The sequence below is a fragment of the Poecilia reticulata genome, chromosome 1 (assembly GCF_904066995.2).
Source record: "Poecilia reticulata chromosome 1, P_reticulata-male-v2, whole genome shotgun sequence".
NCBI classification, from domain to species: domain Eukaryota; kingdom Metazoa; phylum Chordata; class Actinopteri; order Cyprinodontiformes; family Poeciliidae; genus Poecilia; species Poecilia reticulata.
In genome coordinates, this window is record NC_088830.1 from 32,004,813 (window position 1) to 32,207,692 (window position 202,880).

The 202,880-nt window shown below is 39.5% G+C and overlaps 8 protein-coding genes and 4 long non-coding RNA genes across 20 annotated transcripts; 6 read left to right on the forward strand and 6 right to left on the reverse strand.

Moving 5' to 3' along the window:
* Positions 1–34,999: 34,999 nt before the first annotated feature.
* psip1a (PC4 and SFRS1 interacting protein 1a) lies at positions 35,000–46,964 on the forward strand. Of its 2 annotated transcripts, XM_008422748.3 has the most exons (17): positions 35,000–35,333; positions 36,785–36,874; positions 37,346–37,422; positions 37,592–37,730; positions 38,935–39,024; positions 39,273–39,374; positions 39,928–39,987; positions 40,066–40,120; positions 41,513–41,603; positions 41,679–41,856; positions 41,932–42,011; positions 43,623–43,672; positions 43,779–43,849; positions 43,972–44,073; positions 44,156–44,357; positions 45,237–45,318; positions 46,412–46,964. In XM_008422748.3, the coding sequence occupies exons 2-17, from the start codon at positions 36,803–36,805 to the stop codon at positions 46,437–46,439; spliced, it is 1,479 nt and encodes a 492-aa protein (XP_008420970.1). In that variant the 5' UTR covers positions 35,000–35,333; positions 36,785–36,802; the 3' UTR covers positions 46,440–46,964. The 2 variants fall into 2 exon arrangements, with proteins under 2 accessions (XP_008420970.1, XP_008420978.1); XM_008422756.3 differs by lacking the exon at positions 39,273–39,374 and having other exon boundaries at positions 35,002–35,333.
* A 290-nt stretch (positions 46,965–47,254) lies between these two features.
* snapc3 (small nuclear RNA activating complex, polypeptide 3) lies at positions 47,255–54,303 on the reverse strand. The gene is made up of 9 exons (XM_008422736.3): positions 54,035–54,303; positions 53,422–53,505; positions 53,272–53,341; positions 53,049–53,153; positions 52,286–52,435; positions 52,120–52,202; positions 48,318–48,476; positions 48,070–48,177; positions 47,255–47,994 (listed from the first exon to the last, which is right to left on the reverse strand). The coding sequence occupies exons 1-9, from the start codon at positions 54,286–54,288 to the stop codon at positions 47,847–47,849; spliced, it is 1,161 nt and encodes a 386-aa protein (XP_008420958.2). The 5' UTR covers positions 54,289–54,303; the 3' UTR covers positions 47,255–47,846.
* Positions 54,304–57,750: 3,447 nt separating this feature from the next.
* Positions 57,751–74,357, forward strand: LOC103472854 (tetratricopeptide repeat protein 39B-like). Of its 2 annotated transcripts, XM_008422710.3 has the most exons (18): positions 57,751–57,970; positions 58,921–58,952; positions 60,953–61,057; positions 61,592–61,723; positions 62,614–62,690; positions 62,830–62,959; positions 64,224–64,329; positions 67,361–67,426; positions 67,519–67,627; positions 67,702–67,769; positions 68,580–68,639; positions 68,716–68,877; positions 69,377–69,468; positions 70,125–70,245; positions 70,318–70,429; positions 70,702–70,819; positions 72,149–72,265; positions 72,907–74,357. In XM_008422710.3, the coding sequence occupies exons 1-18, from the start codon at positions 57,941–57,943 to the stop codon at positions 73,019–73,021; spliced, it is 1,752 nt and encodes a 583-aa protein (XP_008420932.2). In that variant the 5' UTR covers positions 57,751–57,940; the 3' UTR covers positions 73,022–74,357. The 2 variants fall into 2 exon arrangements, with proteins under 2 accessions (XP_008420932.2, XP_008420940.1); XM_008422718.2 differs by lacking the exons at positions 57,751–57,970; positions 58,921–58,952 and having other exon boundaries at positions 61,671–61,723.
* Positions 70,564–86,940, reverse strand: LOC145553077 (uncharacterized). The gene is made up of 3 exons (XR_014089264.1): positions 86,865–86,940; positions 77,860–78,007; positions 70,564–70,849 (listed from the first exon to the last, which is right to left on the reverse strand). It is a non-coding gene; the product is annotated as an uncharacterized LOC145553077 (long non-coding RNA).
* Positions 81,397–90,107, forward strand: dnajb14 (DnaJ heat shock protein family (Hsp40) member B14). Its single transcript, XM_008422726.3, has 8 exons — positions 81,397–81,581; positions 84,871–85,036; positions 86,236–86,381; positions 86,897–87,085; positions 87,992–88,077; positions 88,156–88,265; positions 89,161–89,333; positions 89,405–90,107. The coding sequence occupies exons 1-8, from the start codon at positions 81,449–81,451 to the stop codon at positions 89,527–89,529; spliced, it is 1,128 nt and encodes a 375-aa protein (XP_008420948.1). The 5' UTR covers positions 81,397–81,448; the 3' UTR covers positions 89,530–90,107.
* Positions 90,108–90,926: 819 nt separating this feature from the next.
* On the forward strand, positions 90,927–94,341 carry pla2g12a (phospholipase A2, group XIIA). Its single transcript, XM_008422696.3, has 4 exons — positions 90,927–91,404; positions 92,403–92,479; positions 92,551–92,716; positions 93,872–94,341. Exons 1-4 carry the CDS (start codon positions 91,176–91,178, stop codon positions 93,988–93,990), a joined length of 591 nt encoding a protein of 196 aa, XP_008420918.2. The 5' UTR covers positions 90,927–91,175; the 3' UTR covers positions 93,991–94,341.
* A 958-nt stretch (positions 94,342–95,299) lies between these two features.
* LOC103472834 (caspase-6) lies at positions 95,300–103,673 on the forward strand. Its single transcript, XM_008422676.3, has 8 exons — positions 95,300–95,538; positions 95,863–95,892; positions 97,738–97,780; positions 99,026–99,178; positions 99,253–99,329; positions 100,239–100,414; positions 100,491–100,641; positions 102,266–103,673. The coding sequence occupies exons 1-8, from the start codon at positions 95,466–95,468 to the stop codon at positions 102,499–102,501; spliced, it is 939 nt and encodes a 312-aa protein (XP_008420898.1). The 5' UTR covers positions 95,300–95,465; the 3' UTR covers positions 102,502–103,673.
* A 196-nt stretch (positions 103,674–103,869) lies between these two features.
* On the reverse strand, positions 103,870–110,925 carry LOC103472818 (deoxyribonuclease-2-beta-like). 3 transcript variants are annotated; one of them, XM_008422662.3, is made up of 7 exons: positions 110,218–110,925; positions 109,931–110,026; positions 109,589–109,751; positions 107,851–107,932; positions 105,848–106,012; positions 105,577–105,774; positions 103,870–105,146 (listed from the first exon to the last, which is right to left on the reverse strand). In XM_008422662.3, the coding sequence occupies exons 2-7, from the start codon at positions 110,020–110,022 to the stop codon at positions 104,746–104,748; spliced, it is 1,101 nt and encodes a 366-aa protein (XP_008420884.1). In that variant the 5' UTR covers positions 110,023–110,026; positions 110,218–110,925; the 3' UTR covers positions 103,870–104,745. The 3 variants fall into 3 exon arrangements, with proteins under 3 accessions (XP_008420884.1, XP_008420890.1, XP_081467691.1); XM_008422668.3 differs by lacking the exon at positions 110,218–110,925 and having other exon boundaries at positions 109,843–110,020; XM_081611565.1 differs by lacking the exons at positions 109,589–109,751; positions 109,931–110,026; positions 110,218–110,925 and adding an exon at positions 108,046–109,263.
* Positions 110,926–112,366: 1,441 nt separating this feature from the next.
* LOC103472808 (mitochondrial calcium uniporter dominant negative subunit beta) lies at positions 112,367–129,588 on the reverse strand. The gene is made up of 8 exons (XM_008422653.3): positions 129,241–129,588; positions 118,835–118,898; positions 118,299–118,466; positions 116,875–116,979; positions 114,852–115,012; positions 113,845–114,048; positions 112,761–112,877; positions 112,367–112,684 (listed from the first exon to the last, which is right to left on the reverse strand). Exons 1-8 carry the CDS (start codon positions 129,352–129,354, stop codon positions 112,607–112,609), a joined length of 1,011 nt encoding a protein of 336 aa, XP_008420875.1. The 5' UTR covers positions 129,355–129,588; the 3' UTR covers positions 112,367–112,606.
* Positions 129,589–142,658: 13,070 nt separating this feature from the next.
* On the reverse strand, positions 142,659–146,459 carry LOC145549106 (uncharacterized). The gene is made up of 3 exons (XR_014085101.1): positions 146,400–146,459; positions 143,491–143,576; positions 142,659–143,117 (listed from the first exon to the last, which is right to left on the reverse strand). It is a non-coding gene; the product is annotated as an uncharacterized LOC145549106 (long non-coding RNA).
* A 2,157-nt stretch (positions 146,460–148,616) lies between these two features.
* LOC103472802 (uncharacterized) lies at positions 148,617–156,967 on the reverse strand. Of its 2 annotated transcripts, XR_014089269.1 has the most exons (5): positions 154,148–156,967; positions 151,652–151,783; positions 151,277–151,573; positions 149,777–149,873; positions 148,617–149,696 (listed from the first exon to the last, which is right to left on the reverse strand). It is a non-coding gene; the product is annotated as an uncharacterized LOC103472802 (long non-coding RNA). The 2 variants fall into 2 exon arrangements; XR_014089268.1 differs by having other exon boundaries at positions 149,777–151,573.
* Positions 156,968–176,769: 19,802 nt separating this feature from the next.
* On the forward strand, positions 176,770–179,872 carry LOC103472791 (uncharacterized). Of its 4 annotated transcripts, none has more exons than XR_001776407.2 (6): positions 176,770–176,867; positions 177,483–177,634; positions 178,310–178,553; positions 178,648–178,959; positions 179,083–179,266; positions 179,733–179,872. It is a non-coding gene; the product is annotated as an uncharacterized LOC103472791 (long non-coding RNA). The 4 variants fall into 4 exon arrangements; XR_014089267.1 differs by having other exon boundaries at positions 178,321–178,553; XR_014089266.1 differs by having other exon boundaries at positions 176,792–176,867; positions 177,491–177,634.
* The last annotated feature ends 23,008 nt before the right edge of the window (positions 179,873–202,880 follow it).

The window sequence follows — 202,880 nt, forward strand, 5'->3', positions numbered from 1 at the left end:
TCAGACTTTTTCCAAAGTTATCCATCAGTTTGCCATTTTTCAGAGTTTGTTGTAAACACGGTATTGTTTCTGGAAATGTCTTGACACCATAGATGTTCAGATGTCATTTTCATTAGTGAGTGACTCGTTGAATATCTACTGTGCCTGTGACTCTGCCTTGCTGCACGCCATGAACTCAAAAAAAAAAAATCCAGTTTCATTATTGGGTTATATTTTTAAATTAGGAAGAAAATCCAAATGCTATGGTATCCGACTCATGGTGCCTTACTGAAACAACCTCCCACTTAATGACCCAGAGACCCAACTTCTTGTTCGCCTGGGCACCAAAATGCAACACTTGTTATAATATCAGCTGCCATTGCTCGCTTTACAATCTAATCCAATTTCCCCTAAGCTCTTATTCAATGATTATTAAAATTAAACTGAAATTACGGAGTGACAGCAGCTTGTTTAGATTAGCCCAGCTCTTAGTTATAAAGACCCATTCATGAATGATTCACTTGTTTTTTGTTCTTAATGCTTGTTGCAATAACTGTGTCTCATTTTTGCATCATTTTACTGCATTACTGGTGAGTTTAAGTTTTGGTGAGACTCATTTATAGGGTGAAAGAATTTCGAGACCACTCGTATTGACTGAAATATTTCCCTTGAACAATGTTACTACGTCAAGTAAAAGTTTTAATTTTAAGACTATCAGCAAAGAAAAATGTCTAAAACTCCAGATTCTTTTTAACTCTCAAAAGTCCAATTAGTTTTCCTAGATTTCAGAAGCCAGTGGAGAAAAACAAACTAATAAAAGGTTGGAGGAGTGATAACATTTAGCCATGACCATTTGTGTGTTTGGGTTCAGTTGCCAGAGAGCGGCATAGTGGGAAGCTTTGAATAATTCATCCGAGTTAAACCCATTAAGTATATCTGTGTGGACACTTTTTTGATGTTAAAGACAGTTTATGATCTCTGCCTGCTTTCAGATTGTCTGTTTTCCCCTAAAGCGACAAAGATCAACACACTCCTGTGTGAATTTAGAAGATGTGCACAGTGAAATCGTTCTTCCAGAGTTGGCAGCTAGCTCCCCCTCCCTGCATTTCACTGCTCTGCATGTTGCCACAAAAGTCCTGAAATCTACAAGTTATGCATTTTATACAGAATTTCTGTAATTAAAACATTATTTCTGCCTCACACTTACACATTTACGACTGAATTTGCCACTTTCTGAATGATTCATTTGAAATGAAAGTTGTTTACAAAAACTCATTAAGCAAATCTTCATACTTCTGATTTCTTTCCCCGGCTGAATTGCACAATAATATTTATATTTGGAGGTGATGCAAACGGCAGCAACAACCGCTGGGTCAAAGCAGGGCTGGGAGTTATTAGAAATCATCAGAAAATATTCCCGCGTGAGTATCGGACAAAGATTGTGCGTGTGAACTTTAATTCAGCGCAGCAGCACTTCTAACGAGCTAGCAAAGAAAAACTTTTAGAGCAAAGTAACTCCAAACCCCCTGAGTTTTCAAAGTATTTCAGCTTATTCCCAGCAGGCAGAGGGTTCACTTTGACGCCCCGCAGGTGAGATAAGAGTCTATCTGAGGTCCACTGAATTAAAAAATATTACATTATTATGGCTATAATGAACGAACACACAAAAACTTAAAAAATAAGAAGGTCAAACAACCAACTCCTGTTAGGAAGGAGGCACTAGGGCAAAGCAACTTCATTTCTAATATCGAAAACATTTAATTTTAATTTATTTGACTGGAACAATGCATATTAATATTTCTGTAAATGTGCCAGAATTAGCCAAAAGGTTACTAAAACATTACAATAAATGCAAACAACAACAAAACAAGGATGCTTCAACACAATCACCATAAAAAGTACAAAATAATTATACATTTTACGCTTAGAAATTTTCATCTACGTCCAAAACTGAAAGATTTGTTCTCAAAACAAAACAGAGGTGATAATGTGAAAATACAGAATAAAATAAATGTTTCGACGCTGTTTGAACACCAGGTGGCGCTTGACAGCTGCCTGGTCGCATTTAGGCTGCGTTCTCACAGAAGCCGAAACGAATCCGATGATTCGATTCCCAAAAAAATCGGATTTGTGCCAATTCCATACATGGAAATAAATTGAATACAAATCCATCGTTTTTAACGGTAATGTTGCATTTAATCTGACTTTTAATCCCTTTTTTGAAAAATATGTGAGGTTTTTTAAATTTTTCATATATTTTTCGTAATTCCATTTGCGCAACGTTATGGTCAGCGGAAACGCAGCTACTCTTCATGGCTCACCGTTACACTGTGTTAGCTTTTTTTTTGTCTTACCCGAGGCGACCGTGAGAGTTTCTTTCACATCATTTCTTTTGGTTTATAATTAAAATCATCTGCACTGAACCTGTCTCCTGTTAGATGCACTCGGGACTTACCTCAAAACCCCCGTTACAAAATGGAGTAGACATGTAGCAAGGTCTTTATCAGAGGATGCTACTTTCAAACGGTCGAATTAATACGACACACTGAAACGCCGCTGCAATTTAAAATTAAATTTTTTTTTATAAAGATTTTTATTTGTTTTATATTTTCACAAGTAGAGAAAATAGAACATTATACATTGTACTGCCTATAACCTTAAATGAGTATGTGAAGAAGAGAAATAAACAAAACAAAAAAAAGAGAGGAAAAAATGGGGAAAAAATCCAAATATTTTAAATTAACTTGCTACTCCTGGTAAAAATCAACGTCAGTAATAACACTGGTATGATGTAACCTAATGATAAATGATGCGAATGACAGTAGCATGTTAGCCGAGGAATGATGAAGCATGTTGGTATTGTGGGCACCAAATGAAAATCTAACCAGGGCCCCAGAAGAGCTTGGGCCGGCCCTGGAATCGTCTCAAAGTCATTACATTTCCCTTTCTTCATTTCCAAATTCAATTTTATTTTATACCTGTTAATTTAAAATAAAACAAACCACTGTGCAGTCGCAAAGCCTCACATTAAAACTTTTACAAAGTCTTTCCCAAACCACGAGGTTCAAAAATAAAGAAATAAAAAATAAAAAAGCCTGAGTAATCTGGTGTTTAGCGCCCATTACTGGACCCACGACACCGCGCCGCGATCCCAGCCCCTCGGCCCGCGCCGCTCCTGCCTGAAAACAAGCCGCTGTAATTTAGAACGAATTCCAGGGCAATTAAAATTTCTCAGACACAATTACTTATTCCCCCAGGGGGGCGGCTGCCTCAATCAGTAACGTGTTGTGGGTTTACGGCCTTGACGCGGAGAACATGTCCTGCACGGCCGCCTCGCGCTCTTCTCAAGGCTCTGGCTGTTAATTGTGGCTAAACGTGATAAATAAAATCACTGCTGCTCTTAATGCTAATTAGTGTTAGAGATAATATTTATGATTTCATAAGCGCATATTTCTCTAAAGGCTCAGGCCTGTGCCCCCCATCCATCGGTCATAGGCTGTCTTGGATGTAATCTATCTTTGGGGAGGGGAGAGGCCAAACGAGGGGGCAGAGGAACCACAGGCAGTAAATACTAATAGTACTTAGTGGGTACTTTGGGACCAGAAGTATTTCAGACTATTTATTGAGCTGGGTCACTAAAGCAAAGACAAAGGGCTTTTTTTCCTCCCCCTTATATATGATGAACAGTGAACGCCTTTCTGCACCGAGACAAATGTTCACTGATAATAATTACGTGCAAACCTCCAACAAAGACAGGAATGTAATGGATTAGCATTTGGCAGTTGTTTTTATTCCTGTGTATTTGACACCTTGCAGATTTATTCACACTCCTTTAACTTTTCTACGTGTTGTTACAACAAACTTTAGTGAATTTTATTGCATTTATTCATGACACTCAAACATAATGTGGATTGTAAAGTGGAGGAAAAAATAGTTTAAATTGTTTTTTTTTCCTCAATTGTTCCCCTGTTTGTTTTGGTTGCGTTTACCCAGAATGCTCTGCACTTCCTGTTTTTGGAGCGGTCGCCAGTCCAATCAATATTAAAGGAATTAAAACATAATTCTTGCTGAAAAGCCATTTATAAGTTCATTTTTCTTGGGTGTATTAAGATATTTACACTAGAAACTAGACAACAATAACTTGTAAGATCTTGTGAAGTGATGGCAGTAGGTGAATCTTCATTCTCAACTTAAACCACCTTCAAATGTTTTTCAGTGAAAACACTGCAAAAACACAAAATCTAGTGCAAATATCTCGATACACAAAAAATGAACTTATAAGTAACTTTTCAACTAGTTTTAAGTCAATAATTCCTTACTATTGATGAAAAAGTAGGACAGAGTATCAGGGCCACGTTAAGAAAATAAAATAATAAAGTCATAATAATGTGATTATATTATGCCTTTATTCAATATTAAAGAATTATTAACTTAAAACAAGCTCATATAGTTGTTGAAAAGTTACTTGAAAGTTATTTTACACCAGCACCTAAACAGAAATACTTGTTTTTGCAGCATAAACGGAAAACAAAGGGCATTTAAAATGACTACCAGGTAGAAAGAAAGCAAATCAGAGTTTTGCATTAATCTAAAGGTATGAGACTTGCAGTCAAGCCGATTTTGAAAGGTGAATTTCAGGCTCAAATATTTATCTGAATGTACTTTTCCTCTTCCTAACCTAAAGTTTACGGCCTGCTCCTCTGTGTTTTCCTCCCACTTTGTTTCCTGCTGCGTGTTGGAGGACTCTGACAGGAACCGCTTCCTCCAGCTAGCCGGGGCACGGAGAAGCACTTCAGCTACTTTTCAAACATCACAGCATACTGGTTCCAGTGGCTCACTGGTCTGCGTATCGATTCAAGTCACCACATCAAGGTGAGCCCAGACTGGGACCTGTCCGCGGCTCAAGGCAGCGCCCGCAAGAGTGACAAGAGCTGAATCCACTTCAAGGCGTCTAACGGTGCCCTCGACTCTTTCTAGTCCCCGCTTCAAAGCCTGGATCCGCCTCTGGCAGTCCCCCCCCGCTTCTCTTCCTCCTCTTCCTCTGGGGTAGCCGGTCCTCTTCTTCTCTCCCAGGGCCGTCAATGTCAAAGCAGGAGTGAGTCCGGTCGAAGCTAGCGCTACGCACACACTCGGTTGTGTTTTTTTTTCCTTCCTCTAAGTTTCCTCTGATGCCGAGGTCGCGTTCCTCAGACAGGGGGAAATCAGAGACATCCAAGATGGAGGCGAGGAAGACTTCAGAGGAGACATCCAAAATAACTAAAACTGAACCTGAGAAAACGTTTTCATTCACGGAAATTAATAAAAGTGGTAATAATGAGGGGGGGAGAACTATAAATAGATGGAACTACATAGATAGCAAATTCTGCTGGGCGATAAATTGTCCCAGAACTTATTGTTGTTTTGAAACCATGTTCAAGTAATCTAACGGTAATGCACATTCTGAAAGATCAATAAACTTTGAATTCTAATTAACATTTAACACTGGAACTGGAAAACACTTTAAATATCCAAAATAAATAAAAGTGAAATAAATTAATTATGAAGTCTGTGTAAATAAATCTGAGAACGAAGCGTTTTGTCATCCAGTTTTTGGTAGAAAGAAAAAAGAGAAAAACGATAAATCATGCAAATGTTTCAATTTATTGTGCGATTAATTGATTTATTGCTTATTGCAACTGGCCTAACAGTATTGTGCAATTATAAAAGTTCTTATTGAAATTATAGATGCAATATACCTAAATATTATCTATTTTTTAGCCTAATGTGAAACAGATTTTTTTTTTCCCCCCCCCATGCAAGCAGTTTATGTCAAGCTGTCAGCAAATTACGGCGCCGTTTTCTCCTCCTGACAGCAAAATGGCGACCAGAAAAAGTTAGGGTAAGAAAATACCAGTCAGGATGAGGCTGGACAACAGATCAATAACAATATGTATATGGCCACAGACACGTGATCAATATCAATAGATACGTCTGGTAGAATATTCACTATATAGAATATTCACCGAACGCCCACCCAGAACCGCACAGCATTCTGGGAGATGTAGGCTGAGGAGAGCAAAGTTAGCTCGCTCTTTGGTTACCTAGCAACAAGCTGCTGGGTAATTTACGCAGCAGCAGTTTTACGTTTTCCAACCGTGTCTCATAACTGCTTAGAAATAAAAAACAACAACGCAGAGAGAAAACTGAATAAAGCAGGAAGGATCACCAGCTTGGCAATATTTCAGATATTTTAATAATTATCAATTTTCAGTCGCATAATCCAGTCTTAAGTCTGTCGTTCAACAGTAATTAATTTTATTTTTAAATGGTATCTTCTGTTGAGTATTTATCACCCAATCCATGTATAATCACAATGCTGATCGTTTTGAATTCTAAAAAAGTCTAAAAATAAACCAAAGTATGAAAAAACTAAAACTATTACAAGAACTAATAAAAACTTAACCAAAACAAAACTATATTTAACTAATAAAAAAACTAGAAAAAATACTGTAAAAATAAACTAAATTGGACAAACAACAACATAAAACTAAACCCAAAACTATTAAATGCGTTCAGGGTTGAATGAATTCGCCAGGCTTCGCCTTCCTCACCCTTTTCTCCAACAAGCAGAGCGCCTTGACAAACAAACGTAACGGGATTTCTGCATGGTGATTTTTCTTTTTATTTCAATTTGTTGTTGTTGTTTTTTTTTTTTATCTTTCCAAGATAAATAAGTGATAGCAAAGAGGGAAGGGAAGGTTTTCCAGAAGGGACCTTGGGCTTTGCCCTGTGGGCATGGCAGCTTTCATTTTCCTCTTTCCTCCTTTCATATCCCCAGCCGGTTTTTCCAGAATTTTGATTGAGTTTCACATATTGGAGTTATATCTGGCAGCCGGGTTTGTTTATCTGCTGATCGCTGTACCTGCCTCAGTATGGAGGAAGAGACAGACGGACGGATCTCCTCCAGTCTTTTCTCATTGATTAGCATGTCTTCATCAACAGTCTGGCTGTTTTTTCTTTACCTTTCATTCAGCACAAACCTCACAAGCCTAAAGGGAGCATGTACTGTAAAAAAAAAAAACTAAATAAAATTAATGCACTCCAGGGAAACAGTTACCAATAATTACACAAATATATGACTAACTTTATTTAGAAAGCATTTATAAAACAAGAGCAGCAACAAAGTGCTGTAAAGATAAAACCAGGTGTATTCACACCAGGAAAGCCCTTTCATTCATCGCTGCGTTTGCATTGACAATATTATGGTATATTATGGTCAAAAATACATTTTCATAATTGTAATAAAATGTAAATTTTTTGATACAAAGGTGTGGCATTAGGATGAGGTGGTTTCTTTGGCCGTATAAAACTGTTCCAACGTGACGTCGCATACAAGATCCCGCCATCCGGCTCCCAGTTGGAGGGAAAAAATGTGAGCGCTAACAATGACTAGCATTGGTTTTAGCTGTCAAGTTGTCAAGATATTGAGTTGAATCTTAAATGTACACCTGATATATAAAAGTAAAAGGGACACGCTGCTTTGCTAATTGTCAACACTATGACAACTGGACAACAAGGTCAGGAAAAAGTGTTAATTAAAAAAAAAACCAGCAAAGTGAGTAGGTCAGCTATGCTAGCTTGACTTTGACAACCTTAACATGTAGGTGTGCTGTGGAATTCGGTGTTTTTCGGTTCAAAACAAACAAAAAAACACGACCTACACACCAACTCTGACAGATCATCAAAGAGCAGGTGTTTAAATTACTTAATCGACATTTTAGATTAGCTAAAAGCAGCAGGTAGCTAATCTACCACAGCGATCGCTTATTAATGAGCACAAAAATAAACATCAAGCCTGAAAACATAAAACTGTAACGGACTGAATGTTCCATTCTTTGTGTGGCAAATGTTTGCGTGTCTTTTGGTGTCGAATCCTGATACGTCGGCACCGTTGTTGTCAGTCAGTTGCTATGGCAACGTGTCTGTGTGTCACTGAGGCGACACAAAAAGCGAGAAAAAACGAAAATGTGAAAAGAAGTACATTTCTTGCTAAATTTATCAACAATTTAAACAAAAAAAATTTGGTATCGACCAAAGTCAGAATCAGCAGGTCAGACTTTTTAAAAATGATCTGAGAATGATTTTGTGTATTCAATGTTTTGTATCGCCCACAGACCTTTCCCAGCTTATTCAAGGAAACATAACAGTGGATTTTAGGGCTGTCATAATAACATTTTGCTGGACGATAAATTGTCCCAGAAGTTACTGCGATAAACGATAATATTGTTGCTTAGAGACCATTTTAAAAGTAATAAAATGCAAAAGCACATTCTGAAAGATCAATGAGCTTTCCAGTTCCATTTAACACTGGAACTAGAAGACATTTTACACATCCTGAATAAATAAAAACAGCAGAAACAACAAATAAAATGAATTATGAAGTCTCTGTAAACAAAACTGTGATTAAAAATGGCTAGCTGAGACCCAAGCACCAGACTGAAGACTTTTTTCATCCAGTTTTTGCTAGAAAGAGAGAAAAGAGAAAAACGATAAATCATTCAAGTGGAATTATTGAATTTGTTTTCATTTATTATGCAATTAATCTATTTACTGCTTATTGCATAGTTGAACTTTAAAGCATAAAGTTCTGGTATCGGAGGTATCGATAGTATCATCTCTACTCGGCGCTTCCATCAGCATCGTTACGGACCGAACCGAACCGTCAATCAATGGCATCACATTATTTCACAGGGAACGGGTCGGGGTGCCAACGCGTCTGGAGTCCAGTTGAAAATGAAGTGAGACGACGAGACAAAAGGAAGAGAGAAAGAGGGGGGGGGGGGAGCTAGCAGTGCTTGCTGGACCCTAACTGTGTGCGAGGCCTCAATTATTCATGCGGCAGTGCACATGTCAAGAGCTCATAGACAAGCACAACAGCAAGGCCGAGCACAAATCAAACAGCGCAACCGTGGGCAATGCCTAGCATGCACCTGGAGGAACACACTCAGCTCATTTCTGTTGTTTTTGGATAAACAGAGAACAAGGCTGCCTGAGTGCTGCCTGATCCTCCTTCAGAGCCACGCGCTGCTGGGGATCGCCTTTGTTTGCCCCTTTTTTTTTACACTTTATTTACCTGCTCTGGGATTTTTTTTGGCAGCGATGTCTGCGCCGGTGGGTTCCGTCTTTTCATGGTTCGTTACTCTGCTAACATCTATCATGGCCTCGGTGTTTGTGTGTCGGCCGCCCGTCTTTGCTGGTCCCCAACATGTCTGCAGCGGCGGCCTGAGGTTCATCTCCTCCAGAACGGGAGGCAACGGATGGCTCCACACTTCCATTTTCATTTTGTCTGAGTTTATCGACCACTGCCTCGCTGTCAACACTGCTTCTTCTTTCCTTATTTGGAAAAACGCGTTTTCAGTCAGTCATGCAGACTTTTTCAGGTTCATTGTTCAAGATTCCATGTAAAGGGATCAACTGTTGGCTGCTAGACTAGCTAGTCTAAATTTAAGGATAATATTTCAGGTACAAGGATTGCACAAAAAATTAATAAAAAAGCAGCTTAAGTTGAAATAAAAATAGAAAAACCTTCAGAAAAAAAAACAACAACAAGCCCCACCATTTTAAAGAATTAGAATAAAGTTTTAATCTCTGGAAAAAAAGTTTAAGCAAAGTTAGGTTGCGGTTTAAAACTTTTGCTCAATTATTTGTGTCTACAACTGTCTGCTGGTGTTTAGTAGAGCAGGTTAAGCAATCTTTTGTAACATATTTTACTTTCTGCAGAAAGCATAAAGGTTTGCATGCAAAAACACTGAGATAGTGGTGTTCAAAGTGCGGATAGGGGGCCATTTGTGGTCCCTGGAATGATTTTTTTGTGGCCTCCGACTGCAAATTAAAAATTATGCAAATGCAGGAGGTTGATGCACATGAAGAATTTTTTATTTTTAATATGGTGAAAATGATTAAATAGAAATAAAAATTGACTTGCAGTGGAAGACAATGTGAAATATGCAGTATCTCACTTCACAGAGTAAACACAGGCGGCCATGTTGGTCCGCCATGAGGAGAGCTTCCCCTTTTGACTGCTTTATCAGCATCCCATAATTTATGTTGTGTTAATTAGGTCCCAGTGGCCGGTGGCAGTGACTGATCCCACAAGGGGAAAACGCAGAGCGGAAGAGTTTTAGCAAACGTTAAGATGCCCTCAGAAATGGCACCAAACTGAGAGGCGGCCATGTCATAATTAATGCTGGTGAATTATTAATGCGGCCGTCCTCGGTGTGGCCTGCACGCTGCGATTGGTCCATGTTTATCCTGGAAGTTTTAGAGGAACTGATTCCCAGTTACTCGCAGGACAAATGTCGTTATCAGGAATTTGGCGTAAAAAAAAACCCTTGTTATTCCTGCTAATTAGCTCGGGTGGAGGTCAGCAGGTCAGGCAGAGGGTTCAGGTGGGTTCAGGTGATCCAAACAAGACAAATTTCTGCTCTCACTTTGAGCCGTGTGAAGTCTGATTTTAAAGGTGACCTATTATGTTTCCTTGAAGAGGTTAAGATAGGTCAATGGCCTAAACAAAACATGCTCATTACATTTTTTTGTACAAAATTATTCTCACATAATGAAATTTTAGTCTCCTCGGTTCTATTTTGTTACTTAAATCCAAATAAGCCGCTGCCGGCCACGCCCCAATTCAGCGTTTGCACAGATGCACAACTATACAGACACACACCTATGAAAAGCAGAAGTGGAGCCTCCTGTACAACCAACAAGAATGCAGCAAGTGGTCTCTGGATGGTAAGTCAACAACAAAACGCTTGTCTTTTCCAGCAGCATTGTTGTTTTGTTTATTCATCCCAATGAGACCGGCGATGCTGACTGGCCACGACGAAACCGTGAACTACTCAGGGAGTTTGAGTTGCTTAGTTTCTGAAAACGTGGATTCTAAGCTTTCCAATTATGTCAAACACGTGGAAATGAAAAAATAAGTTCTTCACTACAAGTGCTGTGTGCATTTATAACATTTTAGGTCTATTTGTAATTTAGAAGCACAATAAAAGAAAAATAGACACGAGTTGATTTGGCAGAAACAAAAGTTCTCTTCTGCACCATTAAATTTAAAAATTACCCACCCATTTCTATCAATTGTATTTATGTGTAGATTAAATCATTTTAGATCCATCCATTCATTTTCTTTCACCCTTGTCCCTTATTGGGGTCGGGAGGGTTGCTGCATATCTCCAGCTAACGTTCCGGGCGAGAGGCGGGGTCACCCTGGACAGGTCGCCAGTCTGTTGCAGGGCAACACAGAGACACACAAGACACACAACCACACACACACTCACACCTAGGGGCAATTTAGAGAGGCCAATTAACCTGACAGTCATGTTTTTGGACTGTGGGAGGAAACTGGAGAACCCGGAGAAAACCCACCATGCACAGGGAGAACATGGAGACTCCATGCAGAAAGACCGGGGCTGGGAATCGAACCCAGAACCTTCTTGCTGCAAGGCAACAGCTCTACCAACTGCGCCACTGTGCAGCCCATCCTTTTAGATTAAATAAAAACAGTAACTGCGAAGAAGATTATAAACAAGCTAAGTCTGAAAAGATAAAGACAAATTCAAAAGAATCAAATCATTATTTAAATAAAAAAGTAATAAAAATTGATCTGTGTCTGTTGATATGCATCTCTTATGCTGTGATAAGTTTTCAGCCACATCGTCCAGCTGCATTACTACGTGACGAAACGTGAAACGGTTCATGACGCATGATGACTGATGTGCAGGAACACACAGAGCGTCTGGCCTGTCAGAGGAAATATGAGCTTTACAGAGATCCAGGTTAGAGAGGTGGTAAACATTTTGATGAATAATGGAAGAAGATCTACTGCCGATGTGCAGGGCTGGATGTTCCAGCGGTGCGGTGCGATCCCAGGCGGGTCAGCGGACCCACTTCCACACGCCGATACACAGGATAAATATAAAGATTAGGAAAGGCAAATATCTCTCTACATAATTTTCCACTGCTTATTTCCTGGTTTTCTATATTTAACTAACTTGCAGAGAACTCTAAAACTATTTTCCATCGTAGTTGTGTTTCCATCAATCATATAATTGATATTTAAAAATTTAAAGGAAACATGCCAACTTTGAAAAAACCCATTTTTCAATAAAAAGCTTTGGTGTTTTTTTAGATCATTTTGAAATTTGTTTATTTATCAAAACTGCAATGGAAACACTTTCCATTTCCACATCATACGGGTCACATGATCAACAACCGGATGTTTCTACTGGCGCAAACCACGAAGAAGACGACAGGAAGTGGTCAGAGATGATGGAGCGGTGTGGTTTTTGATAACTTATCGAGTGAACAAACTTTTCAAGTCGGATTTTAGTTACGTTTCTCACTTAATGGAAACACAAAAATAGCTAGATTATGGATTTTTGCCATTAGCAGAATATTGACAAAGTTTTGCACATTTGTAGTAGAAATGCTGCTACTCTCATTTTTTGGTATTTGTGTCTAAGAGAGATTAATTTAGTGCCATTTGGAATAAAGCAGACATTAGTCCTGTCACAATAACAAACTTCTATGGACGATAAATTGTCCCAGACGTTATTGTAATTAATGATAATGTTATTTTGAAACCATTTTCAAGTGATTTACTGCTAGTAACAATGCAAGTAATCCCGTCAAAGATCAATAAAATTTTACTTCTAATAAAAATTTTAAGCTGGAAATGGAAGATATTTATTTATATCCAAAATAAATAAACACCCAAAACAACAAATAAAACGGACATTGAAGTAGGGCTGTAGTGATACAATAATCTCACGATACGATACACGATATTCTGCTCACGATATGATATATATTGCGATATTCCGAATAGGATACATTTCAATACACTTTTGCGATTTTCTGAAAGATTTTAGAGGGACAGAGTGATTTTGGTGACATTTTGTGACTTTTCTAGAGTTGGATTGAATTAATTCAACTGAAAACTGATTAAAAGCACCAACTACACAATACCTGGCTCTGGTTGGACACGGACACAGACTTAAAGTCGACAGCTGGACAAAATGAATCAGAGAAGTGGTGAGAAAACATGTTTCTTTTAATTGAAACAATACAATTAAAATAAAATGCACCAAGTACCTGCTCTGAATAGTTTGATACCTTTTTAACACTTAACATCTGAAGGAATCACTCTAAGCCTGATGACCGAATCACTCTCCCGGCAAAGCAAGCAGTGAGTGAGCAAGGTGCCAGTTGGATGTTACGATACTTGAGGGTGAATATCGATTTTTTTTCTAGGAAAGAAAATATCGATATATATCGCAAAATCGATATTATTATACAGCCCTACATTGAAGTCTCTGTAAACAAAATTATGATTGAGAAATAGGGTTTAGTGGGCTGCGCAGTTGGTAGAGCTGTTGCCTTGCAGCAAGAAGGTTCTGGGTTCGATTCCCGGCCCTTCTGTATAGAGTTTGCATGTTCTCCCTGTGCATGGTGGGTTTTCTCCGGGTACTCCGGTTTCCTCCCACAGTCCAAAAACTTGACTGTCAGGTTAATTGGCCTCTCCAAATTGTCCCTAGGTGTGAGTGTGTGTGTGCATGGTTGTGTGTCTCTGTGTTGCCCTGCGACAGACTGGCGACCTGTCCAGGTGACCCCGCCTCTCGCCCGGAACGTTAGCTGGAGATATGCAGCAACCCTCCCGACCCCAATAAGGGACAAGGGTGTAAAGAAAATGGATGGAAATAGGGTTTAGTAAAGACCAAATATCCAGGCTGAATACTTTTGTCATCCAGGTTTTGGTAGAAAGAGAGAAACGACTAAAACAATCTATTAGATGGAAATTATCGAGCTGGTTTTAATTTATCAGGCACTAAACTGATTTATTGTTTATGTCACAGATTTAACTGGACCATTAGAAAACGTAGAGAAAATCCTATTTGAACCCGGTTATTTTCTGAGTTGACCGTTTTTGGTTGGAAACACCGGTTCATTCACGGAGTCTTTTTAATTTAAAAGATTCATAGGTCAAAGTTCACAGATTCACCAAAGAAACACCAAACTATTCCTGTGAAAAGAGCAGGTGAAGGGCTGAAAATGAAAAAACTGCCAAGTTAAAAAAAAAAAAAACACGGCCTGGAACAAAGAATAAAATTCAAGCACTTTTCAAGAATTTCAAGGTATGTTTTCAAAGTTTTCCAGCTTCACATTTTGGAGATAAAAACAATACAAAAGAACTAAAAAAAATAAATAAAAATGTTTCAATTCACCATTTCATGACATCATTTATTACTGTTAATAATATTATTACACATTCTACAGAGTGGATGAGGGTTCAATAAGTCACTGAGCCATTGGGAATAATAAATATTCAATTTAAACAACCCAAACAAATAATCTTAACGTGAATGATCTTCCTGCTCAAATTAAATGTTTAAAAATCACAATACACAAAGAAATTGTAAAAAATAAATAAAAAAATCTTCTCGCTGAGTTTTCTGGTATTTATCAAATGGAAATAATTTAGGTTATTCTAATTGACCTAAAACAAATAAAGTTTAGTCTGATTTAATTTCAGACAGCGAAAAAAAAATGTGTGCAATTATAAAATATCTGGTTTTAACTATAAATATTGTTTTCCAGTTTTTTAATCCAGCGTTAAATCACACTTCATTACAAAACTATGCAGTTTGAATATGAAACGGTAATCAAGCAGTTTGTTAACCTTGAAAACTCCTCAATGAAATTGAAGCATTTTCAAGGACTTGCAGTCCAAGCTACAGTCGTTTCTTGGAAACACCAGGGATGACTCAAGACTTTTGCACAGTGCTGTTTGTTAATCTGTTCTTTTAATGTTAATTTCATTTGATATTTCGCTGAGTGCTGCAGCACTTTTAACAAACCAAAACCAGTTTCACACCCAGACGCTTAAATATTTCACACTCCTGGAGCAACAGGGGAATAAATAAACACGCCTTTTGAACACACTTTACACAGGAACCGCCTGACAAGTTTCATATTTTCCTCCACAAACCTGCTAAAAAGTAATAAAACTCCCCTTGAAGACGTTTAAATGGGTAATCACCACATCGCTGTAACATCACACGGACAATGAATTATTTAGATAAATGTCCAGTCGGTCTAATTTCATTAACTCTCATTCAAATCCCTCTCTATTTCCAATCTGCCCATCCTGGAAACTCTTTAGTCCAGCGACGTTAAACGAGATTAAATCATAATTATTGCAGCAGAGCTTGTTATTTAAACCAGATCAAGGGCGAGGACGACCGCTGGGACCGCAGAACGGGCAGCCATGTTGAACAGGGAGCGGTAGAGAACCGTAAATAGGTCACACGCTAGAACCTCTGCACTTTCTGAGCATTTGAATATCTGAATGTTTTCATGAGAAGAAGGATGGAAGTAAGCAGAAATAAAACTGTAAGTTCATGTCAAATAAAAATAAAAACACAATTGGTGCGGACCGTTCACACCAGAGACAGGCAGAAGGTTTGTTGTTGCCTTCGCTGACATCTTTACAGTTTGTCTGACAGAAACTTTGCTGCTGAACAAAACAAACGCACCTCTGTTTGCTGTTTGTTTGTTTTTGTTTGGCATCGTCTGAACGTTGGAGGCTTTACGCCACTCTTGCGTCAGGGAGGTTTGACTAAAGGAAAAGTTAGTCTCTCGTTTGGTTCACTGGATTCCAGTAAAGACCAGATTGAGTTGCTGCTGTTCGACGTTCACAAAGACTGGATTAATTACAACAGTGTTGGGACCGGGCTAAGAGTTGGATTATTTTGATTATTATGAGAATAAAGTCATAACATTAGTACAATAAACACACAATATTACCAGAAAAAAGACGTTTTAATGAGATAAAAGCATTGAGAAGCTCAGTTCATGTAGTTTTTTCTCTAAATAGAAACAGTGGTCAAACTTCTGCTAAATAATTTGAAACCGAGTTAAAAGATTATTTCCTTATTTGTAAAAACAAACATAACTTTGCGAGACGTTTACCAAATAGCTACTTCATTCTACTAATATTATGAGTATTTTTCTATTTCTACAAATTTTTTGGTGCATTACTACAACTTTTTTTCTTGTAAAATTATGACTTTATTGTAGTAGTACTATGATTATTTAGGTTCAAGATTTTTTCGGTAATTACTGCAACATTTTCCTGGTAAAATAACTTTTGTGAATTTTTCTTATGTTACGACTTTATTTTGTAATATGACTTTTGTTACAAGATCATTATGACTTTATGGTGATAATATTACTTTATTCTCGTTTTATAACAAATTTTGTAAATTTTTCCTCATAATGTAGTTTAATCTAGTATTATTTTAACTTTATTGTCGCTTATCTTCTAAGAATATTATGACTTTATTTGAGTAATTTAAGTTTTTTTCTTATCCTGGCCTTAATACTCCATTACTTATGACTGAATCACAAAGTTACGACAACTGAAGGTTTAACGGCCAAAAATCTGACTGGTATTTAAAAAACATTCACAATTTCAGCTACAGAAACCATGATGCTGCCATCACCGTGTGTCACTGTTGGTACGGTGTATTTTCGGTGAGTCGTGTTGCTTTTTCCAAACTAATCTTGTGTTTTCTTTGTAAGGAAAATCTTCTGCTGTCTTTTAGCTTTTATTGTTGCCCGTCACATCCAAAAGTCTCCAGACAATGTAATATATACAATGTAAACATAAATATGGTACTATTTACAATGATATACAAATACATATATATGGACACTCATCTAAATGAACCAAAGATTATTGTCACACATGGAATGAACAGAAATGCTAACCGTCTTGTAGCATTTCAGTCTCACCTTTTTATCAATTTTGGAGAAATGTTCAGTTTTTACAATATCCTCACTTCTCTCATTTATTTATTCATTTATTCACATAATAATGTTTTGTGTTAATCAGGTGTGACCTCAAGTTTAAAAGCTGAAATTGAATTAAAAGTTGCTTCCGCTGGTTTTGCACGTTTAAACAACCCAGTTATTTCAGCTTTTTTTTTTCAGCTTTTACGCTATAACATTGTATTTCACTTGAATTTTACTTATTTGATCTCAATTTGTATACATTTAGTTAGAAAAGCACGACTCTCCCTTTTGAGAGTCGCCGTATCTGAGGGGAGACTCGGTGCTCAGCCACCTCGGTCCAGTTCGCAAAATAAAACACACAGCTGGAATAACAAGTCCAAGATGTTGGATAAAATCAAGTCTCTATCCACAAAAGTCAAGAATCAACATGAAAAATGTCAATGTTTGCTCACAGAGAGGGAGGAAAAAAAGACATCTTAAAATATACATTTATTCAGAGCCTGAGAAAGATCAAACAGCAAAATTGATCTGCTCCTCCTTCAACCCTCGCTCCGCTCCGCTCCCCCCGCCCCGCGACTCCTCGCCTCGACGCCTATCGACTTTCTGCTCGGGCTATCGCCATGACGACGCAGGTTTGCCTCAATGTCGCATCTCTTCAGGCCGAAACTCTCGACTATTATGGGGTGTGCTGCTGCGACTGGAAGAATGCACAAAGCAACGTTTACACGCGTTGTAGTTCGATAAACGAATAAACTAGAAATTGTTTTGGCAGAACTTTAGACGCAGTGGCGGAGCTAGACTTTTAAAGTCAGGGGCGCCACAGGGGGCCAAACTGTCTTCCTGGGGGGTTCATGGATGAGAATGAGAATTACTGCACACACATGCACATATATAAGTACGACACCATATGAGGAATTTGCAGATAGAAAAATCAGCAGTAAATTTCCACCAAAAAACTCCAAAATTTTTAGATTAATCTCAGTTTTTTTTTTTGAAAATCTTGGAAATTTATCCATTTTAAAAGTTGATCATTTTTGACTTTGGGAAACTTCTATAATTTTTCTAGAAAATTACTGAGAATAATCTCAAAGTTTTTGATTTTTATCTAAATACTTGATTTTTTTTCTCAAACATTTCTGAGATTAATCTTAAAATTTCTTCTAACAAATTTTTGTCTTTTCAAACTTGGAAATGTCCACATTTTTTCTACATTAATCTTTCGTTTTTTTTCTAGCAAATTAGACATTTTTCAGAAACTTTTCTACAAATTTCTGAATTTTTTAGAATTAAATGTGCTTTTTTTCTACAATGGCCATAACGATCAAAACACATGATTAATTCTATATTTATTAAATTATTTTTATACTTTTAGTTATAAAAATTGACAGATTTAAACAATAATTTCACACTTTATTTACTTATTGTAATTTGGCACTCTTCTCTTGCCATAGTGCCAAAGGGGTAGCAGTTACTTAAAGAGACAGAGGCCAATTTAAAGGCAGCTCTGATGCAAAATCTAATTTCTTTAAGCCATATTTGTTATTCTGTTATTCACAGCCTTTTCTTAACTCCTGAAGGAAACATAGTTACTCGATTCAGGTAAGAAATATCAGTTTGAGCCTGGAAAACAAATAGCACCACCCCTTCAAATATTCACAATAAAGTGTGAAAAAAGTTTTCTTACATGATGAAGCTGTTGCACTAAATGAGGGTTGTTCAAAGTGTGGCTCAGGGGCCATTTGTGGCCCTCAGGATGACTTTGTTTGGCCTCTCTGTCCACAGTTAAAGAAATTATCGATAAATTTGAGATTTTCACAGACAAATAAGATCGTCTTAAATGTTTATTTAGGCCCAAGACAAAGTATTTTTGTTCATTAAAATGTTTGTTTTTATTGATTACACTTTGCTAAAACCAGCAGGCTCTGCACAAACTTTTTTGCTAAATGTAAAAAAGAAAAAATGAGGACAATATACCCCAAAAATGTTAACCTGTTATTTAATACAGCAACTGTGCAAAACCCTGTTTGTATTTTGGATCAACAACAATTTACAGATCCCTTTTCTGCAAACCTTAGATGACTTTGGTGTATTAAAATGTTTGTCTATTTAGTAAATTGATCAATATATTAATAACAAATGTTAAGAAACAAATATTTACAGGCTTTTTTTTTTTTTTTTAAAGTGTGACCTTCAAGAAAACTTAGCAATTCTAGCCCCAATGGCAACAAGTTTGGACACTGGATAATAAAAATCAGTATTTTGTTTGTTTCAAGTTGTTTTTCTGTCTTTCGGATAATATTTTATTTTTTTCATATTTGTTTTGGTTTTGTCCAGATTTAAAGCTGTAAATCAACTGGTCACAATAACACAAAGATATTTAGACGAGTTAAAACGCTTGAGAAAAATAAGGAAAATAACAATGTATAGATGAAATGTATAGATTTTGTTTTCCTGAAAAACAAATATAAATAACATCCACAAAAGAATACACCTAGGGTTTATCAGCAGTTTGTGAAATTTGAATTATTTGGTTATTTATTGCCGTTTCCAGAGGAAATCCAGAGTCTCCAACGGAGGAGGGAAAAGTCCTGTTGTCCCTGAACAAACGCTGGTTTGGTCCAGTGGTGCAGATATGGGTGCAGCAGAACCCTGCAGAGGCAGATGTCTAATTGGTCCAAGAGGAGGATCGATACCAGCAGGAAGAGATGGAGGGAATGATGGGCATCCCAGGCAGCTCACTCAACTAAATTACATTACAGACACTGGTTCATGATGAAAACAGGGGAGAGGGTTATAAAAACCGCCAGAGGGCTGTTTTCAGGAGAACTTTGTGCTTTAATTTATGGGAACTCAGCTGTGCTGTCTGTGTAAGTTGAGGGTTGGAGGAGGAGATGCTTGTTTTGACCTCAGAGGTCAACACTGAAATAAAAAAGTCAACATTTGTCTCATTGGATGATTTGAAAAGTGTTTTTATGACAAAAAAAATTGCATATAAGAATGTAAATCAGTTGGTATGTTCAGCGTTGAACGAACCTGTACTGGAGGTGGGTGGTGTGAATTTTACAAGAGAACTTTTAAAATGTTGCAATCAATTAGTTTCTCAATAAATCAAAACAAACTTAATCATTTGCATAATTTATCATTTTTCTCTTTTCTTTCTACCAAAAACTGGGTGACAAAAGTCTTCAGTCTGGGGTTTTGGTCTTAATCAGCCCTTTTTATTTCTTTTTTCTGTTGTTTTGTTTGGATATTTAAAATATCTTCTAGTTCTAGTTTTAAATGTTCATTAAAATTTAACGTTTATTGACCTTTGAGATTATGTTCTTGCATTATTATGCTATTGCCATCAAATTACTTTCAAATGGTCTAGAAACTATATTGTTTATCGCAATAACTTTTGAGACAATTTATCGTCTAGAAACATTTGTTGTGGTGACAGGTCTGGATTTGAGTGAGTCAACCAGGCTGGAAAAACATAAATGTGTCAGATTTTGACGTTGTTCATAGCTGTAGTAAACAGGAAGTAGAGGCGGCTAACTAACTTGAACACATCTCAGAAAAACTGAGAGGTTTTCAGGAAGCTATAATTGTTTTTTTATCTTTATTAATAATAAAGTGGTTTTCAAATAATTAAAGAACAAAACAAAAATGCCAGCAAACTCAAACAGGAATGTATGTAATACATATAAATCCCGTCACAAAAATGCTAAAGTGAATACAGTGATTCTTGAGAATAGGAACAAAACAGGTCCTATGGATAAAGCACAAAATTTGAATAAAATATACACAAAATATAATTTTTTCAAATATCTGACTAAACTAACCTGGGTCATGTGAGCATAGTTTAAAACAATTAAAGAAATACGCAAATTATATGTTATGACAATTAAGTATAAGTAGTCATATAAATAATTACAAAGGTATCAATAAACTGAATTAAAAAGCATTTTTATATATTTTCCAACTTCATTGAAATTTGTCCCTACTTTTTGTCAACACCGTCAGAAATGAAAAGAATGTAAAAAAAATCAGGCATTATTGGGGGGCACCAGAACCTCTGAGGACCCCATGACCACTTCCGTTCTCTTCCTTTGCTAAAAGGGCTAGTTAGCTCCTGTTAGCTCTGGCTAGCTTAAGTTATTCTTTAGTTATTTCTTCTTTTTATTTCTAAGTTGTTTGTCACAACCATGACGTGTCAACACAATAACTGACAATTTACAAAACTTTGATGAAATTTTGTGAAATAAAAGCTTAATTTCGGTAAAATGTAAAGATTTAATGGATCTGATGAGCTACAACATGGCGTCCTTCAGAATAACGTCATATACATTGAGGTAGTTTGGCTTTTTGTCAACTCCATCAGTTTTTCTGATTCTTTCAGTGAAATTGTTGTCAAATCTCACTTAAATGTGCAATTAATTCATTTTAATGTATTTTACATACATAAATTGCATTACTTCACATGTACCAAGTTTTTCATTTTACTCGCCAGTTTGTCACCACCTTCAGTTCAGTGTCAACTTCATCAAATGGACTTTTTGTTTGTTTTTTCTTTTAAATAATATTTATTTTGTTTCTTGAGAAGCATTTGTCTGTAAAATGAGTAAAAATATCACTAATAGGGTCATTAAAAATTATTTTTTATTTATTTTTGTCAGATGGTGATGACAGCGTTCTGGGTCAGGTCGATTAAAAATGTAATTTTTAAAATAAATGTTGCACTGGGAGCCTGCACCTGAGCATCTTTACATTTCCAAAACATTATTTGTCATATTCAAAATTATGGGAAAATTAAAACCCATTTTGTCCCCATTCTCAAGAATCACTGGAATACACATATCAGTTGTCTTCATGACTTCACAACTTTTAGAATACCAGTGATATAATTTATTGGGGTTATTTTCCTCTTTAAAGGTTGAGAAGCAAGATTTCTGATTGGAACATTTAGATTTATATATTTTGCCGCTGATAATATAGAATTGGTTTGTTTTACAGGACCTGTTGTAACGCTATGCTTCAAAATGCGCATAAAAACGTAAACATTGGAAACCTGGTGGCTATCCTACCTTCCAGCTGCGGGATGCGGCCCTCCGAAGTCGGTTAACCCCAGCTGTCCTTTCCTCCACCGCAAGAAGCCAGACGAGGTCAATCCGACCGCAAACAGCGGCTGAACGTTATAATTATGAAATTATAAAATACGTATGTCAGTGAAGCGCGTTGCTTCCGAATCCCGCCACTCCTGGTTCCGACTAGGCGACCGCACAGACTCCATTTCCAGTCAATGCTCCGCAAAAAGGCGTCGCTGTTACTTGAGTTTTCTTTTTCTTAGATGATTACGTTTTAGTGACGATACTATCGGCTCCCATTGCTGAATAAACTTTAAAATCGATCCATAGACGACGGCGGCGGCCATTATTACTTCCCTAATCAGAGCTCTGCTGCGTGACGTCAACGTTCTTCTTTTGCGCATGCGTGTTGCTTATGAACTGTTCACATATAGAAGGCTGGTTTCTACGGAAGAGGATTAGGGCCACTGGGAAAAAAATAAAACAGTTCTGACTTTAATCTCAGAATTCTGACTTTTTTCTCAGAATTCTGAGATTAAGGTCAGAACTGTTTTTTGTTTTTTTTCCAGTGGCCCTAATCCTCTTCCGTAGGTTTCGACCACGCAAAAAAAGGAGGAAAAAAATCGGATTTCAGGGGGAAAAGAAGAAATTAAAGAAAATAATTAAAATCAGAGTGAATGATCTTTTTAAAACCCAGGTCTCCATGTAAGTAACAGAAATTAATCCAGGTCGTTGTGTAATCTTTCCTTCAAGGGGACCTGTTCTTGCACTTCCATATGATGGTTTCTACTACTTCTAAAAACAACCTAAGTGCCTAAAACTAAATCATCATCCAGACGTTTTTTGGCAACAAGTGAATGTTTTTTGGTGTCTGGAACACAAACTGTTTCAAAAACCTTCCAAATGTAACGTCACAAATCAGCAGGCGCTGCCCCTGACTTAGCGTAGCCGGCTGCCAATCAACAGCAACATGGCTGCCCCTTAATTGCTACTAGGGCTGTAGTGATACAATAATCTCACGATACAATACACGATATTCTGCTCACGATACAATATATATTGCGATATTCAGCAAACGATACAATTCAATACACTTTTGTGATTTTCTGAAGGATTTTACAGGGACAGAGTGATTTTGGTGACATTTTGTGACTGTTATAGGGCTGGACTGAATTAATTTAACTGAAAACTGATTAAAAGCACCAACTATACAATACCTGTAGTATTGTGTACTACAGGTACACAATACTACCTGTACTACAGGTAGTATTGTGTACTACAGGTACACAATACTACCTGTACTACAGGTAGTATTGTGTACTACAGGTACACAATACTACCTATACTACCTGTAGTACAGGTAGTGTTGTGTACTACAGGTACTACAGGTACACAATACTACCTGTACTACAGGTAGTATTGTGTACTACAGGTACACAATACTACCTATACTACCTGTAGTACAGGTAGTGTTGTGTACCTGTAGTACACAATACTACCTGTAGTACAGGTAATATTGTACTACCTGTAGTACAATACTACCTACAGGTAGTATTGTGTACCTGTAGTACGCAACACTACCTGTACTACAGGTAGTATTGTGTACCTGTAGTACCTGTAGTACACAACACTACCTGTACTACAGGTAGTATAGGTAGTATTGTGTACCTGTAGTACCTGTAGTACAATACTACCTGTAGTACAGGTAGTATTGTACTACAGGTAGTACAATATTACCTGTAGTACAGGTAGTATTGTACTACAGGTAGTACAATATTACCTGTAGTACAGGTAGTATTGTACTACCTCTGGTTGTACAATACTCTGGTTGGACACAGACTTAAAGTGGACAGCTGGACAAAATGAATCAGAGAAGTGGTGAGAAAACATGTTTCTTTTAATTGAAACAGTACAAACTGAAGTTTACATTTATAAAGTAAATAAAGTGACCAAGTACCTGCTCTGAGTAGTTTGATACCTTTTTAGCATCTGAAGGAATCACTTTTTAGCATCTGAAGGAATCACTCTAAGCCTGATGACCTGATCAATCTCCCGGCGAAGCAAGCAGTGAGTGAACAAGGTGACAGTTGAATGTTACGACACTTGTGGATGAATATCGATTTTTTTCTAGGAAAGAAAATATCGATATATATCGCATAATCGATATTATTACACAGCCCTTATTGCTACCAGGATTGAATTTGACTTCAACCCCAATAGATATTTTAGATCTCTTGTTTCTGATTTACCATCCAGAAACCACTTGCTGCATTGTTGATGGATGTGCGGGAGACTCGACTAATGCTTTTCAAAGATGAACGGCTGTATAATTGCGGATCTGTTTGGAGCCAACTTCACGTGCAGCAGCGTGTTTGGATTTAAAGTGACGGCGGCCCTAAAACAGCTCCTTCTGACAGGAACTCAGACTGAATCATTATGTAAGAATGATTTTATGGAATAAATGTTTTTTATATCCCGTAGATCCATGCTAACATGCTAACCTGCTAACGGAAGCAGAACCGGTTTAATAATAAGGAGGGAAAGTCTTTGCTCTGCTCAGACGAAATCCACAGTTTATCATTTTTAAACGCCGGCCTCCTGATTATCCGTCATGTAATTTCTCCATCCCAGCCTGAACTGCGACATGACAGAGGGAAAGTAGGTGACCAGTGGGTGGCCCCCGCGAGAGCCAGCCCAGAGGTCAGCGGGTCACGGTCCCAACGAGGCAGCCCTGCCGCGGGTCGCCTGCTGCCCGCTTCCCTCTCGTTATTTATCTCTGCCTGACAGTCCATTCCTCTTCCTGTCAGCCGACTCCCCACCTCTCCTCTGCCGGGCCTGGCACCGGTCCTTCCGCCGGCGCCCGCGACCCGGGCCAAGGCGCGCCGAGTCCACCGGGTCACATGGCGCCCGGCTTCAGCAGCCCTTTCTAACAACCTACAGCATGTGTGAGCGTGTGCTGCTCGGGGGATAATTACCGCTCCACGTCGGACTCGGACCTGGACTTCTTGGCCCCTTTCGGTCTCGGTGGACCGGCCGGGACGCGACACCGCCTTTCATTAGGAGCCCGACCTGCGGAGCGAGAGCCGGGAAACAGACACAGTGAAGGGCCTTCTCTGGCCGGTGATGAATTGGTCCGCCTGGCGGAGGCGGTGGGGGCGTAAAGCGTGACACTCAGAGGACAGAAAGAGGACGAGCGAGTCGCAAATACAGGAGAGGAGATAAAAATATCTCCACTGGAAGGAGAAAAGAGCAGCTTTGGTAGCCGAGACGCTGTCAAGTTCAGCAAATACACATTTTAATCACAAGAAAATAAGAAAAACACTGAGGAGTTCTCTTATTTAACTATTTTAAGTTACACAAGAAACACTGTATTTCAGCATTTATCTGTGTTCACTTTGATTATGGCTTTTTAATAACTAATCTTTATTTTACCAGGATAAAAAAAGGGATTTCTGGCCAAGAGACACAACAAATAATAACAATCCTGTATTTCTACAGTCATTTATTTTATCACAGACTTTTAATAAACATAAATTTGAACACGAATGAAGGGCTGTCATTTGTAAAGTTACAGTACATTAAAAATGAGTGCAGTAAAATGTTATTTAGCCAGTTTTAACAGGAAAAATGGGGATTCGTCTTTAAGTTTTTATTCTCACCATGTTATTCATTCATTAATGAATGTACAAACTAATTACTTCATTTACAAACCTCAGTTTGTAAACTAAATATTTAGCTCCAAACTAAATAACTAAATGTTTATTTTGCTAACAATATATTTAATTTATAGCTAAATATTTAGTTTATAGCTAAATATTTAGTTTGCTAACTCAGTTTAGAGATTCATACTTAACTTTGTATCTAAATATGTAGCATGCTACATATTTAGCTTCAAACAAAAAACATTAAGTTCACTAACTACAGCTGGGAGCAAAATACGAAACTTTATAACTAAATATTTAGCAAACTAAGTAAATATTTTGCACATATATAGTTAGTACCTACATGCTTGGATAACTAAACATTTAGGTGTGATTTATAAAAACGGATGACATGGTTAACACAAGAACTGACAGGTTGTCTTTGCTCAGAAACCTCCCTCACAGAGTGATGTGTTCAATTATATTGATTGGAAAGTTCAGTGGAAGGAAAAACATGCTGTAGAAAAGTTGCATATGTAGAGGATTGTGAAGCAAAAACCACTTAAAACTTTCTGGCTAAATTAAATGAAGAGTCACCACTGACATGTTATTTATAATCTATTATTAATAAACACGTGAAATATGATTGTAATATATAATAGAATGGGCGAGTTTCATTTTCTTAACAGATTTAATGAAATAAGTTAACTTTTCCATTATTTTATACTCGTTAAGAGTTACTCCTCATCGTGTAAACTTCACCAGAAAGTGAGACAAACTAGTAATTAGCAAATGGTTTTATTTAAATGCTCTTTGATTTATAATTCAAAGAGCTTCTCCAGCCAGCGGCGGCAAACGAAAGGTGAAAGAATCTGATTTTTATTAGATTAAATCTCTCTACAGATGTTATTCTTTTGCTTTTCATTCTCTGAACTGATAAAACAATCAAACTTTTAGGCAGAAAAGTTGGATATGATGAAAGTCACTGGTGCGTAATGTAACTCCGTTAGCTGGAAGGTGGCGATAAGATAGAAAGTTTTCAGCTCCAAATTGTGTATGAAGATATTTTCCATGGGAATATAGAAAAAAAAATCTTCTCTAACTGCATCTTTGATAAAGGAGGCTTTCCTGTCAGCAGTGGCCTCATTTTTTCCTGCGCTTCGGCTCGGTACATATCAGATTCTCTTTGGTTCCCCATGGGTCCAATGATCCCCAGATCATCTATATTCTGATGCCCTTATAAAGCTAATGTGCTGATTTTACGTTTTCAACCTGCCGTGATCCCCTCCCAATCCCCTCTGTTCCCTCCGGTTCCTCTTTCACACTCGAGCGAGGATCTGCCGCCGCTTTGATCACAGTCCCCTGTTAAAGGTTTAAAACGTCTCAATTCCCGGCGATTGTTGGGGCCTCTGTGGTTTGCTTTAAGCATCTCCCTATGCCGCCCGGTCCAAAACGCGCCGCTCCTAAATGAGGCACCGTCTATCCTAGCTTCCCATACCGACGCTACTTTCAAGTTCCCCCGATTAGGTGCCGCAGCTGTAAGCCCTAGATTTTGTCTCCTCCATCTTTGTCAAGCCCATTTGCCAAATACAAAAAAGACCAAATAAGCTAGGTCTTCATCGCTGCTCTCCGAAGTAATCCCCAGATCTCCCACTCGCTCGAAAATCAATGCAAAGGTTGAGACGAGGTGAAACTCCCTTCTTAACTCATCAGGCTGGGAAGTCATGGTCTTATGATCACTTCTTCCTTTATCGGTGTGGCTCCATGATGAAACTAATTGTCCTATTTCACGCAGGCCTTTAAACTGTCGTTCATGGCGCTGCTAGGAAGGAAAAAACCTAAATGCTTTGAAGAAGTTGGTGCTGCTTGTAAAGTTGAAATTAGAAACACATTAGATCTTTACAACTAACCAGGAAAATTAGCAACTGTTCCACTGTATTACACTGTATTTAATTGAAGCTAACACTAAAGCGCTATGCCAGCACTGCATTTGGTGGAAGCTAATGCTAAAGCGCTATACGAACTCTGTATTAAGTGGAAGCTAACAGTAAAGCGCTATGCCAACACTGCATTTGGTGGAAGCTAATGCTAAAGCGCTATACGAACTCTGTATTAAGTGGAAGCTAACAGTAAAGCGCTATACCAACACTGCATTTGGTGGAAGCTAATGCTAAAGCGCTATACGAACTCTGTATTAAGTGGAAGCTAACAGTAAAGCGCTATACCAACACTGCATGATGGAAGCTAATGCTAAAGTGCTATACAAACTCTGTATTAAGTGGAAGCTAACATTAAAGCGCTATGCCAACACTGCATTTGGTGGAAGCTAATGCTAAAGCGCTATACGAACTCTGTATTAAGTGGAAGCTTACAGTAAAGTACTGTACCCCAAGTTGGTGGTGCAGATGTAGGACCTAGTTTTGTCTTCTCCTTCTTTGGCAAGCACATTTTCCAAATACAAATAAGCTAGGTCTTCATCGCTGCTCTCCGAAGTAATCCCCAGATCTCCCTCTCGCTCAAAAATCAATGCAAAGGTTGAGACGAGGTGAAACTCCCTTCTTAACTCATCAGGCTGGGAAGTCATGGTCTTATGATCACTTCTTCCTTTATCGGTGTGGCTCCATGATGAAACTAATTGTCCTATTTCACACAGGCCTTTAAACTGTCGTTCAGAAATAAAAAAAACACACAAATGCTTTGAAGAAGTTGGTGATGATTGTAAAGTTGAAATTAGAAAGTGCAAATTAAAACACATTAGATCTTTGTGACTAACCAGGAAAATTAGTAACTGTTCCACTTTATTACATTGTGTTTAGTGGAAAACTGTGCTAAAGCGGTACACAAACACTGTATTTAGTGGAAGCTAATGCTAAAGCGCTACCCATATACTGTATTTAGTGGAAGCTAATGCTAAAGCGCTACCCACATACTGTATTTAGTGGAAGCTAATGCTAAAGCGCTACACATATACTGTATTTAGTGGAAGCTAATGCTAAAGCGCTACCCATATACTATATTTAGTGGAAGCTAATGCTAAAGCGCTACCCATATACTATATTTAGTGGAAGCTAACACAAAAGCACTACACATACACTGAATTTAGTGGAAGCTAATGCTAAAGCGCTACACACACTGAATTTAGTGGAAGCTAATGCTAAAGCGCTACGGATATACTGTATTTAGTGGAAACTAACACTCAAGAGCTACACATACACTGAATTTAGTGGAAGCTAATACTAAAGTGCTACACTAACAATGTATTTAGTGGAAGCTAATGCTAAAATGCTACACATACACTGAATTTAGTGGAAGCTAATGCTAACGTGCTACACCAACAATGTATTTAGTGGAAGCTAACCCTAGTATATTTTTCCACAAAATACAACAACATTATATTTTGTGGAAAAGTTAGAATTCTGTCTTATTGTCAGCTTATTTACTAGTTTACATGCTTTGTATGATAAATGGTGAAAACAACATAGAAAAAAAGTGTTGTTTTTTTAAATATGTAAATTAATCCTTTATGTATAGCTGGTCTGTATTTGGTTTTTATTGTAGTTTTTCTTAAATCTACTTTTATTGAGTTTGCAGGCGCTTCTGCAGTATTGTCATATCTTTTGGCTACTGTTTCCTATTAAGTTTAAAGATTGAAAGATTGAGGAATTGCTCAAGAAAACAAAAACTACTGTTTGCTTTATGGTCCAAACTGCAGTGTTTTCTGTAGCTTTGGCCTCAGAGCCGGCGCGCTGATGGGTTCGGGTGGATCTGGTCCAAACCGCTGCCTCTGCAGGAGCCGGGTCCGCTTGGCGGAGCGGGCTGCTGGGACAGCAGCGATCCTGCCAGCCAGCGTTGGCGAGCGTCAGGCCGGCGGCGGCTCCAGAGCGGCGGGGCGCGATGTTCCGCTACAACCCTCTGCCCCGCGGTCTGCCATCATAATTAATATGTTGTTGAATCAAAGCTGAAGCGTTTGCCTCCGTAGCGTCCCGCGCTCAGCCCCTTATTAAAGGCCTGACCTCCAAGCTGCTGAAGGTTGCTCTGCAAACTTGGCACTTCCCCGAGCGAAAACATCTGCTTTCCTCACAGGCTGGACCGCGGCGGACCCCACGTCTCAGCTGGGCCCCGCAGCCCAGCGAGAGAGCCCTTCCCCTGTCCTCACGCAATGACCCCCGCATTTATAACCCCCGCATCACAGGGCACTCAGGTGAGAGGAGCACCAGTTCACCACTCAGGTAACAGTAGCAATAAGTATTGGTGAAAATCAGAGCTGGGTTATAACTAGTTACATTTACTTCAGTAACTTATTTTAAATTTACTATTAGGAGTATTTTTTACTGCTACTTGAGTAAAATTTCTGTATTCTGTCCCACTGAATGAAAAACAAGTAAAGTTTTTTTTTTATCAAAAGAAACATTTTCTTTTGCCTGATCTTGTTGTTTTTTGTTACTTATATAAATTAATGTCATTTTCATTCTTAAAATACCAAAATTTCCACTTAACTTTACATTTTGGCGCATCTGATGATGCAATTTTTAAATATTAAGTGATAATTTGATCAGTCACTCAGTACTGGAGTAGATTTTTTTACCAAATACTTTTTTACTCTTGACTAATTTCGCCTTTACTCTTACTTGAGTAAAAAACATTGGGGTACTCTGCGCTCCGCTGATTAAAATGCTATTCAAGCACAGAGAAACTATAAAGTGGTAAAGTGTTGATAAAGCTCTACATTAAAATAGTTGATTTAAATAACAGTTTAAAAATAACAAAATTCACATTAAAAAAAAAAGCACCTGTTTATTTGGCGAAAACTATTTGTTTTTTGGTGTTTGGAAAATGAGCGGTTTCAAAATCCTTCCGAAAGTAACCTTACAAATCAGCAGGCACTGCTCGTTACCTAGCAACCCCAGGAGTTCCACCTGTCACCTAGCAACCCAAGCTGAGCTCCAGCGCTTTTGGTCAGCTGGTTTCGCTGCTGGACACACCGTACAATGGCTGCTGGAAAAGACAGGTGCTTTGTTGTCGACTTACCATCCAGAAACCACTTCCTCCATTCTGGTTGGTTGTGCAGGAGGCTCCACTTCTGCTTTTCAAAGATGCGCAGTTGTATAATTGTGCATTGCTTGCAGCCATTTTGACATTCGAGTGTAAACGTTGAATTGGGGACGTGGACAACGGCAGCTCATTTGGATTTCAAGTGACAAAGGCCCTAAAACAGCTCACTCTGAAAGGAACTCAAAATCACGACGGTGTATTTGGGCCACGCTGAGAAAAACGTTATTCTCAGGATTTTATTCTTTATTTTTCTACCTGTTTTAACCTGTTCAGGGAAGCACAATAGGTCAGGTGTTTCTGCTTCTGGTGAACGTTGGGTTAAAACTAATACGTCATAATGAACTTTCTCAAGTAGAAGTAAAACGTAACATTTTTCCAAAACGTCACTCAAGTTAATGTAACAGTTACTCCGCCCCTCCTCAGGCGCCGGGGTCGTGTAGCGCCTCAAAGCTGAGAGGAGCCTTGTTATCCTCTTCATCACGGCGGAGAGGGAGGAAGAGGAGGAGGACGAAGGCATCTGCATGGCTCCCACAAAGAGGCGACTGTTGCACCGCTGACAGAAGCATCTGTCACACCCTGGGTTCACATCCTCACCTGCTGGCCTGACTCCATCACACACACACACACACACACACACACACACACACACACACACACACACACACACACACACACACACACACACACACACACACACACACGCTGACTTCTCCTTCCCGATCTGCAGCTTGTTGGTGACCGTCCACAACGAGACGATCGCTCCGGTTCTGCGGAGCCAAGTGGAAGTTTTTTTTTATTTATGACGCGTTAATGAAGGCGCTGACCTGCCTGGTGATACTTCATCATCCTGCGGCGGCGTCCGTTCCCCCGAACATGCTGAAGGGATGCCAGCAGAAAGGGGAAGGATGCCAATCCACGTGGATGACACACACACACACTGAGACACAGAAAACACACACATCATCTGAAGGACAGCATCCCTCATTCAGGACCAGAGAAGGTGACCTTAAGCTAACGCCCCAAACTGAAATCAGTCATTTCACCAGAGAAAGCAGAAATCTGACTGAGTGCTGAGGCCACAACAGATAGGAGAGAAAAAAAGGAGGAACACATTTCTGCCAAAAATACGAAATTGTGCAGGAAAAACAACAAGAAAAAGTTGAAAATTAACTAAAAAAAAAAAGACATTTTCAGACGAATCTCAGAAATTTTCTAGGAAAAAGGACGTTTCTGAATTTTAAAAGTCAAACATTTGCTTCAAAACAAACTCAGAAATTTTTGAGAGAAGCTCGTTTCTTTTCCTGGGAAAAACTTGGAAATCCCTGAAATTTACCAGATAAAATTCAGAAATTTCTGGGGGTTTTTGGCAGTAATTTACTCCTTTATAGTGTCCGTAATGCGTGTCGTGGATTAAAATGCGAACTTGTACGGAGGGTAACCCAGATAAAACTCCTACAGTTGAAAATTTACCAGATAAAACTAATACATTTCTGGGTTTTTTTGGCAGTAATTTACTCCTTTATAATGTCCGTGATGCGTGTCATGGATTAAAATGCGAACTTGTACGGAGGGTAACCCAGATAAAACTCAGAAGTTTCTGGGGTTTTTGGCAGTAATTTACTCCTTTATAATGTCCATAATGCGTGTCGTGGATTAAAATGCGAACTTGTACGGAGGGTAACCCAGATAAAACTCCTACAGTTGAAAATTTACCAGATAAAACTCAGAAGTTTCTGGGTTTTTTTGGCAGTAATTTACTCCTTTATAATGTCCGTAATGCGTGTCATGGATTAAAATGCGAACTTGTGCGTTGGGTAACCCAGATAAAACTCATAAATTTCTGGGTTTTTTGGCAGTAATTTACTCCTTTATAATGTCCGTGATGCGTGTCGTGGATTAAAATGCGAACTTGTGCGGAGGGTAACCCAGATAAAACTCAGAAGTTTCTGGGGTTTTTGGCAGTAATTTACTCCTTTATAATGTCCGTGATGCGTGTCGTGGATTAAAATGTGAACTTGTGCGTTGTAACCCAGATAAAACTCAGAAGTTTCTGGGGTTTTTGGCAGTAATTTACTCCTTTATAATGTCCGTGATGCGTGTCGTGGATTAAAATGCGAACTTGTGCGTTGTAACCCAGATAAAACTCAGAAGTTTCTGGGTTTTTTTGGCAGTAATTTACTCCTTTATAATGTCCGTAATGCGTGTCGTGGATTAAAATGCGAACTTGTGCGTTGGGTAACCCAGATAAAACTCAGAAGTTTCTGGGTTTTTTTGGCAGTAATTTACTCCTTTATAATGTCCGTAATGCGTGTCGTGGATTAAAATGCGAACTTGTGCGTTGTAACCCAGATAAAACTCAGAAGTTTCTGGGTTTTTGGCAGTAATTTTCTCCTTTATAATGTCCGTGATGCGTGTCGTGGATTAAAATGCGAACTTGTGCGTTGTAACCCAGATAAAACTCAGAAGTTTCTGGGTTTTTGGCAGTAATTTTCTCCTTTATAATGTCCGTGATGCGTGTCGTGGATTAAAATGCGAACTTGTGCGTTGTAACCCAGATAACTGCTGCTGAAGTCAAACAACGTTTCTCTGCTCCTCCTGGACCATCGGAGGTAATTTATGAGCGGATCACTTTTACAGCCTCACCTTTATGCTGCTGTTTGGGTTTAAAGCAAATGAGGGCCTTCATGAACCCCAGCTGTCTTGTCACCAGGGTCGAAGGTCATCACCGTGGCAGCCAGGTGATTTTAAATACCACAAAGTCTCCCAGCGTGAGCCGGGACTCTGAAAAGAAGCCTAAAATGAGTGATGGGGGACGGCGGGACTCCTGCGGCCCGGGGAGGCGGCCTGACCTCGCCTGGCGGGGTGAAGGGTACGCCTCGCTGTCATCTCTCCATCGCCGGCCTCCGCCGTGGTCGTGTGTCGAAGCAGGAAGCCCTCCACGCTGGCTGCCGTCCAAAGCGGAGGTCTCTCACCTCCCGGTGGTTATTCCTGGATACCAACCGGAGCCCCAGCCCGGCCTTTCTTCTCCCGCTCTGGGATAACGGGCCTGTCCTTCAGCTATCAGCGGCCATTGTCTTTATTACACTGCCACATCTAACAACAAGGTCACTTTCATTCATCTCTGTGATCTGCAGGGTTGCAGCAGCTTCAAAGTTGAGAATAGGATCATTTTTACGCAGTAATTTCACTGTAAAGTGATTATTTATTGTTATTTTTTGACATGAATAAAAAACATGCTGATCTGACGCCAGTTTTTATCATTTAAAGCATAACATGGATAAAAATCCGCCAGGTACGTTTACAAATTTCAGTTGTTATGCTACGTTTTGGCCACCAGATGTCACTAGATATTAACCACCGTTTCGGATCCAAATCCGAAAAACCGTAAAAGATCCCAAACATTCAGCTAAAGGAAAATACATTTGAAATAAAAGGTTAATATTTATATTTCTCACTCTGTCTGGCTATTGTGTCCTTTTTAGCATTATTTTTTTAGCTTTCATTTTTTGTCTTTTATCTTTGCTTCTGTTGGTTTTCAAATATGTTTCAACAAGCAATAAAGCAATCAATTAACTATTTATCCATCCAGACATCCATTTTCTTGCACCCTTGTCCCTCAGTGGGGTCAGGAGCTGCTGGTGCCTCTCCAGCTAACGTTCCGGGCGAGAGGCGGGGTCACCTGGACAGGTTACCAGTCTGTCGCAGATTAAGTATTAATAATAATAATAATAATAATAATAATAATAATAATAATAATAATAATAATAATAATTGTTATTATTATTATTAGTAGTAGTATTTTAATTGTAGTAGTAGTAGTAGTAATAGTATTTTATTACAATAATAATAATAATAATAATAATAATAATAATAATAATAATAATAATTATTATTATTATTATTAACAATAATAATAATAACAATAATTATTATTTATTATTATAGTATAGCATAATAATTGTTTTTATTTTGATAAATATTAGCTATTCTGAGTGTTTTATTTTACCCTATCTTCATATTTAATCATTTATTAATTATTCTTTAAATTCATTAGTGATTATTCATTAATAGAAATTCAGACGCTCTTGGAATTAAGCGCCTTTCTCTTTAAATGATCAGCAAATCTCTACAAAAGAAGAGTAAAGAGCGTCTGAACAGTTGCAGACGTCCCACTCTGATTCTTTTTACAGATACTAAATGAAGTAAGCTTTTTACGACAGCTATTTAAATTGTATTTGAAAGTAAACGTCGTCGATCTTAAGTCATGTGACTTTATTTGATCACCTTTTCGTTTCAAATATTTTTTTTTTGTCCACAATATCAAAATTTTTATTATTTTTGTGCTTAAATCGACACTATTGAGGCCTCACTCTAGCAAAGCACCTTGCTTTATTACACGATCTTCAAATTCGGGCCAGGCAGTCCATCATATTTACACGGATTATTTCTGTGTCACAGCAAGTGTGGCTTCGACGGGAACATAATACATATATGTAATATTTGTAGTATCTGTAAGAGTTTTTTAGTACGAACGTAGTTTAGTATTTAAAGAAGCGGTAGCGTAGTGTTTTTAAATTAACCGCTGTCCGTCGCCCCCCGGGTTTCCGCAGTGGTTCAGTCCGACGGCGTCCTGCGCGGGAGCGGAAAACGTGCGTCGGCTTTGCGGAAAAGGAGTGTTTTGTTGTATTGATTAAATAATATCTTCTACAAGCTCCAACCAGCACATTTTCCTCTCATAAGAAGCCAACACAGAACGGAGGTAAATCAAACTAAATCTTTACGTGGCTTTGTTTGGAAACTTTAAGCTAGCTAAAGGGAGTTGATGAGGCATTTACGTCCTGACCCGCATCCTGCAGGTTAACTTGGTTTGTAATCACATCGGCTGCAGATGCTGTGTCTCTAGAAAGTACTGGACCGTTTTCTTTCTTTTTTTTTTTTTGTGACGTTACACACACAAAATATGAAACCGATGCCTGATTCTCATTTGTTGTTTTTATAAACAACCCCCTTTCCTTTGATTTACTTGGATAAAATTGAGTGCAGCATATTTTGTTTCAAAGATGACCACGTGAATAAAGTCCATCTGTGTGCAGCAAAGCTGGCCCAAGGCATAAGCAAACGTAGCAGTTTCTTGGGGACCCCCATAAATGCAAGAATCTTTAAAATGTATATCTACTATTTTAATATTTTATTCAGAATGAGAAATTTTATATAGCGGTTTCAGCATAGATAAGTAAAAATATTTTAAATTGTTTAACATTTAAATTTATTGCAAAGTAAAGTACTCATCATAATTTGATTGTTGTGTTACCTGATGCTATGAGCTTAGTTTTTGTGTTTGAGGTTGCTTGGATGCTTTGCAAAATGACTAAACATGGCCGCCCATATAAACGTACAGGCTGGGGAAGAAGAGTATTTATAAAATAAAGAGCCATGGTAACTGTGGAGGAGCTGCAGAGATCCTCAGTTTAGGTACATAACTATTAGTCAATCCTACAGCTGGGTGATTATGGTTGGAAAATATAATCTCATATTTTTTAAATACCAAATCAGATTTTTTTTTGTTTTACCTCACTTTATTTGCAAATGAAAAACTAATATTTTTCAAAAATTAAGTCTTCAAACACAGAAAATTTGATTAATCGATAAAAGCAACAATGGCTGCAAATAATGATTACTTTAGTTATTGATTAATCTGATAAATAAGGTTGACATTAATACCGTATTAAAAATATACCAAGAGGCAAATAAATAAGCAATTCAGTTAATTTTTAAATAATAAAAATATATTTTATTGACTAGAATAACAGCATTCTTTTAATGAGATGAAAAATAGCCTTTTGGATAATTCTGCCGCATTTACTGTAAACATTACTATTTACTGAAATGTTAATTTGTGTTCAAATAAATTAAAATTATTACAAATTGGAATGTTTTTAAAGAACAATATTTGTGTTTATGGTGCAATCAGTGCTGCCGCAGTCACACAGTTACCTGAAAAAATACGTTAAAAAATATATTTTGTTATAAGGTTTTTATCACAATATATCATGATAAAAACCTTTAAACCTCAAAGTTGATTTTGTGTAACATCATTAAGACTTCCAGGAGCTTTTTGGTGTGCTGTACGGTCACAATGTGGCTTTTATTTAGTCTCAGTGTTTCTAGATGACGTCTAAACGTCGTGTTTTTGTTTTGTTTTTTTCCCAGTTTGGTTTCAAATCCAAGATGGCCGGAGACTGGAAGCCAGGCGACCTGATTTTTGCCAAAATGAAGGGTTACCCTCACTGGCCTGCGAGGGTAAGCAGCACGAAGCGCATCACTGGTCAAAAATGTCCTAAATTTGACTGATACTTAAAAATTATGTTAGGGTACAATTTAAAATATTAAAATGGAAAAATGTAAAGTGCAACACAAATTACTCATCCAGGTTTTTGCTTTGAATTTAATTCATTTTAAGAGTGAAAAAAGACCCTCAACGTTCAATTACTTTTACTAAATGTAGACTTTTAAACAACAATTTAATAAACTTTTCTTGTTTCTGCGAAGAAAGAAAAATGAAGGATGTTTTTAATCTGGCAAACCTGCAGAAACTTTTTATGTTTGAAATCAACAGATTATTTTATCAAAATGTCTGCATAGTTTATTTTTGAGCAGGTAAAATAAATATATATTTCTTGCTATGATGGAGTATTGGAGCCACATGAAGAGAAAATATGAGTAAAATTAGGATAAAGTTGAAATCCTGAGTAAATTTGCTTCTGTTTTCAGATCGATGAAGTGCCAGACGGTGCTGTGAAACCGTCCAACATCAAATATCCGATTTTCTTCTTCGGCACTCATGAAACGTGAGCAACGAACTGCTGATGTTTATCAAGGCGCCATTTTGTTCCTCTGAAGGTTTTTGATAGATAAATGTTTGATGAGACTCCGGTTTCCGTCCCCGTTCTGCATTTTTAATGGTTGGCACCAGTGTTGTGTTTACATTCATGACTGAAAGCATTTCCCCTCCTGCAGAGCGTTTCTTGGACCGAAGGACATTTTTCCGTACCAACAAAACAAAGAGAAATACGCGAAACCGAACAAGAGGAAAGGCTTCAATGAAGGATTGTGGGAGATTGAAAACAACCCAAAAGTTGAGCTGACTGCGCCCAAGGTACGACTCCGTTAAAAACTGGGTGTGAAAAGCAGAATTTAAACTTTAAAACATTATTTTCTACTGAAATAAACCGAGATTAGATTCTCCTTTTTCTGACTAGAACTAAACATCAGCTTAATTCAGAAATACTTAATTTATCCCAAAGGGAAGTTAAATGTAACTCATATCATCCAGTGAAGGATCTCCAGTAGCAGTCAGTGTTACAACAGCTCTGTTTAGAAAAACAAGAACGTTTGAGTTTCAAAAAAGTTACAAATTTACTTCAAAAAACTAACATTTTGAGATTAATCTCAGAATACAAAAAAGAAAATTTCTGAATTTAAAGTCAAATATTTAATGGAAAAAAGTTTAAATTAATTTCAGAAATTTTCTATAAAAAATGCTAAATTATTTGTTGAAAATTTACTTCTCCCCCCCTTATTTTCAAATCTACAATGTCCCTAACATGGTGCTGTATAATTCTATTTCAGTGTTTTATTTTTATTTTACTTCATGCGCCATCGTTGTTCAGACTGCTTTTTAAATGCATCAGCAAACAGACTTCACTTTGAACGGTTTACAACTACATCCTTAAAAAGTCTTACATTTATTTTAAAAAAATTGTAAGTTAGCTTTAAACGGTTCTTAGATTTTGTTGTGACAGGACTATTTAATCTTGTATATTTAATATAATGATTTAATTTCTCTTTGGGATGAATCTAGGAGTATTGAATTTTAAATATTCTGTGTTGTTTTTCTGTAAAGTCAAAGATTCGACTCGGTTGAGGCTACTGCTAACTAGCTGCTAATGTAGCCTTGCTAGCTAGCTAGTTTTGTTGTTGTTTACCATGGGTAAGTTTTTTTTTCTGTGCAATAAACTAAACTTTAATGTGTGACACATGCTACAATCCCCCAACCATCCACTGCTTTTATAGTTTTTACTTTTAATCCAAGGTGGCACAGAAAAGGTCTTAATATTAAATTAAATGTAGAAACCTGCATATATCCTGAATTAGCCAACAAACTGTTCCCAATGGCTCTTTGCACACTTTGCGTACAGCTGCATAACTTAAACCAGCTGGTCAGGATGATGGTTTCATGAATAAAGCTGGATTTAAGGGAACCGTGTGATGATGTGGACAGATTTTCTGCTGCTCCATAAACAGAAGTTTTAATAAATTAAATCCTGTGTTTTTTTTTTTGTTTTTGTTTTTATCTGAAGCCGGTTCCTCCTCCTTCCTTCCTGGAAAAGGATTTGGAGAGCGGTCCGGAAGGAGAAGAAGACACAGCCGATAAAGGAGTCAAACCCAAAGTAAGTTTCAGTTTTTTTATTTCCTGTTCACAGCCTCCATTCCCATGTGGCTCCACTGCAGTGAATCTCTTCTGTTGCCAGATTCTTTCATGTTTTTTGTCTCTCAAAGCTTCCTGTGACATTTGTCTGCATCGTAACCGCAGGAAACGGTTTTCCCTCTCGTAGAGTTGATGTTTGGTAGCAAAACGAGCAGGAAGCTCGCTGACCGCGCCTCGCTGCGTCCTATGCTGTGTCTATGGTGCATTCAGGTTCCAGGAAAAGAGGCTGAGCAGGAGAATGAGGAGGAGAAGGAGGAGGAGGAGGAGGAGGAAGGGTCTCTGATGTCTGAGCAGGGTCCTCAGATCCAGGATGTACGTACTCTTGCATGTCGGGTTGCCATGCAGCGGCGCAGGTCATGTCATCCCCTGTTTGGGTGGAAAATAATTAAAAAAAAAAAAGCATGCTACATCGGCGGCTTTTCTGGAGCCGGGTCGGCATTCGGGTCGCTAATGAAACTCTAACGGAAAGCTGTTTGTGTTTTCAGTCCGACTGGGTTTGTGCTCGATGAATAAAAATGAGATTATTTGACAGTTTTGGGTTCATTTCTTGCTTTTCTGTCCATCTGCTGCATGATTCCACTGATTTCATCCACTTCTCATCCAAGTGGTTAAGTTCTGATTTCAATGCCTTTTCATCCTAATTTGACAAGTAAATCTGCAAAAGAAGGTAAGTATGAAAGAAATTCCCCTTTGCATTGAATCTGGTGTAAAATCTCAGCTGCACACTAGAGGGTGCTGTTGCTCTAAATCGGTTTGTTTCACTTTCTGCTTTTTCTCTTTACTTCAGCAGCTTTCTAAGGAAGTAAAGTCGGCTTGTTTTTGAGGTCAGCTGGAATAAAATCAAACTTTCTGGTTAATTTTTCAGGTTTCTGCTCAGAAAGAATCGACTGATCCCTCAAAACCCAAAAGAGGAAGGAAGAAGAAGGTTGGTAGTGAGGCTGAAGGCGATTTAAATTCAGTTTTCGAAGCGATTAAATCGTTTAATCGTGTGTTTGTGTTCCAGGGTGAGCAGGAGAACGAAAAAGACGAAGATCCTGGAAGCCCCGTTAGTCCATCAGGTGGGATTTCTGCTGAAAAGTGTTTTTGTTTTACACGGTTAAAGATCTTTTGGATTCTCCTTCTGGAGCTTGAAGTTGATCCGAGTTTGTCAGCTTCAGCTTGTTGAGAGCTTTCTTCAGGATTTCTGCCCTGGTAGAAACGGGATCCTGGATCTGTTTTAACCTCCTCAATCTCCATTAGTTTGCACCAAAATGGCCCTAAATGGAGAAAACTTTAAAAAATAACTATGTGCTGAGTTTTAAAAAATATATTTTTCATCGATTTGAGATTGGGATGCCTAGAATTAATCAACTTATGACTGTTGATTAATGGATTATTAGATTCAAATTATTCCCGTTGATTAATGATCTTTTGTTAGTGTTGCAGTTTGGCCTCCGTCCAGAAGAGGGCGACATCCTGGACCTTTTTTTATTCAAAATATTGTGAAAAATTTAGCACTTTATGTTATGGACATAAGACAAAATTCAGGTTTTTAAGAAAATGGCTACTTGTCAGTTAATTTGTTCGTCGCTCTATAAGATCGATCAACTTCAGATTAACTGATTAATCAATAACCTGCATTATCCCTAATCTGAGGCCATTTTGGTGCAAAGCTGTGATTTCCACCACATCTTCTATTTTTGTATATATTTAAGATAAACTGATGTTATTACTGCTCCTGATAATTTTAGGCTAAAAATGCGCCAAAGATTAGCAATAAATTTAACAAGAGTCTTGTTATTCTGCATAATAATATAAAAGCAGATAAATTTGTACCACAAAACTAGAGCTGCAAAGTAACAATTATTTTGGTAAATGATTATTCTGACGATTAATCGACTATTCTGACGATTAATCGATTATTCTGACGATTAATCGGATGAAAGGTTGGCACATTCTGCTGATTTCTTTCATTTTAAAATACAATACTAAAAAATTGTTTATACTAATCTGCTTATGCTTTGAATTAATAATTGGGTAGCAAAGGTTCCTTTAAAGATTTTATTTTATTTTTTGCCAATTGACACGTAGGTAGAATATATTTACAAATGAAAGGTCACTTTGTTCATCTTAAAGGCAAGATCTATATTTTTATACAGTTTTGGTTTAATTGCTGCTGTGAGTGTGTATTTCTTTCAGCAGATATACTTTTTTTTTTGAGTCGGTAGCGATTAGTCGATCACTACATTAGTTGACAATTGTCGAATAATCACGATTAATTTGATTAATTGTTTCAGTCCGACTGCAAAATTTGTAAAAACACTTTCTTCACTTGTCAAAACTAATTTTGTTACAAAAAATGAATCTATCTTATTTCTGAGTATTTTCAAGGATGTAGGTTTTAATCTCGGGTAGAAATAGTGGAATATGAGCCACAATTTGCACAAGCTGAATTGTTCATCTGCAATCAGGTGGAGACGCTCCGAAACGGCGAGGCAGGAAGCCGAAAACCGAGAAGCTGCTTCTGCTGCAGCAGGACCAACACGGCTCCGGGAGCGAAATGTAAACCTTCAGAAAACACAGCTTTCACTGGGTTCTTCTTTTTTACAGCTTGTTTTTGTTTTGTTTTTACTGTAGGGAGACGAACGAGTCGGAGAAGAAGCGAAAGAGGGCGGCGGAGGACAAGCAGCTGAGCGGAGAGGAGGAGAGGAGGAAGAAGAGGGAGGGCAGCAAGGGGAAGGAGGCGGAGCTAAAGGAGGCGGAGGCCAAGAAGAAGAAGAAGGACAACGGCTCGTCTGGCTCAGATGACGACGAGGCAAGCGTCTCCGCACGGCGGCAGTCTGAGGGACGAGAAGATCGTATTTAACGTTTCTATTCCTGTTGGTCTCAGAAAAGCAAAGGGAGGAAGAAGCTGCAGAACGCGGAGGCGGATAAAGACGGGCGGCGCTGGAAAGCCGACGAACCGAGAGAGTGAGTTCCTCCCACCATGATGAGGCGTTGATGGTTTTACTCTGTGTTGCCATGGGAGACGGCAACAACAACAACAAACTTAGCTACATGCTAACGAGGTCTGACCAGAAATAAACTCTCAGGTCTTTTATGTGATGAATATCTTCACCTTCGTTGTGGTTGAAAATATGAAGTTTTGTTTCCGTGTCGACATATTTCAGACATTTGAGGTGGTTTTTGATTTGCAACGATATTAAATTTAGCTGCATGATAAATTATCCCAGAAGTTACTGCGATAAACAATAATGTTGTTGTTTTGAGACCATTTTCTTTTCTTCTTTTTTTTTTGGATTTCTGATATTTTTTATTCAGCAACTGGGTTGTTATTGTTAAAAATTTAATTTTCCCCTTTATAAAAGACAGTAGAGAACATTGAGCAAAAATGTATTTTTCTTGAAACATCTTAAAGAAACAAGGTGGTTAAATTCTAAAGAAAAAAACTTTCGAACAAAAACATTTTAGCAATTGGTGTCAAAGTGTTTGAAAATTATGTGTTTTGAGGAATAATGCAATGAACATTGGTTTTGGCTCAGGTTGGACATCAAATCAGTGAATGTTTGATGGAAAGATGCTTTAAAATACTAACATTTTGTTAGGTTGGTTTAAAAAAATCCACCCATTTTAAGATAAAGCGCTAATAGTTTGACATTGTGCCCTGTCACTAACCCAAAGTAAACAAACAGAAATCAAAGTAAAACTGGATTTTTTTTATTAACAGGGATTTTTGAAGTTTTATAAATAACATAGTAAGCAGTTTATGAGCTGCAGTATCAGAACAAGACAAAGAAAACTGGTGAACAGAAACCCAGCTAACAGCAACGGCCTTTAGTTTGACTGCAGTTTCTGGAGAGAAATCTGTTTGGCTGTGGAGTCGGACCAGGACTGATGGGCTTGGCATGTGATGCGTTCACTGACTGCGTTCAGAATTATGATTTTCAGCCATTGTTTACGTCCGGATTTACTGTCTGGCGTCTTCTGGTGCAGAATTACGACGCGTGTTCAGACTGCAGACGCTTTGGAAATGATCGCATATGATTTGGTTCCACATCTGGAAGTGGAACAGATGAGATTTTTATAAAGATTGGAAACGGGCCGTTCAGACTGCTGTGAAAAAAGTCTGATATGTTTTGCTCTCTGTGTGAACGTAGCCATAGAGGACGAACAAAAACAATGTTTGGCATCGTTAAAAGAACCAGCATGTACGTTTTGAGACCATTTTCAAGTAATATAACTAATGAAATAATGCAAAAACACATTTTCAAAGATCAATAAACTTTAAACTCTACTGAACATTTAACACTGGAGCTGGGAGACATTTTCAAAATCCAAAATAAATAAACAAAAGAATCAACAAATAAAATGACTTATTTAGTCTGTGTCAACAAAATTATCCCTCAAAAAGGGACAAATGGACCAGAATGAAGAGTTTGGTGTTTTTCTGCCAAAAACCAGAGATTATGGAGCTCATTTTGATTTATTATGTGATTAATTGATTAATTGATTTATTGCGACAGGCCAACTTTGGATCCCGAACCATCGGTGAGTTTCTGACGTCGTGTTTTTGTCTTTCAGGGCCGACAAAGAAGATGTGAAGAAACCTGAAGCCGGACCCAAGAAGAAAGGTGATTTAAAAAATAAATATGTGGTTTTAGCTGGAACGGTTTTATTTTTAAGATTTGTTTTAAACAAAACGAACCGCCATCATGAGCTCTTTTTTTTATTTTCCAGAAATGTCAACTGACCTGAAACTCCAGAAACTCCACAGTGAGATCAAGATTTCCCTGAAAATCGACAACCCTGTTAGTTCTGCCGTTTTTTTTATTATTTTTATTGTAGACATTCAACAAATTCCTTATAAACATCCTAAAGTGTTTTTTTAACGAGTTGAAACATTAAAACTTGTGTTTATTTTGTCCTCCAGGATGTGAAGAAATGTTTGGACGCGTTGGACGAGATCGGTTCCCTTCAGGTGACGACTCAGCACCTGCAGAAGCACAGCGAGCTCATCGCCACGCTCAAGAAGGTAAACCAGCAAACGGCTCCCAGTCGCTGGCGGCTCCCCCTGGTGGCGGCGGTCATGAACTGCGGGTTCATCTGCATTCCAGATCCGGAAGTTCAAGGCCAGCCAGGACATCATGGACAAAGCCACCATGTTGTACAACAAGTTCAAGACGATGTTCCTGGTGGGCGAGGGCGACTGCGTGCTGAGCCAGGTGCTGAACAAGTCGCTCGCCGAGCAGCGGCAGCACGAAGAGGCCAAGAGGGGGGCGCTGAAGAGAGCCGAGCACGTCAAGGACGGCGGCACAGGTACGGCAAAACAAACATGGCTGGAAACGGCAACAAAAAATGGCTTCATGAATTTCAGTGAATCTCCCTAAAACGCAGTAGTTTTTTTAGTGAAAATAAAAATAATAATCTGTGTGGCCCAGTAAACGATGAATTGATTTCTAAATTAGTTGACAAGTGTTGGATTTGTGACAATTGATCACGATTAATCGTTTCAGGTCAATGATTTTGGCCTGTGTGTTTTTATTGAAAATATGAAAGTTTTTTTCATCTAATGACCTTTTCAAAATCTGTATATTCAGGTTAACAATTAATCAATAACAAAATTAGTTGATGATTATTACAACAGTCAATTAACCACATTAATTGTTTCAGCCCTTCTTGTGACTTGATTACTTTGTATATTCAAGTTAACGATTAATCGACTAGTTGGCGATTAATTGTTTTATGATGATTAATAGAATTAATTGTTTCATAAAACGTTTGTTTGTTAAGCAGGTAAAACTAAAGCAACTGGAAATAAAATCGGTTTCGGCTCCAGGGTAAAAGGTTTTCTGAAACTCAGACCGATGATCCGGTCACGGTGAAACCGGAACAACAACCAGAAATAAATGATCCAAAGAGGTAACGACTGTAATTAAATCCATTACGAGCGGCAGAGTGAGCAGCCAATCAGGAGCCAGTCATGGGATCCCTGTGGTCGGCCTTCGTCATCATCAGCTGTTATCAAACGCTGCGGCCCAGATCCCTCCGTTACAGGAGCAGATTGTCTCTCTGGGTGAAGCGAGTCGAATCCATGGAGAATCTTTTAAACTTGACTAACCTCTGCAGAGTCGCGCCGGCCGTCACATGCCGACGGCGCGGTGACGTCATCGCTGATCAAATCTTCCTGCCCCGCAGACAAGGTGGCCAACGGCGACGCCAGCCCCGAGGAGAAGAAGACGGACAAGATGGAGGACGCCTCGACGGGAGAAAACCACAGGTACATCCTCCAGGGTTTGCTGCCGCGCTGCAAATGACGCTAACGCAGCGTTGCTAACGGCAACCAGGTGATCAACAGCACGTTGCTATTATTTTATCTTCAAATTCAGATTATGAGGATTAAACTCAGCATTACGTCAGAATAAAAAAAAAATATTTGGTTAAATTTAGACTCTTTAATGAAAGATTAAAGTTCAGCACATTTGTTCACAGCAAAAACACAAAATAATTCTGGTCTATTTTCTAGTGCAAATGTCTTCGTACGCTTGGAATAAGAAAAACAAACTTGGCAAGATATAAGAAGTTTTTAAGTTTATTCTTTAATATTGAATAAAAGTACGGGCAGATAAATTCACTTATAGAAAGACATTTTTCCACGTTATAAGTGAAATAAACTGCCAGTGCAGCTAGTAATTTTCATCAATATTAATGAATTATTAAATTCATCAATTAAATTTATTTTATATTACTAATTATTTACAAGTCCCCGTGTCTTGCTATGTGAGTTTTATTTGTCTTATTTCAAGTGTGCTAAGATATTCAACTAACTCGCTCGCTCTCTGGTTGCCTAGCAACAACATGCTGGGTAAGAAGCGGTTTCAAGTTCCGCCCCACTTCGGTTGCCTAGCAACAACATGCTGGGTAAGAAGCGGTTTCAAGTTCCGCCCCACTTTGGTTGCCTAGCAACAACATGCTGGGTAAGAAGCGGTTTCAAGTTCCGCCCCACTTCGGTTGCCTAGCAACAGCCTGCTGAGTGTCATACTAACTGCTTAAAAATGAAAACAAACAGCGCGGAGAGAAAACCGGATAAAACGGGAAGTCATGCCACCAGTTTGGCAGCATTTCAGTTACTTAAAACAAAACAATCAATTATCAATATCGACTGATATTTGTTTTGTAGTTTTGGCTCAATCACTACTCTTAAGGTGTTTTTATTCAGGCCGTGTTTCGACTCTCCAATTAATCGATTGCCAAATTATTTGACAATTTCAATAATTGATTAATCACGATTGATTTGATTAATTGCTCACATTTCTCCGTCTTCTGCTTGTTTTGCGGTCGGTTTTACATTTTCCCTCCGTTTCCGACCGCAGTCCTCCGAAACTTCAGGAGTCGGCCTGAACCGTCCCGCCGACCCGAAGAAGAGATTCGCTGCTGTACTGGAACGACGCCCCCTGGTGGACGACGGTTTCCAGGTCTTCTGAAGTGTTGTGTTGCTGCTGCTCCCAAGGTTTCAGTTCACCAAGTTGCTGCATAGTTTTATTTTTGTACTCGGACACCTTGTGCCGCCTGCTGTTGGATGTATTTAATTCCTGTCGGTGTAGTTGTGAATTTTAATGAACGCGTATGAGAAGCGGGGTCATTCCTCCTCCTCCTCCTCCTCGTCTTCATCGTGAAGTGTTTTCGTTTTTATTTTGGTCGATCATTTCAGTTGTGAACCTCCCAGGACTTGAAGTGCAGATTCTGTAAACATGTTTTTAACATGTTTAACAGACGCACAAACTGAAAACTGTGGACTTTGCCAAAGTCTCCTTTTAGCCAACAAAGTGCTTTATTTTACATCATGTCTTTTAAAACCTAGATGTATATAAGAGTATTTTTGTGTTTGTGTCATCATCCGGTAATAAAGTGGTAGCTACAGCACAACCACCATGTTTGTTTGTTTCATTCTTCATGATTTACATTTTTGTCTTTTCAACGTAAAAGTTGGAAAAATGCTGAATTTCACTGTGAGGATTACAGATGGATTTTCACTAAAACACTGATTTATTTTTAGGTAATCCGTTTAATTACATTTCCGTTGCTGCAGTTTTTTTTTATGTTGATAGAAAATCTGCCAAAAAACTCTGAAAAGTTTCAAATTGTTAAAATCTCAAATTTTCTAGAAACAAGGAAATTTCCAATTTCACAGAAGTCAAATATTTGCTACAAAAACATTTAGTTAATTTCAGACTTTCAATAGTCATAACTTTTCAAATTTGTTAAATTTACTGGATTTGAAATACTTTCTTCAGAGGATTTTGTGTCAGTGGTTCTTGGTGAAGCGCCCCCCGCAGGCTGGGAGAGGAACAGGTTGCTCAACTAGTCTGGTTCGTTTGACAGGACTTTGTTTTGTTACCTCGCATTACATTTTGCAATAATGTACCGATCGGTTCATAATGAAGAAAGGTCTTACAGTGGCCGGCCGCCATACTTTCTGCTGTATACGTACGTTAATATCTCGTTTTGACACTCGTCTCTCTTTAGGATATAAATGCACCACAAACCAAAGTGCAAAATGCAAAAGCAAAGCAGGTCAAACGTGGACTTTCCATCTTTTCCAAGATAAAAACACAAACTTTCTGTAAGAAATAAGTCACTTGCAGGAAAACCCCAGACTGGGATTTGAACCCAAGACCTCCTTCCTGAAAGGCATTACATTAAAGTTTAATGTTTTCCAACTGGAGACACACCAGTAGAAGTCAAAATGCAGCAGTAAACGGTAAAAATTAAAATAAATCCATGTTTGTCTTCATTATGAAGCGTAAATCAGTTGAAGGCGCCTCGGTCCACGTACGGATACGCCAGGAAGTCTCCCAGTTTCTTCCCTTCCTTGTCGTAATGCAGCATCCGGAAACATTTATCGCAGAACAGACACGGGTCGCTGGGCGCAAACTGGTCCCTGGTGGTGTACCATCTGCAAAAACCCAAACACACCAGAGGTCAGAGGTCAAAGACGATGCTCTGGATGCGACCGCCGACGTTCACGGACCTGCCGATGAAGACGTGGCAGACGGAACATTTCTGGGTCATCAAGCGGTTCTTATGGGTGAGCAGCGGGTAAAGATCCGTGTCCAGGCAGTCGCTGTGGTGCGCCAGTCTGCGGCACAAAAACAGGAAATTAATTTCACATTTGTGACGCCAGCGGCCGCTCTGCTTACGCAAACTGAATCATTTTAGAAATCCTTACTTTGCAGAAATAAAATAAAAAACTTTTCCGTTTCACAACAAGCCGCTGACCTGACGTCGGTGATGATGACGAGGTGTTCGCAGTCGCCTTGGTGACAGTAGAGGTACGGAAACCCCACCTTCACCTTCAGGTCCACCAGCCGCGTGTCCTCCATTTTGGCCGTGCTGAACGGTGGGTAGTTGTGGGACTTCGCCCAGTCGATGGTCGTACTGGATTCCCAGTAAAAGACGAGAATCAATGTAAAAATTATGAAAAAAGTAACTTTAGAGCAAAAGGTAAATGGTTGGATGAGTCCTGTTACATCCAGAAACATTAGAAAATACCACAATAAATGTGATTGTATTATTAAAAATGAATTAAAGTCTCGTTTTGAGCTTTCCCTGTCGAGGCAGAACAGATAAATCATTAAAATTCAGAATTAAAAAGCCATTCATGACCCAGAGGAGTGGATCTACACTTTGTCGTTGGGTCGTAAACTACAACAGTCATGAGGATTCAACGAAACCAATCTGAGGACGAAACCAGTTCATCGTTTAATTAGCTTTACAAATTACCGTATTTTCCGCACTATGAGGCACACCTTCAATGAATGGCCCATTTAAAAACGTTTTTCATATACTTATCAAAAAACTAGCATATTGTGATAAAGTTCATTATTTTCCATAATGTATTGATAAAAATTAAACTGTCATATATTTTAGATTCATTGCACACCAACTGAAATATTTCAGGTCTTTTATTGTTTTAATACTGATGATTTTGGCAAACAGCTCATGAAAACCCAAAATCCCTGTCTCAAAAAATTTGCATATTTCATCCGACCAATAAAAGAAAAGTGTTTTAATATCAACAAAGTCAACCTTCAAATAATTATGTTCAGTTATGCATCAGTACTTGGTCAGGAATCCTTCTGCAGCCTTCAATGCGGCGTGGAGGCCATCAGCCTGTGGCTCTGCTGAGGTGTTGTGGAGCCCAGGATGCTTCGATGGCCTTCAGCTCATCAGGTCAGGAGAGTTGGCAGGCCAACAGCAGCACCATGGTCAGTATACCAGTGGTTTTGGCTCTGTGAGCAGGTTCCAGGTTGTGCTGAAAAATTTAATCTTCATCTCCATAAAGCTTTTCAGCAGATGGAAACATGAAGTGCTCCAAACCTCCTGATAGCTGCTGCATTGACCTGCCCTTGATAAAACCCAGTGGACCAACACCAGCAGCTGACATGGCTCCCAGACCATCACTGACTGTGGGTACTGGACACTGGACTTCTGGCCTTTTGGCATTTCCTTCTCTCCAGTCTTCCTCCAGACTCTGGCACCTTGATTTCTGAATGACATGAAAATTTGCTTTCATCCGTAAAAAGTACTTTGGACCACTGAGCAACAGTCCAGTGCTGCTTCTCTGTAGCCCAGGTCAGGCGCTTCTGCCACTGTTTCTGGTTCAACAGTGGCTTGACCTTTGACCTGGGGAATGCAGCACCTGTAGCCCATTTCCTGCACGCGCCTGTGCACGGTGTCTCTGGATGTTTCTACTCCAGACTCAGTCCACTGCTTCCCCCGAGGTCTGGAATCGGTCCTTCTCCACCATCTTCCTCAGGGTCTGGTCACCTCTTCTTCTCGTTGTGCAGCGTTTTCTGCCACACTTTTTCCTTCCCACTGAGGAGCCCTGATACTCTGGGAACAGCCTATTGGTTCAGAAATGTCTTTCTGTGTCTCACCCTCTTGCTTGAGGGCATCAGTGATGGCCTTCTGGACAGCAGTCAGGTCAGCAGTCTGACCCATGATTGCGGTTTTGAGTAATGAACCAGGCTGGGAGTTTTTAAAAGCCTCATGAATCTTTTGCAGGTGTTTAGAGTTATTTGTTGATTCAGATGATGAGGTTAACATCTCGTTCAGAGAACATTTTCATGATATGCTAATTTTTTGAGACAGGGATTTTGGGTTTTCATGAGCTGTTTGCCAAAATCATCAGTATTAAGACAATAAAAGACCTGAAACATTTCAGTTGGTGAGCAATGAATCTAAAATATGACAGTTTAATTTTTATCAATACATTATGGAAAATAATGAACTTTATCACAATATGCTAATTTTTTGAGAAGGACCTGTATAAGGCGCATAGAATAGACGCTACAATAGAGGCTGGAGTTACGTTATGCATCCACTAGATGGAGCTGCGCTAAAGTGAATGTCAACAAAACAGTCCGACTCGGGTCGGCGAGGAGAGCCTTCTGGGCCGGACGATGGTCACCCTTCTCTGTTCGCGCACAGCATGTTGGTGGAGAACCTGGTGCTAAATGACCAGCAGACGACCTGATTGTCAGGTCGGTAGGTAGATGGGTCAGTCAAACTTTATTAACAAACCAGCATTCTGACAACTATCCCAGCATGCACCACGCACTTCTTCTACAGGCGAAAATGAAGTCGGCAGCTGCTTACCGTAGTTGCTAGACCCGTTGTGGATCAATATTGGTCCATATAAAAGAAGCACCGGATTATAAGGCGCACTGTTGGTTTTTGAGGAAATTGAAGGTTTTTAGGTGCCTTATAGTGCGGAAAATACGGTACTCCTCATCATGCCCGTTACAATAAGCAATAAATCAATTAATCGCATAATAAATCAAAACAAGCTAAATTTTCATTTGCATGATTTATCATTTGTCTTCAGTCTGATGTTAAACCTTTTTGAAAGGACAGTTTTGTTTTCAGAAACGTCATAATTGTTTTTGTTTCAGTTGTTTTATTTTGGATAATGTCCTGCAGTTCCAGGGTTAACTGTTCATTAGAATTTAAAGTTTATTTATCCTTGAGAATGTGATCTCACATTATTTTACTTGAAAATATTATCGCTTATTGCGATAACTTCTGGGACAATTTATCGTCCAGAAACATTTGTTTTTGTGACGTCTCTTTCCTTCTACAAACGTTTCATTCTTGGGAGGAGATTTTGCTCGACAATCTTCTCAAGGATGCGGTCATCCCTGGTCCAGGTGCAAATCTATGGTGCAAATTAGTGCCAAAATTAAGACTACTGCCCTCTCAGTGGTGGCTACTTCCGCATCACAAGAGGCCACATCCATCCTGAATATAGATACTGATCTGATTCATGATAGGCCGACAACAGTGACCTAGCAACCAGCACCAGCAAATGAAAAGGACAGTACTAGCTAGCGGTGGTTTGGAAAGGCTAACAATTAGCATGCCTAGGTTGGTCACGACCAGGATTACTTTCTCCCTTTGGTATCCATTAGCATGGACAGGCTATCATTAGGCTAGTACTAGCAGCGTTGGACTGGTTAGCATTAGCAGTGGCTAGGCTAGCATTAGCAGTGGATAGGCTAGTGCTAGCATTGAAATGGCTACCATTAGCCTCGGACATGCTGGCTTTAATCTTGGAGAAGCTAACAACTAGCATGCCAAAGCTGATCATCCGTGACTTTGACATGCTAGTTGCTAAAGTCGCAGTTTTTTCTTCTAAAGAAAACTTTCCGCGCTGAAGTTGGCTTACGATTGAGCCTTCCGATTTCAAAAATGGCTAAAGGCTAATTTTTCATGTAATTTTTTACTACCTTGAGTGACTTTAATTTATTCTAGTTTGAAAACGTCAATACTTGTATTTTAAACTTGGAGTGGATTATTTTGCACTAAAAGAAGAGAAAATGAAAGTTTGTGAAAGTTTCAAACCAGGTTTAAAATATTCTGCTTTAAGGATTTTTGCTGATTCCGTTTACAGGAATTTAATTCCTCCTCACATCACTGTTGAACATAAAACTAGAGCACAAACTTGCTTTACCCAGCTAGAATGGGAACCTGTTCTGACTTATTGAAATATGTTCTCATAGAAAAGCCAGAAACAGACCTGCTGATGTCCTGGCACTCTGGATAGCGCATGTCATTGTAGAAAACTCCTTCGAAGAAAAAGTAGGCAGATTTGAAAAGATCCTGAAACAAGAAGCATTAAAACACGACGGTTAGGTGGCCAATCGACTGGAGCGTCCAGTCGCTGTAAATGTCCAGCTGCTCACTTTGCTCATGAAGTCTGGCGCCATGTCCGGCGTGCTGCTGAACTCGCCGCACACCTGCAGGTCGCTGACGCAGCAGACGGCGTCCCGGAGCTCGGCCAGGGTGTGGGAGCCGGTCATCAGCAGCGTGGTGTGGGGTCTGAGGTGGTTAAACTGGGGGAAGTTTAAGAGTATGGTGGTCCACAAGGTACACACAATGCAAAAGCCACAGTGCAGGTTATGCTAGAACGGATGCGAAAAAATTAGGATAAACTTGCTAGCATAACTTCTGTAGCATCAGAAATCATTTGATTTCTGTTTTATACAACAGAATTCATGATAACTGTGCTAGCATAGCTTCTGTATTAGCATAAGTTATATTTTAGGATAAATTTAGTTTTAGGACAAAACAGGATTTGTGATGCGACACTAAAATGGAAACTTACATTTTAGAGTCACTTCGGCTTCAGCATAATTTCTGTTTTAGCATAAATCCTTTTTAAGCAGAACCTCTCTTAGCATGAAAGTGAATTCATGAAAAACTTGCTAGCATAACTTCCAGTTTAGCATCACATCGGTTTTGGCATGAAACGGATTTCATGCCAAAACCTTCCGCTTTAGCATAATTTTCATTTTACCATTACTTCTAATGTGGTTTTCATTGTGGCTTTTGCGGTTTGTTGACCCTTCTGGGCCGCCGTAGAAGGGAAATGTCAGCCCCACAGAGGAACCATTCAGGGATAAATGTGATGACGAACGATGTGACAAAACGGAGATAAATGCTCACTTTCTCCATGGTACCAGGGAAGTAGATATTGATAGTTAGAATGAGTTCCCCTTCAGGGAGCTGGTTAGCCTTGGTGTCTGGTAGCCTTCCAGCAGTCAGGCGGTCCTGGAAACCATTCAGAGGAAACAAACGATCAACTTTCATTCTGATTTGGAATATATTAATAAATTAATCTCTGACATATTAGACTTCTAGATGAACATGAATCCTTCGGTTCACCCACCAGTTCATCCGCGTAGAGGTCATGTCTGTTTCTGGTACATTTCTGAGTTTTGTTCTTCTTTTTTCTGTGTCTGTCAGTAAAAACAGACAGAGTCATCCTGCTGGGGAATCCAGACAGTAACTGGGATGAATAAATGGGAACCGGGCTTACGTCAGAGTCTTTAGTGTCGTGTTTGGAGGGACGACTTCCGGGTCGCGCTCCTGATCTCCAGAATGGCAAAGAAGCGAATCGACACTGCAACCGGAAAAAAGGAATTAAAAACCTTTGAATTTGTTTCCTATGGATTGAAATACCTCTCTTCTTTAGCATAAATAAAAAAAAAAAATCAACACTCCAGCTTGAATTACTGCATCAATGAGTGGGATGGAGGCGATCAGCTTGTGGCTAAGTAACTTAACTTTTATTTTTTATTTGTGAACCCAGCGGTAGATGGACTCTTCTTTCAATGTTACTTTTTCCTTCCACTCAACTTTCCACAGAGGCTTGAACACAGCACTCTGTGAGCTTGTTTAGCAATAACTTTTTGTCTTCCCCGTCAGCCTGTGAGCCACAACTGAACATTTCTGTATTAAAAATGTATATTACGCTGTTATGTAATTTTCTAATTAGTGAAAGAGTGAATTTGGGGTTTTAATTAGCTTGTAGGCTAATCTAAGCGATGAGAAATTATCAAAAGCCCTGGGAAAATTAAAGCCACCCAAAGGGCTGTGATTGGACCTTTGGTATTCTTGTGTGGGAACCGTTTGGAGTTCGGGCCACCGACCTGCAGACGGATCTGAGTTCAGTCATGGTTTCCTCTCCGACCCCCATCGCCGCAGCGAAGCGAGCTTCGAACGAGTCCTGGTCTCCCGGCTGGAAGGAAAAGTCTTCCGGCTTCAGTCTTTCCAGCCACTCGTCCCGGAAGGAGCCGATGTGAAAAGGTGTGGAGTTTAAGTTCATAAATTCATAATCTGGGATGTTGCTGCTGCTGCTGCTGATGTTGCTGCTCGGTTCCACCGGTTGTTCGGACGCCGCCATGTTTTCAGCGACGAAAACAAATGCGTCCCCGGCTTTTAAAGCAAACCCGCGCAAAGGCTTTGTGGGTAATGTAGTTCTATGGTTTCTGTGCGCGTGTTTTTATTTTATTATTACAGGATTTCAGATCAATTCTAATAAACACAGCATGTCACATGTTAACCTAATGGAATTATTTCGGTTTAGGATTGATAAAGTGTTTTTTAATTAAATTTAAATTTGAGTGAACACAACATATTCTAGCTCAGTGAATCAGTAATGTGATGTCTCTCTTGACCACCAGGGGGCAGTAATGTAAAAATCGATCAATCAATAAAACTGCATCAAAAGAAGAAGAAGCAGTTTAAGCCGGATAAAGCCCGCCATTTTCCGAGTTCCTTTTCGGCGTGAATTTACGTTGGCTTTGGCATTATTCCAGAGTTATCAGTTTTTACCAAAAGTGTGATTTCCCCCCAAAAAAATAGCTAGATTCTTCAACAACCCTGACATCAAGATCCAATATGGCTGCCTAACGTTTAGCACAGCAATATTTAGATTACATTATTTGCACTTCCAGCTGTATCCCATCAACCAAGACTGAGGTCTGATACAGCCTTTACTAGAAAACATGGTTCAATGTGAATATACACAATATGAAGAAATTCATTCTCATCTGCTGCCACTCTTGGTTCAGTATTCATAAAATCACCTATTTGGGAATTTTTCTGGAAAATGTAGCTCCAAATTGTTCTAGAAAAATTAGCCCAATCACAGATTTTTCTGTTTGTAAAGCATATCTAAAATATGTAAAAGAAAATGCAGCTTTGGAAGCTGAAATACCCACTAGTGATGCTAGCTGACATGCCATTTGTTGGCTGTTGTTTAGAAAGCAGCCAATCCAGGATCACCATTCATTTCCTTGACACTGACTGGCTATTTGTCGGCAGTTGCAGTCCCTACTTATTGTGAACATCGAAGGTCCACTATGCTAATTCTAGTTAGCCTAAATTAGCATAACAAAGAGGCAAATGAAAAAACATTTCTACGCTTCCAACCAATATCTGGCTCTCTTACTGCAGAATGGTCTAATTCTGGTCTTTTAAATTGAACAACTGTCCAGCAGGTGTTGATTGAGCATCAAGACCTTGTGATGACGCAGCGGTACGGATTTAAAACCAGGCATGAACGTTTCTTTTTTTGGTCGGAAAACTTCAGCAGGTTGCGTCAGAGAAAGTGCAAAGGGCATCGTGGTAGAATGAATGACAAAACCACTGGAAATAATTGTTTAGGCTGATGCATCACATGCAAGCAGACAGTTATATTACGGCAAACGCTAAGCGGCACAAACTTTATGTTGCGGTTACATGAGTGATCTTCAGGGGATTGGTTCCTTACGGACACAGTTTTTCAGGGCGAGGCTTTTTTCCATCCTTCTATTTCTTTTAATTTGTCAAGTCAAACAGCAAATCTTTAATGTGGTTTGGTGCTAAACTGTTCAGTGATTTACAAACTAACAGTACTTTAAAGTCTCTGAACTACAGGAAGCCAAACAATGTGACTAAAGTTTAATGCATGGATGAGTTTCTCTAGATCCTGCTGAGACATTACTCCTTTAATCCTGAAAATGTTCTTCAGGTGATAGAAGGCCGACTTTGTAACTGTCTTTATGTGACTCTGAAGGTTCAGGTCAGAGTTCATCACTACACCCAGATCTCTAATTTCTAGCTATAATAAATAAAGCTTTGTGCTGACTGGATCATTTGTCTTATGTTAAAAACACACATAAGCTAACGTTAGCTGAAGGTTTACAACGGCTTAGTTTTCTTCTGCCTTGGGCCGGCTGTGTTCACATGGATGCAGTTCAAACAGCAGGAACGTTTGAAATGAAATCTACATCAATCAGCAGATTAAAACTTTAAAAAGGTCAAAGGGTGGCGTGAGGTAAAGCGAGAACACTGCAAAATAACAAAATACTTCTAATAAGTATTTTCTAATGTAAATGTTTTAGTATTTTCATCAAATACAGGAGCTTGTTTTAATTCAATAACTCCTTAATATTGATTAAAAGGTACCAGTTCCATTGACAGATTATTTCACTTACAACTAAACAACATCATCAATATTAAGGAATAATTGACTTAAAACAAGCTCATATTTCTGTGCAAGTTAGTTTGTCTTTTATTCAAGTGTACTAACATATTTGAACTGGAAACTAGACAGAAATACTTGGAAATATTTTGTGTTTTTGCGGTAAATTCGGTTTTCCAGGTTATGTCAGCCGACCTTTCATCACAATCATTAATTTTGAGTGATTTTACGCATGATTCCCCTTTTAAAAGTCACTGAATACTTTTCACTCACTTCTCAATAGTTGGTATTCTTTAAAAGCTTTTTTTCCCTGAAGCTAGAGAGCGAACCCTTCATCATCAACATCCTGTGTTAATGTGTTCCTTTCACATTTTATGTCTTAGCCCAGTGGTCCCCAAACCTTTTCCTGTGAGGGCCACATAACTTTTCCCTTCTCTGCTGGGGGCCGGAGTCAGTTTGTAACAGAAAACGTGTGACGATTGCAGGAGTGACTAAATGTAAAAATGTATTGTTTTCCAGAAAGCACAATCAAATAACCCTCTCTGGGTTCTTCACAGAAAAAATCCAGGAAATAACACTATTTATTAAATAAATACCGTAGTTTCCGGACTGTAAGCCGCAGATATCTCTGCCGCTCCAGGTTTTCCACAGCGATGCAGCAGCAGCAGCAGAGGGGGGCGGACGCCCAAAATCTGAGTCATAACAGGTCAATTGAAAATCACATTTATTACGGTTGAAAATAAAAAGTTGCCAAGATTAGATTTAACTGAACTGATTACCGTAGTTTCCGAACGGTAACTGTAACAGTAAAAATGCTGATCCTTCGTGTTGCTACTAGCATGTGCTAAATGAAAATAGGCCTCTTCTTCTTCTTTAGATTTCAACAGCAGCTTGCATCCATTATTGTTGCACTACTGCCATCTACTGGATCCTAATATCTATACCTCAAATTCTCATAATGTATTATTTAAAAATGTATTATTTAATCAGTATTATTTTAAAAAACTGAAAAATCTTCTTCCCCTCAATGCTATTTGAGGGGATCAACAACATTCTCAAATTTCAATTCCCTATTAAAACCTAATTCCGTTTTAATGGCCGCTTTCTTCTTTTATTTCCAATTTTGACTTCCACTGATTCACTTCCTGCTGAAGAGCCCCCTGGTGGTTGAAGAAAAATCTTCATATAAGCCGCACTGTGCTATAAGCCACATGGTTCAAAGCTTAGGAAAAAAAGTAGTGGCTTATAGTCCGGAAAATACGGTAAATGAAAAAAAATCTAAACGCTCTGGTTGTGTTCAGGGACCAAATGTAGAGGCGGGCCGGATCTGGCCCACGGGCCGAGGTTTGGGGACCACTGCCTTAGACCTTTAAAATCTGCATGAATTTTTCCTTTCTGTCAGTAATCCTGAGCAGCAGCTCCAACCTTCGCTTTGCTCCGTGGGCTGAGCTTGTTGGCTGGAAGCCACACCCGCCATCTAAGACCACCATAAGATGCTCGACTCAGACTGTTTGTCTTTCTCTCCAGAGTTTTGGCCAGGAAAGACCTCCGTCTCTTTGTTTCTCTTTTCACTCGCTCCTCAGCTCAAATGGACATGAACAATGGTGCAATCAAGGAGGTGAGTTTTTATTTTTTAAGCTAAAATAGTTTGTTTTTACAACAAAATCAATATCAATGTTTGCATTTGCATTACTTTTGCCAAATTCCTTTAAAAACATTTCTATTTGTATTTACTGCAGCTGTTTTTTTAATGCTATTTTTGATGATGAATGCAACTAGAAGTAGTTTACACTGCTTCATATAATGGAGATATTAATAATTTGGATTATTCACATGGAAATCTTAAACACCGCTGGCCGAAGTCGGAAACATCCAAGTATCAGGAGTGGAAAATTAAATCTTGTTTCGTTATCTGCAGAAAAATACAACGTTGTTTTAGGGCCATTGTCGACAGAAAAAGAAAAAGGAGGAGGAAAAACTCAGATTTTTATTTTAGTAATCTAAGTAATCTAATCTCTAGTAAATTTCTAGAAAACTTGGAAATTATTTATTTTAGTAAAAATTACAACTTTTCAACTTGTTAAACTCAGAGATTTCCAAGTTTTTTCTAGTAAATATTTGAGATTGATCTAAAAATGTCTGAGTTTTTTTTGTGCAACACTTAAATTTAATAAAACTCAGAAATGTCAAATTTTTTTTTTTAAAGAAATTTCAAAATTTTTACTAGAATTTTTTTAATTTTTGGAGCTCATAAATTTTAATATATTTTCTAAAAAAAAAATCATGTTAATCTAAACATTTCTCAGTTTTTTCTGACAAATTTTAGAATTTTCAAACTCATAAATAAAAAATTCTATGAATTTCATGAGCTTTTCTTTTATAGATATTTCACTTTTGGAGCTCAGAAATTTTCTTGTTTTTCAGAAAATTTCTGAGATTAATCTCAAAATGAGTTTTATTTCTACAACGGTCTTATACCATGATAGAAAAAAACTTTACACCATTAAAATGCCACGTTTTGACAGTTTTGACTAAATCTTTTAATTTTGTGTTTTTCTGGGTTTTTAGATGGATGTTGACCACATACATCAAGAGGAGGCGTAAGTAGAGTTTAATCTCTCCAAACGTTCTTTATTTTTTTTATTTTTAATCAAATATATCAACTAATTAAGGACTTAATGTAAATGCTTCTGCTCACATTTTGCAGCAAACTAAATTCTTTATATATATTCCCTAAACCAGGGGCCCCCAAACCTTTTCCTGTGAGGGCCACATAACTTTTCCCTTCTCTGCTGGGGGCCGGAGTCAGTTTGTAACAGAAAACGTGTGACGATTGCAGGAGTGACTAAATGTAAAAATGTATTGTTTTCCAGAAAGCACAATCAAATAACCCTCTCTGGGTTCTTCACAGAAAAAATCCAGGAAATAACACTATTTATTAAATTAATTTTCATAAATATTTTCCGTATTTTCCGGGTTATAAACTCCAGAAATCTCTGCCGCTCCAGGTTTTCTACAGCGATGCAGCAGCATCAGAGGGGGGCGGATAGTCAAAATCTGAGTCATAACAGGTCAATTGAAAATCACATTTAATACGGTTGAAAAAGGAAAAAGTTGCCAAGTTTAGATTTAACTGAACTGATTACAGTCGGGGCTGCACAGTGGCGCAGTTGGTAGAGCTGTTGCCTTGCAGCAAGAAGGTTCTGGGTTCAATTCCCGGCCCTGGCCTTTCTGCATGGAGTTTGCATGTTCTCCCTGTGCATGGTGGGTTTTCTCCAGGTACTCCAGTTTCCTCCCACAGTCCAAAAACATGACTGTCAGGTTAATTGGCCTCTCCAAATTGCCCCTAGGTGTGAGTGTGTGTGTGCATGGTTGTGTGTCCTGTGTGTCTCTGTGTTGCCCTGCGACAGACTGGCGACCTGTCCAGGGTGACCCCGCCTCTCACCCGAAACGTTAACTGGAGATGGGCACCAGCAACCCTCCTGACCCCACTGAGGGAAAAAGGGTGCAAGAAAATGGATGGATGGATGATTACAGTCGTTTCCGAACGGTAACAGTAAAAGTGCTGATCCTTCGTGTTGCTACTAGCATGTGCTAAATGAAAATAGGCCTCTTCTTCTTCTTTAGATTTCAACAGCAGCTTGCATCCATTATTGTTGCACTACTGCCATCTACTGGATCCTAATATCTATTCCTCAAATTCTCATAAAGATCCCAGTATTATTTAAAAAAACCCAAAAATCTTCTTTTTCCCCTCAATGCTATTTAACTTATCAACAACATTCTCAAGTTTCAATTCCCTATCAAAATCTAATTCCGTTTTAATGGCCGCTTTCTTCTTTTATTTCCAATTTTGACTTCCAGTGATTCGCTTCCTGCTAAAGAGCCCCCTGGTGGTTAAAGAAATATCCACATATAAGCGGCTCAGTCCGGAAAATAAAATCTGAATGCTCTCTGGTGTTGTTCAGGGGGCCGGACCAAATGTGGAGGCGGGCCGGATCCGGCCCGCGGGCCGTGGTTTAGGGACCACTGCCCTAAAGTGTTCTCTCTAACCCATTTTCTATGCTCTGTGGAGTCTTTTGAGTTTTTATTTGGGCTTTAGCTGCTTTATCAGTAATTTAATACATGCAAAACTTTCAGCAAAATATGAGAACTTAGCTTTGGAGTAAAAGCTGTGACTAAATAACGGCTTCATGGAAACAAAATGAAGGAAAAGAATCATAAAGATAAGAACGTGAGATTCTCTGGAAGATTCTCCAGAAGGTTGTGTCTCTGTGGAAAAACCTTCAGCGACTGACAAAGGCACAACATCATAATATGAACATTAGATTAATAAAGTCATAATATATTGGCTCATAGCAAAACGGGACAGAAAAAGATCAGAGAAAAATAATTCAGAATTTTGAGGAAACAAGTCAGAATTTAAAAAATATACATCAGAATTCAGGTATGAAAGTCAAAATTCTGTGAAAAAGTTAAAATTCAGAGGAAAAACAAGTTTATAGTTCTGAGTAAATAAACATCCGAACTCAGAGGGAAAGAGGAGGATGGAAGATGTCAGGCTGATTTTTGGAAATGTTTGATTTTCTCTGGGATCCAGAATCCTCCAGCTGGACTTGGAGACGGCGCTGGAGGAATGTAACGTCGCCCTGCATCTGTTTCTGAACAACCGGTTTGCAGACGCTTTGAGTTCACTGGAGCCGCGGTAAGTTTCTGACGTTCACTAAAACCTGCAGGATCTTTGAATAAGACGGGACTTCTCAGAATCAGAAATCCTGTTTTCAGGTCGGAAAGTCTTTTGAGTTCTTCTGGAAACTACATGTCAGCAGCAACTTTTAGGAAAAGAGAGGATTAAATACACCGAAAAGAAATCTGACTTCAGTCTCAGAAATCTGAGATTATAAAGTCAAAATTCTGAGAAAAAAAACAACATAATTTTGAGGAAATAAGTCAGAATTCTTAGAAAAAAATCTAATTTGCTCATTAGTGAGACTCGCCAGGCCCTTTAAATGCTATTTAATGCGGTAAAAGTTTTAGATTCACAATTATGTGACATAATCCATGATTTTTTTATACAGACTGAAAAACTAAATCAATTTTAAAAACTAATTGATTTCCTTTGTGACAAGCAAAAAACAAAAAGATGCAAAGATGTAAACTTACTTAAACTTTTTACACTTTTACTTTTCTTTAAAAATCCCATTTGATCCTATTTTACTGAAGCGTTTGTGTCCTCCAGAAAGAGCCACAGTATGTATCATGCTATGGGCTACAGCAGCATTTTACTGATGCAGGCTGCTATGACCTTTGACCCCAAGGACATGGATGTTGCCATGGCGTCACTGAAGGAAGCTCTGCACACCTGCCAGAGGTAAAGCTGGAAAAACGCATCAGTATATTTCATTTATGGATTGACAACAGAAATTTCCGTATCCATGTCTCATCCGTGTATTTATGTCATTTTCTATGCATTTGCCTCACATCCTCACTTTTCATGTGGTTTTTCTCATAAATGTCATTTTTGTGGTCTGAGTGTGCAGTAAAACCGATGTGAGCGCAAATGTTTATGTGAACGAACAATAATTTGTGGTGTTGAATGTTAATATCTCACACTCTGTTGTTAAATGTGTGTTTAACATAACTGCTCCTCATGTATGGAAGACCAATAAGGCCAAAAATGCATGAAATTTCATGTGTCTTTCACATGCAAAGCAACTGAGTTCACAACTTAAAGCAGCACCAGCAAATAACAGATGGATCCATTTCATCCAATTAGCATATTAACTTAATGAAAAAGAACCAATCACAACCAACAAGTCAAAATACTCCAGGAAGTGACAGACATTACGAAACAAAACAAACAAAACACATCATAGTGTTTTTGTCACTTTGGAGAAAAAGTTACATGTATAAGCTTGATGTGTGATTATGGATTCTCTCTATTAATATTATATAAACCAAAAGAAAATAAAATGCAACTATGATTTTAATCACTCCAAACTTTTTATTCATTGTGCCCCTCTATGCACACAGCATTAAATCCACTTTTATTTTATTCTACAACAAAATAAGTCGGCTGAACAACTAATGAAGCAGCTTAATAACAACAGAAGTAGTTTTAAAAAGGGAATAAATTTAAATATCTTATATTTTAAGTTGAATGAGACTTTTATCCCATTAGATAAACTGTTTGAATTGCAGTTTTGAACATTTCCTTAGTATTTGCGATGTTTTATAATCCAGTCTTGTTTCCCAACTTAGATTTCGGAGGAAAACTGGGATAATGGAGAGCTTAGCCAGCTTTTGGAATGGGCAGCCTGTTGATAATTTGACAGAAGGTGAGTCTTTCATTGATTTCTGACAGAAAAATACTCACATTTCAGCTAAATGTTGTTATTTCTGGTGGTATCTAGCAGAACATGCACCAGTTTAACTGTAAATATGGTTAACATTTCGTTTTGCGGCTGTTTGTCACAGAGGAGATGCACGCTGAGCTGTGCTACGCCGAGGTCCTGATGCAGAAGGCAGCGCTAATGTTCCTGGATGAAAGCGTCATCGGCTTCATCAAAGGAGGGATGGGAATGAGGAGCAGTTATCTCATTTACAAGTAAAATAAACACAAAATTAGCGGTGAACTGATTGCACTTTTCTGGCTGTTTACCTAAAAGTCTGCATGATACCAATTTTTTTTTGGTCTGAAAAAAAAATTCAGACCAAAAAAAATTGGTCTGAAAAAATTGCCATAGTGTTTTTCAACCACTATGCCGCGACACACTAGTGTACCATGAGTGATCGTCAGGTGTGCCGTGGAAATTATCCAATTTCACCTACCGTATTTTCCAGACTATAAGCCGCTACTTTTTTCCTAAGCTTTGAACCATGTGGCTTATAGCCCGGTGCGGCTTTTCGGTGGATTTTTCTTCAACCACCATGGGGCTCTCTAGCAGGAAGTGAATCGTTGGAAGTCAAAATTGGAAATCAAAAAAGAACGAGCTAATTTTAATTTAGAACAAGCACATGCTAGCAGCCATGCTAGCAGCAGGCACGACGGAGAAATGTTTTCAAACTCATATGATGCCTAAAGTAAAGCCGCTGCACGTAAACTCGACATGAACAAAACCGGATTTGGAGACGGAGAACTGGAGACAGCTCTCTGCTGCCCTCTGCTGGGTCCTTATGGGAAACCGAGAGTGGCAGAGATACCAGCGGCCTGCAGCCCGGTGCGGCTGATATGTGTAAGTTTCCTGGGGGGTTCAAAAAATTTGAAGGTACGGTTTATATATGGTGCGCTCATAGTCCGGAAAATACGGTAATTGGTCTTAAAAGATTTTTTGAAAATGATTTAATTATCTGCAAATTATGCCATCTTTGAGTGTCTCTGCTGTAGTAGTGACTAGCGGCGTAATCATGTAATTTTATTATCACAGTAGGTACAGAGCATTTTACATTAAAACAAGAGAATTAGTGATGCATGAATGTTACTACATTCATGCATCACACCACAGTGTTGTGGCTGTTCAGGTGTATTTTTGAAGTGGACATATTAAGTGCAATTTAAAATAAGAAATGTAAATATGATAAAAATTATTTTTTGTGTTTATTTGATTCCTATTCAAGACATTTTGATAAGAATGACTATATATGTAATATAGGCGGCTACAGAGTATCTTTGTTTCCATTTTGGGTTGGTGGTGTGCCTCGTAATTTTTTCAATTAAAACAATGTACCTTGGCTCAAAACAGGTTGAAAAACACTGAACTATAGCAACAAAGTCACTAAGTTGACAACAGTGAAGTCTATTTATCGATGCAGCCTGAAATCTTTATAATTTTGTGTTGTGTTGATATTAAGACATAATGTTTTTAAACTAGGAACTGCCAGGCTATGGAAAATGTAATAGAGGATGGAGAAAAGGAGAGGAGCACACATATTCATTTCCGAGGTGGCGTCAACATGGGCATCGGATCATTTAATCTGGTAAGAAGTTAAAAAAAATGTCAAACAATTTAATACAATACTTTAAACTGCTCTTTATTTATCTGGACATACAATGCAAATGTAAATGATTGACTTAGCTGGAGCTCTGCTTGGGTTGCTAGGTGACGGGCGGAACTCTCCTGGGGTTGCTAGGCAACAGGCTAGTTGCTAGGTGAGGGGCAGTTACATTTGGAATATTACTTTATTGTAAAATAATGGCTGGATTAAAAAAACTATTTTAGAAGCAGTTGACACCCAAATTGAAGCATAAAAACGTTTAAAAGATTATTTAAGATTGAAACGTTTAAGGAATGTGGTGGAATGGTGTTCCACCCTCCCCCACAATCAACCTGTTGATTAGTGGGCAGCGCAAATGCCTTTATAGTTGGGCGGGCCGCTGCAGGGTGCGTGCGTCCTTGTTTCTCCCATTGTTGCTACAATCGGCGGTTACATGTCGGCTTGTGGGTTTGGTCGACTCGTCTGCGATCTGTTGCTCTGATGGCGTTGCCGGCTGCAGCTGGGGGTTGCTGTGGCGTGCAGCTTCCGTCTGGTCCTCACCTGCTGACCGGCTTCCTCCCGGGTTAGGCTGTGTTTCCACCCCTGCACACCTGATTGTGTTTGGAGCTGCAGCGCTTTGGACGCTCAGCTGTCTTGTCTTGTCTTGCCATTGTTTTGGCCGCTGTCAACTAAAACCTGTTGCAGATTGGGCCGGCTGTGTGGGCGGGGTATTACTCCTCTGGCCCCATCGAAGGGCATTTGGAAGCGGATGACAACTTATTGAAGTTACTAATTTGTTTTCTTGTTTGTTTGATTTACTCATTTCTTTTGCATTGCATGTTTTGTTCATTTCTTTTGGAATAATTGAACTTGTCCGTCCTGTACCTTACATGTTCCTTTTGTTTCAGGGACAGAGTAGTGGGCCTGAAGCCTCATTTTTAACAAGAGAATTGTTTTCAGGAAAATTGTTTAATAAAATATTGTGCACTGCTAAATCTGTGTTCGGGTGCGTCTGGTAATTTTTAAAGAAAAGATCTGCACCTGCTGGTCACATTTGGCGTTGTTGGCAGGATGCTCCTTTGAATACAGATTTTTTTTGTGTGTGTGTTTCGGGTCTTAACTTTTTCTGTGTTTTTATTTATGGTGTAAGACAACAGCAGTAGCTATCCAAAGGAAAACCTACCTGTGGGTTCAGGATTTATTTTTACTTTTTTTTTTTTTCTTTGGGTAGTCTTCCCCTGCAGGCATGGAGGAAGTGACACAGCGGCCGGTGGATGGAGTGGGTCAGCAGAATGCGACGGCTGGGGGTTTGCCGGGCACCGCTGCTTCCCCGGCTGTGGCTGGTGGTGTCATGCCTGCTGGCGCTGTAGTTGCTGAGCGGTTGGTGGTTGTGCCCAGGGACCGACAGTGTCCCATGTTTGGTGGTAGGACTGGCATTGGGATTGGTGAGTGGATTGAGGAGGCCCAATCATGTATTCAGGCCCGCCGTTTTATCAGCGGCAGATTAGGCTTTCTTTCTCTTTGATCATTTAAAAGGGGAAGCCAGGGAGGAGATAAAGTACCGCACCAGTGCAGGGAGGAATGACCCAGCTAATGTTGATCAAGGGAAAACTAGCACCCACTGAGCTGTTGAGTCACAACTCAGGTGGGGGAATAGCAGGCTCGCAATTGGCAGCCACGTCAAAATTGTTGGCATCTTGTCCAGTCATTGATGTTATGGGCGGTATCTCTGTGACTTGTTTGGTAGACATGGGGTCCATGGTGTCAACAATCACTGAGAGCTGTTTTCAGGAAGATTTTGCATCATTGGGGCGTGATCGCCTTCAGTCATGTTATTGGTTGTGGCTGTTGGCAGCCAATGGTCTTTCCCTCTCATATGTTGGCTATTTAGAGTTGGATGTCAATCTCTGTGACAAAGTGCTTCCACATTGTGAGATCCTGGCGGTGAAGGATCCCACTAATGCGGATTCTTCTGTTCCTGGCATTTTGGGAATGAATATAATTCAGCGTATATACCAAGGACTTTTTGGCGCACATGGTGGTTCGTTCTTTGACTTGCCTTCAGTTACAGTTTGCCGTCTTTTGTCCTTGGTGCTGAAGTGTGCAGGACCATCGTCGGGGCGACGATGCAATACCGGGGGGGTAGAATGTGGTGGGATGGTGTTCCACCCTCCCCCACTCTATGCACCGGGCACCATTGATTGGTGGGCGGGGCGAATGCCTTTATAGTTGGGCGGGCCGCTGCAGGGTGCCTGCCTCTTTGTTTCTCCCACTGTTGCTATGGTCGGCGGCTACATGTCGGCTTGTGGGTTTGGTCGACTCGTCTGCGATCTGTTGCTCTGCTGGCGTTGCCGGCTGCAGCTGGGGGTTGCTGTGGCGTGCAGCTTCCGTCTGGTCCTCACCTGCTGACCCGCTTCCTCCCGGGTTAGGCTGTGTTTCCACCCCTGGGCACCTGATTGTGTTTGGAGCTGCAGCGCTTTGGATGCTCAGCTGTCTTGTCTTGCTGTTTGTTTGGGCCGCTCTCAACTAAAGCTGTTGCGGATTGGGCCGGCTGTGTGGGCGGGGCGTTACTCCTCTGGCCCCATCGAAGGGCATTTGGAAGCGGATGACGACACGATTTGTTCCATTGTTTGAAGTGTTTTCTTTTACAGTTTATTTGTTTTGTTATTGAAGTTACTAATTTGTTTTCTTGTTTGTTTGATTTCTTTGCATTGTGTGTTTTGTTTATTTCTTTTGGAATAATTGAACTTGTCCGTCCCTTACCTTAGGTGTTCCTTTGGTACCAGGGACAGAGTAGTGGGCCTGAAGCCTCATTTTTAACAAGATAATTGTTTTAAGGAAAATTGTTAATAAAATATTGTGCTCTGCTAAGTCTGTGTTCGGGTGCATCTGGTAATTTTTAAAGAGAAGATCTCCACCTGCTGGTCACAGGAAGTTTTAACTGATTCTCCAACCAGAGATTACATGCTATGAAGCTGCATTTGTCTCAATAAATCCAGATTAACCACCATGTTTTATTTGTTGTTTTTATCAGATCCTGTCCATGCTTCCATCCAGAGTCCTCAGACTCATGGAGTTTCTGGGATTTTCTGGAGACAGGGTAGGAGGCGCCACTCTGTCTGTTCGCTTTGGGATGTCAGTATCACCGCATTAAAAAGGTTTTTTAATACGTTTCTATAATCCGCTTTGCAGGAGTTTGGTTTGTCTCAGCTGAGAGAGGGGGCAGCCAGTAACAGCCTGCGCTCCATCCTCAGCACCATGACTCTGCTCATGTTCCACCTCTACATGAGCGTCATTCTGGGTGAGAAAACTTTCCTTATGTGAAGCAGAACGTCCGATTACTGGAGCCTGGAAGTGACTTTAACGCTCCTTCAGGAACCGGTGACGGAAACCTCCCTGAGGCTGAAGCTCTGCTCAAACCGTACGCCGACAAGTTCCCCAACGTAAGAAACGCAGACAAAAATATTGTTTATAAAGGAAGGTTCCCATTTCTGCTCATTTATTATGAGAAAACACAACATAACTCAATACATTCACTGCAAAAACATAAAATCTTGCCAAGTAATTTGGTTTAGTTTCTGCTGCAAATATCTTAGTACACATCAAATAAGGCAGAACTAACGATGAGGTAACTTTTGAGCAAGACATCGGAGCTTGTTTTAAGACGATAATTCCTTAATATTGATTTTAAAAAGTACAATATTTACTGGCAGATCATTTAACTGATAAGATCATTTTCCCATGTTATGAAGTGAAATACTCTGTCAGTGGAACTGGTACTTTTTCATCAATATTAAGGAGCTACTGACTCCAAAAGTTAAATCTCAGACATTTTGAGATTAATCGCAGGATTTATTTTAGAAAATAGTTGCAGAAATCTAAAACTTGCAAGAAAAGTCAGTTTCAAAAGTAAACATTTTTTGACTTTTGCAGCTCCAAAATTCTTTCTATAAAATTTATGAAATTAATCTAAACAATTTTGATTAATTTAGAGTTTATTTCTAGCAATTCTTTTGACTTTATGACTTCAGAAATCCCCAAGTTTTTTTGGAAAATGTAAGTTTTTGGCAGAAATTTTCTCTTTTTTTCTATTTACAGTGAAAGCCGTTGTAGAATCAGAATTTTTACGAGAATCTATATTTTTGGCACCCATTGTACTACCACAGTAGCACTGAGAGAAATGGAAACTTTCCTTATTCCTCTTACTGTAAAGTATTTTTCTCTGGATTGAACCTGAGGGATTTTTCCCACAGGGAGCGCTGATGCTCTTCTACACGGCCAGGATCGCTGTGCTGAAAGGGAACTTCACATTTGTGAGTGTTAACTGTCTGACTGTACATGAAGGCCGGTAGTAGAAGGCTGGTTTTCAGAGTTTTCTGGTCTCTGCAGGCTCAGGAGAAATTTCTGGCCTGCATAGCGACCCAGGAGGAATTGCGTCAGATCCACCATCTGTGCTTCTGGGAGCTGATGTGGGCGTACTCCTTCGAGCAGAACTGGACCGAGGCGTACCGATACGCCGACCGCCTCTGCAAGGAGAACAAGTGGTCACAGGTATCCGCATTCTCTTCTGCTTCTAGTTCTTCTTCTTCTGGGCTTTTTTTGGCAGAAAATTTTAAGTGTGCATTACTGCCACTAACTCGACTGAAGCAATGCACAAAGCAAAAAAAAAAAAAAAAACTGAAAGAAAAGTCTTTCTATAGAAAAGGATTAGGGTCAATGAAGAAAATTCTGACTTTTCCCTCAGAATTCCGATTTTTTTTTTCTTGGAATTCTGACTTTAAACTCAGAATTGAGATTTTTTTCCCAAAAAATTTCTGACATTTCTTCTCTCACAATTCCTTATTCTTCTCAGAATTTGGAGAAAAGTCAGAATTGTGACTTGTTTTCTCAGAATCTGAATTGTTTAAATTATTTATGCACCGTCAGATTAATCTAGTCTGAAAACTCAAATCTACCAAATGGTACTCGTGCAAATATGACCATTAATCCCGTCATTTTGATTCACATTTTTTTTGACTTTGCTCATTTTAACGTTGCCGTTTTCTCGTAGGCCACATATGTATTTCAGAAAGCCGCCATCTTAAGCATGCTGCCAGAGGAGGAAGTCGCCAAGACTGGAGAAAATGTTGTGGCGCTATTCAGGTGAGTAAAGAAATGAATGATGTTGGTTGCACTGCAAAAACACAAAATCAGAGTTTTTCAAAGTGAGGGACTCAGAAAGTTGGAGAGAAGATGATGAGGAAAAAACCTCCAAAATAAAAAAAAACTTCAATCCCATTCATTTTTTTTTATCTTAGATTTTTCATCGCAATTGTTGTTTTCTGTTTTTAAAGCTTTTTTTAATATAAAAATGAGTTTAGATAATTTACTTAAATGCTATTTCTGATGCTCATTTTATTATAGGCTGCCACAGTTCTTGTGCAAAAAACCCCAAGAACTGTGAGAATAAAATAAGATTAGATGTGATTAATTTAAAATATTAATTATTTGCTTATAATCAAAAGAGGGGATTGTGTTGCAAAGTTGCATCATCTGGTAAAAAAGTAATACCAGATGATGCATTATTATCAGTTATTATTAACTGATAATAATAACTGGGATGGCCACATTTATGCTAAATTAATGTAATAATAATTGAACAGTAAATAAAAAAACATCTAAAAGTTTCTTTATGAATTTTGAAGCATTTTCTGTGGGTTTGCTGTTTCCCCTAATAAGATGTTTCCACTAGAAACAAGATAAAAATAGAAAGATTTTGTGTTTTTTTTTTGTTCGGCTAAATGAGCGTCGGTTTGCAGGCAGGTGGACGGCCTCAGATTAAAAATTGCGGGAAAATCGATTCCAACCGAGAAGTTTGCTGCCAAGAAGGCCCAGAGATACGCGCCGCCGAAGCCTCTGAAGCTCGTGGTTCCTGCTCTGGTGAGAACCCGTTCAGCGCCGTCCAGTAAAAACCGTAAGTCTGTTTGTTTATCACAACATCCTTCCTCACAGGAAATGATGTACGTGTGGAACGGCTTCATGGTAGTCGGCAAGCGGCCGGAGCTAACCGAAGGCATCTTATCGACTCTGGAGGCGGCAGAAGAGCAGCTCAGGAGCGATTCGGGTGAGACAACAGAAAAAATAAACAAAAACCGATAAACTTTTAGGGCAGGAGTATCCAAACTTCTTCTCGACGAGTCAAAAGTCCTTGCAGGTCAAAATAATAATAATTAGAAAGATTAAAATAAAATCAAAGGATTGAAGTTGCCTGATTTTATTGTTTAATTGTAGAAAAAGTAAGAATTCTGAGAAAAAAGTCCAAATTCTGGGGGAAAAAAAACAAAAATCCAAAACATTGTGGTGAAAATGCTAACTAAACGCCTGTGTGATGCGCAGATCCGTCGGAGTTCCACACGGACGACGTGTGTGTGGTCCAGATGCTGAAGGGTTTGTGTTTGACGCAGCTGGGGCGGCTGGTTCAGGCGGAGATCTGCTTCAACTTCGTCATTTCCAGGTGAGTCCAGGGCAACGGCGACATCACTGGCTGCATGAAAACATTACACTAGCAGAGTGTCAGCATTAGCATTTGCTATTCTGGTTAATTTAAATCAATGTATTTAAAGCCCAGTATGAAAAAATACTAGAAAATATTAAAAAGTTGAAGAATTTTATAATTCAGAGGGAAATTCAAAATCAGAAACACAAGAAGTTTTTTACGTTTCAGTGTGCAAACATTAAAAAATTCAAACTTTTGTATATGGAAATGGTCTTCACTAAATATTATTTTACTTTTGCCACTGTTTACATTGAACACAATGCATTAGTCAAGAATCTGAGTAGAATGACGGCATATTGCTACAAAACTTATAAATAGGAGGAGATCATAGTTGCTTGAGATGGCTTGGTCTTCAACATTTATTATTTACTGTATTACTTTCATTTTATTTGTAATTTATGATGTTCAAAAAACCTAGAAAATACAACAAAAAACCAAGATGAATACTAAACATGTTAAGCTCAGATTTTCATGTTTTTAACTCAACATTTCTGCCATTATCTACAGCAGAAAAGCTGTAGATAAGACATTTTCTCCAGATTCCATCAACTCAAAACTTAAGACTTTTTAAGACTATTATGAATTAAATTTAAGACCCATATCTCCAAAGAAATCTTTAAAAGAAAATCTCATACTGTGTGTAGTAGCAGTGCCAATCTTGTCTATCATGGACAACATTGGCACTAGCGAGTGTATGTTAGCAGCTAGTTAGCGGTAGCCTCCTCGAGTCAGTGAAGATGTCGGCGGGTGACTCAAATGTTTGCCTGAGAGAAAAGTTTCATGAGTAAAACTAAACTGCAAGTAATACAAGATTCAGCAGCCCTGCCATGAAAAATGTATGACCTCCTATAAGTTAACTTAAAAATTTCCTACGGATTTAAAACATTTTAAGGCCTTAATTTTAGATACACATATTTAAGACTTTTTAAGTCACACTCTTATTTCTGTGTTTTTTCCACCAAAAACTTTTTGTGTTCCTCAAAAGTGGACTTTTTCTACAGTTAGTGGCAGAACTTGATCAAACATTTTAATAGAGTTAATTTTAGCATTATACATCAACAAAAAAAGCAACATTTTCAGTTCAAAAACACTTTTTGCTGCTTGATTTAATAGACATACATGCTGAACCACAGATTTTTATTGTTTTCAAACTGTTATTCAGGTTTTCTATCCATTCAGGTTTCCAGTTTTTCAGAAACTCCTGATCATTCATGGAACTGATTTGAACAAATTCTTCTTCTACTGCCAATAACTATGCCTGTTGTTGTTTCTTTGTCTTTGCTGCAGTGAAAAGGACATCAAGCATGACACCTACCTGGTGCCATTTACCATGTATGAGCTGGGTTTACTGCACAAGCTGAAAGGGGACATTGATACGGCCATCACAGTCATCGAAAAGGCAAAGTATGTGTTTTCAAATGTTTCTTTCAAATAAACTGACCCCACTTCATGTGATAACCTTTCACAGAGGCTAATATGCTCAATCTGAACAACGTATATGGCAGGCCATCCATCCATCTCCAGCTAACGTTCCAGGCGAGAGGTTATGGCAGGCCAGTTTAACATAAAATCAGTTTCGACTGACCATCTCTAATTATATTCCTGTGACGGCCGATGTAGATAGAAAAAATAATAATTTCATTTCTGCCCAAAACACTGAAATTTTTAGACAAATCAATGGAAGAAACATAGAAATGTGAAATTGTTTGACCCTCAAAACTCAGAAATTTCAAAGGGGTTTTTGTGTTTTTTTTTAGATTTATCTCAAGATGTCTGGTCTTTTCTAGAAAATGTTCAACTTTTTACTCAGAAATTTCCTTGTCTTTCTGACATTTCAAACTGGGGAATTTCTAGTTTTTTTTTCTAGAAAATGTTCAAGTTTTGGAGCTAATAAATGCTTTTTCTAGCAAATTTCTGATACTAATCTAAAAATTTCTGAGTTTTTCCTAGAAACTTTTTGGCTTTTTAAACTCAGAAATGTTTTCATTTTTTCTAGGACACTCCCATGATTGCAACAAACGGCTAACAGGTGGTTTTCTTTGCAGGATGAACTACAGAGACTACAGCATGGAGTCCAGGCTGCACTTCCGCATCCATGCGGCGCTCAACACCATGGGCTCCTTTGAGGCCAAACTTCCTCCTTCTCGTACGCCGGCTTGAAAGACCAAAAATGGGAGGAGCTTGTAAAAAGTGGGCGGAGATTGGACTAACATTATTTAAAAATCATTTGTGTCAACTCTGAATGTTTTCGCTTTCTTTTTTTTTTGTTGCAGCAAAGTCTTAGAGTTTCACTTATGTGTAATTTATACATTTTTAACTGTTAAAATATTATTTAATACAGTGGACCCTTGTATATTTGTGGTCAGTATTGGCAAATTCGCCTATTCACAAATGTTTCTGGGACTCCTTGAGGAAAATTCGCCTATTTATGAATTTTTTTTTTTGTAGAGCACATCTAAAATATTCTGGAAAAAAAAAAATCTTGGGAAGCTGAGTGATGATAGCTGACACACTATCGGGTGCTATTTGCAAAGCAGCCAATCCAGGAGCGCCACTAATTTTCCTTGATGCTGATTGGCTGAATCCTGAAGAGCGTAGATAAGGATGCTAGCTTCTGCGTTGGGGCTAACATAGTTTCCAGTGTGTGTGTTCATGCAAATGAAGGTATATTTGGTGTTTGAGATATTGAAACTGTTGATGTATTATACTAACATGTGACGGTTTACATTCTTAATATTTAAATGTAATTTTGTGAGTTAAGAGTAAGTTATCAATGCTTTTGACTAATGCATTTATTTGTGATTGTGTAAGGCAGTGAAGTGTTTTAAAAATGAAAAACTGTGGAGCTTTTCCTGAATGTTGAAGTAATTAGTTTCAGATGAGTTTTTGCTGAGACTGCTGATCAACGATGAATCAGACTAATTGTCATGATTCGATTAGAATATTGATTATTGCAAGTTGCTAAAAGAGTACCACACTCAGAGCAGTGAACTTACTATGCGTTTCATATCAGTCAATGGGTGACTAATCAATACTTATTGATTAGTTTTTTGTTTTATTCATCTGAAAAGCTGCCAAACTGATAGTGTGACCTTTCCTGTTTTTTCCAGTTTTCACTCGGCACCGTTGTTTTTTATTTTTGAGCTGTCATGAGGCACAGTGGCAAAACCTTAAACTGCTGCTGCGCGAGTTACTCAGCAGGTGGTTGCTAGGTAACCAACGAGCGAGTGAAGCCACCAACCTGAGCTTAGCTAGCTGTGAGAGGTTGAGCGGCTGAAGCTTTTCCTCTGCCTACATCTCCCAGAATGCTGTGCGGTTCTGGATCAGTGTTCAGTGAATATTCTACATATTGATTATTCTATCAGATGTCCTGTTGATCATGTGTTTGTGCCCTGATCCAGCTTTTCGCCCCCAGCAGACTGCTTGTGTTTAATGTAAAGCACTTTGGGTCTGAAGAAAGTCAGATTTATTATGATTAAATATTGATTTTAAATGATCTAGGCTTCGTTGTGTACTTTTCCTTTATATGTTGTGCAATTCGAACTTTGATCACGTTTAACTTGACATTCATTTTTTCTAGTGTATTATTTTTGGCTTGCAGATTATGAAATCAAATAGTTCAGTAAGAAAATTAGAATATTAGACGAGATTAAAACAAAAATGTTTGGATAAAGCACTTTTTGAGCAACCAGACATTTTTCTGTGTAGCGGAGTCCCGCAGGCCACTGTACTCGCCCCATTCCTTTTCAATCTGTACCCCTCAGATTTCCACCATAAGTCACAGTTCTGTCAACTAAAAAAATACTGAAATAACGATCAGAAAAATGAGTCCAGAGCAAATGCATAACTAAAAGTAAATAAATTATAAAAAGTTTAATAGAGAAAATATTTTTAGCCGAAATAAAAGTTTCTATCATGAGGAAGAAGGAATTGAATATTAAACAACTTTCTTCTTCAGGTCTTCAGTCAGAGGCTTATTGACAAACATTGTAACACAGACTGCTACAGGACATCCTTCCTGCCATCAGCATCTACAACTCTGAATTCTTATGAGTTACAACATTTAATTTATCTCTGGAATTTGTAATGTATTTTTATTTGATTTGATTGACTTTCATTTTATGTTAGCAATAAAATTATCATAAATAAAACAGACTTGAAATATTTCACTATGTGTGATGCAACTTTATAATACAAGAGTTTCATTCTCTAAAAAGAGAGACAAGAAATATTGATCTGATTTAGGATTTTTTTTTACATAAGTTATTGTCTTTTGACACTCTTCACTCTCCGTAAGAGTCAGGACATCCTGGAGCAGCAGTTTCGTATTACGCTTTGAATGATAAAGCAAGTTTATCACTCATGTAGTTTTAGGATTAAAAACTAATCCTGTTTGTCTAAATTTTTGTAAAACTCCTACATTACAAAAAATAAATATAAAATTTAGCTTTCTCTCTAAATTATTCTAAAAATATATTAGGGATAGATTATGAATAAAACATATATTTCATATGAGTTTTATTAGAGGTTTAGATCCGGACTGTTTCTTTGCAGTTCAGCAGGTTTTACAGGTTTAGTTTTACTCTGGAAAATGTCAAATCTGGCAACAGTGGCGAATGGCGCCATTTTTGTTATTAATGAGCGTAAAGCGCATGCGCCATCTTCAATATTAGCATGACGCAGCTTCCACGTGAGCGTTTTTTAAAAAAGACGCGGCTAGCACCTGGCTGCACAAACCATTTTCTCAGATAGAAACATAAGCTGCTCTTTTCTTTTTCTGTCTGTCTCTTTATTCTGTCCTTTCAATCCCCCGAGGGTCGAGACAGATGACCTTTCATACAGAGCCAACGTCTGGTTCTGCTGGAAGGTTCTTCCTGTTAAAGGGACGTTTGTCCTCTCCACTGTGACCACATGCATCCTAAATGTGAGGCATTGATTTAGCTTAACTGTTAACCATTTTAAATTGGTGCAGTGTTGGCCTCATTTTGGAAAGTCTTCCTGCTAAAGGGAAGTTTTTCCTCTCCACTGTGACCACATGTATTCTCAACATGAGGCATTGCTTAAGCCTTCATAACTTTTAACCAATGTTTGATAACCGGTTTTTATTTTTTTATTTTGTTTTTGGGAAAGTCTTCCTGTTAAAAGGAAGCTTTTCCTTTCTACTGTCACTGCATGCATGTTCATTATGAGGCATTGCCTGAGCTTACTTGCCTTAACAAATTTAAATTGGTGCAGTGTTCATTTCTTTTGGAAAGTCTTCCTGTTAAAGGGATGTTTCTCCTCTCCACTGTCACCAGATGGGATCCTCAGTACAGGTCTGTGGTGGATGCTCCTACCACCACCACATCGTGTTGGTATTTATTTCTTTATTAGTTTGTTTAAGTTATTTTATTTAGACATATTTTCTAATGGGTGCACACTTTAGTTAATGTCTGTCTGAATGGTTCATTTATACTTGTCACTTAAATATTCACTTATTGCTTGTGCTAAGTTAAAGTTGGTTTTGCTTTATTTGTTTATAGAACGCTTTAGTTAATTTTGTATTTATTTGGGGCTGCACAGTGGCGCAGTTGGTAGAGCTGTTGCCTTGCAGCAAGAAGGTTCTGGGTTCAATTCCCGGCCCCAGTCTTTCTGCATGGAGTCTCCATGTTCTCCCTGTGCATGGTGGGTTTTCTCCAGGTACTCAGGTTTCCTCCCACAGTCCAAAAACATGACTGTCAGATTAATTGGCCTCTCTAAATTGTCCCTAGGTGTGAGTGTGTGTGTGCATGGTTGTGTCTCTGTGTTGCCCTGCGACAGACTGGCGACCTGTACAGGTGACCCCGCCTCTCACCCGGAACGTTAGCTGGAGAGGCACCAGCAACCCTCCTGACCCCACTGAGGGACAAGGGTGCAAGAAAATGGATGGATTTATTTGTTCTTTTGTTAGGTCAGACCCCCTCATGTGGTAGATTTAGGTCACTCCACCCCTATTTAAGCAGCCTTTGTGTTTTGTTTGTGTTCAGTTGATCTCAGTTAATTTGGATCCAAATTTGTTATTCATCTTGATTTATTCTTGCTTTAAATCTTTATGCTTTGTTAACGATTTTTTTTAAAGAATTGAATTGAAATCTTTTGCTACTTTGAACATTTTTGTCCTTGTGTGAGTTTGGTCCCTCACAGTTGGTGTCAGAAGTGGGATCCTTCGTTGCTGAGAGGTTTCCAAAATGCCTGGAAGGGGAAGAGGACGAACAAGAGGAGGACCCAGTTCTGAGCGTGATGAAAGAGACGCCGCAGAGGAACAGGGAGCGGTTGGTGGAGTGTTTGACATGGATGAGGAGGGGAGTGAACCAACACTAGCAGACTTGGATAACCTTCTCCGAGCCCATATAGGACATCAGAAGGCCATGAGGACCACTGGACCAGAGAAACTTTTAAACGACAAGAGAAATTTGAGGATCTACAACAACAGTTCAGATTGTTTAAAAGGGAGAGCCAGTCCCGGACCACGCCCTCTGCTCTTCAGTCAACAACACCAGTACGGCCTGCACAACCACCAGACCCTGGAGTAGCAGCTTCGCCTCAGCACAGTCAATCAGGTGACCTTCATGCACAGTCGTCTGTTTCTCATGCACCTAAATTGCAAAAATTGAGTGAAGAAGATGATATTGAACATTTTCTCATTACTTTTGAAAGAATAGCTTCTGCCTGCAGGTGGCCAAGAACTGACTGGGTTCTTCATTTAATACCATTGCTAACGGGCAAAGCCAGAAGCACCTCTGTGCACATGGATGTTGATGTGTCTATGAATTATGATCAGGTTAAACTTGCTGTTTTGCAGAAGTATGACGTTAACGGTGAAACCTACAGGCAAAGATTTCGCTCGCTTCAGGTGGAGCTAGAAGAAACTCCAAAAGAGCTGAAGGAGCTGTATGTCAAATGGGTGAAACCTAACGGCAAAACAGTCGAACAAATCTATGAAATAATTATTCTCGAACAGTATCTAAGAATGTTCTCACCAGAATCCAAAGGCTGCAAAGGAGGCTGCTGAACTGGCTGATGTGTTTGTGGCTGCAAGGAGGAGGAACTCTTGGGCTTTTCAAAGCTGGAAAAGGAATGGCCGCCATCAATCTCCAGCCCAACCAGTTTCGGCTGTGGCTAAGCTACCTGTTGAAGAGAGATTTGGTTGAAAATTTCAAGGGGAAAAGCCCATGATAGGTACTTTCCTAGAACCTACATAAAAGAACCACAGACAACGCATATGAATTTTATGACAAAGCCTTGCAAAGGAGAAGACTCTATCAACTGCTCCTCTGAGCTGTTCACAGAGCGTTCTGAAGATCTTTGGGTAGAGCTTGTCTTTTATTTTCAAAATTCAAAGAGGGAGGATAGGCAAGATAGACAGCAGAGGAAAAACAGCAAAGGTCGTAAAACATTTTACCTAAACACAGCAAAGGTCGTAAAACAATTTACCTAAACAACTAGCAACCCAGTTCCAGATGCGATATCTGATTTATGGCCTGAGCCCGGTTCAAATCTTGGTCAAACTGTTTCACCTGAAGATGAACAGGCAGCTGTGACCCCCAGGTCAGTTAATACACACACTAAAGAAGAGAACATTTTAAACTAACTAACATTAGACTGAATATGAACTAAAGTAACAACAAAATGATAATACCAAAAAATCTCTAACAGCCCACTTGTTGCTTATGTGGACAGGAGGGTCATATTAAACCAATGTGCCCTCAAAATGCTGTGAAGTTGTCCCAGATGTGTTTTGTGCCTAGGAAAGAGACTCAAAATGCTGGAGCAGTGAACCAATGAATGGAGATTTCTGTGGAGCTCAACGGTCAGGCACTGAAGGCCCTGATTGATACAGGGAGCACACAGACTGGTCCAGCGCAGGTATGTCTCACCCCCGTTTGTTTGCACCAGCGAGACCATTCGAATCTGCTGCGTCCATGGTGACAAAATGGAATATCCAACAGCAGATGTTTATGTGGCTATAAAAGGACAAACTTATCTGCTTAATGTTGGGGTAGTAGATAATTTGCCGTTTCCAATAATCCTTGGCAATGACCTGCCAGTGCTTATTGACCTGTTGAAGTCTCCTCAGTGTAATGTGGCTCTAATTAGGGGCCCAAGCAAAGCAGACTGAGGAAATTGTTTCCGACCTCAGTACTTTACCATGTCACAATGTGGAGTTTTTCACAGAGGAAACTAAGGACAGGAAGTCCAAAAGACTACGGAGAAGGGAGACGTTTCAAGGGACGGTGGTGGTTCCTTCTGATGCACCAGAACCTGAGGTACTCAAAGATTTCAAAATGCCTGGTAATATATTGGAGCTGCAGCACCAGGATTTAAGTCTTGAGATACTTTAAAGAAGCCAAAGTCAATAAAAATGATTTTGTCATTCAAAATGACATTCTTTACAGGCAAAATGGGCCAATGCAACAACTTGTGGTTCCCAAAGCGGTTAGAGAAACTGCTTTCAAACTGGGCCATTCAATTCCCTGGGCTGGCCACCAGGGGAAGCATAAGACCTTAGCCCACATGAAGCGCTGTTTTTTTGGCCTGGCTTGCATAAAGATGTTTTGCAGGAGCTGTCCAGAATGCCAAATGACATCAGCTAGATTCCCCAACAAAGCTCCTCTCCAACCTCTTCCAGTTCTGAGTACACCATGTCAACGCTTGGGTATGGACACAGTGGGCCCAGTTGAAAGGAGTAAAGCAGGTAACCGGTTTATGCTGGTGATTGTGGATTGTACAACTAAATATCCAGAAGTTTTCTCCCTTTGAGTTATTTGGCCATGAAGTGAGGGGACCCCTGACAGTTGTAAAGGAACTGTGGGACGGGGGACGAACTAACAAAGAACCTTTAAATATTGTGTTTTATGTGCTCCAGATGAGGGAGAAGATGACAAACCTGGCTCTGGAGCACATGAAGACTTCTCAGCACAAACGGAAGACCTGGTATGACCCTGCAGCCCGGGAGAGAGGGTTCGAGCAAGGCCAGAAAGTGCTTGTTATGCTGCCTTCAGAGAGAGAGGGTTCGAGCCAGGCCAGAAAGTGCTTGTTATGCTGCCTTCAGAGAGAGACGGTTCGAGCCAGGCCAGAAAGTGCTTGTTATGCTGCCTTCAGAGGACAGCAAACTACTGGCCAAGTGGCAAGGACCTCATGAGGTACTGGAGAAACTGGGACCAACGACATACAAAGTCTCTGTTCCAGGTAAAAGTCGCTCTACTCGCATTCTCCAGGTGAACCTGCTGAAACAGTGGGCGCCAAGAGAAACCTGCCTCCTTTTCCATCCAGAGCGTGGATGATGAAGAATCTGAGGAGCAATATTTGCCTGTTCCATCAGCCTAGAGGCTGAGTTTGAGGCCCAGTTTGGCTCATCTGTCAGAACAACAGTCAGAAGTGAGGACTGTTTGTCAAATTTATTCTTTAAACAGAGGTTTAGTTGAGACCAGAGACGTCATAATTCCTTGTATTTTGTAGTTTCTGTTTATTTAGGATATTTTAGATGTTTTCCAGTGTTAAATGTTCATTAGAATTTTAAGTTTGAGGATGAGGAGGATTCTTCCCTTTGGTTCTCCTCTCAGCAGCTTCTTTCTTCCCAGTTGGGTTTTTAAAGTTTGATTTTTGAGAAAATGTTCTGGCATTATTATGCCATACCCACTGTATTAGCTGAAATCCCTCCATTCATCCTGGTTTCCTTCCATTCCTGGGAATTACAGGACCTTTTTGATTTCTTTACAGGGATGTTCTCACAATCTGTTAAAATAAAAATGAATAAAACCAGAAAATACTGGAGTTTCTTTGACTGTGGAGATTTGACATGAAGATTCCTTAGATATGACAGAGACAATATTAAACATCGTGTTATCCCCAATGTTTACAATTGTCCCTAATTCTTGGTTATGTACACATGATTTTTTCTCTGTCCTACAGATTGCTTGTTTTTAAAGACCTGTTTGAAATAAATGAAGTATTTGTTAGTTTGAGTAAGCTAGCAGCACTTGCAGAGTCATGCTGCTATAATTGTTTGTGTGTTAGAAGTGAGCTAAGGTGGAATAATTTATTTGCGTCAGGTAGTAAATATTAATTTTGAAGCAAGTCAAAGATAATTCAGTGTAACTAATGGAGATGCTCATTGTTTCTCTCGTCCTCAATAAAGAAAAGCCACAGATTCATTACTTGGTGTGCTAAATGGAGCATGTTGACTCTATTTAGCATTATGTGAGACATTATTAGAGATATTGAAGCTGGGGTGTAGTATTGCTGTATATTCTATCATTTCAGTGGCCTGCTCTGTTCTGTGGCTGCGCTGCATTTGATAACAGACATGCAACGTATTAATGCGCTAAAAAGTTTGCGGTGATCTGTATTTGCAGATGTCCATGTTTAATTTAATTTCAATAAAAACTTGTTTCCCCCTGTCTGATACTGTTTCATTCTTAGACATAGCCATCTATCCGCGCTACGGTAGGAAAATCTGATGAGGTAGCACAGATGGTCGGAACACCGCCTCAGTTTACCTGTCAGTGACCACGTGGTTTGAGCTAATCAGCTGACCGCCGGGGGGAGGAGGAAGAGGAAAAGGAGAAGATGGAAGGGAACAGAGACGAAGCCGAGAAATGTATCAACATCGCCACGAAAGCGCTGGAAGCAGGAGACAAAGATAAAGCGTGGAAGTTTCTCAACAAAGCGGAGAAACTGTACCCGACCGACAGAGCTAAAGGTGAGGCTAGGTTAGCCGGGGAGGAGGCTAGCTTAGCTCCTTCAACATGCTGTTAGCACGTAGCTAATGTTCTCTACCGCTATTCACGGTGACAGCTCCCTCTGGATGGGCTATAATTATCAAACATCCGTTTGGGTTCATATACTGATAGAAAGTTACTTTTATGATTCTGGTAAATTTAGTAACAAAGATCCCAGTTAGCCAGTAGCTTGGGTTTTGGCCTAGCCTAGCATAGCTTGTGCTCAATTTAAAGGGAAACGGTCATTTTAAACTCTTAAGTTTTAATTCACTTTTCAACTTTAATATCTGTGGTGCGGAAGAGGATTAGGGTCACTGAAAACGGAGATTCTGACTTTAATCTCAGACATGAATCTCAAAACTGACTTTTTTTGTTAATTCTGACTTGATGGGGGAAACATTTTTACTTATCTCTGTTCTTTATTGGGGACTTTTTCCCCCCATAAATTCTGACTTTTGACCCCCATTTATTAAAAATGTTTCCCCTAATAATCCTGAATTTTCCCATATTCATTTCGACTTTTCTATTAATTTTTACTTTATATTTAATTTCCCTTTGGGATCAGTAAAAAACATTTTTAAATGGATTTGTATTTGCATAAATTTACTTTTTTCACTTAAGATTCTTTTCAGTTAATTTAGACTTTTTAAGAAACTGACCTTTTTTTCTTATTAGTTTGGACTTTTTTCCTATTAATCCCGATTTTTCTTTCCTGTTGACGCTGATTTTTTTTCGCTGCCTAATTGTGATTTTTTTCCCTTGATAATTCTGACTTTGTTTCCTTTTTAATCCAGATTTATATTCTCAGAATTGAGAGAAAACTGTTTTTTTTCCCTGTGGCTCAAATCCTCTTCAGCTCTGCTTAGTTTCACAGCAATAACCTAATTATTAAGTTTTATTTACCAATCAATCCATCAGGTCAGAGGCTAAAGTCTGTTGGCTTATTAAAATGGGTTTAGATCTAATTTCACTTTCGGATACATTAGGTCATAGTTCAGAACCAGCAGGTTTGGTAGCATACTAGCGGTTAGCTTCAGCCAGGAAGGAGGCCAATCCTTTAATTGAATGATTGGCCCACTGAGCTTTGGTAATCTGGGACACATGGCAGGAAAACCGGCTTGCTAACACAGGTAAACACAGACTAACACAGGTATACACAGGCAAACACAGGCTAACACAGGTAAACACAGGCTAACACGTCCAGGTGGGTCAAATGTCTGCATGACAACATGTTACTAATAATCTGTTAGTGTAACATGTTGCTAATAATCTGTTACTGTAACATGTTGCTAATAATCTGTTACTGTAACATGTTGCTAATAATTTGTTACTGTAACACGTTGCTAATAATCTGTTACTGTAACATGTTGCTAATCTGTTACTGTAACATGTTGCTAATAATCTGTTACTGTAACATGTTGCTAATAATCTGTTACTGTAACATGTTGCTAATAATCTGTTACTGTAACATGTTGCTAATCTGTTACTGTAACATGTTGCTAATAATCTGTTACTGTAACATGTTGCTAATCTGTTACTGTAACATGTTGCTAATAATCTGTTACTGTAACATGTTGCTAATAATCTGTTACTGTAACATGTTGCTAATAATCTGTTACTGTAACATGTTGCTAATAATCTGTTACTGTAACATATTGCTAATAATCTGTTACTGTAACATGTTGCTAATAATCTGTTACTGTAACATGTTGCTAATCTGTTACTGTAACATGTTGCTAATAATCTGTTACTGTAACATGTTGCTAATAATCTGTTACTGTAACATGTTGCTAATCTGTTACTGTAACATGTTGCTAATAATCTGTTACTGTAACATGTTGCTAATAATCTGTTACTGTAACATGTTGCTAATAATCTGTTACTGTAACATGTTGCTAATAATCTTAGTGTAACATGTTGCTAATAATCTGTTACTGTAACATGTTGCTAATAATCTGTTACTGTAACATGTTGCTAATAATCTGTTACTGTAACATGTTGCTAATAATCTTAGTGTAACATGTTGCTAATAATCTGTTACTGTAACATGTTGCTAATAATCTGTTACTATAACATGTTGCTAATAATCTGTTACTGTAACATGTTGCTAATAATCTTAGTGTAACATGTTGCTAATAATCTGTTACTGTAACATGTTGCTAATAATCTGTTACTGTAACATGTTGCTAATAATCTGTTACTGTAACATGTTGCTAATAATCTGTTACTGTAACATGTTGCTAATAATCTGTTACTGTAACATGTTGCTAATCTGTTACTGTAACATGTTGCTAATAATCTGTTACTGTAACATGTTGCTAATAATCTGTTACTGTAACATGTTGCTAATAATCTGTTACTGTAACATGTTGCTAATAATCTGTTACTGTAACATGTTGCTAATAATCTGTTACTATAACATGTTGCTAATAATCTGTTACTGTAACATGTTGCTAATAATCTTAGTGTAACATGTTGCTAATAATCTGTTACTGTAACATGTTGCTAATAATCTGTTACTGTAACATGTTGCTAATAATCTGTTACTGTAACATGTTGCTAATAATCTGTTACTGTAACATGTTGCTAATAATCTGTTACTGTAACATGTTGCTAATAATCTGTTACTGTAACATGTTGCTAATAATCTGTTACTGTAACATGTTGCTAATAATCTGTTACTGTAACATGTTGCTAATAATCTGTTACTGTAACATGTTGCTAATAATCTGTTACTGTAACATGTTGCTATGCTGTCGTTTATCCTGCATAGACAGACTGGAAGATTTTACATGTTTAGATAAGAGAAGAACAAAAAGAAAGTTTGAATGTTTCCATTTCCAGGAGGAATTAAAGAAAAAAACTATTTTAATGCATCCATCCATCCATTTTGTTGCATTGCCCCAGACTTGATGATTTGTTTCACTTTATTTTATTTACCAGTTCCTCTTTATTGTAATAAAACATTCCAGTAAAACAGAAACTGATGTGATTGATTGAAAACTTGAGAAAAACATTTTGCTGTTTCTGCAACTCGGTGGGATAAAAAGTATTTACACCCTTCCTGTTTTCGTGTTTTATCTTATTTTTGCATATTTGTTTAAATGAAAGTGTTTATTATTAAAGGAGAAAAAACCCAACGTGTTCCTGTGTGAAAAAGTTATGTCCAGTTTTAACTCTTCCATTGATCATTTTGAAGCTCTGCGCCTCACTGGATGCTCCGTTTTATTTTATTTCACCCGTATTCTTCCTGTTTCTGGTTTTCTCCAGCTCTGTTGGACGCGTTAACGATGAATGGGAGCTCGGCGGGTAACGGCGCGTTTCGCCGGCGGCCCAAAGATGACTCGGAAACGTCGCAGGCGGGAGGACGGAGTCAGGAACCGGCGGGAGGCGACTCCAAAAGCTTCACGGAAGAGCAGGGGGAGGGGGTCCGCAGGTGAGACTGGAGGATCAGCGCAGAAACACTTTTAATATGAACCTTGAACCCCGCCTGAGTGGTGTGAGTGTGTGTGTGTGTGTAGCGGTTGCCATGGGAACCAGTTTATCTTTGACTCTTCCCGTGAGGCGGCGCTGAGAGGCGCCAACGGTGGAAACCAGGCGACTGAAAGGAACATTAAAAAAACAGTGATGGATGATTTACACCCCGTTTCATTATATAATCCGACATTTATTCTGTAAAGTTTAATAAATCTGTTTTCAGAATAAAATCAGAACAAAAATCTGCTGAAGCATCTTCTGATTCAGTTTCAGGATCCATCATTTACCCGGATCCTGGTTTTATAAAACTCAAACGCTCCATCTGGAAAAAATGAGATTATCCACAGACGTCTGGTGGAAACACAGAATGGCCGATCAGGCGCGGAGCTATAGGGGGGGTCTGGGGGGACGCCTGCCCCCGGGCCGGATGGGGGCCCGGGCCTGGAGGTGTCAGGGAGGGAGGAATGGTTTCAAGACGCTTTAATGTCTGATGTTAGACGGAGAAAGTGCGCCCTCGCCTGTTCGCTCCCCCCCATCCCCCCACCGCTCAACAGTTTCCAGCAGCGCAGGCGATACACGTGAGGGGCCCGGTCATTGGCCCCGGTCATTGGCCCCGCCCACCGGCCCGACGCAGACTTGTTCCGCTAGTGCGGCCGATCCTGAACTTTAACTTTCTCCTGAGTCTTCAACATCAACAAGATGAGTCGAGATTATTTAGAGGACAACTTAATATGAAAATAAATTCCAAATATATTTAAATATATAAATATAGACTTAAAATAATATGAAAATAAAGTTAAAATAATGTGAAACCAGACATTACAATGAAGTCATAATATTGCGAGAATAAATTTGTTGTAATGCCAGGATAAAATCGGAATAATGTGAGAATAAAGTCATACGGCAAAGTCAAAATGGTACAAAATAAAGTCATTATGTGAACAAAGTCGTAATAAATCCAGAGTAAAGACACTGCTGGTGTAGCTTGTTGTTTTTCTGTTTCGTATCCGTCTTTCTGACGACCACCAGCTGTTCTCTGCTGCAGCACATGAACCTGTTTTCAGAAAATAACCGATCTTTGCAGAGAAACACCCGAGTTCTGCAGATGATCAGAGAGTTTTAAACATTTGGCTCTTTCTCCATGTTTCTGTCCTGCAGAATAAAGCGTTGTAAGGATTATTATGAAGTTCTGGGTGTGAACAAAGAAGCCGGAGACGACGACCTGAAGAAGGCGTACAGGAAGCTCGCTCTCAAGTTCCACCCAGACAAAAACCACGCACCAGGAGCAACGGAGGCCTTTAAAAGTAACTCTCTCCAGACGCGCTTAGAAACTGTTTCATTTGTTTTCTGCATGCAGATCAGCTTTTGTCTACTTTAATACACATTGTTATAACGCTTAGTTGGAAAATTGGAGCAAAATGATGCATTTTTAATTCAACATTTCACTGATAAATGGATTCGTAATAAAACTGTAAAGTGAAACTTAAAAGATATAGATTTATAAACGCATTTTACGGGTTTATTTTTGTTCATTTCTGTCATTATGACTTGGAGGAAATAAAAACCCAAAATTTTGATCCTGAGAAAACTGCAATGTTACATCAGCTCAATAAAACGTTACTTTTAACATAGAAATGTTATCATAGGGACAACTGTTGAGCTTTAGCCATACGGAAAGTTAAGTGGAAGGATAAACTGAACACCTGATCTTCGTTTCACAACTGATAGAAGAATAAATCTGTTATTTGTTTTATTCCTGGTGACCAGGTAGTGTCATAACCTCTAACCTGCTGGATATACGTTCCTTTCCTCCCTTCAGAGATCGGGAATGCGTATGCGGTTCTGAGCAATCCGGCGAAGCGGCGGCAGTACGACGTGACGGGCGGGGAGGAGCCCAGCAGCCCGAGCCAATCCCACGGCGGCGGCTTCGACTTCCACCGCGGCTTCGAAGCCGACATCACGCCTGAAGACCTCTTCAACATGTTCTTCGGCGGCAGCTTCCCGTCCTGTAAGAGAACAGTCCACGAACTGGACTCATCGTTGCTACGGAAACACAACTCGCTAAAATTAACCTCTTGATGCCTGAATTTATATACAGTTTTACAAAAACAATCTACTTGTTTTTTTTTATTGGACATTCAATTGAACATTGCACCTACCATTAATTTTAATTTAGGTTTGATGCTAATTAGATCCACTGGGCGTTTAAGGAATGAAACGGTCTTTTCTATCTTAGTGTGTTGATTATTTTATCGATGCTGCTTCTGTTCAAACAAGACTTTGAAACTGAGTGAAAATTTAAGCAACCAGGGTTTGTTTTTAATGATTATAGTGTTTCTAATACAGATAAATGCCACAAATATCTCTTGTTGCACAGTCCTACCAGCTCAAAAGTCAATTTTTAGAACATAAAATTAATGCTACAAACTGAATTTTAAACATAATTCTGAACAACCTTTGTTGTTCATCCTGCAGTGTTCCCTTTACTGAACCATCCTATAAGCTTTTATCCCCTGTTCCACTATAAAAAGTGTAAGATAATAATAATTCATCAACATTTATCTATTATTTCAGTAATCTTCTGATTCCAAGTTGTCAAAAATAAATGTGGTAATTACAAAGTAAACGTTTTTTAAGTCCTGTTTGATATATGACTTTAATAACACAGTAACTTCATTGTGTTATAAAATGGTTAAACGCATAATTCTGCCTCTTTAACATCAGATTTTGCATCAACCCAGATTTCCATATCGGTGCTTCCCTGATTATTACCAATCTAGAATCAAATCTTTTGTTTCCCTCATGATTTCTGTCAGGATGGTTGTTGGATATTTTATGCTAACGTAGAGAGCCGCTGTTGTCTGGACAACATGGCGGCCGGTTTCTGACCCCAGCTGTGACGTTGTGTCTGCAGCCAGCGCCCACACGTTCACCAACGGCAGGACGAGCTACAGCCATCACAACGACTCCCGCCAGGAGAGGACCGAGGAGCGAGGAGACGTACGCCGACTCATTTCAGATTGGTTTCTGTCACAGGATGGCCTCCATCTTACAGATGTCGTCTCCGTTTCCCTGCAGGGCGGCTTCTCCATGTTCATCCAGCTGATGCCCATCGTGGTTCTGATTTTAGTGTCGATTCTGAGCCAGATGATGGTTTCCCCTCCGCCGTACAGCCTCTACTCCAGACCGTACGTCTGCACGCTGCTGGGTTTCTAATCCAACTTTTAAAATGTCACAGAAAAGAACCTGGGAATGTTTCTGTCTACTGGGAGCGAACCAGTTCATCAGATGCTGCATGGCTGTAAAAACAGGAACTGGGCTGGGACAGAAGCTGGAGCCGCATGGATTTAGTTTCATTACAATGTTTTCTGCCGCTAACGAGATGAGAAATGATGAGAAGTGAAACACAAATACTCCGTCGTGAAAACTAATTTGGCTGGACGATAAACTGTCCCAGAGTCTCTGCGATAATAATATTGTCGTTTGTTTCAATTCGACACAAAGTTGAGTTGAAATAATCATTCTGTGTATTTTTTATTTCAAATATTTTGTATATTTATTTATGAAATAATTTATTTTGTACGTTCCACTAAAATGTAATTTTCAGTGTAACAAATATACGAAATACAGTTATTTCGTATATTTCTAAAATAAATAAAACTTATTTTGAAAATTATAGACATTATAGTATATTTAAATATAGTAATTATATTATTTTTATTATTTCTAGTAGTTTCATTGTTATTTTTATAAAAACTGATGGACTTTGATACAATGTGAAACCTTTAAAATTGTTTAAAGTAAATGTTAGATTTGTCTACATCATCTTATTATCATAATTTGCATAATTTAAACAAAATCTCCAAACCGCTTCAATAGAAAAATTGGTTTCTGAATTAAAAATAGTTTCTGAATTCAGTCGTGACCCTGAAAGTCGGAATCGACTCGCCGACAGATTTGCATCTATTGTCTGGTTAAAAAAATCTGCTTTGTACAAACATCTAAACATATCGCAGTGTTTTAATTCATGGAGTTTTATAAATGAAACCAAGTATTTTTGTGTTGTCCTCCATCTTGTTCCAGGTCGACGGGTCAGACCGTGAAGAGGCAGACGGACAACCTGCGTGTCGATTACTACGTCACCCGGGATTTCAAATCGGACTTTAAAGGCTCGGCTCTGCAGCAAATAGAGAAAAGCGTAGAAGACGACTACGTGACGAACGTCAGGAACACCTGCTGGAAGGAGAGACAGACGAGTCAGTAACCGGCACTTTGTCCTTTGACGTCTCCTTCGTTCTCGCCGTCTTAACGCTGTTTTCTCGTGCAGAAACGGACCTGCTTTACGCGGCGAAGGTCTACAGAGACGACCGCATGCGGAAGAAGGCGGAGCTTATGACGATGGAGAACTGCAAGGAGCTGGACAGACTAAACAACCTGTTCCGAGGCGGATGAGATTGTAGAAAATGTGAATATATGAATAGATGTATACGTTTGTTTTTTTTAAAACAGAGAGGCTTTACGGTAGGAGCAAAAGATTATTAAATTATTTAAGGTTAAAAAGCGTCTTACTCTTTGCGAACGGCTCTTCCTCCTCATTCCAGCCTGATCCCAGGAATCGCCTTGTTGCATCGTAACGATCCGGTCTGCACACTGACCGACACTCCAGACTTATTTTTATTGAGCCAGAAGAACCCGAACGCCTGGCTGTAGATTTAACGGTGAGATTTCTGCATCGTTTTTGAGACGTTCTTCACTGGCATCCATATCGTGAAGGAGCAGCAGATGTTTTATTTATTAATTTTTTTTTTTTTGTGTGGAGAAAATTAGATTTTTTTGATTTTCTTCTGCAAAATTGAATTCAGGCTGAAAGTGGGAACCGGCGCACATCAACACCTTCATCCATTAATGGTTGTACACTTTCATTTTTGAATGTTTAAAAGTTTTGGGACTTATTTAAGTAACTCTAGAAGAAACTAATTTTCTCTTGAGTGCTGGCCTGATCATTTAAATAAAGTCAAACTGGTACTGTAGTCTGGGTTTAAAGTGTTTCTCTGCTTCTATATCTGTGTGGATTTTCCAATGACTGGATTCCTCGAGGGTAATAAGGATACGAAGAAGCATTTTTATAGAGCTATGTTTGTCATCGGGATTAAAATCAAATTTCTGATGTTTTTCTCTAAAGCTAAAACAGGAGTCTGAATTTATTTTCAATGTGACATCCGTCCAGCAGGGGGTGCTGTAGCACACTTTTTACACAGAGAAAATATTTTACCTGAAATATTTAAAATTTTGCAGGCTGAGGAAGCTGAGAAAATATTTTTGATTAAATATATTAAAGTTATAAACCTACATTTTAATGTTAACGCTTCTTTTCCTTATATTTAGCATTATGTTATTTGTCTAATATGGAAGAGGATTAGAGCTGTGGGATGGATGGAAAGTCATTTTTTTCTTAGAATAACTTTTCTCAAATTTCTTGCTTTAATCTGAAGATTTTGACTTTTTATAATGAATTCTAATTTCAGAATTCCAGCATATTTTCTCTCAGAACTCTGAGTTTTTCTTCTAATTTTCTTCTAATTGTCTTTAGAGTTCTGACTAATTTCAGAACTCAGGTTTTTTATAGACTAATGACTTTAATCTCAGCATTTTGACATGTTAAAAATTTAAATTTTGATTTATTTCAGAATTCTGATTTTTTTTTTTTTTTAATTTCTGTCTTTAATTTCAGAATTCCGACTTCTTTTCCTCGGAATTCTGAGATATAAATCCCTAATCATCTTCCATACTTTGATCGTCAAGCGTCGGGATTTTTTGCGCCGCTGTGAACTTTGGGTAATGTAGTTAGTGAATAACAACCATCAACAAATAACCGCTTTTAAACACCGTTACTCTGATGCAAGACGGAAACTGATCTGTGACGATTCCCAAAGTGACGACATTGTTTGTCCAGGATCACGTGACACTGGATACCCGGAAGTAATGTCACAACTGATAAATGTCTGATCGCTGGTATGTTTTTAGCTAAAACATGTCGGACCGGAGCTGAACCGTGACATGACAGTCGGAGCGGGAGGTCAGGCAGAACTTCAGCTGACATGATGGGTCCAGGTGCGGTTCTGCTGCTCGGTCTGCTCTGCTGCTGCTGCTGCTGCTGCGGACTTTTCCCAGATGTTTCTGCCTGTGAGAAAGAACCGGAGACCCCGGACTGGAGGATGACTCTGAGAACCATCCGAAACGGGATTCACAAGATCGACACGTACCTGAACGCAGCGCTGGACCTGTTCGGCGGAGATGACGGACTCTGTCGGTACAGATGCAGCGACGGTGAGTTTGAGGACTTTACGGCCATTTTTATTTGGTTTTATGCCAGTTTTAAACCAGTTACGACTGCTTTTGTGTAAGAGTTTAAAAAAAAACATAAAATTATCAGTGAGCTGAAACCCGGATTTTCCGTTGGCTAAAGCCAGGGGTGTCCAAAGCCTGGTCCGGGGGCCATTTGCGACCCTTGGAGTCATTTTGTGTGAACCTGGAATTTTTTCATCTGAGACGTTTTTTTTTTCTGCGATTATGATTTAAAGCCATTGTAAAAAGAAAAAAAGTGTACATTTTTGCCAGAAAATTCATAAATTTTAATATTAATCTCAGACATTTTGTAGAAAACACATGGAAATATCTGAGCATCAAAAGACAAAAATTGGTGAGAAAAAAAACTCAGAAATTTTTAGATTAATCCCAGAAATGTTCTAGAAAAAACAAGGACATCTCTAAATTTCAAAAGTCGAAATTTGCTAGAAAAAAATGATGATCTTCTATTTTTGAAACTCTGATATTTCTTATTTTTCTAGAACGGTTTTGAGACTAATCTCAAAATTTCTGAGTTTTTTGTTGGAAATGCATCCTTTTTTTCTTCCAACCATAATGGCCGTTTTACAATGCTGTATTTTTTGGATCTAAAATAATTTTAACTTTTCTACTTTGCCTTAAATATTGCATGTCTGATTTTTGAAAATGTGCATAAAAATAATAAAATTATTTAGCAGTTTTAATTGGGGGAAGATTACGCAAATCTGTGAATAATTTCAACTTGCCAATAAAAGTCTGGACACCTCGGGGTTAAAGACAAAACGGCAAAAGAATTTTGTAGATCAAACGTGTCAGTCAGGACAAGGGAACAAAAAAATCCACATTATTCTTTACCCTGGCATCTTAAAGACAGTGATTACTATTTGAACAAATTGTCAATAAGTCAGTCAAATATTGAAAAGTGAATTTATTCCAGTGTCTCATTTCAACGCAGCAGCTTTTCTCCTTCTGTGTGTCAGGATTCAAGCCGACGCCTCGTCCCGGGTACAGACACCCCCCACCCAACGGATGCGGCTCCCCGCTTTTTGGATTTCATGTAATCTGCTTTAAATACGCTTAGTTTTCCTGTGAGTCCAGCAAACCCAGTGACTGTGCTGTCGTTCCCAGTTCGACCTGGGAATCCCGTCCATGACCAAATGCTGCAACCAGCACGACCGCTGCTACGACAGCTGCGGCCGCCTGAAGCACGACTGCGACGACCAGTTCCAGGACTGCCTGGAGACCATCTGCAGGAACGTGCAAAGGACTCTGGGATTGGCCCAGACAGTCCAGGGTAAGAGGTCGGCCTGGAGGTCGCCTCCTGCCACCATCAGAAAACTTAAAGTTCTAGTTTGTAACTTTTATAAAAATGTGTTTGTTTTTGTTTTTACATATTTGTTAAAACGGTGACCATCTTGTGACGGGCGATGATACAGACATTCTGTGAAAACATTGATCTCTTCCACCTGTTCCTCGAGCTGTTGCTGTCTGAAGACATGCACCGCTCCCTCCAAGCAAATCAGAGCCGTGAGGCGGGTCTTATCGCTGTCAATCACCCTCAAGTACTTACTGCAAAATGTGCTACTGGCGAAGAAACAATTTACAGTTCAGGAAAAGTATTTCTGAGCTGTCAGTGCTAACAGGATCTGCTATGGATGATTGTCAGCGCTAAGACCCGCCTCCTGGCTCTGATTTGTTTCTAGTTAGCACTGAGAGAAGGCAGAGGAGATGGATTATTTTTCACAGATTATTTGTTTCATAACTTGTTTTATGATATGGTGATTGTTTCAACAAATATGTAAAAAAAAAGCATTTGTTTTTGTAATTTACATTTCTGCTCATGTTGAATTTTTAGTTTATATCACAATTAAGGGGCTTGTTTTTGTCTTTTTTTAAATCCCATCTTTTTTTAATTCTAATACATTTTTTTCTTAAATTTCAGATAATCCAGTTTTTTCTAGTGATCATGTGAAAAAAATATGGACTTTTTATTATTTTTTTTTTATATTTTTGCTGTAAATGTATTCCTAACATAAATCAAGTCACTTTAACTTAATAGCAGGAGTGACTCAAACACAACTATTTATTTATTTTATTCCACTGTGTAGCTATAATAACATTTGTAGAAACTTTATAATACATTTTCAAACTATTTCTTGTTTGAAAATGTGTTATTTTCAAACAAATAATTGAAAATTATTTGTTTGAACTAACCTGCACTGAAAGCTGCAGGTTTCAACTCTTGCAATATTGATTGTGGCCGCTAGATGGAGCCAAAACTTTATTTTAAATGTCATCAGGTTCTTATGAGCTGAAATTCAGATATAACAGCCAGATGTTTTTTTTTTTTGTTGTTAAAAAATATTTTCAAACTATTCACGGAAGTATTAAAGTATTTAATACACTTCTCCTGAATTTTCTGCTGATCGTTCTGCTTGTGTTTCTGCAGCGTGTGAGTCTGCAGTCAAGCTCCTCTTCGACGCCGTCATGCACCTGGGCTGCAAGCCGTACCTGGACAGCCAGCGGGAGGCCTGCGTGTGCCAGTACGAGGTGAAGAAGGAGCTCTGACGCCTCTGCAGAACGACACAGACTCTGAAATCCGGATGCCGGATAAATAAACTTTTCTGAAAATGTGTAGATTTTTCTCAGGGATGTAGCCTCTTTGGCTAAAACTAAACACTGCAATGCAAAGTGAATGTAAAATAAAAAATAGTTTCTTGTAGGTGGTAGCTAATATTTGTCCCTTTGCGATCCACTATTTATATATAGATATATATTGTTGTAAATCCAGAGGTTTCTGTGGTGAAATTGAAACTGGTTTCATTCATGTTTTGACTGGACACTACATTTTAACAGACGGTAAAAAGGTTTTTACAGGGTTCAAAGGTCAGCAATAAAGCACACGTCAACGTTCTGCAACGTCTCGTAACAAACGGTGTCGTTTTTATTCTAGATTATTCTCGCATGTTGCGACGTTGTTGTAATCCCTGTGAATTTACCATGGGATCAATACTCAAATTAATTAGAAACACTGATATGTGGGTGGCAGAGTGAGACATTTAAATCAAAGATACTTTTTCAGATTTTCTTTCTTGATTTTGAACAAAACGATAGCAAATGAGCAGAAAATCAAAGATTAATCAGGAAAAACATATAGAAATTAGCCAAAGGCTCACTTAACATTAAATAACTAAATATTGTCCTGTTTGTGTGTTTCATTCTTTTTTGATTATCCTTCCGTGGAAAACAGAAAAACAACGACCCTGTCTCACCTCTGGGTAAATAAAATGAAAAGGAAAGCAAAAGCCATGACTATTAAAATATAAAAACTTCAAATATTTTGTATATTAAATTTTCAAATAGAAGAAAACAACATGCTGTGTTAGGGCTGCACAGTGGCGCCTTGCAGCAAGAAGGTTCTGGGTTCGATTCCCGGTCTTTCTGCATGGAGTCTCCATGTTCTCCCTGTGCATGGTGGGTTTTCTCCAGGTACTCCGGTTTCCTCCCACAGTCCAAAAACATGACTGTCAGGTTAACTGGCCTCTCCAAATTGCCCCTAGGTGTGAGTGTGTGTGTGCATGGTTGTGTGTCTCTGTGTTGCCCTGCGACAGACTGGCGACCTGTCCAGGTGACCCCGCCTCTCGCCCGAAACGTTAGCTGGAGAGGCACCAGCACCTCCCGACCCCATTAAGGGACAAGGGTGCAAGAAAATGGATGGATGGATGAACATGCTGTGTTGCTGGCCAAATATATTGCATTCTTGGCCTCACAAAATCAGTTAAAGTACCACAATTTGGTCCCTGAACCCCGCTTTGTACACCCCTGCTTTAACTGAATGGATATGTAGGGTAAACTGATGATATTTTAAAGCAACAGTGTCGCTGATAGATTTATAAGGTCCTTAAAAAGCCTTGTTCGACTGCGCCAGTCGCTTCCGTAAATCTGTCCGTTTTTAATTGGAGATAACCAATCGTTCTCTCCGGTTTCAATTTACAGCCAATCACATCGCGGGGGCGGGACTAAGTGTAAACTAGTTTTGCTGGATGTTTGAGGAAGCGGCTTTTAATCTTCCACTCGAGCCAAGACGAAAAGTCAACATGTCAGGTGACAATGCAGGTAAAAAAACAACTTTATTACATCTTTATGTCTTAAATCTGAAACTATCTAAAAAAACTAAACTTTTTGGTAACATTTAAAGTCATAAAAACAACTGAACTACGTTACATTTGCGCTTAAAATGGGTTCCCAGATGTTTACTGTTTGGTTTCATGTTTCAGTTCATCTCAGCATGTTGTAAAACACCAGTCAGTCACAGAAATGGCTAGTTTTTGCCGCATTTTAAAAAAAGTTTTAAATGTTTGTTTTTCTTTCTCAGTGTGTGTTGAACAGGTTTAGGAATGTAAAACATTTTTATGAGATTTGTTTTTCCCGTCTCACCAGGAAGTGTGTCCACAGCCACAGACAGCTTGGGTGAGCAACCACTACATGAATGATCTTTAAAAATAAAAGCAAAACTAAAATATCACATCAAATCACTTTTATTAAACTTGGCTGGCTTTTTATGACTTAATAAAGACAATGACATATTAGTGAATTTCACAGATTATAAAGTATTTTATCAGACTTTCAGAAGAGTTTTTATTGTGCTGAAATCATTTATGACCAAACTAATTGGATATTTTAACATACTGACAACACATATCCTGCAGAAAACTGCACCTATTTATTAAAGCAGGATCTGTTTTGACTTTTTCTCACTTTGAGCTAAATCTGTGCAGCCGTGCAGATCACAGTCATCTTTAACTCACTAAAACTAAAATGCTCGTCCAGTAAATCCTGATTAAGTGAGGACTCTGTGGCGGAAGTACCTCCGTTCATTACAACACAGGGAAAACCAAACATCTTTGCAGGATAGAGGTGGAAAGCACTTGAATGTTTAGCTGTAATAAATGTTCAGATGTAGTCACCGCCTGCAGCAGGGGACGTGCAAAAACATGCATGCATGTGAAAACGCAGCTACTGAGTAATTCTGGGTATAGAACTGAACTCCTTCCTCAAAAATGGGACTTATGTGAAACATTTAAGTGTAAGAAATAAACTAAACCTTTATTGCGATCAGTGACTAAATGTCTTGAGTTGCTGCAAACTGCTGATTTAGTTGAAGTTGAAAGTTTCCGTCATCATTTCTGCATCCCAGCGACATTTTCTGGATTAAACCTGGTTTTAATCCTCATGGGATTCGACTTGCAGGTGAGATTGTGAAGGGAAAAAGTAAAGTTATTATCTGATTATTAAACAATTATTTTCCCATAGGGATGAAATAATTCATTCAACAATCAATAATTGATTGATTTAATTCAAAAATACTTTATTTATCCTCAGGGAAATTAAATGTTGTAACTAATATAATCCAAGTTGTAGATACTGATGGCTGTAGGCAGGAAGGATCTCCTGTAGCAGTCTGTATTACAGCAGATCTGAAGAAGCCTCTGACTGAAGACACTTAAGCTTTGATTTGAAGATTCACTGGAAACTTAATAATAATAATAATAATAATAATAATAATAATAATAATTGGAGGCGCATTTCAAGTTACCGAAAGAGGAAAAGAAGAACAGTAAAAGAGAAACTAAATAATAAAAGATATGAATAGAATCAATCGCAACTATTGGTATAATAAATGATAAGATTAAAAAGAATGTTTCTTCCTAAACCAATAAAGTCAGGACTGTTTGCTGATAATAATAATAGTAAAGTTGTTATATTGGCAGAGTGTTTGGGCCACTGTAGACAAAAAGAAAAACAGTTTTTCACCAAAAACTCACAAATTTCTAGAACAATTGTCATATTTACAACTTGGATGCTCTCTTACATTTGTAAGAAAAACAGACCTATTTTCCCAGATTAAAGGCCCAAAGTTATGATTTTAAAACTATCATTCTCTGACATTATTAAGACGGAAAGTCACATGAAAAACCCTCTGAGATTATAAAGTCGGGTGTTTGTGATTGAGCCAAGCAGCCGAGCTCGTAGAAACGGGAACCACTGGAGGAAAGAGTAATAATCTAGACATTTTGGAGTATTTTTGGCCAAAAGGACTCCTGCATCATTTCATTATTTAGTTTCTTTCATGTATAATGAGCTGAATACTCCCAGAGACGGATCAAAGCCTCGCCGCCTCGCTGCGGATCTGCAGACTGGGAGGCCGGCCAGCCAGCAGGGTGTGACTGGAGTCGAGGCGTGTCGACTTTTCTTTCTCTTTTTTATTTTGCATTTGGAGTGTTAATGATTTGGAAATGTCTTTTCATTCTGCAGCAACTGCAGGGAACTTAGCAGAGACGGATGGTTTCTCCAGAAGGTAATCACTTTTTATTTTGTTTCTGTCAGCTGCAGATTAACAAAATGCAATTAATGATTATTTTAGCAATCAATTTATTCTATTGAATAAATTAATCAGATTTAAAGGAACTGGATGATTTTTCTTTTAACCACTTAAGCTTATTTTACGCAACACTAGAAATGCATAAAAATACAAGCAAATAGTTCAGCATGTGGAAACTTCAGGTCTTTCTGCTGAACTCAGCATGAACACAGTGAAAGGCTGATCAGTTATTCTGATTAAGTGATTAATGATCGAGTAGCTTCAGAGGTTTTCATCGTTTTAACCGGGTAAAACTAAAACCGCCTCTAGAAAAGTTCTGTGTATGCAGTATTAGAGCCACATTAAGAAAATAATAAATGAAATGATAATAATATTTAATTACGAGAATAAATTTGTACCGGTGTACCGGTCCGTCGTGGTGAAGAGAGAGCTGAGCCAAAAAGCGAAGCTCTCGATTTACCGGTCGATCTACGTTCCCACCCTCATCTATGGTCATGAGCTTTGGGGTCATGACCGAAAGAACGAGATCACGGATACAAGCGGCCGAAATGAGTTTCCTCCGCAGGGTGGCTGGGCTCTCCCTTAGAGAGAGAAGCTCGGTCATCCGGGAGGGACTCAGAGTAGAGCCGCTGCTCCTCCACGTCGAGAGGAGCCAGTTGAGGCTCGGGCATCTGGTCAGGATGCCTCCTGGACGCCTCCCTGGTGAGGTGTTCCGGGCACGTCCCACCGGGAGGAGGCCTCGGGGAAGACCCAGGACACGCTGGAGGGATTACGTCTCTCGGCTGGCCTGGGAACGCCTTGGGATTCCCCCGGAGGAGCTGGAAGAAGTGGCTGGGGAGAGGGAAGTCTGGGCCTCCCTTCTGAAGCTGCTGCCCCCGCAACCCGACCCCGGATAAGCGGAAGAAAATGGATGGATGGATGGAATTTGTAGTATTACGAGAATGTGATAATATTGCAACTTCATCATCATGTGCTTATGTTTGTACGACTTTATTCTCATTATTTCAGTACAACTTTATTCTCATGATCTTGACTTTTATTTCTTCTTTTAATAAGGCAAAAGCTACATATTTTTGCACAGTTTTGGCTTAATTACTGTCTGCATTCTCCAGTTCATGATTAATTGATTGCTATATTAGTTGACGATTATTTCCATAATCATCTAAATCAATCCAATTAATCGCTGCGGCCCTACTCATGTGCTGATGTTTCTCTGTGAAGCAGCCCCGTCGGTTTGAATCCTGCGGAGGAATACACGATGACCAGAAAGCGTCGTGGCGTCGCTCTCATCTTCAACCAGGAGCGTTTCTTCTGGCGCCTGGGCCTGAACTCCAGAAGCGGGACGAACGCCGACCGCCACAACTTGGAGAGGAGGTTTGTCTTCCTGGAGCAGGAAGAACCGGCCGCTCAGCGCAGCAGCTTTATCTGAGCTCATTCTGTCTCTCCAGGCTGCTGGAGCTGAACTTTGATGTCAGGAGTTATAATGACTACAAACTGGTGGAAGTCCTGGAAAAAATCCATGAAGGTACTGGAACTCCCCGCCTATCAGAGTAATTAGTTTATTTCCTTGTTTTAAATGTAAAAGTCTTCAAAGCTGCAGTAACTTTTATTAAAAAATGATAAAAATCGAGCTCCTGCCTTCTCCAGTTCTCTCAGTTCTAACTGGAAACAACCAATCAGAACCAGGAGGCGGGTCCTCCTCCAGCCCACTAGCTCTCTGCTACGCTTCAGCTAGCATAGCCTGTCATGAATGCTAATGCTAGTCAGCTTAGCCCCCAAGCAATTTTCCTGTAACGGTAAGTTGTTTCTCTACCATTGTTACTTTTAGCAGCACATTCACAGTGTTGATCAACAGCGCTAAGCCCTTCCTCTTGGCTGTGATTGGTTGTTTTTGTTTGGATGTGGTGCCTTTCTTCAGATCAGAGAGGAGGCAGAGGAGAGCGATGTTTTCTGATAAAAGCGTCACCATGTCGTAAAAGTTTAACACATTTTTAAAAATAAAAGTTACTGCAGCTTTAAGGATGTTTTCATACTTGATGGTCCGTTAGACTTGATTCGATTGGACACCAAAGTTGCAACATTTGTTACATTTTCAGCTGGTACAGTTTGATTTCACACTGCACCAAGATCCAAACAAATTAAAAAAACCTGTTCCCCTCCTGGCCTGTGGGGGCACTGCAGCATTAGCCACATGCCCTGCGCTGTAGTCCACTTCCTGCTTTTGGACCGGTCTCCGGTCCACTTGGCGCTCACATACAGAACAGAGAGCGAGGTTTGTAGGCACACCAAACGAACCGGACTTTCTAGACAAATGGACCAGAGTTTGATTAAAGTGGACTAAAGTGGGCTGGTGTGAATGCATTGTGGGACAAATGAAGGAGTATTCTCTAAATGACCTTTATCTGCTGATCAAACCTTCATTTTGTTTCTCCAGCTGCTGAAGGCGATCACTCAGACGCCGACTGCTTCCTGCTCGCCTTCCTTAGCCACGGCGAGAACGACCACGTCTACGCTTACGACGGCAAGATCAGCATCCAGGACATCACCGCCATGTTCAGAGGAAACAAGTGCAGGAGCCTCGTGGGAAAACCCAAGATCTTTATTGTGCAGGTAGAAACACCACAGTGAAGCCTCTGGGTTCAGGAAACAGCAGAAGGTCTGAACGTGAATGTTTCCATGTGTGAAGGCGTGCCGTGGGGAGCAGCACGACGTTCCCGTGACGCCCTGCGACGTCGTGGACAGCGATGCGATGACAAATGAGACGGTGGTGGACGCCTGCGCCATCCAGACCCTCCCTTCTGGCGCCGATTTCATCATGTGTTACTCTGTTGCTGAAGGTGAGCGGTCCGCCTTATCATCAGGAAACGTTTTATTTCCGGCGGTGATGGAGGCGATAGGTCAGTCCAACTGCAGCCCGCCATGTTTTTGTGTTCAGAAATGTTCAAAGTTGACAAGAGATTTTAAAATATGACAAGGTGGGGGTGCTGTAGTGGCGCAGGGGCAAAGCACAACCCACGTACTGAGGCCTCAGTCCTCATGCCAGTGGTCGCAGGTTTGATTCTCGGCCTGGCGACATTTGCCGCATGTCTTCCCCCCTCTCATTACCATCTTTCCTGTCAAACTACTTTCAAATAAAGGCCACTAGAGCCAACAAAAATAAAAAAACATATATATATATATATATATATATATATATGACACGGTAGTTTATGTGCTATTGGAAGAAATTATTGACAACACTTTTAATGAGCCAGTGGATCTTAAAACAAGCTACGTAATGTAAAATAAACTAAAAGAAATGTTGCCTAAAATGATGAGTCAAAGTGTAGCTAACCCCCCGTGAAAGCATAAGCCCCGCCCCCTAAGCAAATGTAGAAAATTCCAACAAAGTGGGCGGAGCCAAGAGGCACCGAGGGGCGGGGTCAGGTGTGACGATGATGAGGTCAGAGGTGAGTGAGGCTGTGGTCAGGTCAAAAGTAGCACTGCTGCTTCCTTCCAGACCTGTTGAATGTTATTGTTTACATTAGGAAATTTTGCACATGCGCACAACGCTGGAGGGCAGAAAAACGAATTTTACTCGCCATCCGTAGCCATGCTGCTGTGGTACAATAATCACATTAACTACATGACACCTGGAGATGTAGTTATTATTAATTTAGTGTGCTATAGGGAAAAATAACGCAGAAAAACCGTTAATACCAGCACTTTCTGTGTTGGGTGTGCTACAGACAGACCCGTTGCCATAGTAACTGACAACAACATGGCAAATGTATCATAATTCAACACCTAAAAACACGCAGATATTTCCAACACAAAGATCAGAACATTCAGTCTGTTACAGTTTTATGTTTTCAGGCTTGAAAACATGCAGATGGCTGCATCTGTTTGCAGCCATTTTGTGATTATTAATACGTGATTGATGTGGTATATTAGCTACTGATGTATTAGCTAATCTATGTTAGCTAGCTACCCCAGTGGTGGTTGATTTAAACATCTGTTCTACTGATGATCTGTCAGAGTTCATGTATGTGTCGTCATTTTTTGTTCCACTAAAGCGAAACACACAGAAATCTACATCAAATCCATGTTACGGTTGTCAAAGTCAAGCTAGCAAAACTGACCCACTTTCCTCCGTCGCTATTATTTTTTCCTGACCTCGTTATCTAGATGTCGTTGATAATTAGTAGCAAAGCACTGTGTCCCTTTGTCTTTTATATATCATGCTGACATTTAAGATTTAGCGCGTTATTTTGACAACATGACAGCTAAAACCAATGCTAGTCATTGTCGGCGAGCAGCTAGTTGTTCTCCGGCATGGAGATGGGGTTGGGATCTTCCGCATCTTATGCTGCAAAAGTCTATTTACTTTGTTGGTATATTTGGAGGTTTTTCAGGTCCTCTATTTGCTTCTATAGCCATACCCTGTAGTAGGCCTCTCATGTTTGCTGCTTTGGTTTTCAGGTTTCTACTCCCACAGAGAGACCATCAACGGCTCGTGGTACATCCAGGATCTGTGTGAGTTACTCCGGACGTACGGCGGCTCGCTGGAGTTCACGGAGCTGCTCACGCTGGTCAATAGAAAGGTCTCGATGCGCGAAGTCGGGAACTCCAACGACCGCAACGCAATTGGCAAAAAACAGGTACCATGCTTCGCTTCGATGCTCACCAAGAAGCTCTACTTCCGGCCGAAGAAGTGATCAACGGTTCGATTGGTTGGTTTAAATCTGAGCCTTTGAATCTCAGCTGGTGCAGCTGATCCGCTCCGTGAAGATGAGAAAAAAAAATAGTTGTTTTGTTTCTTTAGATGTTGAAAACATTCCTGGCAGATCATTTGCACAGAGAAGCCTTCTGCTCATAAATCACTGTACCTGGTAAAGCTGAAACTATCCGGGAGTTTTTAATCTTAGTCTATACATTTTTTCGTAATTGATCTTGTTTGGTGAGTAGCAGCATAACATTCAGAAATAATTCAGGGGTTTTCTAATCTCAGGTATCTCCTCAGAGGCGCCATTGATCCAGGCTGCCTACTGGACCCATCATGCAAAATTCCTTTTTTGCACATTTTTATACTTCATACTTCTATTTGGGTTTCCATTTGGTACCAAAATGCTTAAAACACTCAGTTTTGCCAATAAGTTTGTCTTTTGGTGTCTGTTAAATGACGTGTTTTGAATGTAACATCACAAATTAGCCGGTACTGCCTGTCACCTAGCAACCCCAGCAGAATTCAATCCGTTGCCTAGCAACTCCAGCAGAATTCCGCCTGTTACCTAGCAACCCAAGATGAGGTCCAGTACAGTTGATCAGCTGGTTTTACCGCTGTATGCGCTGTACAATGGCTGCTGGAAAAGACGAGTTTTGTTGTCGATTTATCATCCAGAAACCACTTGGTGCATTCTTGTTGGTTGTGCAGCAGGCTCTACGTCTGCTTTTCAAAGGTGTGCAGTTACATAATTTTGCATCTGTTTGCAGCCATTTTCTCAAGTGAGTGTAAACGTTGAGTTGGGGGTCGTGGCCAGCAGCAGCTTGTTTGGATTTAAAGTAATGATCCCCTAAAACAACTCAAACTAAAATACGATTTCATTATCTTAGAAAGATTTTGTGCAAAAAATGTAATGAACATTTACATTTTTAGAGATGAATAGGTAATCTTTAAAGCTCATTCCTTAACGACGATAAAGAGAGTCCATGTTGTGTTGTCGTCTTATCCAGTTCTTGGTTCGTCTCTCAGTGCAGGTTTGCACTCAAACTGTCAACAAACGCCAACATGAAAACCTGAAAATGTTTCTGTTTCTTAAAGCTGTAAAAGGGAATTAAATCATTTTGAACTGTCTTATCATGTATTTCTGTGTTTGAGCTGTGAAAAAATAAAAACATTTTTATAGCCATAAAAATGTTTTGTAATTTATTCTGAATTTGGAATGAAGGAAAAGGTGGTAAATCCAGTTCTATGGAGCAAATTTGTTTCTTATTTTTGCAAAAATGGGCAATGATACAAAAAGTGTTTCTAACTTTTCTTGGCCCCTGGAGTTAAAGATCAAGAAAAATAAAGGCAGAGATAAACATGAAGCTTTAAGTGATTTATTAATCACAAGTTTACATCAGAGAGTGACAGCTTGTTAAAAATCTGTTTTTCTGATTCCTTCATTGAAATGTAATTTTTCAAACAGCCAGGAAGAAACATGCATTTTATTTAGACCAGAGGTCTCATTCTCGTGGCCCGAGGGCCAATGGCGGCCCGCAGGACGATGTCTCTTGGCCCCCACCGTGATATGACAGTATAACATTAGTGCGGCCCACAGGGTGAGCGGACCTCTGAAGGAAGTCCCGCCCGCCGTTCCTCGTCATGGCTGACATTCGGTGCTATGCTAAGCTACACTGATTTCATGCACACTGCGCTTATAACAATAGTGCGGTGGATGATGGACCAGTCCGGTACCAGTTGCCCTTCCCTGCAGTCGCCATTCCGGTACTTTCTACCATTAATGCCACGATCAAACGCAGAGAAAGGCGACTGCTACCGGGCTGTTCGTCATCCGCCGCGCTGTTGGGACAAGTAGGTAATGACGTCACGCGTCGAGACGTTCTCCATACGTTGCTAGCTGGCTAAAGACTAATGTGAAACGTAGAACAAGAGCGACACCAAGTGGAATAAACTAAACTTTGTCACACCCTCATCTTGTCTTTGTCAATCCAAAGCCTGCAGTTCATGTATTGTAGAAATAATTAAATGTTGATGACATTTGAGGATATTTTTTTCATGTTTTTTGTGGAATCCTTTATGCGGCCCAGACTCTGCCTCCAGCGGCCTGCGGGCAAACTGAGTTTGAGACCCCTGATTTAGAGAATCATTTATTCTGGAATTATCTCCAGTTTTTCTGATTGAAAGGTTTAAGTCTACAAGGCATTGATCTGATGCAATCGATGTGGACTCGGCCGATCTAACCGATAAGTTGGAGATTGTCTCCATCAGAGTCTGGATCACAAACTGGGTAGCGACGTTTCCGACAGATCTGAGGATGGATAGCAAATCCCAGAAAGTGACGTTGGACCTTCTCAAGTTGGATGCAGAGCGCTCCGCCGAACCGCTTGTACTGAGATTCGGCCCGGTTCATGTCGGCGATGCAGGTCCAGTGTTTGTTCTGATCTGTAGCTACGCACCACTTGGAATGGTCCACTGTAGGCTTCCACGTCTGCCGGTTACCCACTTTTATGTCTTCGACGTTGTTGACTGAAAATTCAATGGAACAGATGGAGGGGGACCGTTGGGGCTGGCAGCCCCATGTCTGGGCGGAGACGTTGCTCCTGATGTGGTTGGCGATACTTCGGTAGAGATCTCCAACTGGAAGAAGAAGAGGCAGCTTGTTAGGGTCCATTTAAGTCGGTTTCCCTCTTTGGTGAGTTCGTTGTGTAGATGTGAACAGAGAAATCAGACAAAATCGACCACACAGAGATCTTGATCCTATGCGTTAAAACACTTTTCTGTAGCAAGGTACGTTGCATTGCATTGTGGGATATGGACATCTCAAATCTGGAACAAACTTCCAGAAAACTGCAAAACAGCTGAAACACTGACTTCATCTAAATCTAGACAAGTAGAATAAATGAACCAATGAAAATCTGTGATACGTTCAGGACATCTTCTCATAATCTAATTGATAAAAGTTCTCTGATAATTTAGCCAATAAATAGACTGAACATCCTCCAGGTTCTGGTTCTGTTGGAGTTTTAAACAGAATATTAAGGAACAATGAGAAGAGGACGATTCTTACCCGCTTCAGCTGCATCGGCTTGTTTAGCAAAGATTTTAAAGCCTTGTCTCCCTTTGGATGTCAACAATGAGATCTCAACCTTATCAGGGTTGTACGGAGAGCCTTCTGTCCATTTCACAACATTTTTTAGTTCCTCGTGAAAATCATCTGGGATATAATGTTCAAATGGAAACGCATTGATGTACTTCAGATGTGTTCCTGCAAACATTAAACAACATGTCATTAGAAATAATCAGTAATAAATCCTACAGCGTGCTGTCTGAACTCAGACCTATTGTGGTGAACTGGTTGTAGTTGAACGTCACACAGATGAATGTCTGAGCGTATCTGTTGCCGCTGTTTGGCCAGAAGCTGTTCTGGTCCCTTCTGAAGGGGAACCGAGGGGTGCTGTGTAAGATCCAGACTCCCGTACCGGTTCTGTCCACCATCACGAGTCCTGCAGGAAAATCAAACACAACTTTCATTAACACACAGAATGGGGAATAAAACCCATCCTCATCAAACATCACATGGGTCAAAGGTCAGGAGTACTCAAATATAAAAATAAATTAAACTGTTTCAGAAAAACGGATGAAGCAAAAATGGATTTGATTTCTTGAAAGACTTAAGATTCGGCTTTGGAGTTGGTATAAATGACCTGAAATCTGGGAGTAGTGATGAACTCTGACGTGAACCTTCTCAGCAACATAAGGACGATTACAAAGTCGGCCTGAAGGACACTTACAGGATTAAAGGACTAATGTCTCAGTGAGATCTAGAGAAACTCATCCAGGCGTTTATCTGTTTATCACAGGTCTGCCTAAAAAATCACTCCTCCTGCTGATCCAGAACGCTGCTGCTGGCGTTCTGACTAAAACGAGGAGGATAGAGAACATCACCCAGTTCTAAAGTCCTTCCACTGAGAAAATAGACTTTAAAATAATTCTGGTTCTGTCTGCTCTGCATTCCCAGAACCAGAAGCAAACATGGAGAAGCAGCATTCAGCTTCTACGCTCCTGCGATCTGGAACAAACTTCCAAAATAATGACATTTATTGATCATCATTAAAAATCATAAAATTAACTATCCTGACAATATAGATAACCCTCAGGTTGTTATTCTCATCCAATGAAAGCGCAGCGCCTCCCATGATGGCTGCAGCCTCAGGCGCCGCCTGCTTATGTCTTATGTTTGTTTGTTTTGCTGTTCTTTGGACGGGCTGTACATCGTGCTTCTGTTCAATGGCAATAAAGGCCGATTATGGTTAAACATCATCAATTGGAATTTATTGTGACAAAAAATAAATCAAAATTCTTGTCATGGTAAGAAATTTGTCACAATAAATAATAAACGATACGATAAATGCCGGTTGCACAGTGGAGCAGTTGGTAGAGCTGTTGCCTTGCAGCAAGAAGGTTCTGGGTTTGATTCCCGGTCTTTCTGCATGGAGTCTCCATGTTCTCCCTGTGCATGGTGGGTTTTCTCCGGGGACTCCAGTTTCCTCCCATAGTCCAAAAACATGACTGTCAGGTTAATTGGCCTCTCCAAAATGCCCCTAGGTGTGTGTGTGTGTGTGCATGGTTGTGTGTCCTGTGTGTCTCTGTGTTGCCCTGCGACAGACTGGCGACCTGTCCAGGGTGACCCCGCCTCTTGCCCAGAACGTTAGCTGGAGAGAGGCACCAGCAACCCTCCCGACCCCATTAAGGGACAAGGGTGTAAGAAAATGGATGATGGATGGACGATAAATGCCCGCCCCCACTGTGAAGCACTTTGAACTGCATTGTTGCTGAAATGTGATATAAACTTGGAAAGGAAGCCTCCATCCTGATCAGATGCATTAATTAACTGCTCTTCATCAATATACTCCTGAGTACCAGGAAAAAAATATTGTCCAATCACCTTTTTTTTTTTAATCCCACAGTCTTTGTAAGGTAATAAAAGGTTTTATGCACTTAGTTTGTCTCTTCCCATAAAATGTGTTATTACTGATAAATGCCATTTTTATCAATTAGAAAAAGGTACGTACAAAAGTCCCGCCCCTTCACATGTGGTATCATTGAAAAGCCCTAAATGTCCTCTGTAGAAACCAAAATGAATTAATTCAGTAGAATGCAGGGAGTTGATTCTACTGAGTGGGAGATATTCAAGTTTAGAAATGTCCTCTACAGAGGACAAAAATGAACTACTGGTAGTCAGGAGGTTAAGGCCACTTCTGTATTAGCTGAAAGGTGTGGAAAGATATTAGCAATAACCCTGGCACCCATCGATATTAAAACAATTAAATGCTTCCCCTACCTTTGCTGTGGCCAAACCTATTTGGATCGGCGCCACATCCTGGCGGCTGATCGCTGTAGCTGATGAACCCAAAGGTAGTTTCCTGCAAACACAACCTTCATCATTCAGAGTTTACAGGCTGCAACGTTTCTGCTCAGACACTGTTAATGACTAACTGAGGATTAAATACGTAAAATAACACAATTCACTACTAACTCGGCAGAAACGAGTCGACATGCTGCTTTTGATCCTAAATGCTTGACGCAACTTGAAACTAAATGATTGATTCTCCAGGCTTTTGAAAACTTTCTTCTGACTCATCGTGTAACATGAACTCTGCAGCTCCAGGTAGTGAGTTATGTTGATCGCCTCAATGCGGGTAAATCCTCAAGATTATGAAAGAAGTCCTTTTTTTTACCGAGATAATACGGATCATATCCTAAATATACGCATATTTTCGGCTGTTCCAGCTTATTTAGGGCATTAACTACTGTTGTGATCAACTTTGCTTTGTTTTGAACCGGGGAAATCCCCTTCTGGCCCGCAACCTGAATTTTGCGCGTCATCCGGGTCACGTGTCATTTCTAAAAAATAATTAATCATTAATTAATCATCAGCAATTCTGATGATTAATTAATTAATCGAATAAAAATGCTGCCGATCTTTTATTTAATATTAGAAATACATTAATAGATTAAATAAACAGTTTTATTACTTTTTTAAATAAGAAAAATACATTTTATTGATTATGATGCAATAACGTGACATTCTTTCATGTATGCTAACCAGGTGAAGCTAAAGCTATGTAGCTTGAGTTCCGAGTAGAACATATTGATAAACAATTTTAAATCTAACCCAATCAGTCTTAGCTCACCAGGTACTGATGATCGGTTACGATTATCAAATGTCTGTCTCAGTACTCAGAACGTTCTGAAAAGGGAAAATCGGAAAAAATGGTGCCATGTGAACTAGGCAGGCGAACCAGCAAGCAGAAGCTTGATCTGACGGTTCGATAGATAAAGCAGAAGCTTTATCTGACGGTTCGGTCATGAAGCAGAAGCTTGATCTGACGGTTCGGTCATGAAGCAGAAGCTTGATCTGACGGTTCGATAGATAAAGCAGAAGCTTTATCTGACGGTTCGGTCATGAAGCAGAAGCTTGATCTGACGGTTCATAGATAAAGCAGAAGCTTGATCTGACGGTTCGATCGATAAATCAGAAGCTTGATCTGACGGTTCCATCGATAAAGGCCCCGCCCACCGGGCCGCAGTGAAACTTTGCAGCATTGGTTGGGGACCAAAGAGCTACAGAATATTACTATGAGCTCCAAAGCATGTTAGGTCTGCAGCTAGCAATTAGTTTAGTAACGATTATTCTGACGATTAATATATATATTAATATATATATTGAAAATAGATTAAAAGATTAAAACAAGTTAATTTCTTTTTTAGATAAGAAAAAATCATTTGATTACCCTATAGTGTGGTATTATAAGTATCACAGTTCTGAGTAAAACAAAAGTATAAAGATGATTTTTAAAATGCAAAGCATGACAATTCTTTGTACAGTTTTATCTTAATTTCTGCTCTGAATGTTTTGCTTTTCCAGTAATTGGCCTTTTTTGAGTTTCCAGTGAACGATTAATCGATTACTAAATTAACTGATGATTATTTAAACCATCAGTTAATCACGATTAATCGTTTCAGCCCTGGAACATGTATGTGGATTGTAGAAAATGCATGTGAAGAGCAGACGGTACCATGTTTCTAATGGGTCTGAAGAGAGGCCTCAGCGTATTTCCCAGAACGCCGTTGGGGCTGTTGATGTTGCTCAACTCCTCGTTCCTGCCACTCGAGTCGATGTAGAAATACTCCGTCCCAGTGGAAATGCCACCCACTCTGGGCATCTTGTATAAAATGTACCTGATGAAGAATTAAAAAAAACTATTTTATGAACAATGAAGTTAACTTTATCCATCTTATATTTGGTTTTATTGTGAATTCATGGTGTTACCATGGCGATTCATTCTGAGCCCGTTTCCAGTCCAGCTTCTAACAAATTGTTGCTATTTGATTAACGGAGATGTTGGGTATTTTCTCACCAGTCCACTTCGACATTGCGGTCGTTTTTGCAGGTCACTGATCCGTGAGATCCCCAGCAGAGGAGCCCAAAAACCAGCAAGAAGCTCCACATCTCACTGAAACACACAGGAAGCTCCAGCGCTGCAATTATTCACAATCAACTTTTTTTAACATGTTTTCACTTAATTTCTGCTTTGAGTTATTTTCCTCTGTCCATCATTCTGTAAGGTCTGGATTAATCCATTTCCTCCACGTGTAGCTCACAGACTGAACACTTATTATGTTTTTTTTAAATATCGTTACTTACGGTAAGAAAGGAGCCAGCGGTTTCAGCGCTGCGCCGGTTTCTCTCAGCTCCGGAGTCCAGCTCTTTTATTCCCCTCTGCGTCCCTGACCCGGTTTGTTTCTGGGGTCAGAGTCACGTACAAAACGACTGAAAACTTTTTGTTGAATCTTTCTAATCAGGGTGAACTTTGCCTTTATGTACTGAACCAAAGTTCGGCTGCGTTTTAGTAAAACCTGATCAGAAACTGATAGAAAACTGATTTTTGTGTAAGGAAAGTCTTGTTGAAGTTTTGTTCCTGAAATGTCTGAACGTTTTGTTTATATCGTATAAAATGTTTCCATCAACCCGACGGTGCTTTTCACCTGGAGACGGATCCGCTGTTGGCAGAATCTCTGGAACGAACAGCAGAAGTTGGTAAACCAGCGGCGGCGCCGGCCGGGACGCAACGCTTCCCCGTTCTACCGACTCGTCAGTCCTGGGATCCACAATGTCAAAGGTCATCAATTAGGTCATCTCATGACCCTAAATCTACTGTAAGCATCCAGGGTTCAAAATCTCCACCCTCCCCAGGAGTGACATTAGAAAATGATGCAGTGGCAAAGATAAAAAAATAATAATTTAAAGAATAAAGTTATATTGTCAGAAAAAAGTCATGCAGCAATAAAGTCATTATGTTACCAGAATTAAGTCATAATAATTATAATAAAGTGGTATTACCAGCATAAAGTCAATAAAATGAGAATACAATTGTAATAATCTGAGAATAAAGTTAATTTTACCAAAATAAAGTTGGAATATTACAATGAAGAATTAGTTTTATGAACTTTACAATGAAAAATAATTTTAAAAAAGAGGAATTATGAGCATTTTGTCAAGTTATACTGAGGTTTTGGTTTTACATTTAAGAAATAAAAAATAATCTGTGAGCATAAAACACAATTAAACTAGGAATATATTAACCAATAATTATTGACTCCAAACCAGTTCTGGGTTTTCATTATAATTCAGCTTTATTTTCTTGTGACTGTTGTCTAATTTTGTTACTTTTAATTAGTTTTTAGATTTTGTTTGCTAGTCTACTAAATATTTAGATTTTATTAGTTGTAGTTTTAGTTTTTCACACTTTGGTAATTTTTTACATGCAGAATTCAAAAAGATCAAAATATTATGATTATTTATACATTGATTTTGTAAAGAATACTCAACAGAAGATAAAATTTTCAAAAAATGTATATATTTATTTAACCAACTGATGTTTTCTCTTGGGCTGCACAGTGGCGCAGTTGGTAGAGCTGTTGCCTTGCAGCAAGAAGGTTCTGGGTTCGATTCCCGGCCTGGGGTCTTTCTGCATGGAGTCTCCATGTTCTCCCTGTGCATGCGTGGGTTTTCTCCAGGTACTCCGGTTTCCTCCCACAGTCCAAAGACATGACTGTCAGGTTAACTGGCCTCTCCAAATTGCCCCTAGGTGTGAGTGTGTGTGTGCATGGTTGTGTGTCCTGTGTGTCTCTGTGTTGCCCTGCGACAGACTGGTGACCTGTCCAGGGTGTACCCCGCCTCTCGCCCGAAACGTTGGCTGGAGATGGGCACCAGCACCCCTCCCGACCCCACTGAGGGAAAAAGGGTGCAAGAAAATGGATGGATGGATGGATGGATGTTTTCTCTTGCTGCCGCCATTTAGCCACCAGGGGGCGTATGGAGCGCCGTAATTTGCCGACAGCTGACGTAAACTGCTTGTGTTGGGACAAAAAAATCCATTTTAGCCACTAGGGGGCGTATGGAGCGCCGTAATTTGCTGACAGCTGACGTAAACTGCTTGTGTTGGGACAAAAAAATCCATTTTAGCCACCAGGGGGCGTATGGAGCGCCGTAATTTGCGGACAGCTGACGTAAACTGCTTGTGTTGGGACAAAAAATCCATTTCACATAATTTCAAAGGATTAATAAGGAAAGATATTTATATCTATAATTTCAGAGTTTTATAAATGCACAATATAGTTCCAGTTACAGTTTTTCCCCCATTTATTACCGTTTTTATTTATTTCAGTTAATGAAAAATGTTTCCTTAATTCCATTTGTTGTTATTTTGTTGTTTAGTTTTAGTTAACTGTAACAGCCTTGCTCCAAACATTCCTTAGCAACATAAATATTAAAAACACAGATACTGCGATGATGACATATCCTCCATGTTTATTCATCTGACTAAAAACAAGAACATAAAAATACACAACCTGACAGACAACAAAAAATGTTTCAAATGCAAACTTTAATTATCAATGTTTGTGAATTTGATGGGTGTACAATATGGCATCAACATTAAGAATGCATATTTATATATGTTAAGGTAAAAATATGGCATTATCAGCATAAAACAAACGTTTGTCTCCGTCTGAGCCTCAGTCCTTCCAGTCTTTCACGGCTTCGCCTGGATCTGTTCCAGCGGCAGCTGAAGCTGGTTTGGATATTTCAGACGTCTCAAGTCCTCTTCCACCTGAAAACACATCACAACATTTAACTGTGGTTCTTAAATTCAGAAATAAGAAGTCTAAGTAAACTAACGGAGTCACCTGCTCGAGTTCATCCTTCAGTTTGTTGTATTTTTCCACGTTGAACTGCTTCTTCTTGGCGCCTTTATAAAAGTAACGTAGAAACTGTCTGTCCTTCGCGTCTGGATAAATGTAATCCTGATGGAGAGATAAAAAACAGAGGATTCAGTTCAGATCGGCTCAAATCTTCCACAGAAATGAGTCTTTTACTAAAATACAAACATAATGACTGAAAATTAAATAAGACCACTAAGAAAAATCAGTTTTTAGTAAGTTTATGCAGACATGGTTTATTGTTGTAGCATAAAATAACACAAAATGTTTGGAAAAACTGAATTTATTCCTCTTAGCCACTCCTCAAAATAGCAAAGACTAGAGAACAAGAATTTGACCTCAACAGGGTCAAATTTGTGATTAAACATGTGCAGCTCCTGTTTACTGTGCAACTACGATCTACAGCGATGCATTCTGGGTACAGATTCCCCCCTTCAAAATAAGACCACGACTATATACACGACTATATACTGTGTACAGCTAAATACTTGTAGCTAGCTGTATATAGCTAGCTACAAGTAGCTAGCTATATACAACTATGTAGAGTTAGCTACATACAGCTACAAGTAGCTACATACAGCTACAAGTAGCTAACTCTATATAGCTAGCTACTTCTAGCTAGCTCTATATAGAGTTAGCTACAAGTAGCTAACTCTATATAGTTAGCTACATACAGCTAGCTATATAGAGTTAGCTACAAGTAGCTAACTCTACCAGCTAGCTACTTCTAGCTAGCTGGTAGAGTCCTTCACAGTCAATCAAACTTTAAAACAAACGTCTAATTTTATTCAAACAATAGTTTACAAAACCAAATAAATTAGCAGTTTATAACAAATCTGGACAAATTAATTTAGGGGAAGCAAAGTACGCTAAATGTAAGTAAGTTAGCAAAAACACTAAAGCACTACAGTTTCCCACCTTGGACTAAAACTAATTGTTGGGCAACATAACAGAAATAATTATTAGTTTATTAGTTACTAGCTAAGTGTGAAAGAAATCCAGTTTATTTCCACACATCAAACTGCTGAAGCGTCAAATCTGTGAGTCTTGCCTGCTTGGTGAGGATGTAGTAGGCGAAGGCGGCCATGCTGGTGGCGTAGGTGATGAAGTACGTGACGGGCTCCATGACGTCCCATGAATACACCCACCAGGTGAGCCAGCCCAGGGCGCCGCCCTGCACAGACAGCAGCGCCATGCCGGTCCAGAGAGCCCTGGAGGCGTGAAACTCCGCCGTCCGGCTCAGCTCCGCCTTCATCTGGAAGAAACCGCACAACAAGAAACGGAAAATTTTAATAAATGACCTCCAGTCTGCTCACAAACCCCGCCTGTGCTGTTATAGAAATTAAATTAGGAGTGTTGTCATCTGTTTTTATGAGAAATGAACCGATCCGATTATATCTGCATCAGTTCCAATATTGAAAAGAAAATTCTAAATCGGGTATCGGTGATAATGTTCTCGATCCATAATTAAAATGCTACTAGTTATTACCTATTTTCTCAGACTTTGGTTGCCTAGCAACAACCTGCTGGGCGCAGCAGCAGTTTCAGGTTTTTCCGCCTCATAACTGCTGAAAAATAAAAAAGCATCACGGCGGAGAGAAAACTGTAAAACAGGCTTCGACACCAATCCGGCAAAATTTCAGATATTTAAAAACTAATCAATAATTAAGAAAGTTTATTTTTACATGTTGGTCAACCGGTTGTTTTTGTCAGTTTTAATTCCTTTATTATTTATTTCAAATAGGCATTTATACTCCTAATTATTCAGACTGAACAAATTAAAATAGTTTTTATACGTTTGACCAACTTCGTGAAGCTATTTGTGTTTTAAGGTTGCTGCATTGGTGCAGAGTTGTTAAATAAATTTGTAATTCAGTGTATTTATGTCTGCGTTTAAAAATAAGAAACATTTTAAGTCAAGTCAGCGATGTTTCTCTGCATCGGATCGATGTCTGCCGATACTAAAACTCAGATTAGTTTTAGTGACAGTTTTCAGAGGGATGCTGATGCTTTCCGCAGACACCTGGAGCCCAGTCTGACCCAGCGCTCAGGTGCTACCTGCTCCAGAGGCGACAGCTCCTGCTTGATGTTGTCCATCCTCTCCAGCAGCTGGCGCTCCTGCAGCAGGTGGTGCTCAGGCAGGTGCAGCGCTGCGTGCAGGAGATGCACCACGTGCTTCATGTCCTCCATGTCCCTGGCATGCTCACTGGAGGTGATCACTGCAACCACAAGGAACCATTTACAACATGGAGTCACACATGTACGGCAAGCCGTTTTAACATAAAATCAGTTTGACCACTCTCATATTCCAGATATCCGGCATTGGCTCATGACTAGACGTGTTAATTAATAAATCTCTAATTACAATCTGACTTGCATAAATTATGTCTCTTTAACATTAAGCTGCATGTAGGTTTAAATTTACTTTGTCTGAATTGTTGATATTTAAAATATCAACAATTAAATTATGACTAGTCCTAAAGTAAATTTAAAATATCAAATTTTTGTTCCTACTGTTGTCATAATTCTAATTAAATATATTTTTAGATAGGAGACCTAGTTTGACTTGTGCATATTAAGTTGCAGACATCTTGAAAGCAAATAACGACTTATCAAAACTAAATATCTAGTTTTGAACTTAACTAGAAGTTAATTCCTTTTAAGAGATCTGCACATGAATTAGTTTCCATTTAATATTTATTGTATTAACATTCAGAAAGATATTAATAAAATCCTAAATTAGTATTCTGTCTTGTTTCAAATAAAAAAATAAAAAAAAATATTCCATTTTCAGCGTTGCACACTCGTTCTTTTTGTTCTTAAATTTTAAGTGCATTTCAAGTGCAAATATCTATATATTCACTAAAGAAGTGAATAAATAGGAAATTATTAGCAGATTTCTGAAGCAATCTTCATATTTTTTCTGTAGCTTTTTCTACATTTTGTTATTTTCTGCAGGAAACACAAAATTCTGCAGGCAAATATTTGGACAGCTCAGTTTTAATTCAGATATATAAAAATGTAATCTCGACGAGACAACTGTGCTCGAGGCATCTTAAATTGTAATTATGGCGTTTTTTGAGATTTCTGTAAAGGAATTTTGAACCGTAAGATGCAAGTTATTCAGTTATTAGAATATCTTAATTTACCATTCAATTATTAATTTACCATTCAATTAATTCAATTAATTTACCATTAATTTACCATTCAATATCTTAATTTACCATTTAATTATTAGAATATCTTAATTTACCATTCAGTTATTAGAATATCTTAATTTACCATTCAATTATTAATTTACCATTTAATTATTAATTTACCATTTAATTATTAATTTACCATTCAATTATTAGAATATCTTAATTTACCATTTAATTATTAATTTACCATTCAATTATTAATTTACCATTCAATTATTAGAATATCTTAATTTACCATTTAATTATTAGAATATCTTAATTTACCATTTAATTATTAGAATATCTTAATTTACCATTTAATTATTAGAATATCTTAATTTACCATTTAATTATTAGAATATCTTAATTTACCATTTAATTATTAATTTACCATTTAATTATTAGAATATCTTAATTTACCATTCAGTTATTAGAATATCTTAATTTACCATTCAGTTATTAGAATATATTAATTTACCATTCAGTTATTAGAATATCTTAATTTACCATTTAATTATTAATTTACCATTTAATTATTAGAATATCTTAATTTACCATTCAGTTATTAGAATATCTTAATTTACCATTCAGTTATTAGAATATATTAATTTACCATTCAGTTATTAGAATATCTTAATTTACCATTTAATTATTAATTTACCATTTAATTATTAGAATATCTTAATTTACCATTCAATTATTAATTTACCATTCAATTATTAGAATATCTTAATTTACCATTCAGTTATTAGAATATCTTAATTTACCATTCAGTTATTAGAATATCTTAATTTACCATTCACGGTGGTCGACATGTAGCTGCGTCGAGTCAAAATGAACCTTTTGATATCTGGAGTGTAATTATACGTCAAGTCTGCCTGCCATAGAGGAAGTGTCGTTACCTTTCTCAGGTGCGCTGACGTTGTAAACCTGATTGTTGATGACGAGCTGGAAGTCCGTCTCCAGCAGGGCGTCCAACAGCGTCGTGTTGGCAACACGTTGCCCGTCTGGAAGAGCAACGACTCGGATTGAAACTCTTAAAACAAACGCTGAACAACTGCTCACCGATTCTTTCTGCCGCTCCGAAATGAACCGCCTGAAAAAGACTCACTTTGTTTCAAACTGCTGAGCAGCAAAATGTTGTCACTTCGATCAGTAACAGCAGGTTGAAAAAACACTCAATCTTATCAAGTGGTTTTAGTCTCGTTTCTAGTTGTTGCGCACTTTAAATAACCAACTTAAAAGTAACTTTACAGAAAAATGAAAGCTTGTTTTAAATAAATAATTCCTTAATATTGATCAAAAAGTACTAATTCTTTTTGATCTGTGACTGGCCGACGGTTTTAACTGAATTCATCTCCCAATGGATCTGGTACTTTCAATCAAAACTAAAATAATTAAACTTCTAGATTGAGCTGAAAGTTACTAGTAAGTTCGTTTTGTGAAATGTAGCTTTTTAGCAAGATTTATGAGCTTATTTTACATTTATAATTCCTTGATATTGACAGGATTTAGCTCCACTGGTAGATTATTTCATTGAATATCTTGCTATAAATTAAATAAACTTGTAGTTTTGATCAGTATTAAAGGATTTATTGACATAGAGACAAGCTTCTAATTTAGGTTTGTTTTATTTCAAGTGAACTAAAATATTTTTACCAGGGTTTGGACATTATGGCTGAAGAACGTATCACAACATAAACGCTTCATATCAGTCGATATCGATAATTATTGATAAGTTTTTGTTTTTAATGTCTGGAATATAGCCATGCTGATATTTGCTGTTTTATCAACATTGTTGTGTATTTTTAAGCAGTTTAATGTTAATGAAACGTTAATGAAACGTTAATGAAACGTTAAACTGCCGGTGAGGCAGTTACCCAGCAGGCTGTTGCTAGGCAACCGAAGATTGAGTGAGTTGCTAGGTAACCAAAGAGTGAGCGAGTGCATTGATAGCTTAGCGGCGAGAGGTTGAGCGGCTAAAGCTTCCCTCTGCCTACATCTCCCAGAATGCTGTGCAATTCTGGATCACAGTTCAGTGAAATTATTTATTGTGATATTGATAATATGTCAATAAATGTTATTGATTTATTGCCCAGCCCAGAAACCGGACTAAAAATACTTGGTAAGATTTTGTGTATTTTTGTAGCGTGAAGAGCCGAAACATCAAGAATGCAGAACTTCCTGTTCTTCTGACATCTGAGGAATTTCTCCTTGAATCCAAAACTGGTCCTGTCCAACTGGTCCTGTCCTGCTGCTGGTCTAAACCCGGTGTGGCAGTCCGGACCGGCGCCGGCCGGGCGGGCGGGCTCGGACCTCGTCTCACCTGCAGAGAGAAGGGAGGCCGCGGCTCCGGAGTCCTCCCTCTTCAGATCGGCGATCAGGTCTCCCACCGTCATCAGCATGGGCCGCAGGAAGAACAGACACTTCTCGTCCCTGGACGGCAGCGGCACCTCCAGAACCAGGCGGCCATGTTTGTGCTTCAGAGACACGTCTGCAGCAGAGAGAGAGGAAATAATTCACATCAGGAGCTAGAAACGGAAATCCACAAACTGTTTCGCCTTCAGCGTATTTCTGTTAATTTATGTTAAATATTAACACAAAGTGGGGGGAAACTGCATGATCCTTGACCATCATGAGATGGAAGAGATGTTTGAGCTTCGCTCTTCTCTCTGCTTTTCATCCACGAATATAAAAACTGAGATGAAAGGTAGCAGCCTAGTTAAAGCCTGTTGGTATAACGGTGTCTTTAGCTGCTTCACGCAGATCCCAATAAAACACTCTGCAGTTTGTGGTTGGATCAATGCAGCTAGCAAGCCACTGTAATAATAATCATGTGAATGCAGAGAGAGAGAGTTTTACCACAAGAGGGAGTACTGGAGAAGAAAGCTGGACAGTTTCTCAGTGATGGACGTCGCGGATGAACCTAAACAGAAAGAAACGGGAAAGTTAAAGGGACAGTATTGTACGTTTTCCAGGCACATGGTTTAATTTTAGCACAATCAAGTAGTTATGTTACTTTCAGTTGTTATAAAAATATTATATGTATCAAATATGTCTGGAAAGAGACTTTACTTCCTATTTTAACACAATTAAATTGGGTCTCTGTCTCTTTAAAACTCCTGCTCTCACTGAAGCTCCGCCTTCAGGAAGTCAACCCAACATGGATCCTCTATTATCCCTCCAACACGATTTTACTCTGAGATGTGCAGTTCCACCAGGTGTTCGCTAATCGCTGCTGGCTAGTCTGAAGGAGCTGAGTGGGGAGGAGCAGCGAGTCGAAGGCGGGGCTAAGTCCACTCAGGCGTTTTGCTCGGCTGAATGGTTGCCATGGAGATTAAAGGATTTCTCAAACAAGGCAACATTGAAGCTCATTGAAGTCGATTTTTCATGACACTGCCCCTTTAATGAAGGCGGGAGTTTGTTCTTGGTGTAACCAAACGGCCTTCCTTCGGTAAACTGATGAAGAGCAAACAGAAGCTCAGCGCCAACAAGCTGCTTGTGCCTGTTCTCCCTCAGCGTTTCCCTCCTGGAAACTCCGATATTCAGCTCCGGATTCTGGTTTCCCCTGCTGCAGGAATCGGACCAGGTGTTGGTGCAGACTGTCTGACTGACTCATCGGCTTCCTGTTAATTAATTTCAGGTCCTCTGTGGGTTCTGATGGATGCCAGACTGTGGCTCAGTGAGAGCGGACCCTCGGGAGTTTCCTTCGCCGCTGATAATGATCAGAGCATCGATAAGGAGCACGCAGACAGAGATTGTAGCCTCTTCATCCTGCGCTTGGTATTCACTCAGCGTTGCCCTGTCAGTTCAGATCCATCCACTTCTGCTCTCCGTTTGACCCGACTCAAACATCTGGATCTACCCAAAACGCGGGAATTTATGTCAGTAAACCAGCACAATATTTAAACACTGTTAAACTACCATCACTTTCTGATAATAGTCATGATATTACGCCTTAAAGTACTTTAAAAACTGCATGAATTCAACAATAATATAGTTCCTCTGGATCTTGTTCTTCACCTGATATTCTGGCTCTTTCTGCTCAATCGATACATCATTAGAGACGACCAATGGAGCCGTCTGTGAAAAAAAGCTTGAAGCAAAGGGACTGAGCAGAGGCGGGGCGTGCTGCCCTTTCCACTCCACTGGTGAGGAGACGGAGAGTGTGTGTGTGTGTGTGTGTGTGTGTGTGTGGTGTGTGAGAGAGAGAGAGACTGAGAGAAAGCAGCTTTGGTTTAGAAACATATTTTGCTGAAACCAGAAAACGCCAGTCAGGAGTTAAAATGTAAGTTTTTAAAATTTGGATTAATTAATTATGTAAATTTTAAACACAATTAATCAATGTTTTTCTCTTTTTTTTTACACACAGAGGTCTTGAACAGGAACCTTTCTATTTCTGCGTTTCTGGTACGACTGTAAATATGATGCACAGTTGACATCCGCTGACAGCGATGGATGACAAAGCTGCTACTCTTGGCCCACCGGACGTTAATTTCTGCTTCAAAAAAACGATCTGGTGTGACGCTGGAAAAGACTGTTGTGTTCAAGTTATGCTAAGAGGAGTTAGCCTGTTAGCGAAGCTATTCTAGCCTGAAATAACATCTCAATGCTAACCATGTAGCAGCAGCAGCACAGATGCCCACAATGGAGTCCACATTTCTAAAGAAGTTCCATGAATGATCAGGGTTACCTGAAACAATAATAGCACTTTGCTCCAGTCTGATGGCTGAATAACAAATAAAAAATTATACATATTGTTGTTGTTGAGCTCACATGTCTATTTCCTAAATGTGGACCAAAGAAGCAAACTGGTCCGCCTACAAACCACAATCTGGGTCCGGTTGAAATGATCTCTGGTTTCGGTCTGAATGCATATGTAAACACCAAGCGGACCGGAGACCGCTGTAAAAGCAGGAAGGGCATTCTGGGTAAATACAACCAAAGCAAACATGCTAGCCTAGCACTAGCTTGTGGTCTGTTACCAAAGATAAAAGTGAAATCTACAACTGCTAAAATCTGAGGCTACTCCATCTTTGTTTACATTTGGTGAAGAAGGAAGTTGCGCTTAGTGTCTTATTTTGTGTCATTTCCTTCAGTGGTTCTAGGTACAGCACCCCCACAGGTGAGGAGGGGAACAGGTTGCTCAAAGGCTTTGGATTGTTTGAGTCAGTGAGAAAGGACAGAGAAAGAGACAGCTGTAGAAATAAATGACGCTGCTGTCCATTAATGCAGATATTATACATTACAATTTGTCTCCCAGAATAACAAACCCTTATTCTCCCACCCCAGTATGCAGATTTCATGCAATCACAGGCTGTAGAAACACTAGAAAACATGCTTCTGTCTGAGATTCCTGGTTTCCTGTTAACAAGAAAACCCCAGATCTGAAACTAATCATCAAAGGTCTGTGAGGTTTCTGACTTCTTCAATGTGAAGCACTTTATGTTTGTGATTTATCACAATTCAGAGTCAATTCAAAGCCTACCTGCCTCCAGGCTCTGTGCATACGCTGTGTGCACATATTACCAGCCCATTGTAAATCTACAGACGGTGGCTGTTGTGACGGATAATCCTGAGAGCCGGGTGATGAATAGCAGCACACTTCCATGGCTATGCTTCTGGTTTTCTAGCATTACCGCCGGTTCCGACGCGCTGCGCTCTAATCACAGGTTCTTCTGGTAGCAACACCAGAAGACCTTATGGAGCAGGTCGTTTAAAAATGCTAGCGGTGACGCTCCTTTAAGAGGAATTGTGTTTCTGAATGCTAAAGCTTATTGGTGTCAAACCCTGGTGATTTGTTTGGTCCCCTTTGCTGGGCCAATAACTACGGAGGCCAGCGAGGGTCAGATGTGGGATTGAAAACACAAGCTGGGGAAATCCATTTCTTCAGGTTAATAAATCTGCTCAGGCAAAAGTGTGAACAGGTAAAGATTGCTCTGTGTGTGGGCTGATTTATGAAAGAAAAAAGGTCTATGTAGGAATCCCAAAGTATCTGAAACATTCGTCATTAAGTTTGGAAAGAAGATGATTCTGCTGCACTTGAATGGGAAAAAAATAATATCTCCACATTGTTAGATAACTAGCTAGACAGCTTTCTATTTACTTAGCTAGCTATCTAGATAACTAGCGTGATCTGACTATATATTTGCTTGTCTAGCTAGATAAGCATGTAGCTTATCTATGAAACAAGATAAGCTACATGCTTGTTAGCTACTAACAAGCATTTTATCTAGCTAGAAAGCTAGTTAGTTATCTGAGTAGTTAATTGCAAGCTAGCAAGATAACTAGCTTGCTATCTAGCTAGTAAGCTATCTATCTATCTATACTAAAAACCGTTCCGGTTATGTCATGTTAAACCTGTTTGGTGAGCTGCTCTTTACAATCTGAAACTTTATTTTTAAATATTAATTGCTCGGCTGCTGTTTTACATTCCTGCACCTGTGAGCCGCTCGGTGGGCGGAGCCACAGCGCCGGACATTTTCCGTGTTTTTCCCACACAGACCAAAGTTTTCCCTCAGGCTGCTCTCTTACAGAGACACACCCCTGCATTGCATGACACTCCAAATTCAAACACACTCCGGCTTCCTGACTGCAGAGCCTGAACAAGCCCAGTCATCAGAAACATGCGAACAGGGAAAACCAACGCAGGTGGCTGACTTCGACAAACATGGCGGAGCAACATCTGCCCCTCATTATAAAATGATTTCTCCCAGCTGCTGCTTCACTGCGCTGATGGCATGTTTACCCCAACAGCCAGTCATCTGTATGCAACACCACCAGGAAAGGAGGAGAGAGAGGGAGCGCAGAGATAATCTCCCTCCACAGGCGAGACACGACTTCCTACCACAGTGCACTGCAAAAACACAAAATCTCACCAAGAATATTTTATAGTTTCTAGTGAAAATATCTTAGTACACTTGAAATAAGACAAAACTAACTTACTCCTATTTCAGAAAGAAATAGTTTAAAGTCAATAATTCCCGATTGATTCAACAAAATCAATAATATATGCAGACAATACATCTGATAGAATATTGAATAATTTCACTGAACTCCGATCCAGAACTGCACAGCATTCTGGGGGTTGTAGGCAGAGACCTGACAGGAAAACAAATGTAGCTGGATGATAAATTGTCCCAGAAATTATTGCGATAAACGATAATATTGCCGTTTTGAGATTGTTATGGCGCAGCAGCAGTTTAACGTTTCACCGCTGTGCCTCATAACTGCTTAAAAATAAAAAACAATGGCGAGGAGAGGAAACGTCGTACCGTCACAGCGAGGACACACCGGCTCGACTGGAGCTAATAACAGAAAAATAACTCACACGACTGCAAGCAGAGAGAGAAATGTTGAGTTATTTCTGACTGAAGACTGGAGTGAAGCAAAAATCTGCCAGGAGGAGAAACCAACTTAGCTCCTGTCAGCGATGTGATTGAGAACAGCCATTATCGCCCCATCATGAAAGTTATTTGCTTTTGGTCATTTTTTTCTCCTTTTCATTCCAGTTTAATGACCCAATTCAGTTATAAAAACGATCAGAGCAGGATGCAGCGTGCAGAATGTGGCTGCAGGACGGAGAGCGACACGGTCGCAAGGCAGGAGAACCAGGAACTAAAGCTGCACCGATCACACCAGCCCCGTCCAGTCCGCTTCAGTCCGACTCCAGTCCGCTTCAATCCAGCTCCAGTCCGCTTCAGTCCAGCTCCAGTCCGCTTCAATCCGGCTCCAGTCCGCTTCAATCCGGCTCCAGTCCCCTTCAATCCGACTCCAGTCCGCTTCAGTCCAGCTCCAGTCCGCTTCAGTCCAGCTCCAGTCCGCTTCAGTCCAGCTCCAGTCCGCTTCAATCCAGCTCCAGTCCCCTTCAATCCGACTCCAGTCCCCTTCAATCCGACTCCAGTCCGCTTCAATCCGACTCCAGTCCCCTTCAATCCGACTCCAGTCCGCTTCAATTCGACTCCAGTCCGTCCGCTTCAATTCGACTCCAGTCCGTCCGCTTCAACCCGACTCCAGTCCGTCCGCTTCAACCCGACTCCAGTCCGTCCGCTTCAACCCGACTCCAGTCCGCTTCAATCCGACTCCAGTCCGCTTCAGTCCGACTCCAGTTCGCTTTAGTCCGACTCCAGTCCGTCCGCTTCATTCCGGCTCCAGTTCGCTTCAGTCCGGCTCCAGTCCGGCTCCAGTCCCCTTCAGTCCCCTTCAGTCCGACTCCAGTCCGCTTCAATCCGGCTCCAGTCCGCTTCAACCCGACTCCAGTTCGCTTCAATCCGACTCCAGTTCGCTTCAATCCGGCTCCAGACTGCTTGACTAGAAAATCCGGTTTTTTTATGGAGTTGTGAATGCTAATTGAACTCTGGTCCGCCTACAAACCTGTATCGATTCAGTTGAAATGAACTCTGGTTCGGTTTGAATGCATATGTGAACGACAAGCAGACTGGAGACGGCTCCAAAAGCAGGAAGTGGATTATAGCGCAAGGAATTCTGGGTAAAAACAACGACAACAAAGGCGCTAGCCTAGTGCTAGCTGGAGAAATTGCCTGTGGTCTTGACTAAAACAAAAAAGAAATCCTACAACCGCTCAAATCTGATGCTACTTCATTTTTGTTTACATTTTGTGAAGAAGGAAGTTGTGCTCAGTATTTTCAGAGGTTTTTGTGTTGTGTCTTTCAGTGGTTCTTGGTGTAGCGCCCCCACAGGCGAGGAGGGGAACAGGTTTCTGAAATTGTTTGGTTGGTTTGACTCAGTGAAGCGAAAGAGAATGACAGCAGCTGAAAATGTAACAAATGCTGAAACTTTGGTCCAAAATCAAACCGAGCTACTGGAGTACAAGGTGTGAAAACATCGTAAAGCTGCGTTCACTTGGATCCAAATCTGATCTTTACACCCCACACATTTTGGTGCCTCTTCTACATGTTTAACTAAATCATATCTGATCATTTTCAAAGTGTCTGCAGTCTGAATGATCATGTTGCATTTTATCCGACGTTTATGTCAGACACGCATCATAATTCTGCACCAGAAGAAGCCAGACGCCGTAAATCCAGATATAAACAATGGCTGAACGTTAAACAGCATCAGGGCTTCATCAGAAAGCCTGGAGCACAACGTCTGGCTGCAGAGATGGAAGTTAAAAGTTAACTTCATCATTTCAATACATGACCAGATAACTTCTTTCTCCTCAGCAGCAGCCTCAGTGATTCAGGGCTGAACATTTCTCTGGCGAGCGAACAGAAATCCGCTGACACGGACCGTCTCATATGGCTGAAGGTCAACTGGCACAGAAACGTATTTTTTAAAATCGCCAACTGTGACATTTCCTGTCAGCAGCCAGTAAAAGTCCCTTCACAAATGTCTCCCTCCTTTCCATCTCTTCCATTTTCTGCTTTTAAATAGAAAAGAAATGTCCTTTAACAGGGGAAATTCAGGCTTCCCTGCAAAAAGTTAAAACTGGAAAATAAGAACAAGAGATGATATAATAAGGGCAAATTTACAGCTGCTATTACAAAATATCATACTCAGATTAAAAGAAATGTGCAAGTAAATTAATTTAAAAGGAAGATCTGTGTGTGAACATGTGCATAAAAAAACAACAGACTGGAAGTGAAAAGACCAAAAATATCAGCAGGGATGTAAATAATTTTAGAGTTTGTTGGGAGTAGTGAAGTTTATCCAACAGCTGCTGGAGGAAGGATCTACGACAACGTTACATTTGCACCATGGATGCAGAAATCTGCGCTTCGATTCAACATAAAATTGTGCAAATTGGAATTACAAAAATAAATTTGCTTAATGCAAACATGACAATTTGTATCAAAATTAGTGCATTTCATAAAACTACAATGGAAACACTTTTTTCACATCATCCTGTTCTTGATCATACTACTGGCGAAAACCACGAAGAAGACGACAACAGGAAGAGGTAGGAGGATGATGTCATAGCATTTTTTAAAATGACTTTTGGCGTAAACGAACCTGTTCATGTGTGATTTTATTTGCGTTTTTTACTTGATGGAAACGGTGCAACTGTGAAACATTAGCAAGTTTAGCAACATTAGTGGAATATCAACAACGTTTTGCACATATTTGTAATAGAAACGCTGAAATGTTATTTTATGTTTTCTTAATACTATGCAAAAAAATTTGTTGAAATACGGAGATAAATAAAAATGTTCAAATGTCAGAAATTTAACAATATTGTGATAAAATATGTTAAGATTTTTTTATATTGTACGTGTTGATTTGTTATTAAATAAGAAATCAGGAGTTCAGGAGCGTAAAAGGGCAAAGGTGTGAAATGACAAAAAGCAAACTCAGAAGTTCAAGTTACATTTTTATAGCATGAAGAAAAAATGTAAACTGTGATATAATGTGACATTTATCCTGTATAATTCAACAACAAACAAACTAGTCTGTTTGTGGAAAACTATGCAAATTACTAAGGCAGCAGGACCTGGTCACACAAGTTTTCACACCTTTAAACTAGAAATGCACCAATCTAGTCAGAGATCAGAACTGGGACGGTGTTAAAATTTGACACGTCAAATACTGAAAAATCTAGTTTTTCATACTTCTTTGTAGTTTAATAAGATCTGACAAATGTTTCAGAAGGTGAACTTTGGTGCATTTATTGGCAGAATTACATTATGCCTTCACATTTTGTCTCTTCTTTTTGCTTAATCGTCTTCAGAAACAATAATCTGAATGGACCAAACTTCAGGAGAGATCGGTGCATCTCTGCTTTAAACTAGTAGTCTCTTCTAGCTTGAAGCAGGGATTCATAAAGTCTCCAGTGACCTCTGACCTTCCCTCTATCTCTCAGTAATCGGCGCCCAGGTCGGCTGATGTCGGATCCGTGAGGCTCGCCTTTAATCATGTCATAAAACTCGGTCTTGTGTTCTGTGGACTCTGAAATCTGATCGCTCAGCACGTCTCCTGGCCTAATAAACGGTTTTTCCAGCAACCTGCTGTTTTAATGTAGCTTCCCTTTTCATTACAAAAATGATTCAGTCCGTTTGTGATCAGGAAAATCTCCATGCTTCAGCAGATAAATTCATATCCAGCCTAACAGGTTGAGAGCACTTCCAGTTTTGTGCAAGAACTAATCTGAGTACAGAACTCATCTTAGTCATTGTTGCCCAAGGCGGTGAGTCATAATGACAGCCTGACTGTCAGTCCTGCAGACCTGATATAAATATTCCCTCCACAGACAAACTATATTGCATTTATCTCAGTGGTGCAGCTTTCAGGATCCTGCAGCTCAGCTGACTGCTGCCGTTCCCAGAAAAACTTATTAAAACTGAACAGCGGTGAAATAAATCTACATACAGTTTGGTGCTGAGACGGTAATATATGCAGCAGCATTGCTCTCCGGCTCTGAAGGGTTTGGTGCAGAAAGCCATTCGCTACGCTTCATTGAGAGCTGGAGATGGACGTGATGAATGATACTGTTTACTTAATGATGCGACACAGACAGAAAATATGATAAAAATAAAGATTTTTGGGTTCAGTGACACCTAAACCTGAAGTACAGAGACAAATGTTGGTATAACACATTTAGCTGCATGATAAATTGTCCCAGAAGTTACAGCGATTAACTATAACGTTGTTAATTTGAGACCATTTTCATGGCATAATAATGCAAAAACACATTCTCAAAGATCAATAAACTTTAAACTCTAATAACATTTAACACTGGAACTGGAAGACATTTTAAATATCCAAAATAAATAAACAAAACAAATAAAATTAATTGTAAAGTCTCTGTAAACAAAACTGTCCTTCAAAAAAAGAAGCCAGCTGAGACCGAAGCACCAGGCTGAAATTATTGAGCTCGTTTCAACCATCCATCCATTTTCTTTACACCCTTGTCCCTCAGTGGGGTCAGGAGCTGCTGGTGCCTCTCCAGCTAATGTTCCGGGCGAGAGGCGGGGTCACCTGGACAGGTCGCCAGTCTGTCGCAGGGCAACACAGAGACACACAACCATGCACACACACACTCACACCTAGGGGCAATTTAGAGAGGCCAATTAACCTGACAGTCATGTTTCTGGACTGTGGGAGGAAACCAGAGTACCAGGAGAAAACCCACCATGCACAGGGAGAACATGGAGACTCCATGCAGAAAGACCGGGAATCGAACCCAGAACCTTCTTGCTGCAAGGCAACAGTTCTACCAACTGCGCCACTGTGCAGCCCGAGCTTGTTTCAATTTATCGTTTAATTAATTGATTAATTATTGCAAAGAAGACAGGGCTACGTTTGTATTTTCCACACTTTGTCACGTTGCAACCACAAACTTCAACGTCTCTTATTGAGATTTGATTAAATAAACCAACACAAAGTAGAACGTGAATGTGAAGTGGAACAAAGAATATATATAATATTGTCAAATTAAAAACAAAGTGAAAAAGGCGTAAACTTTTTCTCTTCAAGAGTCAACATCTAATAAAGCCCTTCTTTGTGCAAGTGCAAGTTCACCAAAAGTTAATTTTTTAGTTTACGTATAGTTGGCTGAGTTTAGGTAAATCAATTCTCCACGTCACCCTGAACACACCATTCTGATAGTGGAACATGGTGGAGGCAGCATCATGCTGTGTGGATGCGTTACTTTAACTGTTTAATGCAGCAAAATACTTTGAGCACAATATCAGAAAGTCTTAGGAGAAAACAGATAGTGACAGATCTGCCAAAGTGCAGCTTTTTTCATTTCTTCACAGGAGTCACATGATCAACAACCGGATGTTACTACTGACAGAAACCACGAAGAAGAAGACAGGAAGTCATCCCATGAACTAGTTCTTATCTGATGAACAAACATATTCACTTTTGATTTTATTTATTTCTTATTTAATGAAACACAACAAACGCAAAATTGTGTTTCTTTGACATTTGTGAAACATTGACAAAGTTTTGCACATGTTTGTAATTTAAAAGCAGCTACTATTTTCTAAGAATGCTCTTGTGGTTGGAAAAACTGCACACCACACTTTTCAGATAGTTTTTGTTTGTCCTAATACTTCTGACTTATCCAGTTTGTGTTGATTACATCCAAGGTAATTGAAACACATCGATGTTTGTTGTTGTAACAGGACAAAATCTCAAATAAAATAAAAACATTAAAGGAGTAAGAATAGTTTATCTCCTAACATCCGAGGTTAAAGCAGGAAACCAGGAAACATCCGAACAGCAAACCCGCTTCACGTTACTTCAGAACACATTAAACCTGCGCTGGAATGGAACATCAATGGTTTTTTTGTTGTTTTTACCTTGTGAAGAACTGAAACCGGACGCAAAGCTGCCAAACCGCCCTGAAAACGCTGAAGACTTCTCCAAAGTCCCGTTCCAACTTCAGCGGCCATCCGAACCGAAGCCATCTTCATCAGCCGCCTCAGCTCCGGAACATTCCGACGGATGGTCAACAACAAGCCCGCCACCGGTTCACTTTAAGCCGCCAGCTGCTGGTGTGGATCCCGGGTTAGGTCGGAGCTCCGCAGCATTTCCTCCCGTCAACATCCGCGGCTCCGCAGCCGAACTCCGCTTCCTTCTGCGGGGTTCGGAGTGTGTCTGGGTGGAGCAGCCAGGCCCAGCCCAGCCCAGCCCGGGGCGATCCGAGCTCCCGCTGCATTCACGTCACGTCCCGTGGGTTGAAAACTCAGCATTGTTTGAGGAAGCAGCACTCCAGCAGGGGCGGATAAGAAAATAACGCGGCCCAGGGCAGAAACGCATAAAGGCCCCCCATTGATTCCTGTATTGCATCTGATAAATAATTATCAATAAAAAACATTAATGTGATCACATGTATATTTTGGGATTATTCAGTAATTTTTTTGTGTACTGAAAAATATTAAAGGGGCAGTATTATGTATTTTCCAGGCACATAGTCAAGTAACTACGTTACCTTTAATTATACAAATACTATATAATAATGAATAGAATATACAGAAATTTGACTTCTTTTTTAACGCTTTGAAATTGGGTTTCTGTCTCTTTAAAAACCCCGCCTTCACCACAACATGGCTCTATTAACCCTTTCATAACATTTTTACCAGCGTTGCTCTGAGCAGTAGCTCCTATAAAGAGCTCAGTTCCACCAGCTGTTTGCTAATCGCTGCTGGCTAGTTTGAAGGAGCTGAGTGGGGAGGAGTTGCGTGTCAAAGGCAGGGCTAGGTCCACCCAGGCGTTTTGGACAGCTGAATGGTTGCCATGGAGATTAAGGGTTTCTGAAACATGCATGAAAGAATCAAAGCAACAGTGCAGGAACATTTCTGATGAGGGAATGACGTTAACATGATGTAAAGTCACCAACTGTAACTGGACTGAAACAGTTTCATACTTTGTTCGGGTTGTATGAGTTAAACAGTTTAATTACTGAATGATATTCTGAATTATTTAGGATGAACTTGCTATCTTTGTTTAAAAACACACCAGTGTTTTAAATGAACACTCATAAATAATTCCCAACTCTGAACAAAATGTAAATCTGGAGAAGTCTAATGTAACCCATCCATTAATATTTAATCCTTTAATGAGAAATGAAGCCTGTTTAATCAGATCTGCCCTGTGCAACAAGCCTGAATCAATTTAATAGGCACATTCTTCTGCACAGTCGGAAATACTCTGGATTAATTTGATTATCCAGGTTTTACTTCCTGCTAGACATTGTGGATTTAATTATTTGCTGTTCGTTTTTAGCAGCAGTCCCCAGAGCTGCAGGCATCAGCAGCTGGATGTGATCAATACTCCGCCTGTAGCAAAACGATTCCTTCTCCTCAGACTCACCAACATGGCTGATTTAAAATTACATTTGTTCAACTTTTCCCCGAGAATCAATGGTGGGAAAATTCAGCGGATGCACTGGAGTCGTCAGGTGGCAGGAAGAGAAAATTTACTGTTAATAAATCATTAAATTTCCTCCTTTTTCCTGTTGCTTTCCAGGTGATTTATCTTCTACTTTTCCTGCTGAAGGAAAAAGATTAACGTCCTGCTGATTGAGGTGATTTATAGGAAGTATTTTTCAGCAATGACTTGGCAGATGTGCTTTAGTTAATTAGGAAAGTAGCACTTTAGTATAAAACAAGTCTGCTTGCGTCAGCATCAAGCTGAGACACAAATACCTAAAGGAAAGACTGTAAGATGAAACCAAGATTTTCACACAAATTACTCCAATAATAAAAACATAACTGGTTAATGAAAGGTGGATTTTTCACTGTAATGCAGAGTTTTTACCCAAAAATGAGCTAAAATAACCTAATCCTGTTCTGAGTTGATGACTTCACAAGAGGCATAATAATTAAGCACATCAGTTGGGATTAATCGACTTCTAACAGTTTTTTAAAACCTTTTAAGGTTTTCATTAAAGTTGGGCTAATTCACAACACGTACAGGTGGAGACCTGCATCAAAATGCTCTGCAAACAAACACGATAAAAATACATTTCTGCAGAAAAATGCTGCAAATAAAAATCACTTCAATCACAGAATATAGGAGAAAAAGGAAAATAGCAAAAACAACAAGAGGAATAAAACTTTGCAAACGTTTGGCAAAAAGAAGAAAAGCTGTTATCGGCGATACGATGCGCCGAATGTGTCTGATAAATTTACAAAACAAAGTGGTGTAATTCAAAAACTGACTTCGTGAAAAACACAAGACATCCCTCTAGTTTATTTATGTTAAAGCTTGAAGCACACTGAGGTAACAACCTAATTTTAACAACAGACAATCAGACAAAATGTGGAAACGATGTTACAAAGTAAGAAAAGAAAAAAAATGGAAGCAATAATCTTACTGAAATAAATCCTTCTTCAATTACTGAGAACTACCGTAAAATGAAAGCTTGCGTTATAATTGACATCACAAAAACAAATTAATCTGAAAATAATGAACGTTATTATTTCCAAACTGCCACAAAGGCAGCCATCTTGGAACTTTCCCTCATTTCCATGTTTTTGTTAAGCAGCAGCAGCATTTTTACTTCTGTCTTCAAAAATCTTATTTAGGTAAAACCTCAATAATTTTGTCACTTTCTAATGTGCTCTAGTTAAAATTCGTTATCTGAAATGACTGAAGCATTGAAAGTATTGGTACCTGAACATGAAAATCGATCTTAAAACATAAAGTTTTGATATTGAAGGTATTAATATTTCAGTATCGATCCGCACATCATTAAAGTCTAGAAAAAAGATGGAGGAAGAAAGAAAAGCAGGTTATATTTTATGTCTTTTTCAAACAGACAGTCTTTTACATTATAAAACAGCAGCATAAACATGTAGGTAATATTAGCTACTCCAGACTCCCCCTAGTGGCCTGGAGGGCTTCGGAGTTTCAGTTTTATACAGTTTTTGCAGCATTTTCTATTTTTCTTATACTTCCTGAGGTTATGGGATTTTCTTTAGCATTTGCTTTGTTGATTGAAGGCTTTTGCTTCTATTTTCCACAATTTTTCTGTTGCATTTGTTTTTTGTGTGTGTTGGAGTTTAGTTTGTACCTTTGTCATGTCAAAGGACTTTACAAAACAGGTCAAATCAAACCACTTATACAGACAGAGTCCCAGTCAAGTATATCAATTAAAACTGATGCAAGACATCAAAAAGTGCAATTTCAGTTGACGCTCATGGATGCAGAAGCTCGTTTTTCATTTTTGTTGGATTTTTCTGAGATCTGGTTTTTATCTCACTGCAGAATTCAAGCAAACACATTTAAAAGGACAAAAAAAAGACTAGACACGTTTTAGCCGACTTAGTCAAAAGAGCTGGGAAATTTTATCCAGATTAGAAAAACATTTAAACAACAAAATAACCAAATAAATAGAAAAAGTCAAAACATTATGCTCACAAACTCACAGTAGCCTTTTTATCATTTATATAAAGTAATAATGTGTTTCAGGTGCTAAACATTGCTGAGGTTTTTAGAAAAAGTATTTTCTCAGAATGAAACAATCAATTAAAGCTGATTAGCCCCATCTAGTGGTGAACAGCTGGTAGTGCGTTCAAAATGTATTTATGAAGTAAATTTAATTTCTGGGTCAGGGTTTCTCCGTGGTTCTGAACTGATTAAATTTGTGTTGTTTCATCATTAGTGACCTGATGTTTCTGTTGTCCTCTTGGTTTGTTGTACTTCATGTCAGATGGATTTCAGAATGACAGAGTTTCTCTCCGTGGTGGTGAAACTTGTAACTTCCGCTGTTGCAGGCATGTCTATGTTGCAAACAGGTGTAACTAGAAAGTGCGCATTTCTTGCGAAAATGCAAGTGTGAATGCTGAATGCTTTTGGTGAAAATGGCAAAAGCATTTGAAGGCAACTGCTGAAGACTTGCAGAAAGGTAAGAAATATTCCAAGCAGTGTGAAAAACCAATGAAAAAGCCAAAATTAGCTAAAACTTACTAAAATAGTAATAATAGCATCTAGGCTTTGTTCTTTATCCAAGAACAAAGTCTACTGGGCAGTAGCGGAACAAGTCAGCATTGGGCCGGGGGTCGGGGCTAATGACCGGGTCCTATTCCCAAATAATAAAGCTCATAATAATTTAACTGCTGCCGTTTGGAGGCGCTGAGTGTCGGCCGCAGTCCGAGCCGCGGAGCTGAGGCTGATCCGGTGCGACGGACCGCGATAATGATGATCAGATCAGCAGCACCAGCCCCCCGCCGCCCGCCTTCACTTCTCACTTCGCCCCTAATTGACCAGACTGCGCCTCCTGGGCCCCTTTGTTATTATTTATTAATAATTCAGATATAAATAATTCACAACCCTGGAACTGCACTGAGTTAATTGAGCCGGACGGGGTGGCAGTCGTGGTGTGTGTGTGTGTGTGTGTGTGTGTGTGTGTGTGTGTGTGTGTGTGTGGGGTGTGTGTGTGTGTGTTTAGGATTTGTCAGTCTTTGACCAGAATGTCACAATCTATTGTTGTTGTATGGAAGAGGATTAGAGCCACTGGAAAAAACAAACAATTTTGACGTTAATCTGGGAAAATAAGTCAGAATTTTTAGATTAAAGTAAGAATTCTGAGGAAAAAAGAATTTTAAGAAAAAAAGTCAAAATTCAGAGAAATATTTCTTAACAAAATGTGAACAAAAATGTAGTGGTGTCAGATATCACGTCTTGGAGGATTTCTCTTTTCTTTTTGGCAAAAGACCAAGAGAAATTTCTCCCGCTAGCGCTAGGCTTTCACGTTTGTTTTGGTTGTATTTACCCAGAATGCCCTGCGCCACAGTCTACTTCCTGCAGAGGTCGCTGGTCTGCTTTGTGTTCACATGCATTTAAAACACAAGAGGCGGACCAGAGTTCGATCAGGCATTCAAGCCTCCCAAACAATCCGGACTTTCTAGGCAAATGGACTGGACAAGGGCGTAGATCCCATCTCATTATTGGGGGGAACGATAAACAGGGACATTTTTTAAGACATTTTTTAAGACAGGGACATTTTGGGGGAGACAGAAAAGTTACAGTAAAATGTTTAAATTTTTTTGTTCTAGCTGCACCATCAAAAATGACTAGTAAGTAGCAATGAATTATAAAAGTGTTTTTCTCAGTAGACAACCTGCTGAGACCCATAGAAACGAAGATTCAAATGCTGCTGAGATATGAGTTTGGTTCAGAGTCACTGATCTAATCTGCTACATCTTTATAAAAACTTAAGGCTCTGACTGAAAACAAGTATCTCCACTTAATAAAATTCCTCATAAACATTGATTTATTGCAGTGATTCTCAATACAAGTCATGTGTTATTTAAATTATAGCTTAAGTTGCTTAAACTTTTTTTTTTCATATTAAAACCTATAAGTTTGTAGGAATTGAATATTTGGGAAATATCATAACTTAAACTTAAGTCAGCACCTGAGTAGAAAAATATTGAGATTTTATTTTGTGGTTTTAAAGGCTCTACATTGAAGATGGTAAGAAATAAAGGCATTGTTTTAAAGTTTTACTGTCAGCTGCAGTCGCCCCTCTGCTCTCGGCTCAGTATGACTCGTGGTCTTTTGACTATGATCAGCCGCTCCCTCCAGTTCCAAACTCTTCTTATTAAAGTAAGAGTTAGAGAGCTAAATATGATTGAAATATTGGCCACCTTTGACAGAATAAGGAGCTAAGTCTATGTAAGCAATGTAGTAGATTAGCTAGCTTTGATTTCCATGGCATAAGGTGGCAGTTTATCATGATTCAACCAAAGTAATGAAATAACGAACAGTTTATTGTCAATGTGTTTCTTCCTATTGAGCAGTGAAAGTAAATAAAATGTGTAACATGTCTTTTGCTTTAAGTATTTACTTACTGGAGCAGTGGTCCCCAAAGTGGGTCCTGGTGGCCCGGCATCCTGCATGTTTTAGTTCTCTCCCTGGTGGTAGCAACAACCTTTTCAGCATGTCAATGTTCTTCTTAGGCCTCTAACGAGCCATCATTTGATCCAGGTGTGTTAAACCAGGGAGAGAACTAAAACATGCAGGATGCCGGGCCTCCAGGACCGACTTTGGGTACCACTGGAGGGTTTTTTGCTAGTGCTGCAAAGCCACAGCTAACAGCTAACAGCTAGCTCCTCACTTCAGTGGCTCTAACAGCGCAGCTGTTGCTCCTCCTACGCTTTGGACTGAACCATTGTTCTAACAATGATGGGGGGGGACCTAAAAATGTATTCTTATTTTTTTCTTAGATGAATGACAGATTTACTTCGTTCTTTGTTTCTATTGCCTTTTTATATTGATATGGTTTAAATACAAAGGTTTCTTTCATGATTTCTTTTGGGGGGGGGAGACAATTCTAGACTTTTCCAAGATTAGAGGTTCCTGACCTCCCGGGATTTACGCCTATGGACCCTACCAGGCTCCGCCCAGAAACGCCCTCGAAAGTCCCACATGGCTGCATGTCTCACAAACAAAACCTCGCAGAGCTTAGTTTCTATGTAAACATGGCGTCTTTCATTTCGATTGACTCTCTGCAGAGTATTTCTGAGTCGATTAGTTTAGCATTTCTGCCGGATTTTCACAAAATATCAGCCACGACAAGGGAACCAACAAGTTCATGCCATCTTTTTTGGACAACATCAAGATGTTTGAGCCACGCGATGCCTCCAACATTGTGCGAGTTGCAGCGAAATGCTACCAGTCGATGAGGAAAACAGCAGATCCTCAGACCCTCAGCATAAATATAGCTGTGGACAAGATCACTAATGGCTATTGCTCTTGCAAGGCTGGGTAAGTCGGGCATTCATGGCTTTGAGGGTTACTTTTGAAACCAGTGATTTCTGTTGTTGGGAAATGTTTGAGTGTGCCTAGGCCTGATGCACTGTACTGGGTACTAGCGTGGCTAACACGATTACAGTTTAGTAAAAGCTAGCGTGGCTAACACGATTACAGTTTAGTAAAAGCTAGCGTGGCTAACACGATTACAGTTTAGTAAAAGCTAGCGTAGCTAACACGATTACAGTTTAGTAAAAGTTAGCGTGGCTAACACAATTACAGTTTAGTAAAAAGCCTTTTCAGGTAAAATAAAATCTTTAATGTATGTCAGATACGGTACACATTGCATATTGATCTGTTCAGCTAATGTCAGGCTGTAACAGACAGGCTTCAGGATGTAGAAGTTGTATCGGTACTGCCATTATGCTGTACTTGGCTTAAAGGTTTTTATAATGGATGTTTATTATTTACTTTATTTTTTCCATTCACTAAACACAAAGAAAGCAAAGCAATAATACTTACACCAGCACACACTTTGTTCTTATTGATCCTACGACGGTTGAGTTGCAAATGCGGTCGTGCACAAGCTTTGATCCAAGCAAGGCTTTCCATTTCAGATTTTGGAAATCTGTGAATTTTAGTTCCACAAATACGATCAGGATACCTGACATCGCCTGTACAGATACTCCACTGATGAAGAACCATTCTTTTTCGAGTCCTGACGCAAAAACTTTCTGCCGGTCTGCTAGCCCACAATGTACATTAGCATGTATTTACTACTGTAGCTTGTGTTTGTGAGACGGTCACGCACGTTGTAGCTGCGCTGTGACGTAAAATGGGCATTAGCCAATGAAACGCGGCCCCTGTGGTGAGGTCCATGGGACTGGAGTTTGATTTAAGATGACTAGAGTTTGAACCCAATCAAACTCTAGTCACAGTGCATTTGTCTAGAAAGTCTGGTTCATTTGTGGAGGTGTGAAGGGGTAATCAAACTCTGACCCACCTACAAACCTCAATCTGGGTTCGGTAGAAGTGAACGCTGTGGTTTTACTGCAAATGTGAACATCTCTTTTAAGCCGAGCAACATCCAAAAATATCAAAGCAACTCTGAAAACAGACATTTTCTGTTGGACTACAACAGAAGTGGACTACAACACATGGCATTCTGGGTAAAAACAACCAAAACAAACCAGTGAGCCTAGCGCTAGCAGGGGAAATGACTCGTGGTCTTTAGTCAAAGACAAAAGAGAAATCCTACTACCACTAAAATTTGACAGCACTCCATTTTTCTTGACATTGTGAAGAAGGAAGTTTCATTAGTGTCTTCTCCGGAGGACTTTTTTGCTGTTTCCTTCAATGGTTCTTGGCACAGCGACTCAGCAACTGGAAATAGAACAAATGTAATTTCGGTTCCAAACACACAGCAGACTGATCTATCAGATGTGAAAACATGCAGACTTCAGACACCACTGTCTTAGTTTCTAGATGTTTACAGAAATGCAGCCAGGTAATTTGTCTTCAGTTTCTCTGTAATAGTTCTTGAAGGTGCAGTTTAATAATCCTGATGCGGCCAGCAGAGGTCAGCATCATATCACTCCTCGAATCAGCAGCAGTTCAGGTTCTTTCAAAGCTGCAGTTCATCTGAATTATTCCTGACACCTTTCATTAAAAAGCAGATAAAACCCAAACTGAACTGAATGGTGTCCTGATTTGTAAAACCAGCAGAATTTTGAAAGGGTTTGCTCATAAATCCCTTTTAAAACATCCGATTTTCATTTGTTGCCTCTGGTTATCACGAAACATTTGATTTTAATATTCCTAAATGAGAAAGTTTTCTGTCTTTTATTACTTTTGCGACTCAAACTTCTTTCCTTTGAGTTTTGACTTGTTGCTGAGTCTCTTTTAGGCCGAGCAACATCCAAAAATATCAAAGCAACTCTGAAAACAGACATTTTCCAAGGAGAGGAGGGGTGCTGGGAGAAACATAAGTTTATGAAAGGCTAAAAAAAAAAGTCTCCCCAGCTTGTGTTTCTTCGGGGAACGCTTCATCTGAGGTTCTCGTCGGAGTCCGTACGAGTCTCCTGCAACTACAAAACATCCAGAGTGTCTTTTCATGGCGGCTTGGGAGCGCAGAGGAAGGGCCAGCGGAGAGGAAGAGCGTCGTGTATTTTTGTAGACATCGCTCCAGACTTCACTTAATCTAAGAGTACATCAAAGCACAAGCAAAATCCTTCTCTGCTGCTTATTACCAAAGAGCTCATAAAAGCCTTTGGGGACCTAACGGAGAAGTAAGTAGACAAATAAAAAATAAACACGTTTGCTTTTATCTTTCAAATAACTGTTTATGTGGGAACAAATGAGCATTGTGAGAGGAGAGATGGTTGAAAATAGACAATACCGTAAGCTGGTTGACATTTGTCCAAATGTCATAATTAAAAATAAGCTGGCTTTTTTTTTTTTTTCCTTTGGAGAGGATTCAAAAAGCGCCATGCGAACATGAGATTTACAAATGGTTTCTGTTTTTGATTTGCGTTTGAAAGTACAGCGACTGCTTGTACGCGCAGGACCGGAGAGTAAACAGGCTCTCAGTGGCGCAGGAGTGTTTCCGTCAGGACGGAGCGCGTAACCCCGTGGAGATCCCGGGGAGTTCTGAAGCCAGAGATGGTGAATAATAGAACAAAGTGGGGAAGGGTCCGCCGAGGCCGCGCTGCTCTTCAGCAGCCCTCCGTCGTGCAGAGACGGGATTTGTTTGCGTGGGGAAGAAGAGATGCCGGAGAGCTGCAACTTCTTCCTGCCAACTACAAAGAGGAAGCTGAAGTTACCTGAGTTGGTGTCTTTCTTTGGGTTTGTTGGGAAGACATCAGAGGGGCTTTGCTCAGAAAACAGCTGTAACTGTGACGTCAAAGAGCGCTCAGAGGACAGCTTCCGGAAGAATCCTCTCAGGACTCCGAGCATCCTTCACTTCGATAATAAAACCGCTGCCATCCAGCAGGTTTCAGGCCACATTTACTCAATCAATCAACTTTATTTGTGTGGCATTTTCAGCAGCAAGGCGGTTCAAGGTGCTTTACATAATAAAAACGCAAAAATACAAAGTTATAAAGAAAACACCACACAGTCAATAACATTTTGATGAATGCTATCAAAATCATCAAATTAGTTGATCCATGTTCCAGTTATTATGGTTCAAAGGTGACTAAACAGGTGTTGTTTTAAAGGAACTCAGTGTTTCTGCTGCTTTGCAGTTTTCTGGACGTTAGTTCCAGGTTTGTGGTGCATAGAAGCTGAAAATGCTTCTCCATGTTTGGGTCCTGGGATGCAGAGCAGAACCAGAAGCCCTGAGGGGTCTGGAAGGTTGGTACCACAACAGCAGATCTTTAATTAATTCTGGCACTAAGCCGTTCAGTGATTTATAAACTAACATCAGTGTTTTAAAGTCTTTTCTCTGAGCTCAGGGAGAACACGTATCTTTTCCAGCAGCCATTGTACAGTGCATAACGTGGTAAAACCAGCCGACCAAATGTGCTGGAGCTCAACTCGGGTTGCTAGGTAACAGCACAGTGCCTGCTGATTTGTGACTTAACAATCTTTAAGTTTTTGAAATGACTCATTTTCCAGACAGCAAAAAACATGAACCTATTGAGAAAAAACGACTATTAAGTTGCTTTTAGATGCAGTTTGCCTGGATTCCCTAACTCTGAGTGGAACCAGCCGAAGACACATTTATCCAGATCAGCTTTTAATTAGTTTTACGTCACAAGCATGATGTTTATCTTTCTTTGTGTTTTCATGTGTTGTATTTTGTAAAGCACTTTCTGGTTTCTGACTTGTAAAAGGTGCTATATAAATAAAGTTTATTTATATTAAAGTTTACTTACTTGAGACCCAAATGGAATCAATCAATCTAAAAGTAGGGTTGTGTACAGTTAGTCTGTTAAGCTTGGCGCAGAATAATTGTAAGAGTGTAAAAATGATCCTGTGAGTATTTTTACATGCTGAACAGATCCGTGTTTTGGTAAGTAAATTAATTTGTTATTCAGGTTTTGACTCACATTGTAATCTAACCAAAGCATTTAGATGAAATTACAATTGTAGGCTTTGTTCTCACTGCAGGCCTTAATTCGGACGTTTTTTTGTTTCTGGTTTCTCTGTTGGTGAGTGCATGTTGTTTGTTGCATATATTTGGAAACGTAAGCAGCAACGCAAAAAAAGAAAGAAAATAAATAAAAATAATGCACAAAAAGCCTTCAAGCCTGCAGCGTTTGGGTCACATTTGTAAAAAACGATCTCCGTTGCTCAGACTGTCATGAATAGATCAGTTTCAGGTCGAAAGGGCTGCAGCATGAACGTAGCCGTAGTGTGCCACCCAAAACAAACCCAGACACGCCCCTGACACGCGGTAATCGGAGGAACATTCAAAGGCAGGCTGGGGGCCGCCGGCTCCCCAGGGGGCCCTTCTCTTCACCCCCTCGCCGCTGAGAGATACAAACTCTGCGGACGATTGAAGTTTGGCGCCGTCTCTTGAGTGGTCCCTTGCCCGGCGATGGCAGACTTCATTAGCGCTGTCAGTCAGGCCCCTGCGACGGGGCAGCGCTGCAGGGCGCCCTGAGGGCCCAATCAGCTCCGGGGTCCCCAGAAAGGGCCATCAAACGGCGACGCTGTAACCCCGCATCGTTGAGATTCATGCTCATCCCCCACTGATCACATGATTAATGCTTCAGTTCCTTACTTTCAGCTTTGTGTTTTTGAACTCTGAAGCGAAAGCTGCGGTCTTGTATTTTTAATCAGCAACTTCCCATTGGCTCGGTATGGAAATGAGCCGGCTGGAGCCCATACGGGCGTCTAATGATGAGGGAGAATCAAACTTTCTCCCACAAACAGCAGCTACAGCAGTGGGAAACAGGAGCTCCTTGTTGGTTTTCTGTGTTTTTGCACCTTTTTGCAGCCTGCTTCTCCCACTGCGTTCCAGTTACAATGACTCACGTGACGCAACGAAAATAAATGAGCCAGTGGGCGCTTCTCTGTCCAACAATCTCAAATCCTGGAACAATGAGATATCCACGAAATCACGGAGCACAATTCAAATGCGGGAGCAAACAAAACCCAAACAAAACAAAGCAAGCGTCTTTGAAGAGCGAAAAACTCAGACTGGCTGAGTTCCTTTCAACAATATACACAGCACAATATTCTCAGTACCAGCATGTTATTCAGAGCGTTCCTCCAAATATTTGGAGAGAAGGAGGAGAGATGAAACGGGGGCAGAACAATGGGACTTTGGCTGTGTTATGGCGTCCGTGCGCCTCACCCCGCCAGCCCTTTGTAGTGGGCTGAGCGGCGTCCGTGTCCCCTGATGGTTTCCCACTTGTTCTACGTCCAGGTGGAGCCTCAGGCCGGCCCAGGCCACACACACACACACGCACGCACACACACACACACACGCACGCTCACACGCTTATATTTCTACCCATATTAGGATTTTGTATTGATTTCCATTCATTTACCTTCTTAACCACAACCTTAAAGGGGCAGTAATGTGTGAAACTGACTTTTTTCATCTTTAAATCATGTTATAAAATTATTCTCTCTTCACACCTGGAGTGTCTTGATTTATTCAACCTTTAATCAGTGCTTTGATTAAAGGTTTGAGAAATCCATTAATCTCCATAGCAACCATTTAGCTGTGCAAAATGCCTCGTTGGGCCTAGCCCCGCTTTCTTCACCCAGCTCCTCCCCCAATCAGCTCCTCCAGACTAGCCAGCAGCAATTAGCAAACATCTGCTGAGCTCATTATAGGATCTACTTCTCAGTGAAACGCTGGTAAAAATGTCATTAAAAGGTGGAGGAGGATTGTCTTAAAGAGACAGAGGCCCAATTTCAAGGTGTTCAATTACAAAGCCAAATTTCTTTTAAGTCATATTTGATATATGTTGCCTTTTTATAACAACTGCTATAAAATGGCACAATGTGCCTGTAAAATACACAACACTGCTCCTTTAGCCAAAACCTAATTCATAACTTTTCTCTACGCACTAACCTCTGACCCCAAATTTTATTAGAATCAGACTTTGGTCACCATAAGATCCGTCGGTTTTCAGAAGGCTAGTAAATCTGACAGAAACAATAATAAATAAAATATTTTAACGCACACGAGTCAGTCAGGATTATTTGTTTAGCACATTTGAGCAACAAGGCAGTTCAACGTGCTTTACATAATGAAACATCACAGTGACTAGTTATGAAACAAGCCATAGACATTACATTTTGTCAAATGCCATCATCAAAACCATCAAGCAAATACTCATCGAATCTGTTGATCAGTTCCAGTTAGTAATCAATGCGACTAAGGATAAATGCATGGATTTATCAGCAGTCCTCTAATCCTGAAATGTTCTTCACGTGATAGAAGGCCAACTTTGTAATTGTCTTTATGTGAAGGTTCGGCTCCTCTACTAACCCTTTATCACATTTTAACCAGCGTTGCTCTGAGCCGTAGCTCCTACAATGAGCTCAGCAGTTCCACCAGGTTTGCTAATTGCTGCTGGCTAGTCTGAAGGGGCAGGGCTGCTCTGCTTAGAAGCTGCAGCTCGAAGGTGCTGAATGGTTAATATGAAGATTAATGGTTTTCTCCAACATGCTTGAAAGAATCAATCAACACTCCAGGTTTGTTTTGATGAAGGAATAACATTAAAACATGCTTTAACAATGAGACATTATAATATTTAATTGTTGATGTAATGCAGTACAAAACAATATATGACGCAATAACTGCTTTTTCATCTTAAGTCAGTTTTTCATCCAAGAGTTAAAAACCATAAAAAACATGAAGCCTGCATTGTTTTCAGCTGCGCCTGTGGAGGAGAGGAGCGCGTTCAATCTAAACCTGACTATAAAGTAAATTACCCGTCCATGGTGGAACAACACTGAGATATTCTCTTTGATCCGATTGCTTCAGTTCCGTCACATATGGAGAGATATTCTGAAGATAAAACAAGAAGAAATCTCTCTTTACAAAGAACATGAATGTAATTGTGATCACACTCAAACAGAAGTGGGGTTAGAGCATCTCCATCATGTATGCATTTTTATTCCAGTCATATATTATTGATCATAAACATGGTGTCACTGGATGAGGAGGGATAAAGGCTGATACTAATTTACTCAGACTCCCTTTTAATGAAAATGGGTGAAATATTCTCTCTGGACTGTAACAGCTAACTCTGGGAAAGTTGTCTGGAAAGTTTTCCCTAATTTAAAATGCATTTCATATTCGAAATGTTGCCCTTAAAACCCCCCATAAGCATCACATTTAAAAGTGCTGGGATATCAGTTTCATTTTATCTCAAACTCACATCAAATCCGTGCGATAAACTCCGAGGCATGGTTCCTCTGCAGGGTGCAGTACCGCACAGCGGCCACTGGGTGCCGCTGAGGCGCGCTGCAGAGGGAAATAAAGTTGTTGAGTCTGGAATAAAGCAAACAAGGTGATGATTTGTCTGTCAGATATTTAGCTTTAGGTGCTGCAGAGTTTTGGATGATTATTATCTGGTACCAAGCTCTATGGATTCACTTTCTCTTTTAGAAATCAGATGCAAATAATAATAAAAACAGTCGGACCTTTTTTCATTCTGCGTCCGAATCCCACATGAATATACCGGGGTGTTATGCATCCTTCCAGCAATACAGGATGCCTAGAGTGTTTACATTTCATCTAAACCAAATAAAATCATTCTTATGAATATTTCCTGCAGTCAGTTACCCCCTTCTGGCCCCGTGATCAATAAATGAAGCAGCTAAATATTAAACCCGGTCCTGGACCCCCTGCCGCTCACCGTCTCCCTGCGGGGGCGTCTCTGGTCAGCGTGTCGGGGGGACTGTGTCTGGTGGCGGTAATCCTCCGTGATCTGCCCTAATCTGTCACAGATATGCAGCTGAAGCGCGGAGAAGCTGCTGGAGACGAGCGGAGAGGGGGAAGAGAGCCAGAGAGGGACGGAAACTGGATTATGGCACTTCGTCTACATTAACTCGCTGGCCTTATCTCTTAAATGCTACGCAAAAAACCCCCAGTTTCAGTGTGTGTGTGTGTGTGTGTGTGTGTGTGTGTGTGTGTGCCCACTCGTAGGCATGCTTCATGTGAGTCGGGCTCACTTCATGCCAGCAGTGGAGGGCTGGAAACGGGCGTCCATGTTGCAGAGGAGCACACGCTGTTCTCTGCTTCCAGCTCACATGCCAATATTCTGTCCGCTTACAATTCATGGCTTTGCACCGAAAGCTCTCTGAAGTTATTAATCACATCAAGATCAAGGCTATTATGTTTAAAACTAATGACACCAAAACTGAGGAAACATTGTTTTGTTAAATTTATAGGGAAAAACTAACTGGAGTTTATAAAACATCCTGAAATCATACATATCCTGCGTTTTTATGAATCCATTTATTAGCTGTTGAGCCTCAGGGAGATAGAAAATGATTTCAGAAGGGCACTTCTTCTGTTCAGAGGAGAAGTAAACAGTGAGAGTTGATCTCCTGACTGTTGGTGTTTTATTTCACTGATGTTGATTTTCATCATTAAAGAGAAAATGCTCCTCAAACCAACTGGAGTGGAGAGATAATCACCCCAAACCTTATAAGTAGCTGCGCCAGCTAACCTCACCGTGCCATCCAATCAGATCAAAGGAATCTAACGCACTCCTAGACTTACCCAGACTTTGACTAGGCCACCCAAACCCTTCTTAGAGCTACTGAGAGGCAGACTTGGTGTTGACTTTTGATCACTGCCCAAGTTGAGTTTGAGGTCATGAACTGATTACCAAACATTATTGTTTCTGTATTTTCTACCAGAGAGCAGAATTATTGGTTCCCTAAGAAGGAAACAACATTTTAACCACAGTTAACCCTCTCACTGCTGTTTCTTTTTCTGAAATGCTGTTAGTTTTTCACCAGCGTCTCCCAAAACGTTTGTTATGTCTCAACCGTTTCCAGATTAACTTCATTAATCCAGCATCAACTTTAAAATTCACTCACTCCTTATCCAAACCACAGATGTAAAGTAGGATTCATAAATATATTTTATTTTTTCCTTTTGTTATCTGAAATAAAGAATAACATTAAAGTAAGACGTATAAAAGAAAGGAGGCAGAATCAGATAAGTTTGTGCCTACATCCTTTTCTAAATATGCATCAGGATAATCGAACTGTAAATGTGAAAATGTTTGAAATAAATGAACTGATTGTGTTCATCACCTCCTCAGTATTTACACCAGTAGTTCCAGGTTTCCAGTTGTTTCTGTTCATTTGTTGACTTGGACCCGTTTCAGTAACCACGCCTCTGCAAAAACCGTTTATTTTTAAAATAAAAAGTCTTTTTAGTCTTTAAAACACGTATTTCCAAAGTCCTGCTGCTCTTCAACTACAGAAACATCAGTTTATGTCTGGATGTTAAAGATGCTTCTTTAGGGGTAGAAAATAAAAAAATGATCTTAGCGTGAGAAATATCACATTCACAGTTTTTTACAATTATTTTAATGGGGCAGTTTTATATATAAAAATACTTTTTGAGCTTTCTATGTTGTGTTTTTCCCTCATTGAAAAACAAACCTGAGTGTTGCTTTGATTCTTTCATGAATGTTTGAAAAATCCTTTAATCTCCATGGCAACAATTCAGCTGAGCAAAACGCCTGGATGGACCTAGCTCCGCCTCCGAGACGCAGCTCCTCCCCCACTCAGCTCCTTCAGACTAGCCAGCAGCAATTAGCAAACACCTGGTGGAGCTGCTGAGCTCATTATAGGAGCTTCTTCTCAGTGAAACGCTGGTAAAACTTGATTATGATATATAAATGGTAAGGCTTTGTACTTGTCTAGCGCCTTATCAAGTCCAGAGGCCCCCAAAGCGCCGGACAACGCATAATTCTGCCTCTTTAAATACAAAATGGCGACTCGTCACTCGTCCCATGTTCATTCCCAGCAGATCCACAGATTCTCTGGAGGACAGTGCTTCTCTTTTTGTCTCGTATCTATGAGCAATTTGCAACTTAATTTTCTGTTGAAATCACAAACAATTACACCTCCCATGCTTACATATGTGGAAAAACATTGAGGATGAAACCCTTCCTGCACAGGAAAACACACACACACACACACACACACACACACACACGCACACACACACACACACGCGCCTTAAATCAAAAACCAGTTCGCAGACGGTTTCTCACACACACCCATGAATACTCTGAAAATCTCTAACACAACTGTTATAAACCTGATATGTTGATTGATACGGTGACTCTCAGTAACACAAACAGCACGCACGGCCCCCCGCCTCCGGTACTGGGAGGGTCACGCCCCCCCCCCCCCCCCGCCCCCCCCTTCCCCCCGTCCCGTCGCCTCGTTCGGCCCTGAGAGGGAGAGAGAGAGAGAGAGAGAGATTGTGTGGATGCTCTCATGTTTATGTTTGGGAGATTAGCAATGATGAAAGAATGCCTTTTCAAGTCTGGGCGAGAGGGGCCCTCTGTTCAGAGCTCCACCCTTTCACCGCGCGTGCACACACACACACACACACACACACACACACACACACACACATACACACACACACACACAGTCCCTTTCAGACACAAAACACACACAGACCTGTACTGAAGCCGCCTTACTGTACATTCATCTTGATGTGTAACTGAGAAGGAAAAATAAAAACTGAAAAGTATTTCTGCTCTGTTATCATTAAAGTTGCGCTGCCAGTGGCTCTTCATCATCCTCTCCTCTTCCTCCCTCCATCAGTCAAACAGCCTTGTTGTCCTGCTTTCTGGTCGCTTGCAGCCAGATGCTTCCTGTCGTTCGGTGTGACTTCATCGTCTTCAGGAACATTTCGTGATATTGTGTTACTCTTCCAGACCCGGGTTGCTGTGGATGCGCCTCAGGACTCGTCCGCTTCGCCTCATCGGGATTAAATTTCAACAAAATATACATGCGACTGTTAAACTGCAAAGTTTATCTGGAGAGTATATTTCAGAGACAAAGCTTCACTTGATAAACACGTAACAATAGGGCGGGTGTGAGCAATTATTTTAGTAACGATCAGATCAAGTAATCCATCAATTATTCTGACAATTAATCAAGTAATCGAATAACAATCAGCTAACCTCTGAAAATAAATATATTAAATAGAAAATGCTCGTAAGAAACAGTTTAGTTCTTTTTAAATAAGAAAAAGTTTTATTTCTTAAAATGCAAGCATTACCAAGCAACAACCTGTGCTACGTCACCAGTTTGGCAGTATTTAATTTAATATATTTGAAACAAAACCTAATAAATAGTTATCGATATCGACAGAAATGAAATGCGTGCTACGCTTCTCAGCCATATCACCCAGCCTGACAACAATCTCAGATAAAAGTTAACAGTGTTTTGCAAAAGGGAACAAAAACATCACCTGTTAGCAGAATTAGCTCGATGCTAATAGCGGCGTTTCCTGGGATCTGCTTTGTGAAACGCCAGTTCTGTTTTGAAGTAAACGCACTGAGCTGTTATCTTCTCTTAGTTTAAACTTTAAATTAATTCCACACTTTCACCCTTTTAGCTTCTTTCTTGCCGTTGCTGCTTCCTGTCTCCACCCCCATCGATGCTTATAGCACTTAGCATTCAGCAACAGCTCATTGGCGGAAGTGAGAACGTTGCAAAATGCGCAACACAAACAATCGTCCGACCGGAACACAGCGCGATAAACAGCAAGACACAATTTAAGGAGGAAGTTTACAAATGAATGTTGTCGAATCATTCCATGAATCATTACAGCCTTACAGACCACAATAACCAGTTACAAAACAAGAAACAAACATTATATTTTGTCAAATGCCATCATCAAACTCACCAAGAGTAACTGGCATCAAACATTAAGCAAAGTTTCAGTTGTTATTCATCAAAGGCAGCTATGAACAGGTGGGGTTTTAGCCTTGATTTAAAGGAATTCAGCAACTTTGCAGTTTTCTGGAAGTTTGTTCCAGATTTATGGCATATAAACTACTAAAAGATCCTTGTTATAAGAATAAAAAAAAGCCTGACTGCCCAAAGGACAACTGTGAGGCTTGCCTAATAACTGTATTAAGCATGTCTGTACAGTTATTATTCTTTGCTTTCTATTAGTTGATATTTAAATAGCAAAACCTACTTGGGTTTGTTTCTGACCACAGGAAATTCATCTTCTGATGGCTACAGATCACAACACTTCAGCCGGGTCCAAAGTCACTGGACACGAATTCAGCAGAGCATCTGAGGGACATAATGGAGATCGTACGGAAGATGAACAGGAAAACAAAAAATTAAGACTTTAAACTCAGAATTCAAACCTTTTCTCAGAATTTAGACTTTTGAAAAGGTTTATATATATATATATATATATATATATATATATATATATATATATATATATATATATCCATCCATTTTCTTACACCCTTGTCCCTCAGTGGGGTCGGAAGGGTTGCTGGTGCCCATATCCAGCTAATGTACCGGGCGAGAGGCGGGGTCACCTGGACAGGTCGCCAGTCTGTCGCAGGGCAACACAGAGACACACAGGACACACAACCACACACACACTCACACCTAGGGGCAATTTGGAGAGGCCAATTAACCTGACAGTCAAGTTTTTGGACTGTGGGAGGAAACCGGAGTACCCGGAGAAAACCCACCATGCACAGGGAGAACATGGAGACTCCATGCAGAAAGACCGGGGCCGGGAATCGAACCCAGAACCTTCTTGCTGTGCAGCCCTATATATAATTTAAACTTAGAATTCTGGCTCAGGATTCTGACTTTTTTTCTCAGATGTTTAGTCAGAGTTTTATTTTTTTGGCCCTAATCTTCTTCCATAAGATCGTCACAGTGAACGTAACGCTACAGCAGCTGCATGATGCTGACGCGTCTCTAAGCGATGTTTCTGTTATGCTGAATCTCTGCCACAAAAAACAAATCAAAGCACCAGGCGTAATCACTTTGGGGTGTGGAGGGTTTGGCCCGGTTCTTGTCACTCTCCCTCTTCACCAAACCAAACCTCTGAGGTCTGTTTCTTCCTTTTGGTTCAGGATTAAGGAATCCCTCCGTCTCAAATCAAAAACATGCTCAGACAATTTGTTTCCCATTAGTCCGCACACAAATCAAAGTTTCACGCTCACGACATCATTAATAATGGGCGAAGCGAGCCAGGCCTCTCCCAGATGAAAAACTGAGTCTTATTTGGTCGCAGTCTTGTGATCCTTTTCAATCTTCAACCACTCAATTGTCTGAAATCCTCCTACAGTCACAAGTTTGTTTGACCAGGTATTACAGGCTCTGTTGTGTAACTTTTCTCCTCCATGCAAAGCCGATTCTGTTTTCACTGGCTGCCGCTCAAGTCCCCACATGGCAGCTTCCCCTCGCTACGCAGACACATGCTTGGGGAACAGCTCACTCTGCGCGCCGCAGCTTTCTTTAAGCTGACTTTGATATTCCCGGATTTTATTACGCGGTGACTGCATCCATCTCCTTTGTTGTCCCGGCTTGTCAGCCGTTCACTCATCAAACCCTGGAAACCACAGATGTAATTGAAATTTTTAGAGAAATCTCAGACTGTGGGGGGCCTCGGCTGACTCCTGTAGGTCTCACCTTCCCAAGCCTGGAAACCACCTTGCAGGCGAGGTCACGGCGGAGTCGTTTGGAGGCAGGAAGTGGAAGGTTACCGTTGAACTACTGAAACGCAGACCTGCGGAGAACAAACTTTTAATAGCAAAAACAATTTTTTAAAATAAGAAATAAACTAAGCACACGGTATTTTAATGAAATGAGCAAAGCAGTAGGATTTCTGTAGATGAAAAACAAAAAACAACAACATGCAGTTAACTTTTCATCTTCTGGATTTGTTTGTGTCTCTTCAGTAACAAGAACAGAATATGGCTTAATTACTTAAAATGCCCAGGTTGTTTATTTTGGTCTCCTTTTATTATTAAAAGAAATTAAATTCAAAGTAAAAACCTGAAAAAATACTTTGTGTTGCTTCACCCCAACACTGTTTTTAAATCTCCATCAAATGTCTGGACTGTGATCAACGGCCCTCAGGATTGTTCTGACGGCCACAAATGGCCCCCGAGCCTCACTTTGGACACACAGGATATAGACCAAGATCGTAGTTATTATCTCATGATTGGCTCATAAGAGTAAGCAACCTATCAAATATTAAAGAAAGAACTTAGGAGTGTTAAAAACATAAAATGTTCTCCATTTATTTAATAATCAGCTACTGCCGTAGTTTTACTCTGGGAATGCGTCGCCCTGCTTGTGTTGCCACTTACAACCAAATAAGAATGAAATGTGGAGTAAGCGTGATTAGGCCAATAAGCAATAAATCAATTAATCGCATGATAAATTAAAGCGAGTTACACACTGCAGCTTTAAAAGTATTTTGAAACACGTTTGCATTTAATGTCACTTGACTTCTAAAAAAATAAACTATGTGAATAATATAAACTTTACTGACGACTTATACGTAGTTCTGCCATCTTGTCGGTGTCACTTTAAAAGATCTGGAGGTCGTTAAGGAGCCAGTTTCATGTAAAAACAACGTTTTTTATCTTTACATCATGTTTCCTTGATTCTTTCATGCTCATAAAATGCCTGGGTGGACCTAGCCCCGCCTCCAAGGTGCAGCTCCTCCCCCACTCAGCTCCTTCAGACTAGCCAACAGCAATTAGCAAACACCTGGTGGAACGTCAGCTGAGCTCTTGTCAGAGCAACGCTGGTAAAAACGTCGTTAAAGGGTTAATTAAGGAGCCATGTTATGATGGCTTTCTGAAGGCGGAGTTTAAGAAAGAGCAGGAGCTTCTTAAAGGGACAGACCCAATTTCAAGGCATTAAATTACAAAGTCATGTTTATTTGATATATACCAAATGAAGCTAATGTGGTCACTTGATTTATGTCAGCGGCTCTATGTACTTGGAAAACACATAATACCGCCCCGTTAAAGATTACAAGACAGTTTGTTTGCCTGGAAGAAAAATGTAAAGAAATTATAGCCGGCTTCAGAGTTTTAATCACCGGCTTTGTTGCTTAAAACGAAGCCGTTTTAATCAAAACAACCTGGTAAAACTGACAGGAGCGATCAAACAAACCGGCTGCAGGATCACCAGAGGAGGTGTTTGTACAGTAAGACGGTCTGTTGACAGAGATGTGCAGTATTTGCTGAACATGAGGCGCAGATGGCACTACTGTTGACCCCTTCGTGTGTCTTCCTGTCCCCCAGCTGAACCACAGCGAGAGGGGGCCCTTATCTGGTCAAACTGGGCGGTGGGGAGGGGAAGGCTTTGAAGACACGCTTGTGTGGCGATGTAATCAGGCAGACTGCTGTAGGGCCACAAACACCACCCTCACCACCGCTGCGTGTCACCCCTCTTCACCTTTCTCTGCTTCTGGAAACAAACAAAGAGAGGGACGCTTACGGCGAGGCTCTCCGGTGTTGACTGAGCGGGAAAATCCGCTGGACAAACCTGGCCGGGATTATGCGTCCGGCATCACGTAGAGTCTTTCCCTCCGCCTTATCTCCGGTGTCATCTGGTGAAGAATCTCTGGTTGATAAAACACTTACAGAAACCTGAGGGATTAGCAGCAAATTTTCCACCCTTCACAGAAAAATAAATACAGATTATCAGGAGAGACAACGGCATCCCAGCGGTCCCCCTCGTGTTACCCTCCACATGACACAGATGAAGCCTCACAGATACTGACGGAAAACTAAACATCCAGCTCAGACTGAAACTGCACTGCAAAAACAGAAAATCCACCGTCTTAGTGCACTTCGAATAAGACTAAACTAACCTACAAGTCACTTTCTGCAAGAAACAGAAGCTTATTTTAAGTCACTGACTCCTTAACTTTGATGGGTTAGGGTTGATACTTCCACTGGCAGATCATTTCACTTACAGCACAGGAAAAAGGCCTCATTACATTTAAATAATCTGCCAGGGAAATTTTTCCATCAATATTAAGAAATTATTAGCTCAAAACAAATTAAAAGTTAAGATATTTGTAATCAGGCTAAAAACTAAAACATACTAGGTAAAAGCAACATTATAAGAGTCCCACAACTATTTAAATAAGGATTATTTTAATAAAAATAAAACTTTAACCAATAAATCATATATAAAATGGTTCTAACTACATATTCTGATATTTTCTCACAGTAAAATTCAAGAACTTTTCAAGCATTTTAAAGGTAAATTTTCCAACCAGAGAGAGAAAACTGATCTGAACTGTCCTCATCCACTTCCAAAATAAAAGAATATAACCACAACTTCAACACAGATGTTAAACTTTATTCAACTGCCAAACAGCAAAGTTAATTATCGCTTCGGAATTTATCTAGAATTTTTTTATTTTTTAGTTATGTGTGCTAAATGTCTTCAAAGTTGGAAAAAAAAATGCTAAAGCGCTAAGCAAAAAATTAGCACAGATGTTGAACTTTATTTGACCGAAAGTTTATAAACCAGCCAAGCAAATTAGAGCTTTGTAATTTATCTAGTAAATGCATTTAGGGAAAGTTAAGTGAGCTAAACAAAGTTAGCGAAACCGCTAATTGAAACATTAGCTACACTGTTAGCATATTAGAGGAATTATTCCCCCCATCTGGCTCCACAATGTGATTTAGCATAGTTGTCTTTGTTCTAACTCATTAAATTTGAAATGTTTTCACTTCATTTGATTATGATCACTTATATTTGTTTAGTGGTGAAAACAAAAAGCTGCCAGAATCCATTAAAGTCCAAAAAAGCTCATAGATCTGGAAGTTTGTTTTTTTAATTTGTTGAAAATATATTAAAAAAAATACTTTTAACCAAGAAACTTGTTTCTGATAGTCAAGTAAACTAAGCGTCAAGTTTTTTTTACACATTAAAAAGTGCATGTTGAAAATTATTTATGCCCTTCTCAATAATTAATGGAAAAATATTTACTCACTGCAGCTCTTTATATTTGCTTTTTCAATGTTTCCGCTGTTTTTTACCAACTGAGCTCCAGTTCATCACAATAATCTTTACATCTGTGATTTAGATGTTCTATGAAATAAAAATAGGTGTGAATAATTTTTAACTGCATCTGTTTCCCACTTTATTGTACTTGAATTATCTGAATGAAAAGGCCACATGAGCTTTTCCGACATGTCTGATGGTGAGAGCGGTTCAATTATCGCTGCTCTGACAACGCAGAGGCTTCAGAGACGGGGATAAAAATCACACATGAGGCCTGAAAAGACGCCGCCACCAACTCCTGCGCAACAACAACGGGGCAAGAATGCATGACAGCTCTTACAGAATTCCCTAATTTTGTCTCATGACATAAAAGACACATTTTCATCAAGCTAACCACTTTGATGCTTTCATCTTCTGCTAATGTGTTCCAAACTAGCATTGTAGCAACACTGCACCACTCACAGATATTGATTTGGATTAGGCTCTGTCACGTTCGGGGATTGCATAAAGAAGGTTTTTCTGTTTTTTTTCCTCCCCTCACTCATTTTTGCTCCCTTCTCCCCCGTCACATCTCCGCGCTGCCTCCTCGCAGGCCCCTTTGATGTGCCTGCTTTAATTTGGAGCTTAATGGAATCAGCGCCGATGCTGCGCCTATCGGTGGCAGCATCGCAGATCCCAGGGTTCAGTGCGGCGTGCCTCCATTCTGGTGAGTGGGTGTCAAGATAGCCGTGAAACAATGAAGGAGGGCCCGTCGCCCCGGGAGACAAAACGCATTTCCAATGCAGATCTCACAGCGCCGGTTAGTGCTAGCGCTAGCGAGCGTCTCTGGAGGACGTCCCAAACTGTTGAACCGATAAATACACAAAACACTGCAAAGTTCACAAAATTTAAAAACAAAAAGCATCAACGTAAACGTTTTGATGAGTAACAGAATCATCTTAAAGGGACAGCGTCATGTAAAATTTACTTTTTTTTATCTTTACATTACATTATAATGTTAATCCCTCATGAAAAACAAACCTGAGTGTTGCTTTGAGAAATCCTTTAATCTCCATGGCAACTATTCAGCTGAGCAGAACGCCTGAGTGGACTTAGCCCCGCCTTCGAGGCGCAGCTCCTCCCCCACTCAGCTCCTTCAGACTAGCCAGCAGCAATTAGCAAACAAATGGTGGAACTGCTGGGCTTATTGTAGGAGCTACTTCTCAGAGCAAAACGTTGGTAAAAACGTTAACAAGTTAATAGAGAAGCCATGTAGTGATGACTTCCTGAAGGCAGAGTTTTAGAAAGACCAGGAGCTTCTTAAAGAGACAGAGGCCATTTTCAAGGCGGTAAATCAGGAAGTAAACTTCTATTAAGTCATAATTGATATATACAGCATTTCTGTAACAGAGGGTCTGGTGCCTATCGTGATTTCGGGCAAGAGGCGGGGTCACCCTGGACAGGTCGCCAGTCCATCGCAGGGCAACACAGAGACAGACGGGACAAACAACCAGGCACACAAAGAGAATTTAGAGAGACCAATTAACCTGACAGTCATGTTTTTGGACTGTGGGAGGAAACCGGAGCACCCAGAGAGAAACCACCATGCACAGGGAGAACATGCAGACTCCATGCAGAAATGAATCAAATCGAACCCAGAACCTTCTTGCTGCAAGGCAACAGTGCTACTAACTGCCCCACTGTGCAGCGCCTGAAAACAGCCAATTTGACATAATACTGCCCCAATAAGTAAAGCAATTTTAGTACAGTGACACACTCCAGACTGTAACTTTTTAATAAACGTATTTCATGTAGGACAGTGGGATATGGTCTCCTCAGAGCTCAGACCAAACTGAAGAGAGATGTCTGGGCTTTCACACTCGTCAGTCCAGACCACAGCTTTCAGCTTTTAGGGGCCGTAAATCAAAGCAGGTGGTTTCCTCCCCAAAAATACCTCTCCACAGGACGGAGCGCTCGGGGCAGCTGCTCTGACTGAGCCGTGATAAAAGTGGAGCCGTAAATCAGTTTTTATATGTATCAAAGCCATATTTCCATCACTGTGCGTACGCAGCGAGCTAAAGGAGAAGGAACTTCCACCTGTGTGTGGAAAGACGACAGGATCTGGGCTCTGATGAGAATCCGCCCTCAGCCATGCGTTTGTGCAGCGGCGGCTGCGGCGTTCGTGTTGAGGCAACGCGCTGGAAGGGGGGAAATCCCCAAACGCAGGGCCTTTATTTCCACTCACACACTAATGAACTCTGCTGCAAGTAACGGCACATACAGCAGAGGTGCTTTGTCTTTCATCCATGTTTGTGTTTGATGTGATCTTCACACACTGCTGTGTGAAATCGTCTCCATCTATTGCTCATGTTTCTGGTAAAAAAAAAGAAAAGAAAAGTGGAATAAAAATTATTTTTGATTTTCTGTTCAGTGAGATTTGCAGGCTTTTGTTTACGTTTGATTAATTAATAAAATAAACTTTTTTTTAAATCAGTTAATGAACTCTGTGTACATCATATGCAAAAATATAAATTTTTTTGGTTCAAACTACATATTCTAATATTTTTCCCATAGTAAAATCCAAGAACTTTTCAAGCATTTTCAAGGTTAGTTTTCAAACTTTTTCCAGCACTAAATTTTGGAGATGAGAACAATACAAAAGAAATACAAATCTATTTTATGATGTTGTATTATTATTAATAATTTGTGATGGTATTCGATAAGATAGCAACAAACAAAACTTCTCTCACACAAAACTTATACGCCTGACTGGTCCGAGAATAAAACACGAATTTAGCAAAAAATCCCACAATTTCAATAACCTTGTTTGTCATATAACATATTTACTACTTTTGTAATAACCGCCGTCTATGAGTCCAAACTAAGTGTTTTACGTTCACAGCTAAATTAGCTTGATTTAAACAAATAGAAACCGTGGCTAATCTGGGAAAAACAACTTTGGAAAACAATTTCCAAAGTTGTAAAGTTTGGAGTTTGTGTTCAAAACTCCCTCCAGTCCCCAAGTAACATATAAGTAATAGGTCAATACCAACAGCTATGCTAAAGAGCTAATTTGAACCACGTTGATACCCAACATACAACACATGGACCTTACATAGCTCAGCCCAGAAACGCCATCGAAAGTCCCACATGACTGCATGTCTCACAAACAAAGCCTCGCGGAGCTTAGCTTCTATGTGTAAACATGGCATTTTTCATTTCGATTGACTCTCTACAGAGTATTTCTGAGTCGATTAGTTTAGCATTTCTGCCGGATTTTCACAAAATATCAGCCACGACAAGGGAACCAACAAGTTCATGTCATCTTTTTTGGACGACATCAAGATGTTTGAGCCACGCGATGCCTCCAACTTTGTGCTCGTCACAGCTAAATGCTACCAGTCGATGAGGAAAACAGCAGATCCTCAGACCCTCAGCATAAATATAGCTGTGGACAAGATCACTGATGCCTATTGTTCTTGCAAGGCTGGGTAAGTCGGGCATTCATGGTTTTGAGGGTTCGAATGTGCCTAGGACTTATACACGGTACTCGGTGCTAGCGTGGCTAACACGATTACAGTTTAGTAAAAGCTAGCGTGGCTAACACGATTACAGTTTAGTAAAAAGCCTTTTCAGGTGAAATAAAATCTTTAATGTATGTCAGATACGGTACACATTGCATATTGATCTGTTCAGCTAACGTCAGGCTGTAACAGACAGGCTTCAGGATGTAGAAGTTGTATCGGTACTGCCATTATGCTGTACTTAGCTAAAAGGTTTTCATAATGGATGTGTTTATTATTGAATTTTTTTCATTCACTAAACACAAAGAAAGCAAAGCAATAATACTTACATCAGCAGACACTTCTTTGTTCTTATTGATCCTACGACGGTTGAGCGCCAAATGCGGTCGTGCACAAGCTTTGATCCAAGCAAGGCTTTCCGTTTCAGATTTTGGAAATCTGTGAATTTTTGTTCCACAAATACAATCAGGATACATTAGCTTGCGTTTGTGAGACGGTAACGCACGTGATAGCTGCGCTGTGACGTAAAATGGGCATTAGCCAATGAAACGCGGCGTTTCATTGGCTAATGAAACGCCATGGTAAGGTCCATATATGGACTTTACCATATAATGGACCTCAACAAATTAGTTACTGCACACCTACCTGTTCATCTCCCACTCAAAAGCGTTTCTAATTCTGTAGCTGGTTTGGGTCTCCGGTCAGAAAGGAAGCAGGACATCGCCAGATTTTAACTATTTACTGTAGAACTACAGAACGATGCATTCTGGGTACAAAATAACCGTCGTTTCTACACCGCATGGCGGATGTGAGGAGAGGAAACCGCTGCGTCCACTTCAAAATAAGAGCATCGATATAAACGTCTAACTATTTGAATAATTCTTAACAGTCCGTAACCAAAACTGAAACACAGATGTCGAACTTTATCCAACTGAAAGTTTGCAAAAGAGCCAAGTAAATTAGTGCTTTAGAATGAATCTGGAAAAATTTATTTAGGGGAAGCTAGGTGCGCTAAAAGCTTTCCAAGTTAGCAAAATGTCTGACAATAATGCAGTTATTTAATCATTTATTTAATTATTGCTGTGAAATCCATCATTAGAAATTCAGAAAAGCTATATTTTTTATTTTGTTTTTTATTGGAACGCTGGAACTCTGGGCATTAAAATGTTTTCCTTTAGTAACAAACTTCCTCTTTGTAAAAAGACGGATTTAAATTAGTTTTAAGTGGCCATATAATCCTCTCCGTTTTGACTGCTGGATTATTAATGTGATGTTGTTACTTTGTGAGTCATATAATTCAATTTTAAAGTGAATTAAAAAAGAGCACAAGAAGCAAAACATTCACAATCTCATCTACTGTGTCAATGAATGAAAATGATCCTATTTCTCGACATGAAACGTTTCAGTTTGATGTTACAAAAAATGTCAGTAATTGTTGTGCCTGAAAGTTTTCTCACATAAAAAGACCAAAAATGTGCATTCTCTCTTTTTTATTTTTTTAAACACGGTTCAGTGAAGAAATTAAAAATTCTTTTGCATCCAAAGCAATTAATCCACAGTGGGCCTGAGATCGCAGCATTCAGCTGAAGCAGACATGAAAAGAAGCATTATTACCAACTCCTGCATTCATTTGATGTTGGAGACCTGTGTACACTGAGAAGTTTATTACATTTGACTTCAGTGGAGTTCAAAGAAAAAAAGATTAAAACAAAAAAGTGGGAACCTAGCTTTAAACTCAAACCACAACCAAACCGAGGCATGTAAACAGGGCTTCGAATCACACAGGAACCAGTCGGAACCAGCCGGGCTTGACTTCCTGTCGCCGTGGAGATGCAGAAACATTAAAACTATTCAATGAAATGCAATATTTTCTGAACAAGAAGTCACTTTACATGATGTACAATGCTCAAAATACCATTAGCGAAGACCATAACCTGCAAAGAGGAGCCTGAAACTGCGTTCATCGGCAGGTATGCCATTTTGTCTGGTGCTGCTGAATGCATCACAGAAAAATTTAAACACGCGCCGCTGTCGGGTCGTGGGGTCGCCATGGCTCAGATTGTTGGACTTGGCAGTGATGGAGCGAATGTGATGCTGGGTTGTGAGGCTGGAGTTGCACAGCTGTTGCTATAGAGTTCAGTCAAGTCTGAACCAGAAGTGATCAGCGCCATCTTAGTAGGCAAATGCATATGCAAAGCATCACGGACCCATGGCTTTGAGACTAAAAAAAATAAAATATGTTGACACTCTTCACCACCAGAGAAAGACACATGAGCATAATGGCTGCTGTTGAAATCAACCTGTATGAGAAGATGTGGACAAGCCAAGCCTCCGATCTACTACAATTAACTACTTAGTGAACATAAAGAGTGGAAAAGCTTCACGGTGTGAAATCTATGGACGCATACGATCTGTGTTGAAACGGTTTTGAAAGGACGTTGAAACTCTTCGTATGAATTAAACAACATATAAGTAACGAGGTTCTGGTGACTGACAAAGTGAGATAAGCTAGGAGATAAAAGCTACGTCAGCTAAGCTAATGTTGCTAGCTTGGCAGTAAGTACCACAGTAAGAGGCAGGTAGATTACTCAACAACTGCAATTGTTTATAAGTTAGAAACGAGATGAGAGCTGGTTCTGAACTTGTGGATTTTTATTGTTGTATAGGAACTCCAAGGCAACTGCCTGCCAAGATGGCTGTCAGTTACAAAGGTCGCAGAAGTGTGATGTAAGAGCTATTGTGGTTAACCTTCCCAGGTAGAACTGTTTTCCGTTACCATAGCTACCTTAACAAGTTAGCTATCAAAATAAAAGCACCTTAACTGTAGTTATAGTAAACAGAGGTAACTTTACTCAGTTTGTCTGATACAGTAAGCTTGTGGCTCGACCTAAACTTTGTTTTATCCATTTTATAATATAAATATTGTAAATCTATTTTGTCTTGTGTTTTCTTTCAACATTGCGTGTTTTTTTTCTGTATGGAAAAGTTATAAATACATTACAATCATGGTTAAAACGGGGACTAGCTCTGGTTCTCCTCTCTCTCTCTCTGGTCTTTGATGTGCAGACGTGCGGATCCTCATCGCAGCACCTGGAGGACTCGGCGCTCGGCTCGCCTGCACTCCGGCTGGTGAATCGATGTTTGCAACGAGCCCAAACAATGAAACGGTTTTAGCCGAGCTGTCTGTTCCTTTCAGGGCTGACGGATGAGGAGGTTGCAGCGCCGCTGCTGCGGCTCTACCTGTGACGGAGGAGCCTCTGCCTCTGATGTCTGTCTGGAAATTGACTTGGCTTTTCAGGCTTTGACCCCGATGTCTGATGTAAGACCCAGACACCCACATCAAAGTGAAGCGAGGGTGGAGGGACAGGTCGGAGAATGGATTTCTATTTTGGAAGACATATTGACTTTAGGCACCGGAGTGATGAACCATCCAGCTTTATATGTGATATTACAGAATCTAAAAATTGATTTTCCCCCCTTTAAATCAATCTATTATAAACTATCATGGATACGGTGGAGCTTTTTTTTTTTTTGCTTGAACATGAAATGGAAAAAAATTGCAATGTTTGCTGTATTTCTTTGAGAAAATTCAGAAGAAAATTCAGACTTTCAACATGTTGACTCATAAATATCAGAGTTGTCTGTTGGGTGGCCTTGAACTTTAACATTTAACCTGTTAACTGAGACTGAAACTCTACATATGTGTGTGTGCAATGTTTACATCTGGCTTAGAAACTTTTGATTTAGAAGTGAAAATGAAAATGCTCTACAGGAAAGAGGTAATGATTAATTAAATTCAACTTCTTCAAACCCCCTTTCAGACACGTTTGCACCAAATAAGTGTTGTTCTTGGTTTTTAACAGAGTGTTTACACTTAAAAAGATGTAAGAACTACTGTTATGTTGCTTTTTTTTCTAAATAAATGTATCAATTCATGTATCACAGCCTCCTCATATAAAAACATCATAAAGTGCCTCACAGCAAAAGTAGCACAAAAATCAAAACATGATTTATTAGACGGAAAACTTAAGAAGATCATAACAAACAAATATATCCAAGTAAAGATCTTAAATAAAAACATACTTGCATAAAAATGTCTTAAACTGCCATTTTTTGAGGTTCTGATGAACCCAAACACAGGTGGTGAGAATAATTTAATAATAAAGTAACAACAAAAACCAGCAAGCTTAAATACAGAGAAGGTGAGATAAGTGACATGGAAACAGGTGAGCACAATCAGGGGAAACTGAACAGGTGAATACTGAGCAGGACCTGAGAAAAGGTGACAACAGGACTGTTTTTCAGGTAGACTCAGTTTGATTTGGGACCAAAATTACAACATTTGTTTCATTTTCAGCTGCTTTGGTTCCCTTTCTCACTGCACTTTGTCCAACAAACCAAACCCTTTAAGCAACCTGTCCCCCTCCTCACCTGTGGGGGCGCTGCACCAAGAACCATTGAAGGAAATGACACAAAAACCTCAGAAGAAGAAACTGCAATTTCCTTCTTCACCAAATGGAAACAAAAATGGAGTGGGGTCAGATTGTAGCTGGTGGAACATTTCTCTTTTGTTTTTAGTAAAACACCGTTTCTCCTGCTAGCGCTAGGCAGGCTAGCATTTGTTTTGGCTGTATTTACCCAGAATGCCCTGCGTTGTTATCCACTTCCTGCTGCGGTCTCAGTTCAGCTGAAGTGAACTCTGGTGCAAATGCCAAGCGGACCAGAGATCAATACTCATCAATATTAAGGAATTTTTAGAAACTAGATCAATCATACTTGGTAAGAGTTTGTGTTTTTGCAGTGCTCTATAGTGGGAGCAGTTGCATGACAAATATAGCTACAAAGGCCTTTTATTTTCTTTTGTGCAAAAAACAAAACTCTCCTTCTGCCTTTTAAGAGCAAATTGCAATCCCAAAGGCTTCCAACAAAGAACACGTTCAGCTGCGTTTCATCTTGTTTCTAGTAATCCAGGAGTTTTGCTGTAGATAAATGTTTACCTGCAGAAATATTCAGCAGGACAGTGTGGAGGTATTCTGCTGGAATCGTCCTCCAGTAATCCAGAGTCAACAAACGGTCCCAGCTGTCCTCAGCAGAGAGCGAGGCCACCTGCTACATCTCCTGCAGGCCCGTTCTGTTGCAGCACGCTGGAAAAGCTGCACACACGCAGGACCGATTCCAAGCAGGTGCAGATTTTACTGATAACTCTGCTCCTGTGTTTGCCAATAGGATGTCATGTTCAGGTTGCTCCAAGTAGACCCGGGAAGTTATTTAGAAAGCAGCCAAAGCGCCTTCCCGAAATAATAAAAGTTAACTATAAAGATTACACAAAGGTTTTGGTTCTGTACTGCAGAAACATAAAATGTTGCCAACTATGTTTATGTGGTTTCTGGAGCAAATATCTTAACATGCTTGAAAAAAAACAAAACAAACTTACAAATAACTTTTCAAACATTTACAAGCCTGTTTTAAATGAATAATTCCTAATTTTGATGAGGAAAGTATTCGTTACACTTACAGATAATTTTACTTATAACATGGGAATAATGTCTGTTTCTAAGTTAAATAATCTGCCAGTGGAACAAACCCCCAAGATTTACAGTCTCACGTGAAAATGGCTGCAAAACAGACCCACAATTATCCAACCTGTGTATTTGAAAAGCAGAATAAGTACCAACCAGAATTCAGCAAGTGGTTTCTGGATGGTAAGTCAACAAGAAAACGCTCATCTTCCTCAGCAGCCATTGTGCAGCGCATCCAGTGGTAAAACCAGCCAACCAGATGTGCTGGGTTGCTAGGTAACGGTGGAACTCCGCTGGGGTTGCTAGGTAACGGGCTGTGCCTGCTGATTTGCGACATTACATTTTGAAGGTTTTTGAAACAACTCATTTTCTCGACACCAAAAACCATTAACTTATTATTACCAAAAACTGGGTGGTTTTTTTAAAGTGCTTGGTCTGTTTCTGTAGAAACTCAAATGGAAGTACGAAAACATGTTAAATGTAAATTTTGCATATTGCGTCCCCTTTTAATAATTATTCCCTTAAAACAAACTGCTAGGCTATATCATGGTGAAAAGTTACTTTTAAGTTAGTAGACCTGAAGTAAGACAAACTAAGTTATTTTCACAAGAAACTAGACCAAAAATACTTGGTAAGATTTAGTGTTTTTGCAGTGCAGGAAGCAAAGTATAAACAATCTTAGGGGGTCTTTTAAAATATTTTCACACTCACAGACGCAAGGCCTGACTTGTCTCAGTCCAAATTAAAGTTGATGATGACACCTTACTGACACACACACACACACACACACACACACACACACACACACACACACACACACACACACACACACACACACACACACGCACGCAAACATGAACACAAACATGAACACACACGCCTGATGAGGCGACCAAAGCTGCAGATGATCTCTGTTGAAGGCTCGCTCCATCAGGGGTTTGTGGGATGGAAAAGCGTTTAAGTTGGATTCACGGTGGGGATCTCCACAGAAGACGGCAAAACCAAGCATTATGCAGCTTTTCTTTGAAGAGTGGCAAATACCAGTTGTTATGTTTCCCCAAAATAAGCAGAGCGGTGCGCTGCGGGTTTGTACCTTCCATTTTTCTCCTTGTACAAATAAAACCAAACATGTGGACACACACACACACACACACACACAAACAGCCATGCGTGAAGCGTGCTGATTTACGCACACATGGCAAACCACTTCCCAACCCGTCACCACTAAGTAGAGAGCTGAGTTCCTGCGCTCCTAATTGTGGGATGCAGCCCCAGCCGCAGTGCTGCCTTGCTCAGAAGCCTCCGGGAAAACAACCTCACAGGTGGCTGGCTGCCGGCCAGGAAAGCCCGTACCTGTGGAGGCGTCACACTCTGAGCAAACCGAACACCAACACGCACAAAACGCGGGATAATTCCCCCCGCCACATGAAAGCGGAGGGGCGGCGGGCCGCGCGCCAGGCCGCGCTACCTGCAGACAAAAGAGAAGCTCCTCCTGATTTTCACCTGGGACTCGACTTGCTGATGGATCCCGCTTGTGAGGAAAAGTGAGGCAGCACTTGTGTGTGTTTGTGTGAACGCAGATGAATCTATTTAGGCCCGGGAGCCATGTGCGCTCCCAGCGCGCCGCAGCTCCGTAGCCTGTAATTAATCTCTCCGACATGAGGCCTTCCCTCCGGGGGGCAGATCTCTCTCTGCTGCTGCCACAGAGCCAGCCTGCGGCGGCCGGCCGGCTCAGCCAGTCGTCTCAAACTGGAGTGGATACACCTGCAGAGTGGGAGAGATGGTGCAGCCAAGATCTGCTTTGACTTTCTTCTAATTAAATAAAGCAAAACTTTCTTTAACCCGTCTGCTTGGTTTAAAATCGGAAATTCTTACTTTTTAAATTTTTGTCATTTTTTGTTTTTGTTTTAAAACCGTGATTAAATATTCAGAAGATTACCTCAGTTTTACACTCACTTAAAACGGGGGAACTCTGCTGGGGTTGCTAGGTAACGGGCGATGCCTGCTGATTTGTGACATTACACACAAATCAGCAGGCGAACTGATTGAAAATACAGTGGAACTAGAAACATTCCAGGATTTTCTGATTCCAAATATATATTTTTAGAAAATTAGCCTATTTGTAAATATTTTCTCAACCAAATTGAAAGTATTATGAGTTTTCCAGGCACTTTTTATCAAGTAACTTTGTTATCAGCTGTTACATATATCAAATGTGATTTAAAAGATATTTAGTTTTGTAATTTAACGCCTTGAAATTGGGCTCCTGTCTCTTTAAGAAGCTCCTGCTCTTTCTGAAACTCTGCCTTCAGAAAGTCCTGGCTCCTTTATCAACCCTTTAATAACGTTTTTGCCGGCGTTGCTTTGCTAATTGCCACTGGCTAGTCTGAAGAAGCTGATTGGGGAGGAGTTGTGCCTCAAAGGCGGGGCTAGGTCCACCCAAGCGTTTAGCACAGCTGAATGGTTGCCATGGAGATTGAAGGATTTCTCCAACAGGCATAAAAGAATCAAAGTAGCAGTCCAGGCCTGTTTTTGATGAATAAAGGATCTACAGTAACTCTCCTCTGTTCACCTTGGATGCAGCAGCCATGAAGAAACGATGAGCTAAAATCTGAAGCATCAACATCTGTTAGTCACTTTTTACTTCTACTTGAGTAATTTTATTGAAAAGTATCACTACTTTTATTTGAATAAAATTTCTGGATTTTTTATCCACCAAATGAAAACAAACATGTTTAATCAAAAATTCACCAGACACACATCTGCAGTTTTTGGTAAAAATTTAATTGTTTTTTTTATTGAAAGATTAATTTATAAAAATGTTCTTTTGCCTGATTTTGTCATATCTGTTACGTAAATAAATAAATTATTGTAATTATTTGGTGGTCCTTAAAACACCAAAACGTCCACTTAACTTTAAATTTTGGTCCATCTGATGATGTGATTTTTAAGTATAAATTATTGATAATTTGATCAGTTACACTTGAGTAAACTTTTTACCAAATGCTTTTTTACTCTTACTTCAGTCATTTCTTGCTACTTTTTACTTTTACTGGAGTAAAAAGTAAAAAAAAAAAAAAAGATACTCTTACTTCAGTATAATTTTTGGGTGCTCTACCTCTGGAGTAGTTTTTATAGGATGTTTGGTTTGACAAACAGCCGCCATTACACTCCGACAAGTACATCCCCACCCCCCAAAAAATATGTATATATATATATATAAGTGAGTAAATTACTCCCTAACTCGAGCATCGATCATCTGTGAGTCGAGCTTTAACAATCAAAGCTTTTTGTTGAAAAACTCTCAGACCTTTTAACTGTTATGTAACAGAGACAATGAAGCGTCCCTTCCCTTCCCTCCTGGCTCCGCAGCGGGGAACCGTTTCGCTGCTGATGCCAGGTAATCCCGTGTTTGTGTTTGCGTGAATTTACTGAAACGTGCACAGTGTCACTCCGCACAAAGGAGCTGCGGTGGGAGGATTACCAGCAGCCGGCGTAACGTCCTAATGATGCCGTCTGAGCAGCGAGAGGTGGGGATGTGCGGGAAGCGTGGAGGGGGCGCAGGGGGTGTTACTTATCTCCACGGAGCCGCAGCATTTCTCTTAATTAAAACTCCTATCTGTGTCTTTGAAGTTGGTAATGAGTCAGTTTGGAACATGGCGGGAATCAGGCCAGGGCTGAGATGTTTCTGCAACATGCATGTTTGAAGGATGAGATCAGGCGTTGTTACGCGGCGCACGACAACAACCCGTGTAAGAAATGAGGCCGATAAAAAGGAAGCGCGGCTGCTCGTTTTTCATTATGGGATGTGAATGGGTTTAATCTTATCAGCGGCTGCTCCTCACAGCTTCTGCTGATCTCTCTCTCTCTCTCTCTCTGCACGCTCCAGCTTTCACAGGCCTTTCAGATTACAGTCAAATATTACAGCCCGTGACCAATCTCCAATTAACCAAATGTTGTAGGGTTATAGTATCACCCTTGGCTCCTTTCATGCTCCTTAAACGCCTTTTCAAGGGGCTGGAATATTTTTCACTTCAGTTATGAAATATCATTCTGTTAAAGCTCCCCCACTTTTCTGCAAGGCACCAATGGCAGCTTAACCTAAATAAATCAGTCTGCCTGTAATTTATTCTGAACCAGCCTGGATTTAATTGAACCTCCAGATTGTATTCCAATCAAGTAAATTACCGACGCATCGCCGTTTTGAAAGGCTGACCAAGGAATTTCAGTGTCTGTAATTTTTCCTCACAATCTGCCAGACATAATCGAGCGTTAAATGAGCCGATCCTGGTTGTGGTTTCTGCGCATCTTGGTATTTTACATGAATATGCTTTGTGTCTGTTTGCATGCGTTTTTACAGCGACCTAACAACCTAATGTCAACATGTTGTCATGGATTTAAAGCTAATTAGAGGCTAAAATGTAGAAAATCCCAGTAAGATCTGAGTCTACTGAGTGCAACCAGGAGGCAGACGGCTCTGGCATCGGAAGCACTTCTGGATATTTGATGTTTTCCTCACTGGTCCACTAATAATGGCTGCATTAAGTGCAGCTTGTTGTTCATTAAGTCATCTTTAGAATTAGATCTTATGTAGCTTTTATAAAATATATATATTTGTACATATTTGTTGCAACTGTCACCATGTCATGGTGGTAAAAATGAGATAATCTGTGAAAAGATCGATTTCCTTCACCTGTTTGCTGAGTTACTATTGCTGTATGAAGAAAAGTGCAACTCAAACCAAAAACAACCAATCAGAGCCAGGAGGAGAGGCTCAGCGCTGTCAATCAACCTTGAGAATACGCTGCTACACATTTTAATGGCAGAGAAACAACTTACAGAAAAGCTGTTTATCTGCCATCATTGGTGGCTATGCTAACTAGCTTAGCATTCAGGGGAGAAGCCATTGCCCAGCAGAGAGTAGAGGAAGGAAGGGAGGAAGCAGCACGCACATGGTCGTGATTGACAGCGTTAATTTTACAAGAATAAAGTCACAGCTTTACAAAAATGAACTCATGCGAGAATAAAGTCAATATTTCAAAAACAAAGTTGTAACATCATGACTTTAGTCTCCCAACACCACAATTTAATTCTAATAAAGTCATATTAGTTTGACTTTATTTTCAATTATTTTAACTTTATTTTTGTAGTATTATGACTTAATTTTAGTACAAGTTTATAATACCATAATTTTATTTTTGTAATTTTCCAAAATAATTCCTCAGCATGTTCCTGATACTCAGTCGTAAGTTTCAGGTTGAGTAAAGCAGCAAACAAATCCTGCATTGTTCAATCTGAGCCCGGAGGAAACCATGTTGGCTGTTAAATGGCTGCAAATCTTGTTTTTTTAAAATATGAACGCAAAACCAGTGTAATATAATCATTATGCTGCTGTAATATAATGTATTCTTTCACAATAAAAGGGTTAATATAAAAAAATTCCTGCTACTCCAACAATTTGGCTTTTAAAACACTTAACTGCAGACAGAATGTACTTTAAGCTTTCTACCTGCTATCATTGCACTAACCATTATTAACCCCAATGTTCAGAAATATAGGACTGAGTCTGTTTTTTCTGAGTCTGAGGTCAAACAGAGTGCTGTAAAATATGATAAGGTTATCGTAAACATCTCCAAGGCCTCGGCTGCAGGCTGCACCAGATTCTCCATCTCCTCCATTACAGACGCGAGCGGCTCGGGGACTGAAAATTACCTTTCTGAGTCCGGAGGCAGAATTCATGGGATCATTTTGAGAAAATGCATCTGCAAGGACACAGAAGTCTTCTTCAGGTCTAACCCTTTGATCCTTAAGAGACCCCCACCTTCCCGTTCCCCCCTCAGGGACTGGCATCAGTGTAATTGAAGATCATTACTAACCCACAATGCAACCCTCTCAGCGACCGTCTTCATAATGGAAATGAACTGTGCGACGCGGCGCTGCACACAACAGCAGAAAATGGAAGCCAAGAGGTAGAAGGAGCGAGGGACGTCTTCCAAATTGAAATGAAGTGGAAATATCCCGTCCGCGGCGCCATTGGTTAGCCAAGGAGCCGAAACGAGCAAGATTACTGGCTTACATTTGTAGCTCCTCAGTGTTTTTGTTTTGTTTCGCTGAAGTGGGGTGGTACGGCGGCGGCGGCGGCGGGGTGGGGGATGTGTGTGTGCACTTCAAAAGAATTTGTAACAAACCTAATTCATCTGAAGCGTAGGATGAGCTGGTAAGAAAGATGAAAGATGAAAGTGAGTTGGCATGGAAACAGAAAGCACATCAGCGCTCGCTGGCACACAAAAGGGCTGCCTGTGTTGCATGCTGCATTTCTGCGGGAAGAGATCCAGAGAGGCTTTAAGTGCTATCATGACCTTACAAACAAAATTAGTCAATTATGACTAACTAGGGTGCTCAATTTCCACTTTTTATTAGGCCATGTTTTCCCTCTATTTTTCATAATTGGGAGCAGAGAATCAGGATTTTTGTGAAACAGCTCAGAGTTTATTTTTCCCTTTTACTTTTTATGTTTGACTACTAATTTTACTTATTTTTTTATGCACTTTTTCTCAACCTCTGGCTGCTTCCATCAGCTTTCATCTAATCAAAAATTCAGGTTGGGTGTTAATTGGAAAGCTGCAAAAGTCTGCATGTCTTTTCTCCCATTTGATGTCAGAAAGGGGGATTCCACACACACACGCACACACACACGCACGCACGCACACACACACACACACACACACACACACACGCACGCACGCACACACACACACACACACACACACACACTTTGCATTGACTTCCATTCATTTTTAAAATAAATTTCTATAGCCTAATCCTGATCCTAAAAACAGCACTTCTTCTTCTTCTTCTTTGGCCTTTCAGCCCAAAAAGTCCTCACAACGTTATATTTGTTGGAAAAATGTATGTTACAAGATGAAAAAATGCTAAAATAAACAAAACATCACAAAAAAGTATGTATTTACTATTAATGTCTAACTCAACCATTACCGAATATTCCCATCACCAACCTTAACCTAAAATAATTTTCACATCAGACCTTTAGGTGTAACCCTTAATCCTAAAAAATGTTTGGAAATGGACTAGATTAGATCCTAAGTGTGGTAAAAAGATTACGCTAATCCTCTAATAGTGGAGCTAATTTTTGTTTTTTCATTAAAAGTTAGCATCTCTGCTAACCTTCAAAACATTTAGTGCACTTTTCTTCCCCTAAATACATTTTTCCAGATAAATTCCAAAGCACTAATTTACTTGGCTATTTTGTAATCTTTTAGTTAAATAAAGTTTTACGTTTTGGTCATCAACTGTTAAGAATTATTTAAGTAGTTAAGCATTTATATTCATGCTCTTATTTTGAAGTAAGTGAAGACTGGTTACGCAGTAATTCCGTTTCCTTTCCTGCCGGTAACTTTATTTAAAACAAGAAATTTACAGGAACAGAACAAAACACGGACAGTAGAGAACAAGAAACCAACATAAACACAATGTCCACAGGGTATTTAGAACATGTAAATTATAATATAAATATGTGCCCGAGGTTTGTAGCCTTTGAAGGAGAGATACAATGTGAACTTAAGTTAGCGCTCTATTGTTAGCTTCTGCTAGCCACCATTTTGATGTAGCGCTTCAGCGTTAGTGGAACTAATGTTTATGATTAGTGTTTCAGAGTTATTATTATTACATACAAGTTGAGCTAAAAATAGTTAGCATAGCCGCAAAAGCATCCAAGCCTAAAATGGCACCTCAATGCTAAACATGTAGTAACTAATGCTAATGTTAGCATCTACAGTCCATGTTTCTAAAGAAAGATCAGAGTTCCTGAAACTCTGGAAAGATGAATGGATAGAAAAACAATCTGATAGTTGAGGAACATTTTAAAAACAAAAAATATATTTGTTATGGAGCTCATATGTCTGTTTATTCAATAATTTAGCAGCAAAAAGGGATTTTGAATTGAGAATGTTGTTTATTTTGTTGATAAGTAGTTTTGGATTTAAATTGCACTTAATAAATTACAGCCCCTGTAATTAACTTGATCAAACATTTTAATAGAGTCCCATCACTAAAAGTTATTTTGGAAGTTTTACGTTGGATATTCTTTACATAATGACTCCGACAAAACCTACGATCAGTTATTGGACATCTGGTTTTGTCTAACCTTTTCCAGAGACTAACTTTGTTTTTTATTTGGCTGTTGCTAAGCTGCATATTTTGCATATTTTATTTTGTGTTAATTTTTAGTTCCTTTTTGACTTTATTCAGAAGCTGCTCCAAACTTCTTGCAGAACAACAGAATGTTGTCATCTGCAAATAAAGTGAATTTAGACGACCTGATACGTTTTAGCTGTTCTGTTGTATTAAATAAGTTTTTCTTTTTCGATTTTCCAGAACTTTCTTAATGTATTTACTGTAATTTAACACAGTTTCTTTATTTTCCTGTAAAACACTTGCATTAGCTTGTGTATGACTGGTGCGATTCAAATAAACGTGCCTCAGAAAGGATACATGGGAACAGTAAAGTCTCAAAGAGAAAGTTTTTCTGCAAACTGAAGCAGTTCCCTCAAAATAAACACACACAAAAAACATTAAAGCCGACGGTCGTTTCCAGAAAAGCAAACACTGTGCAGGACTGTGGCCCCCAAACATTTGCGGTCCGACCCGTGGAAACAAAGGGGGGCCTCTAAACAGGTAAACCAGCCGGCCGGCGTGTTTACCTTTCGCCGTTCCCCCTGCTCTGCAGAGAAGTTTGATCTTTTTCTGCTGTATATCCCGCAGTGTCACAAACACAATGCAGTGTCTCGCAGCTTCAAAGGCCCATCAGTGACAGGTTCCGGGGGGGGAAGATCAAATATTCATTTCTCAGACGCAGAATGGAAATTTAAATGAAATACAGTGAAAACAGAAAAATAATGGCTTGTGTCACCTGTGACAGGGAGCCACTCCGGAGGTAAAACCTAAAGGCTCTCCTTTGTGTTGTATTTTATTTCATAATAATGTTCTGCTAGCTGGCAATCACTGTTCTGTTCTTAAATTTGCTTGCAAGGAGCTTTTAAAACTTAAGCATTAGTTCTGTTTTGACAGTCTGAGGAAGTAAAAAAAGTTGGATTTTAATTCTTTCATCTAAAAGCGTTTTTCAGTCCATTAGGAAACCTTCGGCTCTCTCTCTTCCAGTTAGTGAGCGCGAGATCGCAGGCTTGTTATGGCTTTAATTAAAACTTTGCAGTTTGTTGCTTGTTATGGCACCAAACGGCCTCATCACATCATCGCATTAGCAGCAATCCTCCTCTCGCGGCTCCCTTTTTCAACAAAATATCCCTGTGGGCCTTTGCGGCCCGCCCAGCGAGGAGCTAATTGAAATAAACTGCATTAATGACACGCTGTATGTCCTTACGAGCATCACTCTCTCATGCCCTCATGTTTATGATTATGGTGGGATATTGATTTCAGCACTTGAAAAAAGATATGCGTTTTATCAAACCATCCAAACAGCTCCCGCTCTCTCCTGGTGGCTTGTTTACAGCCAAAACCGTCTCGATCGTAAACACCAAAAATTCCCACTGCAGTCTGAAGACGATCATCAACAAATAGTCCTTTTTGCTCCTCCTGCGCGCCCGCAGAGGGAGAAACTTCCCCCGAAACGTTGGGCTGCCGGCTGAAGTCTGGGCAGGTCCTGGACCGGTGTTCTTCATCAATATGACAACGATCACAAAGAGGCTGGCCCGCCGAAGCCTCCAAAGCCAAACTTCACACAGAGAAGAGGAGCCAGCTCCACTTCAGTGGAGGACATGAAGAGGTGGAGGGCTTTTCTGGATTACCCTGATCCCTGCTTTGCCGGCACTCGAAAACGAGAGCGTCTGAGCAGAATCCAGTTCTGGTAGAGTTGAATCTTTTCATCTGCACTGCAAAAACACCAAAATCTTAACAAGTAGATTCAGTCTAGCTTCTCACACAAATATCCTGAAGTAAGATAATAACTTACATGTAACTTTTCAGCACACTGACTTTGTTTTAAGGATGACTTTGAAAAGGTTAGGATATGTCTACATTCTGTGAAAAATCCTTTGTTCATTACATTTTTCGCACAAAGTCCTTCTCAGATAATGAGACTTAACCTGCTCAGTTTTGCCCATTTTGAGCTCCTTTCAGAATTAGCTGTTTTGAGTTCTGTCCCTTTTATGCAAATAAGCTGCTGCTGGCCACGCCCCCCCAACTCGCACTTGAAAATGGCCGCAAATAGATCAGTAAATGTTACCAACCAAACTCTTGTCTTTTCCAGCAGCCATTGTAGCGCACATACAGCGGTAAAACCAGCTAACTCACACATGTCCACCGTCTAATAATGAAGTAGGTTAGGGTTGCTAGGTAACGGGCGGTGCCTGCTGATTGTGACATCATATTCAGGGGGTTTTTGAAATGGGTCGTTTTTTATACACCAAAAAACATTAAATTATTGCCATAAAACAACTGGATGTTTATCTTAGTGCTTGGACTTTAGAATCAATAGAAACCGGAACAGAAGAACAAAAATGTGCAAAAATGAATTTTACATAATAGGTGCCCTTTAAGTCAATAATTCGTTAATATTGATGAAAAAGTTCTAGTTCCCCTGACAGATTATTTCACTTATAACAAGACATTTTCTCCATGTTGTAGGTGAAATAATCTGCCAGTGGAGCCAGAACTTGGCTGCACAGTGGCGCAGTTGGTAGAGCTGTTGCCTGGCAGCAAGAAGGTTCTGGGTTCGATTCCCGGCCTGGGGTCTTTCTGCATGGAGTTTGCATGTTCTCCCTGTGCGTGCGTGGGTTTTCTCCGGGTACTCCGGTTTCCTCCCACAGTCCAAAAACATGACTGTCAGGTTAACTGGCCTCTCCAAATTGTCCATAGGTGTGTGTGCATGGTTGTGTGTCCTGTGTGTCTCTGTGTTGCCCTGCGACAGACTGGCGACCTGTCCAGGGTGTACCCCGCCTCTCGCCCGAAACGTTGGCTGGAGATGGGCACCAGCACCCCTCCCGACCCCCTGAGGGAAAAAAGGGTGCAAGAAAATGGATGGATGGAGCCAGAACTTTTCATCAATATTAAGGACTTAAAACAAACTCCTATTTCTTGCTGAAAAGTTCCTTGTGAGTTAGTTTTGTCTGATTTTAAGTGTACTAAGATATTTGAACTAGAAACTAGACAAAAATACATAAGAATTTGTGTTTTTGCCGTGTGATTACAGATCTGATTTGCTGACTGCATTTACTCCACCACGCAGAATAAAAGTGTGCTGCGTCCTTAAATCACATCAGTCCGCTCCGTCTCCCTGCTTGCATTCAGTGCATGAATGGATGCATCTTAAGGACGAGGTGGTGCTCCTGCAGCGGGGAGAGCAGGGAAGAGAGACTCGCAGGCACATGTTGAAAGGCATGGCTGCTCTTTAATGTGCCTCCAGCTCGGGAGCTTTGGGCCTAATGAGGTGCTGTGGAGCTCTGCTCTTCCATCTCCCATCGCCTACACCAACAGCCCACATACTGCCACTGCTGCACCGTTCAGGATCATTAAGGAGAAGCACCCAAATTCCTCTAGGGACCTTAGGAGATGGGAAAAACATCCAAAACAGGTCTTCAGATTGGAGTTTGAGTGAGGTGAGAACGAGGAGCCAGGAGCCACGTTGCTAAACCAGCACACTGACGTTCAAACTAGGCAGATAAGTTAGCATGGAGAGACAGAAAATCTGACAAAACCAACAAAAACCAAAACTGGTAAATGAGCTAGGAATCTAATGTAGCTCTCAAAATTTGCTTGCTGCTGCTAATGCGCCAACCGTGGAGCTAATTTGTTGTTTTGCACTTACGTTTAGCACGCTTAGTTTTTATAAACACATAAGTTCTAATTTACTTGGTAAATTACATGACATCTTCATGTTACTTACATCTGCTAAAAGCTTTTATCTTCCTTCATTTGAAAATACAACTCAGACAGAAAGTTCTATATCTTTTGCCACTCTACTGGTGTATTCACATGTAGACAAATTATAGTGAAACATTCAAACTAGGGCTGTCAAACAATAACAGTTATTAATCTGATTAATTACAGGGATAATGCCAATTAGTTAAGTTCCCAAAATTAACTTTAAGTCGTTGAGTTGCATGGTTGTTTTGTAAGATTTGAGGGGAATAAAGTTCGACATCTGAAGTTTGAGTTATTGACAGGTAATAATTCTTCAAGTTGTTTATTTGTATATTTTTATATGCCTGTAGTTCTGAACTGAACAGTTTAAAATCTACTAACGCATGCTTTCGGACTGAAATGGTCAATTAGGCCAAATTCAGAAACAGAGTTTGCAAAACTCAACAACTATAAAACTGAAAGTGTGAGTGAAAGATCTGTCCGAAGAATCAGTTCCTGAACTATTCACTGTACAGGAAGCTGCACAGTGAACGGGTGGCGCTTTGCTTAAACGCGTTGGCTGTGAGGTGTGATTTATACCTACACTGAAAAAACACAAACTGGTGCAAACTGTTTTTGTCTGGTTTTCTAGTGCAAATATCTGAATACACTTGCAATAAGAAGAAAAATAACTTATAAGTAACTTTTCATCAAGATAAAGGAGCTTATTGTAAGTCAGTAGTTCTAAGAGGTAAGAATTAGTGACTTAGAACAAGTTCATTCATTTTGCTGCTAAGTTACTTGTAAATTAGTTTTATCTTTTGCACTAAAAGGAAAATCAAAAATACGGGGTAACATTTTGTGTTTTGCAGAAATTGAGGAAAAATGTGGATACTGAACAAATGCTGTATTGAAATTGCTTTCCAAAGGAAAACTGGACAAATTTGAATAAATACATAAATTCTGGATCTTCAGAATGGAGGACGGTTTAAAACTTTTGCACGGTGCTGTACCTGTAAAATCAGCTCCTCGCTTCAGTTTTAGGCTCATTTTGTTTTCTGCAGATTATTTTTACAAACCGAGGATCTGTCGACATGTCAAGTTAATAAAAAGCGAGCAGTAAAACACATTCAGAGTTGTCGAATTTTGCTTTAAAACATATTTTTACCGTATAAATTATCCCAGCAGAAAAGAGATTAAACTGAATATTTAAACAGGGGTTATTTTTTTTATTTTACCACCAGTTTATGACAGCAGTTTGCTCCAAGCTGATCATGCTGGAGACAAAAAAAAAAAAAAAATCCATGTGCCTGCATCATACATGTGTAGCATCAATTAAATGATGATTGCTCCGCTGAATGAGCCAAGAATCATCTCTGCATCTTAACTTCAAATTTTCCTAATAACAACCGCAGAGGCAACATCAAAGTGAGGCAATGTATGAAATTTTGGCGGCGTTATATTAATCAAGAGTGTGCCTTTATGTGCACGTCTGTACATGCATGTGATGCTGCGGCTGTTGTGTGACAGCGCTACACGGCCCGGCGAACAGGATGAATAATCCCCAGCACCATCAAAGGCTCCTCAGATGGGAGCTCAGGCCATGACAGCGGCGCGAACGCAGAATCTCCCAGCCTGTCTCGTACCCCCCGGGGACAGCAGAGGCCGAGGAGAAAGGGGAGAGAAATGGAAAAATGGGAAAAATGACAGGAGAAGAGGAAGAAGCAACACAGCCGATGGGGGAAATTGGGAAAAAAAGGGAGAGAAAAGTGGAGAAAAAGCAAAAAAGCAGAAGGGAGATGATGTTTGAGGGGAAGAGATAAAGTTAAATGGAGTCACTTTGAGTTTATTTAAGAGCTCCTGGTATAGTTTTCAACAGAGGACCAAAAACTATACTCAAGAGTTTAAATACTTCAACATATTTTACTCAAGTAAAAATAAAAAGCAGCCGTCCTAAAAATACTCAACTAAAAGTTAAAAAAGTATTTGGTAAAAAATCTACTCAAGTACTGACTAACTGATGAAATTACCATTTAATGTTTAAAAATTACATAATCAGATGAACCAAAGTATAAAATTAAGTGGAAAATTGGGTATTTTAAGAACCAAAATGATAATAATTCATACAAGTAACAAAAAATAACATTTTCCAAGTCAGATACTTTCAATAAAAATTTTATGAGACTTTAACAGAAACTGCAGGCGTGTGTCTGGTGAGTTTTTGGTTAAAACATGTTTGTTTTTCATCCAGTGGGTTAAAAATCCAGACGTTTTACTCAAGCAGGAGTAAAAATACTTCATAATAAAATTACTAAAGTAAAAAGTACAGTGCAGTAAAATTCTCCTAAAAGTAATTTTTTTAAAAAGTACTCAAGTAAATGTAACTATTTATTACTCAACTCTGGTTTTCATTACTCTACCTGAGAGTAATATCTCAACCTGCAAATCTATAGTTACACATACAGTTTCTGAACAGGCAGAAAAAAGTGTATAAAAATCATTTGCTAAACAAAATTTGATTGTTTTCTTTTATGAGTTTGTCTACAACTGAATTAGTTTGAATTCAAATTCAGAAAAACCTTGTTTTTGCTTATGCTTCATGTTTAACAAAGTGAAGTTTTGATAATCTTGTGCTTCTACCTAACGCTGCCGACCTGAAGTAGAAGCTGCTCTAACCTGCTGAAACACCTGTAATAGGACAGTTCTCATGTGACGTCACACTTCCGTGAACTTTAAAACTGACAGCCATCTTGGCAGACAGTTGCTATGGTTTTGCTATGACAACAGTAAACAAACCACAAAACTTAGATCCAGCTCTCGGCTCGTTCCGAACTTATAAATAATGTAAGTACATTTCAACTCTTACGTAATCTCAGCTTTTTAGTAGTACTAAGATTAATATGGTATTTATTATAGTACTTACTGCCGAACTTGCAAAATTAGCTTAGCTAATATAGCTTTTATCTGCTAGCAATATATGCTACTACATGGACTTACTCTGCCAGACGCCAGAACCTTGTTATGCACACGAAGAGTTCGTCCGTCCTTTACAAATCCGTTGAAACGTTGACTGTATGCGTCAGGCCGTGAAGCTCCTCCATGTTTTACACTCTTCTTGTCCACTGACATATTTTCCTTCTTTGTCTCATACGGGTCGATCCCGACAACAGACATTTTGTTCATGTATCTTTCTCCCGCACATATTTGGGATCAATAAAGTATTTTAGAATTAGAATTTAATTTTTCATGTCGAAGCCACGAGTCCACGGGCCGCTATGCGTTGCGCATGCGCTTGCCTTAAAGAAGGCGGTGATCACTTCCGGTTCAGAATTGTTATTTGTTTTTCTCATCATGTGAGTCATTAAAGAGGAAGTAGTTTATAACCAGTTCATTTTACAGTTTTTTATTTTTATTTGGAGCCTAAAGGTCAAAACTCAGAACAGAAACTTTTTGTCTCAGAACTGCAGGAACAAAATGACACCATCCAGGTCCTGCTGCCCAGTTTTGGCTGTTCCTGCAGCTTTTCTTGACATCTGGGCAGAAGTCTGTCCATGGAGTCTGACGTCTGTTATGCTGCAACAGGAGGGACCTATGATGACTTCCCAAGAATTGTGGGTTTAATTTCTTGTGAAGTATTAAATGTTCTGGCCACAAAGATGGTTCCGGTTCTGCCACCTCAAACGTCTCTGTTCTTGTTGAGTAATGGCCGGAAGAAGCTTTTTCAGCTGAGTAAAGGTCAACATAACAGAGAAATTTGTTCTTATAAAAAGGCTCCAAGAACAAGAACAATGTTATTTCTGGCCAGGATGTTTGATTATTTATGGTTTTGTCTAAATAATCAAATATACTGATCCAAATTATGTGAGAAATGTGATGTTTTCTTTTAAATGTGCTGAAATTTAAAACCCTAACACTCTAACTGGATTATCGGATCTCTTCCACATTTCTTAAATTTGTATCCAACTACTTGTTTGGAGGCAGATAACTGAAAAAAAATCCAAAACAAAAGTAATGACATGAAGAAAGAAGAGTATGAAGTTAGATTTTTTTAAATCTAACTTCATTTCATAACTTCATTATGAAATGAAGTTAGATTTTTTTAAATCTAACTTCATTTCATATCGTCACAGATGAAACTAAGAAAACATGATCTATTCAGCAAACTGACTACTATATAAAAACAGCATATTTTTTGCTGAAAAATGAAATACTATGATTGAAATATCCATTTTTTTCCTAATATTGTACCTTCTTATGTTTAATTTTTGGGTTGATTCTTTCCCAAGACACATTACAGACCCAAACATCTGCCTGGAGCCACTTCTTCAACCGAACCAGGAGCAGTCTGGTGGGGATTTGTGGATTTCCCAGCATGATGGAGAAGCGAAGGGACAACAAACCTGCATTCAGGAAGCTCCACGCAGCAGGCTGACCTCGGAGCTGAACCCAGAACAGGTTTTTAAAAAAAAAAAACATGAGCCAAACGTAACCAAACCAGACCCAGAAAGCATGAACCACCGCAGGACAACAGTAAGGGAACAAAATAATTTCATCATGTTTGTTTATTCCCCCGTTATTTTCCTCAACAATTACCTCTCTGCTCTATCCTGTTTCTGCCGGGTAGAAATTCTCGTCTCTCCTCCTGGGAGCAGGCAGTTCTCCGTCCGTCTGATGGGGAAACGCAGCAGATCACAGCTGGCTCTGCGCCCACAGATAGAGCTGCTCCCCAGCGGCCTCACACTGCTGCCTCAGATCCCGGTCCAAACCTCCCGCCCGGCCCAAAAGGTCGACCCTCCGCCCCTGGAGCCTGCAACCGTCGCCTCACCTCTGGCACAAACACCACCAGCCTCCCTCTGCCAGCTTGTTACACCCAGACAAACACGATCCATTGCTGCGTTTTATTTGGAGATGAACGTCTGAACTCCCTGTTTACTAGGTTTGTGTTTCACACTGATGTGTTGGAAAATTAGTTTAATGTGCTTCCTTGAACAAAACATGTTTACTGCATTTTTTTTGCACAAAGTCATTCTTAAATAATGAGATTTTATTCTATCTTAAGCTGTTTTAGGGCGTCTTGTCACTTTAAATCCAAATGAGCTGCTGCTGGCCACGACCCCCAAGTCAACGCTGACACTTTCACATGAAAATGGCAGAAGCACAATTATACAACCCATACATCTTTGAAAAGCAGAAGTGGAGCCTCCTGCACAACCAACAAGAACGCAGGAAGTGGTTTCTGGATGGTAAGTCAGCAACAAAACACTTGTCTTTTCCAGCAGCCATTGTACAGTGCATACAGTGGGAAAACCAGCCAACCAAACATGCTGAAGCTCAGCTGGGGTTGCTAGGCAACGGGTGGAAATTCTATTTGGGTTGCTAGGTAACGCTCAGTGACAACTGATTTGTGATGTTACATTCTGAAGGTTTTTGAAAAGACTCATTTTCCAGGTAGCAAAAAATATTAATTTATTGCCAAAACACATCTGAGTATTTTTTTTAAAACACTTGAGCTGATTTTAGAATCAGTAGAAACCCAAATGGAAGTACAAATATGTACAAAAAGTGAATTTTGAATAACAGGTCTTCCATAAAGTATTTCTGGGAAAATCGTTCAAGCACCTCAACTTTGAAATAAGAAGTTCGTTATTGGGATTTGAGTTGCATAACACAATAAAAAAAAAATTGTTGCTAAATTTGTTCTATTTTCAGCTGCTGCTGTTTTTTCTCACTGCTCTGAGCTTTGCCTCATTTGACACAGTGAAAACTGTGTTCCCCTCCTCGCCTGTGTTCCCCTCCTCGCCTGTGTTCACCTCCTCATGAAATGGAAATAAAAATGGAGGAGCATCAGATCTTAGTGGTTGTAGTTTTTCTCTTTTGTTTTGGTAAACGAGCCTTTTTTCCCCCGCTAGTTTATTTTTTTTTAAGGGGGGGAAGGGGTTATTTTTCCCAAAATGCCCTGCGTTGTAGTCCACTTCCTGCTTTTGGAGCGTTCACATATGTATTCGAACCACACTGGAGTTCACCTCGACCGAACCGAGACCTGGTTTGTAGGTGGACCAGAGTTCGATTGGCATTCACACTTCCCCAAACAAACCGGACTTTCTAGGCAAAAGGACTGGAGTTGAATTTCAGTGGATTAAACCGGGATGGTGTGATTGAACTTTTAATCTGCTTTTGGTGTTGTTTCCAGGACTTTAGTGACACTGAGCTCATTTAGTTCAGATGATGACTGATAAACATTGTTAGAACAGTTGTGAGCGTATAATATTCCCTGCATTCATGTGTTTTTAGAACCGGTGTGATACATTCTCATTTCACCCTCCCTCCGCCTTTAAGACTTCCAGCTGCCCTATCTGCAGGGCTCCCTTTCATCATGCTGAATCCATTGCTCACCATTTTGATACTTTCATCAGCCTCACAATAAGTGAGGCATCCTGGCGACATTACGCAACCAGCTGAAACACTATTACCTCATTGTCCCATTTCTGCGTGGCGGCGCAGGCAGGTACAGTATCTTCCAACCTCCCCCGATCCGACAAATGTAATCATCCCCACACACGACTGAGACTCGCTGTGACATCCTTCCTCTGCCAGACAGCCAAGTCACACTGGCTGGCCACCTCTAATTATTTCATGCCCCTTGGTTCTGTGAGTACAGGACGATATGGTGGTGCAGCGTTGGAGAAGAATGAGGCTGATTGACAGCCAGCCCCCATCCCACAGGAGCTCATTAGGCTTCCTGACTAAAAGCTAGTGGGCACGCTCATGCTGCTCCTGCTGCCTTCTTCCTCTGGTCCTCCTTTTAGTCCTACATTCAGTAAGTTGGAGAAAGAAACGCCTGAACTCAGCTGCAAGCTGAGAGTGAACTTACTGTGCTCTTATCTCATCTGATCAGAGGATCAGCTTGCAGTAAAAGTTTCTTTTTTGGAGATCTCGCTTTCATTTGGGCTTTTTTCAGCCCATGTGACTCTTTTGCATTTCGGTTTTTGAGAGTTCTCCCTCTTTGCTCGCTGTCTTTGCCGTTCCCTTTCTATTTCTCGTTGCTGCTCTTTTCCTCGCTGTCTCCCGGGGTGATATAAGGCAGCGGTGCGGCTTCTGAGCAGCCCTTGAAGTGTTGGGTCCTCTGAGAATACTTTAAAAGGCCATTTCATCATCTTCATGAAGCAGCACTTGGGACCAAGCTCAAATATGACTTATGTGAAACTAGCATAAACTCCCTGGAAAGTTTTGTTGCAGCCTTTGCAGTTATGCGCTGTGCAGATCCACTCATGGTGTCCGTTTGTAGTTTTGCAGTCGGTTTCCAGCAGATCTTCTCTCATGTTGCAGATCAAGGAAGAGGGGAAGCAACTTTCTGACGGACATCAAACTGCAGGCCACAAACACAGCCAGCTTTATAAGAAATGCGGAGAATGTGGGGGTGCAAAGGCTCCCACTTTGCAATTTGATGCGCCAATTAGACACAGACGGACGGACGGATGTGACTCCTGTTTCTGATCCGCTTCCTAAACTGGAGAACTTTAGATCCGCTTCACTCACCGCCCTTCATCTGTCGGTCCGGTGTCAACTAATCAGAGTTGGGTAGTAACTACTTACATTTACTTAAGTAACTTTTTTTTTTTTATTACTTTAATTACTATGGTTTACTTTTTACTTGAGTAAGGTAATTTTATTTATGTAGCACATTTTCAGCAACAAGACAGTTCAAAGTGCTTATAACATGAAGTATTTCTACACTTATTTGAGTAAAATTTCTAAATCCACTGAGTTTTAGCCAAAATTTCACAGTAATTGCAGAAACAAACCTGCAGATTTTGTTAAAATTTCCTAAGTTTTTTATTGAAAGAAACTGATTTGGAGAAAAAATTAATTTTGCCTGATTTTATTTTGTGTTACTTATATGAATTATTGTCATTAAAATTTACATTTAAATGTGTATTTTGGTCAATGTGATGATGTAATTTTTAAATATTAAATTATTGCTTATTTGATCAGTTACTCAGTACTAGAGTAGATTTTGTTTTACCAAGTACTTTTTTACTCTTTCTTGAGTAAAATGTTTGGATTCTCTACCCGCCTCTGAAACTATCAGACCAGCAAACTTGTTGCAGTTTCAAAATAAATTCTTATTTAATAACAGTGTAAAAATCTGAACCTTCACGGGTGGGACAATTATTGGATCTTATTCTGTTAATATCAATCAATCTGATTGATTGACTGATTAAAATGCTTTACATCATGAAAACAAACATCACAACAATTGTGACAGCAATAATGAACATTTTGTCAAGAACCGCTGTTAAAATCCTGAATACAATAAAATATGTTGATCAATGTTTCATTTATTATGTTTCAAAAGCAACTCTGAGCAGGTGGGTTTAGATTTAAAGGAGCTCAGGGTTTCGGCTGTTTTGCAGTTCTCTGGAAGTCTCTTCCAGATTTGTGGTGCATAGAACTGAATGCTGCTTCTCCATGTTTGGATCTGGTTCTGAGCAGAACCAGAACAACATGTAGAGTCTTTTTTTCAGTGTATTTAAATGTCTGTTTTCAACTGCATGACATATTTCCAAAGAAATGTGACCAAAAGGCCGCAGAAGATGGACGATAAATAAAAGTGTTCATAAGACTGTGGAACACCTCTGACCCGTCTAATCTAAAGTATTTTTAAAATAATACAATTGGAGGGGTTTGATTTAAATATGTAAATAAACAATGATGCAACTGATTCTGATCTCTTCAGGAGAATATTATGAAATTTGATCAAATTAGGAAATCAAATATAACAAAAAAATACTAGTTTTGTTTTTGCAGTAAAAGTTAAAAATTAAAATCCTGTCCCCATATTTACCTTCATTTGTTCATATTTTCTATTTACATTTGTTTAGATTAGGAGCTAGTGAACTAATTTCTCTTCTTTATTTAGCCTGGTTTCCTTCAGCAGAGCTAAATCAAACAGATTTAAAGAAGTTCCTGATCGAGCTGATCTGAATCGGCATTCAGAGTCATTTCTTCTTCTTCTTCTTCTTCCTGCAGGAAGCCGATGAGGCTCATCAGCCTCTGGTGTAAACGCCGCACCGCCGCTCACCGTACAATGAAATCTCGCAGTCTCATCTGTGATTAATGATATTTATGACATTGTTTGTCTGGGGTTTAGCAGTAAGAAATTAATGATGGATCTTAGAAGGCCATAAACACAGTCTGTATTTGGTGCCAAGCCGTTGGTTAAATATAAATTAAGAAGAAAGCGGAAGATCAATGGACTCAGTCACTCCCAAATCCCTGTTACTTTAGGAGTTGTTTGATGTTTCAAGCGAAGAGCTCATTCGCGCTAAAATCAAAGACGTGTCGTTTCAGACGTGCTAGCGGTAGATAATACGGTGCAGGACTCTGGGTTTGTTGTTTGTGTCTAAAGAAATGTTTCAAATTGAATCAATTACTGGCTAGTGGTAAAAAGTAAGTACACCCTTTACAACTTCCAGTGTTCTAATTAAGGAAATGAAAATGTTTTGAAAAGGTTCAAAACTTAAACCGTGTAAAATCTCTCCACAGATTTCCCTCTCCTGTCCTTTGCTCGCTCTGGCTGCGTAGATGAAACTTTGGAGTTTTTAAACCTTTTCGCCTTAAAACTAAATGTGTGACAAATAAAAAAGTGGTTTCTTTAGATGCTGCTGCTGGTGGCACAATGCATTGTGGGATTTTTGCGGCAAATATTTTTTGTTTTCCGTGGATTCAACTTAAATAGTTTAACCTACTGGGTATGTTTATTTTTAATCCAAAAGTCCACAGCACTGGTTTAAGATGAGTAAAAACAAGAAGATGATGAGAATTCAGTTACGTTGACTCTTTTATTAAACAGAATGTTTTACAGTGCAACCTCAGGCTGTTTCAGTAGAAAAATAATTAAAGCTGCAGAATGCAAACAAAAAAGACTTATTTGTTGAAATAAGATTTTTTTTCCCACCATGTTGCCTTCTCCCAGTTCTCCCAGTGCTAACTAGAAACAGCCAACCAGAGCCCAGATTCTTCGCTCCACCCTTTGCTCTCTGCTGCAGCTAGTCATGAATGCGATGACAGCAGATAAACTGTTTTTTTTTGTAACAGTAAGTTGCTTCTCCATCATTAGTATATTGTCTCGTACATGAATTGATTGACAGCGCTAAGAACCGCCTCCTGCCTCTGATTGGTTGGAGCGGTGCATTTCTTTTCAGTTTATCTGTCTCATTAAATTGTCACGCCATAGTGACTGTTTTAATAAATATGTAATAAAAACAACATATTCTTTATAAAAGTTACAAACTGCAGCTTTAAGAGGAAGAAGATCCAATCAAACAGCAGCAGGAGAGGAAAGTTGTCAGATGTCAGGACAGTTGTTATAAAATAACGCTTTGGTTTGACGGAAACGGATAAAGGAACATGCGTATCTGTGTAATTGTGTGTGACCCTGATGTTAAGCAGCGCGCCGAGCAGAAATCCTCCACCAATCAGCGGATTACTCCGGCTGCTTCAGGGTGACCTCCGAGGAACAAATAAAACAGAATCTGGGCAAACGAGCCGCAGATCCTCATTCCTCCATGCGCTTCCTGCATCTTTAATTCCCAGAAATAAATTCTATTTATTTCTGTTTATCTCTCCTTGTTTCTCTCCGTACCGTGACGCCGGCCCTCCCCTCCCCTCCCCTCTCTCTCTCCTCCCCGGTGTCGCTCAGCCCCATCTGGGCCGCCGGTGGAGTCGGGAACATCGGTCCCTGTCAGGGGAGCGCAGTGGGGCCCTGCCGAAGACACAAAGGCCGGATTACTGCGGCTGCCAGTCACACTAAGACCCACACAGCGACTCTTCGGAGTCTGTACCGGTGTCCTCAACCCGCGCACCCGGCCCGGTCACAAAGGGACGTCATTAGCTGCGGCACAAAGGAGTCCCCGCCTCGCCGCGTCTCCACCGCCACCACCACAATAAGACCCACAAACAGCCAGATTAGAGAAGATGATATGCACGCGTAATATATGCCAAAGCAGTGTCATCTGCTTGAAACTGGAGGGGCAGCTACTGCTGAGGGCTTTGTTCCTGCAGGGCGTCTTTTCCTGAAAACTCCCAGTTTCGTCTCTTCATGGCTGCCTCTCAGGCTGAAGTGGTCGGGTTTTGTACAGCAAAGGTCTCTCTTAAGCTTCCGTTTACAAAACAAAACGTGAGCTGCGTTTCCATTCACTATAAAATTGCACAAATTGGAATTACCAAAATAAATTTGCTTAATGGAAACATGTCAATGAAAAAAATCCCTGTTTGTCACTTTAAAAGGCTGTAGGATGAGGCGGGTTTTCTTCAGTGAAATTTGTTTATTTTGCAAAAGTGCAACAGAAACACATTTTTCACATCATGAGTCACATGATCAACAACGAAGAAGACGACAGGAAGTGGAGGATGAAGGCGCAGCATGTTTTCAATGACTTATGGCGTGAACTTATTCACGTGTGAATTTAAATGTGTTTATTTAATGGAAATACTGCAATTACAAAATGGCGTTTTTTGACACTAGTGGAATATCAGCAAAGTTTTCCAAAACATTTGTTATGGAAACGCAGCTTTTTCACATAGCAGGAAGTAAACTGCGCTTTTATTGGCCATAAAACTGCACAAATTTTAAACCCCAAAATAAATACACTTGATGGAAAATGTCAAATTGGGAAAAAAAAAAAAGTTTTTAGAGAAAAGGTTTTGACACTGAGGTGAGTTTTTGTCCAATTTATATTTTGACAGTTTTCAGCCATAGTTTATGTCCAGATTTACGTCGTCTGACTTCTTCTGGTGCAGAATTATGACCAATGCCTCAGCAACGACGTAAAAGTCGGACAAAATGCGACGCGACTGCAGACACTTTGAAAACTGTCGGATAAATATCCGATTTAGCTGTGGGACAGACTTCTGTTTAGAAAAATGAAACGTATTCTAGCTCCTTTTTTTTTCCAACTTCAAGACTAAATATGTAGTTTTAGTTTTCATGCAGCTGTAATCTACTCAGGAACAAACGAGGGGAAATGTTGCCACAACTGATTAAATTATAACATTTAGCGCAACATTCATGATTGACCCGGGGAATTCTCATCACATGAGAAGAGTGTCTGACTTTGTTGGATAAAAGCGAGGGAAAATATAAAACCGGGGCTCAAGGGCGCAACGTAGAGGTTGGGAATGCCTTTTAAGTCTGAACCTGGACCAGCGGAAATCTACAAAGGGAGGAAACATTACGGTTTTTTATTTGAAGTGGGAGGTTTTCTGCCTACGGAGATGTGTGAACATTTTGTCGACTCCAGAGGTTCATTTCTGGACTTTCAGATCTTTCATTCTCTCTCTCTCCCTCTCGTTTCTTTGCATCTGAGACATGAAGGATAAAGCAAGTAAGGCTCCCATTGTGGGAGAGGTCAAAGGTCTTTCAGAACAGGCGGAACCAGATGAAGATCAGCAGGAGGAGGAGAAAATGGGCTTTTTCTGTGGTTCAGAGTCGGGTCCAGAGACGCACCGGTCACTTTTTGATTTGACTCTGTTTAAGGTATGCAGAAGAAAACCAAAATATTTAATGAGTTTCAGGAACTTTCACTAGCAAATATATCAGGCTTTGGTGAAGATTTGTTTTTTCCTCACTCCCACCTGCTGCCAGTGCTGTGAACGCTCTGCACTGGTGGCAACCAGGAAACTCATTCTGGAGCCTGATCGGTTTTTTCAGTGCAAACTGATTTTTTTGGTCTATTTTTGAATAGACGAAGACAAATGTTGCTAATTTCAAGCATATCTGCCTATTTTCACAGCTGTGAGTCTGGAAGAAGTGATTTCAGTAACATCAGTAAGAGGAAAAAAACTGAAAATTAGTTTCATCACGATTTTAGGCTAATCTACCATTTCTGTGAAGTTTGCATCATTTGTGTAAAAAAAAAAAAAAGTTGGAGAGGACGACTGAAACCTGAGGAGAGCTGGGAATAGAAAACCATTATGTTGCTCAAATTTTCTTCATCAATTCGTCAAAACGGTGCAGTTAAGTCATAAAAACTGAGTCTCAGACTTTCCTGACTGGAAGGAAAAGAAGATGGTTGCTGTGGTTTCAGCTGCAAATGTTTTCGGTTATTTTCTCTACCAGCATTGTAAATCTAGAGACCGAGATATTTTTCCAGAGCTTTCCGTTAAAAAAGAAAAACAAAAAAAAGCTCAAGCACCACTGGTTTTCTTTCTCTGAGTGGATTTCGGTCTGGACTTTGAATAGGCCATACTGCCACATGAATGTGTCTTGATTCATTGCAGCTCTGGCTGTTCGTCTAGGATTTAAAAAAAGTAGAATGTCATAAAAAAGTTCAATATTTTGTGTTTAGTTTCTGGAAATGAAGCAACATTTGTGTCATGGAGGAGATCAGCCCGAGCTTCAGACTTCTCCTTTCCAGGCGGCAGGCTGCTGCACATTTTCTTACAGCACTTTTTCCTTCCACTCAACTTTCTGTGAATATACTATAACTTTTTTCACAAAAACAAAACAATCAAAGTTAAAAGAAATGAAGGTCAGAAATATGTCACTCAGTGAAATATATGCAAATAAAAAGCATGCCACACTTTTAAGATTTCCTTTCAATATGTTTCAATTTATTCTTTTTTTTGTGAAAAACAAAATTCTAATTTTGAGACACTGAATAGTGAGATTTCATTCTCTCTGAGCTAAAATATAAATTAAAAGAAAAAAAAAAGACAGTTTCACTTTGTGGAATATGAAAATACAAAAGCACACCACACTTTTCAGAATTTTAGTTTAAACCTTTTGGGGAATTTCATTTTTTTACATAATCATCTGGGATGTAAAACTCATTTTCATTTTGGGCCACATCTAGATCAAGAATGGCAGAAAGTATTGATAAAACATTAACAAACTGTTAAAATACTAATAAATATTAAATGTTTGCATTCAGCAAGAAAATGAAACTAAACATTAAATCTCTTTTCACCTTGATGTAATTTGGTAGAATACAGATAAAACTGCTGCAATTTGACTGATAAAATAATATGCAAGCACATTTCTAGAGTGTAAAGGTCACACTCGTGCGCTCTACATCATGTTGATCTGTGTCAAAACACAGAAATAAATACATTTATTTTGACGCTTGAGGTTGTAGCAAGAGGTGTGAATATTTTTCCAGCCACATGTTGCAGCTTTAAAGAGCCGAGAAGTCGTGACATCTAAGAGTGAACCCAGAAATGAGGAGCAGCTCCTCAGAAACGCGTCTGGCTTTGATCTGGAACAACAAGCCGTTCATTCACAGCCGCGCCGAGTCAAACGCAAACAAAAACCCTCCGTCCACGCAAACACCCTCAGACCCGCAGAAACTTTTACAATCAGCTCGATGGAGATTTTCTAAACGTAGCTTTTGAATAGAATAAACGTTAAATGAGTAATCGCTGCTTTTATGGAAGGTAATTAAAAGAGTTACACTCTGGTCCACATAAAATCATGGCTCTTCTTGTTTCTGCCTCGCCTCAGGCCTGCCAAGAAGAGCTGACTCATTTCTGCAATACCTCCTTCATGTTGGGAGATGTTGAGGGAAACTCCAGAGTGAAATGAAGAACAAAAAAAAAGTCTGCGCGTTGAGCTGCTACCTGCTTTGAAACAACAAAAAACAGCACACGCTTAATGCTTCTTATAAGGCAGGAGCAGAGCAGAGGCGCTAAACTAAACTTGTCAATGTGGCAGTGAGTGTTTAGAAATGTGTCCCTCTGTTGGAACGGATCCTGGACTTTTCCGTCAATCAGCATGCAGAAGTTTTCCAGCTAATATTATCCTGATATTATCCTGATGTTATCCTGATGTTATCCTGATATTATCCTGATATTATCCTGATATTATCCTGATGTTATCCTGATATTATCCTGATGTTATCCTGATGTTATCCTGATGTTATCCTGATGTTATCCTGATGTTATCCTGATGTTATCCTGATGTTATCCTGATGTTATCTTGATGTTATCTTGATGTTATCCTGATGTTATCCTGATGTTATCCTGATGTTATCCTGATATTATCCTGATGTTATCCTGATGTTATCCTGATGTTATCCTGATGTTATCTTGATGTTATCCTGATGTTATCCTGATGTTATCCTGATGTTATCCTGATATTATCCTGATATTATCCTGATGTTATCCTGATATTATCCTGATGTTATCCTGATGTTATCCTGATGTTATCCTGATGTTATCTTGATGTTATCCTGATGTTATCCTGATATTATCCTGATGTTATCCTGATGTTATCCTGATGTTATCCTGATGTTATCCTGATGTTATCCTGATATTATCCTGATGTTATCCTGATGTTATCCTGATGTTATCCTGATATTATCTTGATGTTATCCTGATGTTATCCTGATGTTATCCTGATGTTATCCTGATATTATCCTGATGTTATCCTGATATTATCTTGATGTTATCCTGATGTTATCCTGATGTTATCCTGATGTTATCCTGATATTATCTTGATGTTATCCTGATATTATCCTGATATTATCTTGATGTTATCCTGATGTTATCCTGATATTATCCTGATATTATCCTGATGTTATCCTGATATTATCCTGATATTATCTTGATGTTATCCTGATGTTATCCTGATATTATCCTGATATTATCTTGATGTTATCCTGATATTATCCTGATGTTATCCTGATATTATCCTGATATTATCTTGATGTTATCCTGATGTTATCCTGATGTTATCCTGATGTTATCCTGATATTATCCTGATGTTATCCTGATGTTATCCTGATGTTATCCTGATATTATCCTGATGCTAGCCTGATGTTATCCTGATGTTATCCTGATATTATCTTGATATTATCCTGATATTATCCGCTCCAGGCCGTTAGAGCCGAACTTTAAAGCCACACTTAAGAAAAGAGAACAGGTGATCCAATTTAAAAACATTTAGCTAATCTCTTACAAGTAATCAGATTAAGCTTTTATATAAATAGAAATAAATTAAGTCTGACAAACTTAATTTGATTACATGTAATATATTAACTCTTTATTTTTTAAATTGGAGCTCAGTTCTGTTTTAGTGCTTTAAAAGGATCTGCAAAATGAATTTATCTGCTATTTTTAGCAACATAATCCTGAAATCAAATATAAAAGCAGAGAAAAATGCAACATTTAATCAAATGACTATGACTTTTTGTTTTCTTGGGGTATAAATATCATGTGACAAATTTTAATTTCTCTAATTTCTTAAATGATATACATTTTACTTACTGCATCCAAATCTGTTCTAAGAAAACAAAGACACATTTTAAGTGTAATTGTCCTTTGTTTCATCTGCCAAAATAATAAAAGAAATGCTAACTTATTGTCCTTCAGAAGGCCTGACGTCCTCATTTCAGCTGAACAGCCCAGAAAATCAATCTGAATGTTTTTTTTCTGGTGTTTTTTGCATTTCTGACACTTCAGGCATCAGGTTTGCCCAGAAGATTTAAGATCTCATGAAATTTATCTTGTTTTGAAAGGGTTTCTGTTTCTATGGAAGACTATTTCTGCCATGAAAGAAAAACTAAAAAAGCCCAACAGGATGTCATAATTATGGTTTAAGTCATAATTGCGAGAATAAAGTTATAATTGCAACTTTCAAAGTTATAGTTTTGAGGTAAAAAGTCACATTGTTTTTCTAAGAAGGGTTGCTTTAGTACCACATAATCATGACTCTGAATCTCATACTTATGATTTTATATCTCAAAATTATGATTTTGAATCTTATAATAATTCTGACTACATCTCAAAATTATGACTTTGCATTTCAAAATTTTTGAATTAATCTCATAATTATTACTTTATCTCATGATTATGATTTTTGTATCTCATAATTATGACTTTGTATCTTATGTCATTAAAAATCCTGTTGGGCTTTTATTTTTTCTTTCATGGCAGAAATGTGCTTCCATCGTTTCATCATGACCTCATTGAAAATGTATTTGACTGACTATCAAAAGCAACTTGATGCCTGCTCCGCCCTCATGTGGAAGTAAGCCATACCTCGGACAAACAAACAGCCTGAAGGCAGAGGTAGAGGACCTCAATGTGTTTACAGACCTTAATGAATGTAAAGGACAGTTGCTACACACTCATGTCCAGAAGGTGGCGGTATGCACCTGAAGGTTGCTTGCGATCCGCCATAATAGAAAAGAAGAAGAACTGATTGCGTTACAGGCATAGACATAATGTAAGAGTAGACCCCGCATTGGCTGCTCAGGCGCAGGCGGCCATCTTGGAGCGGTATACCCTCCTACTTTGCTCAACCAAAACAGCAGAAGATGCCTCAGCACTGAGGGATATTGTTGTTCTGATCGATGGACTATTGATGTGAGGGCTCCACAGACAACATTTCACAAGTAAGATGGACATATTATTGTGTATATATTGTGATTGGAATATTACTTTACTGTAATATTAGCTACAGTGCTTGGTGTAATATGGGTTCAGCCGCTATGAAGGATAACTGAGATTCTGTAAATCTAAAAAAATTAATTATTCTCTAACATTGACTTAGATTATCTGACACAAGAGCCTATATTAGACATGAAACAATGTAACATATATTATAAAACGTATTTTACTTGTTATAGCATTCATCATCAAAGTTTACACAGGTGGTAAAGACTATTATTTAATTCTTTCACTCTGTCAAAAGTAAGATACATCCCAAATCTTCCGTTTTTGTTTTGAAGGTTTTCTAAAGACACGATGTGAGGAAGAAGAGGGAGAATCTATAAAGAGAGACGGATTCACTGCAGCACGGCTGAATCTCACATCGGATTTTGGACTCAATCTCAGCTGCTGAATCTCTGAAGCTAGAACTCGTGGGCTTAAAAACATAGGATATATCTATATGTATGTATATATATATACATACATATAGATATATAAACATGTATCCAATATATATTATTCAGTATTAATCATTATTCATTTGTGCCATTATTAATTATTATTTGTGTTTGTATAGTTATATAAATATGTATTGATATTACTAAATTATTAAATAAAATATGAACGTCTGTGTGCTTTGTAATATGCTCATCATACATCAATATCAGAATATTCCATTCCTATTCTATTGTTATAGCCGCTAAGCATATTTAAATATGATAAACTATGTATTAAAAACATACTTAAATAATACAATTGTTTATAAATGGAGCTTTGATAGATGTTTGAATATGGTTTCCAGTAACAAAAAAGCGTGTTATGATCGATTAAATGCGCTGATACGTCATTTTGCCTGCTAAACACATAACGCAGAGTGGAGTGGTGGACCGCTCCAAGATGGCCGCCCTAAATCTCGTCAGCGACAATAGGCGAGAGCGGCCATGAGGCGTCTATCCTTATTTTATGTATATGGCTACAGGGACGTTTCTGCCTTATCAGCCCGCAAAGACGTCAGGTGAGAAAATCCTCCAATTAGTCCTACATCAAGTCTGTAATGTTATTTGCGAGAAACAACGGAAAAATCAGCGTTAAAGCCCAAATCTATAGCAGCCAAATGAAGAACGAGGAGCACAAAGTCTCATTGGATGTGAATGGTCTTAGTGTGACCACAAAGTGGGCGAGTAATGATTTAAATGATAATAGCTTGTGAAAATCTGCCTTAAGGAAATACTTAAAAATAAACATTAGCATAAAAAGGTACTTAAAAGTAAATACCGCATTTACTGAAGCGCATGTTTTCATGCTCCCAGAGCTACCGTTGGAATTTAAACACACAAAATCAAGCAAAGCTACATTCACTCATTGATCTTCGATTTGACTATCAATAAGTGTCGTTATGACACAAAATGGGATGTTTACTACCAGTTACCTTCGTTCAGATGAACATGTGGTGGTTTCCGTTGATCACAGTTTCATTCAGATGGACATGAGGTCGACTGCAGGCCTCGGGTCATTCCAGACTCTATCTGGGGTTTGGAAACTTAAACTGTATTCCGCCCTCTAAACTCTCTGGGAAACGGCTGCTGGGATTAAATGTTCCCCATTGACGACGCACGACGATGACTTTCTATTATTTTTCTCAAAATCTCTCTGACCGCAGCTCATTATTGATGATGAACCCCTTTATTTACCGCATTTACCGCCACCTGTCGGATTGGAGTGTGAACGTCAACCACCAGGCTGCGACGGAAGCTCAGCTCCTCCAGTTAAGGGGCCTGGACTTCGGGACAAATTGCGACCGCTTATTGGTCAGTTGCTGATAAACGCCCTGGAATGATTAATTGACGGGTGACGTCATGTCAGTTCTTCTTTATAATGTATATACATATAATCTCCTTTTGTTCTGAGTACATATGCATTTTTGTAGCCATATTGCATTCAGGCTGTTCCTCCTCGTGTCCTGCACCCAAACACAGAGGTGGGACCTGTGCCAAAAGAATAGACTCAAGTAAGAGAAGAAGTACTTCTACATATTTTTACAAAAGTAAAAGTAAACAGTGACTCAAGTAAGAGTAAAAAAAAAATCCATTCAAGTACTGAGTTACTGATCAAATTATGAATAATTTCATATTTAAAAATTACATCATCAGACGGACCAAAAACATAAGCTTAAGTGAAAATGTTTTGTAACCAAAATGACAATAATTCCTATACGTAATAATAAAATAACAAGTAAATGTAAATAAGTGAAAACTTTAGTAAATGTAACTAGTTACGACCCCCCTCTAGCCAAACCTTCAGTGAGCGGATCAGGCCGGCTGTGTTTACTGTTCAGTCCAGAGCACTGATGTGATGAGACACCGAGCTGATACCAGGGCCAGAGGTTCTGCCGGTTTGACCTCCAGCAGCTCTGGTCGACCCAGAGATGGAGCCTGGGTCCAGACGGGGGAGAGGGGTGAGCGAGGTGACCTCTTAGCAGGTCAGCTCTGACCTCTGACCCCTCCACAGCAGGCCGTGACACTCCACTCGGTGCTTTCTCCAATAACGCAGCGGGATGAAAGGAGCGGCTGCGTTCAGAAAGAGAAACGGGTCGGCCGCTGCACATGCGGAAACCCCGAGACATACAAAAAAGGTTTGTTTCGCCTCCCGAGTTTTATCAGCTGAAACCATATCATTTATTAACTGGATGAAATCACTGCAAACTTTCACCCTTTAGATGCTAAAGCCACATTCTCTGTTTTTACGTCCGCATCAGTTTTAGTGTTTTTCACAAAACTGCAATGAAAACATTTTCTTGACATCAAATCTGTAGCCTGTGCCAGCTTTTTCAGGTCTGAATACAACAGATATTGATGCCATATTGTTGTATATGCTGTTAATGGTGGTAATACAAATTTTTTTTGCCTCACAGGGGTCATGTGATCAACAGCCGGATGTTACTACTGGTGGAAAATACGAAGAAGATGACAGGAAGTGGTAGGAAGATGTTTTGTAATGACTTATCATGTGAACAAAGTTATTTACATGTGACTTTGATTACATTTCATTTAACTTCACTTGCAAAATAGTTTTTTTCAATTGGAATATGAACAGAGTTTTTGTACATTTGTAATGAAAATGCAGCTACAGATTTTATTTCCAGTCTCATGTTTTTATGTGTGAAATCTCATGAAAAAAAAACTGCATACAAAAAACTTTCTCTCTTTTTTTGCGGGTCAAAATATTTTGGGTTTATTTGTAGATTTTTTTCAGCAACTGATCTGATTTACAATCCAAAATTTGCAAATTCAACAGATATGGTTTAATAATGCAAAAAGTTGCGTTGTTTTGCTGTTTTCTGGGAAGATATACATTTTTATCAGGCATATTATGGTTTACAACAAATAAAGTGTGAAAAACCTCAACATTGTCACAGGTGGTGGAAGTTTGCAGATGAACATCCTTGCAGAGATTTCCCCTTCAGGCTTCTGGGTCAGCCAAGTGTTAATCTGCTCATTAGTCAGTTGGATTGATGACTGCAGGATCCCACAAAGCACAAACAAGCTGCCTGTTTTCATATCAAAAAGCCCTGCAGCGCTCTGATTTTGGCTGCACCTTGGAGCCTCCCCGGGTTGCGTATAAGCGTCGAGACGGTGGAGCGTCAGAGAGAGTTTGCCTCGGCACGTTGTCTGGCAGGGAGGGAGGTGAAGGGATAGCGGATCTCTAACTGGGCTCACGTCTTTTCCATCAGCAACAGGAGTCACTCCAGTCACCCTTTAGACATAATATCACAACATTTCTGGTGTGGCATACAGGAAGTCCATCCTCCAGAGCAACTTGTTTACTGCCAGAGAACAACTCTGGGTCAACAGCTTTTTAGTTAAAGGGGATGTATGATCCAAAATTCACATTTTACACGCCTTCGTTGTTCCATTTGAGTCAAAATTGTTTCTAAAAACAAACCAAGTGCTTAAAAAATCCACCCCGTCAGTTTTTTGGCAATAACTTCATGATTTTAGGTGTCTGGAAAATGGGTCATTTCAAAAACCTTCTAAATGTAACGTCACAAATCAGCTGACTCTGACCATTATCTAGCAACCTTGGTAGAATACCTCCCGTTACCTAGCAACCCAAGCTGAGCTCCAGCACGTTTGGTCAGCTGGTTTTACCGCTGTATGTGCCGTACAATGGCTGCTGGAAGAGACAAAGGTTTTGTTGTTGACTTCCCATCCAGAAATCACTTGCTGCATTCTGGTTAGTTGTGCAGGAGGCTCCACTTCTGTTTTTCAAAGATGTACGATTGTATATTTGCGCATCTGTTTGCAGCCATTTTCATGTGTGAGTGTAAACATTGAGTTGGAGAGAATAGACTAAAATGTATTTATCTAAAAATTATTTTGTGCAAAAAACATGAACTTGTTTTGCATCTCATAGATCTTTTCTAACCTGTTAAAGGAAGCATAGTAAGCCACCTTCACAAGTATGTATTTTTCCCTACAGGACAAAGTGCCTTAAAATAGTATTCATAACCCTTTAACATTTCCACATTTGATCACATTCTACACAATGAGCATCTAGGCCAACTCAAAACCACTTTTCACAGCTAAATTACTTAATAAATAGACGTAAGAGCTCAACAGTAAATGTGTTAATTGTTTTTAATCTCTTGTTCAGGTTGTTTAGCCATCAGATTGGTGCAAAGTGTTGTTATTGTTTCAGGAAGCCCTGATCATTCATGGAGCTTCTTCACAAATATGCTGTTAGCGTCTATGCTGCTGCTACATGGTTAGCATTGAGATGCTATTTTAGGCTTGAATAGCTATGATGACAGGCTAACTCCTATAAGCACAACTTGAACACAACCACAGTCTTTCCAGCGTCCAATCAGATCGTTTTTTTGATGTTAACTCCCAGTGGACCGAGAGAAATGGTTTTGTTGCACATAGCTGTTGTTAGCCGATGTAGCTTGTGCGCCAGATTTACGGGTGTAGCAGAAACATGCAAATACAAATGTTCCTCTTTGGACTTTTATTATATAAAATAATATATAATATTATATATTATATATTATATAATATATATATAATATATAATGGACTTTTATTATATAAAAGTCCAAAATAAAAAAGTAATTAAGTGCATAAAAGTTTATGTAAAAATTCATTGGATTAAGCGTGTCCTGGCCCTAATTTATTTGCAAAAAAACAACATCTAAATGTTATCTTTATGCTTAATAACAAAAGCACCAACAGTAGCACTGTTGCCTTGCAGCAAGAAGCTCCTGGGTTCAAATCCCATGCTGTCTTTCTGCATGGAGTTTGCATGTTCTCCGTGTGCATATGTGGGTTTTCTCTGGGTACTCCGGCTTCCTCCCACAGTCCAAAAACATGACTGTCAGGTTTATTCATTTGTCTAAATTGCATTTAGGTGTGTGATGGGCTATGGTGGGCAGGAAATAATGCATTTTATGCAATATTTTATTTTTTTCCTTTGTACTACTTATTAAGCTCTAATACACAACACATATCTCAAGGTTCTTAACTGGATTCAGTCTGAACCAACAGACACTTAAGTGGACAAATTTCCCTTTTTTCCATCTAGGAGATAATTTCTTTTTAACGACAGTTAGTCTGAGACAGAGCCATAAATCAACAGATCACAGGTCTGCAAATGTCTTCCTCCATCTTCCCCCCTCCAGACATTTTCCTCCCCTTTAAGAAGGTGACTCATCTTCCACCAATCAAAGAGCGGCACCAATAATCGCTCACCTTGGACCTCCCCTAGTTTAGATTTGCACCTGTGATAAACGTGTCTACCGCTGTGTTTAATTGCAGCCTTTTCATCATAATTTAATGTTTGTTTCCTGTCGTTTTGGCTGCGAGCGCTAAAGGCTGTAATTTCTACATCAAGGGTGTGTTTTTTTATTTTTTATGAATGAGTAGCAGGTGGAGCAGACGGTGAAGAAACCATTTCACCAGTGAGATCATCTGGAAAGTGAGTTTTATTGACTGGTATTGATAAACCGTCCCACTAAACTGGCTGCTATCCCACAAGCAAACATTCGCGGAGCTCCGCTGCACAGTGAGCAAACAGGAGATAATTAGGCTAATATCTCTTTGAAGTATAGTGCATTGCAATTAAAATAGAACAGATAAAAGATGAGACAATAATAGATCTAAGGAGGACCTTGACTGAGTGTTGTTTAACAAAGAGCATTTTGTTTGACACAGTTCTTTTTTTTTTTTTTAACTCCGAAGTTGGGAGAGGAGGGAAAACATCAGGAAACAAAATTATAATGTTCATCAAGTCTGCAGCTGGTTCTGTGTTTATTTCCTGCTTTAGATCCACCAGCAGTCTGAAAGCTTTCTGAATCTGCTGGTGATAAATTATGCTCTGTGTGCAGATACAACTCTTCCTTTAAACAACATGCAAAATGTAAAGTGAGAGACAACTGAATCCAGGTCACAGCTCAGCAGGAGGTCCTGCGTTTCATGTGCGATCCAGAGGGGTCACTCTTATGAACTCATTAGGAGAAAAAATGCAAATGTGGATTTTTTCCTAACCGTTTCACTACTTTCTGCTGCTTCAATCGGGGGATTTTTTTATTTATTTTGTTCATTTAATAAAACCTTAAATGTCAAGTTTGTTATTGAGAAGATAAGAATAAAACAATGACATGAGTTTGTTCTGGTTCTGTCTACTGTGAAACTGAAGGTAAAACAGAAATCTGCAGTAAAGCATCAGGAAATGTTTTACCTGAATCAACGATCTGCACTCGAAGGCCACATCTGCTCTGTTCTAGTGTTGTGAATGGAAGGGCCGCACATAATCTCTCTACAGGCCGCAAATGGCCCCTGTGCCACACTTTGGACACCCCTGCTCTGCATAAATAAACTGAATTGAAATCAGGGTAAATTTTACATTTTTGTCTGGTTTTTTTTTCATGAGGTAGAACCAAACTTTGGTTCTACCCCATGAACCAAAGTTTGGTTCATGATTTATCTTATTTATAAAGAAAAATATCTTATTTATCTTTATAAATAAGATAAATCTGCATTTATCTTATTTATTGAGATAAATGCAGATTTATCTCAAGAAATCTGCATTTATTGAGATGCAGATTACAAATGCATCTCAATAAATTATAATATAATCAAAAAGTTAATTTATTGCAATAATTTAAAATTATGCTATTTATTTTTACCCCACATAGATCAATATACATCAAGCTTTTATTTTTGTTCATTTAATGATTACAGCGCACAGTTAATAAAATTCAAAATTCTGTTTCTCTGAAAAGTCTGTCTCAAAAAAACAACTTACTTTGCTGAATACTTTTTCCTTCCACTAAACTTTTCATTTGGATACTGTGAATATCCAGTTTCTTTTTTTTGTTGATAACAACTAACTCCATCCTGGTGATTTTAGCAACTGGAGCGGCGGTGCACAGAGGAGTCGGGTTTGATGTTGAGGGAAAGTTCTGGTGCTGCTTCATCAGAGAGTCTGTCATTTGCAGCCTTGTCATCAAGACCCTGAACCTGAAATATTGCACAACACCTCGTCTTCACCGCAAAGATTTATTATCTCTACAGAGTCGTTTAGGAAATGGTAAAACGTTTCACATCGGTGGAGCTTCTCTCCGAGCCGCTTGGACTCGGATGGTACGACTAGATCCCGCTCTGCTTTTTTAAATTGGTCATAAAAATAACACCTGACATGAACATGAAGGAGCCTTCATAAATGTTAATGACTGTTGTCGTTGTCATTCAGTAAATAATGACAGTTTTATTGCAAAGTTACACATTAAAGGTCCATTAAAAGTATCAACTTTGCATTAAAAGTGTCATTTTTTACTGAATGAATGACACTTCTATGACACAGTCATACATATTCATGGAGTCTTCATGAATATTTATCATGTTGTCATGTCAGTCTTATGCACAGGCCTTCAAATAAAGTCTTACCAACAGTTATTCAAGCATTTTTTCTTTAGACTTTGGCTGCTTTTTCCACTCAATTTTTAGTTCAGTTCAGGAACAGACATAAAACTCTCATCTCTCATTGTGAGGACTTAGGTTAACCTCAGCTGTCTCTGGTTAGCTCAGGTTAGGGCTGGAACGTGTTAGCATCTTAATTTCAATTAATTATTTACAAACATTTTAACGCAAGAAATAACTTTTTTTTTCATGCTAAAGTCGAAGCTGGAACCTTTGTGTTTGCTTGTTTCCGGTACACCCGTAAATCTGACGCACAAGTGACAGCCGCTAAAAGCAGCGATGGACGACAAAGCCACTTCTGTCAGCCACTTTGGGTTAATGTCTGCTTCTAAAAACGATCTGATTGGACGCTGGAAAAGACTGTTGAGTTCAAGTTGTGCTAAAAACAGTTAGCCTATCAGAGAAGCTATTCAAGCCTAAATTAGCACCTCAATGCTAAGCATGTAGCAGCAGTGCTAACGCTACTGTCACGTTTTTACAGAAGGATTTGTTCAAAGGCGTTGCATAAACCTGACTGGAAAGTTGAATCTGTGTTGTTTATTCTATTGATTTATGGTTTTCAATTAAACTGCAGTTAATCAATTACAGATTGTGCAATTAACTCAACATTTAAATTGACTCCCATCACCTACTGTAACATAAACAGGATGGAATTGAGTTGTAGCTGGAACTGATATCTCAATATGATCAAATTATTTCAATCAAATCTGGATTTTTTTTTTTTTTTTAATCCAGTGGTGTCAAATTTTTTTTATTTTTATCACAATCAAGTTGAAAAGGATGTGGGCCACACAAAATATATGTTTTAATAAAAAATAAAAATATCTTATTTTTTTTATTCTTATAGTCAACATGCAAGGTTTTATTAAAACAAACATATTTTAGTTATAAAAGGGATCTGTAGTTTATCCTTGATGGCCATTAAAGGGCCAGACTGAGGTCAGCTAAAGTTTGCTTCAGGTTCTGTTCACTAAAACAATTTAATAAAACAGAAATCTGCCATAGAAAAGAAAAGAAGATGATTTTTCTGTGAAAAGGTTCAGAAAATGTTTTATCTGAATCAGCGATCTGCATTTGAAGGTCAGATTTACTTCATTGTGGTTGGAGGGGCTGCACATAATCTTCCGAGAGGCCACAAATGGCCCCCGCACCACACTTTGGAGACCCCTGCTCTACATAAATAAACTGAATTAAAATTAGGGTAAATTTTAAACCTCGTTTGTTTTTTTTTCCATGCTTGGCCTGAGGTGGGACCAAACTTTGCGACTGCCACAAATTTATCTCTGTAAATTAAAATGTCTTTTATTTATCACACACAGAGTGATACATTTATTCCAGTTCATATAACGATTGCAGCTCACAGTTAATAAAAATAAGAAATAATCTCTGAAAAGCCTGTATGATTTAATAGCCTGAGAATATTTTCCTTCCACTAAACTTTCCATTCGGATGCTTGGATACCGAACTGTGAATATTCAGTTTGATTTTTGTGGATAATTGTCTGAATAATCAATATAAAAATCATGTTTTGTTGATTAAATGTGATATTTGTTTGGATTTTTGGGGACTGAAAGTTACAATCACCTAAAAAAACAGGAACGTTTAAAATAGGCCTGTGTTTCTATTTATACAACTTCACAAATTTGATGTGTCACCTCTTTAAAAAATTACCCACATTGCGGTGATTATGCTCTTATTTTCCTGATTAAGTTCAAGAGTTGAATGTGATGAGCAGCCAGAGACACGCAGATTGAAATGAGGGGTTTGTTTTGTATCGATTCTCCAGTAAATGGAGAGAAGATGTGAATAATTGAAGCGGTAAGCTGCTTGTGTTGGATCGCAGCAGCGGCGGCGGCGTCGGGGCCCAGCAGGCCCGTCTCTCGCTCTCCCATCCTGGCAGGCCTGAAATCTCTTCCCTGTTGATTTCCCGTCACTTCCTCCCAGCTTTATGATTCAAAACCAAATCAAAAGAAAAGGAGGTTGCTGCTGTTTGGTGAAAAAAAAAAAAAAAAAAAGTGCCGGATAATTAAATTAAATAGTGTAATGAGGTAGAACCGAGACTTTTTTCCTACAGCAGGGTGGGAAGGAAAACATCCAAAGCGTTTTTAATTCTTTTTTTTTTTTACCTTTTCATTGCAGTTTTTGGCTGGAATAAGAACTGATTAATGTTGAGGGTCTTTCCAATGAAAGGTTCGGTTGTTCTGTGTGAAATCTGTCTAATTAGCTCTCTCTCTCTCTCTCTCTCTCTCTCTCTCTCTCTCTCTCTCTCTCTCTCTCTCTCTCTCTCTCTCTCTCTCTCTCTCTCTGTTTTTTTTTTTAGGGCTGAATCTGTACGCGCGTGGAGGAGCACGCGCTTTCCGCTATACTCTGGAATGCAGCCAGTCTCGCGCTTTGAATCCAAAACCCAAAAAGCCTTTGATCTTTTTTCCCTTTTTTTCTCCTCTCTCTCCTCGCCGTCTCCTTACCCGGAAGAGAACCCCCATCTCTCTCTCTCTCTCTCTCTCTCTCTCTCTCTCTCTCTCTCTCTCTCTCTCTCTCTCTCTCTCTCTCTCTCTCTCTCAGCTGGGATGAACGCACACGTGGAAACGTTGGCTCGGATCCACACTCGGCCCAAATTTAGTCATACAAAGGGAGAGCAGGGGGGAGAGAGAAGGGGGGAGAGCGGGGGGTGAGAGGGGGGCGGGGGGGGGAGTTGGGGATGAAAGAGGCAGCCGCCGCCAGATCAAAGGCAGCCGCGGCTCCGCCCCCCTAACTCCACCTCCGCGCTTTATAAAGATCTGCCTCCAGATCCCAACTTGGATTCTCACGCAATCTCTCAGCGCTCAGACGGAAACCAGCCCGTTTGTCACTCTGTGCTTTCACTCATTTTTATTTAAAAAGTTGTTTATGTGTATATTTTTATTTGTAATAATTTTTTATCAATATTAAGCGTTGATTTGAATGATGTAATCTTTAAAAAGAATAACAATGCATGTGTTTATAAATAAATGTCTTTGTGTGTTTTAATTCTCTCCTGTTGCTTATTTTGAACAAAAACACAAAATTTCACACAGATTAAATAATTATATTCTGTAATGCACAAAAGCAGATTATTTTTGGTCCAAACTAATTTTTAATATTAATGCATATTTTAAAATAATTTACTTACTCTCCAGCTTTTAGATATATATATTTTTTATAAAAATATTTTATTATTTATGCATTTTTTACACCTCTTTACCCAGCAGCATTTAGATTTTTTTTTAAAATAATTTTCATTATAAAAACTAATATATTTTTATTGTTTATGCCTTTATTTTTTTACTCTACAGTATTTAGACATTGTTTTAAAATAATATCATTATTATTATTTATGGATTTGTTTGTTTACATTTTTTATTCTGCAGTATTTACTTTTTATGATAATGTTTATTTTATTTATTTTTCTTAAAAATAAATTGCTTTTAAA

Coding starts and splice junctions, on each gene's coding strand:
- psip1a (XM_008422748.3), top strand. CDS start 36,803: ATGGCCGGAGACTGGAAGCCAGGCGACCTGATTTTTGCCAAAATGAAG. Junction 36,875..37,345: donor ACCCTCACTGGCCTGCGAGG/GTAAGCAGCACG, acceptor TTCTGTTTTCAG/ATCGATGAAGTGCCAGACGG. Junction 37,731..38,934: donor TTGAGCTGACTGCGCCCAAG/GTACGACTCCGT, acceptor TTTTATCTGAAG/CCGGTTCCTCCTCCTTCCTT.
- snapc3 (XM_008422736.3), bottom strand. CDS start 54,288: ATGGCGGCGTCCGAACAACCGGTGGAACCGAGCAGCAACATCAGCAGC. Junction 53,154..53,271: donor ACCTCTACGCGGATGAACTG/GTGGGTGAACCG, acceptor AATGGTTTCCAG/GACCGCCTGACTGCTGGAAG. Junction 48,477..52,119: donor GAGTGCCAGGACATCAGCAG/GTCTGTTTCTGG, acceptor CTGGGAATCCAG/TACGACCATCGACTGGGCGA.
- LOC103472854 (XM_008422710.3), top strand. CDS start 57,941: ATGGACATGAACAATGGTGCAATCAAGGAG. Junction 64,330..67,360: donor GCATCGGATCATTTAATCTG/GTAAGAAGTTAA, acceptor TGTTTTTATCAG/ATCCTGTCCATGCTTCCATC. Junction 69,469..70,124: donor AATGTTGTGGCGCTATTCAG/GTGAGTAAAGAA, acceptor GTCGGTTTGCAG/GCAGGTGGACGGCCTCAGAT.
- dnajb14 (XM_008422726.3), top strand. CDS start 81,449: ATGGAAGGGAACAGAGACGAAGCCGAGAAATGTATCAACATCGCCACG. Junction 85,037..86,235: donor CAGGGGGAGGGGGTCCGCAG/GTGAGACTGGAG, acceptor TCTGTCCTGCAG/AATAAAGCGTTGTAAGGATT. Junction 89,334..89,404: donor CTGGAAGGAGAGACAGACGA/GTCAGTAACCGG, acceptor TTTCTCGTGCAG/AAACGGACCTGCTTTACGCG.
- pla2g12a (XM_008422696.3), top strand. CDS start 91,176: ATGATGGGTCCAGGTGCGGTTCTGCTGCTCGGTCTGCTCTGCTGCTGC. Junction 91,405..92,402: donor TCGGTACAGATGCAGCGACG/GTGAGTTTGAGG, acceptor TCTGTGTGTCAG/GATTCAAGCCGACGCCTCGT. Junction 92,717..93,871: donor ATTGGCCCAGACAGTCCAGG/GTAAGAGGTCGG, acceptor GTGTTTCTGCAG/CGTGTGAGTCTGCAGTCAAG.
- LOC103472834 (XM_008422676.3), top strand. CDS start 95,466: ATGTTTGAGGAAGCGGCTTTTAATCTTCCACTCGAGCCAAGACGAAAA. Junction 95,539..95,862: donor CATGTCAGGTGACAATGCAG/GTAAAAAAACAA, acceptor CCGTCTCACCAG/GAAGTGTGTCCACAGCCACA. Junction 99,330..100,238: donor CCTGGAAAAAATCCATGAAG/GTACTGGAACTC, acceptor TTGTTTCTCCAG/CTGCTGAAGGCGATCACTCA.
- LOC103472818 (XM_008422662.3), bottom strand. CDS start 110,022: ATGTGGAGCTTCTTGCTGGTTTTTGGGCTCCTCTGCTGGGGATCTCAC. Junction 107,933..109,588: donor TCAGACCCATTAGAAACATG/GTACCGTCTGCT, acceptor TTGTGTTTGCAG/GAAACTACCTTTGGGTTCAT. Junction 106,013..107,850: donor TAGGTTTGGCCACAGCAAAG/GTAGGGGAAGCA, acceptor ATTTTCCTGCAG/GACTCGTGATGGTGGACAGA.
- LOC103472808 (XM_008422653.3), bottom strand. CDS start 129,354: ATGAAGATGGCTTCGGTTCGGATGGCCGCTGAAGTTGGAACGGGACTT. Junction 116,980..118,298: donor GGCCTCCCTTCTCTCTGCAG/GTGAGACGAGGT, acceptor TTGCTCTTCCAG/ACGGGCAACGTGTTGCCAAC. Junction 115,013..116,874: donor CGTCAGCGCACCTGAGAAAG/GTAACGACACTT, acceptor TTGTGGTTGCAG/TGATCACCTCCAGTGAGCAT.